Source organism: Siphateles boraxobius, unplaced genomic scaffold (genome assembly GCF_051911475.1).
Source record: "Siphateles boraxobius isolate OS27281-9 unplaced genomic scaffold, OSU_SipBor_1 19, whole genome shotgun sequence".
NCBI lineage: Eukaryota > Metazoa > Chordata > Actinopteri > Cypriniformes > Leuciscidae > Siphateles > Siphateles boraxobius.
Genome location: NW_027508799.1, coordinates 894129 through 1179715, shown reverse-complemented (window position 1 = coordinate 1179715; position 285587 = coordinate 894129). Strand labels below are relative to the sequence as shown.

Below are 285587 nucleotides of genomic sequence, written 5' to 3'. Positions count from 1 at the left end.
AACAGGGCGCAGAGGAGGAGACTGCAGAGGAGGCTGGGCAGGGCGCAGAGGAGGAGACTGCAGAGGAGGCTGGGCAGGGCGCAGAGGAGGAGACTGCAGAGGAGGCTGGGCAGGGCGCTGCAGTCCTGTGGGTGGCTGTAGTGAGGATGGTCCTGGTGCAGAGGGACAGGGGTTGAAAGCCTTGCTGGAAAGATGGGAGTTGCTCTTTCCAGTGGACAGGAAGCTCTGCAGGCGACTGGGACACCTGGCCAGGGGTCCACAATGCTGGAGGAGCAGGATAAGGGGCAGGAGCAGGGGCAGTAGCATGAGCCGGGGCAGGAGCAGGGCCTCTCGAGCCTGCAGTGGCTGGAACGTAAAAAAACACAACAAAATTATCTTATTGTTTTAGACTTTCACTGCATGACTTTCTCAGCTCTGCTGGACAGCTACTGCGATTACAAGGTTTACTGCAAAGCATGTATGATTAGTAGAGAGATGACATGATGATGAAAAGATGGAAGGAAGCAGTGAAAATCATCCTGTTTTTCATCCAAGCACCATTAGAAGAAATACAAGAAGAAAAAAAGATGGGATCAGCCAAGTGTGAAGCGAAGCAGACCAAACACTACAACAGCCACTTATTCCAAGGGGAGTGGGGGAAGTGTGAGATGACAAGAATGAGCTTTAGTCAGTGATTACGATAAAAAATTAAATAAAACATTTTACATACACCTTTAAATTATCTTTTTTCCTTTGAGGATGTTCACTCAAAGAGTGAATGTAGATTGACACCTGAGAAATGCCAATCCTCTGTGTTGTGAAATAAAATAATATGTCATTTAAAAAATACTGTTTTGTTTTATTTGTAATTGTTTGTAAAATATTGTTTAAGATTTACATACCTTGAGGAAGTTGTTCCTCAGCTTGCGAGGCTACAGTTGCCATCTCCAGGTCATCTTCCTCCTCAAAAAAATCCGTAGCAGCAGAGTCTGTAAAATAACATAAAACACTAAGCACATGTCACCAACACACTTGTATGCGTTAAGTGATACTCACCACATGTAAAGAGCTGTCTCCGGGCTGCGGACTCAGACGCAGGATGTACACGTGGTCCTGCAGCTGTTGAACACGTATTTTCGTTAGACATATATACTGCATAATATATACTGTAATGATTTTAAAGCTTGCAAATCACTTACAGGGTTTGGCTGGAGCCAAAATCTTTTGTGCCAGCTGTGAAGCAAATAAATGCTTCCCCTGCGCCAACAGGGCCTTCACATTGGTCGCCAGCAGTGGCCTGTTCTTAGTGGCAGTAGGTGGAGGAGGAACAGACACAGTGGCAGTGGGCACAGCAGCAGTGAGGACAGATGCAGTGGGCACAGTGGTGGTGGGCACGTGGGCTGGAGCCTGCCTCTTCAGCACGTATGCTTTGAAAAGGGCCATATTGGTGTTAGGCCTGGCCTTTGCCTTCTTCAGGTAGGTGATGAGAGCCTGGGCCTCCTTGCTTGGGTCCTCATACGCCTCCTTCATTGACCTACCCTTAAAATCCCCAAACTCCACCATCAGACATCCAGAGTCTCCTGTCCTCTGGGCCTCCTGCAGCATGGCCTGTTTTATATGATACACCTCCACAGCCTCGCCTACCTCCCTGATCTGCGAGGTGTATCTGAGGAACAGGTGTTTGTTGTCCGACAGCGGGTTGTCCCTCTCCTCCTCCCCCAAAATGCTGCTGACCAGATAGCAGGCATACCCCAGTGAGTTCTCCAGCAGCCACAGGAAAATCTGACCCTGGTGTTTCCCAAACTGGATCTTGCAGTGAGCCAGAACCAGGAACTGGTCTCCAGGATTCCCTCCATTCTGCCTCACAAAGGCAGTGGCCTCAGCCAGGACCTCCTCCTTATGTAGAAGATTTTATTATTTAGAAAACAAGTAATTTTGCTATATATTTGGACACAATTATTTCTTCTGTCTGTGACTTTGGATTTCCTCTGTGTATGTGAAAGACCTTGAATGGAATGTTGTTTGCTGCAGAAAATTCTATTCTGAGAAGTCACATGGTAAAAGACCTTTACCCAAAACTATCTATAGGGTGTGTTACCTTCTTTGGAAGAAGAAGTATGTATATAACTCTGAACCAAAATGTACTCGGGAGCGCACTGGAAGGCCAGAGGGCCAGAAAGCGTTAGAGCGCCGTTCTATGGAACGGGACGGCGTTCGAAAATAAAGTCTAATTATTTCTGGCATCAAAGATCTCTGTGAAGTTATTTTTCAGAAAGATTGAAAACCACAACATTTGGCGACCCCGGCAGGACTTGGGTTGAGGCTGAAGGAACCACGAAAGGCAACACTGGTGACCGACACAGACAACAGTGGCCACTGTAATTTGAGGTGAGCAATTTTTGCTTTTGAAAAAGTATGTGTTGTCACCAGTGAGCCAGAGTGGTAAAACCCTTTAAAATGCTTCTCCAAGTTTAAAGAACTAAAAAATTGAAAAGAGGATCTTTGATTATAGAAATAAGTGTCTATTGTTGTTGATGATATCAAGTACTGTGTTATAGCGCGGCGGAGCTCCCGTTAGTGTTTGCCAGTGTTTATATAATCTGATGCAAGTTGTATGAATATTGGTACTGCTGACGTGCCGCTAAAGGTTTTGTCGTACGTATGTAAGAATCTGTGTTTGCTAAATCAAGAGGGCCTGGATGGATGATTAGCAAGAGTTTGAGTTTATTGGTAAAGGTTACCAACTTATTGTAGATTTTAATGGTATTGGGTATCATTAAGCATACTGGTAAAGGTTACCAACTTATTGTAGATTTTAATGGTATTGGGTATCATTAAGTATACTGGTAAAGGTTACCAGAACTCTGTGTTACTTATTAAGAGGGCCTTGAGGATAATAAGTTAATTGCATGTGCACAGATTAAGTTTGGTTTATTGTTACCGCCTTGTTATAGGTTAACAAGGGACTGGGTAAGTTTTATGTGGATTTCGCCAAGAGGGCCTGGAAGGATGGCGAATATTGCACAGATAAGTTTAGCCTTTGGTTACCGCCTTGTTATAGGTTAACAAGGGACTGTACGAAAAAGCTATGTAGTATATGACTCTGTTGTGTCGGAGGAAGTGAATCGCAGAGGTCTTATAGTTTAAAGTTATTGTATTGTCAATGTGTTGTGTGAGTAGAGTGAATGTAGGATCCTGTCCTGTGTGTCTGCTTGACTGTGACTGTGGTTAAAAATAGGTGACAAGGAATGTGTGAATGTGCTTGAGAGACAAGTACTTTATAAATGAGTATTAAAAGTAAAGGAAATAGTAAAAGAAAACAATTGTTTCAAGATATTAGTCTTGCAGATTATTGTAGTATAAATAAGTTAAAGTATAAAATATATATTAATAAATGGACTGATATATATTAATGGATAAATAAATAAGAATGCACGTGCTTAATATATTATATCTTATATCTGAAGACGTCTAAAATTTGTATCTCATTATCCCTGAAGACAAAGTGAGAAAAATGATTCCATTGTAGATAATTAAGGTTGTGCTAAGAAAAAATAACTTGTGCAGTGTGCTAAAAGTGAACAAGATTGAGTGACAAAGTTTCAACAGTCATAAATAATTTACAGCAATCTTAGAATTGTAGTAAATGGGAATTGTTGGGAATGGGTGAGGAAAAATGTATTCACCATGTTAGATTATTTTGAGCACAGCATGCAAATACAGAAGAACGATTGAAGGCTGATTTTATGATAGGGAAAATTATTTAATTGTATTATACTCAGAAAATCAAAGTTAGATTATTGCTGATATTGCAATGAAGAAATAGCTTGCTTTTTCCTGCAACGAAGAACTTGCTTTACTAAAAATAGAATGGGAGAACTGCTGTTGTCAACCAGTGATTATTATATAGTAAAAAAGAACTAGGAAAAAGATGGTTAAAAGTGGAATTTAGATAAAGAGCTAATAGCTCAGGAACAAATATTTATAAAGACTAATTTGATCTATGCAGCTCTCTGAGTGTTCAAGTTTCAGATGGCTTCAGTGTCGAATGGAAGAGGTGAAAGGTCAAAGACGACTGCAGAGAGAAGAAGAAGAGAGGGTGAGGGGCTTTCAGCTCCCCTTCTGAAGATGACCACTTTCTGGCATGGAGAAAGACTGATTTAATGCTGGAAAAGGTGAAACGTTCACTATTTCACTGGAGACTTTTTCCTGAGGACAAGAGGAAAATCCTGAGATGCAAAGCTGTGGCAAAATCTATCAAAGCCCAAACTGAGAAGGGGCAGAGAAACAACAGAGCCTATATTCCTGTTTACACCAAGCCTTGAGTGACAGCTAGGCTGACGACACATGCAGAGCGACAGCCAAGAAGCTTTAACAGACTGATCATCTAAAAACAGAAGAACTGACCGAAACCCTTCCCTTACGGGCAACACAGGTGTGGCAACTTCAATGATCACTCTAGAGACTGCTTCAAATTTAGTTATTATATTAACTTTATTCATTCTGATTATTCACTGGTCTCATAAGCAATTCTTTATATTCTCTGCTAAACTAACCCTCTTTGCTTTTCCAGTAGGTTCAAGTCCAGCCATATAAAAAAGAAAGAGAATACACTGAAAGAGAGAAGTGGGTGCTCAACTCACTAGTTCAAACTGAGGCTGGATTTGTTATAGTGAGGGCTATTATATTAAACAATTATAGGGCTAAAAGCATGAAAAATTATTCTGTAGCAAAGAAAAAGATAGACGCAAAATGTCAAAGAATTATTATTATTGTTTGCTAAACAATGATACTGGTCACTCCATTTTGTTTTGCTAAGTTTTTAGAGATATAGATTGGAGAAAAAATTACTCCAAAAGTCCAAGCTTATGAAATCGCAAAAAATGCTGTCAGAACTGGGATAATGAGATGGAAATGTTGTTGGCCATGGATCCAAGATTACGCAGAGATCTCCAATTTCTTAAAGCAGCTCATGAGCAAAAAAACAAAAAAAAAAAAGATTAGGAAAAATCAGAAAAACAAATGACAAAATGTATTTGAAAAATTACAATTGGCAGGCTTATTATTCTAAAATACTTAGTCTATTAGAATTTGTAAAAAGAAAAAAAGGATTATAACAACGGTGTTAAACTAAACCTTATGATCATTGACACTTCACAGTAGTGTTTGAGATAGCTGTGTTGACCTGATCAACCCTTGGCTAAAATTATAGGATGCCACATTTAGAGCACAACCTGTAAGAGTGTATGCTGGCCAGCGTGTGTGAGAGAGACACTGAGTGTGAATGAGTGAGAGATGGTGTCTGAAGAGACACTAAGGCAAATCAATTATTTTGCCAATACAGCTGTATTTAAAATTTAACATGTGGGCCCACAGGGCAAATTCTGCCCAATAAAATAATGACCATGGATGCATATGGTTAAATTTCCTGGTCAGGAACTGAAGTAACAATATGAAAAAACAAAGAATAAAAAGAGAAAAATAAAAATAGAAAAAACAGTGCCACATTTGCGCAGCGCATAACATATCTGACTTCCTTTGCAGCATAACACGTCTGCCTTTCTTTTCAGCATATCATGATGGAGCGGATCTTTGTCAAAAGTATGAAATATTGTCTTGTAACTTTTGTCAAAGTGGGTTGAGTATTGTCCAAGATGCCTAATAAATAATGTGCTTATAGTGGAACTCAAGACAAAGAGATAACTGAGTTGAATTGAGTAATTATAAGAGTACATTGAAATTTATTGTGAGAAAAATGCAAAAAGTTGCAAATAATGATCAAAAGTCAAATTTATGAAAAACAAATGAGAATATATGGATTAAAGTCCTGCTGTTAATGAAGGCAGAAAGGACACCACTCAGCCCACATGACCTTTCTACAGGTAACATCGAGAAGGACAATGGGACAGATGAGCAGATGATTGAAATTATATGTTGTTGTCACTAACAAAAATAATTAAGCTTTAATTTACAGATAGCAGCAGCTCAATTCCAGGAAGGATTCTGGGACGAGTCTGACAAAAAGAACCAGTAACTATGCTTTGTAATTTCAGAAGAAGTGATCAACAGTGTGACATTTGAGTCCATGCCTCTCAACTTAAAATAAACCAACTGACTTCAGCAAGCCCCCACAACTGAAGTGAGGGATCAAGGACATGCTGACAATGAGAGAAAGAGTCCATTGCAACGAACGACTCACTGGAGACACCCTGGTGAAAGATCTAATGATTGATGACAAGGTTAACAGAATAATCAAATCATGAATGGAAGAAAAGACAAACTTAACCAGAAACACAGGAATGAGAAGAACTGTGCAAAAGAGAGACTCAACAGAGATGAGTACAAGCTCAAACAATAGTCAACATCAACCAACTTTCCTATGATTGAATGTTCAGCCCTTGAATAGATTCAGTAGCAACTTAATAATAACCCCACCATAACAAAAATGATTGAAAGTAAAAATATATTAAAGCAACATAGAAAACAATGATAATGAAAAAAAGAAAAGAAACTAAAATAATGTTAACAATTAATTTAAGAAATTGATATAGCATAATGGGAATTAAGACAATACATGAAGGAAAATTTTAGAACTAAAAATAACTTTAAAATAAATCTTAATGGGTACTCAGATGTAACTTGTCAATACAAGGATATACTTAATTAATTTAAGGCTACAGTTGAAATTAAAGCAAGTATTAACACTGGGTATTAACAAATATTCAATGTCAAAATTGAATTTATAAGATTTGATTCAATATGCAATTGACTAATATTAAGTAGTACTTATAGAAAGTTTATAGACTTACAAGAAGTTATTGAAATTCAGTAACAAACAAGCCCTTGTGAACAATCTAAATGGCACCAGAGGGGGGTCAAAAATAGATATTTGGCATTTCACATGAAGGACAGATTGTCGAACCAATGAATACTTTTGAATATTCTCAGTCCAGATGCGCAATGGTTTTAAACCAGTGCGCAAAGGGGGGAGTAAGATAAGGAAATTAAAAATTAAAATGAAGATAAAATTAAAGGCATTTTAAATTAAAAGGCATTTTTGCAAAGTTTTGTGAAATTTGTGGCAAAAACAAAGTTAAGAAAAGAACAGCGACAAAAATAGGCCATATATCAGTATACCATGTGGACATGATATAGATGGGTAAAAGCAATGAAATCAACAGAGGAGGGCAGGAACAGAAATTAAATCTCTGACAGAGAAGTAATCCTTAGATTGGAAGTCTAAGCAAAAATAACGTCAGATAATGGGTCAACTAAACAGAAGTATTGAAGATTGAAAATAAATTGCATACGAATACAAGGAAGTTTTAATAATAATTAAGTTATAATGCTAATGGTTTAAAAGGATGATAGACAAACTTTTAGATTGTTAGATATAAAGAAAAAGAAATGTACATATAAGGAATATGTAAGAGTGCAAAAAGTTGTTCTCTAGAGTTATTTTTCTAATTGTCTAATAAGTTTATTGAATGACTTTTATGAGATAAATGTAACATTGCTCTGAAGCTTTCTTAGTTAGAGTGATTACATGACACATAATTAGTTTATTCATGATAGTTTATTTAGAAATTAGTAGAAACGAAGAAAATGTATTCAGTTTAGTCTTGAACTGAGGAGCTACAATGAGAATGAGAAGCAACACGCAAGATTAAAAAGGTCAAAATGGAATTTATTGTTTAAATTTGGTAATAAAATAGAAAGTAAGTGAAATGTATTGCAATTTATTAGATGGGTGTAAAGTGTTCTGTTCACTAAAATTGACTGACTAAAAGATGGATTCTTCGAATCTAAGAAATGATATTCTCTCATAAGAAGTGATAAAAATGAGAGAGTTATGTTTACCCAGCCATATTTTGAATTAATAGTCATATGGATCAAGTAGAACAAAAATGCATAATAAATCAATTAGACTACTATAATAAGCAGATATTTATTATAATGCTTTGTCTGCATTAGGAGAAAAACAATTATATAAAAAAAGTAGAATGACTTATGTTTGGTGATCAGTGTTGCACTTTTACTAAATAATATTGCGCAGGGAGGAAAATTTAGCGATTATGATCATGTTAAAAAACCTTAAGAGCAAAAGTTAAGGAAAACTTAATGTAAAGTCTGGAAAATTATGATTTTCTCAATTAGAGATATTGAAAGTGGGTTATTATTCTGTTTTGTACTTTGTATAGTAAGATCACTAGTTGGAAAACCACGGTTAAACGAATGAAAATGCGGAAAAAAGATAATGAAAACTAATTTGAGAGGGCAACCAAATTGATATTTACAAACCCTGGATGTTGATTCCATTAAATGAGGAATTGAGGACGAAGAAGATAATTGATGAGCCAGACCCTAGAGGACATCTGCACCGCAAGAAAACTTTCAATAGTATAAGAGACTTTTATGTTTGATATAGTCTACATAACTGTGACAAATACATGCAATGCAAGAACAAAGGTATACACACACTTATAACAATGTTTCAGTTTGTCTGACTAGGAGACCTCGATTCTTTTACTTTTTCCAATAAACAAAAAAGAAAGAACAACTAAAAGAAATAAAATGTATGGAAGAAGATGTTTGGCTCGAGTGCTCCTCCGGAGTGTGGTGGCTTAATCCAGTAATTGGAAAGGAGAATGAGTGACTCAAATTGAGTCACCAGGTAGCATAACTGAGGGAGCTGGATTTTGAAATTACACTCTGGAAAAAGCTAGTGAAAGTGAGGCTTAGATAAGCCTCAGAGGAGGGAATGTAGAAGATTTTATTATTTAGAAAACAAGTAATTTTGCTATATATTTGGACACAATTATTTCTTCTGTCTGTGACTTTGGATTTCCTCTGTGTATGTGAAAGACCTTGAATGGAATGTTGTTTGCTGCAGAAAATTCTATTCTGAGAAGTCACATGGTAAAAGACCTTTACCCAAAACTATCTATAGGGTGTGTTACCTTCTTTGGAAGAAGAAGTATGTATATAACTCTGAACCAAAATGTACTCGGGAGCGCACTGGAAGGCCAGAGGGCCAGAGAGCGTTAGAGCGCCGTTCTATGGAACGGGACGGCGTTCGAAAATAAAGTCTAATTATTTCTGGCATCAAAGATCTCTGTGAAGTTATTTTTCAGAAAGATTGAAAACCACAACATTGGCCCTCCCTGCCAACACGATCTTCCTCCTATTGGCCTCCTCAGTTGGCCCCATAAGGAGTCGACCCTCAGAGGTTCTTCGTAAAACCGGGTATGCATACATAATCTGAAAGGACACAGGCATAAACAGAACGTTACATAGCTGTCATATTCCAACTGAAAGTATTTTGCTACAGCATTTGTTTTTTATGTAATTAATTATTATAATATTATAATAATTAATGAATATTATTATTATTATTATGAGCATAAGCATTATTGTTTTTTATACAACTGTGAATCACTTTGAATTGCCTTGTGTACAAATTGTAAATAGTGTGATGAACTTATTAATAAGAAAATAAATAACACTTCTTGGTACAATCTTGCTGGTATCATGCCATGCTTAAATCGTTTTGTTTTGTTTAGCTTTTGTGGCAGAGATTACTAAGAAACACCAAATATAACATAAAGGCGTTTATGACAATTCATAATAATATGATCATCAAACAGATCTAAAACTTAAAATGGTATATCAAATCGTTTTGGTATATCTTTTATAACATAGTTGAGAGTCATTTGTTGAAACAAAAAAACACTTGTTTTTGCCTATTCATGTATTTTTAAATATGTATAACATAGTATTTAAAAAGATAAAATAAATATGTATACTGGTGTATAACATAGTATAGTATAACATGAATTAAACTTTTTTTTTAAAAGGTTTTAGTAAAAATCTTCTTGTGCTCAAAATAATGTAATGAATGACAAAAATGAGGATGGAGGAATCGAATGAAAGCTTTTTTATACATTGGAATACTTGATCACTCGAGCGTCACTTCATAGCGTCATCAGCAGCGCTCAAAGGATCTGCCCTCATGTTGTTGCAGTTTGTTTATTTAAGAAATTCATAATAAATAATAATAAAGCAAGATACCCTGTTGAAATATGTGTAATGTGTGGTTTATATAAACTGCAAAGGTAAAGTACACTTTAAAACAGATTGTGACCGATGTGAAGGGGGAGGAGAATGTATACGTGCGTCACGTTTAGTCAATAAAACACTTCCGCATAGGATACACCTGTGTATCCTCGCTCATGACTCCTCTGAAAGCCTCCTCACTCCTCGATCCTCGCCTCCTCGCGGTGCAATTAGAGAATTGAGATGTCCTTCAAGATGGCTGAGCTCGATCGGTTTCCGGGTCATAGGATGGAGGACAGAGGAACGAGGAGACGAGGAGGGATATTGAGAAGCACCCTATGTTTCCCCAATTCCGACTCGGTTTGAGAGTGCCAATTTCACCGCCACGTCAGCAGTTGCGCATCACCTCTGTTTTTTCCCTCCCTTCCGCGAAGAACCTAAAAAATGTTCTACCGAGATTTGAACTCGGATCGCTGGATTCAAAGCCCAGAGTGCTAACCATTACACCATGGAACCAACACACCCTCCCAGCTGTCTGTCTGAGAGGCAGATAGCGATGAGGCTAGGTGGAATCAGGTAGCCTAAAGGAGGCGGGCGTGGTTCCTCTGCCGAAACCCGAGATTGAACCAGGGACCTTTAGATCTTCAGTCTAACACTCTCCCAACTGAGCTATTTCGGCCAGATACTCGTGCTGTTTAGCCTGGCAAATGAAGGTCCCACCGAGATTTGAATTCGGATCACTGGATTCAGAGCCCAGAGTGCTAACCCTTACACCATGGAACCTCGGCGTGTGTCAACTTTTCCCATGAGGTGCAGAGATTTAAGTCATTCAGTCCAGAAGCGCGATAGCAAGGAGCAAAAGAAGCCTTTGCCTTTTAAGCCCATGTTTCCCCAATTCCGACTCGGTTTGAGAGTGCCAATTTCACCGCTACGTCAGCAGTTGCGCATCACCTCTGTTTTTCCCCTCCCTTCCGCAAAGATCCTAAAAAGGTTCCACCGAGATTTGAACTCGGATCGCTGGATTCAAAGCCCAGAGTGCTAACCATTACACCATGAAACCAAAACACCCTGCTAACTGGCTGTCTGAGAGGTGGAATAAGGTAGAGTAAAAGAGGCAGAGGTTGTTCCTCTGCCTGCCCCCGGGATTGAACCAGGGACCTTTAGATCTTCAGTCTAACGCTCTCCCAACTGAGCTATTTCGGCCAGGTACTTGTGTGGTTTAGCCAGCATGGATGTATGGGAGACCGCCCGTCATTTTCGAGAAGAGCAGAACGAAGGTCACAGAGAGAAAATGAGTGGCCCGTACGGGGATCGAACCCGCGACCTTGGGGTTATTAGCACCACGCTCTAACCAACTGAGCTAACCGGCCTCTCTCTGGCACATTTTATCCCCAATTGCTCAGAAATATCCTGGTTGCCCTAATCAGGCTGAAGAGATTAAAAGCAAAGCCTAATAATGGGCTCGTCCGGGATTTGAACCCGGGACCTCTCGCACCCTAAGCGAGAATCATACCCCTAGACCAACGAGCCGAAACATACATCCTCCGTGCTGCTGTCGGGCCGCAAACATTTCAGCTTCCATGGCTTAAAGCGCAATTTTCTTATTAAATCAACAATTAAAAGGTAGCCGGTGCAAAGTTTCCAGCACAGAGGAAATGGGGCCTCTTTTTTTGTGGTCATTGGAAATCACGCTGCAGGACCTGCACACGAATAATGAGAAGCTTACTTACAGGAGCCTGGTCTGCAACACTGGACCCAGTTGATGTTGCAGGAGCAGAGGCAGCACTTGGCTGGACAGAAGGCTGTGGAGGAGACTGCAGAGGAGGCTGAGCAGGGCGCAGAGGAGGAGACTGCAGAGGAGGCTGGGCAGGGCGCAGAGGAGGAGACTGCAGAGGAGGCTGGGCAGGGTGCACAGGAGGAGACTGCAGAGGAGGCTGGGCAGGGTGCAGAGGAGGAGACTGCAGAGGAGGTTGGGCAGGGCGCTGCAGTCCTGTGGGTGGCTGTAGTGAGGATGGTCCTGGTGCAAAAGGACAGGGGTTGAAAGCCTTGCTGGAAAGATGGGAGATGCTCTTTCCAGTGGACAGGAAGCTCTGCAGGCGACTGGGACACCTGGCCAGGGGTCCACAATGCTGGAGGAGCAGGATAAGGGGCAGGAGCAGGGGCAGTAGCACGAGCCAGGGCAGGGGCAGGGCCTCTCGAGCCTGCAGTGGCTGGAGCGTAAAAAAACACAACAAAATTATCTTATTGTTTTAGACTTTCACTGCATGACTTTCTCAGCTCTGCTGGACAGCTACTGCGATTACAAGGTTTACTGCAAAGCATGTATGATTAGTAGAGAGATGACATGATGATGAAAAGATGGAAGGAAGCAGTGAAAATCATCCTGTTTTTCATCCAAGCACCATTAGAAGAAATACAAGAAGAAAAAAAGATGGGATCAGCCAAGTGTGAAGCGAAGCAGACCAAACACTACAACAGCCACTTATTCCAAGGGGAGTGTGAGATGACAATTATTGTTTAAGATTTACATACCTTGAGGAAGTTGTTCCTCAGCTTGCGAGGCTACAGTTGCCATCTCCAGGTCATCTTCCTCCTCAAAAAAATCCGTAGCAGCAGAGTCTGTAAAATAACATAAAACACTAAGCACATGTCACCAACACACTTGTATGCGTTAAGTGATACTCACCACATGTAAAGAGCTGTCTCCGGGCTGCGGACTCAGACGCAGGATGTACACGTGGTCCTGCAGCTGTTGAACACGTATTTTCGTTAGACATATATACTGCATAATATATAATGTAATGATTTTAAAGCTTGCAAATCACTTACAGGGTTTGGCTGGAGCCAAAATCTTCTGTGCCAGCTGTGAAGCAAATAAATGCATCCCCCGCGCCAACAGGGCCTTCACATTGGTCGCCAGCAGTGGCCTGTTCTTAGTGGCAGTAGGTGGAGGAGGAACAGACACAGTGGCAGTGGGCACAGCAGCAGTGAGGACAGATGCAGTGGGCACAGTGGTGGTGGGCACGTGGGCTGGAGCCTGCCTCTTCAGCACGTATGCTTTGAAAAGGGCCATATTGGTGTTAGGCCTGGTCTTTGCCTTCTTCAGGTAGGTGATGAGAGCCTGGGCCTCCTTGCTTGGGTCCTCATACACCTCCTTCATTGACCTACCCTTAAAATCCCCAAACTCCACCATCAGACATCCAGAGTCTCCTGTCCTCTGGGCCTCCTGCAGCTGGCCTGTTTTATATGAAACACCACCACAGCCTCGCCTACCTCCCTGATCTGCGAGGTGTATCTGAGGAACAGGTGTTTGTTGTCCGACAGCGGGTTGTCCCTCTCCTCCTCCCCCAAAATGCTGCTGACCAGATAGCAGGCATACCCCAGTGAGTTCTCCAGCAGCCACAGGAACCTCTGACCCTGGTGTTTCCCAAACTGGATCTTGCAGTGAGCCAGAACCAGGAACTGGTCTCCAGGATTCCCTCCATTCTGCCTCACAAAGGCAGTGGCCTCAGCCAGGACCTCCTCCTTACACCTGGCCTTCCCTGCCAACACGATCTTCCTCCTATTGGCCTCCTCAGTTGGCCCCATAAGGAGTCGACCCTCAGAGGTTCTTCGTAAAACCGGGTATGCATACATAATCTGAAAGGACACAGGCATAAACAGAACGTTACATAGCTGTCATATTCCAACTGAAAGTATTTTACTACAGAATTTCTTTTTAATGTAATTAATTATTATAATATTATAATAATTAATGATTATTATTATTATGAGCATAAGCATTATTGTTTTTATACAACTGTGAATCACTTTGAATTGCCTTGTGTACAAATTGTAAATAGTGTGATGAACTAATTAATAAGAAAATAAATAACACTTCTTGGTACAATCTTGCTGGTATCATGCCATGCTTAACTCTCTGGGGTCGAGAAACGCGCCGGCGCGTTTTGCTGTTTTTTTTCCACATAGCAGCAACATAGACTTAAAATACTCCGTCATTTTTGGTCATATAAATAAAATCAACACATGATTATAAACTATAGAGGGTCTTCTTTTTTTTGTGTACACTCACATTAACATCAAAACCGTGTGCTTTTGTAAAATGAAGAAAATAAACAGGGTGTGCTTTCTGCCTCTCTGTCTCCGTTAAAAAAAATTCTGGTGCACGTCTCTAAACTTAAACAAAGCTCAGCGAATACTATTCACACAAGCACGAGCAATATATCTTTATTATCATTTAAGTTTGTACTTTTAAAATATCTAATTCAAAACTAAAATAAATATTCTCTGTTTATGTAATCTATTAAAAAAGAGAGAGGTGTCAGCCGATCTCATTATCGTTCTCTTAGCTCATTATTCTGCTAATCTGACACGCCCACGGAGAGCGCGTGTGGTATTCAAACGCAAATGATCTGAAGCAACACATGCAAAGTGTCAACGCCCCTCATAAACGCGATGACACAACAAATGTAATCATCAGATTAATGTACCCTATTTCTTCTTGCGAGGCTGTGTGAGGAATAATCCTGGGACATTTACCTCAGAACATGTACTGTTTTTTTTTCATTTCGAGGAGCAACGGATCCATCTGATAAGTAAGTTTTTTTTTATTATTGTTCTAATCGCGATATCATAGTGTATGTAAACCGCAAAAAGACTGTTTAAATATGAATCGCGTCTGTGTGTGAATGAATGAACTGAACAGTTTTTACCAAACCCTATTGCTATACTGAGATGAGTGAAAATCGACTGAAATATGTTGAAATAACGTTAAAATGTCTTTGTATTAGCAACGTATTAAACTGCAAATTAATATGTATGCCCTAATATAGGCTCATAAAAACAAAAAACGACATGCCTATGTTACAGACGAAATATGAAAGACAACATTTCGTCGACTAGTTTTGGATAGATTATTAACTGTTTACTGTAAACTAGACTACTGCCACATTGAATAAGCTTTTGTTCACCAATTTCTGCTCAAATGTTATATATTAGGCTATGTTTGTTTTGTCAGAAATAAAGTCATCAACTAGGATGCTATTATAGTCTTTGTTCCAATGTAGGCTTTATTCAAACTAATGAATCCTTAACTTTGAAATATGTATGATAAAATGTATACTTTAGTTTTTACAAAGAAATATGAAATATCCATCTGAGAAGTAAGTTTTTTTATTAGTGTTCTAATTGCGATATCATAGTGTATGTAAACTGCAAAAAGACTGTTTAAATATGAATCGCGTCTGTGTGTGAATGAATGAACTGAACAGTTTTTACCAAACCCTATTGCTATACTGAGATGAGTGAAAATCGACTGAAATATGTTGAAATAACGTTAAAATGTCTTTGTATTAGCAACATATTAAACTGCAAATTAATATTTATATGCCCTAATATAGGCTATCATAAAAACAACAAACGATATGCCTATGTTACAGAAGAAATATGAAAGACAACATTTCGTTGACTAGTTTTTGGATAGATTATTAACTGTTTACTGTAGCCTAAACTATAGACTACTGCCACATTGAATAAGCTTTTGTTCACCAATTTCTGCTCAAATGTTAAATATATTAGGCTATGTTTGTTTTGTCAAAAATAAAGTCATCAACTAGGATGCTATTATAGTGTTTGTTCCAATGTAGGCTTTATTCAAACTAATGAATCCTTAACTTTGAAATATGTATGATAAAATGTATACTTTAGTTTTTACAAAGAAATATTACACTTGAAATATTGTTATTTTAATTGTTGCTGTAATTGTAACCTTTTTAATAAAATAGCAAATAATATATTTACAAGGTAGATGTAAACAAAATCTTAAAAGGTCAATATAAGCCTTCTCTTCAAATTATTTGTATTGTGTTTTATTAGTGACAAATTTGGGGAGAGGATACATATCCAAAACTTTCTGAAAATACAGTATGAGAATTAACTACACAATTACTAGAGATGTTCACATTGGATATTATACAATTTGCAAGCAAAAATACAAGTGGAAAAATACTATTTTTTTATAGATTTTTCCAACTGTGAACCAATTTTGTAGTATATATACACATTTCTTTTCTTGTGTCCTTGTATTCTTTCTTGTGGCTCAGTGACACACCTGTGAAAAGCTCATTATGCAGGCTCATTAAGCAGGTCTTTTGTCTTCACAGGTGTGAATCAGACCATTATACATGAGTCACGCCCATTTCGCATATTGCCTTTCCAAACAAAAAGTGTTTTACTAAATTTAAATCAATGTGTTGTTTTATGTGAATGATTTGGAAGGATGATTTTCAGATCATTTTGAAGCAAAAATCCTAGGCGAGAACATCCATTAGTCAAAAGTCTTGTGGACACATATTTAGTATGTGTTTTGTGGCCTTATTTCAGAGATTTTAAGTTTTAGTTTTTTCAATAACCATGCATAAACAATATTCTCTCAAAAATACAAACATGTACATACATCTTGCTAACATATTATGGTAGCCCTGTTTGTGCTATATAGAGTGAATTTACACCTTTGCCATTAACATGTTTATAAATAACTGAAAAAGCACAAATGTTAGAGCATGTCAGAACACCTCCAGGACCCCAAAAACACATAGGACCCCAGAGGGTTAAATCGTTTTGTTTTGTTTAGCTTTTGTGGCAGAGATTACTAAGAAACACCAAATATAACATAAAGGCGTTTATGACAATTCATAATAATATGATCATCAAACAGATCTAAAACTTAAAATGGTATATCAAATCGTTTTGGTATATCTTTTATATCATAGTTGAGAATCATTTGTTGAAACAAAAAAACACTTGTTTTTGCCTATTCATGTCTTTTTAAATATGTATAACATAGTATTTAAAAAGATAACATAAATATGTATACTGGTGTATAACATAGTATAGTATAACATATATGAATTAAACTTTTTTTTTAAAGGTTTTAGTAAAAATCTTCTTGTGCTCAAAATAATGTAATGAATGACAAAAATGAGGATGGAGGAATCGAATGAAAGCTTTTTTATACATTGGAATACTTGATCACTCGAGCGTCACTTCATAGCGTCATCAGCAGCGCTCAAAGGATCTGCCCTCATGTTGTTGCAGTTTGTTTATTTAAGAAATTCATAATAAATAATAATAAAGCAAGATACCCTGTTGAAATATGTGTAATGTGTGGTTTATATAAACTGCAATGGTAAAGTATACTTTAAAACAGATTGTGACCGATGTGAAGGGGGAGGAGAATGTATACGTGCGTCACGTTTAGTCAATAAAACACTTCCGCATAGGATACACCTGTGTATCCTCGCTCATGACTCCTCTGAAAGCCTCCTCACTCCTCGATCCTCGCCTCCTCGCGGTGCAATTAGAGAATTGAGATGTCCTTCAAGATGGCTGAGCTCGATCGGTTTCCGGGTCAAAGGATGGAGGACAGAGGAACGAGGAGACGAGGAGGGATATTGAGAAGCACCCTATGTTTCCCCAATTCCGACTCGGTTTGAGAGTGCCAATTTCACCGCCACGTCAGCAGTTGCGCATCACCTCTGTTTTTTCCCTCCCTTCCGCGAAGAACCTAAAAAATGTTCTACCGAGATTTGAACTCGGATCGCTGGATTCAAAGCCCAGAGTGCTAACCATTACACCATGGAACCAACACACCCTCCCAGCTGTCTGTCTGAGAGGCAGATAGCGATGTGGCTAGGTGGAATCAGGTAGCCTAAAGGAGGCGGGCGTGGTTCCTCTGCCGAAACCCGAGATTGAACCAGGGACCTTTAAATCTTCAGTCTAACACTCTCCCAACTGAGCTATTTCAGCCAGGTACTTGTGCTGTTTAGCCTGGCAAATGAAGGTCCCACCGAGATTTGAATTCGGATCACTGGATTCAGAGCCCAGAGTGCTAACTCTTACACCATGGAACCTCGGCGTGTGTCAACTTTTCCCATGAGGTGCAGAGATTTAAGTCATTCAGTCCAGAAGCGCGATAGCAAGGAGCAAAAGAAGGCTTTGTCTTTTAAGCCCATGTTTCCCCAATTCCGACTCGGTTTGAGAGTGCCAATTTCACCGCCACGTCAGCAGTTGCGCATCACCTCTGTTTTTCCCCTCCCTTCCACAATGATCCTAAAAAGGTTCCACCGAGATTTGAACTCGGATCACTGGATTCAAAGCCCAGAGTGCTAACCATTACACCATGGAACCAAAACACCCTGCTAACTGGCTGTCTGAGAGGTGGAATATGGTAGACTAAAAGAGGCGGAGGTTGTTCCTCTGCCAAAACCCGGGACCTTTAAATCTTCAGTCTAACGCTTTCCCAACTGAGCTATTTCGGCCAGGTACTTGTGTGGTTTAGCCAGCATGGATGTATGGGAGACCGCCCGTCATTTTCGAGAAGAGCAGAACGAAGGTCACAGAGAGAAAATGAGTGGCCCGTACGGGGATCGAACCCGCGACCTTGGCGTTATTAGCACCACGCTCTAACCAACTGAGCTAACCGGCCTCTCTCTGGCACATTTTATCCCCAATTGCTCAGAAATATCCTGGTTGCCCTAATCAGGCTGAAGAGATTAAAAGCAAAGCCTAATAATAGGCTCGTCCGGGATTTGAACCCGGGATCTCTCGCACCCTGAGCGAGAATCATACCCCTAGACCAACGAGCCGAAACATACATCCTCCGTGCTGCTGTCGGGCCGCAAACATTTCAGCTTCCATGGCTTAAAGCGCAATTTTCTTATTAAATCAACAATTAAAAGGTAGCCGGTGCAAAGTTTCCAGCACAGAGGAAATGGGGCCTCTTTTTTTGTGGTCATTGGAAATCACGCTGCAGGACCTGCACACGAATAATGAGAAGCTTACTTACAGGAGCCTGGTCCGCAACACTGGACCCAGTTGATGTTGCAGGAGCAGAGGCAGCACTTGGCTGGACAGAAGGCTGTGGAGGAGACTGCAGAGGAGGCTGAGCAGGGCGCAGAGGAGGAGACTGCAGAGGAGGCTGGGCAGGGCGCAGAGGAGGAGACTGCAGAGGAGGCTGGGCAGGGTGCACAGGAGGAGACTGCAGAGGAGGCTGGGCAGGGTGCAGATGAGGAGACTGCAGAGGAGGCTGGGCAGGGCGCTGCAGTCCTGTGGGTGGCTGTAGTGAGGATAGTCCTGGTGCAAAAGGACAGGGGTTGAAAGCCTTGCTGGAAAGATGGGAGATGCTCTTTCCAGTGGACAGGAAGCTCTGCAGGCGACTGGGACACCTGGCCAGGGGTCCACAATGCTGGAGGAGCAGGATAAGGGGCAGGAGCAGGGGCAGTAGCATGAGCCGGGGCAAGAGCAGGGCCTCTCGAGCCTGCAGTGGCTGGAGAAAAAAGAAAAAACTTACCCACTTACAGGGTTTGGCTGGAGACAAAATCTTTTGTGCCAGCTGTGAAGCAAATAAATGCTTCCCCCGCGCCAACAGGGCCTTCACATTGGTCGCCAGCAGTGGGCTGTTCTTAGTGGCAGTAGGTGGAGGAGGAACAGACACAGTGGCAGTGGGCACAGCAGCAGTGAGGACAGATGCAGTGGGCACAGTGGCGGTGGGCACGTGGGCTGGAGCCTGCCTCTTCAGCACGTATGCTTTGAAAAGGGCCATATTGGTGTTAGGCCCGGCCTTTACCTTCTTCAGGTAGGTGATGAGAGCCTGGGCCTCCTTGCTTGGGTCCTCATACACCTCCTTTATTGACCTACCCTTAAAATCCCCAAACTCCACCATCAGACACCAAGAGTCTCCTGTCCTCTGGGCCTCCTGCAGCATGGCCTGTTTTTTTCTGATACACCTCTACAGCCTCGCCTACCTCCCTGATCTGCGAGGTGTATCTGAGGAACAGGTGTTTGTTGTCCGACAGCGGGTTGTCCCTCTCCTCCTCCCCCAAAATGCTGCTGACCAGATAGCAGGCATACCACAGTGAGTTCTTCAGCAGCCACAGGAACCTCTGACCCTGGTGTTTCCCAAACTGGATCTTGCAGTGAGCCAGAACCAGGAACTGGTCTCCAGGATTCCCTCCATTCTGCCTCACAAAGGCAGTGGCCTCAGCCAGGACCTCCTCTTTACACCTGGCCCTCCCTGCCAACACGATCTTCCTCCTATTGGCCTCCTCAGTTGGCCCCATAAGGAGTCGACCCTCAGAGGTTCTTCGTAAAACCGGGTATGCATACATAATCTGAAAGGACACAGGCATAAACAGAACGTTACATAGCTGTCATATTCCAACTGAAAGTATTTTACTACAGCATTTCTTTTTTATGTAATTAATTATTATAATATTATAATAATTAATGATTATTATTATTATGAGCATAAGCATTATTGTTTTTTATACAACTGTGAATCACTTTGAATTGCCTTGTGTACAAATTGTAAATAGTGTGATGAACTAATTAATAAGAAAATAAATAACACTTCTTGGTACAATCTTGCTGGTATCATGCCATGCTTAAATCGTTTTGTTTTGTTTAGCTTTTGTGGCAGAGATTACTAAGAAACACCAAATATAACATAAAGGCGTTTATGACAATTCATAATAATATGATCATCAAACAGATCTAAAACTTAAAATGGTATATCAAATCGTTTTGGTATATCTTTTATAACATAGTTGAGAATCATTTGTTGAAACAAAAAAACACTTGTTTTTGCCTATTCATGTCTTTTTAAATATGTATAACATAGTATTTAAAAAGATGACATAAATATGTATACTGGTGTATAACATAGTATAGTATAACATATATGAATTAAACTTTTTTTTTAAAAGGTTTTAGTAAAAATCTTCTTGTGCTCAAAATAATGTAATGAATGACACAAAAAATACTAAATTAACAACAACAAAAAAATGGTTTAAGGAGGATATAGCTTAATTAGCGGTCGGCTAATTATCTTGACAGTAGTGACATGTTTTTTACTGTATATCATGGTAAAGTTGCAGGTTCACATGTACAGAAGAAAACGTGTGCTATTACACGCTAGCTGGCTTTATTGCCATGTTTAATTGTCTAAAAACAAACACTGTTTATGAATAAATAATGATCGATTATAGAGTCGTGAAGAATAGACTTACCTGTTGCAAAGATTGCAAAGATGACGATAATAACAGTGGTCGCCGATTGGTCAAAAGTAAGCCACAGGAGCAGAGCCAGGAGAGAAACGCGATTGGTCAAAAGTAAGCCACAGGAGAGAAAGGCGATTGGTCAAAAGTAAGCCACAGGAGAGAAACACGATTGGTCAAAAGTAAGCCACAGGAGAGAACGCGATTGGTCAAAAGTAAGCCACAGCAGAGAAACACAATTGGCTCACGTGGGCTTACTTTGGGCTTACTTTGGCTCAATCGGTAGGAAGCAGTAGGCGCAAGCGAGAGGTAGTGGGATCGATGCCTGCATTCTCCAGTGCTGTCCATCCTTTTTACGCCCCACTTCAAGGGGCACTACCTAGATGAGCTCTTGCGGCTCAGTGCTGCCGAAAAAGTTTTTTCGAACGAGGTACTGCACACATTCCTGGCAAAAGCAGGTCCCACCGAGATTTGAACTCGGATTGCTGGATTCAGAGCCCAGAGTGCTAACCATTACACCATGGAACCTTGGCGTGTGTCAACTTTTCCCATGAGCAGCAGAGATTTAAGTCATTGAGTCCAGAAGCACGATGGTGTCTGTTCCTGAGCGGGTGTCTGTTCCTGAGCTAATGCCTGTTCCTGAGCCAGTGCCAGTGCCAGTGTCTGTTCCAGAGCTGGAGCCAGTGGCTGTTTTAGAGCCAGAGCCGGTGCCGTCTGTTCCAGAGCCAGTGTCTGCTGTTCCAGAGCCGGTGTCTGTTCCTGAGCTAATGCCTGTTCCTGAGCCAGTGCCAGTGCCAGTGTCTGTTCCAGAGCTGGAGCCAGTGGCTGTTTTAGAGCCAGAGCCGGTGCCGTCTGTTCCAGAGCCAGTGTCTGCTGTTCCAGAGCCGGTGTCTGCTATTCCTGAGCCAGTGTCTGTTCCAGAGCCTCTGCCATGGCCGCCCGAAGGGTCTTCACCGCCCTGGCCGCCCGAGGGGTCTGCTACGCCCTGGCCGCCCGAGGGGTCTGCTCCGCCCTGGCCGCCCGAGGGGTCTGCACCGCCCTGGCCGCCCGAGGGGTCTTCACCGCCCTGGCCGCCCGAGGGGTCTGCACCGCCCTGGCCGCCCGAGGGGTCTTCACCGCCCTGGCCGCCCGAGGGGTCTTCAGCGCCCTGGCCGCCCGATGGGCCGTCTGCTTCGCCCTGGCCGCCCGATGGGTCGTCTGCTTCGCCCTGGCCGCCCGATGGGTCGTCTGCTTGTTTTTGTGTTTTCCCCGGGTGTCCACTAGAGGTCTCTTTCCCTTACTGTCACCATTCATTCTGGAACTGCATTTCCCACGATCCTTTGTCTGTTCTCATCACTCATCATTGCACGCAGCTGTTTTCCATTACATTGTTTAGTTCTGTGTATAAATACCCTGTCTGTTTCAGTCCATGTCACGGAGTCGTTGTTTTATGTCCCCACACTTCTGAGGTTTGTTTCTGCTCGTTTCTCGTTTTTGTTGTTTTGTTCTAGGATTGCTTATACGGTGTTTGACCCTTGCCTGGACTGGATTACGTGTACGGATTACCCAATAAATATACTGCTTCTGGATCTACTGTTTCCCTGTGTGTGCGTCGTGACAAAAAGAACTGTAAAAGTGTGACATTTATTAATGTGACATTAATTTAACGTAATGGAAGCAGTTACAGTGCTTATATTTTTTTACAGAAAAATTACTAATCCATATGTATGTAATACCTGGAATAAAACGGTTCAGGTGGAGGTGGAATGACTCCAAGGAGGTAGAGCCTCGAGCACACCTGTAGCAGCACAGCTCCACACCGCCTTTCTTCAGTGTCCCCTTCTTTATGTAGAGCGGAAAGTGCTCTGGGTCTTGGATACACTGTACATGCTTCCGCTGTTCTTTCCATATCTGCTGGATCCGTTCATGGTTCAGAAGTGGAACTCCCAGAGTATCCTTCCCGTCCGCACTGTCAAACTGATCAATCAGTGACCCAATCAATATGGTGGTCTCCTCCTCCCCCCTGGTCCTCCTCCGGCAGTGCAGTGCCAACTCCCTCCGGTTAATGCGAGCACTGACCGCCTTTTCTGAGATGTAGCCAGTCTTCTTTGCTGCCAGCTCACCCTCCTTTGCACGGCGAAGAGCAGCCACATCCTCTGAATCCCACTGGAATATGGACATGGATAGACGTGCCATGAAGATCCCATAGAGCGGATGAGCCTCTGTCGTGACACCTGCAGCAAATCGCCGCATGAAATGCCAGATGTCCAGGCGCACTTCAAGCTCATCCCACTCCGAAAACATGGCCTTCACCTGAGACTGGCCGTGTTGACTGCAGCAATCTCTGTCCACGTACATCACCTTTGGGGATGCCTCTCCTGCCTCTCGGTAGCGCTTCATTAGGCCAGCTGCCATGGGGTCCAGTGCATGTCCCTCGGCGGCTGTTAGGACAGAGACAAGGACTTGGCCGTGTTCGTTACCAACATTTGTGCACCAGGCAGCTGTTCCTGAAGCAGCACCGGCAAGTTTTTTTTGTGACCTATTGAAGAAAAAAAAGATTTTTAAAAACAAAACAAAATAAAAACTCATAACTGTGCATTATGTACACACACACACATATCCATATCTGGACAATTTCTGGATATAAACAGGGCTGTGATACCTTTTTTGTGGAGTCCATCTTGAGAACAGAGCCAAATACAGATGTTATTTTGGCCTTGACCTCGTCCAGTCGCCCCAGAACATCCCTGGCGTACACAGCTAACAGCCACTTATTATTATTATTATTATTATTAGACTTTATTGTCCACCTTGGTGGAAATTTGTCTTTGACTTCTCCAAACATATATGCATCAGTGACACAACAGTTAAAATGACAAAATACACACAGTTTAAAAGTATGACATTACCACCGTCAACATACAACAACAGAAAATGGAAAGCAGCGCAGCCGATTAGAAGTTATATAAAACACAAAGACGCTTTCAGTTTAAATTAAGTTCCTGTATGGCATGGGGAATAAAGGATCTCTTATAAATGTTCCGGCTCGCCCTTGGGACCCTGAATCTACGGCCAGATGGGAGCAACTCAAACTCTGAGTTGAGTGGGTGTAGGGTGTCTGCTGATATCTGTCTGGCCTTCCTGAGTACCGCCCTATCATACACATCCCCAAGCTGCCTTTGTGACTTGGCAATCACCTTCCCTGCAATATTAACAATTTTGGAAAGCTTGTTTTTGTCTTTCACATTCAGATTGCCATACCAAGCTGTTATATTGAACTGTAAAATGCTTTCTACCAGACCCCTATATGCCATCTCAAGAATGTGTTGACTGACCTTGAAGCTCCTCACCTTTCTAATTAAAAACAATCGCTGGTTAGCTCTCTTAAAAATACTCTCTGAGTTAACATTAAAACTTAAAGTGCAATCAATGATTGCACCCAAGTACTTAAAATTTTCCACTACTTCCACAGGCCGGCTGTTAAGTACAACAGGGGTGATGTTACTGGCCCCTCTTGGTTTCGTTCGTATTATAAGTTCTTTTGTTTTAGTCACATTAATTTCCAGTTTAACAGTCTGACACCAGTCCTGCAGTAAAGTGACTTGGCTAAAATAAGCTTCCTCATGTGCTGCATTATTTTCTGTGAGAAGTCCTACCAAGGCCATGTCATCAGCATACTTAAGTAAACTAATATTGGTGCTGTGCACATGTCATTTATATAGATTGAAAACAACAGAGGTGACAACACGCAGCCTTGTGGTGCTCCAGTATTTATGACAAGCTCATCTGAGTAGACCCCATTCATTAAGACTCTCTGAGGGCAGTCAGTTAATAAACTTCTAATCCAGTGAATGAGCCCACCATTCACATTCATCCTATGAAGTTGTTCTAAAAGAATATCAATTTGCATAGTATTAAAAGCAGATGTAAAATCAATAAAAAGAACCCGAGCAAGTGATTTTGGTTGTTGCAGACGTTTAGCTATTTGATTTACAAGAGTAAGAGTTGCGTCCTCTGTGCCCCTGTGTGACCTATAGGCAAATTGAAGGGGGTCAAGTTGATTCCCAACAGAAGCCATAAGATGGGTGCTGACCACTCTCTCCATACACTTGGCTAAGAGTGGAGTGAGTGCCACCGGTCTAAAGTCTCCAAGGTCTGTAGCCCTAGAGACCTTAGGCACAGGTATTATTGTGGACTTCTTCCATACGTTTGGAAAAACACCACAATTCAGCAAAATTTGGAACAGCTGAGTAAGAACCCCTTTAAGCTGTTGAGAGCATACCTTTAGCACCCTTCCTTGGAGGCCATCAGGCCCAGGGGCTTTGTTTGGTCTGATTTTAGAGAGACACATGGCTACTTCTTCTTCAGAAAGCTGTATATGTTCATAACTACCAATCTGATCACAGGTAATATTGCACCCTATTTTTGGGTCTCTCACATCGTATCTTCCATAGAAAATGTTTAATCAATAACAAATTTGCCACAATCTGCCACGTTTACACTTTGTTTTTTTCTTTCCCTACCCATTATTGTATTTAATCCCTCCCATGCTTGTTTTGCATTGCCTGTACAAAATCTTTGCTCAACCTTATTCTTAAAATCTATTTTTGCTGTAAAAGCTTTACGCTTGAAATCCTTCTCTTTCTCCTTTACTAAGTCAGCTTCTCCTCTCAAAAATGCAGCCCTTTTCTCATTCAGACACATTTTAAGATCCTTTGAGAGCCATGGCTTGTTATTACTAAACACTTGAACTATCTTGGAAGTGATAACAGTTTCTTCACAGAACTTGATATAGCATGTGATTGTGTCTGTCAATTAGTGATGATCAGAGCATGCGTCAAAAAACATGCGCCAATCTGTAGAGTCAAAACAATCTCTTAGCTCCTCCTCCCCATCCTCAGTCCATTGACGTACAGTTTTCAGGAGTGGTTTTTCACGCCTGACTTTCTGTCTGTATGTTGGAAGGAGATGAATGACATTGTGATCGGACTTACCAAGAGGAGGGCGACTCACTGCCTTATATGCGTCTGGGATGTTACCGAAGCACTGATCCAGTATGCGAGTGGAGCGAGTGGGCGTGGTGACATACTGCTGCAGAGTGGGTAGATGAGGTGACAGCTGACATGTGTTGAAATCCCCCAAAATAAACACCGGCTGATCTGCTGATCGGGAGAGAGCAGCATTGAAGCTGTCGGTTATTATTTCCGGAGCTTCTTTGTTATTAGGCCCTGGGACATAAACAAGAATAATGGTGATTTGCCCAAACTCCCGCGGAAGGTAAAACGGCCTGATAGATACAGACAGCAGCTCATAGTCTCTAGTGCACACTCTCTTGAGTACTTTGAATTGTGAAGCCCAAGCGCTGTCAATAAACATACAGAGTCCTCCCCCGATGGATTTTTGAGATGACACCTTATCACGATCTGCTCTTATAACTGTAAATCCCTCCATATCAATGCAAGTGCTGTCCTCGTGAAGCCATGTCTCTGTGAAGCAGAGCAAATTACTCCTCCGAAAATCCTCATCAAACCGGAGACGTGTTGTGATCTCATCCAGTTTATTATTTAATGATCTGACGTTTGACAGAGTTATGATGGGAAGCGGGTGTCTGTTTCCTCGCCTTCTCAACATGTTACGAACGCCCCCCCTCGAGCCTCTTTTTTTCGTTTTCCTACCTTGGGCTTTTCCATGAGGGGTTGATGATACGTGATTTAAGTCCACAGACACAGCTTTATTCCTTAGGGCAAGAAGAAATTCCCTCGAGTATGTAATCAGTGGCGACGTTCGTTCACTTCCTTCATTGTTCCCGGCTAGGGCAAAGTTCTCTCTAACGACAGCATATAGGATAAAAAAGATCACCACTGCGCGCAAGTAATCCATTTCCATGTTGCTTAACTCAAGGACGTGAACAAAACAAAAGTTTACAACACGATAAACGCCAAAAATTCACAAACAACAAACAAACGAACGGAGAAGCACAGGGTCAGCAGCCGTGCCGCGCCCCCTAGTTCAACTTAGGTTTAGGAAGGGCAGGTAAAAGGGGAGGCTCAGCAAACACAGGAGGCTGCACAAGGGAGGAGCTTGTGAATGGTTCACAGGCAGTCAGGTACTGCAGGACACGCTGTGTCCATGCCTCACTGTGTTGTTCCATCAGCTTCTTGTAGAGCTGAGTCACACTGTTGCCCAGTGTCCTCTCCCTCATCATCCTCACCACCCGGTTGTCACATGAGTATCTAAAGAAACAACAGTATAATCATGCAAATGCTTTGGTTGGAAAAAATAACACAAATAAAAGCGCCTGATAATGAATGATTGTCATTATGAATTACCTGTATGTCAGCAAAGCTGGAAACTGACTGCGGTGGCCCATATCCAGCTGTCCTAAGATGTCCTCATTCCAAGCTGGATACTTCTTTTTGCAGCGTTTGCACTCCAGATACTCAGTGGCAAGGTCATACCACCCATCAATGTCCAAGACCTTGCGCACGGTACGGTAAAGTCCTGCCGCTGTAAGTCTGTGCTTACCACAGTCTGGGCGAACGCAGACAAGAGGAAACAACCACATCTTTAGCGGCATCCATAAGAAAATGGGCCGACAGAAGAAGAGGTCAGGTGAGGCGGGTGGCTGGGTGTTTATTAAAGGGGGCTGAGGAGGATACCACCAAAGCTTCAGCTGGGACACTATTTCTGGCTTTTCGGTTCGCATGTTGGCCTTAAACAGTGTGTTCCGGATCCACTCATGCTGGAAAGGTGGAAGATGATCTCTCCAGTGACTAGGAAGCTCAGCTGGTGGCTGATGATGAGGAAGAGCTGGTGTCTGTGCTGTTTCCGCTGATGGAGACGGACCGGCACAGGCCTCTGAGTGAACAGTAACATAAACAATATAAGGATGACTGTTATTTGATAGTAATATGCCATAAATGCAGTCCACAAACAGCCGGCGAAGCAGTAATTTTAAACAAGTATTAATAATAATTATGATTATATTTAGGAATAACAGTGAAGAAAATGGTATTAGTGTCAAGAAGCAAAGAACACAGTGTACACTTTATTGATGTAAGGAATATGGGATCAATATAGCTCTTTGAGAATGAGGATTAGATGGAATGAAAGAAGGAAAATGAGTCGTGATGAATTCAGTAAAAAAAAGTATGATGCCCACAGACATGAAGCATGCACACAGACACAATAAGGAAAAACTGTTCCTCTAATTATTAGAACAATGAATCTCCACCATCCTGTCTGCTCAGGTTGAGTGAGTGAGAAGAGCAAGCGGTGTGAAAAAGTTATCCAGTGATTGTTTAGCAACAGGTAAGTTCGGAAACGCAAATAAATACACTGACACCTTTGGACATCCTTAAGGTTTGGAAGAAGTGCACTCAAAGAATGCCTCCCGCTTGAGGCATGATGTCACATAATTCTGTATTGTAAACAAAAAATATTTAAAAAATGTTTATTTATTTTCAAAAATAATGATTCTCAGTGGGTTTCCACAAAACATTCTTATAATATTTGCATTTGTGTCATATGCCACACCTGTATTTAGCTGTGCTTCACATTGTGATGCAGCAAATACCAGCTCCTCATCATCATCTTCAGCAGTGGGAATGGAAGTGCCTGGAGCACAAATGTTAAAACTATTACTGTGATCAATACATGGAGACAAACATATGTAAGATGTTGCTTACTTACCAGTAGCGAAAAGCTGCTTTGGGACCAAATGTTTGGCTGGGGGTTCTGCTGCCGGAGGAGGTAAAGTGGACTGCAGTAATGGATCTGGAAACAACAAGTGGACAAGTTTGCCATGACGATAAATCAATACATGTAGAACTGCTGTAGGGAAAATTCTATATTTACACTCCTACTCACAGGGTTTAACTGGTGACATTAGTTTTTTTGCCAGCTGTGAAGGTGACAAATGTTTGCCACGCGCCAACAGTGCTTTCACAGTGGCGGTCTGCTGTAAACCAGTTTGGATGGCTGTAGGTGGACGTGCAGAGGCACTAGAGGTTGCAGGTGGACGTGCAGAGGTACTGGAGGCTGCAGGTGGACGTGCAGGCTGATGTACACTGGTGCCCATATCAGAAGCCCGTCTTTTCAGGACATACGCCTTGAAAATGGCCATGTTAGTGTTGGGCCTGGCATCTGCCTTAACCAAGTACCTGATGAGGGATTCGGCCTCATTGCTCTGGTCTTCATAAACATCCTTCATGGACCGGCCCTGAAAGTCACCAAACTCCACCATCAAGCAGCCCTGGTCTCCAGTTGCCCGGGCTTCTGCTTGCATTTCCTGCTTCCTGTTATACTTCTCTACTTCTTCTGCCATCTCTCTAATATGAGAAGTGTACTGTAGGAACGGTTGTTTATTTTCTGACAGGGGGGTTGTCTGCGCGTTCTCACTGGAAATGCTGAGCACCAAATACACTGCGTACCCCAGAGAGTTTTCCAGGAGCCATCTAAATCTCTGACCCTGGTACATCCCAAACTGAAGTTTGCAGTGAGCCAGTACTAAAAACTGGTCACTGGGATCTCCACCGTTTGTGCAGACAAAAGTACTTGCCTCTGCCAGCACCTCCTCCTTCGATTTGGCCCTTCCAGACACCACATTTTGAAGTTGCTTCGCCTCCGCCGATGGCGCCATGAGGAGACGGTTTGATGTTGCTGACTGGCGACGAAAAACGGGGTATGCGTACATTTTCTGAAATGAAAATCAGAAAGAGACTATTACCTCTGTCAATCTAAAAGATACCTGTATGTTAAGTGTGTTACAATAATTTAGCAAACTACACAGCAGGACTTAAATCATGTTTTTCAGGCATTTTGGGTGACAATATGGAAAGAAATTATATGAAATATTAGATATTATTATGAAAATCTTGGCAATTACTACTAACTCCCATTATTACACTTCTTTTTTCATTACATGTTGCCCCAATAATACATTAATATGCAAATTAGATACATAGATACATTGTATAAAATGGGAAAACCCGCTTATGGCCATTTTACACACATATTGCATAAAGCAAAATGGAAGTCTATATCAAATCATTCTGTTATCTTTTATAACATAGTTGGGAATCATCTTCATACAAAGTTTGGTATATAAAATCCTGAAACCTAAACAATTTCAGGATATAAAACACTGATATAATTAAGCTATATCCTCCTGAGACCAAAAAAAGTTTAGTTAATTTAGTATTATGTGTGTAATTACATTGTTTAGAGCATAAGAAAGTTTTTTGCAAAAACGTTTTTTTTTTTAATAATGTTCATATAGGTTATACTATGTCTTCTGTAGAGGACACTAGGACTCATTTTTTATTATTATTTTATTTAAAGACATGAATAGGCAAAAACAATGGTTTTTTTTTAGATCACGTCTTTTTAAATAAAATAATAATAAAAAAATGAGTCCTAGTAGTGTCCTATACAGAAGACATAGTATAACCTATATGAACATTATAAAAATAAAAATAAACGTTTTTGCAAAAAACTTTCTTATGCTCTAAACAATGTAATGACACACAAAATACTAAATTATTAACTAAAATTTTTTTGGTCTCAGGAGGATATAGCTTAATTAGCGGCCGGCTAATTAACTTAACAGTAGCTACATGTTTTCTTTTCTGTATTTTATCATGGGAAAAGTTACAGGTTCACAGGTACTGAAGTAAACCTGTAATATACACGCTAGCTAGCTATATTGGCATGTCTAATTTTCCAAAAATACACAATGTATATGAATAAATATTAAACGATTATACAGTAATGAAGAATAGCCTTACCTGTTGCAAAGATGACAATAATAGGAGCCGCTGATTGGTCAAAAGTACGTCACAGAAGAGAAACACGATTGGTCAAAAGTAAGCCACAGGAGAGAAACGCGATTGGTCAAAAGTAAGCCACAGGAGAGAAACGCGATTGGTCAAAAGTAAGCCACAGCAGAGAAACGCGATTGGTCAAAAGTAAGCCACAGGAGAGAAACGCGATTGGTCAAAAGTAAGCCACAGGAGAGAAACGCGATTGGTCAAAAGTAAGCCACAGGAGAGAAACGCGATTGGTCAAAAGTAAGCCACAGCAGAGAAACGCGATTGGCTCACGTGGGCTTACTTTGGGCTTACTTTAGCTCAATCGGTAGGAAGCAGCAAGCGCAAGCGAGAGGTAGCGGGATCGATGCCTGCATTCTCCAGTGCTGTCCATCCTTTTTACGCCCCCCTTCAAGGGGCACTACCTAGATGAGCTCTTGCGGCTCAGTGCTGCCGAAAAATTTTTTTCGAACGAGGTACTGCACACATTCCTGGCAAAAGCAGGTCCCACCGAGATTTGAACTCGGATCGCTGGATTCAGAGCCCAGAGTGCAAACCATTACACGTGGAACCTTGGCGTGTGTCAACTTTTCCCATGAGCAGCAGAGATTTAAGTCATTGAGTCCAAAAGCACGATAGCAAGGAGCAAATGAAGCCTTTGCTTTTTAAGCCCATGTTTCCCCAATTCCGACTCTGTTTGAGAGTGCCAATTTCACTGCCACGTCAGCAGTTGCGCATCACCTCTGTTTTTTCCCACCCTTCCGCAAAGAACCTGAAAAGGTTCTACTGAGATTGGAACTTGGATCGCTGGATTCAAAGCCCAAAGTGCTAACCATTACACCATGGAACCAACACACTCTGCTAGCTGGCTGTCTGAGAGGGAGATAGCGATGAGGCTAGGTGGAATCAGGTAGACTAAAAGAGGCGGACGTGGTTCCTCTGCCGAAACCCGGTATTGAACCAGGGACCTTTAGATCTTCAGTCTAACGCTCTCCCAACTGAGCTATTTCGGCCAGATACTTGTATGGTTTAGCCAGCAGGGATGTCTGGGAGACCGCCCGTCATTTTCGAGAAGAGCAGAGCGAAGGTCCCAGAGAGAAAATGAGTGGCCCGTACGGGGATGAAAACCCGCCACCTTGGCGTTATTGGCACCACGCTCTAAGCAACTGAGCTAACCGGCCTCTCTCTGGCACATTTTATCCCCAATTTCTCACAAATATCCTGGTTGCCCTAATCAGGCTGAAGAGATTAAAAGCAAAGCCTAATAATGGGCTCGTCTGGGATTTGAACCCGGGACCTCTCGCACCCTAAGCGAGAATCATACCCCTAGACCAACGAGCCGAAACATACATCCTCCCTGCTGCTGCCGGGCCGCAAACATTTCAGCTTCCATGGCTTAAAGCGCAATTTTTTGATTAAATCTACTATTAAAAGGTAGCCAGTGCAAAGTTTCCAGCACAGAGGAAAAGCGGCCTCTTTTTTTGTGGTCATTGGAAATCACGCTGCAGGACCTGCACACGAATAATGAGAAGCTTACTTACAGGAGCCTGGTCTGCAACACTGGACCCAGTTGATGTTGCAGGAGCAGAGGCAGCACTTGGCTGGACAGAAGGCTGTGGAGGAGACTGCAGAGGAGGCTGAGCAGGGCGCAGAGGAGGAGACTGCAGAGGGGCTGGGCAGGGCGCAGAGGAGGAGACTGCAGAGGAGGCTGGGCAGGCCGCAGAGGAGGAGACTGCAGAGGAGGCTGGGCAGGGCGCTGCAGTCCTGTGGGTGGCTGTAGTGAGGATGGTCCTTGTGCAGAGGGACAGGGGTTGAAGGCCTTGCTGGAAAGATTGGAGTTGCTCTTTCCAGTGGACAGGAAGCTCTGCAGGCGACTGGGACACCTGGCCAGGGGTCCACAATGCTGGAGGAGCAGGATAAGGGGCAGGAGCAAGGGCAGTAGCACGAGCCGGGGCAGGAGCAGGGCCTCTGGAGCCTGCAGTGGCTGGAGAAAAAAGAAAAAACTTACCCACTTACAGGGTTTGGCTGGAGACAAAATCTTTTGTGCCATCTGTGAAGCAAATAAATGCTTCCCCCGCGCCAACAGGGCCTACACATTGGTCGCCAGCAGTGGCCTGTTCTTAGTGGCAGTAGGTGGAGGAGGAACAGACACAGTGGCAGTGGGCACAGCATCAGTGAGGACAGATGCAGTGGGCACAGTGGTGGTGGGCACGTGGGCTGGAGTAATGTATATAATAATGTAATGAATGACACAAAAAAATACTAAATTAACAACAACAAAAAAATGGTTTAAGGAGGATATAGCTTAATTAGCGGTCGGCTAATTATCTTGACAGTAGTGGCATGTTTTTTACTGTATATCATGGTAAAGTTGCAGGTTCACATGTACAGAATAAAACGTGTGCTATTACACGCTAGCTAGCTTTATTGGCATGTTTAATTGTCCAAAAACAAACACTGTTTATGAATGAATAATGATCGATTATACAGTCGTGAAGAATAGACTTACCTGTTGGAAAGATTGCAAAGATGACGATAATAATAGCGGTCGCCGATTGGTCAAAAGTAAGCCACAGGAGCAGAGCCAGGAGAGAAACGCGATTGGTCAAAAGTAAGCCACAGGAGAGAAAGGCGATTGGTCAAAAGTAAGCCACAGGAGAGAAAAACGATTGGTCAAAAGTAAGCCACAGGAGAGAACGCGATTGGTCAAAAGTAAGCCACAGCAGAGAAACACGATTGGCTCACGTGGGCTTACTTTGGGCTTACTTTGGCTCAATCGGTAGGAAGCAGTAGGCGCAAGCGAGAGGTAGTGGGATCGATGCCTGCATTCTCCAGTGCTGTCCATCCTTTTTACGCCCCCCTTCAAGGGGCACTACCTAGATGAGCTCTTGCGGCTCAGTGCTGCCGAAAATGTTTTTTCGAACGAGGTACTGCACACATTCCTGGCAAAAGCAGGTCCCACCGAGATTTGAACTCGGATCGCTGGATTCAGAGCCAAGAGTGCAAACCATTACACCATGGAACCTTGGCGTGTGTCAACTTTTCCCATGAGCAGGAGAGATTTAAGTCATTGAGTCCAAAAGCACGATAGCAAGGAGCAAATGAAGCCTTTGCTTTTTAAGCCCATGTTTCCCCAATTCCGACTCTGTTTGAGATTGCCAATTTCACTGCCACGTCAGCAGTTGCGCATCACCTCTGCTTTTTCCCACCCTTCCGCAAAGAACCTAAAATGGTTCTACCGAGATTGGAACTTGGATCGCTGGATTCAAAGCCCAAAGTGCTAACCATTACACCATGGAACCAACACTTCCTGATAGCTGGCTGTCTGAGAGGCAGATAGCGATGAGGCTAGGTGGAATCAGGTAGACTAAAAGAGGCGGACGTGGACGTCATTGGAAATCACGCTGCAGCACCTGCACACGAATAATGAGAAGCTTAGATACAGGAGCCTGGTCTGCAACACTGGACCCAGTTGATGTTGCAGGAGCAGAGGCAGCACTTGGCTGGACAGAAGGCTGTGGAGGAGACTGCAGAGGAGGCTGAACAGGGCGCAGAGGAGGAGACTGCAGAGGAGGCTGGGCAGGGCGCAGAGGAGAAGACTGCAGAGGAGGCTGGGCAGGGCGCAGAGGAGGAGACTGCAGAGGAGGCTGGGCAGGGCGCAGAGGAGGAGACTGCAGAGGAGGCTGGGCAGGGCGCTGCAGTCCTGTGGGTGGCTGTAGTGAGGATGGTCCTGGTGCAGAGGGACAGGGGTTGAAGGCCTTGCTGGAAAGATGGAAGTTGCTCTTTCCAGTGGACAGGAAGCTCTGCAGGCGACTGGGACACCTGGCCAGGGGTCCACAATGCTGGAGGAGCAGGATAAGGGGCAGGAGCAGGGGCAGTAGCACGAGCCGGGGCAGGAGCAGGGCCTCTCGAGCCTGCAGTGGCTGGAGCGTAAAAAAACACAACAAAATTATCTTATTGTTTTAGACTTTCACTGCATGACTTTCTCAGCTCTGCTGGACAGCTACTGCGATTACAAGGTTTACTGCAAAGCATGTATGATTAGTAGAGAGATGACAAGATGATGAAAAGATGGAAGGAAGCAGTGAAAATCATCCTGTTTTTCATCCAAGCACCATTAGAAGAAATACAAGAAGAAAAAAAGATGGGATCAGCCAAGTGTGAAGCGAAGCAGACCAAACACAACAACAGCCACTTATTCCAAGGGGAGTAAGGGAACCCAGGCTGTTCGTGGTATTTTGCCCATTCATTTAAGTTGCCATTGTCAGCACCGACACTTCGAGGTCCGCGTGCTCGAAATGGACGACACGAGCTGCTTATTCAGCGGTGCCGTGTCACTTTTCCAAAATCGCATATAAAGTGGCCGAGATTAGCATATATTACCATAGGCTCTCTGTGGACACCTCTGGGGGTGCCATTGCACCGCGTGGGAGTCCACCAAGTGCTTTTGGGGTCCGCCAACTACCTACTCTTCACCATAGTCCTCCTCAGTACCACGAAGTGCCTATTTTGACCCCTAACCACCTATTTTCTTCTTCATTGCCACGAAGTGCCTATGGGGTCCCCTAACCACCTAAACTTCACCATAGTCTTCCTCAGTGCCACGAAGTGCCTATTTTGACCCCTAACCACCTATTTTCTTCTTCATTGCCACGAAGTGCCTATGGGGTCCCCTAACCACCTAAACTTCACCGTAGTCTTCCTCAGTACCACGAAGTGCCTATTTTGACCCCTAACCACCTATTTTCTTCTCCATTGCCACGAAGTGCCTATGAGGTCCCCTAACCACCTAAACTTCACCGTAGTCTTCCTCAGTACCACAAAGTGCCTATTTTGACCCCTAACCACCTGTTTTTTGTCTCAAGTCACTGTGTCTCTAACTCTGAGCCGAAAAGTCACAGGGCCTCGAAATTCGGCGTGAGGGTAGCCCAGCGGGCCCCGGGGCGAGATCCTTAGTTTCAAGGTTCTACGTGGTTCCCAAGTGTGCGTTTCGGCGGTTCGGCCTGATCCACACATGGTTCAGCTTTCTCCATCCCCCAGGGTCTTTCTGGGCCCCAGTGACAGCAGGCAGATCAAGTTTGGGGCCGCCAGGGCCCCCGGGGGCCGAACGGCAAAGCGTCCCACGTACAACTTATCCCATTGATTTTCATAGGTGTTCTGTGGACATTGGGCCACAAGTGGTTTTTTTGTGTGACTAGACGCTCCCCTCTCTGTGTGCCTTCCGGGGCCGAGTGACGCAGCTTTCCAAGAAGTTTCGGGCCCCTAGCACCTCCAGGGGCCGAATGAGGTTCAGTGACACGTGCAACTTATTCAATGCGATTTCACAGGTACTTGGTGGACGGTGGTCCGATCGGCCCGAAATTGACACGTACGTCCCGTCACGGGCCCCTGGGACGGGTTCTAGAGTTCCGCGTCCCTCTGACCTTTTTTCGCGCTAATTGGCCACCAATAGCCCCATGGAACAAGTTGCACGTGAGACGTCAAAAAAACAGGGGCCAAAAGGGGTCGAAAGGCACGGCGGTGGTCCGGGGGCCCCGGGTTCTAGATCACGGGTTTGGTGGTTCTAAATCGGTTCCGAGTATGTGTTTCAGCAAAACGGTTCGAAGGAAACGCCCGATCGGCCCGAAACTGACGTATGCGTCCCGTCACGGGCCCCTGGGACGGGTTCTAGAGTTCCGCGTCCAGAGCTGCTCGTTTGGCCAAAAAACACCCCCTTGACCTGGAAGCGCCTGTGAAGTTTGAACTGAACAAGTTGCATGTGGGAGGCCGAAAACACAGAGGTCGAAAGGTCGAACCGCCTCCAAATTCGCCGCCCTGGTAGTCGAGGGGCCCCCGGTTCTAGATCCCAGATCGCAGGGTTCTAGATCGGTTCCAAGTGTATCGTTTTTTTGTGCAAAAATCTCCTCACTTTTGGTTCTACAGAGCATATGTCTTTCTGTGTGTGCAAGAGGGCTGCCATTCATTGGACCATGTGCTCGGTGAAGGGTGGACAGAAAGGTCCGATCGGCCCGAAACCGACGTATGCATCCCGTCACGGGGCCCTGGGACGGGTTCTAGAGTTCCGAGTCCCTCTGACCTTTTTTCGCACTAATTGGCCACCAACAGCCCCATGGAATAAGTTGCACGTGGGACGTCAAATAAACAGGGGCCAAAAGGGGTCGAAAGGTCGCAGCGGCCCCAAATTCGGCACGACGGTTGTCCGGGGGCCCCCGGTTCTAGATCACGGGTTTGGTGGTTCTAGATCGGTTCTAAGTATGTGTTTCAGCAAAACGGTTCGAAGGAAACTCCCGACCGGCCCGAAACAGACATATGCGTCCCTTCACGGGCCCCGGGGACGGGTTCTAGAGTTCCGTGCCCAAAACTGCTCGTTTGGCCGAAAAAAGCCCCCCTTGACCTGGAAGCGCCTGTGAAGTTTAAACTGAATAAGTTGCACGTGGGAGGGCGGAAATACAGGGGTCGAAAGGTCGCACCGCCTCCAAATTCGCCGCCCTGGTAGTCGAGGGGCCCCCGGTTCTAGATCCCGGATCGCAGGGTTCTAGATCGGTTCCAAGCGTATCATTTTTTAGTGCAAAAATCTCCTCACTTTGGTTCTACTGAGCATATGTCTTTCTGTGTGTGCAAGAGGGCTGCCATTAATTGGGCCATGTGCTCGGTGAAGGGTGGACAGAAAGGTCCGATCGCCCCGAAACTGACGTATGCGTCCCGTCACGGGCCCCTGGGGCGGGTTCTAGAGTTCCGTGTCCCTCTGACCTTTTTTCACGCTAATTGGCCAGCAACAGCCCCATGGAATAAGTTGCACGTGGGACGTCAAAAAAACAGGGGCCAAAAGGGGTCGAAAGGTCGCAGTGGCCCCAAATTCGGCGCGGCGGTGGTCCGGGGGCCCCCGGTTCTAGATCACGGATTTGGTGGTTCTAGATCGGTTCTAAGTATGTGTTTCAGCCAAACGGTTTGAAGGAAACGCCCGATCGGCCCGAAACCGACACACGCGTCTCGTCACGGGCCCCGGGGATGGGTTCTAGAGTTCCGCGTCCCTCTGACCTTTTTTGGCGCAAATTGGCCACCAACAGCCCAGTGGAATAAGTTGCACGTGGGACGTCAAAAAAACAGGGGCCAAAAGGGGTCGAAAGGTCGCTGCGACCCCAAACTCGACACGGCGGTGGTACGGGGGCCCACGGTTCTAGATCCCGGGTCGCAGGGTTCTAGATCGGTTCCGAGTGTGTTTTCAGTTTGACCCTTCAAGAGGGAATGCCAGTCTATGAGCTGACTATGAGTGCAAGTGGCCTTTGAAGAGAAACTTGAACAAATTTGGAAAAAAAATTAGCTCTGAGTTCCAGAGACTCGTCCTCCTGATATGTCGTTCGGGGGGCCGAGGGGGCCCGGCACGCAGTGTTTGGGGCCCGTGGAACCTCCGGGGGCCGAACAGGGGCCACTGACACGTGTGACTTATCCCATTCATTTTCACAAGTGTTTGGTGGACGTGTGACAGAAAGGTCCGATCGGCCCGAAACTGACGTATGCGTCCCGTCACGGGCCCCTGGGACGGGTTCTAGAGTTCCGCGTCCCTCTGACCTTTTTTGGCGCAAATTGGCCACCAACAGCCCAGTGGAATAAGTTGCACGTGGGACGTCAAAAAAACAGGGGCCAAAAGGGGTCGGAAGGTCGCTGCGACCCCAAACTCGACACGGCGGTGGTCCGGGGGCCCACGGTTCTAGATCCCGGGTCGCAGGGTTCTAGATCGGTTCCGAGTGTGTTTTCGGTTTGACCCTTCAAGAGGGAATGTCAGTCTATGAGCTCACTATGAGTGCAAGTGACCTTTGAAGAGAAACTTGAACAAGGGTTGAAAAAAAATTAGCCCTGAGTTCTAGAGACCCGTCCTCCTGATATGTCGTTCGGGGGCCCGAGGGGGCCCGGCACGCAGTGTTTGGGGCCCGTGGGACCTCCGGGGGCCGAACAGGGGCCACTGACACGTGCGACTTATCCCATTCATTTTCACAGGTGTTTGGTGGCCGTGTGACAGAAAGGTCCGATCGGCCCGAAACTGACGTATGCGTCCCGTCACGGGCCCCTGGGACGGGTTCTAGAGTTCCGCGTCCCTCTGACCATTTTTCACGCTAATTGGCCACCAACAGCCCCATGGAATAAGTTGCACGTGGGACGTCAAAAAAACAGGGGCCAAAAGGGGTCGAAAGGTCGCAGCGGCCCCAAATTCGGCACGGCGGGGGCCCCCTAGATCGCGGATTTGGTGGTTCTAGATCGGTTCTAAGTATGTGTTTCAGCCAAACGGTTCGAAGGAAACGCCCGATCGGCCCGAAACCGACATATGCGTCCCTTCACGAGCCCCGGGGACGGGTTCTAGAGTTCCGTGCCCAAAACTGCCCGTTTGGCCGAAAAAAGCCCCCCTTGACCTGGAAGAGCCTGTGAAGTTTGAACTGAATAAGTTGCACGTGGGAGGGCGGAAATACAGGGGTCGAAAGGTCGCACCGCCTCCAAATTCGCCGCCCTGGTAGTCGGGGGGCCCCCGGTTCTAGATCCCGGATCGCAGGGTTCTAGATCGGTTCCGAGCGTATCATTTTTTAGTGCAAAAATCTCCTCACTTTGGTTCTACTGAGCATATGTCTTTCTGTGTGTGCAAGAGGGCTGCCATTAATTGGACCATGTGCTCGGTGAAGGGTGGACAGAAAGGTCCGATCGGCCCGAAACTGACGTATGCGTCCCGTCACGGGGCCCTGGGACGGGTTCTAGAGTTCCGCGACCCTCTGACCTTTTTTCACGCTAATTGGCCACCAACAGCCCCATGGAATAAGTTGCACGTGGGACGTCAAAAAAACAGGGGCCAAAAGGGGTCGAAAGGTCGCAGCGGCCCCAAATTCGGCACGGCGGGGGTCCGGGGGCCCCCGGTTCTAGATCACGGATTTGGTGGTTCTAGGTCGGTTCTAAGTATGTGTTTCAGCCAAACGGTTTGAAGGAAACGCCCGATCGCCCCGAAACCGACACACGCGTCTCGTCACGGGCCCCGGGGACGGGTTCTAGAGTTCCGCGTCCCTCTGACTTTTTTTGGCGCTTATTGGCCACCAACAGCCCCATGGAATAAGTTGCACGTGGGACGTCAAATAAACAGTCGCCCTAAGGGGTCAAAAGGTCGTAGGACCTCGAGATTCGTCACGGACGACCGCCACGGGCCCCCGAATCGGGCCCCAGAGTATCGTGGCTCTAGATGCTCCCTGAGCCTAGTAGGCCCTCTAATCCTAACTGCTGAATTAACCCTAGCAGACACATGCTCCCATAGAGATCAATGGGAGACAGAGAGGTGCATAAAAAATAGCTAAAAATAAACTTGGCATGTCTCGACCTAGCCCGCTCGGTCTGTCGCAGAGGGCCACGCGACGCAACTTTATGCCGAGTTTGGGGCCCCTCGGACCCCCGGGGGCTGCGCGGGAGCCACTGACACGTGCAACTTATCCCATTCATTTTCATAGGCGTTTGGTGGACATCCGCACGTAACGGTCCCAATAGCTCCGAATGGCTCCAATTTGAAATCTGTGGCCCCTCAGGGTCCCCTCAGACGGTCCGCAAAGACTGGGGTCCGTAGTACCCCGTTAAGTGCGTTAGAGTCAAAAACAGCATCCCACCTGTAACCTATTTGACTGGTGCCCTAAATGCTGTCCGTGGACAGTCCATTTTTAGGCTAATTATGCATAATTAATAGCTTTAATGTACATCAGTGTGTTGTATTGTGGCCCCTGTGTGGTGTACAGTAGGTTTCACCTAATAAAACCACTGTAATTATGAAATATGACCTATTAATGCATTGACCACGGGCAGCCTATTTGGACCCCGTCAAATAAGTTGCAGGTGGGACTTCACCACATGTGATGAAATCGCCTAATCTTTACGGGGATTCACCCGCTGAAAATGTCTAAGTAAAAAACAGCATCCCACCTGTAGCTTATTCGACAGGGTCCAAATAGGCTGTTCATGGACAGTCCATTCGTGATCACATATGCGGTCAGCGGGACGAATAGGCTCTCAGTGGTCAGTGGGCAGGGCCACGGGCTGTCACTTAGATTGGCCGTGGACAAACAGGCCATTCAAATAAGTTGCAGGTGGGATGCTGTTTTATATTTTGATGTCATGACTGATAAAAATGAATAAAATTGATTAAATATCAATTTTACGTTCATCTCTGGGCCCCCCTGAGCGATTTGCAGCCTTCAGAACCCCGAAATTCCACTGTCCACGAACAGCCTAAATTTTTGAATGGGATAGATTGTACGTGGGACGTCCAGATCTCAGCCTCTGGACACAATTTGGAGCTGAAACCTGCGCTCCTGCACTCATCTGGACGTGCCCAGACAGTGCTGTGAATTTCAGGGAGTTTGGAGAAACTTGAAAATCCGACCCAAAAAATCTCAAAGATTTTGAGATTTTTTGGGTCGGATTTTCAAGTTTCTCCAATCTCTTTGAAATTCACACCATGGGCAGGGCATGTCCAGATGAGAACAGGAGTGCAGGTTTCATCTCCAAATTGTGTCCAGAGGCTGAGATCTGGACGTCCCACCTGCAACTTATCCCATTCAAAAATTTAGGCTGTTCGTGGACAGTGGAATTTCGGGGTTCTGAAGGCTGCAAATCGCTCAGTGGGGCCCATAGATTATCGTAAAATTGATATTTAATTATTTTTATGCATTTTTTAATCAATCATGACATTAAAATATAGAAAAGATCCCACCTGTAACTTATTCAACAGGGTCCAAATAGGCTGTTCGTGGATAGTCCATTTTTAGGCTAATTATGCATATTTAATAGTTTTAATGTACATCAGTGTGTTGTGTTGTGTCCCCAGTGTGGTTTACAGTAGGTTTGACCACATAAAACCACTGTAATTATGAATTATGACCTATTAATGCATTGACCACGGACAGCCTATTTGGACCCCGTCAAATAAGTTACAGGTGGGCCCTTACTTTGCCCACCTGTAACTTATTTGACAGGGTCCAAATAGGCTGTCTGTGGACAGTCCATTTTCAGTGGGCCCTTACTTTGCCCACCTGTAACTTATTTGACAGGGTCCAAATAGGCTGTTCGTGGACAGTCCATTCGTGGTCACATAGGCGGTCACATAGTGGGACGAATAGGCTGTCCGTGGTCAGTGGGCAGGGCCACGGGCTGTCACTTAGATTGGCCATGGACGAACAGGCCGTTCGTGGTCACTAGGCGGTCAGTGGGACGAATAGGCTGTCCATGGTCACTGGGCAGGGCCACGGGCTGTCACTTAGATTGGCCATGGACGAACAGGCCGTTCGTGGTCACTAGGCGGTCAGTGGGACGAATAGGCTGTCCATGGTCACTGGGCAGGGCCACGGGCTGTCACTTAGATTGGCCATGGACGAGCAGGCCGTTCGTGGTCACTAGGCGGTCAGTGGGACGAATAGGCTGTCCATGGTCACTGGGCAGGGCCACGGGCTGTCACTTAGATTGGCCATGGACGAGCAGGCCGTTCGTGGTCACTAGGCGGTCAGTGGGACGAATAGGCTGTCCATGGTCACTGGGCAGGGCCACGGGCTGTCACTTAGATTGGCCATGGACGAACAGGCCGTTCGTGGTCACATAGGCGGTCAGTGGGACGAATAGGCTGTCCATGGTCAGTGGGCAGGGCCACGGGCTGTCACTTAGATTTGCCGTGGACCTAACAGGCCGTTCGTGGTCACATAGGCAGTCAGTGGGATGAATAGGCTGTTCGTGGTCACATAGGCGGTCAGTGGGATGAATAGGCTGTCCGTGGTCAGTGGGCAGGGCCACGGGCTGTCACTTAGATTGGCCGTGGACGAACAGGCCGTTCGTGGTCACATAGGCGGTCAGTGGGACGAACAGGCTGTCCATGGTCACTGGGCAGGGCCACGGGCTGTCACTTAGATTGGCCGTGGACCTAACAGGCCGTTCGTCGTCACATAGGCAGTCAGTGGGACGAACAGGCCGTTCGTGGTCACATAGGCGGTCAGTGGGACGAATAGGCTGTCCATGGTCAGTGGGCAGGGCCACGGGCTGTCACTTAGATTGGCCGTGGACGAACAGGCCGTTCGTGGTCACACAGGCTGTCAGTGGGATGAATAGGCTGTTCTTGGTCACATATGCGGTCAGTGGGATGAATAGGCTGTTCGTGGTCACATAGGTGGTCAGTGGGATGAATAGGCTGTTCGTGGTCACATAGGCGGTCAGTGGGATGAATAGGCTGTACGTGGTCAGTGGGCAGGGCCACGGGCTGTCATTTAGATTGGCCGTGGACGAACAGGCCGTTCGTGGTCAAATAGGCGGTCAGTGGGACGAATAGGCTGTCCATGGTCAGTGGGCAGGGCCACATGCTGTCACTTAGATTGGCCGTGGACCTAACAGGCCCTTCGTGGTCACATAGGCAGTCAGTGGGATGAATAGGCTATTCGTGGTCACATAGGCGGTCAGTGGGATGAATAGGCTGTCCATGGTCACTGGGCAGGGCCACTGGCTGTCACTTAGATTGGCCGTGGACCTAACAGGCCGTTCGTTGTCACATAGGCAGTCAGTGGGACGAACAGGCTGTTCGTGGTCACATATGCGGTCAGTGGGATGAATAGGCTGTTCGTGGTCACTTAGGTGGTCAGTGGGATGAATAGGCTGTTCGTGGTCACATAGGCGGTCAGTGGGATGAATAGGCTGTACGTGGTCAGTGGGCAGGGCCACGGGCTGTCATTTAGATTGGCCGTGGACGAACAGGCCGTTCGTGGTCACATAGGCTGTCAGTGGGACGAATAGGCTGTCCTTGGTCACTGAGCAGGGCCACGGGCTGTCATTTAGATTGGCCGTGGACGAACAGGCCGTTCGTGGTCACACAGGCGGTCAGTGGGACGAATAGGCTGTCCGTGGTCACACAGGCGGTCAGGGGGACGAATAGGCCGTTCGTGGTCACATAGGTGGTCAGTGGGATGAATAGGCTGTTCGTGGTCACACAGGCGGTCAGGGGGACGAATAGGCCGTTCGTGGTCACATAGGTGGTCGGTGGGATGAATAGGCTGTTCGTGGTCACACAGGCGGTCAGGGGGACGAATAGGCCGTTCGTGGTCACATAGGTGGTCGGTGGGATGAATAGGCCGTTCGTGGTCACACAGGCGGTCAGGGGGACGAATAGGCCGTTCGTGGTCACATAGGTGGTCGGTGGGATGAATAGGCCGTTCGTGGTCACATAGGTGGTTAGGGGGACGAATAGGCTGTTCGTGTCAGTGGGCGGGGCCCCGGGCCGTCACTTTGGTTGGCCGTGGGCGAAAAGGCCGTTCGTGGTCACACAGGCGGTAAGGGGGACGAATAGGCTGTTCGTGTCAGTGGGCGTGGTCAGGGGGCGGTCCCAGGCTGTTCGCAGGTCACAGGTGGGACGAACGGGCGCTTCGTGGTCGGTGGGTGTGGTCAGGGAATTGCGCGAAAAGGCGGTCAGGGGGATGCGCGTGCGCTCCGTGGACGCCCGCCCGCAACCTGTTCGCCGCGCGTCGGATCGACTGCGGGTGGTCGGCGAGTCGCCCCCTTGTGGCCGATGCCCGGATTGCGAGCGAGGGGGCCGGATTTCGTCGTCCTCCCGCGGGGCCCCCGAGGCCCCCGGGCCCGAGGCGACGCCTCTGGCCCGCCCCGTCGGGCCCCCCCTGCGGCCTGGCGCCGTCGGCCGGGCCCCGAAAAATCATCTAGGGGCGTCGCGCGGGGGTCAACTAACCTCCTACCACGAACTACCTTTTAAGCTGTCCGCGGACCCCTTCCCTAACGTGGTGGCCTAAAGAGAGTGGGGGAAGTTTGAGATGACAAGAATGAGCTTTAGTCAATGATTACGATAAAAAATGAAATAAAACCTTTTACATACACCTTTAAATTATCTTTTTTCCTTTGAGGATGTTCACTCAAAGAGTGAATGTAGATTGACACCTGAGAAGTGCCATTCCTCTGTGTTGTGAAATAAAATAATATGTCATTTAAAAAATACTGTTTTGTTTTATTTGTAATTGTTTGTAAAATATTGTTTAAGATTTACATACCTTGAGGAAGTTGCTCCTCAGCTTGCGAGGCTACAGTTGCCATCTCCAGGTCATCTTCCTCCTCAAAAAAATCCGTAGCAGCAGAGTCTGTAAAATAACATAAAACACTAAGCACATGTCACCAACACACTTGTATGCGTTAAGTGATACTCACCACATGTAAAGAGCTGTCTCCGGGCTGCGGACTCAGACGCAGGTGGTACACGTGGTCCTGCAGCTGTTGAACACGTATTTTCGTTAGACATATATACTGCATAATATATACTGTAATGATTTTAAAGCTTGCAAATCACTTACAGGGTTTGGCTGGAGACAAAATCTTTTGTGCCAGCTGTGAAGCAGATGAATGCTTCCCCCACGCCAACAGGGCCTTCACATTGGTCGCCAGCAGTGGGCTGTTCTTAGTGGCAGTAGGTGGAGGAGGAACAGACACAGTGGCAGTGGGCACAGCAGCAGTGATGACAGATGCAATGGGCACAGTGGTGGTGGGCACGTGGGCTAGAGCCTGCCTCTTCAGCACGTATGCTTTGAAAAGGGCCATATTGGTGTTAGGCCTGGCCTTTGCCTTCTTCAGGTAGGTGATGAGAGCCTGGGCCTCCTTGCTTGGGTCCTCATACACCTCCTTCATTGACCTACCCTTAAAATCCCCAAACTCCACCATCAGACATCCAGAGTCTCCTGTCCTCTGGGCCTCCTGCAGCATGACCTGTTTTTTTCTGATACACCTCTACAGCCTCGCCTACCTCCCTGATCTGCGAGGTGTATCTGAGGAACAGGTGTTTGTTGTCCGACAGCGGGTTGTCCCTCTCCTCCTCCCCCAAAACGCTGCTGACCAGATAGCAGGCATACCACAGTGAGTTCTTCAGCAGCCACAGGAACCTCTGACCCTGGTGTTTCCCAATCTGGATCTTGCAGTGAGCCAGAACCAGGAACTGGTCTCCAGGATTCCCTCCATTCTGCCTCACAAAGGCAGTGGCCTCAGCCAGGACCTCCTCTTTACACCTGGCCCTCCCTGCCAACACGATCTTCCTCCTATTGGCCTCCTCAGTTGGCCCCATAAGGAGTCGACCCTCAGAGGTTCTTCGTAAAACCGGGTATGCATACATAATCTGAAAGGACACAGGCATAAACAGAACGTTACATAGCTGTCATATTCCAACTGAAAGTATTTTACTACAGCATTTTTTTATGTAATTAATTATTATAATATTATAATAATTAATGATTATTATTATTATGAGCATAAGCATTATTGTTTTTTATACAACTGTGAATCACTTTGAATTGCCTTGTGTACAAATTGTAAATAGTGTGATGAACTAATTAATAAGAAAATAAATAACACTTCTTGGTACAATCTTGCTGGTATCATGCCATGCTTAAATCGTTTTGTTTTGTTTAGCTTTTGTGGCAGAGATTACTAAGAAACACCAAATATAACATAAAGGCGTTTATGACAATTCATAATAATATGATCATCAAACAGATCTAAAACTTAAAATGGTATATCAAATCGTTTTGGTATATCTTTTATAACATAGTTGAGAATCATTTGTTGAAACAAAAAAACCCTTGTTTTTGCCTATTCATGTCTTTTTAAATATGTATAACATAGTATTTAAAAAGATAACATAAATATGTATACTGGTGTATAACATAGTATAGTATAACATATATGAATTAAACTTTTTTTTTTAAAGGTTTTAGTAAAAATCTTCTTGTGCTCAAAATAATGTAATGAATGACAAAAATGAGGATGGAGGAATCGAATGAAAGCTTTTTTATACATTGGAATACTTGATCACTCGAGCGTCACTTCATAGCGTCATCAGCAGCGCACAAAGGATCTGCCCTCATGTTGTTGCAGTTTGTTTATTTAAGAAATTCATAATAAATAATAATAAAGCAAGATACCCTGTTGAAATATGTGTAATGTGTGGTTTATATAAACTGCAAAGGTAAAGTATACTTTAAAACAGATTGTGACCGATGTGAAGGGGGAGGAGAATGTATACGTGCGTCACGTTTAGTCAATAAAACACTTCCGCATAGGATACACCTGTGTATCCTCGCTCATGACTCCTCTGAAAGCCTCCTCACTCCTCGATCCTCGCCTCCTCGCGGTGCAATTAGGTAATTGAGATGTCCTTCAAGATGGCTGAGCTCGATCGGTTTCCGGGTCATAGGATGGAGGACAGAGGAACGAGGAGACGAGGAGGGATATTGAGAAGCACCCTATGTTTCCCCAATTCCGACTCGGTTTGAGAGTGCCAATTTCACCGCCACGTCAGCAGTTGCGCATCACCTCTGTTTTTTCCCTCCCTTCCGCGAAGAACCTAAAAAGGTTCTACCGAGATTTGAACTCGGATCGCCACCTAGCCCAGAGTGCTAACCATTACACCATGGAACCAACACACCCTCCCAGCTGTCTGTCTGAGAGGCAGATAGCGATGAGGCTAGGTGGAATCAGGTAGCCTAAAGGAGGCGGGCGTGGTTCCTCTGCCGAAACCCCAGATTGAACCAGGGACCTTTAGATCTTCAGTCTAATACTCTCCCAACTGAGCTATTTCGGCCAGGTACTTGTGCTGTTTAGCCTGGCAAATGAAGGTCCCACCGAGATTTGAATTCGGATCACTGGATTCAGAGCCCAGAGTGCGAACCCTTACACCATGGAACCTCGGCGTGTGTCAACTTTTCCCATGGGGTGCAGAGATGTAAGTCATTCAGTCCAGAAGTGCGATAGCAAGGAGCAAAAGAAGCCTTTGCTTTTTAAGCCCATGTTTCCCCAATTCCGACTCGGTTTGAGAGTGCCAATTTCACCGCCACGTCAGCAGTTGCACATCACCTCTGTTTTTCCCCTCCCTTCCGCAAAGATCCTAAAAAGGTTCCACCAAGATTTTAACTCGAATCGCTGGATTCAAAGTCCCAGGAGTCCTGTGGGTGGCTGTAGTGAGGATGGTCTTGGTGCAGAGGGACAGGGGTTGAAAGCCTTGCTGGAAAGATGGGAGTTGCTCTTTCCAGTGGACAGGAAGCTCTGCAGGCGACTGGGACACCTGGCCAGGGGTCCACAATGCTGGAGGAGCAGGATAAGGGGCAGGAGCAGGGGCAGTAGCACGAGCCGGGGCAGGAGCAGGGCCTCTCGAGCCTGCAGTGGCTGGAGAAAAAAGAAAAAACTTACCCACTTACAGGGTTTGGCTGGAGACAAAATCTTTTGTGCCAGCTGTGAAGCAAATAAATGCTTCCCCCGCGCCAACAGGGCCTTCACATTGGTCGCCAGCAGTGGGCTGTTCTTAGTGGCAGTAGGTGGAGGAGGAACAGACACAGTGGCAGTGGGCACAGCAGCAGTGAGGACAGATGCAGTGGGCACAGTGGCGGTGGGCACGTGGGCTGGAGCCTGCCTCTTCAGCACGTATGCTTTGAAAAGGGCCATATTGGTGTTAGGCCCGGCCTTTGCCTTCTTCAGGTAGGTGATGAGAGCCTGGGCCTCCTTGCTTGGGTCCTCATACACCTCCTTTATTGACCTACCCTTAAAATCCCCAAACTCCACCATCAGACACCAAGAGTCTCCTGTCCTCTGGGCATCCTGCAGCATGGCCTGTTTTTTTCTGATACACCTCTACAGCCTCGCCTACCTCCCTGATCTGCGAGGTGTATCTGAGGAACCGGTGTTTGTTGTCCGACAGCAGGTTGTCCCTCTCCTCCTCCCCCAAAATGCTGCTGACCAGATAGCAGGCATACCACAGTGAGTTCTTCAGCAGCCTGGGGAACCTCTGACCCTGGTGTTTCCCAAACTGGATCTTGCAGTGAGCCAGAACCAGGAACTGGTCTCCAGGATTCCCTCCATTCTGCCTCACAAAGGCAGTGGCCTCAGCCAAGACCTCCTCTTTACACCTGGCCCTCCCTACCAACACGATCTTCCTCCTATTGGCCTCCTCAGTTGGCCCCATAAGGAGTCGACCCTCAGAGGTTCTTCGTAAAACCGGGTATGCATACATAATCTGAAAGGACACAGGCATAAACAGAACGTTACATAGCTGTCATATTCCAACTGAAAGTATTTTACTACAGCATTTTTTTAATGTAATTAATTATTATAATATTATAATAATTAATGATTATTATTATTATGAGCATAAGCATTATTGTTTTTTATACAACTGTGAATCACTTTGAATTGCCTTGTGTACAAATTGTAAATAGTGTGATGAACTAATTAATAAGAAAATAAATAACACTTCTTGGTACAATCTTGCTGGTATCATGCCATGCTTAAATTGTTTTGTTTTGTTTAGCTTTTGTGGCAGAGATTACTAAGAAACACCAAATATAACATAAAGGCGTTTATGACAATTCATAATAATATGATCATCAAACAGATCTAAAACTTAAAATGGTATATCAAATCGTTTTGGTATATCTTTTATAACATAGTTGAGAATCATTTGTTGAAACAAAAAAACACTTGTTTTTGCCTATTCATGTCTTTTTAAAAATGTATAACATAGTATTTAAAAAGATAACATAAATATGTATACTGGTGTATAACATAGTATAGTATAACATATATGAATTAAACTTTTTTTTTAAAAGGTTTTAGTAAAAATCTTCTTGTGCTCAAAATAATGTAATGAATGACAAACAATGAGGATGGAGGAATCGAATGAAAGCTTTTTTTATACATTGGAATACTTGATCACTCGAGCGTCACTTCATAGCGTCATCAGCAGCGCTCAAAGGATCTGCCCTCATGTTGTTGCAGTTTGTTTATTTAAGAAATTCATAATAAATAATAATAAAGCAAGATACCCTGTTGAAATATGTGTAATGTGTGGTTTATATAAACTGCAAAGGTAAAGTATACTTAAAACAGATTGTGACCGATGTGAAGGGGGAGGAGAATGTATACGTGCGTCACGTTTAGTCAATAAAACACTTCCGCATAGGATACACCTTTGTATCCTCGCTCATGACTCCTCTGAAAGCCTCCTCACTCCTCGATCCTCGCCTCCTCGCGGTGCAATTAGAGAATTGAGATGTCCTTCAAGATGGCTGAGCTCGATCGGTTTCCGGGTCAAAGGATGGAGGACAGAGGAACGAGGAGACGAGGAGGGATATTGAGAAGCACCCTATGTTTCCCCAATTCCGACTCGGTTTGAGAGTGCCAATTTCACCGCCACGTCAGCAGTTGCGCATCACCTCTGTTTTTTCCCTCCCTTCCGCGAAGAACCTAAAAAATGTTCTACCGAGATTAGAACTCGGATCGCTGGATTCAAAGCCCAGAGTGCTAACCATTACACCATGGAACCAACACACCCTCCCAGCTGTCTGTCTGAGAGCCAGATAGCGATGAGGCTAGGTGGAATCAGGTAGCCTAAAGGAGGCGGGCGTGGTTCCTCTGCCGAAACCCGAGATTGAACCAGTCTAACACTCTCCCAACTGAGCTATTTCAGCCAGGTACTTGTGCTGTTTAGCCTGGCAAATGAAGGTCCCACCGAGATTTGAATTCGGATCACTGGATTCAGAGCCCAGAGTGCTAACTCTTACACCATGGAACCTCGGCGTGTGTCAACTTTTCCCATGAGGTGCAGAGATTTAAGTCATTCAGTCCAGAAGCGCGATAGCAAGGAGCAAAAGAAGCCTTTGTCTTTTAAGCCCATGTTTCCCCAATTCCGACTCGGTTTGAGAGTGCCAATTTCACCGCCACGTCAGCAGTTGCGCATCACCTCTGTTTTTCCCCTCCCTTCCGCAAAGATCCTAAAAAGGTTCCACCGAGATTTGAACTCGGATCACTGGATTCAAAGCCCAGAGTGCTAACCATTACACCATGGAACCAAAACACCCTGCTAACTGGCTGTCTGAGAGGTGGAATAAGGTAGACTAAAAGAGGCGGAGGTTGTTCCTCTGCCAAAACCCGGGACCTTTAAATCTTCAGTCTAACGCTCTCCCAACTGAGCTATTTCGGCCAGGTACTTGTGTGGTTTAGCCAGCATGGATGTATGGGAGACCGCCCGTCATTTTCGAGAAGAGCAGAACGAAGGTCACAGAGAGAAAATGAGTGGCCCGTACGGGGATCGAACCCGCGACCTTGGGGTTATTAGCACCACGCTCTAACCAACTGAGCTAACCGGCCTCTCTCTGGCACATTTTATCCCCAATTGCTCAGAAATATCCTGGTTGCCCTTGTTGTGAACTTCTTCTTCTCAAGTGTAGAAAAGATAGAGTTGCAGACCAGGAGATTGTTGAGGTATAAGTTCTTTATTTCGTCGCTGTAGTCATCTCAATCAAGTCTAACTAAGGGAACTTTACATTGTAGTTTATATACATTTCAAGAGGAGGAGTTACATAAAGGTGGAAACAAAAGCATGCAAATGAGGCATCTGGGTTAAGGATGTGCCCTAGACTGAGAGTGTTACCAATCCTAATCCAATCAGCATAACAGTGTAATGTAAATATCCTAATCCAATCAGCCAGACTCTTCACCGATACCTTCACATTATCTTAATGGCCAGGCAGTGCATAAAGACAAAAGGTGATAGTCTCAGTGCTCTGACCAATTTAACTTACAATAGAGAGCTGGACAGACAGGAACAGGCAGGTTTGTGACATCATTTACCTTAGATACAAAATTCACACTAATAAACTTTCTCAGTTTCTATGCTATTGTATTGGAAGCTCAATTATACATTTAAAATAAAATTTGTAATCCTACAGTTCCCCCTTTGAGAGTTCTAAATAACTCTCACAAAATATAAATTTAGACACTTAAAAGTTAAATTCTTGTAACTTGTGATCATTACAGGCTCATGCTTCTGTGTTGCTGTTTCTGCAATTGCATGCTGACACAGAAACAAACATGCAAATTTAGGGTCCGTTAAGTTCTTAAGGGTAATAGTCTTTTCTGTTTGGGACTGTCATTTCTTTGTGAGGGGCGTGAGTCATTTGTTGAATGAAACACTTGATACTGTGGACGCATAGATAGTATGCTATTAGAAGAAATAACAGCAGAATTGCTATTTCCTTTATCCACAGCCAGGGTTTCCCAATCAAGTTTCCGAACCATGAAAAATTAACTTCAGTCATCTGGTGTAATTTTGCTGAAAGATCAAGAATGTCTTGTTGGATTTTGTTCAAGTTCTCTGTTGGATCCATTAACCCGGTGCAGCACTCAGGTCCGATGATGGTGCAGGCTCCTCCTTGCGTTGCTAGAATGTAATCCAAGGCCACTCTGTTCTGTAAGATCATTATCTTGTGCGAAGCGAGAGTGTCCGTGATGTTACCAAGGGCCCAAGCCGTATCATTGGCCAATTTCTGTACAGAATTCGATAAGCTTCTGACTTGATCAAGGGCTTGCATGACACCATAAGATGGTATTAATGCTCCAAGAGTTCTTGACCACCATGTTTGTGCACAAGTGAGTCCTGGAATGCAGCCATCTGCTTTGTTAGTGGTAGGAGCTGAATTTTGTAGCTGTGGGGAGCTTGGGGTGGAGTGTGTATTTTCTCTGATAGCTGGTAGAATATAAACCAGGGTGCACCTTCCGTTAAATTGGCTGGGGAGGATGCTGTAGACAGAAGTTCCACATAACCAAAAAGTGTCAGTTGGTGGAGAGAAAATACACAACTGATTTATTTCAAAAAAATTTGGTAGGGATGGGTTTCTGGAGAAACACTCTGTTAAGTCATTTTCCTCTTTCTTATCTGTTGTAGTAACGTACACGTGGGATTCTGCTCCTCTTTCAATCACAAAGCTGCAACGTTCACGAGGAATTTCCCCCAGTGGAGTCGATGCTGGAGCATAATTTTCCATGCACCAATAGAACATCATTGGCAGGAGTAGATCTGTCATGATGGGAGTAGCTGAAGTTAGGTTGCAGGATGGTAGTCCTGGAATGCAACACGGAGAAGCTGGAGGAATTGTTGTATTGTGACATGTATCCTTGTTGTATAATTCACTGGTATGATGATTGAATAAGGTACACGTGTCACATTTGGAGATAGGGTGTGCCACCCAGGGGATTCCTGCTCCTACTGAAGGTGCGTGTGGCATGCAAACGTCCTTTCCAGCAAACAAGGCATTTCTTGACATATTCATTAGCTCTAAGAATATGTTGTTTCTGGAGTCCACACTTTGTGCGATGTCCATGATGCTTAGTAGAACGACAATCTTGATCATGTTGATGGATGATTGAAGGTTTCGTATGTGAGTCTCTGCGTTGTGTATTTTTTTTTTTTCTTTCGTGATAGTTGGTTCGCCAGTGAGTCTAGTTGTTTTCTGGAGGTTGTGGCTTCATACGCAGGTGAGGAGGTTGGTGCGTATGGGTCCCGGACTGTCATCAAGTGGTGTCTGCACAGAATAAGAAAGAAAAAAAAAACAAAAGACAGTAGAGCAGTATTTGTTCAAACACTAGGATTGTGAACTTTTTCTGAGTCTGCTATTGTTGATTTCCTCTTTCCCTATTTCTTAAACCTTTGACACCTAAAGAACAGTGAGGTAAGGATGGACTAGGATAGGGCCTATGAGGGAAGTCTTCACCCCAGGGTTAACCCCCGAAGCCTACTGCATTCGGTTCTTCCCGGGGCTCCTCACTGGTTCTGTGTCCTAACCTATCCCTGTTGGTGGGGGAACAACCTTACAGTGTGTACAATGAGTCCAGGTTTTCCTTCCCTCACACAATACTGCAGCGGCTGTAATCAACATCACTTGATGTGGCCCATGCCACTTTGGTTCTAATGGCTTATTTCTGAATGACTTTATCATGACCCATTGACCTGGGATGATTGTGTGTCCCCCTTCTGGTGAAGTCTGCCAACATGACTCAACTCTCCCTCTGGCACTCTGTACCGCCTTTGTTAGGTTTTCACAGTAAGCAATCAGGGCATCTGAGGTAATGTGTACATCAGCATTTCTAAGATCAATCACACCTGGCATCTGCATGGGGCGTCCAGTAATAATCTCATGAGGGCTCAGTCCTACTGTTCTGTTAGGTGATGCTCTCATACTACACAGTACTGCTGGCAACGCTTCAACCCATGGTACTCCTTCCTGATGCATTTTGCTTAGCCTGATTTTGATTGTTCTGTTTGCACGTTCAACCTGTCCTGATGCTTGTGGCCTATAGGGGCAGTGGAGGTTCCACTTAATCTGCAACATTCTAGACACTTCCTTGACTATCTGTCCTGTGAAGTGTGTACCTTGATCTGAGTCAATCCAATCTGGTAATCCCCATCTGGGAATGAAATCAGTGACAAGACATTTAGCAGTATGTGCAGCTGTAGCACGCCCTGTTGGATAAGCTTCTACCCATCTTGAGAACTTGTCTATTACTACCAAAACATCAGTTTTTCCCTTACAACGAGGCAATGATATGTAATCAACTTGCAGGTGACGAAATGGTCCTGGTGGAGCTGGGGTATGTGCTGCTGGTGTAGTGGCTGCTGGTATATCATTATTTTTCTGACATGTAACACACCTCTTGGCTGTTTCTGTGGCTACATTTCTGAATTTTGGATTCCACCACTGATTTGAGAACCTGTGATTCATCGTTGCTGGACCACTGTGACCTAAACTGTGTATTTGTTGAGCCAAATATGGCAGCAGTGATTCGGGAGCGACATACTTTCCCCCTTTGGTCCAGCAACCAGATGAATCCACTGTGGCTCCTTTGTCTAACCATGTCCATGCTTCATACAGAGGAACGTCTTTGTACAGATCAATTATTGATTCAGGAGGCATAATTGTCTTCTGTGCTGCACTACCTGAACACACTTGTACAGTTGCATAGAAACAAGCCTGTTTAGCTGCCATATCAGCAAGAGCATTACCTTTAGCTTCCGTAGTATTAGTTGTGAGATGTGCTTTCACTTTGATCACTGCTAATTTCTTTGGAAGTTTCATGGAAAACATTAGATCTTTCACTAATTCAGCATGCTTAATGGGGGATCCAGCAGAAGTTAGAAACTGTCTGGTTTGCCAAATGACACCAAAATCATGAATTACCCCAAAAGCATATCTGGAATCTGTGTAGATATTAGCAACTGATCCTGAAGCTAGCGTGCATGCTCTTGTTAGGGCTACTAGTTCTGCAGCTTGAGCTGAAAAATGATCTGGAAGACGTCCTGAAGCTAACACTTCCGTGGTGGACGTTACTGCATAACCTGCTCGTCTGTTACCTTCAATTACTTGAGCTGAACCGTCAACAAACAACTCAAATTCTGAATTCTCTGTGGGAGTTTCTTTTATTTCACTCATAGGTGTATATGTAAGCGTAACACAATCGTGTGTCATTTCTCCTTCATCCTCTAACAAAACTTCAGTCATAGCAGACATCATACATGAGGACGGATTCGTGACAGGTGCACGCTGTAAGACAATATTCGGGGCTGTGAGAGTTGCTAACCAATTTCCCCAGCGAGAGGAAGTGACAGAAGTGACTTTTGCTTGATTCATTAATGCGGACACTGCATGCGGACATCTTACGTTTACAGACTGTCCTAACACCATTCCTGATGAAGCCTGAAGCGCTAGATGCACTGCCTGTACTGCTCTGAGGCATGGGCCCATACCTTGAGCTACTATGTCAAGTTTACCAGAATAGTAATGAATTGGGCGTAAACTGCCCCCATGATCTTGCATTAGACATGCAGTCCTGAAGCTTAAATGTTCATGGACATAAAGCACAAATGCTCTATCAGTTTGGGCAATTCCTAATGCTGGTGCTTGACATAGTGCTCTCTTCAAATCATTGAACGCTTTGAGGTGACATTCTTCCATACAAACAGTATCAGAATCTTTACCATGGCCTTTCAACAAGTCATAGAGCGGCTGTGCAATTGAGGCATAGTCTTCAATCCAAGGTCTACAGTAACCTGCTGTTCCTAAAAATGATCGGAGTGTTTTAATGGTAGTAGGCGGGGGTATGGCTTTGACTGAAGCCGCTCGATCCTGTGTAATGGATCTATTTCCTGCACCAATTGTTTGACCCAGAAATGTGACTTGCTTTTTAGCAATTTGAGCTTTGTGAAAGCTGCATTTGTGTCCTTTCTTATGCAAATAGTCCAACAATGATGCCAATTCAGTTTGATGTACCTCGTGATCTGTTGAGGAAATCAAAATATCATCGACATATTGGATCATAGTGGACTGTTTTACCGGACATTCTGGGTCACACAAATCACGTCTGACAGCCTGATGGTATATGGTTGGGGAGTTTTGAAATCCCTGTGGCAAACGTGTCCACTGGTATTGCTCATAGTCAACTGTGAAAGCTAACCATGGCTGGCTGTCAGAGTGCAACGGTACAGAAAAGAATCCATTAGACATATCAATTACTGAAAAAATCTTACTCTCTAATGGTATGCCATTACAAATTGTGGAAGGATCTGCCACTAGAGGGGTGATTTTATCAATATTTTTATTGGCTACTCTGTAGTCTATTGTAAGTCTCCATGTCCCATTGGATTTCTTGATGGGCCAAATGGGTGAGTTACAGGGACTGTTGGTTTTAACTAGCACTCCTTGCGTCAGCAACTTTTCTACAATAGGTTTGATCCCCTGTATAGCTTCCTTATTGATCGGATATTGTTTGGTGACCGGAGGTGGAGTCCCCGTCAATTTTATTGGTTCTACACCTGTCAACAAACCACAATCATCCTTGTCTTTAGCCCAAATTGGATGATTCTGTAACAAAGCATACTCTGGAGGGATTACATTATTGGTAGAAACTTGTGCTGAGGAAATTTGAATGCTAGCAGATTCTGAGGACACGTCTAAAGTTAGATGTATTTGTCTCAGGAGATCCATGCCTAAAATTGCACCTGTATTTAATGGAGCACATAACAATTTTGTAGTCAGAGTTTTTGGGCCAAATTGTACATCTATGGGCGGGGTTTCATACAAATCAGAATCTTCACCTATTACGCCAGTTAAAGAAAATTTGGTTTTCTTGTACGGAATGTCTAAACCTTTAGCCAATTTTGTAGGAATTATGGTAATTTCTGCACCTGTATCAAGCAAAAAATCAATTTCTTTCTCTTGTATGCTACCTTTCACAAAAATTCTTGTGTCATTATGATGTATTACAGGGGTAAGGTAGCTACTCACAGCCCCAACAATTAGTTTTTTTCCTGGTCTTTTTGTGCTCTTAAAAGAGCCTGAACAAGCTGTCCTAAAGTTTCAGTGGACACTTGCGGAACTGCTTCCGGGTTGTAAGCAGGCTGAGAAGGAGCAGAATTATGCATAGCATTTCTTTTTGTATCTTGCAATTTCTTCCTACACTCTTTCTCCCAATGTCCTAATCTTCCACAATAGTGGCAGCTCCCTTCTTTTTTAGACCACCTGTTTTCTTGTTTTGCTGTGCTAAATGTAGCTGCTGCTGCTACTCTCACTTTGGTTTTAACATCAGCATCTCTTTCCCATGCAGCTAACCTGTCAACGTTACTTCTGAGAGTTCTGTTAGACCAAGTTAGATCTAGGAATGGCAAAGCTCTTCTGTATTCGGCTACAAGGCCATCTGACCAGATACGAATTAGTGGTCCTTTGTCATCGAGCACACTTTCGGAATCATCCACTATTCCACTGTAAGTTATGGCTGACTGACAAAACCGTTCAGTATATTCATTTACCGTTTCTTCTTTCTTTTGTACACAGCTAGTAACTCTAGACCAGTCTATTTTGGGTCCTAAGATAGTCTTTAGGATTTTCAAAACACCTTCTCTCATATCGCCTCTACTGGCATGTTGTAGTTCAGAAGTCACTGCAGATTCAAAACTGTTGAATTCAGAATCAGTTAAAATTTGTGACATTAACTGTGTGACTTCTGTTAACGACATGTCATATAGACGAATTTTGCTGATCAATGCCCTTCTAAATTCAGAAAACTGTTTACGTGGTGAGGGTAAACTCTCAGAGAGTCGTTCTATATCCTTAGGTCCAAGGGCTTTTGCGACAGTTTGTATTCGGACTACAGAAGGGTGGGTAGAAACACTTTCATTTTCCTCAATTCCCTGTGATCTTTTTCTAGCTCCACACACATAAACTGAATTAACAGGCTTATCAGTGACTGATTGGACGGCTACATCTGTTTCAAAGAACGTTCGTAAATCAGGGTAAATGTTATCAGGCTGACTTACTTCTTCCCCATCAGTTTTTTCTGCATCTTTGTTGCGGTTCAATTTCTTGGTTAAAGAGGAAACTTTAGCCCGGAGCTCATTAATCTGTTTCTCTAGCTCTGAGTTGCGTTTAGACTGTTCTGTAGCTAGTGCTAAACCAAATTCTCTATGGCAACATATTATGCCTTTCACATTGTTCTTGCGAATACTTGCTCCTAGTACTTTTTTACACTCATCTACCGACCAAGTTTTGTCTGGATGAATCTCATATTTCTGCGTTAGTTCTTTTCTAACTTTCTCAGTGACTATTAGGTTCATTTGTTCTCCTAACAGTGTTTTAAATTCACTATCTGACCACAAAGGAGTCGCAAGACCAAATTTTTCAGTTGTTGGAACCAGCCTAGCATTCGTTCTAACCATTTTGTGGATTTCTTTATCACACAATCAAAAACACTAAAACTTCTCTGATCAAAAGAGTCTACACTTATGTCACAGATCAAACTGTTGATAAACCTTCCTTGTTACCAACACATCACATTTAACTTCCCTGCCAGAAACAGAGGATGAAACACAAAATATTAGCACGTTACGCTAATCTTCCCTGAAAGAAACGGAAAGGATCTTTCACCTTCCTAACTTTTTAGAGGATAAAACAAAATTACTAGCATGTATTGCTAACTCTTCCCTGCCTGAAACAGAGGATCAAACTTTCCTCTCTAAAAGAAAAACTTTTAAAAGGGTAACCAAAATAAATAGCCTGTAAGACTACCTCTTCTCTGCTTGCACAGAGGCTAACAATATTTTAACTTGAATGCTAAAATCTTCCCTGTCTGCACAGAGGATACCAACAACTTCCCTGACTATTCAGAGGATCAAACTCTCTTCTCTAAAAGAATTTTTTTAGAGGGTAACACCACAAGGTAACAAACAACAAAACAAATAATTAGCAAAATACTACTAATCTTCCCTGCCTGACACAGAGGATATTTTTTAACATGTGATGTTAAAAACGTCCCTGCCTGAACAGAGGATATATTTTAATCTTTAAAAGACAACTTCTAAAGGATAACTTTGGGTAATCAAACACTACAGCTGTCTGATAACTCTTTCTCTGACGGCACAGAGGATAATTTTTACTGGTTTTTCAACGGTTCTTTGAATGGAGTGAAACTCACCAAATTATTGTTGTATGGAAAAAATTCCGTCTGGAAACTCAGTCAGAGATCTTTGTTGAGCTTGGTTCTGGAACTCAGTTAGCTTTGTTGAGATCTTTGTTGAGATTCAGTTCTGGAACACAGTCAGCTTTGTTGAGATCTTTGTTGAGATTCAGTTCTGGAACACAGTCAGCTTTGTTGAGATCTTTGTTGAGATTCAGTTCGCGAACTCAGGCAGCTTTGTTGAGATCTTTCTGGATTCAAAAGATTCAGTCTGGAACTGGAAAGTAAGATCTTTGTTGAGATCTTTGAGCTTTGAAGTTTCAAAAGTTCATTCTTTGTTGAGTTTCAGTTTCTCCATCCGGGTCACGGCACCATCTGTTGTGAACTTCTTCTTCTCAAGTGTAGAAAAGATAGAGTTGCAGACCAGGAGATTGTTGAGGTATAAGTTCTTTATTTCGTTGCTGTAGTCATCTCAATCAAGTCTAACTAAGGGAACTTTACATTGTAGTTTATATACATTTCAAGAGGAGGAGTTACATAAAGGTGGAAACAAAAGCATGCAAATGAGGCATCTGGGTTAAGGATGTGCCCTAGACTGAGAGTGTTACCAATCCTAATCCAATCAGCATAACAGTGTAATGTAAATATCCTAATCCAATCAGCCAGACTCTTCACCGATACCTTCACATTATCTTAATGGCCAGGCAGTGCATAAAGACAAAAGGTGATAGTCTCAGTGCTCTGACCAATTTAACTTACAATAGAGAGCTGGACAGACAGGAACAGGCAGGTTTGTGACATCATTTACCTTAGATACAAAATTCACACTAATAAACTTTCTCAGTTTCTATGCTATTGTATTGGAAGCTCAATTATACATTTAAAATAAAATTTGTAATCCTACACCCTAATCAGGCTGAAGAGATTAAAAGCAAAGCCTAATAATGGGCTCGTCCGGGATTTGAACCCGGGACCTCTCGCACCCTAAGCGAGAATCATACCCCTAGACCAACGAGCCGAAACATACATCCTCCGTGCTGCTGTCGGGCCGCAAACATTTCAGCTTCCATGGCTTAAAGCGCAATTTTCTTATTAAATCAACAATTAAAAGGTAGCCGGTGCAAAGTTTCCAGCACAGAGGAAATGGGGCCTCTTTTTTTGTGGTCATTGGAAATCACGCTGCAGGACCTGCACACGAATAATGAGAAGCTTACTTACAGGAGCCTGGTCTGCAACACTGGACCCAGTTGATGTTGCAGGAGCAGAGGCAGCACTTGGCTGGACAGAAGGCTGTGGAGGAGACTGCAGAGGAGGCTGAGCAGGGCGCAGAGGAGGAGACTGCAGAGGAGGCTGGGCAGGGCGCAGAGGAGGAGACTGCAGAGGAGGCTGGACAGGGTGCACAGGAGGAGACTGCAGAGGAGGCTGGGCAGGGTGCAGAGGAGGAGACTGCAGAGGAGGCTGGGCAGGGCGCTGCAGTCCTGTGGGTGGTTGTAGTGAGGATAGTCCTGGTGCAAAAGGACAGGGGTTGAAAGCCTCCTCACTCCTCGATCCTCGCCTCCTCGCGGTGCAATTAGAGAATTGAGATGTCCTTCAAGATGGCTGAGCTCGATCGGTTTCCGGGTCATAGGATGGAGGACAGAGGAACGAGGAGACGAGGAGGGATATTGAGAAGCACCCTATGTTTCCCCAATTCCGACTCGGTTTGAGAGTGCCAATTTCACCGCCACGTCAGCAGTTGCGCATCACCTCTGTTTTTTCCCTCCCTTCCGCGAAGAACCAAAAAAGGTTCTACCGAGATTTGAACTCGGATCGCTGGATTCAAAGCCCAGAGTGCTAACCATTACACCATGGAACCAACACACCCTCCCAGTTGTCTGTCTGAGAGGCAGATAGCGATGAGGCTAGGTGGAATCAGGTAGCCTAAAGGAGGTGGGAGTGGTTCCTCTGCCGAAACCCGAGATTGAACCAGGGACCTTTAGATCTTCAGTCTAACACTCTCCCAACTGAGCTATTTCAGCCAGGTACTTGTGCTGTTTAGCCTGGCAAATGAAGGTCCCACCGAGATTTGAATTCGGATCACTGGATTCAGAGCCCAGAGTGCGAACCCTTACACCATGGAACCTCGGCGTGTGTCAACTTTTCCCATGTGGTGCAGAGATTTAAGTCATTCAGAAGCGCGATAGCAAGGAGCAAAAGAAGCCTTTGTCTTTTAAGCCCATGTTTCCCCAATTCCGACTCGGTTTGAGAGTGCCAATTTCACCGCCACGTCAGCAGTTGCGCATCACCTCTGTTTTTCCCCTCCCTTCCGCAAAGATCCTAAAAAGGTTCCACCGAGATTTGAACTCGAATCGCTGGATTCAAAGCCCAGAGTGCTAACTATTACACCATGGAACCAAAACACCCTGCTAACTGGCTGTCTGAGAGGTGGAATAAGGTAGACTAAAAGAGGCGGAGGTTGTTCCTCTGCCAAAAACCGGGACCTTTAAATCTTCAGTCTAACGCTCTCCCAACTGAGCTATTTCGGCCAGGTACTTGTGTGGTTTAGCCAGCATGGATGTATGGGAGACCGCCCGTCATTTTCGAGAAGAGCAGAACGAAGGTCACAGAGAGAAAATGAGTGGCCCGTACGGGATCGAACCCGCGACCGTGGCGTTATTAGCACCACGCTCTAACCAACTGAGCTAACCGGCCTCTCTCTGGCACATTTTATCCCCAATTGCTCAGAAATATCCTGGTTGCCCTAATCAGGCTGAAGAGATTAAAAGCAAAGCCTAATAATGGGCTCGTCCGGGATTTGAACCCGGGACCTCTCGCACCCTAAGCGAGAATCATACCCCTAGACCAACGAGCCAAAACATACATCCTCCGTGCTGCTGTCGGGCCGCAAACATTTCAGCTTCCATTGCTTAAAGCGCAATTTTCTTATTAAATCAACAATTAAAAGGTAGCCGGTGCAAAGTTTCCAGCACAGAGGAAATGGGGCCTCTTTTTTTGTGGTCATTGGAAATCACGCTGCAGGACCTGCACACGAATAATGAGAAGCTTACTTACAGGAGCCTGGTCTGCAACACTGGACCCAGTTGATGTTGCAGGAGCAGAGGCAGCACTTGGCTGGACAGAAGGCTGTGGAGGAGACTGCAGAGGAGGCTGAGCAGGGCGCAGAGGAGGAGACTGCAGAGGAGGCTGGGCAGGGCGCAGAGGAGGAGACTGAAGAGGAGGCTGGGCAGGGTGCACAGGAGGAGACTGCAGAGGAGGCTGGGCAGGGTGCAGAGGAGGAGACTGCAGAGGAGTCCGGTGGGACTGCAGAGGAGCCCGGTGGGCACGTGGGCTGGAGCCTGCCTCTTCAGCACGTATGCTTTGAAAAGGGCCATATTGGTGTTAGGCCCGGCCTTTGCCTTCTTCAGGTAGGTGATGAGAGCCTGGGCCTCCTTGCTTGGGTCCTCATACACCTCCTTTATTGACCTACCCTTAAAATCCTCAAACTCCACCATCAGACACCAAGAGTCTCCTGTCCTGTGGGCATCCTGCAGCATGGCCTGTTTTTTTCTGATACACTTCTACAGCCTCGCCTACCTCCCTGATCTGCGAGGTGTATCTGAGGAACAGGTGTTTGTTGTCCGACAGCGGGTTGTCCCTCTCCTCCTCCCCCAAAATGCTGCTGACCAGATAGCAGGCATACGACAGTGAGTTCTTCAGCAGCCACAGGAACCTCTGACCCTGGTGTTTCCCAAACTGGATCTTGCAGTGAGCCAGAACCAGGAACTGGTCTCCAGGATTCCCTCCATTCTGCCTCACAAAGGCAGTGGCCTCAGCCAAGACCTCCTCTTTACACCTGGCCCTCCCTGCCAACACGATCTTCCTCCTATTGCCCTCCTCAGTTGGCCCCATAAGGAGTCGACCCTCAGAGGTTCTTCGTAAAACCGGGTATGCATACATAATCTGAAAGGACACAGGCATAAACAGAACGTTACATAGCTGTCATATTCCAACTGAAAGTATTTTACTACAGCATTTTTTTATGTAATTAATTATTATAATATTATAATAATTAATGATTATTATTATTATGAGCATAAGCATTATTGTTTTTTATACAACTGTGAATCACTTTGAATTGCCTTGTGTACAAATTGTAAATAGTGTGATGAACTAATTAATAAGAAAATAAATAACACTTCTTGGTACAATCTTGCTGGTATCATGCCATGCTTAAATCGTTTTGTTTTGTTTAGCTTTTGTGGCAGAGATTACTAAGAAACACCAAATATAACATAAAGGCGTTTATGACAATTCATAATAATATGATCATCAAACAGATCTAAAACTTAAAATGGTATATCAAATCGTTTTGGTATATCTTTTATAACATAGTTGAGAATCATTTGTTGAAACAAAAAAACACTTGTTTTTGCCTATTCATGTCTTTTTAAATATGTATAACATAGTATTTAAAAAGATAACATAAATATGTATACTGGTGTATAACATAGTATAGTATAACATATATGAATTAAACTTTTTTTTTTAAAGGTTTTAGTAAAAATCTTCTTGTGCTCAAAATAATGTAATGAATGACACAAAAAATACTAAATTAACAACAACAAAAAAATGGTTTAAGGAGGATATAGCTTAATTAGCGGTCGGCTAATTATCTTGACAGTAGTGACAATTTTTTTTACTGTATATCATGGTAAAGTTGCAGGTTCACATGTACAGAAGAAAACGTGTGCTATTACACGCTAGCTGGCTTTATTGCCATGTTTAATTGTCTAAAAACAAACACTGTTTATGAATAAATAATGATCGATTATAGAGTCGTGAAGAATAGACTTACCTGTTGCAAAGATTGCAAAGATGACGATAATAACAGCGGTCGCCGATTGGTCAAAAGTAAGCCACAGGAGCAGAGCCAGGAGAGAAACGCGATTGGTCAAAAGTAAGCCACAGGAGAGAAAGGCGATTGGTCAAAAGTAAGCCACAGGAGAGAAACACGATTGGTCAAAAGTAAGCCACAGGAGAGAACAAGATTGGTCAAAAGTAAGCTACAGCAGAGAAACACAATTGGCTCACGTGGGCTTACTTTGGGCTTACTTTGGCTCAATCGGTAGGAAGCAGTAGGCGCAAGCGAGAGGTAGTGGGATCAATGCCTGCATTCTCCAGTGCTGTCCATCCTTTTTACGCCCCACTTCAAGGGGCACTACCTAGATGAGCTCTTGCGGCTCAGTGCTGCCGAAAAAGTTTTTTCGAACGAGGTACTGCACACATTCCTGGCAAAAGCAGGTCCCACCGAGATTTGAACTCGGATCACTGGATTCAGAGCCCAGAGTGCTAACCATTACACGATAGAACCTTGGCGTGTGTCAACTTTTCCCATGAGCAGCAGAGATTTAAGTCATTGAGTCCAGAAGCACGATAGCAAGGATTTAAGTCATTGAGTCCAGAAGCACGATAGCAAGGAGCAAATGAAGCCTTTGCTTTTTAAGCCCATGTTTCCCCAATTCCGACTCGGTTTGAGAGTGCCAATTTCACCGCCACGTCAGCAGTTGCGCATCACCTCTGTTTTTTCCCTCCCTTCCGCAAAGAACCTAAAAAGGTTCCACCGAGATTTGAACTCAGATTTCTGGATTCAAAGCCCAGAGTGCTAATCATTACACCATGGAACCAACACACTCTGCTAGCTGGCTGTCTGAGAGGCAGATAGCGATGAGGCTAGGTGGAATCAGGTAGACTAAAAGAGGCGGACGTGGTTCCTCTGCCGAAACCCGGTATTGAATCAGGGACCTTTAGATCTTCAGTCTAACGCTCTCCCAACTAAGCTATTTCGGCCAGATACTTGTATGGTTTAGCCAGCAGGGATGTCTGGGAGACCGCCCGTCATTTTCGAGAAGAGCAGAGCGAAGGTCCCAGAGAGAAAATGAGTGGCCCGTACGGGGATGAAAACCCGCCACCTTGGCGTTATTAGCACCACGCTCTAAGCAACTGAGCTAACCGGCCTCTCTCTGACACATTTTATCCCCAATTTCTCACAAATATCCTGGTTGCCCTAATCAGGCTGAAGAGATTAAAAGCAAAGCCTAATAATGGGCTCGTCTGGGATTTGAGCCCGGGACCTCTCGCACCCTAAGCGAGAATCATACCCCTAGACCAACGAGCCGAAACATACATCCTCCCTGCTGCTGCCGGGCCGCAAACATTTCAGCTTCCATGGCTTAAAGCGCAATTTTTTGATTAAATCTACTATTAAAAGGTAGCCAGTGCAAAGTTTCCAGCACAGAGGAAATGCGGCCTCTTTTTTTGTGGTCATTGGAAATCACGCTGCAGGACCTGCACACGAATAATGAGAAGCTTACTTACAGGAGCCTGGTCTGCAACACTGGACCCAGTTGATGTTGCAGGAGCAGAGGCAGCACTTGGCTGGACAGAAGGCTGTGGAGGAGACTGCAGAGGAGGCTGAGCAGGGCGCAGAGGAGGAGACTCAGAGGGGCTGGGCAGGGCGCAGAGGAGGAGACTGCAGAGGAGGCTGGGCAGGCCGCAGAGGAGGAGACTGCAGAGGAGGCTGGGCAGGGCGCTGCAGTCCTGTGGGTGGCTGTAGTGAGGATGGTCCTGGTGCAGAGGGACAGGGGTTGAAGGCCTTGCTGGAAAGATTGGAGTTGCTCTTTCCAGTGGACAGGAAGCTCTGCAGGCGACTGGGACACCTGGCCAGGGGTCCACAATGCTGGAGGAGCAGGATAAGGGGCAGGAGCAGGGGCAGTAGCACGAGCCGGGGCAGGAGCAGGGCCTCTCGAGCCTGCAGTGGCTGGAGAAAAAAGAAAAAACTTACCCACTTACAGGGTTTGGCTGGAGACAAAATCTTTTGTGCCAGCTGTGAAGCAAATAAATGCTTCCCCCGCGCCAACAGGGCCTACACATTGGTCGACAGCAGTGGCCTGTTCTTAGTGGCAGTAGGTGGAGGAGGAAAAGACACAGTGGCAGTGGGCACAGCATCAGTGAGGACAGATGCAGTGGGCACAGTGGTGGTGGGCACGTGGGCTGGAGTAATGTATATAATAATGTAATGAATGACACAAAAAAATACTAAATTAACAACAACAAAAAAATGGTTTAAGGAGGATATAGCTTAATTAGCGGTCGGCTAATTATCTTGACAGTAGTGGCATGTTTTTTACTGTATATCATGGTAAAGTTGCAGGTTCACATGTACAGAATAAAACGTGTGCTATTACACGCTAGCTAGCTTTATTGGCATGTTTAATTGTCCAAAAAAAAACACTGTTTATGAATGAATAATGATCGATTATACAGTCGTGAAGAATAGACTTACCTGTTGCAAAGATTGCAAAGATGACGATAATAATAGCGGTCGCCGATTGGTCAAAAGTAAGCCACAGGAGCAGAGCCAGGAGAGAAACGCGATTGGTCAAAAGTAAGCCACAGGAGAGAAAGGCGATTGGTCAAAAGTAAGCCACAGGAGAGAAAAACGATTGGTCAAAAGTAAGCCACAGGAGAGAACGCGATTGGTCAAAAGTAAGCCACAGCAGAGAAACACGATTGGCTCACGTGGGCTTACTTTGGGCTTACTTTGGCTCAATCGGTAGGAAGCAGTAGGCGCAAGCGAGAGGTAGTGGGATCGATGCCTGCATTCTCCAGTGCTGTCCATCCTTTTTACGCCCCCCTTCAAGGGGCACTACCTAGATGAGCTCTTACGGCTCAGTGCTGCCGAAAATGTTTTTTCGAACGAGGTACTGCACACATTCCTGGCAAATGCAGGTCCCACCGAGATTTGAACTCGGATCTACAATTAAAAGGTAGCCAGTGATCGCACCTCGTCTTTGTCTTTGAGAGCGATGGACACCTCCTCTCCATCATCGAGGGGAATTAGCTCAAATGGTAGAGCGCTCGCTTAGCATGCGAGAGGTAGCGGGATCGATGCCTGCATTCTCCAGTGCTGTCCTTCCTTTTTACGCCCCCTTTCAAGAGGCACTACCTAGATGAGCTCTTCCGGCTCAATGCTGCCGAAAATGTTTTTTCGAACGAGGTACTGCACACATTCCTGGCAAAAGCAAGTCCCACCGAGATTTGAACTCGGATCGCTGGATTCAGAGCCAAGAGTGCAAACCATTACACCATGGAACCTTGGCGTGTGTCAACTTTTCCCATGAGCAGCAGAGATTTAAGTCATTGAGTCCAAAAGCACGATAGCAAGGAGCAAATGAAGCCTTTGCTTTTTAAGCCCATGTTTCCCCAATTCCGACTCTGTTTGAGATTGCCAATTTCACTGCCACGTCAGCAGTTGCGCATCACCTCTGCTTTTTCCCACCCTTCCGCAAAGAACCTAAAAAGGTTCTACCGAGATTGGAACTTGGATCGCTGGATTCAAAGCCCAAAGTGCTAACCATTACACCATGGAACCAACACTTCCTGATAGCTGGCTGTCTGAGAGGCAGATAGCGATGAGGCTAGGTGGAATCAGGTAGACTAAAAGAGGCGGACGTGGTTCCTCTGCCGAAACCCGGGATATAAATATCCTGGTTGCCCTAATCAGGCTGAAGAGATTAAAAGCAAAGCCTAATAATGGGCTCATCCGGGATTTGAACCAGGGACCTCTCGCACCCTAAGCGAGAATCATACCCCTATACCAATGAGCCGAAACATACATCCTCCCTGCTGCTGCCGAGCCGCAAACATTTCAGCTTGCATGGCTTAAAGCGCAATTTTTTGATTAAATCTACAATTAAAAGGTAGCCAGTGCAAAGTTTCCAGCACAGAGGAAATGCGGCCTCTTTTTTTGTGGTCATTGGAAATCACGCTGCAGCACCTGCACACGAATAATGAGAAGCTTACTTACAGGAGCCTGGTCTGCAACACTGGACCCAGTTGATGTTGCAGGAGCAGAGGCAGCACTTGGCTGGACAGAAGGCTGTGGAGGAGACTGCAGAGGAGGCTGAACAGGGCGCAGAGGAGGAGACTGCAGAGGAGGCTGGGCAGGGCGCAGAGGAGGAGACTGCAGAGGAGGCTGGGCAGGGCGCAGAGGAGGAGACTGCAGAGGAGGCTGGGCAGGGCGCAGAGGAGGAGACTGCAGAGGAGGCTGGGCAGGGCGCTGCAGTCCTGTGGGTGGCTGTAGTGAGGATGGTCCTGGTGCAGAGGGACAGGGGTTGAAGGCCTTGCTGGAAAGATGGGAGTTGCTCTTTCCAGTGGACAGGAAGCTCTGCAGGCGACTGGGACATCTGGCCAGGGGTCCACAATGCTGGAGGAGCAGGATAAGGGGCAGGAGCAGGGGCAGTAGCACGAGCCGGGGCAGGAGGAGGGCCTCTCGAGCCTGCAGTGGCTGGAGAAAAAAGAAAAAACTTACCCACTTACAGGGTTTGGCTGGAGACAAAATCTTTTGTGCCAGCTGTGAAGCAAATAAATGCTTCCCCCGCGCCAACAGGGCCTTCACATTGGTCGCCAGCAGTGGGCTGTTCTTAGTGGCAGTAGGTGGAGGAGGAACAGACACAGTGGCAGTGGGCACAGCAGCAGTGAGGACAGATGCAGTGGGCAAAGTGGCGGTGGGCACGTGGGCTGGAGCCTGCCTCTTCAGCACGTATGCTTTGAAAAGGGCCATATTGGTGTTAGGCCCGGCCTTTGCCTTCTTCAGGTAGGTGATGAGAGCCTGGGCCTCCTTGCTTGGGTCCTCATACACCTCCTTTATTGACCTACCCTTAAAATCCCCAAACTCCACCATCAGACACCAAGAGTCTCCTGTCCTGTGGGCATCCTGCAGCATGGCCTGTTTTTTTCTGATACACCTCTACAGCCTCGCCTACCTCCCTGATCTGCGAGGTGTATCTGAGGAACAGGTGTTTGTTGTCCGACAGCGGGTTGTCCCTCTCCTCCTCCCCCAAAATGCTGCTGACCAGATAGCAGGCATACCACAGTGAGTTCTTCAGCAGCCTGAGGAACCTCTGACCCTGGTGTTTCCCAAACTGGATCTTGCAGTGAGACAGAACCAGGAACTGGTCTCCAGGATTCCCTCCATTCTGCCTCACAAAGGCAGTGGCCTCAGCCAAGACCTCCTCTTTACACCTGGCCCTCCCTGCCAACACGATCTTCCTCCTATTGGCCTCCTCAGTTGGCCCCATAAGGAGTCGACCCTCAGAGGTTCTTCGTAAAACCGGGTATGCATACATAATCTGAAAGGACACAGGCATAAACAGAACGTTACATAGCTGTCATATTCCAACTGAAAGTATTTTACTACAGCATTTTTTTTATGTAAGTAATTATTATAATATTATAATAATTAATGATTATTATTATTATGAGCATAAGCATTATTGTTTTTTATACAACTGTGAATCACTTTGAATTGCCTTGTGTACAAATTGTAAATAGTGTGATGAACTAATTAATAAGAAAATAAATTAAACTTCTTGGTACAATCTTGCTGGTATCATGCCATGCTTAAATCGTTTTGTTTTGTTTAGCTTTTGTGGCAGAGATTACTAAGAAACACCAAATATAACATAAAGGCGTTTATGACAATTCATAATAATATGATCATCAAACAGATCTAAAACTTAAAATGGTATATCAAATCGTTTTGGTATATCTTTTATAACATAGTTGAGAATCATTTGTTGAAACAAAAAAACACTTGTTTTTGCCTATTCATGTCTTTTTAAATATGTATAACATAGTATTTAAAAAGATAACATAAATATGTATACTGGTGTATAACATAGTATAGTATAACATATATGAATTAAACTTTTTTTTTTAAAGGTTTTAGTAAAAATCTTCTTGTGCTCAAAATAATGTAATGAATGACACAAAAAATACTAAATTAACTACAACAAAAAAATGGTTTAAGGAGGATATAGCTTAATTAGTGGTCGGCTAATTATCTTGACAGTAGTGACAATTTTTTTTACTGTATATCATGGTAAACTTGCAGGTTCACATGTACAGAAGAAAATGTGTGCTTTTACACGCTAGCTGGCTTTATTGCCATGTTTAATTGTCTAAAAACAAACACTGTTTATGAATAAATAATGATCGATTATAGAGTCGTGAAGAATAGACTTACCTGTTGCAAAGATTGCAAAGATGACGATAATAACAGCGGTCGCCGATTGGTCAAAAGTAAGCCACAGGAGCAGAGCCAGGAGAGAAACGCGATTGGTCAAAAGTAAGCCACAGGAGAGAAAGGCGATTGGTCAAAAGTAAGCCACAGGAGAGAAACACGATTGGTCAAAAGTAAGCCACAGGAGAGAACAAGATTGGTCAAAAGTAAGCCACAGCAGAGAAACACAATTGGCTCACGTGGGCTTACTTTGGGCTTACTTTGGCTCAATCGGTAGGAAGCAGTAGGCGCAAGCGAGAGGTAGTGGGATCGATGCCTGCATTCTCCAGTGCTGTCCATCCTTTTTACGCCCCACTTCAAGGGGCACTACCTAGATGAGCTCTTGCGGCTCAGTGCTGCCGAAAAAGTTTTTTCGAACGAGGTACTGCACACATTCCTGGCAAAAGCAGGTCCCACCGAGATTTGAACTCGGATCGCTGGATTCAGAGCCCAGAGTGCTAACCATTACACGATGGAACCTTGGCGTGTGTCAACTTTTCCCATGAGCAGCAGAGATTTAAGTCATTGAGTCCAGAAGCACGATAGCAAGGATTTAAGTCATTGAGTCCAGAAGCACGATAGCAAGGAGCAAATGAAGCCTTTGCTTTTTAAGCCCATGTTTCCCCAATTCCGACTCGGTTTGAGAGTGCCAATTTCACCGCCACGTCAGCAGTTGCGCATCACCTCTGTTTCTTCCCTCCCTTCCGCAAAGAACCTAAAAAGGTTCCACCGAGATTTGAACTCAGACTTCTGGATTCAAAGCCCAGAGTGCTAATCATTACACCATGGAACCAACACACTCTGCTAGCTGGCTGTCTGAGAGTCAGATAGCGATGAGGCTAGGTGGAATCAGGTAGACTAAAAGAGGCGGACATGGTTCCTCTGCCGAAACCCGGTATTGAACCAGGGACCTTTAGATCTTCAGTCTAACGCTCTCCCAACTGAGCTATTTCGGCCAGATACTTGTATGGTTTAGCCAGAAGGGATGTCTGGGAGACCGCCCGTCATTTTCGAGAAGAGCAGAGCGAAGGTCCCAGAGAGAAAATGAGTGGCCCGTACGGGGATGAAAACCCGCCACCTTGGCGTTATTAGCACCACGCTCTAAGCAACTGAGCTAACCGGCCTCTCTCTGGCACATTTTATCCCCAATTTCTCACAAATATCCTGGTTGCCCTAATCAGGCTGAAGAGATTAAAAGCAAAGCCTAATAATGGGCTCGTCTGGGATTTGAGCCCGGGACCTCTCGCACCCTAAGCGAGAATCATACCCCTAGACCAACGAGCCGAAACATACATCCTCCCTGCTGCTGCCGGGCCGCAAACATTTCAGCTTCCATGGCTTAAAGCGCAATTTTTTGATTAAATCTACTATTAAAAGGTAGCCAGTGCAAAGTTTCCAGCACAGAGGAAATGCGGCATCTTTTTTTGTGGTCATTGGAAATCACGCTGCAGGACCTGCACACGAATAATGAGAAGCTTACTTACAGGAGCCTGGTCTGCAACACTGGACCCAGTTCATGTTGCAGGAGCAGAGGCAGCACTTGGCTGGACAGAAGGCTGTGGAGGAGACTGCAGAGGAGGCTGAGCAGGGCGCAGAGGAGGAGACTGCAGAGGGGCTGGGCAGGGCGCAGAGGAGGAGACTGCAGAGGAGGCTGGGCAGGCCGCAGAGGAGGAGACTGCAGAGGAGGCTGGGCAGGGCGCTGCAGTCCTGTGGGTGGCTGTAGTGAGGATGGTCCTGGTGCAGAGGGACAGGGGTTGAAGGCCTTGCTGGAAAGATTGGAGTTGCTCTTTCCAGTGGACAGGAAGCTCTGCAGGAGACTGGGACACCTGGCCAGGGGTCCACAATGCTGGAGGAGCAGGATAAGGGGCAGGAGCAGGGGCAGTAGCACGAGCCGGGGCAGGAGCAGGGCCTCTCGAGCCTGCAGTGGCTGGAGCGTAAAAAAACACAACGAAATTATCTTATTGTTTTAGACTTTCACTGCATGACTTTCTCAGCTCTGCTGGACAGCTACTGCGATTACAAGGTTTACTGCAAAGCATGTACGATTAGTAGAGAGATGACATGATGATGAAAAGATGGAAGGAAGCAGTGAAAATCATCCTGTTTTTCATCCAAGCACCATTAGAAGAAATACAAGAAGAAAAAAAGATGGGATCAGCCAAGTGTGAAGCGAAGCAGACCAAACACTACAACAGCCACTTATTCCAAGGGGAGTGGGGGAAGTGTGAGATGACAAGAATGAGCTTTAGTCAGTGATTACGATAAAAAATGAAATAAAACCTTTTACATACACCTTTAAATTATCTTTTTTCCTTTGAGGATGTTCACTCAAAGAGTGAATGTAGATTGACACCTGAGAAGTGCCATTCCTCTGTGTTGTGAAATAAAATAATATGTCATTTAAAAAATACTGTTTTGTTTTATTTGTAATTGTTTGTAAAATATTGTTTAAGATTTACATACCTTGAGGAAGTTGTTCCTCAGCTTGCGAGGCTACAGTTGCCATCTCCAGGTCATCTTCCTCCTCAAAAAAATCCGTAGCAGCAGAGTCTGTAAAATAACATAAAACACTAAGCACATGTCACCAACACACTTGTATGCGTTAAGTGATACTCACCACATGTAAAGAGCTGTCTCCGGACTGCGGACTCAGACGCAGGTGGTACACGTGGTCCTGCAGCTGTTGAACACGTATTTTCGTTAGACATATATACTGCATAATATATACTGTAATTATTTTAAAGCTTGCAAATCACTTACAGGGTTTGGCTGGAGACAAAATCTTTTGTGCCAGCTGTGAAGCAGATAAATGCTTCCCCCACGCCAACAGGGCCTTCACATTGGTCGCCAGCAGTGGCCTGTTCTTAGTGGCAGTAGGTGGAGGAGGAACAGACACAGTGGCAGTGGGCACAGCAGCAGTGAGGACAGATGCAGTGGGCACAGTGGTGGTGGGCACGTGGGCTGGAGCCTGCCTCTTCAGCACGTATGCTTTGAAAAGGGCCATATTGGTGTTAGGCCCGGCCTTTGCCTTCTTCAGGTAGGTGATGATAATAGCCTGGGCCTCCTTGCTTGGGTCCTCATACACCTCCTTCATTGACCTACCCTTAAAATCCCCAAACTCCACCATCAGACATCCAGAGTCTCCTGTCCTCTGGGCCTCCTGCAGCATGGCCTGTTTTATATGACACACCTCCACAGCCTCGCCTACCTCCCTGATCTGCGAGGTGTATCTGAGGAACAGGTGTTTGTTGTCAGACAGCGGGTTGTCCCTCTCCTCCTCCCCCAAAATGCTGCTGACCAGATAGCAGGCATACCCCAGTGAGTTCTCCAGCAGCCACAGGAACCTCTGACCCTGGTGTTTCCCAAACTGGATCTTGCAGTGAGCCAGAACCAGGAACTGGTCTCCAGGATTCCCTCCATTCTGCCTCACAAAGGCAGTGGCCTCAGCCAGGACCTCCTCCTTACACCTGGCCCTCCCTGCCAACACGATCTTCCTCCTATTGGCCTCCTCAGTTGGCCCCATAAGGAGTCGACCCTCAGAGGTTCTTCGTAAAACCGGGTATGCATACATAATCTGAAAGGACACAGGCATAAACAGAACGTTACATAGCTGTCATATTCCAACTGAAAGTATTTTACTACAGCATTTATTTTTTATGTAATTAATTATTATAATATTATAATAATTAATGATTATTATTATTATGAGCATAAGCATTATTGTTTTTATACAACTGTGAATCACTTTGAATTGCCTTGTGTACAAATTGTAAATAGTGTGATGAACTTATTAATAAGAAAATCAATAACACTTCTTGGTACAATCTTGCTGGTATCATGCCATGTATCATGTATCATGGTAAAGTTGCAGGTTCACATGTACAGAAGAAAACGTGTGCTATTACACGCCAGCTAGCTTTATTGGCATGTTTAATTGTGTAAAAACAAACACTGTTTATGAATAAATAATGATCGATTATACAGTCGTGAAGAATAGACTTACCTGTTGCAAAGATGACGATAATTACTACTGATGACGACTACTTCCTGCTCAGCTACTGTTCGGACGCTCTCGCTTACTGCTCCACGCTTTGCTCTATCGCTTTTATATTTCTATAATTTATCTCCTTTTATCACCTAATTTTAACTTCAGCAAATCAGCACAGTGCTCAAACGCTTGGATTACTACAAAAAAAAGCAGAATTATTTTATTCGACCAGCCTCCCACTGAATCTAGTGCTTCTCGACAGGCCATACTGAGTGTAGAGAAACAAGCCGATCGTTTTACTAATCGATGGCACAAACAGGGTGCGAGACCCAAAGGCACTCGAGACATCAGATTGTCACGAGCATCACATATTACTGCAGTAGCATCCTCTACCCCAGATACGGCACTGACAAGGACTGCAAACACTGGTCTCCTACCACCGCCTATACATCTTGAGAACAGATTTGAAGTATTAATGAATGAGGAATCCCCAAATTTGATGAATGTGATCGCACACAGACAGAATCAGCCAGTAGCTAACACTGATGCTAACTGGGGCTCAAGGTCGAGCAGACAGCGGCACTCAGCTCACAGTGCAGCCGAGCCCAGGACTCTGATAGTGGGCGACTCCGTAATCAGAAACATTAATAGCAGGGATACAACAACGTGCTGCCTTCCACAAGCAACAACTTCTGATGTAAACAGGGAACTTCAGAACATTCTGATGAAACATAAGACTGCAAATCGACTCATCATTCATGTGGGGAAGAATGATATTCATAAAGAGCAGTCGGAACTTCTTAAAAAGGATTTCAATTAACTTTTTGAAACACTTAAAAGACTGAAAGTTCAAACATTCATCAGTGGACCACTCCCAGCAAGAGGAACAAACAGGTTTTCACGGTTGCTTGGGCTTAATACATGGCTGCAAAAAACCTGCAATATAAAAGGAGTGAACTTTATTGACAACTTCAATCTTTTCTGGAGTCAGAGGCAACTGTTTCAACAGGATGGCCACCACCCAACCAAACTTGGTTCAAGAGTGCTAAAGGACAATATCTACTTCTCCCTCCGTCATCCTTCTGCAATGTGTGCCAATCCACTCAACCTGAATGGCACACACACACCTGGATACAGTATGAATGACCACAGGATTTCACTTTAGCACCTGAATGGACATGCGGTTGACACATCACACAAGGACAGTGATAACACCACTCAGCCACAACAACCTCTGCTCACGGACACAATCTCAGCTGAGCCCTGCCCACAGAGCTCACCACAGACAGACTGTGACATACCAGCACTGCTCCAAGATACAGCACCCATAGACGACTTTCTGGAAAACAGCCAGGGAAACCAGGACAGCATATTACAGCCTCCAATAACACCAGAGCAAAAATCCCTCTCACCGGAAACATTATCACTCTCTCCAGAATCTCCACTTCTGTGCTTCTCAGAGAAAATGGAACAACTGGTGCATGCTGGAACTAGACTATCCCACTCTTTTGCTGCGAGCCCCCAGATACCAACCAAAAAACGCCAGGCCCCACAACCACCAAAGCCTGCGGGCCCAGCTCGCCCTCTCCCTCCTCCTGTGAGCTCTTCGGCCTCTGCCACAGCGCCAGGGCCCACACCCTCCCCCAGCGGCTCGAGGTGAACCAAAAACAACTGATACCAGCTCTCAGTGATATGTGTCGGGTCCCCGCTATGATAACAATAACTTTCTCAAATGTTTACAGAACCAGCGGGAACCCAGTGTGCCTGTATCTTTTTCTATTGCTGTTCGATTACATGATAGAAAGTCTAAGGCCTTCAAAAGCCGTACAGCAAACCCATCTAATCTGGTGCCTATTACACGACATACCAAGTTTGCTGTGGGGACAAAAAGTAAGACTGTTAAGTTAGCACTTTTAAACATCCTTTCACTTAAAAATAAATCACTTTTAGTCAACGACTTAATAACCACATACAACCTGGATTTTATGTTGCTAAATGAAACTTGGCTAGAAGAAAGTTGCAGTGCAACAGTCCTCAATGAAACAGCCCCTCCTAACTTTACTTTTATGAGTGTCTGCAGAGCTGTCAGAAGAGGCGGAGGTTTAGCTGCTCTTTATAAAGATGTCTCTCAATGTAAGCAAATATCATTTGGGAATTACCCGTCTTTCGAGTATCTCGGTATTGTGTTAAAAGGTGCTCCACGCATTTTACTTATCATTGTTTACAGGCCTCCAAAATACTCTCCAGCTTTTGCTGAGAACTTAACAGAACTGTTATCAACAATTTCCTCAGAGTTTGACTGCTTTGCCATTGCTGGAGATTTTAACATTCACATAGATAATGCAGAAAACAATATTGCAAAAGAAATCAAAACTGTTTTAAAAACTTTTGATCTGACTCAGCATGTACATGGACCCACACATAATCGTGGACACACTCTAGATTTACTTATCAGTAAGGGTCTAAACATTTCATCAATTGTTATTAAGGATGTAGCACTGTCTGATCATTTTTGTATTTTCTTTGATATATTGATCTCTCCTGCCATTGAAGCTAGATCTGTGTCTGTCAAGAAGAGATGCTTAAATGAGAACACTAGTGTACTATTTATGAAGGCTATATCTTTAACACCAAGCATATCTGCTGACTCTGTTGATTTTCTCCGGGATTCTTTTAACTCAAAAGTTAAGAGTGTAATTGATGATATTGCTCCTGTGAAAGTCAGGAAGAAGAGTGGCAGACAAAAAGCACCTTGGAGAAACTCAACAGCAGTGCAAAATATGAAAAGACAATGCAGAAAAGCAGAGCGCATGTGGCGGAAGACAAAACTTGTAGTCCATTATAACATCTACAAAGACAGCCTCCATGCTTTCAATAAGGAACTAAGCAAAGCTAGACAGACTTTTTTCTCGAATATTATAAACAGCAATATAAACAACACGCGCACTCTTTTTGCTACTGTAGAGAGACTGACAACCCCCCCAAGCCAGATTCCCAGTGAAATGCTCTCAGTGAGAAAGTGCAGTGAGTTTACTTCTTTCTTCTCTGAGAAAATCAATAATATCAGAAAGGTGATCAGCTCATCCTTGAGTTGCGCTGGGGTCAGGCAGATCAGACAACAGCACGAGAAAGTAGCCACTATGTCTGATTTCGAAGAAATTGATGGGAAAATTTTGGAAGCAACTAAAAACATCAACCTGCGCCCTTGACGCACTTCCCACATCTTTTTTCAAAAATGTGTTACACAGCTTAGAAGCAGATCTCCTGGAAGTGGTAAATGCCTCACTTCTCTCTGGGAGTTTTCCGACCTCCCTGAAAACTGCTGTCGTCAAGCCCCTCCTGAAAAAGAGCAATCTGGATAAGACCATATTAAACAACTATAGACCGATATCAAATCTTCCTTTCATAGGCAAGATCATTGAAAAAGTTGTCTTCAATCAGCTGAACAAATTCTTAAGCTCGAATGGATACTTTGACCATTTTCAATCTGGTTTCCGACCGCACCACAGTACAGAGGACGCGCTCATAAAGATAATAAATGATATTCGCTTAAATACTGATACAGGCAAATTATCAGTGCTGGTACTACTCGACCTCAGTGCTGCATTTGACACCGTCGATCACAAAATACTTCTTGACAGGCTGGAAAACTGGCTGGACATCCATGACATGCGGAGTCCCTCAAGGCTCAATTCTTGCGCCACTCCTATTCAACCTGTACATGCTCCCAATGAACCAAATAATGAGAAAGAACCAAATGGCTTACCATAGCTATGCAGACGACACACAGCTCTACTTATCCCTATCGCCTAACGATTACAGCCCCATTGACTCCCTTTGCCAATGCATTAAATCATTTATTAAATTTATTTATTAAATCAATAAATAAATCAGCATATTATCACCTGAAAAATATTGCAAGAATTAGATGCTTTGTTTCCAGTCAAGACTTAGAAAAACTTGTGCATGCTTTCGTCACCAGTAGGGTGGATTATTGTAATGGACTTCTCACTGGCCTTCCCAAAAAGACCATAAGACAGTTGCAGCTCATACAGAACGCTGCTGCTAGGATTCTGAGCAGAACCAGAAAATATGAACACATCACACCAGTCCTCAGGTCTTTACACTGGCTGCCAGTTACATTTAGGATTGATTTTAAAGTATTATTACTGGTATATAAATCATTCAATGGCCTAGGACCTCAATACATTGCAGATATGCTCAGTGAATATAAACCCAACAGATCACTCAGATCATTAGGATCACATCAGCTAGAAATACCAAGGGTTCACTCTAAGCATGGCGAGTCTGCTTTTAGCTACTATGCCAGCCGCAGCTGGAACCAGCTTCCAGAAGAGATCAGATGTGCTCCTACAGTAGTCACATTCAAATCCAGACTCAAAACACATCTGTTTAACTGTGCATTTACTGAATGAGCACTGTGCCACTGTTCGTCCGACTGTTTGCACTGTATTTTATTTTATGTTATAATTATTCTGATTTCATTTGATTATTTCTGTATATTATCTTTTATTCCAAACTGTTTTAATTATTCTGATTTATTTTGATTATTTTAATTTCTTCTATGTAAAGCACTTTGAATTACCATTGTGTATGAAATGTGCTATATAAATAAACTTGCCTTGCCTTGCATAATAATGGCGGTCGCCGATTGGTCAAAAGTAAGCCTCAGGAGAGAAACGCGATTGGTCAAAAGTAAGCCACAGGAGAGAAAGGCGATTGGTCAAAAGTAAGCCACAGGAGAGAAACACGATTGGTCAAAAGTAAGCCACAGGAGAGAACGCGATTGGTCAAAAGTAAGCCACAGCAGAGTAACACGATTGGCTCACGTGGGCTTACTTTGGGCTTACTTTGGCTCAATAGGTAGGAAGCAGTAGGCGCAAGCGAGAGGTAGTGGGATCGATGCCTGCATTCTCCAGTGCTGTCCATCCTTTTTACCCCCCCCTTCAAGGGGCACTACCTAGATGAGCTCTTGCGGCTCAGTGCTGCCGAAAAAGTTTTTTCGAACGAGGTACTGCACACATTCCTGGCAAAAGCAGGTCCCACCGAGATTTGAACTCGGATCGCTGGATTCAAAGCCCAGAGTGCTAACCATTACACCATGGAACCTTGGCGTGTGTCAACTTTTCCCATGAGCAGCAGAGATTTAAGTCATTGAGTCCAGAAGCACGATAGCAAGGATTTAAGTCATTGAGTCCAGAAGCACGATAGCAAGGAGGAAATGAAGCCTTTGCTTTTTAAGCCCATGTTTCCCCAATTCCGACTCGGTTTGAAAGTGCCAATTTCACCGCCACGTCAGCAGTTGGGCATCACCTCTGTTTTTTCCCTCCCTTCCGCAAAGAACCTAAAAAGGTTCCACCGAGATTTGAACTCGGATCGCTGGATTCAAAGCGCAATTTTTTGATTAAATCTACAATTAAAAGGTAGCCAGTGCAAAGTTGCCAGCACAGAGGAAATGCGGCCTGTTTTTTTGTGGTCATTGGAAATCGCGCTGCAGCACCTGCACACGTGCTAGGGATCGCGCCTCGTCTTTGTCTTTGAGAGCGATGGACACCTTCTCTCCATCATCGAGGGGAATTAGCTCAAATAGTAGAGCGCTCGCTTAGCATGCGAGGGGTAGCGGGATCGATACCTGCATTGTCCAGTGCTGTCCATCCTTTTTACCCCCCCCTTCAAGGGGCACTAACAAGATGAGCTCTTGCGGCTCAGTGCTGCCGAAAATGGTTTTTCGAACGAGGTACTGCACACATTCCTGCAAATGCAGGTCCCACCTAGATTTGAACTTGGATCGCTGGATTCAAAGCCCAGAGTGCTAACCATTACACCATGGAACGAACACACCCTGCTAGCTGGCTGTCTGAGAGGCAGATAGCGATGAGGCTAGGTGGAATCAGGTAGATAGGAGCTGGCGATTGGTCAATGGACCACCTCGACTGAGAGAGGCAGACGTGGTTCCTCTGCCGAAACCCGAGATTGAACCAGGGACCGTTAGATCTTCAGTCTAACGCTCTCCCAACTGAGCTATTTCGGCCAGGTACTTGTGCGGTTTAGCCAGCAGGCATGTCTGGGAGACCGCCAGTCATTTTCGAGAAGAGCAGAGTGAAGGTCCCAGAGAGAAAATGAGTTGCCCGCACGGGGATTGAACCCTTGACCTTGGCGCTATTAGCACCACGCTCTAACCAACTGAGCTAACCGGCCTCTCTCTGGCTCATTTTATCCCCAATTTCTCAGAAATATCCTGGTTGCCCTAATCAGGCTGAAGAGATTAAAAGCAAAGGCTGATAATGGGCTCGTCCTGGATTTGAACCCGGGACCTCTCGCACCCTAAGCGAGAATCATACCCCTAGACCAACGGGCCGAAAACATTTCAGCTTGCATGGCTTAAAGTGCAATACTTTAATTAAATCTACAATTAAAAGGTAGCCAGTGCAAAGTTACCAGCACAGAGGAAATGCGGCCTCTTTTTTTGTGGTCATTGGAAATCACGCTGCAGCACCTGCACACGTGCTAGGGATCGCGTCTCGTCTTTTTTATTTTTAGAGCGATGGACACCTCCTCTCCATCATCGAGCAGAATTAGCTCAAATGGGGCACTACCTAGATGAGCTCTTGCGGCTCAGTGCTGCCGAAAAAGTTTTTTCGAACGAGGTACTGCACGTATTCCTGGCAAAAGCAGGTCCCACCGAGATTTGAACTCGGATCGCTGGATTCAGAGCCCAGAGTGCTAACCATGACACCATGGAACCTTGGCGTGTGTCAACTTTTCCCATGAGCAGCAGAGATTTAAGTCATTGGCTGCGTTCCAAACCGCATACTCAATGAGTAGGTACTTAATTTCAATGAGTACTTACTTAACGAGCGCTAAAAGAGTAGGTACTTTATAGCCAAATCTCGTTGAGTATGGCTGCGTCCGAAACCGCATACTCAATGAGTAGGTACTTAATTTCAATAAGTACTTACTTAACGAGCGCTAAAAGAGTAGGTACTTTATAGCCAAATCTCGTTTAGTATGAATGCGAACCGGACATCTGCCATGTTGACGTTATCATGTGACCTACGACGCGTTATCACAAGTGCAACAACTTAAAAGATATGAACGACACGTTTAATTAATCTCTGTAATATCTTGATATTGATTAAACCTGCTTATTTTGTGATTGTAGTATAACCAATACATTTAGGGTCGATTTAAGTTCTTATTTGTAACGCTTCTAATGTGACCAAACAGTTTAAATATGCTATATATATATATATATATATATATATATATATATATATATATATATATATATATATATATATATATATACATATATATATATATATATATATATATATATATATATATATATATTAATACTTATATATAACACCTTAAATATATAATTTTTCATTACAAAAAACCTAAATCGTCATCTCTTGAATATGTTTTTAATTTCTTTATTTTAAATCCAAAATGTTCACCCACAAGCAAAAAGCCCTTTTGGGCCCCTAAGGGCTGTCCTTTATGTTTTCCTCTTTTTCTTGTTGAATGTTTCATCCCTCTGGATTATAAATAACAACAACAACATCAGTTTGTTTGTACCGCTATTATTCAAAGATATTTAAACTTGTCATTGTTCTTTTTTTCCTGTGTATATAATATCATATTATGATGGATGCAAACCCATTTTTATGTTTTCTGTCATTATGATTGTTCATCCTGATCTTGTATGTAACTATAAGTTCTGCAATAAAAAATGATATGAGCGACAGGTGCACTAACACCTCATAACATCAGTAACTCGACAGCCATACATAGAACAGTTTTCCTCAGCGTTTGTAATGTCTGCACATTGCTCACAGCACACGACTGCTCGAAGATCTCACCTTTGGAGAAGACTGTTGATTTTTATACTAGAAAAATGTAAGTATCACTCCTTAAAAAACAAGATTACCCCAGAATGAATTGCATCGCTAGCCCACCCCAAAACTTACACAATAATAATGATAAATGCTGACCAAAACTTGTTTTTACTGAAAATTGTATATTTTAGTAAAAACAAGCAAAATGTAATTTGTTTTGTCATATGACATATGCATGAATACACACTAGATAAATGCAGTAAATACAGTTATAGTCAAGCAATGAATTAAAGCATAAATATATTAAATAATTGTATTTTATTTACTGACAACAACAATAAGAAACATGGATAAGTAAAATAATGAATAAAAGTAACCATCAGAATAAACAAATGCATATACAAGTCAACAACACAAACAAAGCTTTATTCAAACTACAAGCATGTATTTACAGGCGCTGAACCCCACATCCTACTGCCATCTCCACACAGCGGTTCTCATTCTGTGGCTTTATTCTGATGAATCAGCTGACCACCAGGTGACCGTGCCTCCGTGCCGGAGGTTGTTCTGAGGCGATAAGGGCCGGTGGAGTGATGGAGGGTCTCATCCATGGCACCATTTCCAGGATTCAGCTCCGGGCTCTCCATCCTCAGTGCTCACACCAGTCTGCAGACATTTCAGATCCGAATGAGAAAAGTGCTGTAATAACTGTGTTTGAAATTACAATAATTAAAATAAACTACAACTTAAGATTTAAATAGATTTTGTTATTCATTTCTGTAGTATACTCATTCAAAGCCTTTGATGCAGCATTCAGCTTCATGAGCCACTCTCCTCTCCCCCAAATGTTCCTAAATTTATCAACAGTACTAATGGACAAATAAAATAGATAACATGTTTAGTTACTTTATAGATTTGTGTATTTACCTTACTTACAGCACATTTATCTAATGTAAACAGTGTTGCCACAACAGTAAATTCTAAAATAGCACACATACATCAGATGTCTATTTCATGTTGTGATGTGCTCATCTGCAATACTTATAGAAGATTTTCCTGTCAGATGTAAATAGACATTTAAAATAAGCATCTTTAAGAGGTATATGGTTTATGTACATCTACTTTGGAGATGTGTGCTTACTGGAGCTCTCCTGATAGCAATACACAATAACGTGTTTTTACAGCAAAATCACAACTATACTATACTGTCTAACGTCTTTAAACCTTCAACAATTCGACAGTTTACTCTAGTCTTCTGTATTTCAACACGTTTTAACACAAGGAACCGTGTTTACTCACATTTGAAAACACCCGCGTCGCTGATCGTAATGTTGGATAATGACGTATCCTCTCCCGTGGCCTCCTGGGATAGAAAAGTATCCGTCGATGGTTGCTTCAGAATCTGGGCTGAAGCAGTAAGCCATCCGGGAACTTCTCGCCTACTCTTTTATGAGTACTGAGGTTTCGGACATACTACTCCTTTCAAATACTGTTTTCGCCTACTATATAGTAGGAAAGTAGGAATATTCGGACGCACTATAAGTATACGTGAGCCCGAATCTCGCGATAATTAGTATGTCACTCTGGTAATTCTCGCCTACTCTTTTATGGATACTAAGGATTCGGACATACTTATTCGCTCGCCTACTGCTTTTTCCCTACTACATAGTAGGGAAGTATGCGGTTTCGGACGCAGCCTATGAATGCGATCCGGACATCATCCGCCATGTTGATGCTATCATGTGACCTACGACACGTTATCACAAGCGCAACAACTTAAAAGATGAACGACACGTTTAATTCATCTATCTGTAAACATCTCTTGAATATGTTGTTAATTTCTTTATTTTATACCCAAAAAGTTTCTCCTTCAAGTTTTCCTCTTTTCTTGATGAATTTACCTCTCGTTTCATCCCTCAGACAATAACAACAAAACTATTTTTTAATGTATTATGAAGAACTATTTATATTTAAAGATATTTAGCCTTGTTATTGTTCTTTTTTCCTGTGTATAAATATCATATTATGATGTACACAAACCAATGATCTTTATGTTTTCTGTTTTGTCATTATGATTGTTCATTGTTAGATACAACTAGTATCTTTCCATGATCTTTATGTAATAAGTTTATAAGTTTAAATTATATGAGCGACAGGTGCACTAACACTTCATAACATCAGTAACTCGACAGCACAACCTAGAACAGTTTTCCTCTGCGTTTACTGTCTGCAGTGCACAAGGAGACGGGCCGCTGCTCGAAGATCTCCTTTGGAGAAACTGTTGACTTTATGCTCGAAAAATGCAAGTATCGCTCATAAAAAATTAATATTACCTCAGAATGAATTGCATTGTTAGCCCACCCCAAAACTTAAACAAAATAATATTAAATGCTGACCAATACTTAAGTATATTACTTTTTTTATATACTAAAAATGATATAATTTAATAAAACAAGCAACATGTAATTTGTTTTGTCATATGAGTTATGGATGAATACACGTGAACATCTCAATTGTCAGTCAAGCAATGAATTAATGCATACATTAAATAATTATATTTTATATACTGACAACAATAAGAAACATGAGTAAATGAGTAAAAGAACAAATAAAAGTAACCATCACACAATAAACAAATGCATGCACATGAAACAAATCTTTATTCAAACTACAAGCATGTATTTGGGCGCTGAAGCCCACATCCTACTGCCATCTCAACACAGCGGTTCCCATTCTGCGGCTTTATTCTGATGAATTCACCAGAGGTGACCGTGCCTTCGTGCCGGAGCTTGTTGCTGCTCTGCGCATCACAATCTGAGGCGATAAGGGCAGATGGAGAGATCTTATGACAGTCTCATCCATGGCACCGTTTCCAGGATTCAGCTCTGGGCTCCTCATCCTCAGTGCTCACACCAGTCTGAATAAAAACATGTTTAGTTACTTTATAGATTTGTTTATTTAACTTATTTACAGCACATTAGTCTAATGTCAACAGTGTTGACAACAGTGAATTAACGTTATCCTATCCTATGATAATGCCACACATACATCACTCAGATGTCTTTTTCATGTTGTGATGTGCTCATCTGCAATATGTCAATACTTACAATATTTTCCTTTCAGATGTAAATAGACATTTTAAATAAGCGTGTTTAAGATGTATATGGTTATGTAAATCCACTTTAGAGACGTTACATGTGCTTAGAGCTCCCCTATTAGCTAGCTATACAAAACATGTTTTTACAGCAAAATCACAACTATACTATACTGTCTAACTACTTTACACCTTCAACAGTTAAAACGTCTACTCTATTGTAGTTTAACACATAAGGAACCGTGTTTACTCACATTTGAAAACCCCCGGCGTCGCTGATCTCCGTGATGTTTGATAATGACGTATGCTCTCGCGTGGCCTACTGGGATAGATGAGTACAAGCTGAAAAGCACTCAAATGTCTGGGCGAAAGCAGGAGATCATCCGGGAACTTCTCGCCTACTCTTTTAGGAATACTGATGTTTCGAACGTACTGCTTCTTTCACGTACTGTTTTCGCCTACTATATAGTAGGAAAGTAGGCATATTGGAACGCACTATCGTCCAAATCTCGCGATAATTAGTACGTCAACCAGGTAATTCTCGCCTACTCTTTTATGAATAGTGAGGATTCGAACTTACTTTTTTTGCTCGCCTACTCTTTTTCCCATACTATATAGTAGGGAAGTATGCGGTTTGGAACGCAGCAATTGAGTCCAGAAGCAAGATAGCAAGGAGCAAATGAAGCCTTTGCTTTTTAAGCCCATGTTTCCCCAATTCCGACTCGGTTTGAGAGTGTCAATTTCACTGCCATGTCAGCCGTTGCGCATCACCTCTGTTTTTTCCCTCCCTTCCGCAAAGAACCTAAAAAGATTCCACCAAGATTTGAACTCGGATCGCTGGATTCAAAGCCCAGAGTGCTAACCATTACACCATGGAACCAACACACTCTGTTAGCTGGCTGTCTGAGAGCCAGATAGCGATGAGGCTAGGTGGAATCAGGTAGACGTGGTTCCTCTGCCGAAACCCAGGATTGAACCAGGGACCTTCAGATCTTCAGTCAAACGGTCTCCCAACTGAGCTATTTCGGCCAGGTACTTGTATGGTTTAGCCAGCAGGGATGTCTGGGAGACCGCCCATCATTTTCGAGAAGAGCAGAGCGAAGGTCCCAGAGAGAAAATGAGTGGCCCGTACGGGGATGAAAACCCGCCACCTTGGCGTTATTAGCACCACGCTCTAACCAACTGAGCTAACCGGCCTCTCTCTTGCACATTTTATCCCCAATTTCTCAGAAATATCCTGGTTGCCCTAATCAGGCCGAAGAGATTAAAAGAAAAGCCTAATAATGGGCTCGTCCGGGATTTGAACCCGGGACCCCTCGCACCCTAAGCAAGAATCATACCCCTAGACCAACGAGCCGAAACATACATCGCCCCTGCTGCTGCCGGGCCGCAAACATTTCAGCTTGCATGGCTTAAAGCTCGATTTTTTGATTAAATCTACAATTAAAAGGTAGCCAGTGCAAAGTTTCCAGCACAGAGGAAATGCGGCCTCTTTTTTTGTGGTCATTGGAAATCACGCTGCAGCACCTGCACACGAATAATGAGAAGCTTACTTACAGGAGCCTGGTCTGCAACACTGGACCCAGTTGATGTTGCAGGAGCAGAGGCAACACTTGGCTGGACAGAAGGCTGTGGAGGAGACTGCAGAGGAGGCTGAGCAGGGCGCAGAGGAGGAGACTGCAGAGGAGGCTAGGCAGGGCGCAGAGGAGGAGACTGCAGAGGAGGCTGGGCAGGGCGCTGCAGTCCTGTGGGTGGCTGTAGTGAGGATGGTCCTGGTGCAGAGGGACAGGGGTTGAAGGCCTTGCTGGAAAGATGGGAGTTGCTCTTTCCAGTGGACAGGAAGCTCTGCAGGCGACTGGGACACCTGGCCAGGGGTCCACAATGCTGGAGGAGCAGGATAAGGGGCAGGAGCAGGGGCAGTAGCACGAGCTGGGGCAGGAGCAGGGCCTCTCGAGCCTGCAGTGGCTGGAGCGTAAAAAAACACAACAAAATTATCTTATTGTTTTAGACTTTCACTGCATGACTTTCTCAGCTCTGCTGGACAGCTACTGCGATTACAAGGTTTACTGCAAAGCATGTATGATTAGTAGAGAGATGACATGATGATGAAAAGATGGCAGGAAGCAGTGAAAATCATCCTGTTTTTCATCCAAGCACCATTAGAAGAAATACAAGAAGAAAAAAAGATGGGATCAGCCAAGTGTGAAGCGAAGCAGACCAAACACTACAACAGCCACTTATTCCAAGGGGAGTGTGAGATGACAAGAATGAGCTTTAGTCAGTGATTACGATAAAAAATGAAATAAAACCTTTTTACATACACCTTTAAATTATCTTTTTTCCTTTGAGGATGTTCACTCAAAGAGTGAATGTAGATTGACACCTGAGAAGTGCCATTCCTCTGTGTTGTGAAATAAAATAATATGTCATTTAAAAAATACTGTTTTGTTTTATTTGTAATTGTTTGTAAAATATTGTTTAAGATTTACATACCTTGAGGAAGTTGTTCCTCAGCTTGCGAGGCTACAGTTGCCATCTCCAGGTCATCTTCCTCCTCAAAAAAATCCGTAGCAGCAGAGTCTGTAAAATAACATAAAACACTAAGCACATGTCACCAACACACTTGTATGCGTTAAGTGATACTCACCACATGTAAAGAGCTGTCTCCGGGCTGCGGACTCAGACGCAGGATGTACACGTGGTCCTGCAGCTGTTGAACACGTATTTTCGTTAGACATATATACTGCATAATATATACTGTAATGATTTTAAAGCTTGCAAATCACTTACAGGGTTTGGCTGGAGCCAAAATCTTTTGTGCCAGCTGTGAAGCAAATAAATGCTTCCCCCGCGCCAACAGGGCCTTCACATTGGTCGCCAGCAGTGGCCGTTCTTAGTGGCAGTAGGTGGAGGAGGAACAGACACAGTGGCAGTGGGCACAGCAGCAGTGAGGACAGATGCAGTGGGCACAGTGGTGGTGGGCAAGGGGCTGGAGCCTGCCTCTTCAGCACGTATGCTTTGAAAAGGGCCATATTGGTGTTAGGCCTGGTCTTTGCCTTCTTCAGGTAGGTGATGAGAGCCTGGGCCTCCTTGCTTGGGTCCTCATACACCTCATTCATTGACCTACCCTTAAAATCCCCAAACTCCACCACCAGACATCCAGAGTCTCCTGTCCTCTGGGCCTCCTGCAGCATGGCCTGTTTTATATGATACACCTCCACAGCCTCGCCTACCTCCCTGATCTGCGAGGTGTATCTGAGGAACAGGTGTTTGTTGTCCGACAACGGGTTGTCCCTCTCCTCCTCCCCCAAAATGCTGCTGACCAGATAGCAGGCATACCCCAGTGAGTTCTCCAGCAGCCACAGGAAAATCTGACCCTGGTGTTTCCCAAACTGGATCTTGCAGTGAGCCAGAACCAGGAACTGGTCTCCAGGATTCCCTCCATTCTGCCTCACAAAGGCAGTGGCCTCAGCCAGGACCTCCTCCTTACACCTGGCCCTCCCTGCCAACACGATCTTCCTCCTATTGGCCTCCTCAGTTGGCCACATAAGGAGTCGACCCTCGGAGGTTCTTCGTAAAACCGGGTATGCATACATAATCTGAAAGGACACAGGCATATACAGAACGTTACATAGCTGTCATATTCCAACTGAAAGTATTTTACTACAGCATTTCTTTTTTATGTAATTAATTATTATAATATTATAATAATTAATGAATATTATTATTATTATTATGAGCATAAGCATTATTGTTTTTTATACAACTGTGAATCACTTTGAATTGCCTTGTGTACAAATTGTAAATAGTGTGATGAACTTATTAATAAGAAAATAAATAACACTTCTTGGTACAATCTTGCTGGTATCATGCCATGCTTAAATCTTTTAGTTTTGTTTAGCTTTTGTGGCAGAGATTACTAAGAAACACCAAATATAACATAAAGGCGTTTATGACAATTCATAATAATATGATCATCAAACAGATCTAAAACTTAAAATGGTATATCAAATCGTTTTGGTATATCTTTTATAACATAGTTGAGAATCATTTGTTGAAACAAAAAAACACTTGTTTTTGCCTATTCATGTCTTCTTAAATATGTATAACATAGTATTTAAAAAGATAACATAAATATGTATACTGGTGTATAACATAGTATAGTATAACATATATGAATTAAACTTTTTTTTTAAAAGGTTTTAGTAAAAATCTTCTTGTGCTCAAAATAATGTAATGAATGACACAAAAAAATACTAAATTAACAACAACAAAAAAAATGGTTTAAGGAGGATATAGCTTATTAGCGGTCGGCTAATTATCTTGACAGTAGTGGCATGTTTTTTACTGTATATCATGGTAAAGTTGCAGGTTCACATGTACAGAGGAAAACGTGTGCTATTACACGCTAGCTAGCTTTATTGGCATGTTTAATTGTCTAAAAACAAACACTGTTTATGAATAAATAATGATCGATTATACAGTCGTGAAGAATAGACTTACCTGTTGCAAAGATGACGATAATTACTACTGATGACGACTACTTCCTGCTCAGCTACTGTTCGGACGCTCTCGCTTACTGCTCCGCGCTTTGCTCTATCGCTTTTATATTTCTATAATTTATCTCCTTTTATCACCTAATTTTAACTTCAGCAAATCAGCACAGTGCTCAAACGCTTGGATTACTACAAAAAAAAGCAGAATTATTTTATTCGACCAGCCTCCCACTGAAAGCTTACATTCCGGGGAAGAGAAAACACAACTGCCTACATTCATAAGGATAAGAAAAAGCCTCCTCTGGAATCTACTTGCTGCTCCAACTGCCACAGACTTTTACAAAGGATTGCAATTCTTGAAACAAAGTTAATTGTGGGACCACCAAACCAGACGGAACACACGACAGAGCTTCGTCATGGACGTCCTCAGCATACAGCCGGTGAGTCCCATGAATCTAGTGCTTCTCGACAGGCCAAACTGAGTGTAGAGAAACAAGCCGATCGTTTTACTAATCGATGGCACAAACAGGGTGCGAGACCCAAAGGCACTCGAGACATCAGATTGTCACGAGCATCACATATTACTGCAGTAGCATCCTCTACCCCAGATACGGCTCTGACAAGGACTGCAAACACTGGTCTCCTACCACCGCCTATACATCTTGAGAACAGATTTGAAGTATTAATGAATGAGGAATCCCCAAATTTGATGAATGTGATCGCACACAGACAGAATCAGCCAGTAGCTAACACTGATGCTAACTGGGGCTCAAGGTCGAGCAGACAGCGGCACTCAGCTCACAGTGCAGCCGAGCCCAGGACTCTGATAGTGGGCGACTCCGTAATCAGAAACATTAATAGCAGGGATACAACAACGTGCTGCCTTCCACAAGCAACAACTTCTGATGTAAACAGGGAACTTCAGAACATTCTGATGAAACATAAGACTGCAAATCGACTCATCATTCATGTGGGGAAGAATGATATTCATAAAGAGCAGTCGGAACTTCTTAAAAAGGATTTCAATTAACTTTTTGAAACACTTAAAAGACTGAAAGTTCAAACATTCATCAGTGGACCACTCCCAGCAAGAGGAACAATCAGGTTTTCACGGTTGCTTGGGCTTAATACATGGCTGCAAAAAACCTGCAATATAAAAGGAGTGAACTTTATTGACAACTTCAATCTTTTCTGGAGTCAGAGGCAACTGTTTCAACAGGATGGCCACCACCCAAACAAACTTGGTTCAAGAGTGCTAAAGGACAATATCTACTTCTCCCTCCGTCATCCTTCTGCAATGTGTGCCAATCCACTCAACCTGAATGGCACACACACACCTGGATACAGTATGAATGACCACAGGATTTCACTTCAGCACCTGAATGGACATGCGGTTGACACATCACACAAGGACAGTGATAACACCACTCAGCCACAACAACCTCTGCTCACGGACACAATCTCAGCTGAGCCCTGCCCACAGAGCTCACCACAGACAGACTGTGACATACCAGCACTGCTCCAAGATACAGCACCCATAGACGACTTTCTGGAAAACAGCCAGGGAAACCAGGACAGCATATTAGAGCCTCCAATAACACCAGAGCAAAAATCCCTCTCACCGGAAACATTATCACTCTCTCCAGCATCTCCACTTCTGTGCTTCTCAGAGAAAATGGAACAACTGGTGCATGCTGGAACTAGACTATCCCACTCTTTTGCTGCGAGCCCCCAGATACCAACCAAAAAAACGCCAGGCCCCACAACCACCAAAGCCTGCGGGCCCAGCTCGCCCTCCCGCTCCTCCTGTGAGAGCTCTTCAGCCTCAAATGGTAAATTAGCTCAAATGGTAGAGCGCTTGCTTAGCATGCGAGAGGTAGCGGGATCGATGCCTGCATTCTCCAGGGCTGTTCATCCTTTTTACGCCCCCCCTTCAAGGGGCACTATCTAGATGAGCTCTTGCGGCTCAGTGCTGCCGAAAAAGTTTTTTTGAACGAGGTACTGCACACATTCCTGGAAAAGCAGGTCCCACCGAGATTTGAACTCGGATCGCTGGATTCAGAGCCCAGAGTGCTAACCATTACACCATGGAACCTTGGCGTGCGTCAACTTTTCCCATGAGCAGCAGAGATTTAAGTCATTGAGTCCAGAAGCACGATAGCAAGGAGCAAATGAAGCCTTTGCTTTTTAAGCCCATGTTTGCCCGATTCCGACTCGGTTTGAGAGTCCCAATTTCACCGCCACGTCAGCAGTTGCGCATCACCTCTGTTTTTTCCCTCCTTTCCACAAAGAACCTAAAAAGGTTCCACCGAGATTTGAACTCGGATCGCTGGAGTCAAAGCGCAATTTTTTGATTCAATCTACAATTAAAAGGTAGCCAGTGCAAAGTTGCGAGCACAGAGGATATGCGGCCTCTTTTTTGTGGTCATTGGAAATCACGCTGCAGCACCTGCACACGTGTTAGGGATCGCGCCTCGTCTTTGTCTTTGAGAGCGATGGACACCTCTCCTCCATCATCGAGGGGAATTAGCTCAAATGGTATAGCGCTCGCTTAGCATGCGAGAGGTAGCGGGATCGATGCCTGCATTCTCCAGTGCTGTCCATCTGTTTTACGCCCCCCTTCAAGGGGCACTACCTAGATGAGCTCTTGCGGCTCAGTGCTGCCGAAAAAGTTTTTTCGAACGAGGTACTGCACACATTCCTGGCAAAAGCAGGTCCCACCGAGATTTGAATTCGGATCGCTGGATTCAGAGCCCAGAGTGCGAACCCTTACACCATGGAACCTCGGCGTGTGTCAACTTTTCCCATGTGGTGCAGAGATTTAAGTCATTCAGTCCAGAAGCGCGATAGCAAGGAGCAAAAGAAGCCTTTGCTTTTTAAGCCCATGTTTCCCCAATTCCGACTCGGTTTGAGAGTGCCAATTTCACCGCCACGTCAGCAGTTGCGCATCACCTCTGTTTTTTCCCTCCCTTCCGCAAAGAACCTAAAAAGGTTCCACCGAGATTTGAACTCAGATTTCTGGATTCAAAGCCCAGAGTGCTAATCATTACACCATGAAACCAACACACTCTGCTAGCTGGCTGTCTGAGAGGCAGATAGCGATGAGGCTAGGTGGACTCAGGTAGACTAAAAGAGGCGGACGTGGTTCCTCTGCCGAAATCCGGTATTGAACCAGGGGCCTTTAGATCTTCAGTCTAACGCTCTCCCAACTGAGCCATTTCGGACAGATACTTGCATGGTTTAGCCAGCAGGGATGTCTGGGAGACCGCCCGTCATTTTCGAGAAGAGCAGAGCGAAGGTCCCAGAGAGAAAATGAGTGGCCCGTACGGGGATGAAACCCGCGACCTTGGCGTTACTAGCACCACGCTCTAAGCAACTTAGCTAACCGGCCTCTCTCTGGCACATTTTATCCCCAATTTCTCACAAATATCCTGGTTGCCCTAATCAGGCTGAAGAGATTAAAAGCAAAGCCTAATAATGGGCTCGTCTGGGATTTGAACCCGGGACCTCTCGCACCCTAAGCGAGAATCATACCCCTAGACCAACGAGCCAAAACATACATCCTCCCTGCTGCTGCCGGGCCGCAAACATTTCAGCTTCCATGGCTTAAAGCGCAATTTTTTGATTAAATCTACTATTAAAAGGTAGCCAGTGCAAAGTTTCCAGCACACAGGAAATGCGGCCTCTTTTTTTGTGGTCATTGGAAATCACGCTGCAGGACCTGCACACGAATAATGAGAAGCTTACTTACAGGAGCCTGGTCTGCAACACTGGACCCAGTTGATGTTGCAGGAGCAGAGGCAGCACTTGGCTGGACAGAAGGCTGTGGAGGAGACTGCAGAGGAGGCTGAGCAGGGCGCAGAGGAGGAGACTGCAGAGGGGCTGGGCAGGGCGCAGAGGAGGAGACTGCAGAGGAGGCTGGGCAGGCCGCAGAGGAGGAGACTGCAAAGGAGGCTGGGCAGGGCGCAGAGGAGGAGACTGCAGAGGAGGCTGGGCAGGGCGCTGCAGTCCTGTGGGTGGCTGTAGTGAGGATGGTCCTGGTGCAGAGGGACAGGGGTTGAAGGCCTTGCTGGAAAGATTGGAGTTGCTCTTTCCAGTGGACAGGAAGCTCTGCAGGCGACTGGGACACCTGGCCAGGGGTCCACAATGCTGGAGGAGCAGGATAAGGGGCAGGAGCAGGGGCAGTAGCACGAGCCGGGGCAGGAGCAGGGCCTCTCGAGCCTGCAGTGGCTGGAGAAAAAAGAAAAAACTTACCCACTTACAGGGTTTGGCTGGAGACAAAATCTTTTGTGCCAGCTGTGAAGCAAATAAATGCTTCCCCCGCGCCAACAGGGCCTACACATTGGTCGCCAGCAGTGGCCTGTTCTTAGTGGCAGTAGGTGGAGGAGGAACAGACACAGTGGCAGTGGGCACAGCATCAGTGAGGACAGATGCAGTGGGCACAGTGGTGGTGGGCACGTGGGCTGGAGTAATGTATATAATAATGTAATGAATGACACAAAAAATACTAAATTAACAACAACAAAAAAATGGTTTAAGGAGGATATAGCTTAATTAGCGGTCGGCTAATTATCTTGACAGTAGTGGCATGTTTTTTACTGTATATCATGGTAAAGTTGCAGGTTCACATGTACAGAAGAAAACGTGTGCTATTACACGCTAGCTAGCTTTATTGGCATGTTTAATTGTCCAAAATCAAACACTGTTTATGAATGAATAATGATCGATTATACAGTCGTGAAGAATAAACTTACCTGTTGCAAAGATTGCAAAGATGACGATAATAATCGCGGTCGCCGATTGGTCAAAAGTAAGCCACAGGAGCAGACCCAGGAGAGAAACGCGATTGGTCAAAAGTAAGCCACAGGAGAGAAAGGCGATTGGTCAAAAGTAAGCCACAGGAGAGAAACACGATTGGTCAAAAGTAAGCCACAGGAGAGAACGCGATTGGTCAAAAGTAAGCCACAGCAGAGAAACACGATTGGCTCACGTGGGCTTACTTTGGGCTTACTTTGGCTCAATCGGTAGGAAGCAGTAGGCGCAAGCGAGAGGTAGTGGGATCGATGCCTGCATTCTCCAGTGCTGTCCATCCTTTTTACGCCCCCCTTCAAGGGGCACTACCTAGATGAGCTCTTGCGGCTCAGTGCTGCCGAAAATGTTTTTTCGAACGAGGTACTGCACACATTCCTGGCAAATGCAGGTCCCACCGAGATTTGAACTCGGATCTACAATTAAAAGGTAGCCAGTGATCGCGCCCTCGTCTTTGTCTTTGAGAGCGATGGACACCTCCTCTCCATCATCGAGGGGAATTAGCTCAAATGGTAGAGCGCTCGCTTAGCATGCGAGAGGTAGCGGGATTGATGCCTGCATTCTCCAGTGCTGTCCATCCTTTTTACGCCCCCCTTCAAGAGGCACTACCTAGATGAGCTCTTGCGGCTCAGTGCTGCCGAAAAAGTTTTTTCGAACGAGGTACTGCACACATTCCTGGCAAAAGCAGGTCCCACCGAGATTTGAACTCGGATCGCTGGATTCAGAACCAAGAGTGCAAACCATTACACCATGGAACCTTGGCGTGTGTCAACTTTTCCCATGAGCAGCAGAGATTTAAGTCATTGAGTCCAAAAGCACGATAGCAAGGAGCAAATGAAGCCTTTGCTTTTTAAGCCCATGTTTCCCCAATTCCGACTCTGTTTGAGATTGCCAATTTCACTGCCACGTCAGCAGTTGCGCATCACCTCTGCTTTTTCGCACCCTTCCGCAAAGAACCTAAAAAGGTTCTACCTAGATTGGAACTTGGATCGCTGGATTCAAAGCCCAAAGTGCTAACCATTACACCATGGAACCAACACTTCCTGATAGCTGGCTGTCTGAGAGGCAGATAGCGATGAGGCTAGGTGGAATCAGGTAGACTAAAAGAGGCGGACGTGGTTCCTCTGCCGAAACCCGGGATATAAATATCCTGGTTGCCCTAATCAGGCTGAAGAGATTAAAAGCAAAGCCTAATAATGGGCTCGTCCAGGATTTGAACCCGGGACCTCTCGCACCCTAAGCGAGAATCATACCCCTATACCAATGAGCCGAAACATACATCCTCCCTGCTGCTGCCGAGCCGCAAACATTCCAGCTTGCATGGCTTAAAGCGCAATTTTTTTATTAAATCTACAATTAAAAGGTAGCCAGTGCAAAGTTTCCAGCACAGAGGAAATGCGGCCTCTTTTGTTGTGGTCATTGGAAATCACGCTGCAGCACTTGCATACGAATAATGAGAAGCTTACTTACAGGAGCCTGGTCTGCAACACTGGACCCAGTTGATGTTGCAGGAGCAGAGGCAGCACTTGGCTGGACAGAAGGCTGTGGAGGAGACTGCAGAGGAGGCTGAACAGGGCGCAGAGGAGGAGACTGCAGAGGAGGCTGGGCAGGGCGCAGAGGAGGAGACTGCAGAGGAGGCTGGGCAGGGCGCAGAGGAGGAGACTGCAGAGGAGGCTGGGCAGGGCGCAGAGGAGGAGACTGCAGAGGAGGCTGGGCAGGGCGCTGCAGTCCTGTGGGTGGCTGTAGTGAGGATGGTCCTGGTGCAGAGGGACAGGGGTTGAAGGCCTTGCTGGAAAGATGGGAGTTGCTCTTTCCAGTGGACAGGAAGCTCTGCAGGCGACTGGGACACCTGGCCAGGGGTCCACATTGCTGGAGGAGCAGGACAAGGGGCAGGAGCAGGGGCAGTAGCACAAGCCGGGGCAGGAGCAGGGCCTCTCGAGCCTGCAGTGGCTGGAGCGTAAAAAAACACAACAAAATTATCTTATTGTTTTAGACTTTCACTGCATGACTTTCTCAGCTCTGCTGGACAGCTACTGCGATTACAAGGTTTACTGCAAAGCATGTATGATTAGTAGAGAGATGACATGATGATTAAAAGATGGAAGGAAGCAGTGAAAATCATCCTGTTTTTCATCCAAGCACCATTAGAAGAAATACAAGAAGAAAAAAAGATGGGATCAGCCAAGTGTGAAGCGAAGCAGACCAAACAGTACAACAGCCACTTATTCCAAGGGGAGTGGGGGAAGTGTGAGATGACAAGAATGAGCTTTAGTCAGTGATTACGATAAAAAATTAAATAAAACCTTTTACATACACCTTTAAATTATCTTTTTTCCTTTGAGGATGTTCACTCAAAGAGTGAATGTAGATTGACACCTGAGAAGTGCCATTCCTCTGTGTTGTGAAATAAAATAATATGTCATTTAAAAAATACTGTTTTGTTTTATTTGTAATTGTTTGTAAAATATTGTTTAAGATTTACATACCTTGAGGAAGTTGTTCTTCAGCTTGCGAGGCTACAGTTGCCATCTCCAGGTCATCTTCCTCCTCAAAAAAATCCGTAGCAGCAGAGTCTGTAAAATAACATAAAACACTAAGCACATGTCACCAACACACTTGTATGCGTTAAGTGATACTCACCACATGTAAAGAGCTGTCTCCGGGCTGCGGACTCAGACGCAGGTGGTACACGTGGTCCTGCAGCTGTTGAACACGTATTTTCGTTAGACATATATACTGCATAATATATACTGTAATGATTTTAAAGCTTGCAAATCACTTACAGGGTTTGGCTGGAGACAAAATATTTTGTGCCAGCTGTGAAGCAGATAAATGCTTCCCCCACGCCAACAGGGCCTTCACATTGGTCGCCAGCAGTGGTCTGTTCTTAGTGGCAGTAGGTGGAGGAGGAACAGACACAGTGGCAGTGGGCACAGCAGCAGTGAGGACAGATGCAGTGGGCACAGTGGTGGTGGGCACGTGGGCTGGAGCCTGCCTCCTCAGCAAGTATGCTTTGAAAAGGGCCATATTGGTGTTAGGCCCGGCCTTTGCCTTCTTCAGGTAGGTGATGATAATAGCCTGGGCCTCCTTGCTTGGGTCCTCATACACCTCCTTCATTGACCTACCCTTAAAATCCCCAAACTCCACCATCAGACATCCAGAGTCTCCTGTCCTCTGGGCCTCCTGCAGCATGTTCTGTTTTATATGACACACCTCCACAGCCTCGCCTACCTCCCTGATCTTCGAGGTGTATCTGAGGAACAGGTGTTTGTTGTCAGACAGCGGGTTGTCCCTCTCCTCCTCCCCCAAAATGCTGCTGACCAGATAGCAGGCATACCCCAGTGAGTTCTCCAGCAGCCACAGGAACCTCTGACCCTGGTGTTTCCCAAACTGGATCTTGCAGTGAGCCAGAACCAGGAACTGGTCTCCAGGATTCCCTCCATTCTGCCTCACAAAGGCAGTGGCCTCAGCCAGGACCTCCTCCTTACACCTGGCCCTCCCTGCCAACACGATCTTCCTCCTATTGGCCTCCTCAGTTGGCCCCATAAGGAGTCGACCCTCAGAGGTTCTTCGTAAAACCGGGTATGCATACATAATCTGAAAGGACACAGGCATAAACAGCACGTTACATAGCTGTCATATTCCAACTGAAAGTATTTTACTACAGCATTTCTTTTTTATGTAATTAATTATTATAATATTATAATAATTAATGATTATTATTATTATGCGCATAAGCATTATTGTTTTTATACAACTGTGAATCACTTTGAATTGCCTTGTGTACAAATTGTAAATAGTGTGATGAACTTTTTAATAAGAAAATCAATAACACTTCTTGGTACAATCTTGCTGGTATCATGCCATGCTTAAATCGTTTTGTTTTGTTTAGCTTTTGTGGCAGAGATTACTAAGAAACACCAAATATAACATAAAGGCGTTTATGACAATTCATAATAATATGATCATCAAACAGATCTAAAACTTAAAATGGTATATCAAATCGTTTTGGTATATCTTTTATAACATAGTTGAGAATCATTTGTTGAAACAAAAAAACACTTGTTTTTGTCAGGAATCAATCAGATTCATTCCCATCCACCACTCAAAGGTCACTCTCCCCGGAATATTAACCAGTCACACCTGTTCACAATCAGTCACCTCGTTACCCAGCCCTATAAAACACTCACGCACACCCCAGTCATTGTCAAGCCTCCAACAGGAGAAGACCGTTACCCACGATTTCCCGAAGTTTCCAAGTCTGCCAACGAAGATCCATCACGTAACTATACTCACCCCTGAATATACTCACCTTTGTCTCCCTGTCTTGCTGTCTCCAGTATTCCAGTCTGGTTCCCTGTTTCCCGAGTCCTGCCATTTGAATCCAAGTGCTCCACGTGTCCACCGAGATCTCCCTGTTCCTCCCTGGATCTGAAACAGAAAAGTATTCGTATCACTGGACATTGTCTACCCACGTCCAACTCTCTGAAGAAGGGTCTGCTCACCTGGGATCCTCTGCACGACGTGATCGTCAACGCACCTGCACATGAACTTTGTCTCTGCACATATATCACTGTAAATAAACTCACGTTTGCTTTCACTTACCTCCGCCTCTGTGCCTGTATCCTGACAGAAGGCTTGACCAGAACAGAAAAGTTAAACAGCGCGATGGAAGCTACCCGCCATGGTGATAACCCTGTACAGTCTAAAGCCGCTGTTCAAAATTCCGGTCAGTCTACGCTCAGCACTTCCGCAGACTCCACTTCTTCGATGATATGCTTCGCTAACCAAGCATCACGTCCAGCGCCATTCTCCGGACGGGTGGAGGATTGCAACGGGTTCCTGCTTCAGTGTTCGCTCGCTCTGGAACAGCAAAATCAGTTATATCCCACAGAAAGATCGAAAATCGCTTTTATCATCCAACAGTTATCCGGGGCTGCTTTGAGATGGGCTGAAACCATGTGGTTACAGGAGTCCACTACAACCTCATCGGTACAAGGGTTTGTAGACCATTTTAAAGAAGTTTTCGGACGACCAGTTGATGATTCTTCCACCAGTGACAAACTACTGCAACTATACCAAGGTCGAAAATCGGTTTCTGAGTATTCGTTGGAATTTCACACTTTAGCCTCTGCAAGTGGGTGGAACGAGAAGGCGCTCATTTCTGTTTACTGACGTGGTCTGAATCCTGCTCTCCGTCTGCAAATGGCGATATATGATGACAGTCTGGGTGTTGAAAAATTTATCCAACAAGCTCTCCGTGTGCATCAACGATCTCAGGGCTGTTATCTAGAAAATCGCCGACCCACTAGTAATTCTCAGTATCCCACGGAAGCTCCGCCCGAAGCAGATGGAGAAAAGATGCAATTGGATACTTACCGACTGTCCCCAGCGGAACGTGCCCGGCGCCGTGAACTCAGGTTATGTCTGTATTGTGGAATGGGAGGACACTTTCGTCAGTCATGTCCGACTCGACCCCCCAGAATGCTTGTGAGTTCTGTCTTTACGGCCGATTCGGTATCAGCCCCACTAACTATTTCAGTCATCTTAAAATCCACGACTTTCCATGTTTCTGCCACAGCCATAGTGGACTCCGGGTCGGCAGGAAACTTCATTTCCGGAAGGCTCTGCCAAAAACTCCAGCTCGAGAAATCAGCCACCGCCAGACCATACTCCATCCATGCAGTGACGGGTGAAACCATAAATAAGGGGTATGTCACAGCTCAGATTAAACCCATCATCCTGGGTGTCGAAAATACACATCACGAACTTTTTGAACCTTTCATATTAGAGAACAGTCAGACTGATCTAATTCTGGGTCGCCCATGGCTTATTCGACATCAACCCAATATCAACTGGTCATCTGGTAAGATCCTGAACTGGGGGTGTAGGTGTGCATCCAGAACTGCCGAGTTGGTGACCACATCCATCGTTGATGCACCTAACATTGTCCCAGTAAACTCAACCTCCATCGAAAGCCCCACTGAGAGTCTGTCCGTTTCCATACCTACCTGTTATTCCTCGTTTGCAGATGTGTTCAATCCTGTCGAGGCTGCTAAATTACCCCCTCATCGAGCTTGGGATTGTGCGATCGACCTTGTTCCAGGAGAACCCATTCCTAAGGGACGAATCTACTCCCTGTCTATTCCCGAACAGAAAGCCATGCAACAGTACATTGAAGAGGCTCTGAAACAGGGGTATAGCCGTTCCTCCACGTCACCTGCTGCTGCCAGCTTTTTCTTTGTTCCTAAGAAGGATGGCGGACTACGTCCTTGTATCGACTATCGAACCCTGAACAGAATAACCTTGAAGTTCAGCTATCCACAACCGTTGGTTCCTTCCTCACTGGAGCAGCTGCGTGAGGCCAAGATGTTCACTAAACTGGACTTGAGGAGCGCATATAACCTCATCCGAATTCGAGAAGGCGACGAATGGAAAACCGCGTTCATCACCCCTGCTGGCCACTACGAATATTTGGTTATGCTGTATGGACTGGTCAACGCTCCTTCCATCTTTCAAAGCTTTATGGACGAGGTACTCCGAGATTATCTGAACCGATTCGTAATAATCTACATCGATGACATTTTAATCTATTCCAAGGATCCAGTGGAACACCAACGACACGTCTCCTTAGTCCTCCAACGGCTACGTGAGTTCTCTTTGTTCCTAAAAGCAGAAAAATGCTCATTTCACCAAACTTCAGTCGAATTCCTAGGCTATCAACTCAGTGAAAGAGGAGTACAGATGGACGATCGCAAGACCAAGGCGATCACTTCCTGGCCAACCCCACAGACGGTAAAAGAATTGCAAAGATTCCTTGGCTTTGCCAACTTTTATCGGGGGTTCGTTCACCAGTACAGCCTGCTAACAGCTCCTCTAACGTCACTCCTAAAGGGAAAGCCAAAAACGCTGCTCTGGACTGAGGAAGCCGACCACGCATTCCAGTCTTTGAAAACCGCCTTCACCACTGCCCCTCTACTCCGACATCCTAATCCCGAAGAGATGTTCATCGTAGAAGTCGATGCCTCCACCACTGGAGTAGGAGCAGTGTTGTCTCAGTATTCCAATTTGTCACCCAAACCTATGCCATGTGCGTTCTTCTCCCACAAGTTGTCACCCGCCGAAGTAAACTATGATATCGGCAATCGGGAACTCCTGGCGGTAAAACTTGCGCTTGAAGAATGGCGACACTGGTTGGAGGGCGCCAAACACCCGTTCCTGGTTCTCACCGACCATAAGAACCTCCAGTATCTGAAAGAAGCAAAACGACTCAATCCACGCCAGGCTAGATGGGCGCTTTTCTTCACTCGATTTCACTTCCAGATCTCCTATCGTCCAGGCTCCAAGAACGTCCGAGCGGATGCTCTGTCTCGTCTCCATGCTCCTGAAACTCACCATGAAGAACCCGAGAACATCTTTCCAGAGAAAATCTTTGTCAATCCCATTCAGTGGGACTTAAACGAACAACTGATGGAATTGTCTCGAAACCAACCCAGTCCTACGGAATGCCCAGCTGGGAAAATCTACGTACCCGATGAATTCCGTATATCACTTATCTCCTCAGCGCACTCCTCCGTTGGTACGGGTCACCCAGGAGTCACCAAAACCTGCTCCACTCTCCAAAACTGCTACTGGTGGCCCAACATGCTCCGAGACGTCAAATCATTCATCCAGGGGTGCATCCTATGTGCAATGAACAAAAACCCTCGTCATTTGCCCGCAGGGAAACTCATGCCTCTACCCGTTCCCCAAAGACCCTGGTCGCACATTGGGGTGGATTTTGTGACTGATCTTCCACCCTCCGAAGAGAACACCTGCATCCTGGTGGCCGTCGACCGCTTTTCGAAAGCGTGTAAGCTGATTCCCCTGAGAAACTTACCCACAGCATTTGCAACCGCAGAACTTTTAATGGAACATGTCTTCCAGAATTTCGGCCTCCCAGAGGACATTGTATCAGATAGGGGGCCTCAATTCATTTCAAAAGTTTGGCGAGCCTTCTTTGCACTGATGAATGTCACCGTAAGTCTCACTTCAGGGTATCACCCACAGGCTAATGGTCAGGCAGAACGAAAAATCCAGGATGTCAGCCGTTTCCTCCGAACTTTCTGCCATGCCAATCAGCACCTCTGGAGTCGTTACCTCGTGTGGGCAGAGTATGCCCAAAATTCCCTTAGACAAACCTGCACCAACCTGACTCCGTTCCAATGCATTCTGGGTTACCAACCTCCACTGTTCCCGTGGTCCGGGGAACCCTCAGAAGTCCCAGCAGTTAACGCCTGGTTCCGGGACAGTGAGAGAATATGGAACCAAGCTCACCATCACCTCCAACAAGCCATAAACCGTCACAGTCACTTTGCAGACACTCACCGAAGCAACACCCCCGAATACCAACCTGGACAATTGGTTTGGCTCTCAACAAAAGATATCCGGTTGAGACTACCCTGTCGCAAGTTAAGTCCAAGATACATCGGTCCGTTTCCCATAACAAGACAAATCAATCCAGTTACCTACCAGCTCCGTCTGCCAAGTCACTACCGCATCCACCCCTCATTCCATGTTTCCCTCCTGAAGCCCCATCACTCACCTGTTCCAGTCCCCTCTACAGATCTAGCACAAGATGAAAATCCTCCGGTACCCCCCATTGAAACAGAATCCATCTTCGCTGTAAGAGAGATCCTGGACTCCCGACGTCGGGGTGGTCTACTCGAGTATCTGGTTGACTGGGAAAATTATGGACCGGAAGAGAGGTGTTGGATACCTCGTAAGGACATCCTTGATCCCATGCTACTCACTGCCTTCCACGAACAACACCCTGACAAACCTGCTCCTCGACCTCGAGGTAGACCCCCACAACGTCGGGGTCCTAGGTCCGCTGGCGCGGACGCTGGAGGAGGGGGTAGTGTCAGGAATCAATCAGATTCATTCCCATCCACCACTCAAAGGTCACTCTCCCCGGAATATTAACCAGTCACACCTGTTCACAATCAGTCACCTCGTTACCCAGCCCTATAAAACACTCACGCACACCCCAGTCATTGTCAAGCCTCCAACAGGAGAAGACCGTTACCCACGATTTCCCGAAGTTTCCAAGTCTGCCAACGAAGATCCATCACGTAACTATACTCACCCCTGAATATACTCACCTTTGTCTCCCTGTCTTGCTGTCTCCAGTATTCCAGTCTGGTTCCCTGTTTCCCGAGTCCTGCCATTTGAATCCAAGTGCTCCACGTGTCCACCGAGATCTCCCTGTTCCTCCCTGGATCTGAAACAGAAAAGTATTCGTATCACTGGACATTGTCTACCCACATCCAACTCTCTGAAGAAGGGTCTGCTCACCTGGGATCCTCTGCACGACGTGATCGTCAACGCACCTGCACATGAACTTTGTCTCTGCACATATATCACTGTAAATAAACTCACGTTTGCTTTCACTTACCTCCGCCTCTGTGCCTGTATCCTGACAGTTTTTGCCTATTCATGTCTTTTTAAATATGTATAACATAGTATTTAAAAAGATAACATAAATATGTATACTGGTGTATAACATAGTATAGTATAACATATATGAATTAAACTTTTTTTTTAAAGGTTTTAGTAAAAATCTTCTTGTGCTCAAAATAATGTAATGAATGACACAAAAAAATACTAAATTAACAACAACAACAAAAAAAATGGTTTAAGGAGGATATAGCTTAATTAGCGGTCGGCTAATTATCTTGACAGTAGTGGCATGTTTTTTACTGTATATCATGGTAAAATTGCAGGTTCACATGTACAGAAGAAAACGTGTGCTATTACACGCTAGCTAGCTTTATTGGCATGTTTAATTGTCTAAAAACAAACACTGTTTATTAATAAATAATGATCGATTATACAGTCGTGAAGAATAGACTTACCTGTTGCAAAGATGACGATAATTACTACTGATGACGACTACTTCCTGCTCAGCTACTGTTCGGACGCTCTCGCTTACTGCTCCGCGCTTTGCTCAATCGCTTTTATATTTCTATATTTTATCTCCTTTTATCACCTAATTTTAACTTCAGCAAATCAGCACAGTGCTCAAACGCTTGGATTACTACAAAAAAAAAGCAGAATTATTTTATTCGACCAGCCTCCCACTGAAAGCTTACATTCCGGGGAAGAAAAAACACAACTGCCTACATTCATAAGGATAAGAAAATGCCTCCTCTGGAATCTACTTGCTGCTCCAACTGCCACAGACTTTTACAAAGGATTGCAATTCTTGAAACAAAGTTAATTGTGGGACCACCAAACCAGACGGAACACACGACAGAGCTTCGTCATGGACGTCCTCAGCATACAGCCGGTGAGTCCCATGAATCTAGTGCTTCTCGACAGGCCATACTGAGTGTAGAGAAACAAGCCGATCGTTTTACTAATCGATGGCACAAACAGGGTGCGAGACCCAAAGGCACTCGAGACATCAGATTGTCACGAGCATCACATATTACTGCAGTAGCATCCTCTACCCCAGATACGGCTCTGACAAGGACTGCAAACACTGGTCTCCTACCACCGCCTATACATCTTGAGAACAGATTTGAAGTATTAATGAATGAGGAATCCCCAAATTTGATGAATGTGATCGCACACAGACAGAATCAGCCAGTAGCTAACACTGATGCTAACTGGGGCTCAAGGTCGAGCAGACAGCGGCACTCAGCTCACAGTGCAGCCGAGCCCAGGACTCTGATAGTGGGCGACTCCGTAATCAGAAACATTAATAGCAGGGATACAACAACGTGCTGCCTTCCACAAGCAACAACTTCTGATGTAAACAGGGAACTTCAGAACATTCTGATGAAACATAAGACTGCAAATCGACTCATCATTCATGTGGGGAAGAATGATATTCATAAAGAGCAGTCGGAACTTCTTAAAAAGGATTTCAATTAACTTTTTGAAACACTTAAAAGACTGAAAGTTCAAACATTCATCAGTGGACCACTCCCAGCAAGAGGAACAAACAGGTTTTCACGGTTGCTTGGGCTTAATACATGGCTGCAAAAAACCTGCAATATAAAAGGAGTGAACTTTATTGACAACTTCAATCTTTTCTGGAGTCAGAGGCAACTGTTTCAACAGGATGGCCACCACCCAAACAAACTTGGTTCAAGAGTGCTAAAGGACAATATCTACTTCTCCCTCCGTCATCCTTCTGCAATGTGTGCCAATCCACTCAACCTGAATGGCACACACACACCTGGATACAGTATGAATGACCACAGGATTTCACTTCAGCACCTGCATGGACATGCGGTTGACACATCACACAAGGACAGTGATAACACCACTCAGCCACAACAACCTCTGCTCACGGACACAATCTCAGCTGAGCCCTGCCCACAGAGCTCACCACAGACAGACTGTGACATACCAGCACTGCTCCAAGATACAGCACCCATAGACGACTTTCTGGAAAACAGCCAGGGAAACCAGGACAGCATATTACAGCCTCCAATAACACCAGAGCAAAAATCCCACTCACCGGAAACATTATCACTCTCTCCAGCATCTCCACTTCTGTGCTTCTCAGAGAAAATGGAACAACTGGTGCATGCTGGAACTAGACTATCCCACTCTTTTGCTGCGAGCCCCCAGATACCAACCAAAAAACGCCAGGCCCCACAACCACCAAAGCCTGCGGGCCCAGCTCGCCCTCCCCCTCCCCCTCCCCCTCCTCCTCCTCCTCCCCCTCCTCCTGTGAGAGCTCTTCGGCCTCTGCCACAGTGCCAGGGCCCACACCCTCCTCCAGCGGCTCGAGGTGAACCAAAAACAACTGATACCAGCTCTCAGTGATATGTGTCGGGTCCCCGCTATGATAACAATAACTTTCTCAAATGTTTACAGAACAAGCGGGAACCCAGTGTGCCTGTATCTTTTTCTATTGCTGTTCGATTACATGATAGAAAGTCTAAGGCCTTCAAAAGCCGTACAGCAAACCCATCTAATCTGGTGCCTATTACACGACATACCAAGATTGCTGTGGGGACAAAAAGTAAGACTGTTAAGTTAGCACTTTTAAACATCCGCTCACTTAAAAATAAATCACTTTTAGTCAACGACTTAATAACCACATACAACCTGGAATTTATGTTGCTAAATGAAACTTGGCTAGAAGAAAGTTGCAGTGCAACAGTCCTCAATGAAACAGCCCCTCCTAACTTTACTTGTATGAGTATCTGCAGAGCTGTCAGAAGAGGCGGAGGTTTAGCTGCTCTTTATAAAGATGTCTATCAATGTAAGCAAATATCATTTGGGAATTACCCGTCTTTCGAGTATCTGGGTATTGTGTTAAAAGGTGCTCCACGCATTTTACTTATCATTGTTTACAGGCCTCCAAAATACTCTCCAGCTTTTGCTGAGAACTTAACAGAACTGTTATCAACAATTTCCTCAGAGTTTGACTGCTTTGCCATTGCTGGAGATTTTAACATTCACATAGATAATGCAGAAAACAATATGGCAAAATAAATCAAAACTGTTTTAAAAGCTTTTGATCTGACTCAGCATGTACATGGACCCACACATAATCGTGGACACACTCTAGATTTACTTATCAGTAAGGGTCTAAACATTTCATCAATTGTTATTAAGGATGTAGCACTGTCTGATCATTTTTGTATTTTCTTTGATATATTGATCTCTCCTGCCATTGAAGCTAGATCTGTGTTTGTCAAGAAGAGATGCTTAAATGAGAACACTAGTGTACTATTTATGAAGGCTATATCTTTAACACCAAGCATATCTGCTGACTCTGTTGATTTTCTCCTTGATTCTTTTAACTCAAAAGTTAAGAGTGTAATTGATGATATTGCTCCTGTGAAAGTCAGGAAGAAGAGTGGCAGACAAAAAGCACCTTGGAGAAACTCAACAGCAGTGCAAAATATGAAAAGACAATGCAGAAAAGCAGAGCGCATGTGGCGGAAGACAAAACTTGTAGTCCATTATAACATCTACAAATACAGCATCCATGCTTTCAATAAGGAACTAAGCAAAGCTAGACAGACTTTTTTCTCGAATATTATAAACAGCAATATAAACAACACGCGCACTCTTTTTGCTACTGTAGAGAGACTGACAACCCCCCCAAGCCAGATTCCCAGTGAAATGCTCTCAGTGAGAAAGTGCAGTGAGTTTACTTCTTTCTTCTCTGAGAAAATCAATAATATCAGAAAGGTGATCAGCTCATCCTTGAGTTGCGCTGGGGTCAGGCAGATCAGACAACAGCACGAGAAAGTAGCCACTATGTCTGATTTCGAAGAAATTGATGGCAAAATTTTGGAAGAAACCGTACAGCAACTAAAAACATCAACCTGCGCCCTTGACGCACTTCCCACATCTTTTTTCAAAAATGTGTTACACAGCTTAGAAGCAGATCTCCTGGAAGTGGTAAATGCCTCACTTCTCTCTGGGAGTTTTCCGACCTCCCTGAAAACTGCTGTCGTCAAGCCCCTCCTGAAAAAGAGCAATCTGGATAAGACCATATTAAACAACTATAGACCGATATCAAATCTTCCTTTCATAGGCAAGATCATTGAAAAAGTTGTCTTCAATCAGTTGAACAAATTCTTAAGCTCGAATGGATACTTTGACCATTTTCAATCTGGTTTCCGACCGCACCACAGTACAGAGGCCGCGCTCATAAAGATAATAAATGATATTTGCTTAAATACTGATACAGGCAAATTATCAGTGCTGGTACTACTCGACCTCAGTGCTGCATTTGACACTGTCGATCACAAAATACTTCTTGACAGGCTGGAAAACTGGGTCGGGCTTTCTGGGATAGTCCTAAAATGGTTCAGGTCATACTTAGGAGGCAGAGGTTATTATGTGAGTATAGGAGACCATAAGTCTGAGTGGACATCCATGACATGCGGAGTCCCTCAAGGCTCAATTCTTGCGCCACTCCTATTCAACCTGTACATGCTCCCAATGAGCCAAATAATGAGAAAGAACCAAATCGCTTACCATAGCTATGCAGACGACACACAGCTCTACTTATCCCTATCGCCTAATGATTACAGCCCCATTGACTCCCTTTGCCAATGCATTGATGAAGTAAACAATTGGATGTGCCAAAACGTTCTTCAGTTAAACAAAGACAAAACTGAAGTCATTGCGTTTGGAAACAAAGATGAAGTTCTCAAGGTGAACGCATACCTTCAGTCTAGGGGTCAAACAACTAAAAATCAAGTCAGGAATCTGGGTGTGTCTCTAGAGTCAGACCTTAGTTTCAGTAGTCATGTCAAAGCAATAACTAAATCAGCATATTATCACCTGAAAAATATTGCAAGAATTAGATGCTTTGTTTCCAGTCAAGACTTAGAAAAACTTGTGCATGCTTTCATCACCAGTAGGGTGGATTATTGTAATGGACTTCTCACTGGCCTTCCCAAAAAGACCATAAGACAGTTGCAGCTCATACATAACGCTGCTGCTAGGATTCTGAGCAGAACCAGAAAATATGAACACATCACACCAGTCCTCAGGTCTTTACACTGGCTGCCAGTTACATTTAGGATTGATTTTAAAGTATTATTACTGGTATATAAATCATTCAATGGCCTAGGACCTCAATACATTCCAGATATGCTCAGTGAATATAAACCCAACAGATCACTCAGATCATTAGGATCACATCGGCTAGAAATACCAAGGGTTCACTCTAAGCATGGCGAGTCTGCTTTTAGCTACTATGCCAGCCGCAGCTGGAACCAGCTTCCAGAAGAGATCAGATGTGCTCCTACAGTAGTCACATTCAAATCCAGACTCAAAACACATCTGTTTAACTGTGCATTTACTGAATGAGCACTGTGCCACTGTTCGTCCGACTGTTTGCACTGTATTTTATTTTATGTTTTAATTATTCTGATTTCATTTGATTATTTCTGTATTTTATCTTTTATTCCAAACTGTTTTAATTATTCTGATTTCTTTTGATTATTTTAATTTCTTCTATGTAAAGCGCTTTGAATTACCATTGTGTATGAAATGTGCTATTTAAATAAACTTGCCTTGCCTTGCCTTGCCTAATAATAGCGGTCGCCGATTGGTCAAAAGTAAGCCACAGCAGAGAAACACGATTGGCTCACGTGGGCTTACTTTGGGCTTACTTTGTGTCAATCGGTAGGAAGCAGTTGGCGCAAGCGAGAGGTAGTGGGATCGATGCCTGCATTCTCCAGTGCTGTCCATCCTTTTTACGCCCCCCTTCAAGGGGCACTACCTAGATGAGCTCTTGCGGCTCAGTGCTGCCGAAAAAGTTTTTTCAAACGAGGTACTGCACACATTCCTGGCAAAAGCAGGTCCCACCGAGATTTGAACTCGGATCGCTGGATTCAGAGCCCAGAGTGCTAACCATTACACCATGGAACCTTGGCGTGTGTCAACTTTTCCCATGAGCAGCAGGATTTAAGTCATTGAGTCCAGAAGCACGATAGCAAGGATTTAAGTCATTGAGTCCAGAAGCACGATAGCAAGAAGCAGATGAAGCCTTTGCTTTTTAAGCCCATGTTTCCCCAATTCCGACTCGGAATTGAGAGTGCCAATTTCACCGCCACGTCAGCAGTTGCGCATCACCTCTGTTTTTTCCCTCCCTTCCGCAAAGAACCTAAAAAGGTTCCACCGAGATTTGAACTCGGATCGCTGGATTCAAAGCGCAATTTTTTGATTAAATCTACAATTAAAAGGTAGCCAGTGCAAAGTTGCCAGCAGAGAGGAAATGCGTCCTGTTTTTTTGTGGTCATTGGAAATCACGCTGCAGCACCTGCACACGTGCTAGGGATCGCGCCTCGTCTTTGTCTTTGAGAGCGATGGACACCTTCTCTCCATCATCGAGGGGAATTAGCTCAAATGGTAGAGCGCTTGCTGCGCAAAAGAAGGGGCCCAATCTTTGCGACCCGCACACAAGCCAAAAAGACGCTAAAAACGAGAATTTGCCCACAAATTTCCCCTGCAACATTATTAGGGCTATATTCCTGTGCGTTATGAAGGAGTTTTAGTCACATTTGAAACAAGTCACCCTCCGCGGGCTGGATTCGAACCCGTGTTCTGCGTGTGATCAACTGCGCCTGCGTCTTCATTTATCTATGACATCATTATATTGATTTATATTTTTGTTGTGTGTATTATTATTATTTTTAAATATTGCACATTACATGTAGTTGATTATTTAATAAAATGAATAAAAATGGAGGGACATGATTTGATTGACATGATTTATCAGATTTGTTTTAAGACACTTCAAATGTTTTATTAAATGTTTTTTTTTGTGTATATTATTTTTTAAAAATTGCATATTACATGTTGTTTATGATTGAATAAAATGAATACAAATGTTTCTTCAAATATGTGTGTTTTTTGTGAGGGATATGATTTGATTGATATGATTTATTAGATTACTTTAAGACACTTTAAATGTTTTATTAAAATGAATACACACAAATATTTCAATGACACTTAAAATGTTTTATTAAAATGAATACACAAATATTTAAATGACACTTTAAATGTAAAAAAACAAATATTAAAATAAATACACACAAATAATGAAATGAGTACACAGACACAAACACACATATATACATATATATATATATATATATATATATATATATATATATATATATATATATATATATAGGACAATATGAAAGACTGGGTGGAACCATGTACAGTAATATATACAAAATATATACAGGAAAAAAGCAAATTGTTTATTGAGGAGGTGGAGTTTGGCTTGTATTTTGCTGGCGCTGTTCTGCCAACCAGTCATCTAAAGATTTTCCATTTGAGGCACGCAAGCAAAATGTGGCATTACCATATCGGCTATGGCCAAACTCTTTGGTTTTGGGCTGCCCACATTTGCTGCACATGTTAAAGGTTACCCCTCGCACATACTTCCTCTTATGGACTCCGCTTTCCGTCTCCTGGGCCCGCCGGCGCCTGTTCCTCTGGGTGTAACGGGAAACAGGAGCAGCAGACACAGGAGCAGGTGGAGCTGGGCCTGCACCGGATGTTGAAGCACCAGAAGGTGGAATCACCATTGACACGGTCATGTCTGGGTTAAGGACTAGTGACAATGACCCAGGTGCTGAAATGGGCTGCACAACTCCTGATGCTGTGGGGGCATTTGCAATGGGGCACACCATGGTGGTGGCAGCAGCAGGCCGTCGACCTGGTCGCAGAAGAGGAGCCTGTCCTTCTCGATTTGGCGGAAGGGTAAATGTATGTTTTGGGCGTGAGGTCGATGCCGCTTCATCCAATTTTTCCCTCGGTGGAGGAAGCTGCGTATCAGCCACAGCAATTGGGTCAGGTGGAGTCAGTCCCTGAGCGAGGACACTCATTTCCTGTTTTTTCTGCTGCCGTTGAAACCTGAAAATAAATTACATGTATTATATATATGTTTAAAAAAGTATTCAGTTAATTTGAAGAAAATAATGTGCCTTGCTTACCACTGAATGAGTGTCTTCTGGTTTAGCTCAAACAGCTGGATCATTGTTTCATCCATCAGCCTGTGATTGTTAAGCACCAGCTCTCGGATGTGGTGGTAATCCGAGAGGATTTTAGACCACCTGGGGCGGCAAACTCCAGCCTTCTTGGTCGGCGACTTGTGTAAAGCACACAGCTTTGTACAAATGGCCTCAACCAAGCGGCTGGTGCTGGGCCACTGTGCTGGTCCCCCGGGATGTCCAATCAGACACCGTTTTACACTCTCCACACCCGGTGTGACTCCGGACCGCTTTGGTGCCTTAAAGCGTCCATGTGTCAGCTGAGGCTGATGTCGAGGCTGATAGTTGACCCGCTGTTTGTCTATGTCATGGAGAGCTGTCCACAGCTGAATGGCCTCTGTCACCTGCAGGTCAGTGAGGTAAGGAGCCTCACGAAGAACAACCAGGTAACCTGCCATATCCTGGACCTTGTCCCACCCAGCAATGCCATCGGGCCCAATGACTGCTCCCTAGTAAATTCAGATTAATGTTAATATATGTGGAATAAAACGAGATTGAAATTAAATAAAGCCCTTAAAGTGTTTTACCTGAGCCTCGTCGGAGAAACTGCTTCCAGTGTCAGATGGCTGTGACAACACTGAAGGGGCAGGGGCAAGATGGTGTCCTTCTCTAGTTGATGTGGATGGCTCAGCCAGTGACACGTCAGCCATTGATACATCAGCCAGTGATGCTGGGGACTGAGGCTGAGGCAAAGATGAGGGGCTGTTTGCGAGATCATGGCAGGGGTCATTCTCGTACAGCACTGGAACTGTGATGTCCTCCGTGATCTCTTCCTCAAACCCCTCATCTTGCAGGTCTTGGTCATCAATTTCCTCCACCAGCCTGTCTTCATCCTCTGGGTTCTGGAGCACTGGAGTCAGTGTTTTGCCAGTCTGGCTGTAAAGGTACTCTATTCCTAGCAATTCACCTACGAGAATAAAAGGGGAAAAACTATGTCTTAATATTTTGTCTAGTACATTTAAGGCTAAATTGATACTTAGTAGAGTATTACAAAATAACAAATTAATGAATGTCTTGCCTGTATATGCTCCAGGAGGGCGATAGCGCTCATCCCAGGGCTTCCCAAAGACTGTCTTGCTAAGCTGGTCCACAACCTCTCTCATGGGACTGCCATATGACCGGATGGAGGACGCTCCTTTTATGGCATCTTCCATCCGGTCATCATTCCAACGCATCAAGCCCTCAAGGAGATAAGCTTGAAAATGCGCATCACTGGCACTGGTTCCTAAAAGTAAAAAAAAAAAAAAAAAAAGGGTTTTATATGTCACATATGTACAATATATTTACTACACATGAGGTGCTATGAAGTAGCTGGTTACATGTAATAGAGTTATGTAATTACATAAAAAAATTATTGTCATTATAACCAGAGTTATTAGTGATTTGTGAGGCAAGACAGCTTTGTCAATGCTTTTATGACATCAGAAAAGAACTGTAAAAGTGTGACATTTATTAATGTGACATTAATTTAACGTAATGGAAGCAGTTACAGTGCTTATATTTTTTTACAGAAAAATTACTAATCCATATGTATGTAATACCTGGAATAAAACGGTTCAGGTGGAGGCGGAATGACTCCAAGGAGGTAGAGCCTCGAGCACACCTGTAGCAGCACAGCTCCACACCGCCTTTCTTCAGTGTCCCCTTCTTTATGTAGAGCGGAAAGTGCTCTGGGTCTTGGATACACTGTACATGCTTCCGCTGTTCTTTCCATATCTGCTGGATCCGTTCATGGTTCAGAAGAGAACTCCAAGAGTATCCTTCCCGTCCGCACTGTCAAACTGATCAATCAGTGACCCAATCAATATGGTGGTCTCCTCCTCCCCCCTGGTCCTCCTCCGGCAGTGCAGTGCCAACTCCCTCCGGTTAATGCGAGCACTGACCGCCTTTTCTGAGATGTAGCCAGTCTTCTTTGCTGCCAGCTCACCCTCCTTTGCACGGCGAAGAGCAGCCACATCCTCTGAATCCCACTGGAATATGGACATGGATAGACGTGCCATGAAGATCCCATAGAGCGGATGAGCCTCTGTCGTGACACCTGCAGCAAATCGCCGCATGAAATGCCAGATGTCCAGGCGCACTTCAAGCTCATCCCACTCCGAAAACATGGCCTTCACCTGAGACTGGCCGTGTTGACTGCAGCAATCTCTGTCCACGTACATCACCTTTGGGGATGCCTCTCCTGCCTCTCGGTAGCGTTTCATTAGGCCAGCTGCCATGGGGTCCAGTGCATGTCCCTCGGCGGCTGTTAGGACAGAGACAAGGACTTGGCCGTGTTCGTTACCAACATTTGTGCACCAGGCAGCTGTTCCTGAAGCAGCACCGGCAAGTTTTTTTGTGACCTATTGAAGAAAAAAAAGATTTTTAAAAACAAAACAAAATAAAAACTCATAACTGTGCATTATGTACACACACACACACATATCCATATCTGGACAATTTCTGGATATAAACAGGGCTGTGATACCTTTTTTGTGGAGTCCATCTTGAGAACCGAGCCAAATATAGATGTTATTTTGGCCTTGACCTCGTCCAGTCGCCCCAGAACATCCCTGGCGTACACAGCTAACAGCCACTTATTATTATTATTATTATTATTAGACTTTATTGTCCACCTTGGTGGAAATTTGTCTTTGACTTCTCCAAACATATATGCATCAGTGACACAACAGTTAAAATGACAAAATACACACAGTTTAAAAGTATGACACTACCACCGTCAACATACAACAACAGAAAATGGAAAGCAGCGCAGCCGATTAGAAGTTATATAAAACACAAAGACGCTTTCAGTTTAAATTAAGTTCCTGTATGGCATGGGGAATAAAGGATCTCTTATAAATGTTCCGGCTCGCCCTTGGGACCCTGAATCTACGGCCAGATGGGAGCAACTCAAACTCTGAGTTGAGTGGGTGTAGGGTGTCTGCTGATATCTGTCTGGCCTTCCTGAGTACCGCCCTATCATACACATCCCCAAGCTGCCTTTGTGACTTGCCAATCACCTTCCCTGCAATATTAACAATTTTGGAAAGCTTGTTTTTGTCTTTCACATTCAGATTGCCATACCAAGCTGTTATATTGAACTGTAAAATGCTTTCTACCAGACCCCTATATGCCATCTCAAGAATGTGTTGACTGACCTTGAAGCTCCTCAGCTTTCTAATTAAAAACAATCGCTGGTTAGCTCTCTTAAAAATACTCTCTGAGTTAACATTAAAACTTAAAGTGCAATCAATGATTGTACCCAAGTACTTAAAATTTTCCACTACTTCCACAGGCCGGCTGTTAAGTACAACAGGGGTGATGTTACTGGCCCCTCTTGGTTTCGTTCGTATTATAAGTTCTTTTGTTTTAGTCACATTAATTTCCAGTTTAACAGTCTGACACCAGTCCTGCAGTAAAGTGACTTGGTTAAAATAAGCTTCCTCATGTGCTGCATTATTTTCTGTGAGAAGTCCTACCAAGGCCATGTCATCAGCATACTTAAGTAAACTAACATTGGTGCTGTGCACAGTCATGTCATTTATATAGATTGAAAACAACAGAGGTGACAACACGCAGCCTTGTGGTGCTCCAGTATTTATGACAAGCTCATCTGAGTAGACCCCATTCATTAAGACTCTCTGAGGGCATTCAGTTAATAAACTTCTAATCCAGTGAATGAGCCCACCATTCACATTCATCCTATGAAGTTGTTCTAAAAGAATATCAATTTGCATAGTATTAAAAGCAGATGTAAAATCAATAAAAAGAACCCGAGCAAGTGATTTTGGTTGTTGCAGATGTTTAGCTATTTGATTTACAAGAGTAAGAGTTGCGTCCTCTGTGCCCCTGTGTGACCTATAGGCAAATTGAAGGGGGTCAAGTTGATTCCCAACAGAAGCCATAAGATGGGTGCTGACCACTCTCTCCATACACTTGGCTAAGAGTGGAGTGAGTGCCACCGGTCTAAAGTCTCCAAGGTCTGTAGCCCTAGAGACCTTAGGCACAGGTATTATTGTGGACTTCTTCCATACGTTTGGAAAAACACCACAATTCAGCAAAATTTGGAACAGCTGAGTAAGAACCCCTTTAAGCTGTTGAGAGCATACCTTTAGCACCCTTCCTTGGAGGCCATCAGGCCCAGGGGCTTTGTTTGGTCTGATTTTAGAGAGACACATGGCTACTTCTTCTTCAGAAAGCTGTATATGTTCATAACTACCAATCTGATCACAGGTAATATTGCACCCTATTTTTGGGTCTCTCACATCGTATCTTCCATAGAAAATGTTTAATCATTAACAAATTTACCACAATCTGCCACGTTTACACTTTGTTTTTTTCTTTCCCTACCCATTATTGTATTTAATCCCTCCCATGCTTGTTTTGCATTGCCTGTACAAAATCTTTGCTCAACCTTATTCTTAAAATCTATTTTTGCTGTAAAAGCTTTACGCTTGAAATCCTTCTCTTTCTCCTTTACTAAGTCAGCTTCTCCTCTCAAAAATGCAGCCCTTTTCTCATTCAGACACATTTTAAGATCCTTTGAGAGCCATGGCTTGTTATTACTAAACACTTGAACTATCTTGGAAGTGATAACAGTTTCTTCACAGAACTTGATATAGCATGTGATTGTGTCTGTCAATTCGTGATGATCAGAGCATGCGTCAAAAAACATGCGCCAATCTGTAGAGTCAAAACAATCTCTTAGCTCCTCCTCCCCATCCTCAGTCCATTGACGTACAGTTTTCAGGAGTGGTTTTTCACGCCTGACTTTCTGTCTGTATGTTGGAAGGAGATGAATGACATTGTGATCGGACTTACCAAGAGGAGGGCGACTCACTGCCTTATATGCGTCTGGGATGTTACCGAAGCACTGATCCAGTATGCGAGTGGAGCGAGTGGGCGTGGTGACATACTGCTGCAGAGTGGGTAGATGAGGTGACAGCTGACATGTGTTGAAATCCCCCAAAATAAACACCGGCTGATCTGCTGATCGGGAGAGAGCAGCATTGAAGCTGTCGGTTATTATTTCCGCAGCTTCTTTGTTATTAGGCCCTGGGACATAAACAAGAATAATGGTGATTTGCCCAAACTCCCGCGGAAGGTAAAACGGCCTGATAGATACAGACAGCAGCTCATAGTCTCTAGTGCACACTCTCTTGAGTACTTTGAATTGTGAAGCCCAAGCGCTGTCAATAAACATACAGAGTCCTCCCCCGATGGATTTTTGAGATGACACCTGATCACGATCTGCTCTTATAACTGTAAATCCCTCCATATCAATGCAAGTGCTGTCCTCGTGAAGCCATGTCTCTGTGAAGCAGAGCAAATTACTCCTCCGAAAATCCTCATCAAACCGGAGAAGTGTTGTGATCTCATCCAGTTTATTATTTAATGATCTGACGTTTGACAGAGTTATGATGGGAAGCGGGTGTCTGTTTCCTCGCCTTCTCAACCTGTTACGAACGCCCCCCCTCGAGCCTCTTTTTTTCGTTTTCCTACCTTGGGCTTTTCCATGAGGGGTTGATGATACGTGATTTAAGTCCACAGACACAGCTTTATTCCTTAGGGCAAGAAGAAATTCCCTCGAGTATGTAATCAGTGGCGACGTTCGTTCACTTCCTTCATTGTTCCCGGCTAGGGCAAAGTTCTCTCTAACGACAGCATATAGGATAAAAAAGATCACCACTGCGCCCAAGTAATCCATTTCCATGTTGCTTAACTCAAGGACGTGAACAAAACAAAAGTTTACAACACGATTAACGCCAAAAATTCACAAACAACAAACAAACGAACGGAGAAGCACAGGGTCAGCAGCCGTGCCGCGCCCCCTAGTTCCACTTAGGTTTAGGAAGGGCAGGTAAAAGGGGAGGCTCAGCAAACACAGGAGGCTGCACAAGGGAGGACCTTGTGAATGGTTCACAGGCAGTCAGGTACTGCAGGACACGCTGTGTCCATGCCTCACTGTGTTGTTCCATCAGCTTCTTGTAGAGCTGAGTCACACTGTTGCCCAGTGTCCTCTCCCTCATCATCCTCACCACCCGGTTGTCACATGAGTATCTAAAGAAACAACAGTATAATCATGCAAATGCTTTGGTTGGAAAAAATAACACAAATAAAAGCGCCTGATAATGAATGATTGTCATTATGAATTACCTGTATGTCAGCAAAGCTGGAAACTGACTGCGGTGGCCCATATCCAGCTGTCCTAAGATGTCCTCATTCCAAGCTGGATACTTCTTTTTGCAGCGTTTGCACTCCAGATACTCAGTGGCAAGGTCATACCACCCATCAATGTCCAAGACCTTGCGCACGGTACGGTAAAGTCCTGCCGCTGTAAGTCTGTGCTTACCACAGTCTGGGCGAACGCAGACAAGAGGAAACAACCACATCTTTAGCGGCATCCATAAGAAAATGGGCCGACAGAAGAAGAGGTCAGGTGAGGCGGGTGGCTGGGTGTTTATTAAAGGGGGCTGAGGAGGATACCACCAAAGCTTCAGCTGGGACACTATTTCTGGCTTTTCGGTTCGCATGTTGGCCTTAAACAGTGTGTTCCGGATCCACTCATGCTGGAAAGGTGGAAGATGATCTCTCCAGTGACTAGGAAGCTCAGCTGGTGGCTGATGATGAGGAAGAGCTGGTGTCTGTGCTGTTTCCGCTGATGGAGACGGACCGGCACAGGCCTCTGAGTGAACAGTAACATAAACAATATAAGGATGACTGTTATTTGATAGTAATATGCCATAAATGCAGTCCACAAACAGCCGGCGAAGCAGTAATTTTAAACAAGTATTAATAATAATTATGATTATATTTAGGAATAACAGTGAAGAAAATGGTATTAGTGTCAAGAAGCAAAGAACACAGAGTACACTTTATTGATGTAAGGAATATGGGATCAATATAGCTCTTTGAGAATGAGGATTAGATGGAATGAAAGAAGGAAAATGAGTCGTGATGAATTCAGTAAAAAAAAGTATGAGTAAAAAGTATTCACAGACATGAAGCATGCACACAGACACAATAAGGAAAAACTGTTCCTCTAATTATTAGAACAATGAATCTCCACCATCCTGTCTGCTCAGGTTGAGTGAGTGAGAAGAGCAAGCGGTGTGAAAAAATTATCCAGTGATTGTTTAGCAAAAGGTAAGTTCGGAAACGCAAATAAATACACTGACACCTTTGGACATCCTTAAGGTTTGGAAGAAGTGCACTCAAAGAATGCCTCCCGCTTGAGGCATGATGTCACATAATTCTGTATTGTAAACAAAAAATATTTTAAAATGTTTATTTATTTTCAAAAATAATGATTCTCAGTGGGTTTCCACAAAACATTCTTATAATATTTGCATTTGTGTCATATGCCACACCTGTATTTAGCTGTGCTTCACATTGTGATGCAGCAAATACTAGCTCCTCATCATCATCTTCAGCAGTGGGAATGGAAGTGCCTGGAGCACAAATGTTAAAACTATTACTGTGATTAATACATGGAGACAAACATATGTAAGATGTTGCTTACTTACCAGTAGCGAAAAGCTGCTTTTGGACCAAATGTTTGGCTTGGGGTTCTGCTGCCGGAGGAGGTAAAGTGGACTGCAGTAATGGATCTGGAAACAACAAGTGGACAAGTTTGCCATGACGATAAATGAATACATGTAGAACTGCTGTAGGGAAAATTCTATATTTACACTCCTACTAACAGGGTTTAACTGGTGACATTAGTTTTTTTGCCAGCTGTGAAGGTGACAAATGTTTGCCACGCGCCAACAGTGCTTTCACAGTGGCGGTCTGCTGTAAACCAGTTTGGATGGCTGTAGGTGGACGTGCAGAGGCACTAGAGGTTGCAGGTGGACGTGCAGAGGTACTGGAGGCTGCAGGTGGACGTGCAGGCTGATGTACACTGGTGCCCATATCAGAAGCCCGTCTTTTCAGGACATACGCCTTGAAAATGGCCATGTTAGTGTTGGGCCTGGCATCTGCCTTAACCAAGTACCTGATGAGGGATTCGGCCTCATTGCTCTGGTCATCATAAACATCCTTCATGGACCGGCCCTGAAAGTCACCAAACTCCACCATCAAGCAGCCCTGGTCTCCAGTTGCCCGGGCTTCTGCTTGCATTTCCTGCTTCCTCTTATACTTCTCTACTTCTTCTGCCATCTCTCTAATATGAGAAGTGTACTGTAGGAACAGTTGTTTATTTTCTGACAGGGGGGTTGTCTGCGCTTTCTCACTGGAAATGCTGAGCACCAAATACACTGCGTACCCCAGAGAGTTTTCCAGGAGCCATCTAAATCTCTGACCCTGGTACATCCCAAACTGAAGTTTGCAGTGAGCCAGTACTAAAAACTGGTCACTGGGATCTCCACCGTTTGTGCAGACAAAAGTACTTGCCTCTGCCAGCACCTCCTCCTTCGATTTGGCCCTTCCAGACACCACATTTTGAAGTTGCTTCGCCTCCGCCGATGGCGCCATGAGGAGACGGTTTGATGTTGCTGACTGGCGACGAAAAACGGGGTATGCGTACATTTTCTGAAATGAAAATCAGAAAGAGACTATTACCTCTGTCAATCTAAAAGATACCTGTATGTTAAGTGTGTTACAATAATTTAGCAAACTACACAGCAGGACTTAAATCATGTTTTTCAGGCATTTTGGGTGACAATATGGAAAGAAATTATATGAAATATTAGATATTATTATGAAAATCTTGGCAATTACTACTAACTCCCATTATTACACTTCTTTTTTCATTACATGTTGCCCCAATAATACATTAATATGCAAATTAGATACATAGATACATTGTATAAAATGGGAAAACCCGCTTATGGCCATTTTACACACATATTGCATAAAGCAAAATGGAAGTCTATATCAAATCATTCTGTTATCTTTTATAACATAGTTGGGAATCATCTTCATACAAAGTTTGGTATATAAAATCCTGAAACCTAAACAATTTCAGGATATAAAACACTGATATAATTAAGCTATATCCTCCTGAGACCAAAAAAAGTTTAGTTAATTTAGTATTATGTGTGTCATTACATTGTTTAGAGCATAAGAAAGTTTTTTGCAAAAACGTTTTTTTTTTTTTATAATGTTCATATAGGTTATACTATGTCTTCTGTAGAGGACACTAGGACTCATTTTTTATCATTATTTTATTTAAAGACATGAATAGGCAAAAACAATGTTTTTTTTTAGATCACGTCTTTTTAAATAAAATAATAATAAAAAAATGAGTCCTAGTAGTGTCCTATACAGAAGACATAGTATAACCTATATGAACATTATAAAAATAAAAATAAACGTTTTTGCAAAAAACTTTCTTATGCTCTAAACAATGTAATGACACACAAAATACTAAATTATTAACTAAAATTTTTTTGGTCTCAGGAGGATATAGCTTAATTAGCGGCCGGCTAATTAACTTAACAGTAGCTACATGTTTTCTTTTCTGTATTTTATCATGGGAAAAGTTACAGGTTCACAGGTACTGAAGTAAACCTGTAATATACACGCTAGCTAGCTATATTGGCATGTCTAATTTTCCAAAAATACACAATGTATATGAATAAATATTAAACGATTATACGGTAATGAAGAATAGCCTTACCTGTTGCAAAGATGACAATAATAGGAGCCGCTGATTGGTCAAAAGTACGTCACAGAAGAGAAACACGATTGGTCAAAAGTAAGCCACAGGAGAGAAACGCGATTGGTCAAAAGTAAGCCACAGGAGAGAAACGCGATTGGTCAAAAGTAAGCCACAGCAGAGAAACGCGATTGGTCAAAAGTAAGCCACAGTCAAAAGTAAGCCACAGCAGAGAAACGCGATTGGCTCACGTGGGCTTACTTTGGGCTTACCTTAGCTCAATCGGTAGGAAGCAGCAAGCGCAAGCGAGAGGTAGCGGGATCGATGCCTGCATTCTCCAGTGCTGTCCATCCTTTTTACGCCCCCCTTCAAGGGGCACTACCTAGATGAGCTCTTGCGGCTCAGTGCTGCCGAAAAAGTTTTTTCGAACGAGGTACTGCACACATTCCTGGCAAAAGCAGGTCCCACCGAGATTTGAACTCGGATCGCTGGATTCAGAGCCCAGAGTGCAAACCATTACACCGTGGAACCTTGGCGTGTGTCAACTTTTCCCATGAGCAGCAGAGATTTAAGTCATTGAGTCCAAAAGCACGATAGCAAGGAGCAAATGAAGCCTTTGCTTTTTAAGCCCATGTTTCCCCAATTCCGACTCTGTTTGAGAGTGCCAATTTCACTTTCACGTCAGGAGTTGCGCATCACCTCTGTTTTTTCCCACCCTTCCGCAAATAACCTGAAATGGTTCTACCGAGATTGGAACTTGGATCGCTGGATTCAAAGCCCAGAGTGCAAACCATTACACCGTGGAACCTTGGCGTGTGTCAACTTTTCCCATGAGCAGCAGAGATTTAAGTCATTGAGTCCAAAAGCACGATAGCAAGGAGCAAATGAAGCCTTTGCTTTTTAAGCCCATGTTTCCCCAATTCCGACTCTGTTTGAGAGTGCCAATTTCACTTTCACGTCAGGAGTTGCGCATCACCTCTGTTTTTTCCCACCCTTCCGCAAATAACCTGAAATGGTTCTACCGAGATTGGAACTTGGATCGCTGGATTCAAAGCCCAAAGTGCTAACCATTACACCATGGAACCAACACTTCCTGATAGCTGGCTGTCTGAGAGGCAGATAGCGATGAGGCTAGGTGGAATCAGGTAGACTAAAAGAGGCGGACGTGGTTCCTCTGCCGAAACCCGGGATATAAATATCCTGGTTGCCCTAATCAGGCTGAAGAGATTAAAAGCAAAGCCTAATAATGGGCTCGTCCGGGATTTGAACCCGGGACCTCTCGCACCCTAAGCGAGAATCATACCCCTATACCAATGAGCCGAAACATACATCCTCCCTGCTGCTGCCGAGCCATTTCAGCTTGCATGGCTTAAAGCGCAATTTTTTGATTAAATCTACAATTAAAAGGTAGCCAGTGCAAAGTTTCCAACACAGAGGAAATGCGGCCTCTTTTTTTGTGGTCATTGGAAATCACGCTGCAGCACCTGCACACGAATAATGAGAAGCTTACTTACAGGAGCCTGGTCTGCAACACTGGACCCAGTTGATGTTGCAGGAGCAGAGGCAGCACTTGGCTGGACAGAAGGCTGTGGAGGATACTGCAGAGGAGGCTGAACAGGGCGCAGAGGAGGAGACTGCAGAGGAGACTGGGCAGGGCGCAGAGGAGGAGACTGCAGAGGAGGCTGGGCAGGGCGCAGAGGAGGAGACTGCAGAGGAGGCTGGGAAGGGCGCAGAGGAGGAGACTGCATAGGAGGCTGGGCAGGGCGCTGCAGGCCTGTGGGTGGCTGTAGTGAGGATGGTCCTGGTGCAGAGGGACAGGGGTTGAAGGCCTTGCTGGAAAGATGGGAGTTGCTCTTTCCAGTGGACAGGAAGCTCTGCAGGCGACTGGTACACCTGGCCAGGGGTCCACAATGCTGGAGGAGCAGGATAAGGGGCAGGAGAAGGGGCAGTAGCACGAGCCGGGGCAGGAGCAGGGCCTCTCGAGCCTGCAGTGGCTGGAGAAAAAAGAAAAAACTTACCCACTTACAGGGTTTGGCTGGAGACAAAATCTTTTGTGCCAGCTGTGAAGCAAATAAATGCTTCCCCCGCGCCAACAGGGCCTTCACATTGGTCGCCAGCAGTGGCCTGTTCTTAGTGGCAGTAGGTGGAGGAGGAACAGTCACAGTGGCAGTGGGCACAGCAGCAGTGAGGACAGATGCAGTGGGCACAGTGGTGGTGGGCACGTGGGCTAGAGCCTGCCTCTTCAGCACGTATGCTTTGAAAAGGGCCATATTGGTGTTAGGCCTGGCCTTTGCCTTCTTCAGGTAGGTGATGAGAGCCTGGGCCTCCTTGCTTGGGTCCTCATACACCTCCTTCATTGACCTACCCTTAAAATCCCCAAACTCCACCATCAGACATCCAGAGTCTCCTGTCCTCTGGGCCTCCTGCAGCATGACCTGTTTTTTTCTGATACACCTCTACAGCCTCGCCTACCTCCCTGATCTGCGAGGTGTATCTGAGGAACAGGTGTTTGTTGTCCGACAGCGGGTTGTCCCTCTCCTCCTCCCCCAAAACGCTGCTGACCAGATAGCAGGCATACCCCAGTGAGTTCTCCAGCAGCCACAGGAACCTCTGACCCTGGTGTTTCCCAAACTGGATCTTGCAGTGAGCCAGAACCAGGAACTGGTCTCCAGGATTCCCTCCATTCTGCCTCAAAAAGGCAGTGGCCTCAGCCAGGACCTCCTCCTTACACCTGGCCCTCCCTGCCAACACGATCTTCCTCCTATTGGCCTCCTCAGTTGGCCCCATAAGGAGTCGACCCTCAGAGGTTCTTCGTAAAACCGGGTATGCATACATAATCTGAAAGGACACAGGCATAAACAGAACGTTACATAGCTGTCATATTCCAACTGAAAGTATTTTGCTACAGCATTTGTTTTTTATGTAATTAATTATTATAATATTATAATAATTAATGAATATTATTATTATTATTATGAGCATAAGCATTATTGTTTTTTATACAACTGTGAATCACTTTGAATTGCCTTGTGTACAAATTGTAAATAGTGTGATGAACTTATTAATAAGAAAATAAATAACACTTCTTGGTACAATCTTGCTGGTATCATGCCATGCTTAAATCGTTTTGTTTTGTTTAGCTTTTGTGGCAGAGATTACTAAGAAACACCAAATATTACATAAAGGCGTTTATGACAATTCATAATAATATGATCATCAAACAGATCTAAAACTTAAAATGGTATATCAAATCGTTTTGGTATATCTTTTATAACATAGTTGAGAGTCATTTGTTGAAACAAAAAAACACTTGTTTTTGCCTATTCATGTATTTTTAAATATGTATAACATAGTATTTAAAAAGATAACATAAATATGTATACTGGTGTATAACATAGTATAGTATAACATATATGAATTAAACTTTTTTTTTTAAAGGTTTTAGTAAAAATCTACTTGTGCTCAAAATAATGTAATGAATGACAAAAATGAGGATGGAGGAATCGAATGAAAGCTTTTTTATACATTGGAATACTTGATCACTCGAGCGTCACTTCATAGCGTCATCAGCAGCGCTCAAAGGATCTGCCCTCATGTTGTTGCAGTTTGTTTATTTAAGAAATTCATAATAAATAATAATAAAGCAAGATACCCTGTTGAAATATGTGTAATGTGTGGTTTATATAAACTGCAAAGGTAAAGTACACTTTAAAACAGATTGTGACCGATGTGAAGGGGGAGGAGAATGTATACGTGCGTCACGTTTAGTCAATAAAACACTTCCGCATAGGATACACCTGTGTATCCTCGCTCATGACTCCTCTGAAAGCCTCCTCACTCCTCGATCCTCGCCTCCTCGCGGTGCAATTAGAGAATTGAGATGTCCTTCAAGATGGCTGAGCTCGATCGGTTTCCGGGTCATAGGATGGAGGACAGAGGAACGAGGAGACGAGGAGGGATATTGAGAAGCACCCTATGTTTCCCCAATTCCGACTCGGTTTGAGAGTGCCAATTTCACCGCCACGTCAGCAGTTGCGCATCACCTCTGTTTTTTCCCTCCCTTCCGCGAAGAACCTAAAAAATGTTCTACCGAGATTTGAACTCGGATCGCTGGATTCAAAGCCCAGAGTGCTAACCATTACACCATGGAACCAACACACCCTCCCAGCTGTCTGTCTGAGAGGCAGATAGCGATGAGGCTAGGTGGAATCAGGTGGCCTAAAGGAGGCGGGCGTGGTTCCTCTGCCGAAACCCGAGATTGAACCAGGGACCTTTAGATCTTCAGTCTAACACTCTCCCAACTGAGCTATTTCGGCCAGATACTCGTGCTGTTTAGCCTGGTAAATGAAGGTCCCACCGAGATTTGAATTCGGATCACTGGATTCAGAGCCCAGAGTGCTAACCCTTACACCATGGAACCTCGGCGTGTGTCAACTTTTCCCATGAGGTGCAGAGATTTCAGTCATTCAGTCCAGAAGCGCGATAGCAAGGAGCAAAAGAAGCCTTTGCCTTTTAAGCCCATGTTTCCCCAATTCCGACTCGGTTTGAGAGTGTCAATTTCACCGCCACGTCAGCAGTTGCGCATCACCTCTGTTTTTCCCCTCCCTTCCGCAAAGATCCTAAAAAGGTTCCACCGAGATTTGAACTCGGATCGCTGGATTCAAAGCCCAGAGTGCTAACCATTACACCATGAAACCAAAACACCCTGCTAACTGGCTGTCTGAGAGGTGGAATAAGGTAGAGTAAAAGAGGCGGAGGTTGTTCCTCTGCCGAAACCCGGGATTGAACCAGGGACCTTTAGATCTTCAGTCTAACGCTCTCCCAACTGAGCTATTTCGGCCAGGTACTTGTGTGGTTTAGCCAGCATGGATGTATGGGAGACTGCCTGTCATTTTCGAGAAAAGCAGAACGAAGGTCACAGAGAGAAAATGAGTGGCCCGTACGGGGATCGAACCCACGACCTTGGCGTTATTAGCACCACGCTCTAACCAACTGAGCTAACCGGCCTCTCTCTGGCACATTTTATCCCCAATTGCTCAGAAATATCCTGGTTGCCCTAATCAGGCTGAAGAGATTAAAAGCAAAGCCTAATAATGGGCTCGTCCGGGATTTGAACCCGGGACCTCTCGCACCCTAAGCGAGAATCATACCCCTAGACCAACGAGCCGAAACATACATCCTCCGTGCTGCTGTCGGGCCGCAAACATTTCAGCTTCCATGGCTTAAAGCGCAATTTTCTTATTAAATCAACAATTAAAAGGTAGCCGGTGCAAAGTTTCCAGCACAGAGGAAATGGGGCCTCTTTTTTTGTGGTCATTGGAAATCACGCTGCAGGACCTGCACACGAATAATGAGAAGCTTACTTACAGGAGCCTGGTCTGCAACACTGGACCCAGTTGATGTTGCAGGAGCAGAGGCAGCACTTGGCTGGACAGAAGGCTGTGGAGGAGACTGCAGAGGAGGCTGAGCAGGGCGCAGAGGAGGAGACTGCAGAGGAGGCTGGGCAGGGCGCAGAGAAGGAGACTGCAGAGGAGGCTGGGCAGGGTGCACAGGAGGAGACTGCAGAGGAGGCTGGGCAGGGTGCAGAGGAGGAGACTGCAGAGGAGGCTGGGCAGGGCGCTGCAGTCCTGTGGGTGGCTGTAGTGAGGATGGTCCTGGTGCAAAAGGACAGGGGTTGAAAGCCTTGCTGGAAAGATGGGAGATGCTCTTTCCAGTGGACAGGAAGCTCTGCAGGCGACTGGGACACCTGGCCAGGGGTCCACAATGCTGGAGGAGCAGGATAAGGGGCAGGAGCAGGGGCAGTAGCCATACCTGTCAAGTATCCCGTTTTGGCCGGGAAAGTCCCGTATTTAACCCTTCTTTCCCGCCGTCCTCCCGTATTAGTATTTTCCCGTAAATCTCCCGTATTTTAACCTGCGCTATTAAAAAATAATAATGGCCCGGGGCGGATTAAAAAAAACAAAAAACATTCGCAATCTGAGCTCTGTCACTAGCCACGCGATAACTGCCAACTGCAGTAGCCTACTACAGGTACAGTTGTCGCGAGGTTAGTGTGTTAGTGAGGTCAGAGTGACAACGCAGGAAAAAAAAAAATCGCAGACGGATGATGGACGCTACGACAGAGACGGAAGGCACTCCTGCCACAAAACCAAAACCCACATGTAAATACCGCGATCAATGGGACAGCGAATTTATTTTCTGAAGAGGAGCAGGGTAGGGGACAGTCACGCGTTTTGTAACTGCGACTTTAGCATCTTAAAACCTGTTAACCGTGGCCAGTGCGCCGACGCACTGAAGCGTTTTTTGTTTGTTTAAATAGTTCAAAGTTACTATCAGATTTAATGTTATTACCTTGACAAACTATACATCATTAAAAAGATATAACACTCAAGTTTCAGTATTTGACCACTATTGTATTCTCAGAAACTTTGAAGATGTTTCATACAAAATAAACTTCTAATAACTTTACAAAACTTTGTAGCTATTAATAACTATTTTTTCATTATGACAATAAATAATTCTACATTTACAATAAACTACCAGGTGTCAGCTTTCAAATGAGATCATACTTGTGATTTTAGTGCAAAGTGTTTATGAACTGTAGGCTATCTGTTTCAGTTTGGGTATGCCATTTCTGAGGATTTTTCAAAAGTGGTGTTGCAGCCTAAAAAGAATGCAAAGTCTGCAACAAATTTGAACAATAACTAACTAAAAGAGTAAAGAAAAGTTATGTGACATGTAAAGAAAAACTGTAAAAGAAAAGCAATATGAAATTAAAAGAATGTGTGGAATGAAAATAAAATGTAAATGTAGAGACAAGCAATGTTAAATGAACAGAAAATATGCAAATAAGCCTTTAAAATAAATGCTCTTCATATATACCCTTTTGTGTTTTCATTTAAGCTATAACACTTGTCTTAAAATGTAAGGGATAACGTGACTGGAGCTTGGTTGCGGTGGTGGGACTGTTCGCGGTGGGCGCCGGAAAATTTCCCTTATTTTCAAATCCAAAACTTGACAGGTATGGCAGTAGCACGAGCCGGGGCAGGAGCAGGGCCTCTCGAGCCTGCAGTGGCTGGAGAAAAAAGAAAAAACTTACCCACTTACAGGGTATGGCTGGAGACAAAATCTTTTGTGCCAGCTGTGAAGCAAATAATTGCTTCCCCCGCGCCAACAGGGCCTTCACATTGGTCGCCAGCAGTGGGCTGTTCTTAGTGGCAGTAGGTGGAGGAGGAACAGACACAGTGGCAGTGGGCACAGCAGCAGTGAGGACAGATGCAGTGGGCACAGTGGCGGTGGGCACGTGGGCTGGAGCCTGCCTCTTCAGCACGTATGCTTTGAAAAGGGCCATATTGGTGTTAGGCCCGGCCTTTGCCTTCTTCAGGTAGGTGATGAGAGCCTGGGCCTCCTTGCTTGGGTCCTCATACACCTCCATTATTGACCTACCCTTAAAATCCCCAAACTCCACCATCAGACACCAAGAGTCTCCTGTCCTCTGGGCCTCCTGCAGCATGGCCTGTTTTTTTCTGATACACCTCTACAGCCTCGCCTACCTCCCTGATCTGCGAGGTGTATCTGAGGAACAGGTGTTTGTTGTCCGACAGCGGGTTGTCCCTCTCCTCCTCCCCCAAAATGCTGCTGACCAGATAGCAGGCATACCACAGTGAGTTCTTCAGCAGCCACAGGAACCTCTGACCCTGGTGTTTCCCAAACTGGATCTTGCAGTGAGCCAGAACCAGGAACTGGTCTCCAGGATTCCCTCCATTCTGCCTCACAAAGGCAGTGGCCTCAGCCAGGACCTCCTCTTTACACCTGGCCCTCCCTGCCAACACGATCTTCCTCCTATTGGCCTCCTCAGTTGGCCCCATAAGGAGTCGACCCTCAGAGGTTCTTCGTAAAACCGGGTATGCATACATAATCTGAAAGGACACAGGCATAAACAGAACGTTACATAGCTGTCATATTCCAACTGAAAGTATTTTACTACAGCATTTTTTTTATGTAATTAATTATTATAATATTATAATAATGAATGATTATTATTATTATGAGCATAAGCATTATTGTTTTTTATACAACTGTGAATCACTTTGAATTGCCTTGTGTACAAATTGTAAATAGTGTGATGAACTAATTAATAAGAAAATAAATAACACTTCTTGGTACAATCTTGCTGGTATCATGCCATGCTTAAATCGTTTTGTTTTGTTTAGCTTTTGTGGCAGAGATTACTAAGAAACACCAAATATAACAAAGGCGTTTATGACAATTCATAATACTATGATCATCAAACAGATCTAAAACTTAAAATGGTATATCAAATCGTTTTGGTATATCTTTTATAACATAGTTGAGAATCATTTGTTGAAACATAAAAACACTTGTTTTTGTCTATTCATGTCTTTTTAAATATGTATAACATAGTATTTAAAAAGATAACATAAATATGTATACTGGTGTATAACATAGTATAGTATAACATATATGAATTAAACTTTTTTTTTAAAAGGTTTTAGTAAAAATCTTCTTGTGCTCAAAATAATGTAATGAATGACACAAAAAATACTAAATTAACAACAACAAAAAAATGGTTTAAGGAGGATATAGCTTAATTAGCGGTCGGCTAATTATCTTGACAGTAGTGACATGTTTTTTACTGTATATCATGGTAAAGTTGCAGGTTCACATGTACAGAAGAAAACGTGTGCTATTACACGCTAGCTGGCTTTATTGCCATGTTTAATTGTCTAAAAACAAACACTGTTTATGAATAAATAATGATCGATTATAGAGTCGTGAAGAATAGACTTACCTGTTGCAAAGATTGCAAAGATGACGATAATAACAGTGGTCGCCGATTGGTCAAAAGTAAGCCACAGGAGCAGAGCCAGGAGAGAAACGCGATTGGTCAAAAGTAAGCCACAGGAGAGAAAGGCGATTGGTCAAAAGTAAGCCACAGGAGAGAAACACGATTGGTCAAAAGTAAGCCACAGGAGAGAACGCGATTGGTCAAAAGTAAGCCACAGCATAGAAACACAATTGGCTCACGTGGGCTTACTTTGGGCTTACTTTGGCTCAATCGGTAGGAAGCAGTAGGCGCAAGCGAGAGGTAGTGGGATCGATGCCTGCATTCTCCAGTGATGTCCATCCTTTTTACGCCCCACTTCAAGGGGCACTACCTAGATGAGCTCTTGCGGCTCAGTGCTGCCGAAAAAGTTTTTTCGAACGAGGTACTGCACACATTCCTGGCAAAAGCAGGTCCCACCGAGATTTGAACTCGGATCGCTGGATTCAGAGCCCAGAGTGCTAACCATTACACCATGGAACCTTGGCGTGTGTCAACTTTTCCCATGAGCAGCAGAGATTTAAGTCATTGAGTCCAGAAGCACGATAGCAAGGATTTAAGTCATTGAGTCCAGAAGCACGATAGCAAGGAGCAAATGAAGCCTTTGCTTTTTAAGCCCATGTTTCCCCAATTCCGACTCAGTTTGAGAGTGCCAATTTCACCGCCACGTCAGCAGTTGCGCATCACCTCTGTTTCTTCCCTCCCTTCCGCAAAGAACCTAAAAAGGTTCCACCAAGATTGGAACTCGGATTTCTGGATTCAAAGACCAGAGTGCTAATCATTACACCATGGAACCAACACACTCTGCTAGCTGGCTGTCTGAGAGGGAGATAGCGATGAGGCTAGGTGGAATCAGGTAGACTAAAAGAGGCGGACGTGGTTCCTCTGCCGAAACCCGGTATTGAACCAGGGACCTTTAGATCTTCAGTCTAACGCTCTCCCAACTGAGCTATTTCAGCCAGATACTTGTATGGTTTAGCCAGCAGGTATGGGAGACCGCCTGTCATTTTCGAGAAGAGCAGAGCGAAGGTCCCAGAGAGAAAATGAGTGGCCCGTACGGGGATGAAAACCCGCCACCTTGGCGTTATTAGCACCACGCTCTAAGCAACTGAGCTAACTGGCCTCTCTCTGGCACATTTTATCCCCAATTTCTCACAAATATCCTGGTTGCCCTAATCAGGCTGAAGAGATTAAAAGCAAAGCCTAATAATGGGCTCGTCTGGGATTTGAACCCGGGACCTCTCGCACCCTAAGCGAGAATCATACCCCTAGACCAACGAGCCGAAACATACATCCTCCCTGCTGCTGCCGGGCCGCAAACATTTCAGCTTCCATGGCTTAAAGCGCAATTTTTTGATTAAATCTACTATTAAAAGGTAGCCAGTGCAAAGTTTCCAGCACAGAGGAAAAGCGGCCTCTTTTTTTGTGGTCATTGGAAATCACGCTGCAGGACCTGCACACGAATAATGAGAAGCTTACTTACAGGAGCCTGGTCTGCAACACTGGACCCAGTTGATGTTGCAGGAGCAGAGGCAGCACTTGGCTGGACAGAAGGCTGTGGAGGAGACTGCAGAGGAGGCTGAGCAGGGCGCAGAGGAGGAGACTGCAGAGGGGCTGGGCAGGGCGCAGAGGAGGAGACTGCAGAGGAGGCTGGGCAGGCCGCAGAGGAGGAGACTGCAGAGGAGGCTGGGCAGGGCGCTGCAGTCCTGTGGGTGGCTGTAGTGAGGATGGTCCTGGTGCAGAGGGACAGGGGTTGAAGGCCTTGCTGGAAAGATTGGAGTTGCTTTTTCCAGTGGACAGGAAGCTCTGCAGGCGACTGGGACACCTGGCCAGGGGTCCACAATGCTGGAGGAGCAGGATAAGGGGCAGGAGCAAGGGCAGTAGCACGAGCCGGGGCAGGAGCAGGGCCTCTGGAGCCTGCAGTGGCTGGAGAAAAAAGAAAAAAACTTACCCACTTACAGGGTTTGGCTGGAGACAAAATCTTTTGTGCCAGCTGTGAAGCAAATAAATGCTTCCCCCGCGCCAACAGGGCCTACACATTGGTCGCCAGCAGTGGCCTGTTCTTAGTGGCAGTAGGTGGAGGAGGAACAGACACAGTGGCAGTGGGCACAGCATCAGTGAGGACAGATGCAGTGGGCACAGTGGTAGTGGGCACGTGGGCTGGAGTAATGTATATAATAATGTAATGAATGACACAAAAAAATACTAAATTAACAACAACAAAAAATGGTTTAAGGAGGATATAGCTTAATTAGCGGTCGGCTAATTATCTTGACAGTAGTGGCATGTTTTTTACTGTATATCATGGTAAAGTTGCAGGTTCACATGTACAGAATAAAACGTGTGCTATTACACGCTAGCTAGCTTTATTGGCATGTTTAATTGTCCAAAAACAAACACTGTTTATGAATGAATAATGATCGATTATACAGTCGTGAAGAATAGACTTACCTGTTGGAAAGATTGCAAAGATGACGATAATAATAGCGGTCGCCGATTGGTCAAAAGTAAGCCACAGGAGCAGAGCCAGGAGAGAAACGCGATTGGTCAAAAGTAAGCCACAGGAGAGAAAGGCGATTGGTCAAAAGTAAGCCACAGGAGAGAAAAACGATTGGTCAAAAGTAAGCCACAGGAGAGAACGCGATTGGTCAAAAGTAAGCCACAGCAGAGAAACACGATTGGCTCACGTGGGCTTACTTTGGGCTTACTTTGGCTCAATCGGTAGGAAGCAGTAGGCGCAAGCGAGAGGTAGTGGGATCGATGCCTGCATTCTCCAGTGCTGTCCATCCTTTTTACGCCCCCCTTCAAGGGGCACTACCTAGATGAGCTCTTGCGGCTCAGTGCTGCCGAAAATGTTTTTTCGAACGAGGTACTGCACACATTCCTGGCAAAAGCAGGTCCCACCGAGATTTGAACTCGGATCGCTGGATTCAGAGCCAAGAGTGCAAACCATTACACCATGGAACCTTGGCGTGTGTCAACTTTTCCCATGAGCAGGAGAGATTTAAGTCATTGAGTCCAAAAGCACGATAGCAAGGAGCAAATGAAGCCTTTGCTTTTTAAGCCCATGTTTCCCCAATTCCGACTCTGTTTGAGATTGCCAATTTCACTGCCACGTCAGCAGTTGCGCATCACCTCTGCTTTTTCCCACCCTTCCGCAAAGAACCTAAAAAGGTTCTACCGAGATTGGAACTTGGATCGCTGGATTCAAAGCCCAAAGTGCTAACCATTACACCATGGAACCAACACTTCCTGATAGCTGGCTGTCTGAGAGGCAGATAGCGATGAGGCTAGGTGGAATCAGGTAGACTAAAAGAGGCGGACGTGGACGTCATTGGAAATCACGCTGCAGCACCTGCACACGAATAATGAGAAGCTTAGATACAGGAGCCTGGTCTGCAACACTGGACCCAGTTGATGTTGCAGGAGCAGGGGCAGCACTTGGCTGGACAGAAGGCTGTGGAGGAGACTGCAGAGGAGGCTGAACAGGGCGCAGAGGAGGAGACTGCAGAGGAGGCTGGGCAGGGCGCAGAGGAGGAGACTGCAGAGGAGGCTGGGCAGGGCGCAGAGGAGGAGACTGCAGAGGAGGCTGGGCAGGGTGCAGAGGAGGAGACTGCAGAGGAGGCTGGGCAGGGCGCTGCAGTCCTGTGGGTGGCTGTAGTGAGGATGGTCCTGGTGCAGAGGGACAGGGGTTGAAGGCCTTGCTGGAAAGATGGAAGTTGCTCTTTCCAGTGGACAGGAAGCTCTGCAGGCGACTGGGACACCTGGCCAGGGGTCCACAATGCTGGAGGAGCAGGATAAGGGGCAGGAGCAGGGGCAGTAGCACGAGCCGGGGCAGGAGCAGGGCCTCTCGAGCCTGCAGTGGCTGGAGCGTAAAAAAACACAACAAAATTATCTTATTGTTTTAGACTTTCACTGCATGACTTTCTCAGCTCTGCTGGACAGCTACTGCGATTACAAGGTTTACTGCAAAGCATGTATGATTAGTAGAGAGATGACAAGATGATGAAAAGATGGAAGGAAGCAGTGAAAATCATCCTGTTTTTCATCCAAGCACCATTAGAAGAAATACAAGAAGAAAAAAAGATGGGATCAGCCAAGTGTGAAGCGAAGCAGACCAAACACTACAACAGCCACTTATTCCAAGGGGAGTAAGGGAACCCAGGCTGTTCGTGGTATTTTGCCCATTCATTTAAGTTGCCATTGTCAGCACCGACACTTCGAGGTCCGCGTGCTCGAAATGGACGACACGAGCTGATATTCAGCGGTGCCGTGTCACTTTTCCAAAATCGCATATAAAGTGGCCGAGATTAGCATATATTACCATAGGCTCTCTGTGGACGCCTCTGGGGGTGCCATTGCACCGCGTGGGAGTCCACCAAGTGCTTTTGGGGTCCGCCAACTACCTACTCTTCACCATAGTCCTCTTCAGTACCATGAAGTGCCTATTTTGACCCCTAACCACCTATTTTCTTCTTCATTGCCACGAAGTGCCTATGGGGTCCCCTAACCACCTAAACTTCACCTTAGTCTTCCTCAGTGCCACGAAGTGCCTATTTTGACCCCTAACCACCTATTTTCTTCTTCATTGCCACAAAGTGCCTATGGGGTCCCCTAACCACCTAAACTTCACCGTAGTCTTCCTCAGTACCACGAAGTGCCTATTTTGACCCCTAACCACCTATTTTCTTCTCCATTGCCACGAAGTGCCTATGGGGTCCCCTAACCACCTAAACTTCACCGTAGTCTTCCTCAGTACCACGAAGTGCCTATTTTGACCCCTGACCACCTATTTTCTTCTCCATTGCCACGAAGTGCCTATGGGGTCCCTCGACCACCTAAACTTCACCGTAGTCTTCCTCAGTACCACAAAGTGCCTATTTTGACCCCTAACCACCTGTTTTTTGTCTCAAGTCACTGTGTCTCTAACTCTGAGCCGAAAAGTCACAGGGCCTCGAAATTCGGCGTGAGGGTAGCCCAGCGGGCCCCGGGGCGAGATCCTTAGTTTCAAGGTTCTACGTGGTTCCCAAGTGTGCGTTTCGGCGGTTCGGCCTGATCCACACATGGTTCAGCTTTCTCCATCCCCCAGGGTCTTTCTGGGCCCCAGTGACAGCAGGCAGATCAAGTTTGGGGCCGCCAGGGCCCCCGGGGGCCGAACGGCAAAGCGTCCCACGTACAACTTATCCCATTGATTTTCATAGGTGTTCTGTGGACATTGGGCCACAAGTGGTTTTTTTGTGTGACTAGACGCTCCCCTCTCTGTGTGCCTTCCGGGGCCGAGTGACGCAGCTTTCCAAGAAGTTTCGGGCCCCTAGCACCTCCAGGGGCCGAACGAGGTTCAGTGACACGTGCAACTTATTCAATGCGATTTCACAGGTACTTGGTGGACGGTGGTCCGATCGGCCCGAAATTGACACGTACGTCCCGTCACGGGCCCCTGGGACGGGTTCTAGAGTTCCGCGTCCCTCTGACCTTTTTTTGCGCTAATTGGCCACCAACAGCCCCATGGAACAAGTTGCACGTGAGACGTCAAAAAAACAGGGGCCAAAAGGGGTCGAAAGGCACGGCGGTGGTCCGGGGGCCCCGGGTTCTAGATCACGGGTTTGGTGGTTCTAAATCGGTTCCGAGTATGTGTTTCAGCAAAACGGTTCGAAGGAAACGCCCGATCGGCCCGAAACTGACGTATGCGTCCCGTCACGGGCCCCTGGGACGGGTTCTAGAGTTCCGCGTCCAGAGCTGCTCGTTTGGCCAAAAAACACCCCCTTGACCTGGAAGCGCCTGTGAAGTTTGAACTGAACAAGTTGCACGTGGGAGGCCGAAAACACAGGGGTCGAAAGGTCGCACCGCCTCCAAATTCGCCGCCCTGGTAGTCGAGGGGCCCCCGGTTCTAGATCCCGGATCGCAGGGTTCTAGATCGGTTCCAAGTGTATCGTTTTTTTGTGCAAAAATCTCCTCACTTTTGGTTCTACAGAGCATATGTCTTTCTGTGTGTGCAAGAGGGCTGCCATTCATTGGACCATGTGCTCGGTGAAGGGTGGACAGAAAGGTCCGATCGGCCCGAAACCGACGTATGCATCCCGTCACGGGGCCCTGGGACGGGTTCTAGAGTTCCGAGTCCCTCTGACCTTTTTTCGCACTAATTGGCCACCAACAGCCCCATGGAATAAGTTGCACGTGGGACGTCAAATAAACAGGGGCCAAAAGGGGTCGAAAGGTCGCAGCGGCCCCAAATTCCGCACGACGGTTGTCCGGGGGCCCCCGGTTCTAGATCACGGGTTTGGTGGTTCTAGATCGGTTCTAAGTATGTGTTTCAGCAAAACGGTTCGAAGGAAACACCCGACCGGCCCGAAACAGACATATGCGTCCCTTCACGGGCCCCGGGGACGGGTTCTAGAGTTCCGTGCCCAAAACTGCTCGTTTGGCCGAAAAAAGCCCCCCTTGACCTGGAAGCGCCTGTGAAGTTTAAACTGAATAAGTTGCACGTGGGAGGGCGGAAATACAGGGGTCGAAAGGTCGCACCGCCTCCAAATTCGCCGCCCTGGTAGTCGAGGGGCCCCCGGTTCTAGATCCCGGATCGCAGGGTTCTAGATCGGTTCCAAGCGTATCATTTTTTAGTGCAAAAATCTCCTCACTTTGGTTCTACTGAGCATATGTCTTTCTGTGTGTGCAAGAGGGCTGCCATTAATTGGGCCATGTGCTCGGTGAAGGGTGGACAGAAAGGTCCGATCGGCCCGAAACTGACGTATGCGTCCCGTCACGGGCCCCTGGGGCGGGTTCTAGAGTTCCGTGTCCCTCTGACCTTTTTTCACGCTAATTGGCCAGCAACAGCCCCATGGAATAAGTTGCACGTGGGACGTCAAAAAAACAGGGGCCAAAAGGGGTCGAAAGGTCGCAGCGGCCCCAAATTCAGCGCGGCGGTGGTCCGGGGGCCCCCGGTTCTAGATCACGGATTTGGTGGTTCTAGATCGGTTCTAAGTATGTGTTTCAGCCAAACGGTTTGAAGGAAACGGCCGATCGGCCCGAAACCGACACACGCGTCTCGTCACGGGCCCCGGGGACGGGTTCTAGAGTTCCGCGTCCCTCTGACCTTTTTTGGCGCAAATTGGCCACCAACAGCCCAGTGGAATAAGTTGCACGTGGGACGTCAAAAAAACAGGGGCCAAAAGGGGTCGAAAGGTCGCTGCGACCCCAAACTCGACACGGCGGTGGTCCGGGGGCCCACGGTTCTAGATCCCGGGTCGCAGGGTTCTAGATCGGTTCCGAGTGTGTTTTCAGTTTGACCCTTCAAGAGGGAATGCCAGTCTATGAGCTGACTATGAGTGCAAGTGGCCTTTGAAGAGAAACTTGAACAAATTTGGAAAAAAAATTAGCTCTGAGTTCTAGAGACTCGTCCTCCTGATATGTCGTTCGGGGGCCCGAGTGGGCCCGGCACGCAGTGTTTGGGGCCCGTGGAACCTCCGGGGGCCGAACAGGGGCCACTGACACGTGTGACTTATCCCATTCATTTTCACAAGTGTTTGGTGGACGTGTGACAGAAAGGTCCGATCGGCCCGAAACTGACGTATGCGTCCCGTCACGGGCCCCTGGGACGGGTTCTAGAGTTCCTCGTCCCTCTGACCTTTTTTGGCGCAAATTGGCCACCAACAGCCCAGTGGAATAAGTTGCACGTGGGACGTCAAAAAAACAGGGGCCAAAAGGGGTCGGAAGGTCGCTGCGACCCCAAACTCGACACGGCGGTGGTCCGGGGGCCCACGGTTCTATATCCCGGGTCGCAGGGTTCTAGATCGGTTCCGAGTGTGTTTTCGGTTTGACCCTTCAAGAGGGAATGTCAGTCTATGAGCTCACTATGAGTGCAAGTGACCTTTGAAGAGAAACTTGAACAAGGGTTGAAAAAAAATTAGCCCTGAGTTCTAGAGACCCGTCCTCCTGATATGTCGTTCGGGGGCCCGAGTGGGCCCGGCACGCAGTGTTTGGGGCCCGTGGGACCTCCGGGGGCCGAACAGGGGCCACTGACACGTGCGACTTATCCCATTCATTTTCACAGGTGTTTGGTGGCCGTGTGACAGAAAGGTCCGATCGGCCCGAAACTGACGTATGCGTCCCGTCACGGGCCCCTGGGACGGGTTCTAGAGTTCCGCGTCCCTCTGACCATTTTTCACGCTAATTGGCCACCAACAGCCCCATGGAATAAGTTGCACGTGGGACGTCAAAAAAACAGGGGCCAAAAGGGGTCGAAAGGTCGCAGCGGCCCCAAATTCGGCACGGCGGGGGCCCGGGGGCCCCCGGTTCTAGATCACGGATTTGGTGGTTCTAGATCGGTTCTAAGTATGTGTTTCAGCCAAACGGTTCGAAGGAAACGCCCGATCGGCCCGAAACCGACATATGCGTCCCTTCACGGGCCCCGGGGACGGGTTCTAGAGTTCCGTGCCCAAAACTGCCCGTTTGGCCGAAAAAAGCCCCCCTTGACCTGGAAGAGCCTGTGAAGTTTGAACTGAATAAGTTGCACGTGGGAGGGCGGAAATACAGGGGTCGAAAGGTCGCACCGCCTCCAAATTCGCCGCCCTGGTAGTCGGGGGGCCCCCGGTTCTAGATCCCGGATCGCAGGGTTCTAGATCGGTTCCGAGCGTATCATTTTTTAGTGCAAAAATCTCCTCACTTTGGTTCTACTGAGCATATGTCTTTCTGTGTGTGCAAGAGGGCTGCCATTAATTGGACCATGTGCTCGGTGAAGGGTGGACAGAAAGGTCCGATCGGCCCGAAACTGACGTATGCGTCCCGTCACGGGGCCCTGGGACGGGTTCTAGAGTTCCGCGACCCTCTGACCTTTTTTCACGCTAATTGGCCACCAACAGCCCCATGGAATAAGTTGCACGTGGGACGTCAAAAAAACAGGGGCCAAAAGGGGTCGAAAGGTCGCAGCGGCCCCAAATTCGGCACGGCGGGGGTCCGGGGGCCCCCGGTTCTAGATCACGGATTTGGTGGTTCTAGGTCGGTTCTAAGTATGTGTTTCAGCCAAACGGTTTGAAGGAAACGCCCGATCGGCCCGAAACCGACACACGCGTCTCGTCACGGGCCCCGGGGGCGGGTTCTAGAGTTCCGCGTCCCTCTGACCTTTTTTGGCGCTTATTGGCCACCAACAGCCCCATGGAATAAGTTGCACGTGGGACGTCAAATAAACAGTTGCCCTAAGGGGTCAAAAGGTCGTAGGACCTCGAGATTCGTCACGGACGACCGCCACGGGCCCCCGAATCGGGCCCCAGAGTATCGTGGCTCTAGATGCTTCCTGAGCCTAGTAGGCCCTCTAATCCTAACTGCTGAATTAACCCTAGCAGACACATGCTCCCATAGAGATCAATGGGAGACAGAGAGGTGCATAAAAAATAGCTAAAAATAAACTTGGCATGTCTCGACCTAGCCCGCTCGGTCTGTCGCAGAGGGCCACGCGACGCAACTTTATGCCGAGTTTGGGGCCCCTCGGACCCCCGGGGGCCGCGCGGGAGCCACTGACACGTGCAACTTATCCCATTCATTTTCATAGGCGTTTGGTGGACATCCGCACGTAACGGTCCCAATAGCTCCGAATGGCTCCAATTTGAAATCTGTGGCCCCTCAGGGTCCCCTCAGACGGTCCGCAAAGACTGGGGTCCGTAGTACCCCGTTAAGTGCGTTAGAGTCAAAAACAGCATCCCACCTGTAACCTATTTGATTGGTGCCCTAAATGCTGTCCGTGGACAGTCCATTTTTAGGCTAATTATGCATAATTAATAGCTTTAATGTACATCAGTGTGTTGTATTGTGGCCCCTGTGTGGTGTACAGTAGGTTTCACCTAATAAAACCACTGTAATTATGAAATATGACCTATTAATGCATTGACCACGGGCAGCCTATTTGGACCCCGTCAAATAAGTTGCAGGTGGGACTTCACCACATGTGATGAAATCGCCTAATCTTTACGGGGATTCACCCGCTGAAAATGTCTAAGTAAAAAACAGCATCCCACCTGTAGCTTATTCGACAGGGTCCAAATAGGCTGTTCATGGACAGTCCATTCGTGATCACATATGCGGTCAGCGGGACGAATAGGCTCTCTGTGGTCAGTGGGCAGGGCCACGGGCTGTCACTTAGATTGGCCGTGGACAAACAGGCCATTCAAATAAGTTGCAGGTGGGATGCTGTTTTATATTTTGATGTCATGACTGATAAAAATGAATAAAATTGATTAAATATCAATTTTACGTTCATCTCTGGGCCCCCCTGAGCGATTTGCAGCCTTCAGAACCCCGAAATTCCACTGTCCACGAACAGCCTAAATTTTTGAATGGGATAGATTGTACGTGGGACGTCCAGATCTCAGCCTCTGGACACAATTTGGAGCTGAAACCTGCGCTCCTGCACTCATCTGGACGTGCCCAGACAGTGCTGTGAATTTCAGGGAGTTTGGAGAAACTTGAAAATCCGACCCAAAAATTCTCAAAGATTTTGAGATTTTTTGGGTCGGATTTTCAAGTTTCTCCAATCTCTTTGAAATTCACACCATGGGCAGGGCATGTCCAGATGAGAACAGGAGCGCAGGTTTCATCTCCAAATTGTGTCCAGAGGCTGAGATCTGGACGTCCCACCTGCAACTTATCCCATTCAAAAATTTAGGCTGTTCGTGGACAGTGGAATTTCGGGGTTCTGAAGGCTGCAAATCGCTCAGTGGGGCCCATAGATTATCGTAAAATTGATATTTAATTATTTTTATGCATTTTTTAATCAATCATGACATTAAAATATAGAAAAGATCCCACCTGTAACTTATTCAACAGGGTCCAAATAGGCTGGTCGTGGATAGTCCATTTTTAGGCTAATTATGCATATTTAATAGTTTTAATGTACATCAGTGTGTTGTGTTGTGTCCCCAGTGTGGTTTACAGTAGGTTTGACCACATAAAACCACTGTAATTATGAATTATGACCTATTAATGCATTGACCACGGACAGCCTATTTGGACCCCGTCAAATAAGTTACAGGTGGGCCCTTACTTTGCCCACCTGTAACTTATTTGACAGGGTCCAAATAGGCTGTCTGTGGACAGTCCATTTTCAGTGGGCCCTTACTTTGCCCACCTGTAACTTATTTGACAGGGTCCAAATAGGCTGTTCGTGGACAGTCCATTCGTGGTCACATAGGCGGTCACATAGTGGGACGAATAGGCTGTCCGTGGTCAGTGGGCAGGGCCACGGGCTGTCACTTAGATTGGCCATGGACGAACAGGCCGTTCGTGGTCACTAGGCGGTCAGTGGGACGAATAGGCTGTCCATGGTCACTGGGCAGGGCCACGGGCTGTCACTTAGATTGGCCATGGACGAACAGGCCGTTCGTGGTCACTAGGCGGTCAGTGGGACGAATAGGCTGTCCATGGTCACTGGGCAGGGCCACGGGCTGTCACTTAGATTGGCCATGGACGAGCAGGCCGTTCGTGGTCACTAGGCGGTCAGTGGGACGAATAGGCTGTCCATGGTCACTGGGCAGGGCCACGGGCTGTCACTTAGATTGGCCATGGACGAACAGGCCGTTCGTGGTCACATAGGCGGTCAGTGGGACGAATAGGCTGTCCATGGTCAGTGGGCAGGGCCACGGGCTGTCACTTAGATTGGCCGTGGACCTAACAGGCCGTTCGTGGTCACATAGGCAGTCAGTGGGATGAATAGGCTGTTCGTGGTCACATAGGCGGTCAGTGGGATGAATAGGCTGTCCGTGGTCAGTGGGCAGGGCCACGGGCTGTCACTTAGATTGGCCGTGGACGAACAGGCCGTTCGTGGTCACATAGGCGGTCAGTGGGACGAACAGGCTGTCCATGGTCACTGGGCAGGGCCACGGGCTGTCACTTAGATTGGCCGTGGACCTAACAGGCCGTTCGTCGTCACATAGGCAGCCAGTGGGACGAACAGGCCGTTCGTGGTCACATAGGCGGTCAGTGGGACGAATAGGCTGTCCATGGTCAGTGGGCAGGGCCACGGGCTGTCACTTAGATTGGCCGTGGACGAACAGGCCGTTCGTGGTCACACAGGCTCTCAGTGGGATGAATAGGCTGTTCGTGGTCACATATGCGGTCAGTGGGATGAATAGGCTGTTCGTGGTCACATAGGTGGTCAGTGGGATGAATAGGCTGTTCATGGTCACATAGGCGGTCAGTGGGATGAATAGGCTGTACGTGGTCAGTGGGCAGGGCCACGGGCTGTCATTTAGATTGGCCGTGGACGAACAGGCCGTTCGTGGTCAAATAGGCGGTCAGTGGGACGAATAGGCTGTCCATGGTCAGTGGGCAGGGCCACATGCTGTCACTTAGATTGGCCGTGGACCTAACAGGCCATTCGTGGTCACATAGGCAGTCAGTGGGATGAATAGGCTGTTCGTGGTCACATAGGCGGTCAGTGGGATGAATAGGCTGTCCATGGTCACTGGGCAGGGCCACGGGCTGTCACTTAGATTGGCCGTGGACGAACAGGCCGTTCGTGGTCACACAGGCTGTCAGTGGGATGAATAGGCTGTTCGTGGTCACATATGCGGTCAGTGGGATGAATAGGCTGTTCGTGGTCACTTAGGTGGTCAGTGGGATGAATAGGCTGTTCGTGGTCACATAGGCGGTCAGTGGGATGAATAGGCTGTACGTGGTCAGTGGGCAGGGCCACGGGCTGTCATTTAGATTGGCCGTGGACGAACAGGCCGTTCGTGGTCACATAGGCTGTCAGTGGGACGAATAGGCTGTCCTTGGTCACTGAGCAGGGCCACGGGCTGTCATTTAGATTGGCCGTGGACGAACAGGCCGTTCGTGGTCACACAGGCGGTCAGTGGGACGAATAGGCTGTCCGTGGTCACACAGGCGGTCAGGGGGACGAATAGGCCGTTCGTGGTCACATAGGTGGTCAGTGGGATGAATAGGCTGTTCGTGGTCACACAGGCGGTCAGGAAGACGAATAGGCCGTTCGTGGTCACATAGGTGGTCGGTGGGATGAATAGGCTGTTCTTGGTCACACAGGCGGTCAGGGGGACGAATAGGCCGTTCGTGGTCACATAGGTGGTCGGTGGGATGAATAGGCCGTTCGTGGTCACACAGGCGGTCAGGGGGACGAATAGGCCGTTCGTGGTCACATAGGTGGTCGTTGGGATGAATAGGCCGTTCGTGGTCACATAGGTGGTTAGGGGGACGAATAGGCTGTTCGTGTCAGTGGGCGGGGCCCCGGGCCGTCACTTTGGTTGGCCGTGGGCGAAAAGGCCGTTCGTGGTCACACAGGCGGTAAGGGGGACGAATAGGCTGTTCGTGTCAGTGGGCGTGGTCAGGGGGCGGTCCCAGGCTGTTCGCAGGTCACAGGTGGGACGAACGGGCGCTTCGTGGTCGGTGGGTGTGGTCAGGGAATTGCGCGAAAAGGCGGTCAGGGGGATGCGCGTGCGCTCCGTGGACGCCCGCCCGCAACCTGTTCGCCGCGCGTCGGATCGACTGCGGGTGGTCGGCGAGTCGCCCCCTTGTGGCCGATGCCCGGATTGCGAGCGAGGGGGCCGGATTTCGTCGTCCTCCCGCGGGGCCCCCGAGGCCCCCGGGCCCGAGGCGAAGCCTCTGGCCCGCCCCGTCGGGCCCCCCCTGCGGCGTGGCGCCGTCGGCCGGGCCCCGAAAAATCATCTAGGGGGCGTCGCGCGGGGGTCCACTAACCTCCTACCACGAACTACCTTTTAAGCTGTCCGCCGACCCCTTCCCTAACGTGGTGGCCTAAAGAGAGTGGGGGAAGTTTGAGATGACAAGAATGAGCTTTAATCAATGATTACGATAAAAAATTAAATAAAACCTTTTACATACACCTTTAAATTATCTTTTTTCCTTTGAGGATGTTCACTCAAAGAGTGAATGTAGATTGACACCTGAGAAGTGCCATTCCTCTGTGTTGTGAAATAAAATAATATGTCATTTAAAAAATACTGTTTTGTTTTATTTGTAATTGTTTGTAAAATATTGTTTAAGATTTACATACCTTGAGGAAGTTGTTCCTCAGCTTGCGAGGCTACAGTTGCCATCTCCAGGTCATCTTCCTCCTCAAAAAAATCCGTAGCAGCAGAGTCTGTAAAATAACATAAAACACTAAGCACATGTCACCAACACACTTGTATGCGTTAAGTGATACTCACCACATGTAAAGAGCTGTCTCCGGGCTGCGGACTCAGACGCAGGTGGTACACGTGGTCCTGCAGCTGTTGAACACGTATTTTCGTTAGACATATATACTGCATAATATATACTGTAATGATTTTAAAGCTTGCAAATCACTTACAGGGTTTGGCTGGAGACAAAATCTTTTGTGCCAGCTGTGAAGCAGATGAATGCTTCCCCCACGCCAACAGGGCCTTCACATTGGTCGCCAGCAGTGGGCTGTTCTTAGTGGCAGTAGGTGGAGGAGGAACAGACACAGTGGCAGTGGGCACAGCAGCAGTGAGGACAGATGCAATGGGCACAGTGGTGGTGGGCACGTGGGCTAGAGCCTGCCTCTTCAGCACGTATGGTTTGAAAAGGGCCATATTGGTGTTAGGCCTGGCCTTTGCCTTCTTCAGGTAGGTGATGAGAGCCTGGGCCTCCTTGCTTGGGTCCTCATACACCTCCTTCATTGACCTACCCTTAAAATCCCCAAACTCCACCATCAGACATCCAGAGTCTCCTGTCCTCTGGGCCTCCTGCAGCATGACCTGTTTTTTTTCTGATACACCTCTACAGCCTCGCCTACCTCCCTGATCTGCGAGGTGTATCTGAGGAACAGGTGTTTGTTGTCCGACAGCGGGTTGTCCCTCTCCTCCTCCCCCAAAACGCTGCTGACCAGATAGCAGGCATACCACAGTGAGTTCTTCAGCAGCCACAGGAACCTCTGACCCTGGTGTTTCCCAAACTGGATCTTGCAGTGAGCCAGAACCAGGAACTGGTCTCCAGGATTCCCTCCATTCTGCCTCACAAAGGCAGTGGCCTCAGCCAGGACCTCCTCTTTACACCTGGCCCTCCCTGCCAACACGATCTTCCTCCTATTGGCCTCCTCAGTTGGCCCCATAAGGAGTCGACCCTCAGAGGTTCTTCGTAAAAGCGGGTATGCATACATAATCTGAAAGGACACAGGCATAAACAGAACGTTACATAGCTGTCATATTCCAACTGAAAGTATTTTACTACAGCATTTTTTTTTATGTAATTAATTATTATAATATTATAATAATTAATGATTATTATTATTATGAGCATAAGCATTATTGTTTTTTATACAACTGTGAATCACTTTGAATTGCCTTGTGTACAAATTGTAAATAGTGTGATGAACTAATTAATAAGAAAATAAATAACACTTCTTGGTACAATCTTGCTGGTATCATGCCATGCTTAAATCGTTTTGTTTTGTTTAGCTTTTGTGGCAGAGATTACTAAGAAACACCAAATATAACATAAAGGCGTTTATGACAATTCATAATAATATGATCATCAAACAGATCTAAAACTTAAAATGGTATATCAAATCGTTTTGGTATATCTTTTATAACATAGTTGAGAATCATTTGTTGAAACAAAAAAACACTTGTTTTTGCCTATTCATGTCTTTTTAAATATGTATAACATAGTATTTAAAAAGATAACATAAATATGTATACTGGTGTATAACATAGTATAGTATAACATATATGAATTAAACTTTTTTTTTTAAAGGTTTTAGTAAAAATCTTCTTGTGCTCAAAATAATGTAATGAATGACAAAAATGAGGATGGAGGAATCGAATGAAAGCTTTTTTATACATTGGAATACTTGATCACTCGAGCGTCACTTCATAGCGTCATCAGCAGCGCTCAAAGGATCTGCCCTCATGTTGTTGCAGTTTGTTTATTTAAGAAATTCATAATAAATAATAATAAAGCAAGATACCCTGTTGAAATATGTGTAATGTGTGGTTTATATAAACTGCAAAGGTAAAGTATACTTTAAAACAGATTGTGACCGATGTGAAGGGGGAGGAGAATGTATACGTGTGTCACGTTTAGTCAATAAAACACTTCCGCATAGGATACACCTGTGTATCCGGGTCATAGGATGGAGGACAGAGGAACGAGGAGACGAGGAGGGATATTGAGAAGCACCCTATGTTTCCCCAATTCCGACTCGGTTTGAGAGTGCCAATTTCACCGCCACGTCAGCAGTTGCGCATCACCTCTGTTTTTTCCCTCCCTTCCGCGAAGAACCTAAAAAGGTTCTACCGAGATTTGAACTCGGATCGCCACCTAGCCCAGAGTGCTAACCATTACACCATGGAACCAACACACCCTCCCAGCTGTCTGTCTGAGAGGCAGATAGCGATGAGGCTAGGTGGAATCAGGTAGCCTAAAGGAGGCGGGCGTGGTTCCTCTGCCGAAACCCGAGATTGAACCAGGGACCTTTAGATCTTCAGTCTAACACTCTCCCAACTGAGCTATTTCGGCCAGGTACTTGTGCTGTTTAGCCTGGCAAATGAAGGTCCCACCGAGATTTGAATTCGGATCACTGGATTCAGAGCCCAGAGTGCGAACCCTTACACCATGGAACCTCGGCGTGTGTCAACTTTTCCCTTGTGGTGCAGAGATGTAAGTCATTCAGTCCAGAAGCGCGATAGCAAGGAGCAAAAGAAGCCTTTGCTTTTTAAGCCCATGTTTCCCCAATTCCGACTCGGTTTGAGAGTGCCAATTTCACCGCCACGTCAGCAGTTGCACATCACCTCTGTTTTTCCCCTCCCTTCCGCAAAGATCCTAAAAAGGTTCCACCGAGATTTTAACTCGAATCGCTGGATTCAAAGTCCCAGGAGTCCTGTGGGTGGCTGTAGTGAGGATGGTCTTGGTGCAGAGGGACAGGGGTTGAAAGCCTTGCTGGAAAGATGGGAGTTGCTCTTTCCAGTGGACAGGAAGCTCTGCAGGCGACTGGGACACCTGGCCAGGGGTCCACAATGCTGGAGGAGCAGGATAAGGGGCAGGAGCAGGGGCAGTAGCACGAGCCGGGGCAGGAGCAGGGCCTCTCGAGCCTGCAGTGGCTGGAGAAAAAAGAAAAAACTTACCCACTTACAGGGTTTGGCTGGAGACAAAATCTTTTGTGCCAGCTGTGAAGCAAATAAATGCTTCCCCCGCGCCAACAGGGCCTTCACATTGGTCGCCAGCAGTGGGCTGTTCTTAGTGGCAGTAGGTGGAGGAGGAACAGACACAGTGGCAGTGGGCACAGCAGCAGTGAGGACAGATGCAGTGGGCACAGTGGCGGTGGGCACGTGGGCTGGAGCCTGCCTCTTCAGCACGTATGCTTTGAAAAGGGCCATATTGGTGTTAGGCCCGGCCTTTGCCTTCTTCAGGTAGGTGATGAGAGCCTGGGCCTCCTTGCTTGGGTCCTCATACACCTCCTTTATTGACCTACCCTTAAAATCCCCAAACTCCACCATCAGACACCAAGAGTCTCCTGTCCTGTGGGCATCCTGCAGCATGGCCTGTTTTTTTCTGATACACCTCTACAGCCTCGCCTACCTCCCTGATCTGCGAGGTGTATCTGAGGAACCGGTGTTTGTTGTCCGACAGCGGGTTGTCCCTCTCCTCCTCCCCCAAAATGCTGCTGACCAGATAGCAGGCATACCACAGTGAGTTCTTCAGCAGCCTGAGGAACCTCTGACCCTGGTGTTTCCCAAACTGGATCTTGCAGTGAGCCAGAACCAGGAACTGGTCTCCAGGATTCCCTCCATTCTGCCTCACAAAGGCAGTGGCCTCAGCCAAGACCTCCTCTTTACACCTGGCCCTCCCTGCCAACACGATCTTCCTCCTATTGGCCTCCTCAGTTGGCCCCATAAGGAGTCGACCCTCAGAGGTTCTTCGTAAAACCGGGTATGCATACATAATCTGAAAGGACACAGGCATAAACAGAACGTTACATAGCTGTCATATTCCAACTGAAAGTATTGTTGTGAACTTCTTCTTCTCAAGTGTAGAAAAGATAGAGTTGCAAACCAGGAGATTGTTGAGGTATAAGTTCTTTATTTCGTCGCTGTAGTCATCTCAATCAAGTCTAACTAAGGCAGTATACATTTAGTTCATATACCCTTTCAGGAGGAGGAGTTACATAAAGGTGGAAACAAAAGCATGCAAATGAGGCATCTGGGTTAAGGATGTGCCCTAGACTGAGAGTGTTACCAATCCTAATCCAATCAGCATAACAGTGTAATGTAAATATCCTAATCCAATCAGCCAGACTCTTCACCGATACCTTCACATTATCTTAATGGCCAGGCAGTGCATAAAGACAAAAGGTGATAGTCTCAGTGCTCTGACCAATTTAACTTACAATAGAGAGCTGGACAGACAGGAACAGGCAGGTTTGTGACATCATTTACCTTAGATACAAAATTCACACTAATAAACTTTCTCAGTTTCTATGCTATTGTATTGGAAGCTCAATTATACATTTAAAATAAAATTTGTAATCCTACAGTTCCCCCTTTGAGAGTTCTAAATAACTCTCACAAAATACAAATTTAAAGACTTAAAAGTTCATTCTTGTAACTTGTGATCGTTACAGGCACATAATGCGTGTTCTATGTTTGCTTTTCTGCAATTGCATGCTGACACAGAAACAAACATGCAAATTTAGGGTCCGTGAAGTTCTTAAGGGTAATAGTCTTTTCTGTTTGGAACTGTCATTTCTTTGTGAGGGGCGTGAGTCATTTGTTGAATGAAACACTTGATACTGTGGACGCATAGATAGTACGCTATTAGAAGAAATAACAGCAGAATTGCTATTTCCTTTATCCACAGCCAGGGTTTCCCAATCAAGTTTCCGAACCATGAAAAATTTACTTCAGTCATCTGGTGTAATTTTGCTGAAAGATCAAGAATGTCTTGTTGGATTTTGTTCAAGTTCTCTGTTGGATCCATTAAAACCCGGTGCAGCACTCAGGTCCGATGATGGTGCAGGCTCCTTCCGTTGCTAGAATGTAATCTAAGGCCACTCTGTTCTGTAAGATCATTATCTTGTGCGAAGCGAGAGTGTCTGTGATGTTACTGGTACGACAATCTTGATCATGTTGATGGATGACTGAAGGTTTCGTATGTGAGTCTCTGCGTTGTGTATTTTTTTTTTTCTTTTCTTTATCCTTTTGTGATAGTTGGCTCGGAAGAGGGTCAAGTTGTTTCTTGAGGTTTTCTTGTGGCTTCATACGCAGATGACGAGGTCAGTGCGTATGAGTCTCGGGAAGTCATCAGTGGTATCTGCACAGAGTAAGAAAGAAAACAAAAGACAGGAGAGCAGTATTTGTTCAAACACTAGGGTTGTAAACTTTTCCGAGTCTGCTAAGCAGTAGAGCAGTATTTGTTCAAACACTAGGGTTGTAAACTTTTTCTGGGTCTGCTATTGTCGTTCCATCTCTCCCTATTTCTTAATTCCTTTGACACCTAAAGAACAGTGAGGTAAGGATGGACTAGGATAGGGCCTATGAGGGAGTCTTCACCCCAGGGTTAACCCCCGAAGCCTATTGCATTCGGTTCTTCCCGGGGCTCCTCACTGGTTCTGTGTCCTAACCTATCCCTGTTGGTGGGGGAACAACCTTACAGTGTGTACAATGAGTCCAGGTTTTCCTTCCCTGACACAATACTGCAGCGGCTGTAATCAACATTACTTGATGTGGCCCATGCCACTTTGGTTCTAATGGCTTATTTCTGAATGACTTTATCATGACCCATTGACCTGGGATGATTGTGTGTCCCCCTTCTGGTGAAGTCTGCCAACATGACTCAACTCTCCCTCTGGCACTCTGTACCGCCTTTGTTAGGTTTTCACAGTAAGCAATCAGGGCATCTGAGGTAATGTGTACATCAGCATTTCTAAGATCAATCACACCTGGCATCTGCATGGGGCGTCCAGTAATAATCTCATGAGGGCTCAGTCCTACTGTTCTGTTAGGTGATGCTCTCATACTACACAGTACTGCTGGCAACGCTTCAACCCATGGTACTCCTTCCTGATGCATTTTGCTTAGCCTGATTTTGATTGTTCTGTTTGCACGTTCAACCTGTCCTGATGCTTGTGGCCTATAGGGGCAGTGGAGGTTCCACTTAATCTGCAACATTCTAGACACTTCCTTGACTATCTGTCCTGTGAAGTGTGTACCTTGATCTGAGTCAATCCAATCTGGTAATCCCCATCTGGGAATGAAATCAGTGACAAGACATTTAGCAGTATGTGCAGCTGTAGCACGCCCTGTTGGATAAGCTTCTACCCATCTTGAGAACTTGTCTATTACTACCAAAACATCAGTTTTTCCCTTACAACGAGGCAATGATATGTAATCAACTTGCAGGTGACGAAATGGTCCTGGTGGAGCTGGGGTATGTGCTGCTGGTGTAGTGGCTGCTGGTATATCATTATTTTTCTGACATGTAACACACCTCTTGGCTGTTTCTGTGGCTACATTTCTGAATTTTGGATTCCACCACTGATTTGAGAACCTGTGATTCATCGTTGCTGGACCACTGTGACCTAAACTGTGTATTTGTTGAGCCAAATATGGCAGCAGTGATTCGGGAGCGACATACTTTCCCCCTTTGGTCCAGCAACCAGATGAATCCACTGTGGCTCCTTTGTCTAACCATGTCCATGCTTCATACAGAGGAACGTCTTTGTACAGATCAATTATTGATTCAGGAGGCATAATTGTCTTCTGTGCTGCACTACCTGAACACACTTGTACAGTTGCATAGAAACAAGCCTGTTTAGCTGCCATATCAGCAAGAGCATTACCTTTAGCTTCTGTAGTATTAGTTGTGAGATGTGCTTTCACTTTGATCACTGCTAATTTCTTTGGAAGTTTCATGGAAAACATTAGATCTTTCACTAATTCAGCATGCTTAATGGGGGATCCAGCAGAAGTTATAAACTGTCTGGTTTGCCAAATGACACCAAAATCATGAATTACCCCAAAAGCATATCTGGAATCTGTGTAGATATTAGCAACTGATCCTGAAGCTAGCTTGCATGCTCTTGTTAGGGCTACTAGTTCTGCAGCTTGAGCTGAAAAATGATCTGGAAGACGTCCTGAAGCTAACACTTCCATGGTGGACGTTACTGCATAACCTGCTCGTCTGTTACCTTTTTCTTTTACTTCACTCATAGGTGTATATGTAAGCGTAACACAATCGTGAGTAATTTCTCCTTCATCCTCTAACAAAACTTCAGTCATAGCAGACATCATACATGAGGACGGATTCGTGACAGGTGCACGCTGTAAGACAATATTCGGGATTATTGTGGACACTGCATGAGGGCTTTTTTTACGTTTACAGTCTGACCTAACACTATTAATGATGAAAGGCCTGTGCTGTAAAATAACATTTAAGGCTGTGAGTCTACTTTAACCAGTGTCCCCCAAAGGAAAAAACTGAGATAGTCACTTTCCTTTTGTTCTATTAAACAAAAAAAGAAGTATTTTATCTCTGTTGCAAGTTAGTGGGGAAATAAAGCACTCACAGCCCAAATGTTTAACGCGTCAACCAGCTGCCCCAGTTTAATGACGAGGGGACGGGCTGCTTCAGAGTAGCAAGCAGACTGAGTAGGAGCTGAGTAACATTGTTAACTTGTTTAAAGTTCTTTTTGTTTTTCCTACACTCTTTTCCCCAATGTCCATGTTTACCACAATAATAACAACTACTGCCCTCTCTCTTAGGACATTTGCGTTTCTGTTGATTCTCTGTGTTGACCTTAAAGGATGCTGTAGCAATTTTTACTCTTTCCTTGACATCAGAGCTTCTTTCCCATGCAGCCAAACTGTCTAAGTTGTTTTGTATGGTTCTAGTGGACCATGTTAAGTCTAAGAAAGGCAATGCTTTTCTATGTTCTGACAACAGACCATCAAACCATGTGCGAACTAGGGGACCATTATCTTCTAGCACCTTCTCTGAAGTGTCAGCTATACCACTGTATGCTGCTGCTGACTGGCAAAATCTTTGAGTGTACTCACTAACAGTTTCACCCTTCTTCTGTAAAGAACTAGTGATCTTCGACCAGTCAATTTTAGGTCCAACAATGTTCTTCAACGCTTTCAGAACTCCCTCTCTCAATTCATCTTTTCTGGCATGTTGTAGTTCAGAAGTAACAGCAGACTCAAACTGTTGAATTCAGATTCAGTTAGAATTTGTGACATCAGCTGTGTGACTTCTGCCAACGACATGTCGTAAAGACGCATTTGACTGATCAATGCCCTTCTAAATTCAGAAACATCAGTGCGTACTGAAGGTAAGCTTTGGGATAGTCTTTCTATGTCTCTAGGTCCGAGTACTTTGGCAACAGTTTGGTTTTGGACAACAGAAGAGTTGGTAGGAACACTTTCAGTTCCCTCAATTCCCTGAGATCTTCTTGCAACACAAACCTTTACTGAATCTACAGGCTTATCAGTTACTGATGGGATGTCTACATCTGTTTCAAAGAATGCTTTTAAGTCAGGATAAGTTTCATCTGACTGTTGGTCTTCTGAGTCACATTTGGTTGAGGCCTTGTTATGGCCCACCTTAGTGTGCATTTGTTTGTTCTGTTCTTTTAATTTAGCTATACACCTAGATTGTTCTTGTGCAATGGATAAGCTAAATTCCCTATGGCAACAGATTATGCCTTTCATGTTTTTCTTTCTGATACATGCACCTAACACCTTCTTGCATTCTTCAATAGACCAAATCTTATCTGGATGAATCTCATATTTCTGTGTTAGTTCTTGTCTAACTTTTTCAGTGACTATTAGATCCATCTGTTCTCCTAACAGTGTTTTAAATTCGCTATCTGACCACAAAGGATTAGCAAGACCACCTTTTTTAGTTGTGGAGATTAGTCTAGCACTTTTCTTAATCATTTTGTGGATTTCTTTGTTACCACACAAACAAACACTAAACTTCTCTGATTACAGAGGGTACGCTTGTTAACACAAATCAACTATTGTTAAACTTCCTTGTTACCAACACATCACATTTAACTTCCCTGCCAGAAACAGAGGATGAAACACAAAATATTAGCACGTTACGCTAATCTTCCCTGAAGGAAACGGAAAGGATCTTTCACCTTCCTAACTTTTTAGAGGATAAAACAAAATTACTAGCATGTATTGCTAACTCTTCCCTGCCTGAAACAGAGGATCAAACTTTCCTCTCTAAAAGAAAAACTTTTAAAAGGGTAACCAAAATAAATAGCCTGTAAGACTACCTCTTCTCTGCTTGCACAGAGGCTAACAATATTTTAACTTGAATGCTAAAATCTTCCCTGTCTGCACAGAGGATACCAACAACTTCCCTGACTATTCAGAGGATCAAACTCTCTTCTCTAAAAGAATTTTTTTAGAGGGTAACACCACAAGGTAACAAACAACAAAACAAATAATTAGCAAAATAATACTAATCTTCCCTGCCTGACACAGAGGATATCTTTTTAACATGTGATGTTAAAAACGTCCCTGCCTGAACAGAGGATATATTTTAATCTTTAAAAGACAACTTCTAAAGGATAACTTTAGGTAATCAAACACTACAGCTGTCTGATAACTCTTTCTCTGACGGCACAGAGGATAATTTTCACTGGTTTTTCAACGGTTCTTTGAATGGAGTGAAACTCACCAAATTATTGTTGTATGGAAAAAATTCCGTCTGGAAACTCAGTCAGAGATCTTTGTTGAGCTTGGTTCTGGAACTCAGTTAGCTTTGTTGAGATCTTTGTTGAGATTCAGTTCTGGAACACAGTCAGCTTTGTTGAGATCTTTGTTGAGATTCAGTTCGCGAACTCAGGCAGCTTTGTTGAGATCTTTCTGGATTCAAAAGATTCAGTCTGGAACTGGAAAGTCAGATCTTTGTTGAGATCTTTGAGCTTTGAGGTTTCAAAAGTTCATTCTTTGTTGAGTTTCAGTTTCTCCATCCGGGTCACAGGGCACCATCTGTTGTGAACTTCTTCTTCTCAAGTGTAGAAAAGATAGAGTTGCAAACCAGGAGATTGTTGAGGTATAAGTTCTTTATTTCGTCGCTGTAGTCATCTCAATCAAGTCTAACTAAGGCAGTATACATTTATTTCATATACCCTTTCAGGAGGAGGAGTTACATAAAGGTGGAAACAAAAGCATGCAAATGAGGCATCTGGGTTAAGGATGTGCCCTAGACTGAGAGTGTTACCAATCCTAATCCAATCAGCATAACAGTGTAATGTAAATATCCTAATCCAATCAGCCAGACTCTTCACCGATACCTTCACATTATCTTAATGGCCAGGCAGTGCATAAAGACAAAAGGTGATAGTCTCAGTGCTCTGACCAATTTAACTTACAATAGAGAGCTGGACAGACAGGAACAGGCAGGTTTGTGACATCATTTACCTTAGATACAAAATTCACACTAATAAACTTTCTCAGTTTCTATGCTATTGTATTGGAAGCTCAATTATACATTTAAAATAAAATTTGTAATCCTACAGTATTTTACTACAGCATTTTTTTTATGTAATTAATTATTATAATATTATAATAATTAATGATTATTATTATTATGAGCATAAGCATTATTGTTTTTTATACAACTGTGAATCACTTTGAATTGCCTTGTGTACAAATTGTAAATAGTGTGATGAACTAATTAATAAGAAAATAAATAACACTTCTTGGTACAATCTTGCTGGTATCATGCCATGCTTAAATTGTTTTGTTTTGTTTAGCTTTTGTGGCAGAGATTACTAAGAAACACCAAATATAACATAAAGGCGTTTATGACAATTCATAATAATATGATCATCAAACAGATCTAAAACTTAAAATGGTATATCAAATCGTTTTGGTATATCTTTTATAACATAGTTGAGAATCATTTGTTGAAACAAAAAAACACTTGTTTTTGCCTATTCATGTCTTTTTAAATATGTATAACATAGTATTTAAAAAGATAACATAAATATGTATACTGGTGTATAACATAGTATAGTATAACATATATGAATTAAACTTTTTTTTTTAAAGGTTTTAGTAAAAATCTTCTTGTGCTCAAAATAATGTAATGAATGACACAAAAAATACTAAATTAACAACAACAAAAAAATGGTTTAAGGAGGATATAGCTTAATTAGCGGTCGGCTAATTATCTTGACAGTAGTGACAATTTTTTTTACTGTATATCATGGTAAAGTTGCAGGTTCACATGTACAGAAGAAAACGTGTGCTATTACACGCTAGCTGGCTTTATTGCCATGTTTAATTGTCTAAAAACAAACACTGTTTATGAATAAATAATGATCGATTATAGAGTCGTGAAGAATAGACTTAACTGTTGCAAAGATTGCAAAGATGACGATAATAACAGCGGTCGCCGATTGGTCAAAAGTAAGCCACAGGAGCAGAGCCAGGAGAGAAACGCGATTGGTCAAAAGTAAGCCACAGGAGAGAAAGGCGATTGGTCAAAAGTAAGCCACAGGAGAGAAACACGATTGGTCAAAAGTAAGCCACAGGAGAGAACACGATTGGTCAAAAGTAAGCCACAGCAGAGAAACACAATTGGCTCACGTGGGCTTACTTTGGGCTTACTTTGGCTCAATCGGTAGGAAGCAGTAGGCGCAAGCGAGAGGTAGTGGGATCGATGCCTGCATTCTCCAGTGCTGTCCATCCTTTTTACGCCCCACTTCAAGGGGCACTACCTAGATGAGCTCTTGCGGCTCAGTGCTGCCGAAAAAGTTTTTTCGAACGAGGTACTGCACACATTCCTGGCAAAAGCAGGTCCCACCGAGATTTGAACTCGGATCGCTCGATTCAGAGCCCAGAGTGCTAACCATTACACCATGGAACCTTGGCGTGTGTCAACTTTTCCCATGAGCAGCAGAGATTTAAGTCATTGAGTCCAGAAGCACGATAGCAAGGATTTAAGTCATTGAGTCCAGAAGCACGATAGCAAGGAGCAAATGAAGCCTTTGCTTTTTAAGCCCATGTTTCCCCAATTCCGACTCGGTTTGAGAGTGCCAATTTCACCGCCACGTCAGCAGTTGCGCATCACTTCTGTTTTTTCCCTCCCTTCCGCAAAGAACCTAAAAAGGTTCCACCGAGATTTGAACTCAGATTTCTGGATTCAAAGCCCAGAGTGCTAATCATTACACCATGTAACCAACACACTCTGCTAGCTGGCTGTCTGAGAGGCAGATAGCGATGAGGCTAGGTGGAATCAGGTAGACTAAAAGAGGCGGACGTGGTTCCTCTGCCGAAACCCGGTATTGAACCAGGGACCTTTAGATCTTCAGTCTAACGCTCTCCCAACTGAGCTATTTCGGCCAGATACTTGTATGGTTTAGCCAGCAGGGATGTCTGGGAGACCGCCCGTCATTTTCGAGAAGAGCAGAGCGAAGGTCCCAGAGAGAAAATGAGTGGCCCGTACGGGGATGAAAACCCGCCACCTTGGCGTTATTAGCACCACGCTCTAAGCAACTGAGCTAACCGGCCTCTCTCTGGCACATTTTATCCCCAATTTCTCACAAATATCCTGGTTGCCCTAATCAGGCTGAAGAGATTAAAAGCAAAGCCTAATAATGGGCTCGTCTGGGATTTGAACCCCGGACCTCTCGCACCCTAAGCGAGAATCATACCCCTAGACCAACGATCCGAAACATACATCCTCCCTGCTGCTGCCGGGCCGCAAACATTTCAGCTTCCATGGCTTAAAGCGCAATTTTTTGATTAAATCTACTATTAAAAGGTAGCCAGTGCAAAGTTTCCAGCACAGAGGAAATGCGGCCTCTTTTTTTGTGGTCATTGGAAATCACGCTGCAGGACCTGCACACGAATAATGAGAAGCTTACTTACAGGAGCCTGGTCTGCAACACTGGACCCAGTTGATGTTGCAGGAACAGAGGCAGCACTTGGCTGGACAGAAGGCTGTGGAGGAGACTGCAGAGGAGGCTGAGCAGGGCGCAGAGGAGGAGACTGCAGAGGGGCTGGGCAGGGCGCAGAGGAGGAGACTGCAGAGGAGGCTGGGCAGGCCGCAGAGGAGGAGACTGCAGAGGAGGCTGGGCAGGGCGCTGCAGTCCTGTGGGTGGCTGTAGTGAGGATGGTCCTGGTGCAGAGGGACAGGGGTTGAAGGCCTTGCTGGAAAGATTGGAGTTGCTCTTTCCAGTGGACAGGAAGCTCTGCAGGCGACTGGGACACCTGGCCAGGGGTCCACAATGCTGGAGGAGCAGGATAAGGGGCAGGAGCAGGGGCAGTAGCACGAGCCGGGGCAGGAGCAGGGCCTCTCGAGCCTGCAGTGGCTGGAGAAAAAAGAAAAAACTTACCCACTTACAGGGTTTGGCTGGAGACAAAATCTTTTGTGCCAGCTGTGAAGCAAATAAATGCTTCCCCCGCGCCAACAGGGCCTACACATTGGTCGCCAGCAGTGGCCTGTTCTTAGTGGCAGTAGGTGGAGGAGGAACAGACACAGTGGCAGTGGGCACAGCATCAGTGAGGACAGATGCAGTGGGCACAGTGGTGGTGGGCACGTGGGCTGGAGTAATGTATATAATAATGTAATGAATGACACAAAAAAATACTAAATTAACAACAACAAAAAAAATGGTTTAAGGAGGATATAGCTTAATTAGCGGTCGGCTAATTATCTTGACAGTAGTGGCATGTTTTTTACTGTATATCATGGTAAAGTTGCAGGTTCACATGTACAGAATAAAACGTGTGCTATTACACGCTAGCTAGCTTTATTGGCATGTTTAATTGTCCAAAAACAAACACTGTTTATGAATGAATAATGATCGATTATACAGTCGTGAAGAATAGACTTACCTGTTGCAAAGATTGCAAAGATGACGATAATAATAGCGGTCGCCGATTGGTCAAAAGTAAGCCACAGGAGCAGAGCCAGGAGTGAAACGCGATTGGTCAAAAGTAAGCCACAAGAGAGAAAGGCGATTGGTCAAAAGTAAGCCACAGGAGAGAAAAACGATTGGTCAAAAGTAAGCCACAGGAGAGAACGCGATTGGTCAAAAGTAAGTCACAGCAGAGAAACACGATTGGCTCACGTGGGCTTACTTTGGGCTTACTTTGGCTCAATCGGTAGGAAGCAGTAGGCGCAAGCGAGAGGTAGTGGGATCGATGCCTGCATTCTCCAGTGCTGTCCATCCTTTTTACGCCCCCCTTCAAGGGGCACTACCTAGATGAGCTCTTACGGCTCAGTGCTGCCGAAAATGTTTTTTCGAACGAGGTACTGCACACATTCCTGGCAAATGCAGGTCCCACCGAGATTGGAACTCGAATCTACAATTAAAAGGTAGCCAGTGATCGCACCTCGTCTTTGTCTTTGAGCGCGATGGACACCTCCTCTCCATCATCGAGGGGAATTAGCTCAAATGGTAGAGCGCTCGCTTAGCATGCGAGAGGTAGCGGGATCGATGCCTGCATTCTCCAGTGCTATCCATCCTTTTTACGCCCCACTTCAAGGGGCACTACCTAGATGAGCTCTTGCGGCTCAGTGCTGCCGAAAAAGTTTTTTCGAACGAGGTACTGCACACATTCCTGGCAAAAGCAGGTCCCACCGAGATTTGAACTCGGATCGCTGGATTCAGAGCCCAGAGTGCTAACCATTACACCATGGAACCTTGGCGTGTGTCAACTTTTCCCATGAGCAGCAGACATTTAAGTCATTGAGTCCAGAAGCACGATAGCAAGGATTTAAGTCATTGAGTCCAGAAGCACGATAGCAAATGAAGACTTTGCTTTTTAAGCCCATGTTTCCCCAATTCCGACTCGGTTTGAGAGTGCCAATTTCACCGCCACGTCAGCAGTTGCGCATCACTTCTGTTTCTTCCCTCCCTTCCGCAAAGAACCTAAAAAGGTTCCACTGAGATTTGAACTCAGATTTCTGGATTCAAAGCCCAGAGTGCTAATCATTACACCATGGAACCAACACACTCTGCTAGCTGGCTGTCTGAGAGGCAGATAGCGATGAGGCTAGGTGGAATCAGGTAGACTAAAAGAGGCAGACCTGGTTCCTCTGCCGAAACCCGGTATTGAACCAGGGACCTTTAGATCTTCAGTCTAACGCTCTCACAACTGAGCTATTTCGGCCAGATACTTGTATGGTTTAGCCAGCAGGGATGTCTGGGAGACCGCCCGTCATTTTCGAGAAGAGCAGAGCGAAGGTCCCAGAGAGAAAATGAGTGGCCCGTACGGGGATGAAAACCCGCCACCTTGGCGTTATTAGCACCACGCTCTAAGCAACTGAGCTAACCGGCCTCTCTCTGGCACATTTTATCCCCAATTTCTCACAAATATCCTGGTTGCCCTAATCAGGCTGAAGAGATTAAAAGCAAAGCCTAATAATGGGCTCGTCTGGGATTTGAACCCCGGACCTCTCGCACCCTAAGCGAGAATCATACCCCTAGACCAACGATCCGAAACATACATCCTCCCTGCTGCTGCCGGGCCGCAAACATTTCAGCTTCCATGGCTTAAAGCGCAATTTTTTGATTAAATCTACTATTAAAAGGTAGCCAGTGCAAAGTTTCCAGCACAGAGGAAATGCGGCCTCTTTTTTTGTGGTCATTGGAAATCACGCTGCAGGACCTGCACACGCATTAATGAGAAGCTTACTTACAGGAGCCTGGTCTGCAACACTGGACCCAGTTGATGTTGCAGGAGCAGAGGCAGCACTTGGCTGGACAGAAGGCTGTGGAGGAGACTGCAGAGGAGGCTGAGCAGGGCGCAGAGGAGGAGACTGCAGAGGGGCTGGGCAGGGCGCAGAGGAGGAGACTGCAGAGGAGGCTGGGCAGGCCGCAGAGGAGGAGACTGCAGAGGAGGCTGGGCAGGGCGCTGCAGTCCTGTGGGTGGCTGTAGTGAGGATGGTCCTGGTGCAGAGGGACAGGGGTTGAAGGCCTTGCTGGAAAGATTGGAGTTGCTCTTTCCAGTGGACAGGAAGCTCTGCAGGCGACTGGGACACCTGGCCAGGGGTCCACAATGCTGGAGGAGCAGGATAAGGGGCAGGAGCAGGGGCAGTAGCACGAGCCGGGGCAGGAGCAGGGCCTCTCGAGCCTGCAGTGGCTGGAGAAAAAAGAAAAAACTTACCCACTTACAGGGTTTGGCTGGAGACAAAATCTTTTGTGCCAGCTGTGAAGCAAATAAATGCTTCCCCCGCGCCAACAGGGCCTACACATTGGTCGCCAGCAGTGGCCTGTTCTTAGTGGCAGTAGGTGGAGGAGGAACAGACACAGTGGCAGTGGGCACAGCATCAGTGAGGACAGATGCAGTGGGCACAGTGGTGGTGGGCACGTGGGCTGGAGTAATGTATATAATAATGTAATGAATGACACAAAAAAATACTAAATTAACAACAACAAAAAAATGGTTTAAGGAGGATATAGCTTAATTAGCGGTCGGCTAATTATCTTGACAGTAGTGGCATGTTTTTTACTGTATATCATGGTAAAGTTGCAGGTTCACATGTACAGAATAAAACGTGTGCTATTACACGCTAGCTAGCTTTATTGGCATGTTTAATTGTCCAAAAACAAACACTGTTTATGAATGAATAATGATCGATTATACAGTCGTGAAGAATAGACTTACCTGTTGCAAAGATTGCAAAGATGACGATAATAATAGCGGTCGCCAATTGGTCAAAAGTAAGCCACAGGAGCAGAGCCAGGAGTGAAACGCGATTGGTCAAAAGTAAGCCACAAGAGAGAAAGGCGATTGGTCAAAAGTAAGCCAAAGGAGAGAAAAACGATTGGTCAAAAGTAAGCCACAGGAGAGAACGCGATTGGTCAAAAGTAAGTCACAGCAGAGAAACACGATTGGCTCACGTGGGCTTACTTTGGGCTTACTTTGGCTCAATCGGTAGGAAGCAGTAGGCGCAAGCGAGAGGTAGTGGGATCGATGCCTGCATTCTCCAGTGCTGTCCATCCTTTTTACGCCCCCCTTCAAGGGGCACTACCTAGATGAGCTCTTACGGCTCAGTGCTGCCGAAAATGTTTTTTCGAACGAGGTACTGCACACATTCCTGGCAAATGCAGGTCCCACCGAGATTTGAACTCGAATCTACAATTAAAAGGTAGCCAGTGATCGCACCTCGTCTTTGTCTTTGAGCGCGATGGACACCTCCTCTCCATCATCGAGGGGAATTCGCTCAAATGGTAGAGCGCTCGCTTAGCATGCGAGAGGTAGCGGGATCGATGCCTGCATTCTCCAGTGCTATCCATCCTTTTTACGCCCCACTTCAAGGGGCACTACCTAGATGAGCTCTTGCGGCTCAGTGCTGCCGAAAAAGTTTTTTCGAACGAGGTACTGCACACATTCCTGGCAAAAGCAGGTCCCACCGAGATTTGAACTCGGATCGCTGGATTCAGAGCCCAGAGTGCTAACCATTACACCATGGAACCTTGGCGTGTGTCAACTTTTCCCATGAGCAGCAGAGATTTAAGTCATTGAGTCCAGAAGCACGATAGCAAGGATTTAAGTCATTGAGTCCAGAAGCACGATAGCAAATGAAGACTTTGCTTTTTAAGCCCATGTTTCCCCAATTCCGACTCGGTTTGAGAGTGCCAATTTCACCGCCACGTCAGCAGTTGCGCATCACTTCTGTTTTTTCCCTCCCTTCCGCAAAGAACCTAAAAAGGTTCCACTGAGATTTGAACTCAGATTTCTGGATTCAAAGCCCAGAGTGCTAATCATTACACCATGGAACCAACACACTCTGCTAGCTGGCTGTCTGAGAGGCAGATAGCGATGAGGCTAGGTGGAATCAGGTAGACTAAAAGAGGCGGACCTGGTTCCTCTGCCGAAACCCGGTATTGAACCAGGGACCTTTAGATCTTCAGTCTAACGCTCTCACAACTGAGCTATTTCGGCCAGATACTTGTATGGTTTAGCCAGCAGGGATGTCTGGGAGACCGCCCGTCATTTTCGAGAAGAGCAGAGCGAAGGTCCCAGAGAGAAAATGAGTGGCCCGTACGGGGATGAAAACCCGCCACCTTGGCGTTATTAGCACCACGCTCTAAGCAACTGAGCTAACCGGCCTCTCTCTGGCACATTTTATCCCCAATTTCTCACAAATATCCTGGTTGCCCTAATCAGGCTGAAGAGATTAAAAGCAAAGCCTAATAATGGGCTCGTCTGGGATTTGAACCCCGGACCTCTCGCACCCTAAGCGAGAATCATACCCCTAGACCAACGATCCGAAACATACATCCTCCCTGCTGCTGCCGGGCCGCAAACATTTCAGCTTCCATGGCTTAAAGCGCAATTTTTTGATTAAATCTACTATTAAAAGGTAGCCAGTGCAAAGTTTCCAGCACAGAGGAAATGCGGCCTCTTTTTTTGTGGTCATTGGAAATCACGCTGCAGGACCTGCACACGCATTAATGAGAAGCTTACTTACAGGAGCCTGGTCTGCAACACTGGACCCAGTTGATGTTGCAGGAGCAGAGGCAGCACTTGGCTGGACAGAAGGCTGTGGAGGAGACTGCAGAGGAGGCTGAGCAGGGCGCAGAGGAGGAGACTGCAGAGGGGCTGGGCAGGGCGCAGAGGAGGAGACTGCAGAGGAGGCTGGGCAGGCCGCAGAGGAGGAGACTGCAGAGGAGGCTGGGCAGGGCGCTGCAGTCCTGTGGGTGGCTGTAGTGAGGATGGTCCTGGTGCAGAGGGACAGGGGTTGAAGGCCTTGCTGGAAAGATTGGAGTTGCTCTTTCCAGTGGACAGGAAGCTCTGCAGGCGACTGGGACACCTGGCCAGGGGTCCACAATGCTGGAGGAGCAGGATAAGGGGCAGGAGCAGGGGCAGTAGCACGAGCCGGGGCAGGAGCAGGGCCTCTCGAGCCTGCAGTGGCTGGAGAAAAAAGAAAAAACTTACCCACTTACAGGGTTTGGCTGGAGACAAAATCTTTTGTGCCAGCTGTGAAGCAAATTAATGCTTCCCCCGCGCCAACAGGGCCTACACATTGGTCGCCAGCAGTGGCCTGTTCTTAGTGGCAGTAGGTGGAGGAGGAACAGACACAGTGGCAGTGGGCACAGCATCAGTGAGGACAGATGCAGTGGGCACAGTGGTGGTGGGCACGTGGGCTGGAGTAATGTATATAATAATGTAATGAATGACACAAAAAAATACTAAATTAACAACAACAAAAAAATGGTTTAAGGAGGATATAGCTTAATTAGCGGTCGGCTAATTATCTTGACAGTAGTGGCATGTTTTTTACTGTATATCATGGTAAAGTTGCAGGTTCACATGTACAGAATAAAACGTGTGCTATTACACGCTAGCTAGCTTTATTGGCATGTTTAATTGTCCAAAAACAAACACTGTTTATGAATGAATAATGATCGATTATACAGTCGTGAAGAATAGACTTACCTGTTGCAAAGATTGCAAAGATGACGATAATAATAGCGGTCGCGGATTGGTCAAAAGTAAGCCACAGGAGCAGAGCCAGGAGTGAAACGCGATTGGTCAAAAGTAAGCCACAAGAGAGAAAGGCGATTGGTCAAAAGTAAGCCACAGGAGAGAAAAACGATTGGTCAAAAGTAAGCCACAGGAGAGAACGCGATTGGTCAAAAGTAAGTCACAGCAGAGAAACACGATTGGCTCACGTGGGCTTACTTTGGGCTTACTTTGGCTCAATCGGTAGGAAGCAATAGGCGCAAGCGAGAGGTAGTGGGATCGATGCCTGCATTCTCCAGTGCTGTCCATCCTTTTTACGCCCCCCTTCAAGGGGCACTACCTAGATGAGCTCTTACGGCTCAGTGCTGCCGAAAATGTTTTTTCGAACGAGGTACTGCACACATTCCTGGCAAATGCAGGTCCCACCGAGATTTGAACTCGGATCTACAATTAAAAGGTAGCCAGTGATCGCACCTCGTCTTTGTCTTTGAGCGCGATGGACACCTCCTCTCCATCATCGAGGGGAATTAGCTCAAATGGTAGAGCGCTCGCTTAGCATGCGAGAGGTAGCGGGATCGATGCCTGCATTCTCCAGTGCTATCCATCCTTTTTACGCCCCCCTTCAAGAGGCACTACCTAGATGAGCTCTTGCGGCTCAGTGCTGCCGAAAATGTTTTTTTGAACGAGGTACTGCACACATTCCTGGCAAAAGCAGGTGCCACCGAGATTTGAACTCGGATCGCTGGATTCAGAGCCAAGAGTGCAAACCATTACACCATGGAACCTTGGCGTGTGTCAACTTTTCCCATGAGCAGCAGAGATTTAAGTCATTGAGTCCAAAAGCACGATAGCAAGGAGCAAATGAAGCCTTTGCTTTTTAAGCCCATGTTTCCCCAATTCCGACTCTGTTTGAGATTGCCAATTTCACTGCCACGTCAGCAGTTGCGCATCACCTCTGCTTTTTCCCACCCTTCCGCAAAGAACCTAAAAAGGTTCTACCGAGATTGGAATTTGGATCGCTGGATTCAAAGCCCAAAGTGCTAACCATTACACCATGGAACCAACACTTCCTGATAGCTGGCTGTCTGAGAGGCAGATAGCGATGAGGCTAGGTGGAATCAGGTAGACTAAAAGAGGCGGACGTGGTTCCTCTGCCGAAACCCGGGATATAAATATCCTGGTTGCCCTAATCAGGCTGAAGAGATTAAAAGCAAAGCCTAATAATGGGCTCGTAATCGCAAAACCTAAAAATCCTTTTTTGTGGTCATTGGAAATCACGCTGCAGGACCTGCACACAAATAATGAGAAGCTTACTTACAGGAGCCTGGTCTGCAACACTGGACCCAGTTGATGTTGCAGGAGCAGAGGCAGCACTTGGCTGGACAGAAGGCTGTGGAGGAGACTGCAGAGGAGGCTGATAAGGGTGCAGAGGAGGAGACTGCAGAGGGGCTGGGCAGGGTGCAGAGGAGGAGACTGCAGAGGACAGTAGCACGAGCCGCGGCAGGAGCAGGGCCTCTCGAGCCTGCAGTGGCAGGAGCGTAAAAAAACAACAAAATTATCTTATTGTTTTAGACTTTCACTGCATGACTTTCTCAGCTCTGCTGGACAGCTACTGCGATTACAAGGTTTACTGCAAAGCATGTATGATTAGTAGAGAGATGACATGATGATGAAAAGATGGAAGGAAGCAGTGAAAATCATCCTGTTTTTCATCCAAGCACCATTAGAAGAAATACAAGAAGAAAAAAAGATGGGATCAGCCAAGTGTGAAGCGAAGCAGACCAAACACTACAACAGCCACTTATTCCAAGGGGAGTGGGGGAAGTGTGAGATCACAAGAATGAGCTTTAGTCAGTGATTACGATAAAAAATGAAATAAAACCTTTTACATACACCTTTAAATTATCTTTTTTCCTTTGAGGATGTTCACTCAAAGAGTGAATGTAGATTGACACCTGAGAAGTGCCATTCCTCTGTGTTGTGAAATAAAATAATATGTAATTTAAAAAATACTGTTTTGTTTTATTTGTAATTGTTCTTAAAATATTGTTCAAGATTTACATACCTTGAGGAAGTTGTTCCTCAGCTTGCGAGGCTACAGTTGCCATCTCCAGGTCATCTTCCTCCTCAAAAAAATCCGTAGCAGCAGAGTCTGTAAAATAACATTAAACACTAAGCACATGTCACCAACACACTTGTATGCGTTAAGTGATACTCACCACATGTAAAGAGCTGTCTCCGGGCTGCGGACTCAGACGCAGGATGTACACGTGGTCCTGCAGCTGTTGAACACGTATTTTCGTTAGACATATATACTGCATAATATATACTGTAATGATTTTAAAGCTTGCAAATCACTTACAGGGTTTGGCTGGAGACAAAATCTTTTGTGCCAGCTGTGAAGCAAATAAATGCTTCCCCCGCGCCAACATGGCCTTCACATTGGTCGCCAGCAGTGGCCTGTTCTTAGTGGCAGTAGGTGGAGGAGGAACAGACACAGTGGCAGTGGGCACAGCAGCAGTGAGGACAGATGCAGTGGGCACAGTGGTGGTGGGCACGTGGGCTGGAGCCTGCCTCTTCAGCACGTATGCTTTGAAAAGGGCCATATTGGTGTTAGGCCTGGCCTTTGCCTTCTTCAGGTAGGTGATGAGAGCCTGGGCCTCCTTGCTTGGGTCCTCATACGCCTCCTTCATTGACCTACCCTTAAAATCCCCAAACTCCACCATCAGACATCCAGAGTCTCCTGTCCTCTGGGCCTCCTGCAGCATGGCCTGTTTTATATGATACACCTCCACAGCCTCGCCTACCTCCCTGATCTGCGAGGTGTATCTGAGGAACAGGTGTTTGTTGTCCGACAGCGGGTTGTCCCTCTCCTCCTCCCCCAAAATGCTGCTGACCAGATAGCAGGCATACCCCAGTGAGTTCTCCAGCAGCCACAGGAAAATCTGACCCTGGTGTTTCCCAAACTGGATCTTGCAGTGAGCCAGAACCAGGAACTGGTCTCCAGGATTCCCTCCATTCTGCCTCACAAAGGCAGTGGCCTCAGCCAGGACCTCCTCCTTATGTAGAAGATTTTATTATTTAGAAAACAAGTAATTTTGCTATATATTTGGACACAATTATTTCTTCTGTCTGTGACTTTGGATTTCCTCTGTGTATGTGAAAGACCTTGAATGGAATGTTGTTTGCTGCAGAAAATTCTATGCTGAGAAGTCACATGGTAAAAGACCTTTACCCAAAACTATCTATAGGGTGTGTTACCTTCTTTGGAAGAAGAAGTATGTATATAACTCTGAACCAAAATGTACTTGGGAGCGCACTGGAAGGCCAGAGGGCCAGAGAGCGTTAGAGAGCCGTTCTATGGAACGGGACGGCGTTCGAAAATAAAGTCTAATTATTTCTGGCATCAAAGATCTCTGTGAAGTTATTTTTCAGAAAGATTGAAAACCACAACATTTGGCGACCCCGGCAGGACTTGGGTTGAGGCTGAAGGAACCACGAAAGGCAACACTGGTGACCGACACAGACAACAGTGGCCACTGTAATTTGAGGTGAGCAATTTTTGCTTTTGAAAAAGTATGTGTTGTCACCAGTGAGCCAGAGTGGTAAGACCCTTTAAAATGCTTCTCCAAGTTTAAAGAACTAAAAAATTGAAAAGAGGATCTTTGATTATAGAAATAAGTGTCTATTGTTGTTGATGATATCAAGTACTGTGTTATAGCGCGGCGGAGCTCCCGTTAGTGTTTGCCAGTGTTTATATAATCTGATGCAGGTTGTATGAATATTGGTACTGCTGACGTGCCGCTAAATGTTTTGTCGTACGTATGTAAGAATCTGTGTTTGCTAAATCAAGAGGGCCTGGATGGATGATTAGCAAGAGTTTGAGTTTATTGGTAAAGGTTACCAACTTATTGTAGATTTTAATGGTATTGGGTATCATTAAGTATACTGGTAAAGGTTACCAACTTATTGTAGATTTTAATGGTATTGGGTATCATTAAGTATACTGGTAAAGGTTACCAGAACTCTGTGTTACTTATTAAGAGGGCCTTGAGGATAATAAGTTAATTGCATGTGCACAGATTAAGTTTGGTTTATTGTTACCACCTTGTTATAGGTTAACAAGGGACTGGGTAAGTTTTATGTGGATTTCGCCAAGAGGGCCTGGAAGGATGGCGAATATTGCACAGATAAGTTTAGCTTTTGGTTACCGCCTTGTTATAGGTTAACAAGGGACTGTACGGAAAAGCTATGTAGTATATGACTCTGTTGTGTCGGAGGGAGTGAATCGCAGAGGTCTTATAGTTTAAAGTTATTGTATTGTCAATGTGTTGTGTGAGTAGAGTGAATGTAGGATCCTGTCCTGTGTGTCTGCTTGACTGTGACTGTGGTTAAAAATAGGTGACAAGGAATGTGTGAATGTGCTTGAGAGACAAGTACTTTATAAATGAGTATTAAAAGTAAAGGAAATAGTAAAAGAAAACAATTGTTTCAAGATATTAGTCTTGCAGATTATTGTAGTATAAATAAGTTAAAGTATAAAATATATATTAATAAATGGACTGATATATATTAATGGATAAATAAATAAGAATGCACGTGCTTAATATATTATATCTTATATCTGAAGACGTCTAAAATTTGTATCTCATTATCCCTGAAGACAAAGTGAGAAAAATGATTCCATTGTAGATAATTAAGGTTGTGCTAAGAAAAAATAACTTGTGCAGTGTGCTAAAAGTGAACAAGATTGAGTGACAAAGTTTCAACAGTCATAAATAATTTACAGCAATCTTAGAATTGTAGTAAATGGGAATTGTTGGGAATGGGTGAGGAAAAATGTATTCACCATGTTAGATTATTTTGAGCACAGCATGCAAATACAGAAGAACGATTGAAGGCTGATTTTATGATAGGGAAATTATTTAATTGTATTATACTCAGAAAATCAAAGTTAGATTATTGCTGATATTGCAATGAAGAAATAGCTTGCTTTTTCCTGCAACGAAGAACTTGCTTTACTAAAAATAGAATGGGAGAACTGCTGTTGTCAACCAGTGATTATTATATAGTAAAAAAGAACTAGGAAAAAGATGGTTAAAAGTGGAATTTAGATAAAGAGCTAATAGCTCAGGAACAAATATTTATAAAGACTAATTTGATCTATGCAGCTCTCTGAGTGTTCAAGTTTCAGATGGCTTCAGTGTCGAATGGAAGAGGTGAAAGGTCAAAGACGACTGCAGAGAGAAGAAGAAGAGAGGGTGAGGGGCTTTCAGCTCCCCTTCTGAAGATGACCACTTTCTGGCATGGAGAAAGACTGATTTAATGCTGGAAAAGGTGAAACGTTCACTATTTCACTGGAGACTTTTTCCTGAGGACAAGAGGAAAATCCTGAGATGCAAAGCTGTGGCAAAATCTATCAAAGCCCAAACTGAGAAGGGGCAGAGAAACAACAGAGCCTATATTCCTGTTTACACCAAGCCTTGAGTGACAGCTAGGCTGACGACACATGCAGAGCGACAGCCAAGAAGCTTCAACAGACTGATCATCTAAAAACAGAAGAACTGACCGAAACCCTTCCCTTACGGGCAACACAGGTGTGGCAACTTCAATGATCACTCTAGAGACTGCTTCAAATTTAGTTATTATATTAACTTTATTCATTCTGATTATTCACTGGTCTCATAAGCAATTCTTTATATTCTCTGCTAAACTAACCCTTTGCTTTTCCAGTAGGTTCAAGTCCAGCCATATAAAAAAGAAAGAGAATACACTGAAAGAGAGAAGTGGGTGCTCAACTCACTAGTTCAAACTGAGGCTGGATTTGTTATAGTGAGGGCTATTATATTAAACAATTATAGGGCTAAAAGCATGAAAAATTATTCTGTAGCAAAGAAAAAGATAGACGCAAAATGTCAAAGAATTATTATTATTGTTTGCAAAACAATGATACTGGTCACTACATTTTGTTTTGCTAAGTTTTTAGAGATATAGATTGGAGAAAAAATTACTCCAAAAGTCCAAGCTTATGAAATCGCAAAAAATGCTGTCAGAACTGGGATAATGAGATGGAAATGTTGTTGGCCATGGATCCAAGATTACGCAGAGATCTCCAATTTCTTAAAGCAGCTCATGAGCAAAAAAACAAAAAAAAAAAGATTAGGAAAAATAAGAAAAATAAATGACAAAATGTATTTGAAAAATTACAATTGGCAGGCTTATTATTCTAAAATACTTAGTCTATTAGAATTTGTAAAAAGAAAAAAAGGATTATAACAACGGTGTTAAACTAAAGCTTATGATCATTGACACTTCACAGTAGTGTTTGAGATAGCTGTGTTGACCTGATCAACCCTTGGCTAAAATTATAGGATGCCACATTTAGAGCACAACCTGTAAGAGTGTATGCTGGCCAGCGTGTGTGAGAGAGACACTGAGTGTGAATGAGTGAGAGATGGTGTCTGAAGAGACACTAAGGCAAATCAATTATTTTGCCAATACAGCTGTATTTAAAATTTAACATGTGGGCCCACAGGGCAAATTCTGCCCAATAAAATAATGACCATGGATGCATATGGTTAAATTTCCTGGTCAGGAACTGAAGTAACAATATGAAAAAACAAAGAATAAAAAGAGAAAAATAAAAATAGAAAAAACAGTGCCACATTTGCGCAGCGCATAACATATCTGACTTCCTTTGCAGCATAACACGTCTGCCTTTCTTTTCAGCATATCATGATGGAGCTGATCTTTGTCAAAAGTATGAAATATTGTCTTGTAACTTTTGTCAAAGTGGGTTGAGTATTGTCCAAGATGCCTAATAAATAATGTGCTTATAGTGGAACTCAAGACAAAGAGATAACTGAGTTGAATTGAGTAATTATAAGAGTACATTGAAATTTATTGTGAGAAAAATGCAAAAAGTTGCAAATAATGATCAAAAGTCAAATTTATGAAAAACAAATGAGAATATATGGATTAAAGTCCTGCTGTTAATGAAGGCAGAAAGGACACCACTCAGCCCACATGACCTTTCTACAGGTAAGTATCGAGAAGGACAATGGGACAGATGAGCAGATGATTGAAATTATATGTTGTTGTCACTAACAAAAATAATTAAGCTTTAATTTACAGATAGCAGCAGCTCAATTCCAGGAAGGATTCTGGGACGAGTCTGACAAAAAGAACCAGTAACTATGCTTTGTAATTTCAGAAGAAGTGATCAACAGTGTGACATTTGAGTCCATGCCTCTCAACTTAAAATAAACCAACTGACTTCAGCAAGCCCCCACAACTGAAGTGAGGGATCAAGGACATGCTGACAATGAGAGAAAGAGTCCATTGCAACGAACGACTCACTGGAGACACCCTGGTGAAAGATCTAATGATTGATGACAAGGTTAACAGAATAATCAAATCATGAATGGAAGAAAAGACAAACTTAACCAGAAACACAGGAATGAGAAGAACTGTGCAAAAGAGAGACTCAACAGAGATGAGTACAAGCTCAAACAATAGTCAACATCAACCAACTTTCCTATGATTGAATGTTCAGCCCTTGAATAGATTCAGTAGCAACTTAATAATAACCCCACCATAACAAAAATGATTGAAAGTAAAAATATATTAAAGCAACATAGAAAACAATGATAATGAAAAAAAGAAAAGAAACTAAAATAATGTTAACAATTAATTTAAGAAATTGATATAGCATAATGGGAATTAAGACAATACATGAAGGAAAATTTTAGAACTAAAAATAACTTTAAAATAAATCTTAATGGGTACTCAGATGTAACTTGTCAATACAAGGATATACTTAATTAATTTAAGGCTACAGTTGAAATTAAAGCAAGTATTAACACTGGGTATTAACAAATATTCAATGTCAAAATTGAATTTATAAGATTTGATTCAATATGCAATTGACTAATATTAAGTAGTACTTATAGAAAGTTTATAGACTTACAAGAAGTTATTGAAATTCAGTAACAAACAAGCCCTTGTGAACAATCTAAATGGCACCAGAGGGGGGTCAAAAATAGATATTTGGCATTTCACATGAAGGACAGATTGTCGAACCAATGAATACTTTTGAATATTCTCAGTCCAGATGCGCAATGGTTTTAAACCAGTGCGCAAAGGGGGGAGTAAGATAAGGAAATTAAAAATTAAAATGAAGATAAAATTAAAGGCATTTTAAATTAAAAGGCATTTTTGCAAAGTTTTGTGAAATTTGTGGCAAAAACAAAGTTAAGAAAAGAACAGCGACAAAAATAGGCCATATATCAGTATACCATGTGGACATGATATAGATGGGTAAAAGCAATGAAATCAACAGAGGAGGGCAGGAACAGAAATTAAATCTCTGACAGAGAAGTAATCCTTAGATTGGAAGTCTAAGCAAAAATAACGTCAGATAATGGGTCAACTAAACAGAAGTATTGAAGATTGAAAATAAATTGCATACGAATACAAGGAAGTTTTAATAATAATTAAGTTATAATGCTAATGGTTTAAAAGGATGATAGACAAACTTTTAGATTGTTAGATATAAAGAAAAAGAAATGTACATATAAGGAATATGTAAGAGTGCAAAAAGTTGTTCTCTAGAGTTATTTTTCTAATTGTCTAATAAGTTTATTGAATGACTTTTATGAGATAAATGTAACATTGCTCTGAAGCTTTCTTAGTTAGAGTGATTACATGACACATAATTAGTTTATTCATGATAGTTTATTTAGAAATTAGTAGAAACGAAGAAAATGTATTCAGTTTAGTCTTGAACTGAGGAGCTACAATGAGAATGAGAAGCAACACGCAAGATTAAAAAGGTCAAAATGGAATTTATTGTTTAAATTTGGTAATAAAATAGAAAGTAAGTGAAATGTATTGCAATTTATTAGATGGGTGTAAAGTGTTCTGTTCACTAAAATTGACTGACTAAAAGATGGATTCTTCGAATCTAAGAAATGATATTCTCTCATAAGAAGTGATAAAAATGAGAGAGTTATGTTTACCCAGCCATATTTTGAATTAATAGTCATATGGATCAAGTAGAACAAAAATGCATAATAAATCAATTAGACTACTATAATAAGCAGATATTTATTATAATGCTTTGTCTGCATTAGGAGAAAAACAATTATATAAAAAAAGTAGAATGACTTATGTTTGGTGATCAGTGTTGCACTTTTACTAAATAATATTGCGCAGGGAGGAAAATTTAGCGATTATGATCATGTTAAAAAACCTTAAGAGCAAAAGTTAAGGAAAACTTAATGTAAAGTCTGGAAAATTATGATTTTCTCAATTAGAGATATTGAAAGTGGGTTATTATTCTGTTTTGTACTTTGTATAGTAAGATCACTAGTTGGAAAACCACGGTTAAACGAATGAAAATGCGGAAAAAAGATAATGAAAACTAATTTGAGAGGGCAACCAAATTGATATTTACAAACCCTGGATGTTGATTCCATTAAATGAGGAATTGAGGACGAAGAAGATAATTGATGAGCCAGACCCTAGAGGACATCTGCACCGCAAGAAAACTTTCAATAGTATAAGAGACTTTTATGTTTGATATAGTCTACATAACTGTGACAAATACATGCAATGCAAGAACAAAGGTATACACACACTTATAACAATGTTTCAGTTTGTCTGACTAGGAGACCTCGATTCTTTTACTTTTTCCAATAAACAAAAAAGAAAGAACAACTAAAAGAAATAAAATGTATGGAAGAAGATGTTTGGCTCGAGTGCTCCTCCGGAGTGTGGTGGCTTAATCCAGTAATTGGAAAGGAGAATGAGTGACTCAAATTGAGTCACCAGGTAGCATAACTGAGGGAGCTGGATTTTGAAATTACACTCTGGAAAAAGCTAGTGAAAGTGAGGCTTAGATAAGCCTCAGAGGAGGGAATGTAGAAGATTTTATTATTTAGAAAACAAGTAATTTTGCTATATATTTGGACACAATTATTTCTTCTGTCTGTGACTTTGGATTTCCTCTGTGTATGTGAAAGACCTTGAATGGAATGTTGTTTGCTGCAGAAAATTCTATTCTGAGAAGTCACATGGTAAAAGACCTTTACCCAAAACTATCTATAGGGTGTGTTACCTTCTTTGGAAGAAGAAGTATGTATATAACTCTGAACCAAAATGTACTCGGGAGCGCACTGGAAGGCCAGAGGGCCAGAGAGCGTTAGAGCGCCGTTCTATGGACGGCGTTCGAAAATAAAGTCTAATTATTTCTGGCATCAAAGATCTCTGTGAAGTTATTTTTCAGAAAGATTGAAAACCACAACATTGGCCCTCCCTGCCAACACGATCTTCCTCCTATTGGCCTCCTCAGTTGGCCCCATAAGGAGTCGACCCTCAGAGGTTCTTCGTAAAACCGGGTATGCATACATAATCTGAAAGGACACAGGCATAAACAGAACGTTACATAGCTGTCATATTCCAACTGAAAGTATTTTGCTACAGCATTTGTTTTTTATGTAATTAATTATTATAATATTATAATAATTAATGAATATTATTATTATTATTATGAGCATAAGCATTATTGTTTTTTATACAACTGTGAATCACTTTGAATTGCCTTGTGTACAAATTGTAAATAGTGTGATGAACTTATTAATAAGAAAATAAATAACACTTCTTGGTACAATCTTGCTGGTATCATGCCATGCTTAAATCGTTTTGTTTTGTTTAGCTTTTGTGGCAGAGATTACTAAGAAACACCAAATATAACATAAAGGCGTTTATGACAATTCATAATAATATGATCATCAAACAGATCTAAAACTTAAAATGGTATATCAAATCGTTTTGGTATATCTTTTATAACATAGTTGAGAGTCATTTGTTGAAACAAAAAAACACTTGTTTTTGCCTATTCATGTATTTTTAAATATGTATAACATAGTATTTAAAAAGATAAAATAAATATGTATACTGGTGTATAACATAGTATAGTATAACATGAATTAAACTTTTTTTTTAAAAGGTTTTAGTAAAAATCTTCTTGTGCTCAAAATAATGTAATGAATGACAAAAATGAGGATGGAGGAATCGAATGAAAGCTTTTTTATACATTGGAATACTTGATCACTCGAGCGTCACTTCATAGCGTCATCAGCAGCGCTCAAAGGATCTGCCCTCATGTTGTTGCAGTTTGTTTATTTAAGAAATTCATAATAAATAATAATAAAGCAAGATACCCTGTTGAAATATGTGTAATGTGTGGTTTATATAAACTGCAAAGGTAAAGTACACTTTAAAACAGATTGTGACCGATGTGAAGGGGGAGGAGAATGTATACGTGCGTCACGTTTAGTCAATAAAACACTTCCGCATAGGATACACCTGTGTATCCTCGCTCATGACTCCTCTGAAAGCCTCCTCACTCCTCGATCCTCGCCTCCTCGCGGTGCAATTAGAGAATTGAGATGTCCTTCAAGATGGCTGAGCTCGATCGGTTTCCGGGTCATAGGATGGAGGACAGAGGAACGAGGAGACGAGGAGGGATATTGAGAAGCACCCTATGTTTCCCCAATTCCGACTCGGTTTGAGAGTGCCAATTTCACCGCCACGTCAGCAGTTGCGCATCACCTCTGTTTTTTCCCTCCCTTCCGCGAAGAACCTAAAAAATGTTCTACCGAGATTTGAACTCGGATCGCTGGATTCAAAGCCCAGAGTGCTAACCATTACACCATGGAACCAACACACCCTCCCAGCTGTCTGTCTGAGAGGCAGATAGCGATGAGGCTAGGTGGAATCAGGTAGCCTAAAGGAGGCGGGCGTGGTTCCTCTGCCGAAACCCGAGATTGAACCAGGGACCTTTAGATCTTCAGTCTAACACTCTCCCAACTGAGCTATTTCGGCCAGATACTCGTGCTGTTTAGCCTGGCAAATGAAGGTCCCACCGAGATTTGAATTCAGATCACTGGATTCAGAGCCCAGAGTGCTAACCCTTACACCATGGAACCTCGGCGTGTGTCAACTTTTCCCATGAGGTGCAGAGATTTAAGTCATTCAGTCCAGAAGCGCGATAGCAAGGAGCAAAAGAAGCCTTTGCCTTTTAAGCCCATGTTTCCCCAATTCCGACTCGGTTTGAGAGTGCCAATTTCACCGCTACGTCAGCAGTTGCGCATCACCTCTGTTTTTCCCCTCCCTTCCGCAAAGATCCTAAAAAGGTTCCACCGAGATTTGAACTCGGATCGCTGGATTCAAAGCCCAGAGTGCTAACCATTACACCATGAAACCAAAACACCCTGCTAACTGGCTGTCTGAGAGGTGGAATAAGGTAGAGTAAAAGAGGCAGAGGTTGTTCCTCTGCCGAAACCCGGGATTGAACCAGGGACCTTTAGATCTTCAGTCTAACGCTCTCCCAACTGAGCTATTTCGGCCAGGTACTTGTGTGGTTTAGCCAGCATGGATGTATGGGAGACCGCCCGTCATTTTCGAGAAGAGCAGAACGAAGGTCACAGAGAGAAAATGAGTGGCCCGTACGGGGATCGAACCCGCGACCTTGGGGTTATTAGCACCACGCTCTAACCAACTGAGCTAACCGGCCTCTCTCTGGCACATTTTATCCCCAATTGCTCAGAAATATCCTGGTTGCCCTAATCAGGCTGAAGAGATTAAAAGCAAAGCCTAATAATGGGCTCGTCCGGGATTTGAACCCGGGACCTCTCGCACCCTAAGCGAGAATCATACCCCTAGACCAACGAGCCGAAACATACATCCTCCGTGCTGCTGTCAGGCCGCAAACATTTCAGCTTCCATGGCTTAAAGCGCAATTTTCTTATTAAATCAACAATTAAAAGGTAGCCGGTGCAAAGTTTCCAGCACAGAGGAAATGGGGCCTCTTTTTTTGTGGTCATTGGAAATCACGCTGCAGGACCTGCACACGAATAATGAGAAGCTTACTTACAGGAGCCTGGTCTGCAACACTGGACCCAGTTGATGTTGCAGGAGCAGAGGCAGCACTTGGCTGGACAGAAGGCTGTGGAGGAGACTGCAGAGGAGGCTGAGCAGGGCGCAGAGGAGGAGACTGCAGAGGAGGCTGGGCAGGGCGCAGAGGAGGAGACTGCAGAGGAGGCTGGGCAGGGTGCACAGGAGGAGACTGCAGAGGAGGCTGGGCAGGGTGCAGAGGAGGAGACTGCAGAGGAGGCTGGGCAGGGCGCTGCAGTCCTGTGGGTGGCTGTAGTGAGGATGGTCCTGGTGCAAAAGGACAGGGGTTGAAAGCCTTGCTGGAAAGATGGGAGATGCTCTTTCCAGTGGACAGGAAGCTCTGCAGGCGACTGGGACACCTGGCCAGGGGTCCACAATGCTGGAGGAGCAGGATAAGGGGCAGGAGCAGGGGCAGTAGCACGAGCCGGGGCAGGGGCAGGGCCTCTCGAGCCTGCAGTGGCTGGAGCGTAAAAAAACACAACAAAATTATCTTATTGTTTTAGACTTTCACTGCATGACTTTCTCAGCTCTGCTGGACAGCTACTGCGATTACAAGGTTTACTGCAAAGCATGTATGATTAGTAGAGAGATGACATGATGATGAAAAGATGGAAGGAAGCAGTGAAAATCATCCTGTTTTTCATCCAAGCACCATTAGAAGAAATACAAGAAGAAAAAAAGATGGGATCAGCCAAGTGTGAAGCGAAGCAGACCAAACACTACAACAGCCACTTATTCCAAGGGGAGTGTGAGATGACAAGAATGAGCTTTAGTCAGTGATTACGATAAAAAATGAAATAAAACCTTTTACATACACCTTTAAATTATCTTTTTTCCTATCTTTTTTCCACCTGAGAAGTGCCATTCCTCTGTGTTGTGAAATAAAATAATATGTCATTTAAAAAATACTGTTTTGTTTTATTTGTAATTGTTTGTAAAATATTGTTTAAGATTTACATACCTTGAGGAAGTTGTTCCTCAGCTTGCGAGGCTACAGTTGCCATCTCCAGGTCATCTTCCTCCTCAAAAAAATCCGTAGCAGCAGAGTCTGTAAAATAACATAAAACACTAAGCACATGTCACCAACACACTTGTATGCGTTAAGTGATACTCACCACATGTAAAGAGCTGTCTCCGGGCTGCGGACTCAGACGCAGGATGTACACGTGGTCCTGCAGCTGTTGAACACGTATTTTCGTTAGACATATATACTGCATAATATATAATGTAATGATTTTAAAGCTTGCAAATCACTTACAGGGTTTGGCTGGAGCCAAAATCTTCTGTGCCAGCTGTGAAGCAAATAAATGCTTCCCCTGCGCCAACAGGGCCTTCACATTGGTCGCCAGCAGTTGCCTGTTCTTAGTGGCAGTAGGTGGAGGAGGAACAGACACAGTGGCAGTGGGCACAGCAGCAGTGAGGACAGATGCAGTGGGCACAGTGGTGGTGGGCACGTGGGCTGGAGCCTGCCTCTTCAGCACGTATGCTTTGAAAAGGGCCATATTGGTGTTAGGCCTGGTCTTTGCCTTCTTCAGGTAGGTGATGAGAGCCTGGGCCTCCTTGCTTGGGTCCTCATACACCTCCTTCATTGACCTACCCTTAAAATCCCCAAACTCCACCATCAGACATCCAGAGTCTCCTGTCCTCTGGGCCTCCTGCAGCATGGCCTGTTTTATATGATACACCTCCACAGCCTCGCCTACCTCCCTGATCTGCGAGGTGTATCTGAGGAACAGGTGTTTGTTGTCCGACAGCGGGTTGTCCCTCTCCTCCTCCCCCAAAATGCTGCTGACCAGATAGCAGGCATACCCCAGTGAGTTCTCCAGCAGCCACAGGAACCTCTGACCCTGGTGTTTCCCAAACTGGATCTTGCAGTGAGCCAGAACCAGGAACTGGTCTCCAGGATTCCCTCCATTCTGCCTCACAAAGGCAGTGGCCTCAGCCAGGACCTCCTCCTTACACCTGGCCTTCCCTGCCAACACGATCTTCCTCCTATTGGCCTCCTCAGTTGGCCCCATAAGGAGTCGACCCTCAGAGGTTCTTCGTAAAACCGGGTATGCATACATAATCTGAAAGGACACAGGCATAAACAGAACGTTACATAGCTGTCATATTCCAACTGAAAGTATTTTACTACAGAATTTCTTTTTAATGTAATTAATTATTATAATATTATAATAATTAATGATTATTATTATTATGAGCATAAGCATTATTGTTTTTATACAACTGTGAATCACTTTGAATTGCCTTGTGTACAAATTGTAAATAGTGTGATGAACTAATTAATAAGAAAATAAATAACACTTCTTGGTACAATCTTGCTGGTATCATGCCATGCTTAACTCTCTGGGGTCGAGAAACGCGCCGGCGCGTTTTGCTGTTTTTTTTCCACATAGCAGCAACATAGACTTAAAATACTCCGTCATTTTTGGTCATATAAATTAAATCAACACATGATTATAAACTATAGAGGGTCTTCTTTTTTTTGTGTACACTCACATTAACATCAAAACCGTGTGCTTTTGTAAAATGAAGAAAATAAACAGGGTGTGCTTTCTGCCTCTCTGTCTCCGTTAAAAAAAATTCTGGTGCACGTCTCTAAACTTAAACAAAGCTCAGCGAATACTATTCACACAAGCACGAGCAATATATCTTTATTATCATTTAAGTTTGTACTTTCAAAATATCTAATTCAAAACTAAAATAAATATTCTCTGTTTATGTAATCTATTAAAAAAGAGAGAGGTGTCAGCCGATCTCATTATCGTTCTCTTAGCTCATTATTCTGCTAATCTGACACGCCCACGGAGAGCGCGTGTGGTATTCAAACGCAAATGATCTGAAGCAACACATGCAAAGTGTCAACGCCCCTCATAAACGCGATGACACAACAAATGTAATCATCAGATTAATGTACCCTATTTCTTCTTGCGAGGCTGTGTGAGGAATAATCCTGGGACATTTACCTCGGAACATGTACTGTTTTTTTTTCATTTCGAGGAGCAACGGATCCATCTGATAAGTAAGTTTTTTTTTATTATTGTTCTAATCGCGATATCATAGTGTATGTAAACCGCAAAAAGACTGTTTAAATATGAATCGCGTCTGTGTGTGAATGAATGAACTGAACAGTTTTTACCAAACCCTATTGCTATACTGAGATGAGTGAAAATCGACTGAAATATGTTGAAATAACGTTAAAATGTCTTTGTATTAGCAACGTATTAAACTGCAAATTAATATGTATGCCCTAATATAGGCTCATAAAAACAAAAAACGACATGCCTATGTTACAGACGAAATATGAAAGACAACATTTCGTCGACTAGTTTTGGATAGATTATTAACTGTTTACTGTAAACTAGACTACTGCCACATTGAATAAGCTTTTGTTCACCAATTTCTGCTCAAATGTTATATATTAGGCTATGTTTGTTTTGTCAGAAATAAAGTCATCAACTAGGATGCTATTATAGTCTTTGTTCCAATGTAGGCTTTATTCAAACTAATGAATCCTTAACTTTGAAATATGTATGATAAAATGTATACTTTAGTTTTTACAAAGAAATATGAAATATCCATCTGAGAAGTAAGTTTTTTTATTAGTGTTCTAATTGCGATATCATAGTGTATGTAAACTGCAAAAAGACTGTTTAAATATGAATCGCGTCTGTGTGTGAATGAATGAACTGAACAGTTTTTACCAAACCCTATTGCTATACTGAGATGAGTGAAAATCGACTGAAATATGTTGAAATAACGTTAAAATGTCTTTGTATTAGCAACATATTAAACTGCAAATTAATATTTATATGCCCTAATATAGGCTATCATAAAAACAACAAACGATATGCCTATGTTACAGAAGAAATATGAAAGACAACATTTCGTTGACTAGTTTTTGGATAGATTATTAACTGTTTACTGTAGCCTAAACTATAGACTACTGCCACATTGAATAAGCTTTTGTTCACCAATTTCTGCTCAAATGTTAAATATATTAGGCTATGTTTGTTTTGTCAAAAATAAAGTCATCAACTAGGATGCTATTATAGTGTTTGTTCCAATGTAGGCTTTATTCAAACTAATGAATCCTTAACTTTGAAATATGTATGATAAAATGTATACTTTAGTTTTTACAAAGAAATATTACACTTGAAATATTGTTATTTTAATTGTTGCTGTAATTGTAACCTTTTTAATAAAATAGCAAATAATATATTTACAAGGTAGATGTAAACAAAATCTTAAAAGGTCAATATAAGCCTTCTCTTCAAATTATTTGTATTGTGTTTTATTAGTGACAAATTTGGGGAGAGGATACATATCCAAAACTTTCTGAAAATACAGTATGAGAATTAACTACACAATTACTAGAGATGTTCACCTTGGATATTATACAATTTGCAAGCAAAAATACAAGTGGAAAAATACTATTTTTTTATAGATTTTTCCAACTGTGAACCAATTTTGTAGTATATATACACATTTCTTTTCTTGTGTCCTTGTATTCTTTCTTGTGGCTCAGTGACACACCTGTGAAAAGCTCATTATGCAGGCTCATTAAGCAGGTCTTTTGTCTTCACAGGTGTGAATCAGACCATTATACATGAGTCACGCCCATTTCGCATATTGCCTTTCCAAACAAAAAGTGTTTTACTAAATTTAAATCAATGTGTTGTTTTATGTGAATGATTTGGAAGGATGATTTTCAGATCATTTTGAAGCAAAAATCCTAGGCGAGAACATCCATTAGTCAAAAGTCTTGTGGACACATATTTAGTATGTGTTTTGTGGCCTTATTTCAGAGATTTTAAGTTTTAGTTTTTTCAATAACCATGCATAAACAATATTCTCTCAAAAATACAAACATGTACATACATCTTGCTAACATATTATGGTAGCCCTGTTTGTGCTATATAGAGTGAATTTACACCTTTGCCATTAACATGTTTATAAATAACTGAAAAAGCACAAATGTTAGAGCATGTCAGAACACCTCCAGGACCCCAAAAACACATAGGACCCCAGAGGGTTAAATCGTTTTGTTTTGTTTAGCTTTTGTGGCAGAGATTACTAAGAAACACCAAATATAACATAAAGGCGTTTATGACAATTCATAATAATATGATCATCAAACAGATCTAAAACTTAAAATGGTATATCAAATCGTTTTGGTATATCTTTTATATCATAGTTGAGAATCATTTGTTGAAACAAAAAAACACTTGTTTTTGCCTATTCATGTCTTTTTAAATATGTATAACATAGTATTTAAAAAGATAACATAAATATGTATACTGGTGTATAACATAGTATAGTATAACATATATGAATTAAACTTTTTTTTTAAAGGTTTTAGTAAAAATCTTCTTGTGCTCAAAATAATGTAATGAATGACAAAAATGAGGATGGAGGAATCGAATGAAAGCTTTTTTATACATTGGAATACTTGATCACTCGAGCGTCACTTCATAGCGTCATCAGCAGCGCTCAAAGGATCTGCCCTCATGTTGTTGCAGTTTGTTTATTTAAGAAATTCATAATAAATAATAATAAAGCAAGATACCCTGTTGAAATATGTGTAATGTGTGGTTTATATAAACTGCAATGGTAAAGTATACTTTAAAACAGATTGTGACCGATGTGAAGGGGGAGGAGAATGTATACGTGCGTCACGTTTAGTCAATAAAACACTTCCGCATAGGATACACCTGTGTATCCTCGCTCATGACTCCTCTGAAAGCCTCCTCACTCCTCGATCCTCGCCTCCTCGCGGTGCAATTAGAGAATTGAGATGTCCTTCAAGATGGCTGAGCTCGATCGGTTTCCGGGTCAAAGGATGGAGGACAGAGGAACGAGGAGACGAGGAGGGATATTGAGAAGCACCCTATGTTTCCCCAATTCCGACTCGGTTTGAGAGTGCCAATTTCACCGCCACGTCAGCAGTTGCGCATCACCTCTGTTTTTTCCCTCCCTTCCGCGAAGAACCTAAAAAATGTTCTACCGAGATTTGAACTCGGATCGCTGGATTCAAAGCCCAGAGTGCTAACCATTACACCATGGAACCAACACACCCTCCCAGCTGTCTGTCTGAGAGGCAGATAGCGATGAGGCTAGGTGGAATCAGGTAGCCTAAAGGAGGCGGGCGTGGTTCCTCTGCCGAAACCCGAGATTGAACCAGGGACCTTTAGATCTTCAGTCTAACACTCTCCCAACTGAGCTATTTCAGCCAGGTACTTGTGCTGTTTAGCCTGGCAAATGAAGGTCCCACCGAGATTTGAATTCGGATCACTGGATTCAGAGCCCAGAGTGCTAACTCTTACACCATGGAACCTCGGCGTGTGTCAACTTTTCCCATGAGGTGCAGAGATTTAAGTCATTCAGTCCAGAAGCGCGATAGCAAGGAGCAAAAGAAGCCTTTGTCTTTTAAGCCCATGTTTCCCCAATTCCGACTCGGTTTGAGAGTGCCAATTTCACCGCCACGTCAGCAGTTGCGCATCACCTCTGTTTTTCCCCTCCCTTCCACAAAGATCCTAAAAAGGTTCCACCGAGATTTGAACTCGGATCACTGGATTCAAAGCCCAGAGTGCTAACCATTACACCATGGAACCAAAACACCCTGCTAACTGGCTGTCTGAGAGGTGGAATATGGTAGACTAATAGAGGCGGAGGTTGTTCCTCTGCCAAAACCCGGGACCTTTAAATCTTCAGTCTAACGCTTTCCCAACTGAGCTATTTCGGCCAGGTACTTGTGTGGTTTAGCCAGCATGGATGTATGGGAGACCGCCCGTCATTTTCGAGAAGAGCAGAACGAAGGTCACAGAGAGAAAATGAGTGGCCCGTACGGGGATCGAACCCGCGACCTTGGCGTTATTAGCACCACGCTATAACCAACTGAGCTAACCGGCCTCTCTCTGGCACATTTTATCCCCAATTGCTCAGAAATATCCTGGTTGCCCTAATCAGGCTGAAGAGATTAAAAGCAAAGCCTAATAATAGGCTCGTCCGGGATTTGAACCCGGGACCTCTCGCACCCGGAGCGAGAATCATACCCCTAGACCAACGAGCCGAAACATACTTCCTCCGTGCTGCTGTCGGGCCGCAAACATTTCAGCTTCCATGGCTTAAAGCGCAATTTTCTTATTAAATCAACAATTAAAAGGTAGCCGGTGCAAAGTTTCCAGCACAGAGGAAATGGGGCCTCTTTTTTTGTGGTCATTGGAAATCACGCTGCAGGACCTGCACACGAATAATGAGAAGCTTACTTACAGGAGCCTGGTCCGCAACACTGGACCCAGTTGATGTTGCAGGAGCAGAGGCAGCACTTGGCTGGACAGAAGGCTGTGGAGGAGACTGCAGAGGAGGCTGAGCAGGGCGCAGAGGAGGAGACTGCAGAGGAGGCTGGGCAGGGCGCAGAGGAGGAGACTGCAGAGGAGGCTGGGCAGGGTGCACAGGAGGAGACTGCAGAGGAGGCTGGGCAGGGTGCAGATGAGGAGACTGCAGAGGAGGCTGGGCAGGGCGCTGCAGTCCTGTGGGTGGCTGTAGTGAGGATAGTCCTGGTGCAAAAGGACAGGGGTTGAAAGCCTTGCTGGAAAGATGGGAGATGCTCTTTTCAGTGGACAGGAAGCTCTGCAGGCGACTGGGACACCTGGCCAGGGGTCCACAATGCTGGAGGAGCAGGATAAGGGGCAGGAGCAGGGGCAGTAGCACGAGCCGGGGCAAGAGCAGGGCCTCTCGAGCCTGCAGTGGCTGGAGAAAAAAGAAAAAACTTACCCACTTACAGGGTTTGGCTGGAGACAAAATCTTTTGTGCCAGCTGTGAAGCAAATAAATGCTTCCCCCGCGCCAACAGGGCCTTCACATTGGTCGCCAGCAGTGGGCTGTTCTTAGTGGCAGTAGGTGGAGGAGGAACAGACACAGTGGCAGTGGGCACAGCAGCAGTGAGGACAGATGCAGTGGGCACAGTGGCGGTGGGCACGTGGGCTGGAGCCTGCCTCTTCAGCACGTATGCTTTGAAAAGGGCCATATTGGTGTTAGGCCCGGCCTTTACCTTCTTCAGGTAGGTGATGAGAGCCTGGGCCTCCTTGCTTGGGTCCTCATACACCTCCTTTATTGACCTACCCTTAAAATCCCCAAACTCCACCATCAGACACCAAGAGTCTCCTGTCCTCTGGGCCTCCTGCAGCATGGCCTGTTTTTTTCTGATACACCTCTACAGCCTCGCCTACCTCCCTGATCTGCGAGGTGTATCTGAGGAACAGGTGTTTGTTGTCCGACAGCGGGTTGTCCCTCTCCTCCTCCCCCAAAATGCTGCTGACCAGATAGCAGGCATACCACAGTGAGTTCTTCAGCAGCCACAGGAACCTCTGACCCTGGTGTTTCCCAAACTGGATCTTGCAGTGAGCCAGAACCAGGAACTGGTCTCCAGGATTCCCTCCATTCTGCCTCACAAAGGCAGTGGCCTCAGCCAGGACCTCCTCTTTACACCTGGCCCTCCCTGCCAACACGATCTTCCTCCTATTGGCCTCCTCAGTTGGCCCCATAAGGAGTCGACCCTCAGAGGTTCTTCGTAAAACCGGGTATGCATACATAATCTGAAAGGACACAGGCATAAACAGAACGTTACATAGCTGTCATATTCCAACTGAAAGTATTTTACTACAGCATTTTTTTTATGTAATTAATTATTATAATATTATAATAATTAATGATTATTATTATTATGAGCATAAGCATTATTGTTTTTTATACAACTGTGAATCACTTTGAATTGCCTTGTGTACAAATTGTAAATAGTGTGATGAACTAATTAATAAGAAAATAAATAACACTTCTTGGTACAATCTTGCTGGTATCATGCCATGCTTAAATCGTTTTGTTTTGTTTAGCTTTTGTGGCAGAGATTACTAAGAAACACCAAATATAACATAAAGGCGTTTATGACAATTCATAATAATATGATCATCAAACAGATCTAAAACTTAAAATGGTATATCAAATCGTTTTGGTATATCTTTTATAACATAGTTGAGAATCATTTGTTGAAACAAAAAAACACTTGTTTTTGCCTATTCATGTCTTTTTAAATATGTATAACATAGTATTTAAAAAGATAACATAAATATGTATACTGGTGTATAACATAGTATAGTATAACATATATGAATTAAACTTTTTTTTTTAAAGGTTTTAGTAAAAATCTTCCTGTGCTCAAAATAATGTAATGAATGACACAAAAAATACTAAATTAACAACAACAAAAAAATGGTTTAAGGAGGATATAGCTTAATTAGCGGTCGGCTAATTATCTTGACAGTAGTGACATGTTTTTAACTGTATATCATGGTAAAGTTGCAGGTTCACATGTACAGAAGAAAACGTGTGCTATTACACGCTAGCTGGCTTTATTGCCATGTTTAATTGTCTAAAAACAAACACTGTTTATGAATAAATAATGATCGATTATAGAGTCGTGAAGAATAGACTTACCTGTTGCAAAGATTGCAAAGATGACGATAATAACAGCGGTCGCCGATTGGTCAAAAGTAAGCCACAGGAGCAGAGCCAGGAGAGAAACGCGATTGGTCAAAAGTAAGCCACAGGAGAGAAAGGCGATTGGTCAAAAGTAAGCCACAGGAGAGAAACACGATTGGTCAAAAGTAAGCCACAGGAGAGAACGCGATTGGTCAAAGGTAAGCCACAGCAGAGAAACACAATTGGCTCACGTGGGCTTACTTTGGGCTTACTTTGGCTCAATCGGTAGGAAGCAGTAGGCGCAAGCGAGAGGTAGTGGGATCGATGCCTGCATTCTCCAGTGCTGTCCATCCTTTTTACGCCCCACTTCAAGGGGCACTACCTAGATGAGCTCTTGCGGCTCAGTGCTGCCGAAAAAGTTTTTTCGAACGAGGTACTGCACACATTCCTGGCAAAAGCAGGTCCCACCGAAATTTGAACTCGGATCGCTGGATTCAGAGCCCAGAGTGCTAACCATTACACCATGGAACCTTGGCGTGTGTCAACTTTTCCCATGAGCAGCAGAGATTTAAGTCATTGAGTCCAGAAGCACGATAGCAAGGATTTAAGTCATTGAGTCCAGAAGCACGACAGCAAGGAGCAAATGAAGCCTTTGCTTTTTAAGCTATGTTTCCCCAATTCCGACTCGGTTTGAGAGTGCCAATTTCACCGCCACGTCAGCAGTTGCGCATCACCTCTGTTTTTTCCCTCCCTTCCGCAAAGAACCTAAAAAGGTTCCACCGAGATTTGAACTCGGATTTCTGGATTCAAAGCCCAGAGTGCTAATCATTACACCATGGAACCAACACACTCTGCTAGCTGGCTGTCTGAGAGGCAGATAGCGATGAGGCTAGGTGGAATCAGGTAGACTAAAAGAGGCGGACGTGGTTCCTCTGCCGAAACCCGGTATTGAACCAGGGACCTTTAGATCTTCAGTCTAACGCTCTCCCAACTGAGCCATTTCGGACAGATACTTGCATGGTTTAGCCAGCAGGGATGTCTGGGAGACCGCCCGTCATTTTCGAGAAGAGCAGAGCGAAGGTCCCAGAGAGAAAATGAGTGGCCCGTACGGGGATGAAACCCGCGACCTTGGCGTTACTAGCACCACGCTCTAAGCAACTTAGCTAACCGGCCTCTCTCTGGCACATTTTATCCCCAATTTCTCACAAATATCCTGGTTGCCCTAATCAGGCTGAAGAGATTAAAAGCAAAGCCTAATAATGGGCTCGTCTGGGATTTGAACCCGGGACCTCTCGCACCCTAAGCGAGAATCATACCCCTAGACCAACGAGCCAAAACATACATCCTCCCTGCTGCTGCCGGGCCGCAAACATTTCAGCTTCCATGGCTTAAAGCGCAATTTTTTGATTAAATCTACTATTAAAAGGTAGCCAGTGCAAAGTTTCCAGCACAGAGGAAATGCGGCCTCTTTTTTTGTGGTCATTGGAAATCACGCTGCAGGACCTGCACACGAATAATGAGAAGCTTACTTACAGGAGCCTGGTCTGCAACACTGGACCCAGTTGATGTTGCAGGAGCAGAGGCAGCACTTGGCTGGACAGAAGGCTGTGGAGGAGACTGCAGAGGAGGCTGAGCAGGGCGCAGAGGAGGAGACTGCAGAGGGGCTGGGCAGGGCGCAGAGGAGGAGACTGCAGAGGAGGCTGGGCAGGCCGCAGAGGAGGAGACTGCAGAGGAGGCTGGGCAGGGCGCAGAGGAGGAGACTGCAGAGGAGGCTGGGCAGGGCGCTGCAGTCCTGTGGGTGGCTGTAGTGAGGATGGTCCTGGTGCAGAGGGACAGGGGTTGAAGGCCTTGCTGGAAAGATTGGAGTTGCTCTTTCCAGTGGACAGGAAGCTCTGCAGGCGACTGGGACACCTGGCCAGGGGTCCACAATGCTGGAGGAGCAGGAAAAGGGGCAGGAGCAGGGGCAGTAGCACGAGCCGGGGCAGGAGCAGGGCCTCTCGAGCCTGCAGTGGCTGGAGAAAAAAGAAAAAACTTACCCCGGACCTCTCGCACCCTAAGCGAGAATCATACCCCTATACCAATGAGCCGAAACATACATCCTCCCTGCTGCTGCCGAGCCGCAAACATTCCAGCTTGCATGGCTTAAAGCGCAATTTTTTTATTAAATCTACAATTAAAAGGTAGCCAGTGCAAAGTTTCCAGCACAGAGGAAATGCGGCCTCTTTTGTTGTGGTCATTGGAAATCACGCTGCAGCACTTGCATACGAATAATGAGAAGCTTACTTACAGGAGCCTGGTCTGCAACACTGGACCCAGTTGATGTTGCAGGAGCAGAGGCAGCACTTGGCTGGACAGAAGGCTGTGGAGGAGACTGCAGAGGAGGCTGAACAGGGCGCAGAGGAGGAGACTGCAGAGGAGGCTGGGCAGGGCGCAGAGGAGGAGACTGCAGAGGAGGCTGGGCAGGGCGCAGAGGAGGAGACTGCAGAGGAGGCTGGGCAGGGCGCAGAGGAGGAGACTGCAGAGGAGGCTGGGCAGGGCGCTGCAGTCCTGTGGGTGGCTGTAGTGAGGATGGTCCTGGTGCAGAGGGACAGGGGTTGAAGGCCTTGCTGGAAAGATGGGAGTTGCTCTTTCCAGTGGACAGGAAGCTCTGCAGGCGACTGGGACACCTGGCCAGGGGTCCACATTGCTGGAGGAGCAGGACAAGGGGCAGGAGCAGGGGCAGTAGCACGAGCCGGGGCAGGAGCAGGGCCTCTCGAGCCTGCAGTGGCTGGAGCGTAAAAAAACACAACAAAATTATCTTATTGTTTTAGACTTTCACTGCATGACTTTCTCAGCTCTGCTGGACAGCTACTGCGATTACAAGGTTTACTGCAAAGCATGTATGATTAGTAGAGAGATGACATGATGATTAAAAGATGGAAGGAAGCAGTGAAAATCATCCTGTTTTTCATCCAAGCACCATTAGAAGAAATACAAGAAGAAAAAAAGATGGGATCAGCCAAGTGTGAAGCGAAGCAGACCAAACACTACAACAGCCACTTATTCCAAGGGGAGTGGGGGAAGTGTGAGATGACAAGAATGAGCTTTAGTCAGTGATTACGATAAAACATTAAATAAAACCTTTTACATACACCTTTAAATTATCTTTTTTCCTTTGAGGATGTTCACTCAAAGAGTGAATGTAGATTGACACCTGAGAAGTGCCATTCCTCTGTGTTGTGAAATAAAATAATATGTCATTTAAAAAATACTGTTTTGTTTTATTTGTAATTGTTTGTAAAATATTGTTTAAGATTTACATACCTTGAGGAAGTTGTTCCTCAGCTTGCGAGGCTACAGTTGCCATCTCCAGGTCATCTTCCTCCTCAAAAAAATCCGTAGCAGCAGAGTCTGTAAAATAACATAAAACACTAAGCACATGTCACCAACACACTTGTATGCGTTAAGTGATACTCACCACATGTAAAGAGCTGTCTCCGGGCTGCGGACTCAGACGCAGGTGGTACACGTGGTCCTGCAGCTGTTGAACACGTATTTTCGTTAGACATATATACTGCATAATATATACTGTAATGATTTTAAAGCTTGCAAATCACTTACAGGGTTTGGCTGGAGACAAAATCTTTTGTGCCAGCTGTGAAGCAGATAAATGCTTCCCCCACGCCAACAGGGCCTTCACATTGGTCGCCAGCAGTGGCCTGTTCTTAGTGGCAGTAGGTGGAGGAGGAACAGACACAGTGGCAGTGGGCACAGCAGCAGTGAGGACAGATGCAGTGGGCACAGTGGTGGTGGGCACGTGGGCTGGAGCCTGCCTCTAAAGGCACGTATGCTTTGAAAAGGGCCATATTGGTGTTAGGCCCGGCCTTTGCCTTCTTCAGGTAGGTGATGATAATAGCCTGGGCCTCCTTGCTTGGGTCCTCATACACCTCCTTCATTGACCTACCCCTAAAATCCCCAAACTCCACCATCAGACATCCAGAGTCTCCTGTCCTCTGGGCCTCCTGCAGCATGGCCTGTTTTATATGACACACCTCCACAGCCTCGCCTACCTCCCTGATCTTCGAGGTGTATCTGAGGAACAGGTGTTTGTTGTCAGACAGCGGGTTGTCCCTCTCCTCCTCCCCCAAAATGCTGCTGACCAGATAGCAGGCATACCCCAGTGAGTTCTCCAGCAGCCACAGGAACCTCTGACCCTGGTGTTTCCCAAACTGGATCTTGCAGTGAGCCAGAACCAGGAACTGGTCTCCAGGATTCCCTCCATTCTGCCTCACAAAGGCAGTGGCCTCAGCCAGGACCTCCTCCTTACACCTGGCCCTCCCTGCCAACACGATCTTCCTCCTATTGGCCTCCTCAGTTGGCCCCATAAGGAGTCGACCCTCAGAGGTTCTTCGTAAAACCGGGTATGCATACATAATCTGAAAGGACACAGGCATAAACAGAACGTTACATAGCTGTCATATTCCAACTGAAAGTATTTTACTACAGCATTTCTTTTTTATGTAATTAATTATTATAATATTATAATAATTAATGATTATTATTATTATGCGCATAAGCATTATTGTTTTTACACAACTGTGAATCACTTTGAATTGCCTTGTGTACAAATTGTAAATAGTGTGATGAACTTTTTATTAAGAAAATCAATAACACTTCTTGGTACAATCTTGCTGGTATCATGCCATGCTTAAATCGTTTTGTTTTGTTTAGCTTTTGTGGCAGAGATTACTAAGAAACACCAAATATAACATAAAGGCGTTTATGACAATTCATAATAATATGATCATCAAACAGATCTAAAACTTAAAATGGTATATCAAATCGTTTTGGTATATCTTTTATAACATAGTTGAGAATCATTTGTTGAAACAAAAAAACACTTGTTTTTGTCAGGAATCAATCAGATTCATTCCCATCCACCACTCAAAGGTCACTCTCCCCGGAATATTAACCAGTCACACCTGTTCACAATCAGTCACCTCGTTACCCAGCCCTATAAAACACTCACGCACACCCCAGTCATTGTCAAGCCTCCAACAGGAGAAGACCGTTACCCACGATTTCCCGAAGTTTCCAAGTCTGCCAACGAAGATCCATCACGTAACTATTCTCACCCCTGAATATACTCACCTTTGTCTCCCTGTCTTGCTGTCTCCAGTATTCCAGTCTGGTTCCCTGTTTCCCGAGTCCTGCCATTTGAATCCAAGTGCTCCACGTGTCCACCGAGATCTCCCTGTTCCTCCCTGGATCTGAAACAGAAAAGTATTCGTATCACTGGACATTGTCTACCCACGTCCAACTCTCTGAAGAAGGGTCTGCTCACCTGGGATCCTCTGCACGACGTGATCGTCAACGCACATGAACTTTGTCTCTGCACATATATCACTGTAAATAAACTCACGTTTGCTTTCACTTACCTCCGCCTCTGTGCCTGTATCCTGACAGAAGGCTTGACCAGAACAGAAAAGTTAAACAGCGCGATGGAAGCTACCCGCCATGGTGATAACCCTGTACAGTCTACAGCCACTGTTCAAAATTCCGGTCAGTCTACGCTCAGCACTTCCGCAGACTCCACTTCTTCGATGATATGCTTCGCTAACCAAGCATCACGTCCAGCGCCATTCTCCGGACGGGTGGAGGATTGCAACGGGTTCCTGCTTCAGTGTTCGCTTGCTCTGGAACAGCAAAATCAGTTATATCCCACAGAAAGATCGAAAATCGCTTTTATCATCCAACAGTTATCCGGGGCTGCTTTGAGATGGGCTGAAACCATGTGGTTACAGGAGTCCACTACAACCTCATCGGTACAAGGGTTTGTAAACCATTTTAAAGAAGTTTTCGGACGACCAGTTGATGATTCTTCCACCAGTGACAAACTACTGCAACTATACCAAGGTCGAAGATCGGTTTCTGAGTATTCGTTGGAATTTCGCACTTTAGCCTCTGCAAGTGGGTGGAACGAGAAGGCGCTCATTTCTGTTTACTGACGTGGTCTGAATCCTGCTCTCCGTCTGCAAATGGCGATATATGATGACAGTCTGGGTGTTGAAAAATTTATCCAACAAGCTCTCCGTGTGCATCAACGATCTCAGGGCTGTTATCTAGAAAATCGCCGACCCACTAGTAATTCTCAGTATCCCACGGAAGCTCCGCCCGAAGCAGATGGAGAAAAGATGCAATTGGATACTTACCGACTGTCCCCAGCGGAACGTGCCCGGCGCCGTGAACTCAGGTTATGTCTGTATTGTGGAATGGGAGGACACTTTCGTCAGTCATGTCCGACTCGACCCCCCAGAATGCTTGTGAGTTCTGTCTTTACGGCCGATTCGGTATCAGCCCCACTAACTATTTCAGTGATCTTAAAATCCACGACTTTCCATGTTTCTGCCACAGCCATAGTGGACTCCGGGTCGGCAGGAAACTTCATTTCCGGAAGGCTCTGCCAAAAACTCCAGCTCGAGAAATCAGCCACCGCCAGACCATACTCCATCCATGCAGTGACGGGTGAAACCATAAATAAGGGGTATGTCACAGCTCAGATTAAACCCATCATCCTGGGTGTCGAAAATACACATCACGAACTTTTTGAACCTTTCATATTAGAGAACAGTCAGACTGATCTAATTCTGGGTCGCCCATGGCTTATTCGACATCAACCCAATATCAACTGGTCATCTGGTAAGATCCTGAACTGGGGGTGTAGGTGTGCATCCAGAACTGCCGAGTTGGCGACCACATCCATCGTTGATGCACCTAACATTGTCCCAGTAAACTCAACCTCCATCGAAAGCCCCACTGAGAGTCTGTCCGTTTCCATACCTACCTGTTATTCCTCGTTTGCAGATGTGTTCAATCCTGTCGAGGCTGCTAAATTACCCCCTCATCGAGCTTGGGATTGTGCGATCGACCTTGTTCCAGGAGAACCCATTCCTAAGGGACGAATCTACTCCCTGTCTATTCCCGAACAGAAAGCCATGCAACAGTACATTGAAGAGGCTCTGAAACAGGGGTATATCCGTTCCTCCACGTCACCTGCTGCTGCCAGCTTTTTCTTTGTTCCTAAGAAGGATGGCGGACTACGTCCTTGTATCGACTATCGAACCCTGAACAGAATAACCTTGAAGTTCAGCTATCCACTACCGTTGGTTCCTTCCTCACTGGAGCAGCTGCGTGAGGCCAAGATGTTCACTAAACTGGACTTGAGGAGCGCATATAACCTCATCCGAATTCGAGAAGGCGACGAATGGAAAACCGCGTTCATCACCCCTGCTGGCCACTACGAATATTTGGTTATGCCGTATGGACTGGTCAACGCTCCTTCCATCTTTCAAAGCTTTATGGACGAGGTACTCCGAGATTATCTGAACCGATTCGTAATAATCTACATCGATGACATTTTAATCTATTCCAAGGATCCAGTGGAACACCAACGACACGTCTCCTTAGTCCTCCAACGGCTACGTGAGTTCTCTTTGTTCCTAAAAGCAGAAAAATGCTCATTTCACCAAACTTCAGTCGAATTCCTAGGCTATCAACTCAGTGAAAGAGGAGTACAGATGGACGATCGCAAGACCAAGGCGATCACTTCCTGGCCAACCCCACAGACGGTAAAAGAATTGCAAAGATTCCTTGGCTTTGCCAACTTTTATCGGAGGTTCGTTCACCAGTACAGCCTGCTAACAGCTCCTCTAACGTCACTCCTAAAGGGAAAGCCAAAATCGCTGCTCTGGACTGAGGAAGCCGACCACGCATTCCAGTCTTTGAAAACCGCCTTCACCACTGCCCCTCTACTCCGACATCCTAATCCCGAAGAGATGTTCATCGTAGAAGTCGATGCCTCCACCACTGGAGTAGGAGCAGTGTTGTCTCAGTATTCCAATTTGTCACCCAAACCTATGCCATGTGCGTTATTCTCCCACAAGTTGTCACCCGCCGAAGTAAACTATGATATCGGCAATCGGGAACTCCTGGCGGTAAAACTTGCGCTTGAAGAATGGCGACACTGGTTGGAGGGCGCCAAACACCCGTTCCTGGTTCTCACCGACCATAAGAACCTCCAGTATCTGAAAGAAGCAAAACGACTCAATCCACGCCAGGCTAGATGGGCGCTTTTCTTCACTCGATTTCACTTCCAGATCTCCTATCGTCCAGGCTCCAAGAACGTCCGAGCGGATGCTCTGTCTCGTCTCCATGCTCCTGAAACTCACCATGAAGAACCCGAGAACATCTTTCCAGAGAAAATCTTTGTCAATCCCATTCAGTGGGACTTAAACGAACAACTGATGGAATTGTCTCGAAACCAACCCAGTCCTACGGAATGCCCAGCTGGGAAAATCTACGTACCCGATGAATTCCGTATATCACTTATCTCCTCAGCGCACTCCTCCGTTGGTACGGGTCACCCAGGAGTCACCAAAACCTGCTCCATTCTCCAAAACTGCTACTGGTGGCCCAACATGCTCCGAGACGTCAAATCATTCATCAAGGGGTGCATCCTATGTGCAATGAACAAAAACCCTCGTCATTTGCCCGCAGGAAAACTCATGCCTCTGCCCGTTCCCCAAAGACCCTGGTCGCACATTGGGGTGGATTTTGTGACTGATCTTCCACCCTCCGAAGAGAACACCTGCATCCTGGTGGCCGTCGACCGCTTTTCGAAAGCGTGTAAGCTGATTCCCCTGAGAAACTTACCCACAGCATTTGCAACCGCAGAACTTTTAATGGAACATGTCTTCCAGAATTTCGGCCTCCCAGAGGACATTGTATCAGATAGGGGGCCTCAATTCATTTCAAAAGTTTGGCGAGCCTTCTTTGCACTGATGAATGTCACCGTAAGTCTCACTTCAGGGTATCACCCACAGGCTAATGGTCAGGCAGAACGAAAAATCCAGGATGTCAGCCGTTTCCTCCGAACTTTCTGCCATGCCAATCAGCACCTCTGGAGTCGTTACCTCGTGTGGGCAGAGTATGCCCAAAATTCCCTTAGACAAACCTCCACCAACCTGACTCCGTTCCAATGCATTCTGGGTTACCAACCTCCACTGTTCCCGTGGTCCGGGGAACCCTCAGAAGTCCCAGCAGTTAACGCCTGGTTCCGGGACAGTGAGAGAATATGGAACCAAGCTCACCATCACCTCCAACAAGCCATAAACCGTCACAGTCACTTTGCAGACACTCACCGAAGCAACACCCCCGAATACCAACCTGGACAATTGGTTTGGCTCTCAACAAAAGATATCCGTTTGAGACTACCCTGTCGCAAGTTAAGTCCAAGATACATCGGTCCGTTTCCCATAACAAGACAAATCAATCCAGTTACCTACCAGCTCCGTCTGCCAAGTCACTACCGCATCCACCCCTCATTCCATGTTTCCCTCCTGAAGCCCCATCACTCACCTGTTCCAGTCCCCTCTACAGATCTAGCACAAGATGAAAATCCTCCGGTACCCCCCATTGAAACAGAATCCATCTTCGCTGTAAGAGAGATCCTGGACTCCCGACGTCGGGGTGGTCTACTCGAGTATCTGGTTGACTGGGAAAATTATGGACCGGAAGAGAGGTGTTGGATACCTCGTAAGGACATCCTTGATCCCATGCTACTCACTGCCTTCCACGAACAACACCCTGACAAACCTGCTCCTCGACCTCGAGGTAGACCCCCACGACGTCGGGGTCCTAGGTCCGCTGGCGCGGACGCTGGAGGAGGGGGTAGTGTCAGGAGTCAATCAGATTCATTCCCATCCACCACTCAAAGGTCACTCTCCCCGGAATATTAACCAGTCACACCTGTTCACAATCAGTCACCTCGTTAGCCAGCCCTATAAAACACTCACGCACACCCCAGTCATTGTCAAGCCTCCAACAGGAGAAGACCGTTACCCACGATTTCCCGAAGTTTCCAAGTCTGCCAACGAAGATCCATCACGTAACTATACTCACCCCTGAATATACTCACCTTTGTCTCCCTGTCTTGCTGTCTCCAGTATTCCAGTCTGGTTCCCTGTTTCCCGAGTCCTGCCATTTGAATCCAAGTGCTCCACGTGTCCACCGAGATCTCCCTGTTCCTCCCTGGATCTGAAACAGAAAAGTATTCGTATCACTGGACATTGTCTACCCACATCCAACTCTCTGAAGAAGGGTCTGCTCACCTGGGATCCTCTGCACGACGTGATCGTCAACGCACATGAACTTTGTCTCTGCACATATATCACTGTAAATAAACTCACGTTTGCTTTCACTTACCTCCGCCTCTGTGCCTGTATCCTGACAGTTTTTGCCTATTCATGTCTTTTTAAATATGTATAACATAGTATTTAAAAAGATAACATAAATATGTATACTGGTGTATAACATAGTATAGTATAACATATATGAATTAAACTTTTTTTTTAAAGGTTTTAGTAAAAATCTTCTTGTGCTCAAAATAATGTAATGAATGACACAAAAAAATACTAAATTAACAACAACAAAAAAAATGGTTTAAGGAGGATATAGCTTAATTAGCGGTCGGCTAATTATCTTGACAGTAGTGGCATGTTTTTTACTGTATATCATGGTAAAGTTGCAGGTTCACATGTACAGAAGAAAACGTGTGCTATTACACGCTAGCTAGCTTTATTGGCATGTTTAATTGTCTAAAAACAAACACTGTTTATTAATAAATAATGATCGATTATACAGTCGTGAAGAATAGACTTACCTGTTGCAAAGATGACGATAATTACTACTGATGACGACTACTTCCTGCTCAGCTACTGTTCGGACGCTCTCGCTTACTGCTCCGCGCTTTGCTCTATCGCTTTTATATTTCTATATTTTATCTCCTTTTATCACCTAATTTTAACTTCAGCAAATCAGCACAGTGCTCAAACGCTTGGATTACTACAAAAAAAAAGCAGAATTATTTTATTCGACCAGCCTCCCACTGAAAGCTTACATTCCGGGGAAGAGAAAACACAACTGCCTACATTCATAAGGATAAGAAAATGCCTCCTCTGGAATCTACTTGCTGCTCCAACTGCCACAGACTTTTACAAAGGATTGCAATTCTTGAAACAAAGTTAATTGCGGGACCACCAAACCAGACGGAACACACAACAGAGTTTCGTCATGGACGTCCTCAGCATACAGCCGGTGAGTCCCATGAATCTAGTGCTTCTCGACCGGCCATACTGAGTGTAGAGAAACAAGCCGATCGTTTTACTAATCGATGGCACAAACAGGGTGCGAGACCCAAAGGCACTCGAGACATCAGATTGTCACGAGCATCACATATTACTGCAGTAGCATCCTCTACCCCAGATACGGCTCTGACAAGGACTGCAAAAACTGGTCTCCTACCACCGCCTATACATCTTGAGAACAGATTTGAAGTATTAATGAATGAGGAATCCCCAAATTTGATGAATGTGATCGCACACAGACAGAATCAGCCAGTAGCTAACACTGATGCTAACTGGGGCTCAAGGTCGAGCAGACAGCGGCACTCAGCTCACAGTGCAGCCGAGCCCAGGACTCTGATAGTGGGCGACTCCGTAATCAGAAACATTAATAGCAGGGATACAACAACGTGCTGCCTTCCACAAGCAACAACTTCTGATGTAAACAGGGAACTTCAGAACATTCTGATGAAACATAAGACTGCAAATCGACTCATCATTCATGTGGGGAAGAATGATATTCATAAAGAGCAGTCGGAACTTCTTAAAAAGGATTTCAATGAACTTTTTGAAACACTTAAAAGACTGAAAGTTCAAACATTCATCAGTGGACCACTCCCAGCAAGAGGAACAAACAGGTTTTCACGGTTGCTTGGGCTTAATACATGGCTGCAAAAAACCTGCAATATAAAAGGAGTGAACTTTATTGACAACTTCAATCTTTTCTGGAGTCAGAGGCAACTGTTTCAACAGGATGGCCACCACCCAAACAAACTTGGTTCAAGAGTGCTAAAGGACAATATCTACTTCTCCCTCCGTCATCCTTCTGCAATGTGTGCCAATCCACTCAACCTGAATGGCACACACACACCTGGATACAGTATGAATGACCACAGGATTTCACTTCAGCACCTGCATGGACATGCGGTTGACACATCACACAAGGACAGTGATAACACCACTCAGCCACAACAACCTCTGCTCACGGACACAATCTCAGCTGAGCCCTGCCCACAGAGCTCACCACAGACAGACTGTGACATACCAGCACTGCTCCAAGATACAGCACCCATAGACGACTTTCTGGAAAACAGCCAGGGAAACCAGGACAGCATATTACAGCCTCCAATAACACCAGAGCAAAAATCCCTCTCACCGGAAACATTATCACTCTCTCCAGCATCTCCACTTCTGTGCTTCTCAGAGAAAATGGAACAACTGGTGCATGCTGGAACTAGACTATCCCACTCTTTTGCTGCGAGCCCCCAGATACCAACCAAAAAACGCCAGGCCCCACAACCACCAAAGCCTGCGGGCCCAGCTCGCCCTCCCCCTCCCCCTCCTCCTCCTCCTCCCCCTCCTCCTGTGAGAGCTCTTCGGCCTCTGCCACAGTGCCAGGGCCCACACCCTCCTCCAGCGGCTCGAGGTGAACCAAAAACAACTGATACCAGCTCTCAGTGATATGTGTCGGGTCCCCGCTATGATAACAATAACTTTCTCAAATGTTTACAGAACAAGCGGGAACCCAGTGTGCCTGTATCTTTTTCTATTGCTGTTCGATTACATGATAGAAAGTCTAAGGCCTTCAAAAGCCATACAGCAAACCCATCTAATCTGGTGCCTATTACACGACATACCAAGATTGCTGTGGGGACAAAAAGTAAGACTGTTAAGTTAGCACTTTTAAACATCCGCTCACTTAAAAATAAATCACTTTTAGTCAACGACTTAATAACCACATACAACCTGGAATTTATGTTGCTAAATGAAAGTTGGCTAGAAGAAAGTTGCAGTGCAACAGTCCTCAATGAAACAGCCCCTCCTAACTTTACTTTTATGAGTGTCTGCAGAGCTGTCAGAAGAGGTGGGGGTTTAGCTGCTCTTTATAAAGATGTCTATCAATGTAAGCAAATATCATTTGGGAATTACCCGTCTTTCGAGTATCTCGGTATTGTGTTAAAAGGTGCTCCACGCATTTTACTTATCATTGTTTACAGGCCTCCAAAATACTCTCCAGCTTTTACTGAGAACTTAACAGAACTGTTATCAACAATTTCCTCAGAGTTTGACTGCTTTGCCATTGCTGGAGATTTTAACATTCACATAGATAATGCAGAAAACAATATGGCAAAAGAAATCAAAACTGTTTTAAAAACTTTTGATCTGACTCAGCATGTACATGGACCCACACATAATCGTGGACACACTCTAGATTTACTTATCAGTAAGGGTCTAAACATTTCATCAATTGTTATTAAGGATGTAGCACTGTCTGATCATTTTTGTATTTTCTTTGATATATTGATCTCTCCTGCCATTGAAGCTAGATCTGTGTCTGTCAAGAAGAGATATTTAAATGAGAACACTAGTGTACTATTTATGAAGGCTATATCTTTAACACCAAGCATATCTGCTGACTCTGTTGATTTTCTCCTTGATTCTTTTAACTCAAAAGTTAAGAGTGTAATTGATGATATTGCTCCTGTGAAAGTCAGGAAGAAGAGTGGCAGACAAAAAGCACCTTGGAGAAACTCAACAGCAGTGCAAAATATGAAAAGACAATGGAGAAAAGCAGAGCGCATGTGGCGGAAGACAAAACTTGTAGTCCATTATAACATCTACAAAGAGAGCATCCATGCTTTCAATAAGGAACTAAGCAAAGCTAGACAGACTTTTTTCTCGAATATTATAAACAGCAATATAAACAACACGCGCACTCTTTTTGCTACTGTAGAGAGACTGACAACCCCCCCAAGCCAGATTCCCAGTGAAATGCTCTCAGTGAGAAAGTGCAGTGAGTTTACTTCTTTCTTCTCTGAGAAAATCAATAATATCAGAAAGGTGATCAGCTCATCCTTGAGTTGCGCTGGGGTCAGGCAGATCAGACAACAGCACGAGAAAGTAGCCACTATGTCTGATTTCGAAGAAATTGATGGCAAAATTTTGGAAGCAACTAAAAACATCAACCTGCGCCCTTGACGCACTTCCCACATCTTTTTTCAAAAATGTGTTACACAGCTTAGAAGCAGATCTCCTGGAAGTGGTAAATGCCTCACTTCTCTCTGGGAGTTTTCCGACCTCCCTGAAAACTGCTGTCGTCAAGCCCCTCCTGAAAAAGAGCAATCTGGATAAGACCATATTAAACAACTATAGACCGATATCAAATCTTCCTTTCATAGGCAAGATCATTGAAAAAGTTGTCTTCAATCAGCTGAACAAATTCTTAAGCTCGAATGGATACTTTGACCATTTTCAATCTGGTTTCCGACCGCACCACAGTACAGAGGCCGCGCTCATAAAGATAATAAATGATATTCGCTTAAATACTGATACAGGCAAATTATCAGTGCTGGTACTACTCGACCTCAGTGCTGCATTTGACACTGTCGATCACAAAATACTTCTTGACAGGCTGGAAAACTGGATCGGGCTTTCTGGGATAGTCCTAAAATGGTTCAGGTCATACTTAGGAGGCAGAGGTTATTATGTGAGTATAGGAGACCATAAGTCTGAGTGGACATCCATGACATGCGGAGTCCCTCAAGGCTCAATTCTTGCGCCACTCCTATTCAACCTGTACATGCTCCCAATGAGCCAAATAATGAGAAAGAACCAAATGGCTTACCATAGCTATGCAGACGACACACAGCTCTACTTATCCCTATCGCCTAACGATTACAGCCCCATTGACTCCCTTTGCCAATGCATTGATGAAGTAAACAATTGGATGTGCCAAAACTTTCTTCAGTTAAACAAAGACAAAACTGAAGTCATTGCGTTTGGAAACAAAGATGAAGTTCTCAAGGTGAACGCATACCTTCAGTCTAGGGGTCAAACAACTAAAAATCAAGTCAGGAATCTGGGTGTGTCTCTAGAGTCAGACCTTAGTTTCAGTAGTCATGTCAAAGCAATAACTAAATCAGCATATTATCACCTGAAAAATATTGCAAGAATTAGATGCTTTGTTTCCAGTCAAGACTTAGAAAAACTTGTGCATGCTTTCATCACCAGTAGGGTGGATTATTGTAATGGACTTCTCACTGGCCTTCCCAAAAAGACCATAAGACAGTTGCAGCTCATACAGAACGCTGCTGCTAGGATTCTGAGCAGAATCAGAAAATATGAACACATCACACCAGTCCTCAGGTCTTTACACTGGCTGCCAGTTACATTTAGGATTGATTTTAAAGTATTATTACTGGTATATAAATCATTCAATGGCCTAGGATATGCTCAGTGAATATAAACCCAACAGATCACTCAGATCATTTGGATCACATCGGCTAGAAATACCAAGGGTTCACTCTAAGCATGGCGAGTCTGTTTTTAGCTACTATGCCAGCCGCAGCTGGAACCAGCTTCCAGAAGAGATCAGATGTGCTCCTACAGTAGTCACATTCAAATCCAGACTCAAAACACATCTGTTTAACTGTGCATTTACTGAATGAGCACTGTGCCACTGTTCGTCCGACTGTTTGCACTGTATTTTATTTTATGTTTTAATTATTCTGATTTCATTTGATTATTTCTGTATTTTATCTTTTATTCCAAACTGTTTTAATTATTCTGATTTCTTTTGATTATTTTAATTTCTTCTATGTAAAGCACTTTGAATTACCATTGTGTATGAAATGTGCTATATAAATAAACTTGCCTTGCCTTGCCTTGCCTTGCCTAATAATAGCGGTCGCCGATTGGTCAAAAGTAAGCCACAGGAGCAGAGCCAGGAGAGAAATGCGATTGGTCAAAAGTAAGCCACAGGAGAGAAAGGCGATTGGTCAAAAGTAAGCCACAGGAGAGAAACACGATTGGTCAAAAGTAAGCCACAGGAGAGAACGCGATTGGTCAAAAGTAAGCCACAGCAGAGAAACACGATTGGCTCACGTGGGCTTACTTTGGGCTTACTTTGGCTCAATCGGTAGGAAGCAGTAGGCGCAAGCGAGAGGTAGTGGGATCGATGCCTGCATTCTCCAGTGCTGTCCATCCTTTTTACGCCCCCCTACAAGGGGCACTACCTAGATGAGCTCTTGCGGCTCAGTGCTGCCGAAAAAGTTTTTTCGAACGAGGTACTGCACACATTCCTGGCAAAAGCAGGTCCCACCGAGATTTGAACTCGGATCGCTGGATTCAGAGCCCAGAGTGCTAACCATTACACCATGGAACCTTGGCGTGTGTCAACTTTTCCCATGAGCAGCAGGATTTAAGTCATTGAGTCCAGAAGCACGATAGCAAGGATTTAAGTCATTGAGTCCAGAAGTACGATAGCAAGGAGCAAATGAAGCCTTTGCTTTTTAAGCCCATGTTTCCCCAATTCCGACTCGGTTTGAGAGTGCCAATTTCACCGCCACGTCAGCAGTTGCGCATCACCTCTGTTTTTTCTCTCCCTTCCGCAAAGAACCTAAAAAGGTTCCACCGAGATTTGAACTCGGATCGCTGGATTCAAAGCGCAATTTTTTGATTTATTCTACAATTAAAAGGTAGCCAGTGCAAAGTTGCCAGCAGAGAGGAAATGCGTCCTGTTTTTTTGTGGTCATTGGAAATCACGCTGCAGCACCTGCACACGTGCTAGGGATCGCGCATCGTCTTTGTCTTTGAGAGCGATGGACACATTCTCTCCATCATCGAGGGGAATTAGCTCAAATGGTAGAGCGCTTGCTTAGCATGCGAGAGGTAGCAGGATCGATGCCTGCATTCTCCAGGGCTGTCCATCCTTTTTGCGCCCCCCCTTCAAGGGGCACTACCTAGATGAGCTCTTGCGGCTCAGTGCTGCCGAAAAAGTTTTTTTGAACGAGGTACTGCACACATTCCTGGAAAAGCAGGTCCCACCGAGATTTGAACTCGGATCGCTGGATTCAAAGCCCAGAGTGCTAACCATTACACCATGGAACAAACACACCCTGATAGCCGGCTGTCTGAGAGGCAGATAGCGATGAGGCTAGGTGGAATCAGGTAGATAAGAGCTGGCGTTTGGTCAATAGACCGCCTCGACTCAGACGTGGTTCCTCTGCCGAAACCCAGGATTGAACCAGGGACCTTTAGATCTTCAGTCTAACCCTCTCCCAACTGAGCTATTTCGGCCAGGTACTTGTGCGGTCTAGCCAGCAGCCATGTCTGGGAGACCGCCAGTCATTTTCGAGAAGAGCAGAGCGAAGGTCCCAGAGAGAAAATGAGTTGCCCGTACGGGGATCGAACCCTTGACCTTGGCACTATTAGCACCACGCTCTAACCAACTGAGCTAACCGGCCTCTCTCTGGCTCATTTTATCCCCAATTTCTCAGAAATATCCTGGTTGCCCTAATCAGACTGAAGAGATTAAAAGCAAAGCCTGATAATGGGCTCGTCCGGGATTTGAACCCGGGACCTCTCGGGATTCAAGAGATTTAAGTCATTGAGTCCAAAAGCACGATAGCAAGGAGCAAATGAAGCCTTTGCTTTTTAAGCCCATGTTTCCCCAATTCCGACTCTGTTTGAGATTGCCAATTTCACTGCCACGTCAGCAGTTGCGCATCACCTCTGCTTTTTCCCACCCTTCCGCAAAGAACCTAAAAAGGTTCTACCGAGATTGGAACTTGGATCGCTGGATTCAAAGCCCAAAGTGCTAACCATTACACCATGGAACCAACACTTCCTGATAGCTGGCTGTCTGAGAGGCAGATAGCGATGAGGCTAGGTGGAATCAGGTAGACTAAAAGAGGCGGACGTGGTTCCTCTGCCGAAACCCGGGATATAAATATCCTGGTTGCCCTAATCAGGCTGAAGAGATTAAAAGCAAAGCCTAATAATGGGCTCGTAATCGCAAAGCCTAATAATCCTTTTTTGTGGTCATTGGAAATCACGCTGCAGGACCTGCACACGAATAATGAGAAGCTTACTTACAGGAGCCTGGTCTGCAACACTGGACCCAGTTGATGTTGCAGGAGCAGAGGCAGCACTTGGCTGGACAGAAGGCTGTGGAGGAGACTGCAGAGGAGGCTGAGCAGGGCGCAGAGGAGGAGACTGCAGAGGGGCTGGGCAGGGCGCAGAGGAGGAGACTGCAGAGGACAGTAGCACGAGCCGGGGCAGGAGCAGGGCCTCTCGAGCCTGCAGTGGCTGGAGCGTAAAAAAACACAACAAAATTATCTTATTGTTTTAGACTTTCACTGCATGACTTTCTCAGCTCTGCTGGACAGCTACTGCGATTACAAGGTTTACTGCAAAGCATGTATGATTAGTAAAGAGATGACATGATGATGAAAACATGGAAGGAAGCAATGAAAATCATCCTGTTTTTCATCCAAGCACCATTAGAAGAAATACAAGAAGAAAAAAAGATGGGATCAGCCAAGTGTGAAGCGAAGCAGACCAAACACTACAACAGCCACTTATTCCAAGGGGAGGGGGGGAAGTGTGAGATGACAAGAATGAGCTTTAGTCAGTGATTACGATAAAAAATGAAATAAAACCTTTTACATACACCTTTAAATGATCTTTTTTCCTTTGAGGATGTTCACTCAAAGAGTGAATGTAGATTGACACCTGAGAAGTGCCATTCCTCTGTGTTGTGAAATAAAATAATATGTCATTTAAAAAATACTGTTTTGTTTTATTTGTAATTGTTTGTAAAATATTGTTCAAGATTTACATACCTTGAGGAAGTTGTTCCTCAGTTTGCGAGGCTACAGTTGCCATCTCCAGGTCATCTTCCTCCTCAAAAAAATCCGTAGCACAGAGTCTGTAAAATAACATGAAACACTAAGCACATGTCACCAACACACTTGTATGCGTTAAGTGATACTCACCACATGTAAAGAGCTGTCTCCGGGCTGCGGACTCAGACGCAGGATGTACACGTGGTCCTGCAGCTGTTGAACACGTATTTTCGTTAGACATATATACTGCATAATATATACTGTAATGATTTTAAAGATTGCAAATCACTTACAGGGTTTGGCTGGAGCCAAAATCTTTTGTGCCAGCTGTGAAGCAAATAAATGCTTCCCCTGCGCCAACAGGGCCTTCACATTGGTCGCCAGCAGTGGCCTGTTCTTAGTGGCAGTAGGTGGAGGAGGAAGAGACACAGTGGCAGTGGGCACAGCAGCAGTGAGGACAGATGCAGTGGGCACAGTGGTGGTGGGCACGTGGGCTGGAGCCTCCCTCTTCAGCACGTATGCTTTGAAAAGGGCCATATTGGTGTTAGGCCTGGCCTTTGCCTTCTTCAGGTAGGTGATGAGAGCCTGGGCCTCCTTGCTTGGGTCCTCATAAACCTCCTTCATTGACCTACCCTTAAAATCCCCAAACTCTACCATCAGACATCCAGAGTCTCCTGTCCTCTGGGCCTCCTGCAGCATGGCCTGTTTTATATGATACACCTCCACAGCCTCGCCTACCTCCCTGATCTGCGAGGTGTATCTGAGGAACAGGTGTTTGTTGTCAGACAGCGGGTTGTCCCTCTCCTCCTCCCCCAAAATGCTGCTGACCAGATAGCAGGCATACCCCAGTGAGTTCTCCAGCAGCCACAGGAACCTCTGACCCTGGTGTTTCCCAAACTGGATCTTGCAGTGAGCCAGAACCAGGAACTGGTCTCCAGGATTCCCTCCATTCTGCCTCACAAAGGCAGTGGCCTCAGCCAGGACCTCCTCCTTACACCTGGCCCTCCCTGCCAACACGATCTTCCTCCTATTGGCCTCCTCAGTTGGCCCCATAAGGAGTCGACCCTCAGAGGTTCTTCGTAAAACCGGGTATGCATACATAATCTGAAAGGACACAGGCATAAACAGAACGTTACATAGCTGTCATATTCCAACTGAAAGTATTTTACTACAGCATTTCTTTTTTATGTAATTAATTATTATATTATTATAATAATTAATGATTATTATTATTATGAGCATAAGCATTATTGTTTTTTATACAACTGTGAATCACTTTGAATTGCCTTGTGTACAAATTGTAAATAGTGTGATGAACTTATTAATAAGAAAATAAATAACACTTCTTGGTACAATCTTGCTGGTATCATGCCATGCTTAAATCGTTTTGTTTTGTTTAGCTTTTGTGGCAGAGATTACTAAGAAACACCAAATATAACATAAAGGCGTTTATGACAATTCATAATAATATGATCATCAAACAGATCTAAAACTTAAAATGGTATATCAAATCGTTTTGGTATATCTTTTATAACATAGTTGAGAATCATTTGTTGAAACAAAAAAACACTTGTTTTTGCCTATTCATGTCTTTTTAAATATGTATAACATAGTATTTAAAAAGATAACATAAATATGTATACTGGTGTATAACATAGTATAGTATAACATATATGAATTAAACTTTTTTTTTAAAGGTTTTAGTAAAAATCTTCTTGTGCTCAAAATAATGTAATGAATGACACAAAAAAATACTAAATTAACAACAACAAAAAAATGGTTTAACGAGGATATAGCTTAATTAGCGGTCGGCTAATTATCTTGACAGTAGTGGCATGTTTTTTACTGTATATCATGGTAAAGTTGCAGGTTCACATGTACAGAAGAAAACGTGTGCTATTACACGCTAGCTAGCTTTATTGGCATGTTTAATTGTCTAAAAACAAACACTGTTTTTTAATAAATAATGATCGATTATACAGTTGTGAAGAATAGACTTACCTGTTGCAAAGATGACGATAATTACTACTGATGACGACTACTTCCTGCTCAGCTACTGTTCGGACGCTCTCGCTTACTGCTCCGCGCTTTGCTCTATCGCTTTTATATTTCTATATTTTATCTCCTTTTATCACCTAATTTTAACTTCAGCAAATCAGCACGGTGCTCAAACGCTTGGATTACTACAAAAAAAAGCAGAATTATTTTATTCGACCAGCCTCCCACTGAAAGCTTACATTCCGGGGAAGAGAAAACACAACTGCCTACATTCATAAGGATAAGAAAATGCCTCCTCTGGAATCTACTTGCTGCTCCAACTGCCACAGACTTTTACAAAGGATTGCAATTCTTGAAAAAAAGTTAATTGCGGGACCACCAAACCAGACGGAACACACAACAGAGCTTCGTCATGGACGTCCTCAGCATACAGCCGGTGAGTCCCATGAATCTAGTGCTTCTCGACAGGCCATACTGAGTGTAGAGAAACAAGCCGATCGTTTTACTAATCGATGGCACAAACAGGGTGCGAGACCCAAAGGCACTCGAGACATCAGATTGTCACGAGCATCACATATTACTGCAGTAGCATCCTCTACCCCAGATACGGCTCTGACAAGGACTGCAAACACTGGTCTCCTACCACCGCCTATACATCTTGAGAACAGATTTGAAGTATTAATGAATGAGGAATCCCCAAATTTGATGAATGTGATCGCACACAGACAGAATCAGCCAGTAGCTAACACTGATGCTAACTGGGGCTCAAGGTCGAGCAGACAGCGGCACTCAGCTCACAGTGCAGCCGAGCCCAGAACTCTGATAGTGGGCGACTCCGTAATCAGAAACATTAATAGCAGGGATACAACAATGTGCTGCCTTCCACAAGCAACAACTTCTGATGTAAACAGGGAACTTCAGAACATTCTGATGAAACATAAGACTGCAAATCGACTCATCATTCATGTGGGGAAGAATGATATTCATAAAGAGCAGTCGGAACTTCTTAAAAAGGATTTCAATGAACTTTTTGAAACACTTAAAAGACTGAAAGTTCAAACATTCATCAGTGGACCACTCCCAGCAAGAGGAACAAACAGGTTTTCATGGTTGCTTGGGCTTAATACATGGCTGAAAAAACCTGCAATATAAAAGTAGTGAACTGTATTGACAACTTCAATCTTTTCTGGAGTCAGAGGCAACTGTTTCAACAGGATGGCCACCACCCAAACAAACTTGGTTCAAGAGTGCTAAAGGACAATATCTACTTCTCCCTCCGTCATCCTTCTGCAATGTGTGCCAATCCACTCAACCTGAATGGCACACACACACCTGGATACAGTATGAATGACCACAGGATTTCACTTCAGCACCTGAATGGACATGGGGTTGACACATCACACAAGGACAGTGATAACACCACTCAGCCACAACAACCTCTGCTCACGGACACAATCTCAGCTGAGCCCTGCCCACAGAGCTCACCACAGACAGACTGTGACATACCAGCACTGCTCCAAGATACAGCACCCATAGACGACTTTCTGGAAAACAGCCAGGGAAACCAGGACAGCATATTACAGCCTCCAATAACACCAGAGCAAAAATCCCTCTCACCGGAAACATTATCACTCTCTCCAGCATCTCCACTTCTGTGCTTCTCAGAGAAAATGGAACAACTGGTGCATGCTGGAACTAGACTATCCCACTCTTTTGCTGCGAGCCCCCAGATACCAACCAAAAAAACGCCAGGCCCCACAACCACCAAAGCCTGCGGGCCCAGCTCGCCCTCCCCCTCCTCCTGTGAGAGCTCTTCGGCCTCAAATGGTAAATTAGCTCAAATGGTAGAGCGCTTGCTTAGCATGCGAGAGGTAGCGGGATTGATGGCTGCATTCTCCAGGGCTGTCCATCCTTTTTACGCCCCCCCTTCATGGGGCACTACCTAGATGAGCTCTTGCGGCTCAGTGCTGCCGAAAAAGTTTTTTTGAACGAGGTACTGCACACATTCCTGGAAAAGCAGGTCCCACAGAGATTTGAACTCGGATCGCTGGATTCAGAGCCAAGAGTGCTAACCATTACACCATGGAACCTTGGCGTGTGTCAACTTTTCCCATGAGCAGCAGAGATTTAAGTCATTGAGTCCAGAAGCACGATAGCAAGGAGAAAATGAAGCCTTTGCTTTATAAGCCCATGTTTCCCCGATTCCGACTCGGTTTGAGAGTTCCAATTTCACCGCCACGTCAGCAGTTGCGCATCACCTCTGTTTTTTCCCTCCCTTCCACAAAGAACCTAAAAAGGTTCCACCGAGATTTGAACTCGGATCGCTGGAGTCAAAGCGCAATTTTTTGATTAAATCTACAATTAAAAGGTAGCCAGTGCAAAGTTGCCAGCACAGAGGAAATGCGGCCTGTTTTTTTGTGGTCATTGGAAATCACGCTGCAGCACCTGCACACGTGCTAGGGATCGCGCCTCGTCTTTGTCTTTGAGAGCGATGGACACCTTCTCTCCATCATTGAGGGGAATTAGCTCAAATGGTAGAGCGCTCGCTTAGCATGCGAGAGGTAGCGGGATTGATGCCTGCATTCTCCAGTGCTGTCCATCCTTTTTACGCCCCCCTTCAAGGGGCACTACCTAGATGAGCTCTTGCGGCTCAGTGCTGCCGAAAATGTTTTTTCGAACGAGGTACTGCACACATTCCTGGCAAATGCAGGTCCCACCGAGATTTGAACTCGGATCGCTGGATTCAAAGCCCAGAGTGCTAACCATTACACCATGGAACAAACACAACCTGATAGCTGGCTGTCTGAAAGGCAGATAGCGATGAGGCTAGGTGGAATCAGGTAGATAAGAGCTGGCGTTTGGTCAATAGACCGCCTCGACTCAGACGTGGTTCCTCTGCCGAAACCCAGGATTGAACCAGGGACCTTTAGATCTTCAGTCTAACCCTCTCCCAACTGAGCTATTTCGGCCAGGTACTTGTGCGGTCTAGCCAGCAGCCATGTCTGGGAGACCGCCAGTCATTTTCGAGAAGAGCAGAGCGAAGGTCCCAGAGAGAAAATGAGTTGCCCGTACGGGGATCGAACCCTTGACCTTGGCACTATTAGCACCACGCTCTAACCAACTGAGCTAACCGGCCTCTCTCTGGCTCATTTTATCCCCAATTTCTCAGAAATATCCTGGTTGCCCTAATCAGACTGAAGAGATTAAAAGCAAAGCCTGATAATGGGCTCGTCCGGGATTTGAACCCGGGACCTCTCGGGATTCAAGAGATTTAAGTCATTGAGTCCAAAAGCACGATAGCAAGGAGCAAATGAAGCCTTTGCTTTTTAAGCCCATGTTTCCCCAATTCCGACTCTGTTTGAGATTGCCAATTTCACTGCCACGTCAGCAGTTGCGCATCACCTCTGCTTTTTCCCACCCTTCCGCAAAGAACCTAAAAAGGTTCTACCGAGATTGGAACTTGGATCGCTGGATTCAAAGCCCAAAGTGCTAACCATTACACCATGGAACCAACACTTCCTGATAGCTGGCTGTCTGAGAGGCAGATAGCGATGAGGCTAGGTGGAATCAGGTAGACTAAAAGAGGCGGACGTGGTTCCTCTGCCGAAACCCGGGATATAAATATCCTGGTTGCCCTAATCAGGCTGAAGAGATTAAAAGCAAAGCCTAATAATGGGCTCGTAATCGCAAAGCCTAATAATCCTTTTTTGTGGTCATTGGAAATCACGCTGCAGGACCTGCACACGAATAATGAGAAGCTTACTTACAGGAGCCTGGTCTGCAACACTGGACCCAGTTGATGTTGCAGGAGCAGAGGCAGCACTTGGCTGGACAGAAGGCTGTGGAGGAGACTGCAGAGGAGGCTGAGCAGGGCGCAGAGGAGGAGACTGCAGAGGGGCTGGGCAGGGCGCAGAGGAGGAGACTGCAGAGGACAGTAGCACGAGCCGGGGCAGGAGCAGGGCCTCTCGAGCCTGCAGTGGCTGGAGCGTAAAAAAACACAACAAAATTATCTTATTGTTTTAGACTTTCACTGCATGACTTTCTCATTTCTGCTGGACAGCTACTGCGATTACAAGGTTTACTGCAAAGCATGTATGATTAGTAAAGAGATGACATGATGATGAAAACATGGAAGGAAGCAATGAAAATCATCCTGTTTTTCATCCAAGCACCATTAGAAGAAATACAAGAAGAAAAAAAGATGGGATCAGCCAAGTGTGAAGCGAAGCAGACCAAACACTACAACAGCCACTTATTCCAAGGGGAGGGGGGGAAGTGTGAGATGACAAGAATGAGCTTTAGTCAGTGATTACGATAAAAAATGAAATAAAACCTTTTACATACACCTTTAAATGATCTTTTTTCCTTTGAGGATGTTCACTCAAAGAGTGAATGTAGATTGACACCTGAGAAGTGCCATTCCTCTGTGTTGTGAAATAAAATAATATGTCATTTAAAAAATACTGTTTTGTTTTATTTGTAATTGTTTGTAAAATATTGTTCAAGATTTACATACCTTGAGGAAGTTGTTCCTCAGTTTGCGAGGCTACAGTTGCCATCTCCAGGTCATCTTCCTCCTCAAAAAAATCCGTAGCACAGAGTCTGTAAAATAACATGAAACACTAAGCACATGTCACCAACACACTTGTATGCGTTAAGTGATACTCACCACATGTAAAGAGCTGTCTCCGGGCTGCGGACTCAGACGCAGGATGTACACGTGGTCCTGCAGCTGTTGAACACGTATTTTCGTTAGACATATATACTGCATAATATATACTGTAATGATTTTAAAGATTGCAAATCACTTACAGGGTTTGGCTGGAGCCAAAATCTTTTGTGCCAGCTGTGAAGCAAATAAATGCTTCCCCTGCGCCAACAGGGCCTTCACATTGGTCGCCAGCAGTGGCCTGTTCTTAGTGGCAGTAGGTGGAGGAGGAAGAGACACAGTGGCAGTGGGCACAGCAGCAGTGAGGACAGATGCAGTGGGCACAGTGGTGGTGGGCACGTGGGCTGGAGCCTCCCTCTTCAGCACGTATGCTTTGAAAAGGGCCATATTGGTGTTAGGCCTGGCCTTTGCCTTCTTCAGGTAGGTGATGAGAGCCTGGGCCTCCTTGCTTGGGTCCTCAGTGAGTTCTCCAGCAGCCACAGGAACCTCTGACCCTGGTGTTTCCCAAACTGGATCTTGCAGTGAGCCAGAACCAGGAACTGGTCTCCAGGATTCCCTCCATTCTGCCTCACAAAGGCAGTGGCCTCAGCCAGGACCTCCTCCTTACACCTGGCCCTCCCTGCCAACACGATCTTCCTCCTATTGGCCTCCTCAGTTGGCCCCATAAGGAGTCGACCCTCAGAGGTTCTTCGTAAAACCGGGTATGCATACATAATCTGAAAGGACACAGGCATAAACAGAACGTTACATAGCTGTCATATTCCAACTGAAAGTATTTTACTACAGCATTTCTTTTTTATGTAATTAATTATTATATTATTATAATAATTAATGATTATTATTATTATGAGCATAAGCATTATTGTTTTTTATACAACTGTGAATCACTTTGAATTGCCTTGTGTACAAATTGTAAATAGTGTGATGAACTTATTAATAAGAAAATAAATAACACTTCTTGGTACAATCTTGCTGGTATCATGCCATGCTTAAATCGTTTTGTTTTGTTTAGCTTTTGTGGCAGAGATTACTAAGAAACACCAAATATAACATAAAGGCGTTTATGACAATTCATAATAATATGATCATCAAACAGATCTAAAACTTAAAATGGTATATCAAATCGTTTTGGTATATCTTTTATAACATAGTTGAGAATCATTTGTTGAAACAAAAAAACACTTGTTTTTGCCTATTCATGTCTTTTTAAATATGTATAACATAGTATTTAAAAAGATAACATAAATATGTATACTGGTGTATAACATAGTATAGTATAACATATATGAATTAAACTTTTTTTTTAAAGGTTTTAGTAAAAATCTTCTTGTGCTCAAAATAATGTAATGAATGACACAAAAAAATACTAAATTAACAACAACAAAAAAATGGTTTAACGAGGATATAGCTTAATTAGCGGTCGGCTAATTATCTTGACAGTAGTGGCATGTTTTTTACTGTATATCATGGTAAAGTTGCAGGTTCACATGTACAGAAGAAAACGTGTGCTATTACACGCTAGCTAGCTTTATTGGCATGTTTAATTGTCTAAAAACAAACACTGTTTTTTAATAAATAATGATCGATTATACAGTTGTGAAGAATAGACTTACCTGTTGCAAAGATGACGATAATTACTACTGATGACGACTACTTCCTGCTCAGCTACTGTTCGGACGCTCTCGCTTACTGCTCCGCGCTTTGCTCTATCGCTTTTATATTTCTATATTTTATCTCCTTTTATCACCTAATTTTAACTTCAGCAAATCAGCACGGTGCTCAAACGCTTGGATTACTACAAAAAAAAGCAGAATTATTTTATTCGACCAGCCTCCCACTGAAAGCTTACATTCCGGGGAAGAGAAAACACAACTGCCTACATTCATAAGGATAAGAAAATGCCTCCTCTGGAATCTACTTGCTGCTCCAACTGCCACAGACTTTTACAAAGGATTGCAATTCTTGAAAAAAAGTTAATTGCGGGACCACCAAACCAGACGGAACACACAACAGAGCTTCGTCATGGACGTCCTCAGCATACAGCCGGTGAGTCCCATGAATCTAGTGCTTCTCGACAGGCCATACTGAGTGTAGAGAAACAAGCCGATCGTTTTACTAATCGATGGCACAAACAGGGTGCGAGACCCAAAGGCACTCGAGACATCAGATTGTCACGAGCATCACATATTACTGCAGTAGCATCCTCTACCCCAGATACGGCTCTGACAAGGACTGCAAACACTGGTCTCCTACCACCGCCTATACATCTTGAGAACAGATTTGAAGTATTAATGAATGAGGAATCCCCAAATTTGATGAATGTGATCGCACACAGACAGAATCAGCCAGTAGCTAACACTGATGCTAACTGGGGCTCAAGGTCGAGCAGACAGCGGCACTCAGCTCACAGTGCAGCCGAGCCCAGAACTCTGATAGTGGGCGACTCCGTAATCAGAAACATTAATAGCAGGGATACAACAATGTGCTGCCTTCCACAAGCAACAACTTCTGATGTAAACAGGGAACTTCAGAACATTCTGATGAAACATAAGACTGCAAATCGACTCATCATTCATGTGGGGAAGAATGATATTCATAAAGAGCAGTCGGAACTTCTTAAAAAGGATTTCAATGAACTTTTTGAAACACTTAAAAGACTGAAAGTTCAAACATTCATCAGTGGACCACTCCCAGCAAGAGGAACAAACAGGTTTTCATGGTTGCTTGGGCTTAATACATGGCTGAAAAAACCTGCAATATAAAAGTAGTGAACTGTATTGACAACTTCAATCTTTTCTGGAGTCAGAGGCAACTGTTTCAACAGGATGGCCACCACCCAAACAAACTTGGTTCAAGAGTGCTAAAGGACAATATCTACTTCTCCCTCCGTCATCCTTCTGCAATGTGTGCCAATCCACTCAACCTGAATGGCACACACACACCTGGATACAGTATGAATGACCACAGGATTTCACTTCAGCACCTGAATGGACATGGGGTTGACACATCACACAAGGACAGTGATAACACCACTCAGCCACAACAACCTCTGCTCACGGACACAATCTCAGCTGAGCCCTGCCCACAGAGCTCACCACAGACAGACTGTGACATACCAGCACTGCTCCAAGATACAGCACCCATAGACGACTTTCTGGAAAACAGCCAGGGAAACCAGGACAGCATATTACAGCCTCCAATAACACCAGAGCAAAAATCCCTCTCACCGGAAACATTATCACTCTCTCCAGCATCTCCACTTCTGTGCTTCTCAGAGAAAATGGAACAACTGGTGCATGCTGGAACTAGACTATCCCACTCTTTTGCTGCGAGCCCCCAGATACCAACCAAAAAAACGCCAGGCCCCACAACCACCAAAGCCTGCGGGCCCAGCTCGCCCTCCCCCTCCTCCTGTGAGAGCTCTTCGGCCTCAAATGGTAAATTAGCTCAAATGGTAGAGCGCTTGCTTAGCATGCGAGAGGTAGCGGGATTGATGGCTGCATTCTCCAGGGCTGTCCATCCTTTTTACGCCCCCCCTTCATGGGGCACTACCTAGATGAGCTCTTGCGGCTCAGTGCTGCCGAAAAAGTTTTTTTGAACGAGGTACTGCACACATTCCTGGAAAAGCAGGTCCCACAGAGATTTGAACTCGGATCGCTGGATTCAGAGCCAAGAGTGCTAACCATTACACCATGGAACCTTGGCGTGTGTCAACTTTTCCCATGAGCAGCAGAGATTTAAGTCATTGAGTCCAGAAGCACGATAGCAAGGAGAAAATGAAGCCTTTGCTTTATAAGCCCATGTTTCCCCGATTCCGACTCGGTTTGAGAGTTCCAATTTCACCGCCACGTCAGCAGTTGCGCATCACCTCTGTTTTTTCCCTCCCTTCCACAAAGAACCTAAAAAGGTTCCACCGAGATTTGAACTCGGATCGCTGGAGTCAAAGCGCAATTTTTTGATTAAATCTACAATTAAAAGGTAGCCAGTGCAAAGTTGCCAGCACAGAGGAAATGCGGCCTGTTTTTTTGTGGTCATTGGAAATCACGCTGCAGCACCTGCACACGTGCTAGGGATCGCGCCTCGTCTTTGTCTTTGAGAGCGATGGACACCTTCTCTCCATCATTGAGGGGAATTAGCTCAAATGGTAGAGCGCTCGCTTAGCATGCGAGAGGTAGCGGGATTGATGCCTGCATTCTCCAGTGCTGTCCATCCTTTTTACGCCCCCCTTCAAGGGGCACTACCTAGATGAGCTCTTGCGGCTCAGTGCTGCCGAAAATGTTTTTTCGAACGAGGTACTGCACACATTCCTGGCAAATGCAGGTCCCACCGAGATTTGAACTCGGATCGCTGGATTCAAAGCCCAGAGTGCTAACCATTACACCATGGAACAAACACAACCTGATAGCTGGCTGTCTGAAAGGCAGATAGCGATGAGGCTAGGTGGAATCAGGTAGATAAGAGCTGGCGTTTGGTCAATAGACCGCCTCGACTAAGAGAGGCGGACGTGGTTCTTCTGCCGAAACCCGTGATTGAACCAGGGACCTTTAGATCTTCAGTCTAACGCTCTCCCAACTGAGCTATTTCGGCCAAGTACTTGTGCGTCTTTGTCTTTGAGAGCGATGGACACCTCTTCTCCATCATCGAGGGGAATTAGCTCAAATGGTAGAGCGCTCGCTTAGCATGCGATAGGTAGCGGGATCGATGCCTGCATTCTCCAGTGCTGTCCATCCTTTTTACGCCCCCCTACAAGGGGCACTACCTATATGAGCTCTTGCGGCTCAGTGCTGCCGAAAAAGTTTTTTCGAACGAGGTACTGCACACATTCCTGGCAAAAGCAGGTCCCACCGAGATTTGAACTCGGATCGCTGGATTCAGAGCCCAGAGTGCAAACCATTACACCGTGGAACCTTGGCGTGTGTCAACTTTTCCCATGAGCAGCAGAGATTTAAGTCATTGAGTCCAAAAGCACAATAGCAAGGAGCAAATGAAGCCTTTGCTCTTTAAGCCCATGTTTCCCCCAGTTCCGACTCTGTTTGAGAGTGCCAATTTCACTGCCACGTCAGCAGTTGCGCATCACCTCTGTTTTTTCCCACCCTTCCGCAAAGAACCTGAAAAGGTTCTACCGAGATTGGAACTTGGATCGCTGGATTCAAAGCCCAAAGTGCTAACCATTACACCGTGGAACCAACACTTCCTGATAGCTGGCTGTCTGAGAGGCAGATAGCGATGAGGCTAGGTGGAATCAGGTAGACTAAAAGAGGCGGACGTGGTTCCTCTGCCGAAACCCGGGATATAAATATCCTGGTTGCCCTAATCAGGCTGAAGAGATTAAAAGCAAAGCCTAATAATGGGCTCGTCCGGGATTTGAACCCGGGACCTCTCGCACCCTAAGCGAGAATCATACCCCTAGACCAACGAGCCGAAACATTCATCCTCCTTGCTGCTGCCGGGCCGGAAACATTTCAGCTTCCATGGCTTAAAGCGCAATTTTTTGATTAAATCTACAATTAAAAGGTAGCCGGTGCAAAGTTTCCAGCACAGAGGAAATGCGGCCTCTTTTTTTGTGGTCATTGGAAATCACGCTGCAGGACCTGCACACGAATAATGAGAAGCTTACTTACAGGAGCCTGGTCTGCCACACTGGACCCAGTTGATGTTGCAGGAGCAGAGGCAGCACTTGGCTGGACAGAAGGCTGTGGAGGAGACTGCAGAGGAGGCTGAGCAGGGCGCAGAGGAGGAGACTGCAGAGGAGGCTGGGCAGGGCGCAGAGGAGGAGACTGCAGAGGAGGCTGGGCAGGGCGCAGAGGAGGAGACTGCAGAGGAGGCTGGGCAGGGCGCAGAGGAGGAGACTGCAGAGGAGGCTGGGCAGGGCGCTGCAGTCCTGTGGGTGGCTGTAGTGAGGATGGTCCTGGTGCAGAGGGACAGGGGTTGAAGACCTTGCTGGAAAGATGGGAGTTGCTCTTTCCAGTGGACAGGAAGCTCTGCAGGCGACTGGTACACCTGGCCAGGGGTCCACAATGCTGGAGGAGCAGGATAAGGGGCAGGAGCAGGGGCAGTAGCACGAGCCGGGGCAGGAGCAGGGCCTCTCGAGCCTGCAGTGGCTGGAGAAAAAAGAAAAAACTTACCCAATTACAGGGTTTGGCTGGAGACAAAATCTTTTGTGCCAGCTGTGAAGCAAATAAATGCTTCCCCCGCGCCAACAGGGCCTTCACATTGGTCGCCAGCAGTGGCCTGTTCTTAGTGGCAGTAGGTGGAGGAGGAACAGACACAGTGGCAGTGGGCACAGCAGCAGTGAGGACAGATGCAACGGGCACAGTGGTGGTGGGCACGTGGGCTAGAGCCTGCCTCTTCAGCACGTATGCTTTGAAAAGGGCCATATTGGTGTTAGGCCTGGCCTTTGCCTTCTTCAGGTAGGTGATGAGAGCCTGGGCCTCCTTGCTTGGGTCCTCATACACCTCCTTCATTGACCTACCCTTAAAATCCCCAAACTCCACCATCAGACATCCAGAGTCTCCTGTCCTCTGGGCCTCCTGCAGCATGACCTGTTTTTTTCTGATACACCTCTACAGCCTCGCCTACCTCCCTGATCTGCGAGGTGTATCTGAGGAACAGGTTTTTGTTGTCCGACAGCGGGTTGTCCCTCTCCTCCTCCCCCAAAACGCTGCTGACCAGATAGCAGGCATACCCCAATGAGTTCTCCAGCAGCCACAGGAACCTCTGAGCCTGGTGTTTCCCAAACTGGATCTTGCAGTGAGCCAGAACCAGGAACTGGTCTCCAGGATTCCCTCCATTCTGCCTCAAAAAGGCAGTGGCCTCAGCCAGGACCTCCTCCTTACACCTGGCCCTCCCTGCCAACACGATCTTCCTCCTATTGGCCTCCTCAGTTGGCCCCATAAGGAGTCGACCCTCAGAGGTTCTTCGTAAAACCGGGTATGCATACATAATCTGAAAGGACACAGGCATAAACAGAATGTTATATAGCTGTCATATTCCAACTGAAAGTATTTTGCTACAGCATTTGTTTTTTATGTAATTAATTATTATAATATTATAATAATTAATGATTATTATTATTATTATTATGAGCATAAGCATTATTGTTTTTTATACAACTGTGAATCACTTTGAATTGCCTTGTGTACAAATTGTAAATAGTGTGATGAACTTATTAATAAGAAAATAAATAACACTTCTTGGTACAATCTTGCTGGTATCATGCCATGCTTAAATCGTTTTGTTTTGTTTAGCTTTTGTGGCAGAGATTACTAAGAAACACCAAATATTACATAAAGGCGTTTATGACAATTCATAATAATATGATCATCAAACAGATCTAAAACTTAAAATGGTATATCAAATCGTTTTGGTATATCTTTTATAACATAGTTGAGAATCATTTGTTGAAACAAAAAAACACTTGTTTTTGCCTATTCATGTCTTTTTAACCCTTCGGAGTCTTGGGCTATTTTGGACGTTTTTGAGTACTTTTATTTTTTTTAAATTTTGCAACATAAACAAATGTTTACCATACCAATGTTTGGTATAATTTTTTTCAGCACAACATCACCTATATGACCAGAGAATTAGTTGTTCACTTTGATGTACTGTATCAACATACTGGACCCAAAATCGCACAAAAAACACAAAATCCGAATAGAAAAATTATAGCTTTTCTACTACAAAAAACACAAACATGCTCAATGAAGCATTTTAAAAGGTTTAAAATGTAAACACAAGTTGTAAATGTCAACATATATAAGTACAATTCAGATATAATCAACCTATATACAAAAAAAATATGATTTACAAAAAAAAGCGGGTGTAGCCATAGGCTTTTTTTCTTTCTTATTAGCTCAGCCACTTTTTAAAAAAATGTTGTGCACACAATTATTCAGAGAGCTATATTTAAGGCCTTGCATTCCCAGAGTATGAGGGTTCGCAAATAGTGCAAAAACAACATAAAAAAAATGTAAAATTGAGATAAAATTAAACTAAATGCAGCAAAAAGCAGGTGTGGCAATAGGCGTTTTTTCTTTTCTTTTTTGCTTAGAAACTCTACAAAACACTTCATGTACAATTACACAGATATCTACATTACAGGGCTTTCATTCCTTGAGTAAGAGGGGTTCCTCAATAGTGCAAATATACCATACAAAAGGTAAAATGAACACAAAATCAAATTATACATACAACTATTTACAACAAATATCAGGTGTTTTTTTATTTTTTATCTGTGCCTCTCCTCAAAACAGTTTATCTAAATCTACTCCTACACTACTCCTAAACTACTCCTAAACTACTCCTAAACTACTCCTAAACTACCTAAACTATCTACACTACTCCTAAACTATCTACACTACTCCTAAACTATCTACACTACTACTAAACTATCTACACTACTCCTAAACTACTCTCAAAATCTACTCAAACTCTTCCAAAAACTAGCAATAATCTCTCTCTATATATATAACGTATATATGTCTCTCTTTGTCAACTCCGTAAATCCTCTGCCTTTCAATTTTGCTTCTTAGCTCAGTTGGCTCCTCCTCCATTCCCTAAAATGTGCAGCCTGAATAGCAGAGTCAGCAGATTCACACATTTTTCTCCGTTTTGTTTTATGACAAAAACCGACAAAGTTATTAGAATAAATGCAACGCCTGTCGCATCACATCTGGCGTTCTTTTACGAACGCGTCAGTATTTTTTTATATAAAGTTTAAATATTTCCGTTTTTACTTGGTCTATCAACACAAAACAAAAAGTAAAATAGAATTTAAAGCCAGCACTTTCGACAGAAGTGGACGGCAGCGCTCAACGTGACTTTGTTTTTATGCTTCGACGTCTTAAACTGGTCATGTAACTTGATCACGCCGGCGTGATCGGCGACCCCGAAGAGTTAAATATGTATAACATAGTATTTAAAAAGATAACATAAATATGTATACTGGTGTATAACATAGTATAGTATAACATATATGAATTAAACTTTTTTTTTTAAAGGTTTTAGTAAAAATCTTCTTGTGCTCAAAATAATGTAATGAATGACAAAAATGAGGATGGAGGAATCGAATGAAAGCTTTTTTATACATTGGAATACTTGATCACTCGAGCGTCACTTCATAGCGTCATCAGCAGCGCTCAAAGTATCTGCCCTCATGTTGTTGCAGTTTGTTTATTTAAGAAATTCATAATAAATAATAATAAAGCAAGATACCCTGTTGAAATATGTGTAATGTGTGGTTTATATAAACTGCAAAGGTAAAGTATACTTTAAAACAGATTGTGACCGATGTGAAGGGGGAGGAGAATGTATACGTGCGTCACGTTTAGTCAATAAAACACTTCCGCATAGGATACACCTGTGTATCCTCGCTCATGACTCCTCTGAAAGCCTCCTCACTCCTCGATCCTCGCCTCCTCGCGGTGCAATTAGAGAATTGAGATGTCCTTCAAGATGGCTGAGCTCGATCGGTTTCCGGGTCATAGGATGGAGGACAGAGGAACGAGGAGACGAGGAGGGATATTGAGAAGCACCCTATGTTTCCCCAATTCCGACTCGGTTTGAGAGTGCCAATTTCACCGCCACGTCAGCAGTTGCGCATCACCTCTGTTCTTTCCCTCCCTTCCGCGAAGAACCTAAAAAGGTTCTACCGAGATTTGAACTCGGATCGCTGGATTCAAAGCCCAGAGTGCTAACCATTACACCATGGAACCAACACACCCTCCCAGCTGTCTGTCTGAGAGGCAGATAGCGATGAGGCTAGGTGGAATCAGGTAGCCTAAAGGAGGCGGTCGTGGTTCCTCTGCCGAAACCCAAGATTGAACCAGTGTAGGGTCTGGACCAATCAGACACACACTAATTATTCATATTCACTATATTTAATGAATATAAAGGTCTATGAAACTCTCCCCCAAAACTAACCTCACAAATGAAGTTACTTTGTCAGCCGGGTGTCCGGTTACAGAACACTTTAAGACTGATAACAGACTTTACGACCTCAAAGGAATGTGGCCACATGCGCCACATGCTTAAGAGAGAGAGACCATCTTTAATTAAATAAACTTTGCGGTGTTACTCTGATCTATGAAGGAACATGCCTCACAGAAACTGTGATGATTTACTGTCTCGTGTACTATTAGGTATACCAACATGGTATGTTTGATTGGGGTGTATGTGGTTGAACAACCACCCAACGGTCAATATAACCTCACCTGTATCATGCTTCCTAGCAAATTAATCCTCATTTAATGACACACACTTTGATGTACATCACCTTCTCTTAGAATGCAATGTGAATTTGTTATGTCTATTTGAGCTTGAATGAACAGTCTAAGCATGCTGGGGACAAAGACCATAAATCAACTAAGAGCCGCTTCCCCTCTCGGACATGTCACCTTACTCATAGGTCCATTCAAACCTTAGGGGTTGGTTCTTTCTCAAGGTATATCAGAGGCAGGCAACAGTGACCGCCCTCTCTTAGTTTTTTCATCCAGCCGCAACACTGTTCTGGTGAGACTGGGGAGCCCCCTCCCCCTCCACGGGGGCCCCAAGGGCCCAGCAGGCCTCGATTCCAACCAGAGGTGGGCTCGGGCAGGAGAGAGAAGACTCTCTCACAAAGAACCAAGGACAATCTTAGGAGTTTTGGAACAAAGACTCCAACCAACAACGACTCCAATCACCCATCCTTTTGACTTCCTCACTTCCAATCATGCGTTCCTGGAGAAAGAGAACGCTCAACCAACTTCCACTTGACGCTGCCGGAACCATCAACGACTTCAATTTTCAACAACTTCAAGAATTGTTCCCATTACAAATGCAAGTATTCAATTCAATGAAATGTGAAAATGAAATTCTGATGGTTCTTCTCATAGACCCTCTTCCGGTTTCCAATTTCATCCTATCACTAACCTATTTATGTATTCATGTGTGTATGTTGTTTAGTTTATTTATATTCATATAAATATCTATATTTTGTTAATAAAACTTGTACATAATATGAATTTGGTTCTGTTTTGTTTGCAATACAAGTCACTTTACGATCACGGTTTTTGCTACTGGCTCAAAGTACTGTACAGACGAAGAAATAATTATTCTTCGGTGGCCATGGAAGATACCCTTTATTAGAATAAATTAATAATCAAAATAGTTCGTTGGAAGAACTGATTAATTGATTGTAATATTAATTCAGCCACATCAAGTTAATCCAATTAACTGACCCAAATATTTATAATTAATAATAACAAGATATTATTGATTATTAATATTTCCAAAAAGCTGAGTTCCTTACACCAGGGACCTTTAGATATTCAGTCTAACACTCTCCCAACTGAGCTATTTCGGCCAGGTACCTGTGCTGTTTAGCCTGGCAAATGAAGGTCCCAACGAGATTTGAATTCGGATCACTGGATTCAGAGCCCAGAGTGCTAACCCTTACACCATGGAACCTCGGCGTGTGTCAACTTTTCCCATGTGGTGCAGAGATTTAAGTCATTCAGTCCAGAAGCGCGATAGTAAAGAGCAAAAGAAGCCTTTGCTTTTTAAGCCCATGTTTCCCCAATTCCGACTCGGTTTGAGAGTGCCAATTTCACCGCCACGTCAGCAGTTGCGCATCCCCTCTGTTTTTCCCCTCCCTTCCGCAAAGATCCTAATAAGGTTCCACCGAGATTTTAACTCGGATCGCTGGATTCAAAGCCCAGAGTGCTAACCATTACACCATGGAACCAAAACACCCTGCTAACTGGCTGTCTGAGAGGTGGAATCAGGTAGACTAAAAGAGGCGGAGGTTGTTCCTCTGTCGAAACCCGGGATTGAACTAGGGACCTTTAAATCTTCAGTCTAACGCTCCCCCAACTGAGCTATTTCGGCCAGGTACTTGTGTGGTTTAGCCAGCATGGATGTATGGGAGACCGCCCGTCATTTTCGAGAAGAGCAGAGCGAAGGTCACAGAGAGAAAATGAGTGGCCCGTACGGGGATCGAACTCGCGACCTTGGCGTTATTAGCACCACGCTCTAACCAACTGAGCTAACCGGCCTCTCTCTGGCACATTTTATCCCCAATTGCTCAGAGATATCCTGGTTGCCCTAATCAGGCTGAAGAGATTAACAGCAAAGCCTAATAATGGGCTCGTCCGGGATTTGAACCCGGGACCTCTCGCACCCTAAGCGAGAATCATACCCCTAGACCAACGAGCCGAAATATACATCCTCCCTGCTGCTGTCGGGCCGCAAACATTTCAGCTTCCATGGCTTAAAGCGCAATTTTTTGATTAAATCAACAATTAAAAGGTAGCCAGTGCAAAGTTTCCAGCACAGAGGAAATGGGGCCTCTTTTTTTGTGGTCATTGGAAATCACGCTGCAGGACCTGCACACGAATAATGAGAAGCTTACTTACAGGAGCCTGGTCTGCAACACTGGACCCAGTTGATGTTGCAGGAGCAGAGGCAGCACTTGGCTGGACAGAAGGCTGTGGAGGAGACTGCAGAGGAGGCTGAGCAGGGCGCAGAGGAGGAGACTGCAGAGGAGGCTGGGCAGGGCGCAGAGGAGGAGACTGCAGAGGAGGCTGGGCAGGGCGCAGAGGAGGAGACTGCAGAGGAGGCTGGGCAGGGTGCAGAGGAGGAGACTGCAGAGGAGGCTGGGCAGGGCGCTGCAGTCCTGTGGGTGGCTGTAGTGAGGATGGTCTTGGTGCAGAGGGACAGGGGTTGAAAGCCTTGCTGGAAAGATGGGAGTTGCTCTTTCCAGTGGACAGGAAGCTCTGCAGGCGACTGGGACACCTGGCCAGGGGTCCACAATGCTGGAGGAGCAGGATAAGGGGCAGGAGCAGGGGCAGTAGCACGAGCCGGGGTAGGAGCAGGGCCTCTCGAGCCTGCAGTGGCTGGAGAAAAAAGAAAAAACTTACCCACTTACAGAGTTTGGCTGGAGACAAAATCTTTTGTGCCAGCTGTGAAGCAAATAAATGCTTCCCCCGCGCCAACAGGGCCTTCACATTGGTTGCCAGCAGTGGGCTGTTCTTAGTGGCAGTAGGTGGAGGAGGAACAGACACAGTGGCAGTGGGCACAGCAGCAGTGAGGACAGATGCAGTGGGCACAGTGGCGGTGGGCACGTGGGCTGGAGCTTGCCTCTTCAGCACGTATGCTTTGAAAAGGGCCATATTGGTGTTAGGCCCGGCCTTTGCCTTCTTCAGGTAGGTGATGAGAGCCTGGGCCTCCTTGCTTGGGTCCTCATACACCTCCTTTATTGACCTACCCTTAAAATCCCCAAACTCCACCATCAGACACCAAGAGTCTCCTGTCCTGTGGGCATCCTGCAGCATGGCCTGTTTTTTTCTGATACACCTCTACAGCCTCGCCTACCTCCCTGATCTGCGAGGTGTATCTGAGGAACAGGTGTTTGTTGTCCGACAGCGGGTTGTCCCTCTCCTCCTCCCCCAAAATGCTGCTGACCAGATAGCAGGCATACCACAGTGAGTTCTTCAGCAGCCACAGGAACCTCTGACCCTGGTGTTTCCCAAACTGGATCTTGCAGTGAGCCAGAACCAGGAACTGGTCTCCAGGATTCCCTCCATTCTGCCTCACAAAGGCAGTGGCCTCAGCCAGGACCTCCTCTTTACACCTGGCCCTCCCTGCCAACACGATCTTCCTCCTATTGGCCTCCTCAGTTGGCCCCATAAGGAGTCGACCCTCAGAGGTTCTTTGTAAAACCGGGTATGCATACATAATCTGAAAGGACACAGGCATAAACAGAACGTTACATAGCTGTCATATTCCAACTGAAAGTATTTTACTACAGCATTTTTTTATGTAATTAATTATTATAATATTATAATAATTAATGATTATTATTATTATGAGCATAAGCATTATTGATTTTTATACAACTGTGAATCACTTTGAATTGCCTTGTGTACAAATTGTAAATAGTGTGATGAACTAATTAATAAGAAAATAAATAACACTTCTTGGTACAATCTTGCTGGTATCATGCCATGCTTAAATCGTTTTGTTTTGTTTAGCTTTTGTGGCAGAGATTACTAAGAAACACCAAATATAACATAAAGGCGTTTATGACAATTCATAATAATATGATCATCAAACAGATCTAAAACTTAAAATGGTATATTAAATCGTTTTGGTATATCTTTTATAACATAGTTGAGAATCATTTGTTGAAACAAAAAAACACTTGTTTTTGCCTATTCATGTCTTTTTAAATATGTATAACATAGTATTTAAAAAGATAACATAAATATGTATACTGGTGTATAACATAGTATAGTATAACATATATGAATTAAACTTTTTTTTTAAAGGTTTTAGTAAAAATCTTCTTGTGCTCAAAATAATGTAATGAATGACACAAAAAAATACTAAATTAACAACAACAAAAAAATGGTTTAAGGAGGATATAGCTTAATTAGCGGTCGGCTAATTATCTTGACAGTAGTGGCATGTTTTTTTATTATATCATGGTAAAGTTGCAGGTTCACATGTACAGAAGAAAACGTGTGCTATTACACGCTAGCTAGCTTTATTGGCATGTTTAATTGTCTAAAAACAAACACTGTTTATTAATAAATAATGATCGATTATACAGTCGTGAAGAATAGACTTACCTGTTGCAAAGATGACGATAATTACTACTGATGACGACTACTTCCTGCTCAGCTACTGTTCGGACGCTCTCGCTTACTGCTCCGCGCTTTGCTCTATCGCTTTTATATTTCTATAATTTATCTCCTTTTATCATCTAATTTTAACTTCAGCAAATCAGCACAGTGCTCAAACGCTTGGATTACTACAAAAAAAAGCAGAATTATTTTATTCGACCAGCCTCCCACTGAAAGCTTACATTCCGGGGAAGAGAAAACACAACTGCCTACATTCATAAGGATAAGAAAATGCCTCCTCTGGAATCTACTTGCTGCTCCAACTGCCACAGACTTTTACAAAGGATTGCAATTCTTGAAACAAAGTTAATTGCGGGACCACCAAACCAGACGGAACACACAACAGAGCTTCGTCATGGACGTCCTCAGCATACAGCCGGTGAGTCCCATGAATCTAGTGCTTCTCGACAGGCCATACTGAGTGTAGAGAAACAAGCCGATCGTTTTACTAATCGATGGCACAAACAGGGTGCGAGACCCAAAGGCACTCGAGACATCAGATTGTCACGAGCATCACATATTACTGCAGTAGCATCCTCTACCCCAGATACGGCTCTGACAAGGACTGCAAACACTGGTCTCCTACCACCGCCTATACATCTTGAGAACAGATTTGAAGTATTAATGAATGAGGAATCCCCAAATTTGATGAATGTGATCGCACACAGACAGAATCAGCCAGTAGCTAACACTGATGCTAACTGGGGCTCAAGGTCGAGCAGACAGCGGCACTCAGCTCACAGTGCAGCCGAGCCCAGGACTCTGATAGTGGGCGACTCCGTAATCAGAAACATTAATAGCAGGGATACAACAACGTGCTGCCTTCCACAAGCAACAACTTCTGATGTAAACAGGGAACTTCAGAACATTCTGATGAAACATAAGACTGCAAATCGACTCATCATTCATGTGGGGAAGAATGATATTCATAAAGAGCAGTCGGAACTTCTTAAAAAGGATTTCAATGAACTTTTTGAAACACTTAAAAGACTGAAAGTTCAAACATTCATCAGTGGACCACTCCCAGCAAGAGGAACAAACAGGTTTTCACGGTTGCTTGGGCTTAATACATGGCTGCAAAAAACCTGCAATATAAAAGGAGTGAACTTTATTGACAACTTCAATCTTTTCTGGAGTCAGAGGCAACTGTTTCAACAGGATGGCCACCACCCAAACAAACTTGGTTCAAGAGTGCTAAAGGACAATATCTACTTCTCCCTCCGTCATCCTTCTGCAATGTGTGCCAATCCACTCAACCTGAATGGCACACACACACCTGGATACAGTATGAATGACCACAGGATTTCATTTCAGCACCTGAATGGACATGCGGTTGACACATCACACAAGGACAGTGATAACACCACTCAGCCACAACAACCTCTGCTCACGGACACAATCTCAGCTGAGCCCTGCCCACAGAGCTCACCACAGACAGACTGTGACATACCAGCACTGCTCCAAGATACAGCACCCATAGACGACTTTCTGGAAAACAGCCAGGGAAACCAGGACAGCATATTACAGCCTCCAATAACACCAGAGCAAAAATCCCTCTCACCGGAAACATTACCACTCTCTCCAGCATCTCCACTTCTGTGCTTCTCAGAGAAAATGGAACAACTGGTGCATGCTGGAACTAGACTATCCCACTCTTTTGCTGCGAGCCCCCAGATACCAACCAAAAAACGCCAGGCCCCACAACCACCAAAGCCTGCGGGCCCAGCTCGCCCTCCCCCTCCTCCTGTGAGAGCTCTTCGGCCTCTGCCACAGCGCCAGGGCCCACACCCTCCTCCAGCGGCTCGAGGTGAACCAAAAACAACTGATACCAGCTCTCAGTGATATGTGTCGGGTCCCCGCTATGATAACAATAACTTTCTCAAATGTTTACAGAACAAGCGGGAACCCAGTGTGCCTGTATCTTTTTCTATTGCTGTTCGATTACATGATAGAAAGTCTAAGGCCTTCAAAAGCCGTACAGCAAACCAATCTAATCTGGTGCCTATTACACGACATACCAAGATTGCTGTGGGGACAAAAAGTAAGACTGTTAAGTTAGCACTTTTAAACATCCGCTCACTTAAAAATAAATCACTTTTAGTCAACGACTTAATAACCACATACAACCTGGATTTTATGTTGCTAAATGAAACTTGGCTAGAAGAAAGTTGCAGTGCAACAGTCCTCAATGAAACAGCCCCTCCTAACTTTACTTTTATGAGTGTCTGCAGAGCTGTCAGAAGAGGCGGAGGTTTAGCTGCTCTTTATAAAGATGTCTATCAATGTAAGCAAATATCATTTGGGAATTACCCGTCTTTCGAGTATCTGGGTATTGTGTTAAAAGGTGCTCCACGCAATTTACTTATCATTGTTTACAGGCCTCCAAAATACTCTCCAGCTTTTGCTGAGAACTGAACAGAACTGTTATCAACAATTTCCTCAGAGTTTGACTGCTTTGCCATTGCTGGAGATTTTAACATTCACATAGATAATGCAGAAAACAATATGGCAAAAGAAATCAAAACTGTTTTAAAAACTTTTGATCTGACTCAGCATGTACATGGACCCACACATAATCGTGGACACACTCTAGATTTACTTATCAATAAGGGTCTAAACATTTCATCAATTGTTATTAAGGATGTAGCACTGTCTGATCATTTTTGTATTTTCTTTGATATATTGATCTCTCCTGCCATTGAAGCTAGATCTGTGTCTGTCAAGAAGAGATGCTTAAATGAGAACACTAGTGTACTATTTATGAAGGCTATATCTTTAACACCAAGCATATCTGCTGACTCTGTTGATTTTCTCCTTGATTCTTTTAACTCAAAAGTTAAGAGTGTAATTGATGATATTGCTCCTGTGAAAGTCAGGAAGAAGAGTGGCAGACAAAAAGCACCTTGGAGAAACTCAACAGCAGTGCAAAATATGAAAAGACAATGCAGAAAAGCAGAGCGCATGTGGCGGAAGACAAAACTTGTAGTCCATTATAACATCTACAAAGACAGCATCCATGCTTTCAATAAGGAACTAAGCAAAGCTAGACAGACTTTTTTCTCGAATATTATAAACAGCAATATAAACAACACACGCACTCTTTTTGCTACTGTAGAGAGACTGACAACCCCCCCAAGCCAGATTCCCAGTGAAATGCTCTCAGTGAGAAAGTGCAGTGAGTTTACTTCTTTCTTCTCTGAGAAAATCAATAATATCAGAAAGGTGATCAGCTCATCCTTGAGTTGCGCTGGGGTCAGGCAGATCAGACAACAGCACGAGAAAGTAGCCACTATGTCTGATTTCGAAGAAATTGATGGCAAAATTTTGGAAGCAACTAAAAACATCAACCTGCGCCCTTGACGCACTTCCCACATCTTTTTTCAAAAATGTGTTACACAGCTTAGAAGCAGATCTCCTGGAAGTGGTAAATGCCTCACTTCTCTCTGGGAGTTTTCCGACCTCCCTGAAAACTGCTGTCGTCAAGCCCCTCCTGAAAAAGAGCAATCTGGATAAGACCATATTAAACAACTATAGACCGATATCAAATCTTCCTTTCATAGGCAAGATCATTGAAAAAGTTGTCTTCAATCAGCTGAAAAAATTCTTAAGCTCGAATGGATACTTTGACCATTTTCAATCTGGTTTCCGACCGCACCACAGTACAGATGCCGCGCTCATAAAGATAATAAATGATATTCGCTTAAATACTGATACAGGCAAATTATCAGTGCTGGTACTACTCGACCTCAGTGCTGCATTTGACACTGTCGATCACAAAATACTTCTTGACAGGCTGGAAAACTGGGTCGGGCTTTCTGGGATAGTCCTAAAATGGTTCAGGTCATACTTAGGAGGCAGAGGTTATTATGTGAGTATAGGAGACCATAAGTCTGAGTGGACATCCATGACATGCGGAGTCCCTCAAGGCTCAATTCTTGTGCCACTCCTATTGAACCTGTACATGCTCCCAATGAGCCAAATAATGAGAAAGAACCAAATGGCTTACCATAGCTATGCAGACGACACACAGCTCTACTTATCCCTATCGCCTAACGATTACAGCCCCATTGACTCCCTTTGCCAATGCATTGATGAAGTAAACAATTGGATGTGCCAAAACTTTCTTCAGTTAAACAAAGACAAAACTGAAGTCATTGCGTTTGGAAACAAAGATGAAGTTCTCAAGGTGAACGCATACCTTCAGTCTAGGGGTCAAACAACTAAAAATCAAGTCAGGAATCTGGGTGTGTCTCTAGAGTCAGACCTTAGTTTCAGTAGTCATGTCAAAGCAATAACTAAATCAGCATATTATCACCTGAAAAATATTGCAAGAATTAGATGCTTTGTTTCCAGTCAAGACTTAGAAAAACTTGTGCATGCTTTCATCACCAGTAGGGTGGATTATTGTAATGGACTTCTCACTGGCCTTCCCAAAAAGACCATAAGACAGTTGCAGCTCATACAGAACGCTGCTGCTAGGATTCTGAGCAGAACCAGAAAATATGAACACATCACACCAGTCCTCAGGTCTTTACACTGGCTGCCAGTTACATTTAGGATTGATTTTAAAGTATTATTACTGGTATATAAATCATTCAATGGCCTAAGACCTCAATACATTGCAGATATGCTCAGTGAATATAAACCCAACAGATCACTCAGATCATTAGGATCACATCGGCTAGAAATACCAAGGGTTCACTCTAAGCATGGCGAGTCTGCTTTTAGCTACTATGCCAGCCGCAGCTGGAACCAGCTTCCAGAAGAGATCAGATGTGCTCCTACAGTAGTCACATTCAAATCCAGACTCAAAACACATCTGTTTAACTGTGCATTTACTGAATGAGCACTGTGCCACTGTTCGTCCGACTGTTTGCACTGTATTTTATTTTATGTTTTAATTATTCTGATTTCATTTGATTATTTCTGTATTTTATCTTTTATTCCAAACTGTTTTAATTATTCTGATTTCTTTTGATTATTTTAATTTCTTCTATGTAAAGCACTTTGAATTACCATTGTGTATGAAATGTGCTATATAAATAAACTTGCCTTGCCTTGCCTTGCCTAATAATAGCGGTCGCCGATTGGTCAAAAGTAAGCCACAGGAGCAGAGCCAGGAGAGAAACGCGATTGGTCAAAAGTAAGCCACAGGAGAGAAAGGCGATTGGTCAAAAGTAAGCCACAGGAGAGAAACACGATTGGTCAAAAGTAAGCCACAGGAGAGAACGCGATTGGTCAAAAGTAAGCCACAGCAGAGAAACACGATTGGCTCACGTGGGCTTACTTTGGGCTTACTTTGGCTCAATCGGTAGGAAGCAGTAGGCGCAAGCGAGAGGTAGTGGGATCGATGCCTACATTCTCCAGTGCTGTCCATCCTTTTTACGCCCCCCTTCAAGGGGCACTACCTAGATGAGCTCTTGCGGCTCAGTGCTGCCGAAAATGTTTTTTCGAACGAGGTACTGCACACATTCCTGGCAAATGCAGGTCCCACCGAGATTTGAACTCGGATCTACAATTAAAAGGTAGCCAGTGATCGCGCCTCGTCTTTGTCTTTGAGAGCGATGGACACCTCCACTCCATCATCGAGGGGAATTAGCTCAAATGGTAGAGCGCTCGCTTAGCATGCGAGAGGTAGCGGGATCGATGCCTGCATTCTCCAGTGCTGTCCATCCTTTTTACGCCCCCCTTCAAGAGGCACTACCTAGATGAGCTCTTGCGGCTCAGTGCTGCCGAAAAAGTTTTTTCGAACGAGGTACTGCACACATTCCTGGCAAAAGCAGGTCCCACCGAGATTTGAACTCGGATCGCTGGATTCAGAGCCCAGAGTGCTAACCATTACACCATGGAACCTTGGCGTGTGTCAACTTTTCCCATGAGCAGCAGAGATTTAAGTCATTGAGTCCAGAAGCACGATAGCAAGGAGCAATTGAAGCCTTTGATTTTTAAGCCCATGTTTCCCCAATTCCGACTCTGTTTGAGATTGCCAATTTCACTGCCACGTCAGCAGTTGCGCATCACCTCTGCTTTTTCGCACCCTTCCGCAAAGAACCTAAAAAGGTTCTACCGAGATTGGAACTTGGATCGCTGGATTCAAAGCCCAAAGTGCTAACCATTACACCATGGAACCAACACTTCCTGATAGCTGGCTGTCTGAGAGGCAGATAGCGATGAGGCTAGGTGGAATCAGGTAGACTAAAAGAGGCGGACGTGGTTCCTCTGCCGAAACCCGGGATATAAATATCCTGGTTGCCCTAATCAGGCTGAAGAGATTAAAAGCAAAGCCTAATAATGGGCTCGTCCAGGATTTGAACCCGGGACCTCTCGCACCCTAAGCGAGAATCATACCCCTATACCAATGAGCCGAAACATACATCCTCCCTGCTGCTGCCGAGCCGCAAACATTCCAGCTTGCATGGCTTAAAGCGCATTTTTTTTATTAAATCTACAATTAAAAGGTAGCCAGTGCAAAGTTTCCAGCACAGAGGAAATGCGGCCTCTTTTGTTGTGGTCATTGGAAATCACGCTGCAGCACCTGCATACGAATAATGAGAAGCTTACTTACAGGAGCCTGGTCTGCAACACTGGACCCAGTTGATGTTGCAGGAGCAGAGGCAGCACTTGGCTGGACAGAAGGCTGTGGAGGAGACTGCAGAGGAGGCTGAACAGGGCACAGAGGAGGAGACTGCAGAGGAGGCTGGGCAGGGCGCAGAGGAGGAGACTGCAGAGGAGGCTGGGCAGGGCGCAGAGGAGGAGACTGCAGAGGAGGCTGGGCAGGGCGCAGAGGAGGAGACTGCAGAGGAGGCTGGGCAGGGCGCTGCAGTCCTGTGGGTGGCTGTAGTGAGGATGGTCCTGGTGCAGAGGGACAGGGGTTGAAGGCCTTGCTGGAAAGATGGGAGTTGCTCTTTCCAGTGGACAGGAAGCTCTGCAGGCGACTGGGACACCTGGCCAGGGGTCCACATTGCTGGAGGAGCAGGACAAGGGGCAGGAGCAGGGGCAGTAGCACGAGCCGGGGCAGGAGCAGGGCCTCTCGAGCCTGCAGTGGCTGGAGCGTAAAAAAACACAACAAAATTATCTTATTGTTTTAGACTTTCACTGCATGACTTTCTCAGCTCTGCTGGACAGCTACTGCGATTACAAGGTTTACTGCAAAGCATGTATGATTAGTTGAGAGATGACATGATGATTAAAAGATGGAAGGAAGCAGTGAAAATCATCCTTTTTTTCATCCAAGCACCATTAGAAGAAATACAAGAAGAAAAAAAGATGGGATCAGCCAAGTGTGAAGCGAAGCAGACCAAACACTACAACAGCCACTTATTCCAAGGGGAGTGGGGGAAGTGTGAGATGACAAGAATGAGCTTTAGTCAGTGATTACGATAAAAAAAAAAAAAAAACCTTTTACATACACCTTTAAATTATCTTTTTTCCTTTGAGGATGTTCACTTAAAGAGTGAATGTAGATTGACACCTGAGAAGTGCCATTCCTCTGTGTTGTGAAATAAAATAATATGTCATTTAAAAAATACTGTTTTGTTTTATTTGTAATTGTTTGTAAAATATTGTTTAAGATTTACATACCTTGAGGAAGTTGTTCCTCAGCTTGTGAGGCTACAGTTGCCATCTCCAGGTCATCTTCCTCCTCAAAAAAATCCGTAGCAGCAGAGTCTGTAAAATAATATAAAACACTAAGCACATGTCACCAACACACTTGTATGCGTTAAGTGATACTCACCCCATGTAAAGAGCTGTCTCCGGGCTGCGGACTCAGACGCAGGTGGTACACGTGGTCCTGCAGCTGTTGAACACGTATTTTCGTTAGACATATATACTGCATAATATATACTGTAATGATTTTAAAGCTTGCAAATCACTTACAGGGTTTGGCTGGAGACAAAATCTTTTGTGCCAGCTGTGAAGCAGATAAATGCTTCCCCCACGCCAACAGGGCCTTCACATTGGTCGCCAGCAGTGGCCTGTTCTTAGTGGCAGTAGGTGGAGGAGGAACAGACACAGTGGCAGTGGGCACAGCAGCAGTGAGGACAGATGCAGTGGGCACAGTGGTGGTGGGCACGTGGGCTGGAGCCTGCCTCTTCAGCACGTATGCTTTGAAAAGGGCCATATTGGTGTTAGGCCCGGCCTTTGCCTTCTTCAGGTAGGTGATGATAATAGCCTGGGCCTCCTTGCTTGGGTCCTCATACACCTCCTTCATTGACCTACCCTTAAAATCCCCAAACTCCACCATCAGACATCCAGAGTCTCCTGTCCTCTGGGCCTCCTGCAGCATGGCCTGTTTTATATGACACACCTCCACAGCCTCGCCTACCTCCCTGATCTTCGAGGTGTATCTGAGGAACAGGTGTTTGTTGTCAGACAGCGGGTTGTCCCTCTCCTCCTCCCCCAAAATGCTGCTGACCAGATAGCAGGCATACCCCAGTGAGTTCTCCAGCAGCCACAGGAACCTCTGACCCTGGTGTTTCCCAAACTGGATCTTGCAGTGAGCCAGAACCAGGAACTGGTCTCCAGGATTCCCTCCATTCTGCCTCACAAAGGCAGTGGCCTCAGCCAGGACCTCCTCCTTACACATGGTAAAGTTGCAGGTTCACATGTACAGAAGAAAACGTGTGCTATTACACGCTAGCTACCTTTATTGACATGTTTAATTGTCCAAAAACAAACACTGTTTATGAATGAATAATGATCGATTATACAGTCGTGAAGAATAGACTTACCTGTTGCAAAGATTGCAAAGATGACGATAATAATAGCGGTCGCCGATTGGTCAAAAGTAAGCCACAGGAGCAGAGCCAGGAGAGAAACGCGATTGGTCAAAAGTAAGCCACAGGAGAGAAAGGCGATTGGTCAAAAGTAAGCCACAGGAGAGAAACACGATTGGTCAAAAGTAAGCCACAGGAGAGAACGCGATTGGTCAAAAGTAACCCACAGCAGAGAAACGCGATTGGCTCACGTGGGCTTACTTTGGGCTTACTTTGGCTCAATCGGTAGGAAGCAGTAGGCGCAAGCGAGAGGTAGTGGGATCGATGCCTGCATTCTCCAGTGCTGTCCATCCTTTTTAAGCCCCCCTTCAAGGGGCACTACCTAGATGAGCTCTTGCGGCTCAGTGCTGCCGAAAATGTTTTTTCGAACGAGGTACTGCACACATTCCTGGCAAATGCAGGTCCCACCGAGATTTGAACTCGGATCTACAATTAAAAGGTAGCCAGTGATCGCGCCTCGTCTTTGTCTTTGAGAGCGATGGACACCTCCTCTCCATCATCGAGGGGAATTAGCTCAAATGGTAGAGCGCTCGCTTAGCATGCGAGAGGTAGCGGGATCGATGCCTGCATTCTCCAGTGCTGTCCATCCTTTTTACGCCCCCCTTCAAGAGGCACTACCTAGATGAGCTCTTGCGGCTCAGTGCTGCCGAAAAAAATTTTTCGAACGAGGTACTGCACACATTCCTGGCAAAAGCAGGTCCCACCGAGATTTGAACTCGGATCGCTGGATTCAGAGCCAAGAGTGCAAACCATTACACCATGGAACCTTGGCGTGTGTCAACTTTTCCCATGAGCAGCAGAGATTTAAGTCATTGAGTCCAAAAGCACGATAGCAAGGAGCAAATGAAGCCTTTGCTTTTTAAGCCCATGTTTCCCCATGGACCTAAAAAGGTTCTACCGAGATTGGAACTTGGATCGCTGGATTCAAAGCCCAAAGTGCTAACCATTACACCATGGAACCAACACTTCCTGATAGCTGGCTGTCTGAGAGGCAGATAGCGATGAGGCTAGGTGGAATCAGGTAGACTAAAAGAGGCGGACATGGTTCCTCTGCCGAAACCCGGGATATAAATATCCTGGTTGCCCTAATCAGGCTGAAGAGATTAAAAGCAAAGCCTAATAATGGGCTCGTCCGGGATTTGAACCCGGGACCTCTCGCAACCTAAGCGAGAATCATACCCCTATACCAATGAGCCGAAACATACATCCTCCCTGCTGCTGCCGAGCCGCAAACATTTCAGCTTGCATGGCTTAAAGCGCAATTTTTTTATTAAATCTACAATTAAAAGGTAGCCAGTGCAAAGTTTCCAGCACAGAGGAAATGCGGCCTCTTTTTTTGTGGTCATTGGAAATCACGCTGCAGCACCTGCATACGAATAATGAGAAGCTTACTTACAGGAGCCTGGTCTGCAACACTGGACCCAGTTGATGTTGCAGGAGCAGAGGCAGCACTTGGCTGGACAGAAGGCTGTGGAGGAGACTGCAGAGGAGGCTGAACAGGGCGCAGAGGAGGAGACTGCAGAGGAGGCTTGGCAGGGCGCAGAGGAGGAGACTGCAGAGGAGGCTGGGCAGGGCGCAGAGGAGGAGACTGCAGAGGAGGCTGGGCAGGGCGCAGAGGAGGAGACTGCAGAGGAGGCTGGGCAGGGCGCTGCAGTCCTGTGGGTGGCTGTAGTGAGGATGGTCCTGGTGCAGAGGGACAGGGGTTGAAGGCCTTGCTGGAAAGATGGGAGTTACTCTTTCCAGTGGACAGGAAGCTCTGCAGGCGACTGGGACACCTGGCCAGGGGTCCACATTGCTGGAGGAGCAGGACAAGGGGCAGGAGCAGGGACAGTAGCACGAGCCGGGGCAGGAGCAGGGCCTCTCGAGCCTGCAGTGGCTGGAGCGTAAAAAAACACAACAAAATTATCTTATTGTTTTAGACTTTCACTGCATGACTTTCTCAGCTCTGCTGGACAGCTTGTACAAGGTTTACTGCAAAGCATGTATGATTAGTTGAGAGATGACATGATGATTAAAAGATGGAAGGAAGCAGTGAAAATCATCCTTTTTTTCATCCAAGCACCATTAGAAGAAATACAAGAAGAAAAAAAGATGGGATCAGCCAAGTGTGAAGCGAAGCAGACCAAACACTACAACAGCCACTTATTCCAAGGGGAGTGGGGGAAGTGTGAGATGACAAGAATGAGCTTTAGTCAGTGATTACGATAAAAAAAAAAAAAAACCTTTTACATACACCTTTAAATTATCTTTTTTCCTTTGAGGATGTTCACTTAAAGAGTGAATGTAGATTGACACCTGAGAAGTGCCATTCCTCTGTGTTGTGAAATAAAATAATATGTCATTTAAAAAATACTGTTTTGTTTTATTTGTAATTGTTTGTAAAATATTGTTTAAGATTTACATACCTTGAGGAAGTTGTTCCTCAGCTTGTGAGGCTACAGTTGCCATCTCCAGGTCATCTTCCTCCTCAAAAAAATCCGTAGCAGCAGAGTCTGTAAAATAATATAAAACACTAAGCACATGTCACCAACACACTTGTATGCGTTAAGTGATACTCACCCCATGTAAAGAGCTGTCTCCGGGCTGCGGACTCAGACGCAGGTGGTACACGTGGTCCTGCAGCTGTTGAACACGTATTTTCGTTAGACATATATACTGCATAATATATACTGTAATGATTTTAAAGCTTGCAAATCACTTACAGGGTTTGGCTGGAGACAAAATCTTTTGTGCCAGCTGTGAAGCAGATAAATGCTTCCCCCACGCCAACAGGGCCTTCACATTGGTCGCCAGCAGTGGCCTGTTCTTAGTGGCAGTAGGTGGAGGAGGAACAGACACAGTGGCAGTGGGCACAGCAGCAGTGAGGACAGATGCAGTGGGCACAATGGTGGTGGGCACGTGGGCTGGAGCCTGCCTCTTCAGCACGTATGCTTTGAAAAGGGCCATATTGGTGTTAGGCCCGGCCTTTGCCTTCTTCAGGTAGGTGATGATAATAGCCTGGGCCTCCTTGCTTGGGTCCTCATACACCTCCTTCATTGACCTACCCTTAAAATCCCCAAACTCCACCATCAGACATCCAGAGTCTCCTGTCCTCTGGGCCTCCTGCAGCATGGCCTGTTTTATATGACACACCTCCACAGCCTCGCCTACCTCCCTGATCTTCGAGGTGTATCTGAGGAACAGGTGTTTGTTGTCAGACAGCGGGTTGTCCCTCTCCTCCTCCCCCAAAATGCTGCTGACCAGATAGCAGGCATACCCCAGTGAGTTCTCCAGCAGCCACAGGAACCTCTGACCCTGGTGTTTCCCAAACTGGATCTTGCAGTGAGCCAGAACCAGGAACTGGTCTCCAGGATTCCCTCCATTCTGCCTCACAAAGGCAGTGGCCTCAGCCAGGACCTCCTCCTTACACCTGGCCCTCCCTGCCAACACGATCTTCCTCCTATTGGCCTCCTCAGTTGGCCCCATAAGGAGTCGACCCTCAGAGGTTCTTCGTAAAACCGGGTATGCATACATAATCTGAAAGGACACAGGCATAAACAGAACGTTACATAGCTGTCATATTCCAACTGAAAGTATTTTACTACAGCATTTCTTTTTTATGTAATTAATTATTATAATATTATAATAATTAATGATTATTATTATTATGCGCATAAGCATTATTGTTTTTATACAACTGTGAATCACTTTGAATTGCCTTGTGTACAAATTGTAAATAGTGTGATGAACTTTTTAATAAGAAAATCAATTACACTTCTTGGTACAATCTTGCTGGTATCATGCCATGCTTAAATCGTTTTGTTTTGTTTAGCTTTTGTGGCAGAGATTACTAAGAAACACCAAATATAACATAAAGGCGTTTATGACAATTCATAATAATATGATCATCAAACAGATCTAAAACTTAAAATGGTATATCAAATCGTTTTGGTATATCTTTTATAACATAGTTGAGAATCATTTGTTGAAACAAAAAAACACTTGTTTTTGTCAGGAATCAATCAGATTCATTCCCATCCACCACTCAAAGGTCACTCTCCCCGGAATATTAACCAGTCACACCTGTTCACAATCAGTCACCTCTTTACCCAGCCCTATAAAACACTCACGCACACCCCAGTCATTGTCAAGCCTCCAACAGGAGAAGACCGTTACCCACGATTTCCCGAAGTTTCCAAGTCTGCCAACGAAGATCCATCACGTAACTATACTCACCCCTGAATATACTCACCTTTGTCTCCCTGTCTTGCTGTCTCCAGTATTCCAGTCTGGTTCCCTGTTTCCCGAGTCCTGCCATTTGAATCCAAGTGCTCCACGTGTCCACCGAGATCTCCCTGTTCCTCCCTGGATCTGAAACAGAAAAGTATTCGTATCACTGGACATTGTCTACCCACGTCCAACTCTCTGAAGAAGGGTCTGCTCACCTGGGATCCTCTGCACGACGTGATCGTCAACGCACCTGCACATGAACTTTGTCTCTGCACATATATCACTGTAAATAAACTCACGTTTGCTTTCACTTACCTCCGCCTCTGTGCCTGTATCCTGACAGAAGGCTTGACCAGAACAGAAAAGTGAAACAGCGCGATGGAAGCTACCCGCCATGGTGATAACCCTGTACAGTCTACAGCCGCTGTTCAAAATTCCGGTCAGTCTACGCTCAGCACTTCCGCAGACTCCACTTCTTCGATGATATGCTTCGCTAACCAAGCATCACGTCCAGCGCTATTCTCCGGACGGGCGGAGGATTGCAACGGGTTCCTGCTTCAGTGTTCGCTCGCTCTGGAACAGCAAAATCAGTTATATCCCACAGAAAGATCGAAAATCGCTTTTATCATCCAACAGTTATCCGGGGCTGCTTTGAGATGGGCTGAAACCATGTGGTTACAGGAGTCCACTACAACCTCATCGGTACAAGGGTTTGTAGACCATTTTAAAGAAGTTTTCGGACGACCAGTTGATGATTCTTCCACCAGTGACAAACTACTGCAACTATACCAAGGTCGAAGATCGGTTTCTGAGTATTCGTTGGAATTTCGCACTTTAGCCTCTGCAAGTGGGTGGAACGAGAAGGCGCTCATTTCTGTTTACCGACGTGGTCTGAATCCTGCTCTCCGTCTGCAAATGGCGATATATGATGACAGTCTGGGTGTTGAAAAATTCATCCAACAAGCTCTCCGTGTGCATCAACGATCTCAGGGCTGTTATCTAGAAAATCGCCGACCCACTAGTAATTCTCAGTATCCCACGGAAGCTCCGCCCGAAGCAGATGGAGAAAAGATGCAATTGGATACTTACCGACTGTCCCCAGCGGAACGTGCCCGGCGCCGTGAACTCAGGTTATGTCTGTATTGTGGAATGGGAGGACACTTTCGTCAGTCATGTCCGACTCGACCCCCCAGAATGCTTGTGAGTTCTGTCTTTACGGCCGATTCGGTATCAGCCCCACTAACTATTTCAGTGGGGGTGTAGGTGTGCATCCAGAACTGCCGAGTTGGCGACCACATCCATCGTTGATGCACTTAACATTGTCCCAGTAAACTCAACCTCCATCGAAAGCCCCACTGAGAGTCTGTCCGTTTCCATACCTACCTGTTATTCCTCGTTTGCAGATGTGTTCAATCCTGTCGAGGCTGCTAAATTACCCCCTCATCGAGCTTGGGATTGTGCGATCGACCTTGTTCCAGGAGAACCCATTCCTAAGGGACGAATCTACTCCCTGTCTATTCCCGAACAGAAAGCCATGCAACAGTACATTGAAGAGGCTCTGAAACAGGGGTATATCCGTTCCTCCACGTCACCTGCTGCTGCCAGCTTTTTCTTTGTTCCTAAGAAGGATGGCGGACTACGTCCTTGTATCGACTATCGAACCCTGAACAGAATAACCTTGAAGTTCAGCTATCCACTACCGTTGGTTCCTTCCTCACTGGAGCAGCTGCGTGAGGCCAAGATGTTCACTAAACTGGACTTGAGGAGTGCATATAACCTCATCCGAATTCGAGAAGGCGACGAATGGAAAACCGCGTTCATCACCCCTGCTGGCCACTACGAATATTTGGTTATGCCGTATGGACTGGTCAACGCTCCTTCCATCTTTCAAAGCTTTATGGACGAGGTACTCTGAGATTATCTGAACCGATTCGTAATAATCTACATCGATGACATTTTAATCTATTCCAAGGATCCAGTGGAACACCAACGACACGTCTCCTTAGTCCTCCAACGGCTACGTGAGTTCTCTTTGTTCCTAAAAGCAGAAAAATGCTCATTTCACCAAACTTCAGTCGAATTCCTAGGCTATCAACTCAGTGAAAGAGGAGTACAGATGGATGATCGCAAGACCAAGGCGATCACTTCCTGGCCAACCCCACAGACGGTAAAAGAATTGCAAAGATTCCTTGGCTTTGCCAACTTTTATCGGAGGTTCGTTTACCAGTACAGCCTGCTAACAGCTCCTCTAACGTCACTCCTAAAGGGAAAGCCAAAAACGCTGCTCTGGACTGAGGAAGCCGACCACGCATTCCAGTCTTTGAAAACCGCCTTCACCACTGCCCCTCTACTCCGACATCCTAATCCCGAAGAGATGTTCATCGTAGAAGTCGATGCCTCCACCACTGGAGTAGGAGCAGTGTTGTCTCAGTATTCCAATTTGTCACCCAAACCTATGCCATGTGCGTTCTTCTCCCACAAGTTGTCACCCGCCGAAGTAAACTATGATATCGGCAATCGGGAACTCCTGGCGGTAAAACTTGCGCTTGAAGAATGGCGACACTGGTTGGAGGGCGCCAAACACCCGTTCCTGGTTCTCACCCACCATAAGAACCTCCAGTATCTGAAAGAAGCAAAACGACTCAATCCACGCCAGGCTAGATGGGCGCTTTTCTTCACTCGATTTCACTTCCAGATCTCCTATCGTCCAGGCTCCAAGAACGTCCGAGCGGATGCTCTGTCTCGTCTCCATGCTCCTGAAACTCACCATGAAGAACCCGAGAACATCTTGCCAGAGAAAATCTTTGTCAATCCCATTCAGTGGGACTTAAACGAACAACTGATGCAATTGTCTCGAAACCAACCCAGTCCTACGGAATGCCCAGCTGGGAAAATCTACGTACCCGATGAATTCCGTATATCACTTATCTCCTCAGCGCACTCCTCCGTTGGTACGGGTCACCCAGGAGTCACCAAAACCTGCTCCACTCTCCAAAACTGCTACTGGTGGCCCAACATGCTCCGAGACCTCAAATCATTCATCCAGGGGTGCATCCTATGTGCAATGAACAAAAACCCTCGTCATTTGCCCGCAGGAAAACTCATGCCTCTACCCGTTCCCCAAAGACCCTGGTCGCACATTGGGGTGGATTTTGTGACTGATCTTCCACCCTCCGAAGAGAACACCTGCATCCTGGTGGCCGTCGACCGCTTTTCGAAAGCGTGTAAGCTGATTCCCCTGAGAAACTTACCCACAGCATTTGCAACCGCAGAACTTTTAATGGAACATGTCTTCCAGAATTTCGGCCTCCCAGAGGACATTGTATCAGATAGGGGGCCTCAATTCATTTCAAAAGTTTGGCGAGCCTTCTTTGCACTGATGAATGTCACCGTAAGTCTCACTTCAGGGTATCACCCACAGGCTAATGGTCAGGCAGAACGAAAAATCCAGGATGTCAGCTGTTTCCTCCGAACTTTCTGCCATGCCAATCAGCACCTCTGGAGTCGTTACCTCGTGTGGGCAGAGTATGCCCAAAATTCCCTTAGACAAACCTCCACCAACCTGACTCCGTTCCAATGCATTCTGGGTTACCAACCTCCACTGTTCCCGTGGTCCGGGGAACCCTCAGAAGTCCCAGCAGTTAACGCCTGGTTCCGGGACAGTGAGAGAATATGGAACCAAGCTCACCATCACCTCCAACAAGCCATAAACCGTCACAGTCACTTTGCAGACACTCACCGAAGCAACACCCCCGAATACCAACCTGGACAATTGGTTTGGCTCTCAACAAAAGATATCCGGTTGAGACTACCCTGTCGCAAGTTAAGTCCAAGATACATCGGTCCGTTTCCCAAAACAAGACAAATCAATCCAGTTACCTACCAGCTCCGTCTGCCAAGTCACTTCCGCATCCACCCCTCATTCCATGTTTCCCTCCTGAAGCCCCATCACTCACCTGTTCCAGTCCCCTCTACAGATCTAGCACAAGATGAAAATCCTCCGGTACCCCCCATTGAAACAGAATCCATCTTCGCTGTAAGAGAGATCCTGGACTCCCGACGTCGGGGTGGTCTACTCGAGTATCTGGTTGACTGGGAAAATTATGGACCGGAAGAGATGTGTTGGATACCTCGTAAGGACATCCTTGATCCCATGCTACTCACTGCCTTCCACGAACAACACCCTGACAAACCTGCTCCTCGACCTCGAGGTAGACCCCCACGACGTCGGGGTCCTAGGTCCGCTGGCGCGGACGCTGGAGGAGAGGGTAGTGTCAGGAATCAATCAGATTCATTCCCATCCACCACTCAAAGGTCACTCTCCCCGGAATATTAACCAGTCACACCTGTTCACAATCAGTCACCTCGTTACCCAGCCCTATAAAACACTCACGCACACCCCAGTCATTGTCAAGCCTCCAACAGGAGAAGACCGTTACCCACGATTTCCCGAAGTTTCCAAGTCTGCCAACGAAGATCCATCACGTAACTATACTCACCCCTGAATATACTCACCTTTGTCTCCCTGTCTTGCTGTCTCCAGTATTCCAGTCTGGTTCCCTGTTTCCCGAGTCCTGCCATTTGAATCCAAGTGCTCCACATGTCCACCGAGATCTCCCTGTTCCTCCCTGGATCTGAAACAGAAAAGTATTCGTATCACTGGACATTGTCTACCCACGTTCAACTCTCTGAAGAAGGGTCTGCTCACCTGGGATCCTCTGCACGACGTGATCGTCAACGCACCTGCACATGAACTTTGTCTCTGCACATATATCACTGTAAATAAACTCACGTTTGCTTTCACTTACCTCCGCCTCTGTGCCTGTATCCTGACAGTTTTTGCCTATTCATGTCTTTTTAAATATGTATAACATAGTATTTAAAAAGATAACATAAATATGTATACTGGTGTATAACATAGTATAGTATAACATATATGAATTAAACTTTTTTTTTAAAGGTTTTAGTAAAAATCTTCTTGTGCTCAAAATAATGTAATGAATGACACAAAAAAATACTAAATTAACAACAACAAAAAAAATGGTTTAAGGAGGATATAGCTTAATTAGCGGTCGGCTAATTATCTTGACAGTAGTGGCATGTTTTTTACTGTATATCATGGTAAAGTTGCAGGTTCACATGTACAGAAGAAAACGTGTGCTATTACACGCTAGCTAGCTTTATTGGCATGTTTAATTGTCTAAAAACAAACACTGTTTATGAATAAATAATGATCGATTATACAGTCGTGAAGAATAGACTTACCTGTTGCAAAGATGACGATAATTACTACGGATGACGACTACTTCCTGCTCAGCTACTGTTCGGACGCTCTCGCTTACTGCTCCGCGCTTTGCTCTATCGCTTTTATATTTCTATAATTTATCTCCTTTTATCACCTAATTTTAACTTCAGCAAATCAGCACAGTGCTCAAACGCTTGGATTACTACAAAAAAAAAGCAGAATTATTTTATTCGACCAGCCTCCCACTGAAAGCTTACATTCCGGGGAAGAGAAAACACAACTGCCTACATTCATAAGGATAAGAAAATGCCTCCTCTGGAATCTACCTGCTGCTCCAAATGCCACAGACTTTTACAAAGGATTGCAATTCTTGAAACAAAGTTAATTGCGGGACCACCAAACCAGACGGAACACACAACAGAGCTTCGTCATGGACGTCCTCAGCATTCAGCCGGTGAGTCCCATGAATCTAGTGCTTCTCGACAGGCCATACTGAGTGTAGAGAAACAAGCCGATCGTTTTACTAATCGATGGCACAAACAGGGTGCGAGACCCAAAGGCACTCGAGACATCAGATTGTCATGAGCATCACATATTACTGCAGTAGCATCCTCTACCCCAGATACGGCTCTGACAAGGACTGCAAACACTGGTCTCCTACCACCGCCTATACATCTTGAGAACAGATTTGAAGTATTAATGAATGAGGAATCCCCAAATTTGATGAATGTGATCGCACACAGACAGAATCAGCCAGTAGCTAACACTGATGCTAACTGGGGCTCAAGGTCGAGCAGACAGCGGCACTCAGCTCACAGTGCAGCCGAGCCCAGGACTCTGATAGTGGGCGACTCCGTAATCAGAAACATTAATAGCAGGGATACAACAAGGTGCTGCCTTCCACAAGCAACAACTTCTGATGTAAACAGGGAACTTCAGAACATTCTGATGAAACATAAGACTGCAAATCGACTCATCATTCATGTGGGGAAGAATGATATTCATAAAGAGCAGTCGGAACTTCTTAAAAAGGATTTCAATGAACTTTTTGAAACACTTAAAAGACTGAAAGTTCAAACATTCATCAGTGGACCACTCCCAGCAAGAGGAACAAACAGGTTTTCACGGTTGCTTGGGCTTAATACATGGCTGCAAAAAACCTGCAATATAAAAGGAGTGAACTTTATTGATAACTTCAATCTTTTCTGGAGTCAGAGGCAACTGTTTCAACAGGATGGCCACCACCCAAACAAACTTGGTTCAAGAGTGCTAAAGGACAATATCTACTTCTCCCTCCGTCATCCTTCTGCAATGTGTGCCAATCCACTCAACCTGAATGGCACACACACACCTGGATACAGTATGAATGACCACAGGATTTCACTTCAGCACCTGAATGGACATGCGGTTGACACATCACACAAGGACAGTGATAACACCACTCAGCCACAACAACCTCTGCTCACGGACACAATCTCAGCTGAGCCCTGCCCACAGAGCTCACCACGGACAGACTGTGACATACCAGCACTGCTCCAAGATACAGCACCCATAGACGACTTTCTGGAAAACAGCCAGGGAAACCAGGACAGCATATTACAGCCTCCAATAACACCAGAGCAAAAATCCCTCTCACCGGAAACATTATCACTCTCTCCAGCATCTCCACTTCTGTGCTTCTCAGAGAAAATGGAACAACTGGTGCATGCTGGAACTAGACTATCCCACTCTTTTGCTGCGAGCCCCCAGATACCAACCAAAAAACGCCAGGCCCCACAACCACCAAAGCCTGCGGGCCCAGCTCGCCCTCCCCCTCCCCCTCCTCCTCCTCCTCCCCCTCCTCCTGTGAGAGCTCTTCGGCCTCTGCCACAGTGCCAGGGCCCACACCCTCCTCCAGCGGCTCGAGGTGAACCAAAAACAACTGATACCAGCTCTCAGTGATATGTGTCGGGTCCCCGCTATGATAACAATAACTTTCTCAAATGTTTACAGAACAAGCGGGAACCCAGTGTGCCTGTATCTTTTTCTATTGCTGTTCGATTACATGATAGAAAGTCTAAGGCCTTCAAAAGCCGTACAGCAAACCCATCTAATCTGGTGCCTATTACACGACATACCAAGATTGCTGTGGGGACAAAAAGTAAGACTGTTAAGTTAGCACTTTTAAACATCCGCTCACTTAAAAATAAATCACTTTTAGTCAACGACTTAATAACCACATACAACCTGGATTTTATGTTGCTAAATGAAACTTGGCTAGAAGAAAGTTGCAGTGCAACAGTCCTCAATGAAACAGCCCCTCCTAACTTTACTTGTATGAGTATCTGCAGAGCTGTCAGAAGAGGCGGAGGTTTAGCTGCTCTTTATAAAGATGTCTATCAATGTAAGCAAATATCATTTGGGAATTACCCGTCTTTCGAGTATCTGGGTATTGTGTTAAAAGGTGCTCCACGCATTTTACTTATCATTGTTTACAGGCCTCCAAAATACTCTCCAGCTTTTGCTTAGAACTTAACAGAACTGTTATCAACAATTTCCTCAGAGTTTGACTGCTTTGCCATTGCTGGAGATTTTAACATTCACATAGATAATGCAGAAAACAATATGGCAAAAGAAATCAAAACTGTTTTAAAAACTTTTGATCTGACTCAGCATGTACATGGACCCACACATAATCGTGGACACACTCTAGATTTACTTATCAGTAAGGATCTAAACATTTCATCAATTGTTATTAAGGATGTAGCACTGTCTGATCATTTTTGTATTTTCTTTGATATATTGATCTCTCCTGCCATTGAAGCTAGATCTGTGTCTGTCAAGAAGAGATGCTTAAATGAGAACACTAGTGTACTATTTATGAAGGCTATATCTTTAACACCAAGCATATCTGCTGACTCTGTTGATTTTCTCCTTGATTCTTTTAACTCAAAAGTTAAGAGTGTAATTGATGATATTGCTCCTGTGAAAGTCAGGAAGAAGAGTGGCAGACAAAAAGCACCTTGGAGAAACTCAACAGCAGTGCAAAATATGAAAAGACAATGCAGAAAAGCAGAGCGCATGTGGCGGAAGACAAAACTTGTAGTCCATTATAACATCTACAAAGACAGCATCCATGCTTTCAATAAGGAACTAAGCAAAGCTAGACAGACTTTTTCTCGAATATTATAAACAGCAATATAAACAACACGCGCACTCTTTTTGCTACTGTAGAGAGACTGACAACCCCCCCAAGCCAGATTCCCAGTGAAATGCTCTCAGTGAGAAAGTGCAGTGAGTTTACTTCTTTCTTCTCTGAGAAAATCAATAATATCAGAAAGGTGATCAGCTCATCCTTGAGTTGCGCTGGGGTCAGGCAGATCAGACAACAGCACGAGAAAGTAGCCACTATGTCTGATTTCGAAGAAATTGATGGCAAAATTTTGGAAGAAACCGTACAGCAACTAAAAACATCAACCTGCGCCCTTGACGCACTTCCCACATCTTTTTTCAAAAATGTGTTACACAGCTTAGAAGCAGATCTCCTGGAAGTGGTAAATGCCTCACTTCTCTCTGGGAGTTTTCCGACCTCCCTGAAAACTGCTGTCGTCAAGCCCCTCCTGAAAAAGAGCAATCTGGATAAGACCATATTAAACAACTATAGACCGATATCAAATCTTCCTTTCATAGGCAAGATCATTGAAAAAGTTGTCTTCAATCAGCTGAACAAATTCTTAAGCTCGAATGGATACTTTGACCATTTTCAATCTGGTTTCCGACCGCACCACAGTACAGAGGCCGCACTCATAAAGATAATAAATGATATTCGCTTAAATACTGATACAGGCAAATTATCAGTGCTGGTACTACTCGACCTCAGTGCTGCATTTGACACTGTCGATCACAAAATACTTCTTGACAGGCTGGAAAACTGGGTCGGGCTTTCTGGGATAGTCCTAAAATGGTTCAGGTCATACTTAGGAGGCAGAGGTTATTATGTGAGTATAGGAGACCATAAGTCTGAGTGGACATCCATGACATGCGGAGTCCCTCAAGGCTCAATTCTTGCGCCACTCCTATTCAACCTGTACATGCTCCCAATGAACCAAATAATGAGAAAGAACCAAATGGCTTACCATAGCTATGCAGACGACACACAGCTCTACTTATCCCTATCGCCTAACGATTACAGCCCCATTGACTCCCTTTGCCAATGCATTGATGAAGTAAACAATTGGATGTGCCAAAACTTTCTTCAGTTAAACAAAGACAAAACTGAAGTCATTGCGTTTGGAAACAAAGATGAAGTTCTCAAGGTGAACGCATACCTTCAGTCTAGGGGTCAAACAACTAAAAATCAAGTCAGGAATCTGGGTGTGTCTCTAGAGTCAGACCTTAGTTTCAGTAGTCATGTCAAAGCAATAACTAAATCAGCATATTATCACCTGAAAAATATTGCAAGAATTTGATGCTTTGTTTCCAGTCAAGACTTAGAAAAACTTGTGCATGCTTTCATCACCAGTAGGGTGGATTATTGTAATGGGCTTCTCACTGGCCTTCCCAAAAAGACCATAAGACAGTTGCAGCTCATACAGAACACTGCTGCTAGGATTCTGAGCAGAACCAGAAAATATGAACACATCACACCAGTCCTCAGGTCTTTACACTGGCTGCCAGTTACATTTAGGATTGATTTTAAAGTATTATTACTGGTATATAAATCATTCAATGGCCTAGGATATGCTCAGTGAATATAAACCCAACAGATCACTCAGATCATTAGGATCACATCGGCTAGAAATACCAAGGGTTCACTCTAAGCATGGCGAGTCTGCTTTTAGCTACTATGCCAGCCGCAGCTGGAACCAGCTTCCAGAAGAGATCAGATGTGCTCCTACAGTAGTCACATTCAAATCCAGACTCAAAACACATCTGTTTAACTGTGCATTTACTGAATGAGCACTGTGCCACTGTTCGTCCGACTGTTTGCACTGTATTTTATTTTATGTTTTAATTATTCTGATTTCATTTGATTATTTCTGTATTTTATCTTTTGTTCCAATCTGTTTTAATTATTCTGATTTCTTTTGATTATTTTAATTTCTTCTATGTAAAGCACTTTGAATTACCATTGTGTATGAAATGTGCTATATAAATAAACTTGCCTTGCCTTGCCTAATAATAGCGGTCGCCGATTGGTCAAAAGTAAGCCACAGGAGAGAAACGCGATTGGTCAAAAGTAAGCCACAGGAGAGAAAGGCGATTGGTCAAAAGTAAGCCACAGGAGAGAAACACGATTGGTCAAAAGTAAGCCACAGGAGAGAACGCGATTGGTCAAAAGTAAGCCACAGCAGAGAAACACGATTGGCTCACGTGGGCTTACTTTGGGCTTACTTTGGCTCAATCGGTAGGAAGCAGTAGGCGCAAGCGAGAGGTAGTGGGATCGATGCCTGCATTCTCCAGTGCTGTCCATCCTTTTTACGCCCCCCTTCAAGGGGCACTACCTAGATGAGCTCTTGCGGCTCAGTGCTGCCGAAAAAGTTTTTTCAAACGAGGTACTGCACACATTCCTGGCAAAAGCAGGTCCCACCGACATTTGAACTCGGATCGCTGGATTCAGAGCCCAGAGTGCTAACCATTACACCATGGAACCTTGGCGTGTGTCAACTTTTCCCATGAGCAGCAGGATTTAAGTCATTGAGTCCAGAAGCACGATAGCAAGGATTTAAGTCATTGAGTACAGAAGCACGATAGGAAGAAGCAGATGAAGCCTTTGCTTTTTAAGCCCATGTTTCCCCAATTCCGACTCGGTTTGAGAGTGCCAATTTCACTGCCACGTCAGCAGTTGCGCATCACCTCTGTTTTTTCCCTCCCTTCCGCAAAGAACCTAAAAAGGTTCCACCGAGATTTGAACTCGGATCGCTGGATTCAAAGCGCAATTTTTTGATTAAATCTACAATTAAAAGGTAGCCAGTGCAAAGTTGCCAGCAGAGAGGAAATGCGTCCTGTTTTTTTGTGGTCATTGGAAATCACGCTGCAGCACCTGCACACGTGCTAGGGATCGCGCCTCGTCTTTGTCTTTGAGAGCGATGGACACCTTCTCTCCATCATGGAGGGGAATTAGCTCAAATGGTAGAGCGCTTGCTTAGCATGCGAGAGGTAGTGGGATCGATGCCTGCTTTCTCCAGGGCTGTCCATCCTTTTTACGCCCCCCCTTCAAGGGGCACTACCTAGATGAGCTCTTGCGGCTCAGTGCTGCCGAAAAAGTTTTTTTGAACGAGGTACTGCACACATTCCTGGAAAAGCAGGTCCCACAGAGATTTGAACTCGGATCGATGGATTCAGAGCCCAGACTGCTAACCATTACACCATGGAACCTTGGCGTGTGTCAACTTTTCCCATGAGCAGCAGAGATTTAAGTCATTGAGTCCAGAAGCACGATAGCAAGGAGCAAATGAAGCCTTTGCTTTTTAAGCCCATGTTTCCCCGATTCCGACTCGGTTTGAGAGTGCCAATTTCACCGCCACGTCAGCAGTTGCGCATCACCTCTGTTTTTTCCCTCCCTTCCACAAAGAACCTAAAAAGGTTCCACCGAGATTTGAACTCGGATCGCTGGAGTCAAAGCGCAATTTTTTGATTAAATCTACAATTAAAAGGTAGCCAGTGCAAAGTTGCCAGCACAGAGGAAATGCGGCCTGTTTTTTTGTGGTCATTGGAAATCACGCTGCAGCACCTGCACACGTGCTAGGGATCGCGCCTCGTCTTTGTCTTTGAGAGCGATAGACACCTTCTCTCCATCATCGAGGGGAATTAGCTCAAATGTTAGAGCGCTCGCTTAGCATGCGAGAGGTAGCGGGATAGATGCCTGCATTCTCCAGTGCTGTCCATCCTTTTTACGCCCCCTTCAAGGGGCACTACCTAGATGAGCTCTTGCGGCTCAGTGCTGCCGAAAATGTTTTTTCGAACGAGGTACTGCACACATTCCTGGCAAATGCAGGTCCCACCGAGATTTGAACTCGGATCGCTGGATTCAAAGCCAGAGTGCTAACCATTACACCATGGAACAAACACACCCTGATAGCTGGTTGTCTGAGAGGCAGATAGCGATGAGGCTAGGTGGAATCAGGTAGATAAGAGCTGGCGTTTGGTCAATAGACCACCTCGACTAAGAGAGGCGGACGTGGTTCCTCTGCCGAAACCCGGGATTGAACCAGGGACCTTTAGATGTTCAGTCTAACGCTCTCCCAACTGAGCTATTTCGGCCAGGTACTTGTGCAGTTTAGCCAGCAGGCATGTCTGGGAGACCGCCAGTCATTTTCGAGAAGAGCAGAGCGAAGGTCCCAGAGAGAAAATGAGTTGCCCGTACGGGGATCGAACCCTTGACCTTGGCACTATTAGCACCACGCTCTAACCAACTGAGCTAACCGGCCTCTCTCTGGCTCATTTTATCCCCCATTTCTCAGAAATATCCTGGTTGCCCTAATCAGGCTGAAGAGATTAAAAGCAAAGCCTGATAATGGGCTCGTCCGGGATTTGAACCCCGGACCTCTCGCACTCTAAGCGAGAATCATACCCCTAGACCAACGAGACTAAACATACGTCCTCCCTGCTGCTGCCGGGCCGAAAACATTTCAGCTTGCATGGCTTGAAGCGCAATATTTTAATTAAATCTACAATTAAAAGGTAGCCAGTGCAAAGTTGCCAGCACAGAGGAAATGCGGCCTCTTTTTTGTGGTCATTGGAAATCACGCTGCAGCACCTGCACACGTGCTAGGGCTCGCGCCTCGTCTTTGTCTTTGAGAGCGATGGACACCTCTTCTCCATCATCGAGGGAAAGTAACTCAAATGGTAGAGCGCTCGCTTAGCATGCGAGAGGTAGAGGGATCGATGCCTGCATTGTCCAGTGCTGTCCATCCTTTTTACGCCCCCCTTCAAGGGGCACTACCTAGATGAGCTCTTTCGGCTCAGTGCTGCCGAAAAAGTTTTTTCGAACGAGGTACTGCACACATTCCTGGCAAAAGCAGGTCCCACCGAGATTTGAACTCGGATCGCTGGATTCAGAGCCCAGAGTGCAAACCATTACACCGTGGAACCTTGGCGTGTGTCAACTTTTCCCATGAGCAGCAGACATTTAAGTCATTGAGTCCAAAAGCACGATAGCAAGGAGCAGATGAAGCCTTTGCTTTTTAAGCCCATGTTTCCCCAATTCCGACTCTGTTTGAGAGTGCCAATTTCACTGCCACGTCAGCAGTTGCGCATCACCTCTGTTTTTTCCCACCCTTCCGCAAAGAACCTGAAAAGGTTCTACCGAGATTGGAACTTGGATCGCTGGATTCAAAGCCCAAAGTGCTAACCATTACACCATGGAACCAACACTTCCTGATAGCTGGCTGTCTGAGAGGCAGATAGCGATGAGGCTAGGTGGAATCAGGTAGACTAAAAGAGGCGGACGTGGTTCCTCTGCCGAAACCCGGGATATAAATATCCTGGTTGCCCTAATCAGGCTGAAGAGATTAAAAGCAAAGCCTAATAATGGGCTCGTCCGGGATTTGAACCCGGGACCTCTCGCACCCTAAGCAAGAATCATACCCCTATACCAATGAGCCGAAACATACATCCTCCCTTCTGCTGCCGGGCCGCAAACATTTCAGCTTGCATGGCTTAATGCGCAATTTTTTGATTAAATCTACAATTAAAAGGTAGCCAGTGCAAAGTTTCCAGCACAGAGGAAATGCGGCCTCTTTTTTTGTGGTCATTGGATATCACGCTGCAGCACCTGCACACAATAAATGAGAAGCTTACTTACAGGAGCCTGGTCTGCAACACTGGACCCAGTTGATGTTGCAGGAGCAGAGGCAGCACTTGGCTGGACAGAAGGCTGTGGAGGAGACTGCAGAGGAGGCTGAACAGGGCGCAGAGGAGGAGACTGCAGAGGAGGCTGGGCAGGGCGCAGAGGAGGAGACTGCAGAGGAGGCTGGGCAGGGCGCAGAGGAGGAGACTGCAGAGGAGGCTGGGCAGGGCGCAGAGGAGGAACCTGCAGAGGAGGCTGGGCAGGGCGCTGCAGTCCTGTGGGTGGCTGTAGTGAGGTGGTCCTGGTGCAGAGGGACAGGGGTTGAAGGCCTTGCTGGAAAGATGGGAGTTGCTCTTTCCAGTGGACAGGAAGCTCTGCAGGCGACTGGGACACCTGGCCAGGGGTCCACAATGCTGGAGGAGCAGGATAAGGGGCAGGAGCAGGGGCAGTAGCACGAGCCGGGGCAGGAGCAGGGCCTCTCGAGCCTGCAGTGGCTGGAGCGTAAAAAAAACACAACAAAATTATCTTATTGTTTTAGACTTTCACTGCATGACTTTCTCAGCTCTGCTGGACAGCTACTGCGATTACAAGGTTTACTGCAAAGCATGTATGATTAGTAGAGAGATGACATGATGATGAAAAGATGGAAGGAAGCAGTGAAAATCATCCTGTTTTTCATCCAAGCACCATTAGAAGAAATACAAGAAGAAAAAAAGATGGGATCAGCCAAGTGTGAAGCGAAGCAGACCAAACACTACAACAGCCACTTATTCCAAGGGGAGTGGGGGAAGTGTGAGATGACAAGAATGAGCTTTAGTCTGTGATTACGATAAAAAATGAAATAAAACCTTTTACATACACCTTTAAATTATCTTTTTTCCTTTGAGGATGTTCACTCAAAGAGTGAATGTAGATTGACACCTGAGAAGTGCCATTCCTCTGTGTTGTGAAATAAAATAATATGTCATTTAAAAAATATTGTTTTGTTTTATTTGTAATTGTTTGTAAAATATTGTTCAAGATTTACATACCTTGAGGAAGTTGTTCCTCAGCTTGCGAGGCTACAGTTGCCATCTCCAGGTCATCTTCCTCCTCAAAAAAATCCGTAGCAGCAGAGTCTGTAAAATAACATAAAACACTAAGCACATGTCACCAACACACTTGTATGCGTTAAGTGATACTCACCACATGTAAAGAGCTGTCTCCGGGCTGCGGACTCAGACGCAGGATGTACACGTGGTCCTGCAGCTGTTGAACACGTATTTTCGTTAGACATATATACTGCATAATATATACTGTAATGATTTTAAAGCTTGCAAATCACTTACAGGGTTTGGCTGGAGCCAAAATCTTTTGTGCCAGCTGTGAAGCAAATAAATGCATCCCCCGCGCCAACAGGGCCTTCACATTGGTCGCCAGCAGTGGCTTGTTCTTAGTGGCAGTAGGTGGAGGAGGAACAGACACAGTGGCAGTGGGCACAGCAGCAGTGAGGACAGATGCAGTGGGCACAGTGGTGGTGGGCACGTGGGCTGGAGCCTGCCTCTAAAGGCACGTATGCTTTGAAAAGGGCCATATTGATGTTAGGCCTGGCCTTTGCCTTCTTCAGGTAGGTGATGAGAGCCTGGGCCTCCTTGCTTGGGTCCTCATACACCTCATTCATTGACCTACCCTTAAAATCCCCAAACTCCACCATCAGACATCCAGAGTCTCCTGTCCTCTGGGCCTCCTGCAGCATGGCCTGTTTTATATGATACACCTCCACAGCCTCGCCTACCTCCCTGATCTGCGAGGTGTATCTGAGGAACAGGTGTTTGTTGTCCGACAGCGGGTTGTCCCTCTCCTCCTCCCCCAAAATGCTGCTGACCAGATAGCAGGCATACCCCAGTGAGTTCTCCAGCAGCCACAGGAACCTCTGACCCGGGTGTTTCCCAAACTGGATCTTGCAGTGAGCCAGAACCAGGAACTGGTCTCCAGGATTCCCTCCATTCTGCCTCACAAAGGCAGTGGCCTCAGCCAGGACCTCCTCCTTACACCTGGCCCTCCCTGCCAACACGATCTTCCTCCTATTGGCCTCCTCAGTTGGCCCCATAAGGAGTCGACCCTCAGAGGTTCTTCGTAAAACCGGGTATGCATACATAATCTGAAAGGACACAGGCATAAACAGAACGTTACATAGCTGTCATATTCCAACTGAAAGTATTTTACTACAGCATTTCTTTTTTATGTAATTAATTATTATAATATTATAATAATTAATGATTATTATTATTATGAGCATAAGCATTATTGTTTTTATACAACTGTGAATCACTTTGAATTGCCTTGTGTACAAATTGTAAATAGTGTGATGAACTTATTAATAAGAAAATAAATAACACTTCTTGATACAATCTTGCTGGTATCATGCCATACTTAAATCGTTTTGTTTTGTTTAGCTTTTGTGGCAGAGATTACTAAGAAACACCAAATATAACATAAAGGCGTTTATGACAATTCATAATAATATGATCATCAAACAGATCTAAAACTTAAAATGGTATATCAAATCGTTTTGGTATATCTTTTATAACATAGTTGAGAATCATTTGTTGAAACAAAAAAACACTTGTTTTTGCCTATTCATGTCTTTTTAAATATGTATAACATAGTATTTAAAAAGATAACATAAATATGTATACTGGTGTATAACATACTATAGTATAACATATATGAATTAAACTTTTTTTTTTAAAGGTTTTAGTAAAAATCTTCTTGTGCTCAAAATAATGTAATGAATGACACAAAAAAATACTAAATTAACAACAACAAAAAAATGGTTTAAGGAGGATATAGCTTAATTAGCGGTCGGCTAATTATCTTGACAGTAGTGGCATGTTTTTTACTGTATATCATGGTAAAGTTGCAGGTTCACATGTACAGAAGAAAACGTGTGCTATTACACGCTAGCTAGCTTTATTGGCATGTTTAATTGTCTAAAAACAAACACTGTTTATTAATAAATAATGATCGATTATACAGTCGTGAAGAATAGACTTACCTGTTGCAAAGATGACGATAATTACTACTGATGACGACTACTTCCTGCTCAGCTACTGTTCGGACGCTCTCGCTTACTGCTCCGTGCTTTGCTCTATCGCTTTTATATTTCTATAATTTATCTCCTTTTATCATCTAATTTTAACTTCAGCAAATCAGCACAGTGCTCAAACGCTTGGATTACTACAAAAAAAAGCAGAATTATTTTATTCGACCAGCCTCCCACTGAAAGCTTACATTCCGGGGAAGAGAAAACACAACTGCCTACATTCATAAGGATAAGAAAATGCCTCCTCTGGAATCTACTTGCTGCTCCAACTGCCACAGACTTTTACAAAGGATTGCAATTCTTGAAACAAAGTTAATTGCGGGACCACCAAACCAGACGGAACACACAACAGAGCTTCGTCATGGACGTCCTCAGCATTCAGCCGGTGAGTCCCATGAATCTAGTGCTTCTCGACAGGCCATACTGAGTGTAGAGAAACAAGCCGATCGTTTTACTAATCGATGGCACAAACAGGGTGCGAGACCCAAAGGCACTCGAGACATCAGATTGTCACGAGCATCACATATTACTGCAGTAGCATCCTCTACCCCAGATACGGCTCTGACAAGGACTGCAAACACTGGTCTCCTACCACCGCCTATACATCTTGAGAACAGATTTGAAGTATTAATGAATGAGGAATCCCCAAATTTGATGAATGTGATCGCACACAGACAGAATCAGCCAGTAGCTAACACTGATGCTAACTGGGGCTCAAGGTCGAGCAGACAGCGGCACTCAGCTCACAGTGCAGCTGAGCCCAGGACTCTGATAGTGGGCGACTCCGTAATCAGAAACATTAATAGCAGGGATACAACAACGTGCTGCCTTCCACAAGCAACAACTTCTGATGTAAACAGGGAACTTCAGAACATTCTGATGAAACATAAGACTGCAAATCGACTCATCATTCATGTGGGGAAGAATGATATTCATAAAGAGCAGTCGGAACTTCTTAAAAAGGATTTCAATGAACTTTTTGAAACACTTAAAAGACTGAAAGTTCAAACATTCATCAGTGGACCACTCCCAGCAAGAGGAACAAACAGGTTTTCACGGTTGCTTGGGCTTAATACATGGCTGCAAAAAACCTGCAATATAAAAGGAGTGAACTTTATTGACAACTTCAATCTTTTCTGGAGTCAGAGGCAACTGTTTCAACAGGATGGCCACCACCCAAACAAACTTGGTTCAAGAGTGCTAAAGGACAATATCTACTTCTCCCTCCGTCATCCTTCTGCAATGTGTGCCAATCCACTCAACCTGAATGGCACACACACACCTGGATACAGTATGAATGACCACAGGATTTCATTTCAGCACCTGAATGGACATGCGGTTGACACATCACACAAGGACAGTGATAACACCACTCAGCCACAACAACCTCTGCTCACGGACACAATCTCAGCTGAGCCCTGCCCACAGAGCTCACCACAGACAGACTGTGACATACCAGCACTGCTCCAAGATACAGCACCCATAGACGACTTTCTGGAAAACAGCCAGGGAAACCAGGACAGCATATTACAGCCTCCAATAACACCAGAGCAAAAATCCCTCTCACCGGAAACATTACCACTCTCTCCAGCATCTCCACTTCTGTGCTTCTCAGAGAAAATGGAACAACTGGTGCATGCTGGAACTAGACTATCCCACTCTTTTGCTGCGAGCCCCCAGATACCAACCAAAAAACGCCAGGCCCCACAACCACCAAAGCCTGCGGGCCCAGCTCGCCCTCCCCCTCCTCCTGTGAGAGCTCTTCGGCCTCTGCCACAGCGCCAGGGCCCACACCCTCCTCCAGCGGCTCGAGGTGAACCAAAAACAACTGATACCAGCTCTCAGTGATATGTGTCGGGTCCCCGCTATGATAACAATAACTTTCTCAAATGTTTACAGAACAAGCGGGAACCCAGTGTGCCTGTATCTTTTTCTATTGCTGTTCGATTACATGATAGAAAGTCTAAGGCCTTCAAAAGCCGTACAGCAAACCAATCTAATCTGGTGCCTATTACACGACATACCAAGATTGCTGTGGGGACAAAAAGTAAGACTGTTAAGTTAGCACTTTTAAACATCCGCTCACTTAAAAATAAATCACTTTTAGTCAACGACTTAATAACCACATACAACCTGGATTTTATGTTGCTAAATGAAACTTGGCTAGAAGAAAGTTGCAGTGCAACAGTCCTCAATGAAACAGCCCCTCCTAACTTTACTTTTATGAGTGTCTGCAGAGCTGTCAGAAGAGGCGGAGGTTTAGCTGCTCTTTATAAAGATGTCTATCAATGTAAGCAAATATCATTTGGGAATTACCCGTCTTTCGAGTATCTGGGTATTGTGTTAAAAGGTGCTCCACGCAATTTACTTATCATTGTTTACAGGCCTCCAAAATACTCTCCAGCTTTTGCTGAGAACTGAACAGAACTGTTATCAACAATTTCCTCAGAGTTTGACTGCTTTGCCATTGCTGGAGATTTTAACATTCACATAGATAATGCAGAAAACAATATGGCAAAAGAAATCAAAACTGTTTTAAAAACTTTTGATCTGACTCAGCATGTACATGGACCCACACATAATCGTGGACACACTCTAGATTTACTTATCAATAAGGGTCTAAACATTTCATCAATTGTTATTAAGGATGTAGCACTGTCTGATCATTTTTGTATTTTCTTTGATATATTGATCTCTCCTGCCATTGAAGCTAGATCTGTGTCTGTCAAGAAGAGATGCTTAAATGAGAACACTAGTGTACTATTTATGAAGGCTATATCTTTAACACCAAGCATATCTGCTGACTCTGTTGATTTTCTCCTTGATTCTTTTAACTCAAAAGTTAAGAGTGTAATTGATGATATTGCTCCTGTGAAAGTCAGGAAGAAGAGTGGCAGACAAAAAGCACCTTGGAGAAACTCAACAGCAGTGCAAAATATGAAAAGACAATGCAGAAAAGCAGAGCGCATGTGGCGGAAGACAAAACTTGTAGTCCATTATAACATCTACAAAGACAGCATCCATGCTTTCAATAAGGAACTAAGCAAAGCTAGACAGACTTTTTTCTCGAATATTATAAACAGCAATATAAACAACACACGCACTCTTTTTGCTACTGTAGAGAGACTGACAACCCCCCCAAGCCAGATTCCCAGTGAAATGCTCTCAGTGAGAAAGTGCAGTGAGTTTACTTCTTTCTTCTCTGAGAAAATCAATAATATCAGAAAGGTGATCAGCTCATCCTTGAGTTGCGCTGGGGTCAGGCAGATCAGACAACAGCACGAGAAAGTAGCCACTATGTCTGATTTCGAAGAAATTGATGGCAAAATTTTGGAAGCAACTAAAAACATCAACCTGCGCCCTTGACGCACTTCCCACATCTTTTTTCAAAAATGTGTTACACAGCTTAGAAGCAGATCTCCTGGAAGTGGTAAATGCCTCACTTCTCTCTGGGAGTTTTCCGACCTCCCTGAAAACTGCTGTCGTCAAGCCCCTCCTGAAAAAGAGCAATCTGGATAAGACCATATTAAACAACTATAGACCGATATCAAATCTTCCTTTCATAGGCAAGATCATTGAAAAAGTTGTCTTCAATCAGCTGAACAAATTCTTAAGCTCGAATGGATACTTTGACCATTTTCAATCTGGTTTCCGACCGCACCACAGTACAGATGCCGCGCTCATAAAGATAATAAATGATATTCGCTTAAATACTGATACAGGCAAATTATCAGTGCTGGTACTACTCGACCTCAGTGCTGCATTTGACACTGTCGATCACAAAATACTTCTTGACAGGCTGGAAAACTGGGTCGGGCTTTCTGGGATAGTCCTAAAATGGTTCAGGTCATACTTAGGAGGCAGAGGTTATTATGTGAGTATAGGAGACCATAAGTCTGAGTGGACATCCATGACATGCGGAGTCCCTCAAGGCTCAATTCTTGTGCCACTCCTATTCAACCTGTACATGCTCCCAATGAGCCAAATAATGAGAAAGAACCAAATGGCTTACCATAGCTATGCAGACGACACACAGCTCTACTTATCCCTATCGCCTAACGATTACAGCCCCATTGACTCCCTTTGCCAATGCATTGATGAAGTAAACAATTGGATGTGCCAAAACTTTCTTCAGTTAAACAAAGACAAAACTGAAATCATTGCGTTTGGAAACAAAGATGAAGTTCTCAAGGTGAACGCATACCTTCAGTCTAGGGGTCAAACAACTAAAAATCAAGTCAGGAATCTGGGTGTGTCTCTAGAGTCAGACCTTAGTTTCAGTAGTCATGTCAAAGCAATAACTAAATCAGCATATTATCACCTGAAAAATATTGCAAGAATTAGATGCTTTGTTTCCAGTCAAGACTTAGAAAAACTTGTGCATGCTTTCATCACCAGTAGGGTGGATTATTGTAATGGACTTCTCACTGGCCTTCCCAAAAAGACCATAAGACAGTTGCAGCTCATACAGAACGCTGCTGCTAGGATTCTGAGCAGAACCAGAAAATATGAACACATCACACCAGTCCTCAGGTCTTTACACTGGCTGCCAGTTACATTTAGGATTGATTTTAAAGTATTATTACTGGTATATAAATCATTCAATGGCCTAAGACCTCAATACATTGCAGATATGCTCAGTGAATATAAACCCAACAGATCACTCAGATCATTAGGATCACATCGGCTAGAAATACCAAGGGTTCACTCTAAGCATGGCGAGTCTGCTTTTAGCTACCATGCCAGCCGCAGCTGGAACCAGCTTCCAGAAGAGATCAGATGTGCTCCTACAGTAGTCACATTCAAATCCAGACTCAAAACACATCTGTTTAACTGTGCATTTACTGAATGAGCACTGTGCCACTGTTCGTCCGACTGTTTGCACTGTATTTTATTTTATGTTTTAATTATTCTGATTTCATTTGATTATTTCTGTATTTTATCTTTTATTCCAAACTGTTTTAATTATTCTGATTTCTTTTGATTATTTTAATTTCTTCTATGTAAAGCACTTTGAATTACCATTGTGTATGAAATGTGCTATATAAATAAACTTGCCTTGCCTTGCCTTGCCTAATAATAGCGGTCGCCGATTGGTCAAAAGTAAGCCACAGGAGCAGAGCCAGGAGAGAAACGCGATTGGTCAAAAGTAAGCCACAGGAGAGAAAGGCGATTGGTCAAAAGTAAGCCACAGGAGAGAAACACGATTGGTCAAAAGTAAGCCACAGGAGAGAACGCGATTGGTCAAAAGTAAGCCACAGCAGAGAAACACGATTGGCTCACGTGGGCTTACTTTGGGCTTACTTTGGCTCAATCGGTAGGAAGCAGTAGGCGCAAGCGAGAGGTAGTGGGATCGATGCCTACATTCTCCAGTGCTGTCCATCCTTTTTACGCCCCCCTTCAAGGGGCACTACCTAGATGAGCTCTTGCGGCTCAGTGCTGCCGAAAATGTTTTTTCGAACGAGGTACTGCACACATTCCTGGCAAATGCAGGTCCCACCGAGATTTGAACTCGGATCTACAATTAAAAGGTAGCCAGTGATCGCGCCTCGTCTTTGTCTTTGAGAGCGATGGACACCTCCTCTCCATCATCGAGGGGAATTAGCTCAAATGGTAGAGCGCTCGCTTAGCATGCGAGAGGTAGCGGGATCGATGCCTGCATTCTCCAGTGCTGTCCATCCTTTTTACGCCCCCCTTCAAGAGGCACTACCTAGATGAGCTCTTGCGGCTCAGTGCTGCCGAAAAAGTTTTTTCGAACGAGGTACTGCACACATTCCTGGCAAAAGCAGGTCCCACCGAGATTTGAACTCGGATCGCTGGATTCAGAGCCCAGAGTGCTAACCATTACACCATGGAACCTTGGCGTGTGTCAACTTTTCCCATGAGCAGCAGAGATTTAAGTCATTGAGTCCAGAAGCACGATAGCAAGGAGCAATTGAAGCCTTTGATTTTTAAGCCCATGTTTCCCCAATTCCGACTCTGTTTGAGATTGCCAATTTCACTGCCACGTCAGCAGTTGCGCATCACCTCTGCTTTTTCGCACCCTTCCGCAAAGAACCTAAAAAGGTTCTACCGAGATTGGAACTTGGATCGCTGGATTCAAAGCCCAAAGTGCTAACCATTACACCATGGAACCAACACTTCCTGATAGCTGGCTGTCTGAGAGGCAGATAGCGATGAGGCTAGGTGGAATCAGGTAGACTAAAAGAGGCGGACGTGGTTCCTCTGCCGAAACCCGGGATATAAATATCCTGGTTGCCCTAATCAGGCTGAAGAGATTAAAAGCAAAGCCTAATAATGGGCTCGTCCAGGATTTGAACCCGGGACCTCTCGCACCCTAAGCGAGAATCATACCCCTATACCAATGAGCCGAAACATACATCCTCCCTGCTGCTGCCGAGCCGCAAACATTCCAGCTTGCATGGCTTAAAGCGCATTTTTTTTATTAAATCTACAATTAAAAGGTAGCCAGTGCAAAGTTTCCAGCACAGAGGAAATGCGGCCTCTTTTGTTGTGGTCATTGGAAATCACGCTGCAGCACCTGCATACGAATAATGAGAAGCTTACTTACAGGAGCCTGGTCTGCAACACTGGACCCAGTTGATGTTGCAGGAGCAGAGGCAGCACTTGGCTGGACAGAAGGCTGTGGAGGAGACTGCAGAGGAGGCTGAACAGGGCACAGAGGAGGAGACTGCAGAGGAGGCTGGGCAGGGCGCAGAGGAGGAGACTGCAGAGGAGGCTGGGCAGGGCGCAGAGGAGGAGACTGCAGAGGAGGCTGGGCAGGGCGCAGAGGAGGAGACTGCAGAGGAGGCTGGGCAGGGCGCTGCAGTCCTGTGGGTGGCTGTAGTGAGGATGGTCCTGGTGCAGAGGGACAGGGGTTGAAGGCCTTGCTGGAAAGATGGGAGTTGCTCTTTCCAGTGGACAGGAAGCTCTGCAGGCGACTGGGACACCTGGCCAGGGGTCCACATTGCTGGAGGAGCAGGACAAGGGGCAGGAGCAGGGGCAGTAGCACGAGCCGGGGCAGGAGCAGGGCCTCTCGAGCCTGCAGTGGCTGGAGCGTAAAAAAACACAACAAAATTATCTTATTGTTTTAGACTTTCACTGCATGACTTTCTCAGCTCTGCTGGACAGCTACTGCGATTACAAGGTTTACTGCAAAGCATGTATGATTAGTTGAGAGATGACATGATGATTAAAAGATGGAAGGAAGCAGTGAAAATCATCCTTTTTTTCATCCAAGCACCATTAGAAGAAATACAAGAAGAAAAAAAGATGGGATCAGCCAAGTGTGAAGCGAAGCAGACCAAACACTACAACAGCCACTTATTCCAAGGGGAGTGGGGGAAGTGTGAGATGACAAGAATGAGCTTTAGTCAGTGATTACGATAAAAAAAAAAAAAAAACCTTTTACATACACCTTTAAATTATCTTTTTTCCTTTGAGGATGTTCACTTAAAGAGTGAATGTAGATTGACACCTGAGAAGTGCCATTCCTCTGTGTTGTGAAATAAAATAATATGTCATTTAAAAAATACTGTTTTGTTTTATTTGTAATTGTTTGTAAAATATTGTTTAAGATTTACATACCTTGAGGAAGTTGTTCCTCAGCTTGTGAGGCTACAGTTGCCATCTCCAGGTCATCTTCCTCCTCAAAAAAATCCGTAGCAGCAGAGTCTGTAAAATAATATAAAACACTAAGCACATGTCACCAACACACTTGTATGCGTTAAGTGATACTCACCCCATGTAAAGAGCTGTCTCCGGGCTGCGGACTCAGACGCAGGTGGTACACGTGGTCCTGCAGCTGTTGAACACGTATTTTCGTTAGACATATATACTGCATAATATATACTGTAATGATTTTAAAGCTTGCAAATCACTTACAGGGTTTGGCTGGAGACAAAATCTTTTGTGCCAGCTGTGAAGCAGATAAATGCTTCCCCCACGCCAACAGGGCCTTCACATTGGTCGCCAGTAGTGGCCTGTTCTTAGTGGCAGTAGGTGGAGGAGGAACAGACACAGTGGCAGTGGGCACAGCAGCAGTGAGGACAGATGCAGTGGGCACAGTGGTGGTGGGCACGTGGGCTGGAGCCTGCCTCTTCAGCACGTATGCTTTGAAAAGGGCCATATTGGTGTTAGGCCCGGCCTTTGCCTTCTTCAGGTAGGTGATGATAATAGCCTGGGCCTCCTTGCTTGGGTCCTCATACACCTCCTTCATTGACCTACCCTTAAAATCCCCAAACTCCACCATCAGACATCCAGAGTCTCCTGTCCTCTGGGCCTCCTGCAGCATGGCCTGTTTTATATGACACACCTCCACAGCCTCGCCTACCTCCCTGATCTTCGAGGTGTATCTGAGGAACAGGTGTTTGTTGTCAGACAGCGGGTTGTCCCTCTCCTCCTCCCCCAAAATGCTGCTGACCAGATAGCAGGCATACCCCAGTGAGTTCTCCAGCAGCCACAGGAACCTCTGACCCTGGTGTTTCCCAAACTGGATCTTGCAGTGAGCCAGAACCAGGAACTGGTCTCCAGGATTCCCTCCATTCTGCCTCACAAAGGCAGTGGCCTCAGCCAGGACCTCCTCCTTACACATGGTAAAGTTGCAGGTTCACATGTACAGAAGAAAACGTGTGCTATTACACGCTAGCTACCTTTATTGACATGTTTAATTGTCCAAAAACAAACACTGTTTATGAATGAATAATGATCGATTATACAGTCGTGAAGAATAGACTTACCTGTTGCAAAGATTGCAAAGATGACGATAATAATAGCGGTCGCCGATTGGTCAAAAGTAAGCCACAGGAGCAGAGCCAGGAGAGAAACGCGATTGGTCAAAAGTAAGCCACAGGAGAGAAAGGCGATTGGTCAAAAGTAAGCCACAGGAGAGAAACACGATTGGTCAAAAGTAAGCCACAGGAGAGAACGCGATTGGTCAAAAGTAACCCACAGCAGAGAAACACGATTGGCTCACGTGGGCTTACTTTGGGCTTACTTTGGCTCAATCGGTAGGAAGCAGTAGGCGCAAGCGAGAGGTAGTGGGATCGATGCCTGCATTCTCCAGTGCTGTCCATCCTTTTTACGCCCCCCTTCAAGGGGCACTACCTAGATGAGCTCTTGCGGCTCAGTGCTGCCGAAAATGTTTTTTCGAACGAGGTACTGCACACATTCCTGGCAAATGCAGGTCCCACCGAGATTTGAACTCGGATCTACAATTAAAAGGTAGCCAGTGATCGCGCCTCGTCTTTGTCTTTGAGAGCGATGGACACCTCCTCTCCATCATCGAGGGGAATTAGCTCAAATGGTAGAGCGCTCGCTTAGCATGCGAGAGGTAGCGGGATCGATGCCTGCATTCTCCAGTGCTGTCCATCCTTTTTACGCCCCCCTTCAAGAGGCACTACCTAGATGAGCTCTTGCGGCTCAGTGCTGCCAAAAAAAATTTTTCGAACGAGGTACTGCACACATTCCTGGCAAAAGCAGGTCCCACCGAGATTTGAACTCGGATCGCTGGATTCAGAGCCAAGAGTGCAAACCATTACACCATGGAACCTTGGCGTGTGTCAACTTTTCCCATGAGCAGCAGAGATTTAAGTCATTGAGTCCAAAAGCACGATAGCAAGGAGCAAATGAAGCCTTTGCTTTTTAAGCCCATGTTTCCCCAATTCCGACTCTGTTTGAGATTGCCAATTTCACTGCCACGTCAGCAGTTGCGCATCACCTCTGCTTTTTCCCACCCTTCCGCAAAGAACCTAAAAAGGTTCTACCGAGATTGGAACTTGGATCGCTGGATTCAAAGCCCAAAGTGCTAACCATTACACCATGGAACCAACACTTCCTGATAGCTGGCTGTCTGAGAGGCAGATAGCGATGAGGCTAGGTGGAATCAGGTAGACTAAAAGAGGCGGACATGGTTCCTCTGCCGAAACCCGGGATATAAATATCCTGGTTGCCCTAATCAGGCTGAAGAGATTAAAAGCAAAGCCTAATAATGGGCTCGTCCGGGATTTGAACCCGGGACCTCTCGCAACCTAAGCGAGAATCATACCCCTATACCAATGAGCCGAAACATACATCCTCCCTGCTGCTGCCGAGCCGCAAACATTTCAGCTTGCATGGCTTAAAGCGCAATTTTTTTATTAAATCTACAATTAAAAGGTAGCCAGTGCAAAGTTTCCAGCACAGAGGAAATGCGGCCTCTTTTTTTGTGGTCATTGGAAATCACGCTGCAGCACCTGCATACGAATAATGAGAAGCTTACTTACAGGAGCCTGGTCTGCAACACTGGACCCAGTTGATGTTGCAGGAGCAGAGGCAGCACTTGGCTGGACAGAAGGCTGTGGAGGAGACTGCAGAGGAGGCTGAACAGGGCGCAGAGGAGGAGACTGCAGAGGAGGCTTGGCAGGGCGCAGAGGAGGAGACTGCAGAGGAGGCTGGGCAGGGCGCAGAGGAGGAGACTGCAGAGGAGGCTGGGCAGGGCGCAGAGGAGGAGACTGCAGAGGAGGCTGGGCAGGGCGCTGCAGTCCTGTGGGTGGCTGTAGTGAGGATGGTCCTGGTGCAGAGGGACAGGGGTTGAAGGCCTTGCTGGAAAGATGGGAGTTACTCTTTCCAGTGGACAGGAAGCTCTGCAGGCGACTGGGACACCTGGCCAGGGGTCCACATTGCTGGAGGAGCAGGACAAGGGGCAGGAGCAGGGACAGTAGCACGAGCCGGGGCAGGAGCAGGGCCTCTCGAGCCTGCAGTGGCTGGAGCGTAAAAAAACACAACAAAATTATCTTATTGTTTTAGACTTTCACTGCATGACTTTCTCAGCTCTGCTGGACAGCTACTGCGATTACAAGGTTTACTGCAAAGCATGTATGATTAGTTGAGAGATGACATGATGATTAAAAGATGGAAGGAAGCAGTGAAAATCATCCTTTTTTTCATCCAAGCACCATTAGAAGAAATACAAGAAGAAAAAAAGATGGGATCAGCCAAGTGTGAAGCGAAGCAGACCAAACACTACAACAGCCACTTATTCCAAGGGGAGTGGGGGAAGTGTGAGATGACAAGAATGAGCTTTAGTCAGTGATTACGATAAAAAAAAAAAAAAACCTTTTACATACACCTTTAAATTATCTTTTTTCCTTTGAGGATGTTCACTTAAAGAGTGAATGTAGATTGACACCTGAGAAGTGCCATTCCTCTGTGTTGTGAAATAAAATAATATGTCATTTAAAAAATACTGTTTTGTTTTATTTGTAATTGTTTGTAAAATATTGTTTAAGATTTACATACCTTGAGGAAGTTGTTCCTCAGCTTGTGAGGCTACAGTTGCCATCTCCAGGTCATCTTCCTCCTCAAAAAAATCCGTAGCAGCAGAGTCTGTAAAATAATATAAAACACTAAGCACATGTCACCAACACACTTGTATGCGTTAAGTGATACTCACCCCATGTAAAGAGCTGTCTCCGGGCTGCGGACTCAGACGCAGGTGGTACACGTGGTCCTGCAGCTGTTGAACACGTATTTTCGTTAGACATATATACTGCATAATATATACTGTAATGATTTTAAAGCTTGCAAATCACTTACAGGGTTTGGCTGGAGACAAAATCTTTTGTGCCAGCTGTGAAGCAGATAAATGCTTCCCCCACGCCAACAGGGCCTTCACATTGGTCGCCAGCAGTGGCCTGTTCTTAGTGGCAGTAGGTGGAGGAGGAACAGACACAGTGGCAGTGGGCACAGCAGCAGTGAGGACAGATGCAGTGGGCACAATGGTGGTGGGCACGTGGGCTGGAGCCTGCCTCTTCAGCACGTATGCTTTGAAAAGGGCCATATTGGTGTTAGGCCCGGCCTTTGCCTTCTTCAGGTAGGTGATGATAATAGCCTGGGCCTCCTTGCTTGGGTCCTCATACACCTCACATACACAAGGCGTTTATGACAATTCATAATAATATGATCATCAAACAGATCTAAAACTTAAAATGGTATATCAAATCGTTTTGGTATATCTTTTATAACATAGTTGAGAATCATTTGTTGAAACAAAAAAACACTTGTTTTTGTCAGGAATCAATCAGATTCATTCCCATCCACCACTCAAAGGTCACTCTCCCCGGAATATTAACCAGTCACACCTGTTCACAATCAGTCACCTCTTTACCCAGCCCTATAAAACACTCACGCACACCCCAGTCATTGTCAAGCCTCCAACAGGAGAAGACCGTTACCCACGATTTCCCGAAGTTTCCAAGTCTGCCAACGAAGATCCATCACGTAACTATACTCACCCCTGAATATACTCACCTTTGTCTCCCTGTCTTGCTGTCTCCAGTATTCCAGTCTGGTTCCCTGTTTCCCGAGTCCTGCCATTTGAATCCAAGTGCTCCATGTGTCCACCGAGATCTCCCTGTTCCTCCCTGGATCTGAAACAGAAAAGTATTCGTATCACTGGACATTGTCTACCCACGTCCAACTCTCTGAAGAAGGGTCTGCTCACCTGGGATCCTCTGCACGACGTGATCGTCAACGCACCTGCACATGAACTTTGTCTCTGCACATATATCACTGTAAATAAACTCACGTTTGCTTTCACTTACCTCCGCCTCTGTGCCTGTATCCTGACAGAAGGCTTGACCAGAACAGAAAAGTGAAACAGCGCGATGGAAGCTACCCGCCATGGTGATAACCCTGTACAGTCTACAGCCGCTGTTCAAAATTCCGGTCAGTCCACGCTCAGCACTTCCGCAGACTCCACTTCTTCGATGATATGCTTCGCTAACCAAGCATCACGTCCAGCGCTATTCTCCGGACGGGCGGAGGATTGCAACGGGTTCCTGCTTCAGTGTTCGCTCGCTCTGGAACAGCAAAATCAGTTATATCCCACAGAAAGATCGAAAATCGCTTTTATCATCCAACAGTTATCCGGGGCTGCTTTGAGATGGGCTGAAACCATGTGGTTACAGGAGTCCACTACAACCTCATCGGTACAAGGGTTTGTAGACCATTTTAAAGAAGTTTTCGGACGACCAGTTGATGATTCTTCCACCAGTGACAAACTACTGCAACTATACCAAGGTCGAAGATCGGTTTCTGAGTATTCGTTGGAATTTCGCACTTTAGCCTCTGCAAGTGGGTGGAACGAGAAGGCGCTCATTTCTGTTTACCGACGTGGTCTGAATCCTGCTCTCCGTCTGCAAATGGCGATATATGATGACAGTCTGGGTGTTGAAAAATTCATCCAACAAGCTCTCCGTGTGCATCAACGATCTCAGGGCTGTTATCTAGAAAATCGCCGACCCACTAGTAATTCTCAGTATCCCACGGAAGCTCCGCCCGAAGCAGATGGAGAAAAGATGCAATTGGATACTTACCGACTGTCCCCAGCGGAACGTGCCCGGCGCCGTGAACTCAGGTTATGTCTGTATTGTGGAATGGGAGGACACTTTCGTCAGTCATGTCCGACTCGACCCCCCAGAATGCTTGTGAGTTCTGTCTTTACGGCCGATTCGGTATCAGCCCCACTAACTATTTCAGTGGGGGTGTAGGTGTGCATCCAGAACTGCCGAGTTGGCGACCACATCCATCGTTGATGCACTTAACATTGTCCCAGTAAACTCAACCTCCATCGAAAGCCCCACTGAGAGTCTGTCCGTTTCCATACCTACCTGTTATTCCTCGTTTGCAGATGTGTTCAATCCTGTCGAGGCTGCTAAATTACCCCCTCATCGAGCTTGGGATTGTGCGATCGACCTTGTTCCAGGAGAACCCATTCCTAAGGGACGAATCTACTCCCTGTCTATTCCCGAACAGAAAGCCATGCAACAGTACATTGAAGAGGCTCTGAAACAGGGGTATATCCGTTCCTCCACGTCACCTGCTGCTGCCAGCTTTTTCTTTGTTCCTAAGAAGGATGGCGGACTACGTCCTTGTATCGACTATCGAACCCTGAACAGAATAACCTTGAAGTTCAGCTATCCACTACCGTTGGTTCCTTCCTCACTGGAGCAGCTGCGTGAGGCCAAGATGTTCACTAAACTGGACTTGAGGAGTGCATATAACCTCATCCGAATTCGAGAAGGCGACGAATGGAAAACCGCGTTCATCACCCCTGCTGGCCACTACGAATATTTGGTTATGCCGTATGGACTGGTCAACGCTCCTTCCATCTTTCAAAGCTTTATGGACGAGGTACTCTGAGATTATCTGAACCGATTCGTAATAATCTACATCGATGACATTTTAATCTATTCCAAGGATCCAGTGGAACACCAACGACACGTCTCCTTAGTCCTCCAACGGCTACGTGAGTTCTCTTTGTTCCTAAAAGCAGAAAAATGCTCATTTCACCAAACTTCAGTCGAATTCCTAGGCTATCAACTCAGTGAAAGAGGAGTACAGATGGATGATCGCAAGACCAAGGCGATCACTTCCTGGCCAACCCCACAGACAGTAAAAGAATTGCAAAGATTCCTTGGCTTTGCCAACTTTTATCGGAGGTTCGTTTACCAGTACAGCCTGCTAACAGCTCCTCTAACGTCACTCCTAAAGGGAAAGCCAAAAACGCTGCTCTGGACTGAGGAAGCCGACCACGCATTCCAGTCTTTGAAAACCGCCTTCACCACTGCCCCTCTACTCCGACATCCTAATCCCGAAGAGATGTTCATCGTAGAAGTCGATGCCTCCACCACTGGAGTAGGAGCAGTGTTGTCTCAGTATTCCAATTTGTCACCCAAACCTATGCCATGTGCGTTCTTCTCCCACAAGTTGTCACCCGCCGAAGTAAACTATGATATCGGCAATCGGGAACTCCTGGCGGTAAAACTTGCGCTTGAAGAATGGCGACACTGGTTGGAGGGCGCCAAACACCCGTTCCTGGTTCTCACCCACCATAAGAACCTCCAGTATCTGAAAGAAGCAAAACGACTCAATCCACGCCAGGCTAGATGGGCGCTTTTCTTCACTCGATTTCACTTCCAGATCTCCTATCGTCCAGGCTCCAAGAACCTCCGAGCGGATGCTCTGTCTCGTCTCCATGCTCCTGAAACTCACCATGAAGAACCCGAGAACATCTTGCCAGAGAAAATCTTTGTCAATCCCATTCAGTGGGACTTAAACGAACAACTGATGCAATTGTCTCGAAACCAACCCAGTCCTACGGAATGCCCAGCTGGGAAAATCTACGTACCCGATGAATTCCGTATATCACTTATCTCCTCAGCGCACTCCTCCGTTGGTACGGGTCACCCAGGAGTCACCAAAACCTGCTCCACTCTCCAAAACTGCTACTGGTGGCCCAACATGCTCCGAGACCTCAAATCATTCATCCAGGGGTGCATCCTATGTGCAATGAACAAAAACCCTCGTCATTTGCCCGCAGGAAAACTCATGCCTCTACCCGTTCCCCAAAGACCCTGGTCGCACATTGGGGTGGATTTTGTGACTGATCTTCCACCCTCCGAAGAGAACACCTGCATCCTGGTGGCCGTCGACCGCTTTTCGAAAGCGTGTAAGCTGATTCCCCTGAGAAACTTACCCACAGCATTTGCAACCGCAGAACTTTTAATGGAACATGTCTTCCAGAATTTCGGCCTCCCAGAGGACATTGTATCAGATAGGGGGCCTCAATTCATTTCAAAAGTTTGGCGAGCCTTCTTTGCACTGATGAATGTCACCGTAAGTCTCACTTCAGGGTATCACCCACAGGCTAATGGTCAGGCAGAACGAAAAATCCAGGATGTCAGCTGTTTCCTCCGAACTTTCTGCCATGCCAATCAGCACCTCTGGAGTCGTTACCTCGTGTGGGCAGAGTATGCCCAAAATTCCCTTAGACAAACCTCCACCAACCTGACTCCGTTCCAATGCATTCTGGGTTACCAACCTCCACTGTTTCCGTGGTCCGGGGAACCCTCAGAAGTCCCAGCAGTTAACGCCTGGTTCCGGGACAGTGAGAGAATATGGAACCAAGCTCACCATCACCTCCAACAAGCCATAAACCGTCACAGTCACTTTGCAGACACTCACCGAAGCAACACCCCCGAATACCAACCTGGACAATTGGTTTGGCTCTCAACAAAAGATATCCGGTTGAGACTACCCTGTCGCAAGTTAAGTCCAAGATACATCGGTCCGTTTCCCATAACAAGACAAATCAATCCAGTTACCTACCAGCTCCGTCTGCCAAGTCACTTCCGCATCCACCCCTCATTCCATGTTTCCCTCCTGAAGCCCCATCACTCACCTGTTCCAGTCCCCTCTACAGATCTAGCACAAGATGAAAATCCTCCGGTACCCCCCATTGAAACAGAATCCATCTTCGCTGTAAGAGAGATCCTGGACTCCCGACGTCGGGGTGGTCTACTCGAGTATCTGGTTGACTGGGAAAATTATGGACCGGAAGAGATGTGTTGGATACCTCGTAAGGACATCCTTGATCCCATGCTACTCACTGCCTTCCACGAACAACACCCTGACAAACCTGCTCCTCGACCTCGAGGTAGACCCCCACGACGTCGGGGTCCTAGGTCCGCTGGCGCGGACGCTGGAGGAGGGGGTAGTGTCAGGAATCAATCAGATTCATTCCCATCCACCACTCAAAGGTCACTCTCCCCGGAATATTAACCAGTCACACCTGTTCACAATCAGTCACCTCGTTACCCAGCCCTATAAAACACTCACGCACACCCCAGTCATTGTCAAGCCTCCAACAGGAGAAGACCGTTACCCACGATTTCCCGAAGTTTCCAAGTCTGCCAACGAAGATCCATCACGTAACTATACTCACCCCTGAATATACTCACCTTTGTCTCCCTGTCTTGCTGTCTCCAGTATTCCAGTCTGGTTCCCTGTTTCCCGAGTCCTGCCATTTGAATCCAAGTGCTCCACGTGTCCACCGAGATCTCCCTGTTCCTCCCTGGATCTGAAACAGAAAAGTATTCGTATCACTGGACATTGTCTACCCACGTTCAACTCTCTGAAGAAGGGTCTGCTCACCTGGGATCCTCTGCACGACGTGATCGTCAACGCACCTGCACATGAACTTTGTCTCTGCACATATATCACTGTAAATAAACTCACGTTTGCTTTCACTTACCTCCGCCTCTGTGCCTGTATCCTGACAGTTTTTGCCTATTCATGTCTTTTTAAATATGTATAACATAGTATTTAAAAAGATAACATAAATATGTATACTGGTGTATAACATAGTATAGTATAACATATATGAATTAAACTTTTTTTTTAAAGGTTTTAGTAAAAATCTTCTTGTGCTCAAAATAATGTAATGAATGACACAAAAAAATACTAAATTAACAACAACAAAAAAAATGGTTTAAGGAGGATATAGCTTAATTAGCGGTCGGCTAATTATCTTGACAGTAGTGGCATGTTTTTTACTGTATATCATGGTAAAGTTGCAGGTTCACATGTACAGAAGAAAACGTGTGCTATTACACGCTAGCTAGCTTTATTGGCATGTTTAATTGTCTAAAAACAAACACTGTTTATGAATAAATAATGATCGATTATACAGTCGTGAAGAATAGACTTACCTGTTGCAAAGATGACGATAATTACTACGGATGACGACTACTTCCTGCTCAGCTACTGTTCGGACGCTCTCGCTTACTGCTCCGCGCTTTGCTCTATCGCTTTTATATTTCTATAATTTATCTCCTTTTATCACCTAATTTTAACTTCAGCAAATCAGCACAGTGCTCAAACGCTTGGATTACTACAAAAAAAAGCAGAATTATTTTATTCGACCAGCCTCCCACTGAAAGCTTACATTCCGGGGAAGAGAAAACACAACTGCCTACATTCATAAGGATAAGAAAATGCCTCCTCTGGAATCTACCTGCTGCTCCAAATGCCACAGACTTTTACAAAGGATTGCAATTCTTGAAACAAAGTTAATTGCGGGACCACCAAACCAGACGGAACACACAACAGAGCTTCGTCATGGACGTCCTCAGCATTCAGCCGGTGAGTCCCATGAATCTAGTGCTTCTCGACAGGCCATACTGAGTGTAGAGAAACAAGCCGATCGTTTTACTAATCGATGGCACAAACAGGGTGCGAGACCCAAAGGCACTCGAGACATCAGATTGTCATGAGCATCACATATTACTGCAGTAGCATCCTCTACCCCAGATACGGCTCTGACAAGGACTGCAAACACTGGTCTCCTACCACCGCCTATACATCTTGAGAACAGATTTGAAGTATTAATGAATGAGGAATCCCCAAATTTGATGAATGTGATCGCACACAGACAGAATCAGCCAGTAGCTAACACTGATGCTAACTGGGGCTCAAGGTCGAGCAGACAGCGGCACTCAGCTCACAGTGCAGCCGAGCCCAGGACTCTGATAGTGGGCGACTCCGTAATCAGAAACATTAATAGCAGGGATACAACAACGTGCTGCCTTCCACAAGCAACAACTTCTGATGTAAACAGGGAACTTCAGAACATTCTGATGAAACATAAGACTGCAAATCGACTCATCATTCATGTGGGGAAGAATGATATTCATAAAGAGCAGTCGGAACTTCTTAAAAAGGATTTCAATGAACTTTTTGAAACACTTAAAAGACTGAAAGTTCAAACATTCATCAGTGGACCACTCCCAGCAAGAGGAACAAACAGGTTTTCACGGTTGCTTGGGCTTAATACATGGCTGCAAAAAACCTGCAATATAAAAGGAGTGAACTTTATTGATAACTTCAATCTTTTCTGGAGTCAGAGGCAACTGTTTCAACAGGATGGCCACCACCCAAACAAACTTGGTTCAAGAGTGCTAAAGGACAATATCTACTTCTCCCTCCGTCATCCTTCTGCAATGTGTGCCAATCCACTCAACCTGAATGGCACACACACACCTGGATACAGTATGAATGACCACAGGATTTCACTTCAGCACCTGAATGGACATGCGGTTGACACATCACACAAGGACAGTGATAACACCACTCAGCCACAACAACCTCTGCTCACGGACACAATCTCAGCTGAGCCCTGCCCACAGAGCTCACCACGGACAGACTGTGACATACCAGCACTGCTCCAAGATACAGCACCCATAGACGACTTTCTGGAAAACAGCCAGGGAAACCAGGACAGCATATTACAGCCTCCAATAACACCAGAGCAAAAATCCCTCTCACCGGAAACATTATCACTCTCTCCAGCATCTCCACTTCTGTGCTTCTCAGAGAAAATGGAACAACTGGTGCATGCTGGAACTAGACTATCCCACTCTTTTGCTGCGAGCCCCCAGATACCAACCAAAAAACGCCAGGCCCCACAACCACCAAAGCCTGCGGGCCCAGCTCGCCCTCCCCCTCCTCCTGTGAGAGCTCTTCGGCCTCTGCCACAGCGCCATGGCCCACACCCTCCTCCAGCGGCTCGAGGTGAACCAAAAACAACTGATACCAGCTCTCAGTGATATGTGTCGGGTCCCCGCTATGATAACAATAACTTTCTCAAATGTTTACAGAACAAGCGGGAACCCAGTGTGCCTGTATCTTTTTCTATTGCTGTTCGATTACATGATAGAAAGTCTAAGGCCTTCAAAAGCCGTACAGCAAACCCATCTAATCTGGTGCCTATTACACGACATACCAAGATTGCTGTGGGGACAAAAAGTAAGACTGTTAAGTTAGCACTTTTAAACATCCGCTCACTTAAAAATAAATCACTTTTAGTCAACGACTTCATAACCACATACAACCTGGATTTTATGTTGCTAAATGAAACTTGGCTAGAAGAAAGTTGCAGTGCAACAGTCCTCAATGAAACAGCCCCTCCTAACTTTACTTTTATGAGTGTCTGCAGAGCTGTCAGAAGAGGTGGAGGTTTAGCTGCTCTTTATAAAGATGTCTATCAATGTAAGCAAATATCATTTGGGAATTACCCGTTGTAACAAAGTTCGTCTTTATGGAGGAAGAAGGAGACAGGGTCGGCGAGATTGGGACTCGTACGTTGTTTATTTCAACCAAAAATAATAAATGTTGTGCACACAGCACGTTCACCGTAGTTTTACTACAGCAACACAATAATTCAAATAACAACTCATTCCACACTGGTTCAGCTTCAAGGTCTTCCACAGCTTTGCATAAACTCTTTCCGTGCTCCTTTCAGCTGTCCCAGTTTTCCTCTTTGCTCACGCACGAGTCACCAGTCCTCCTCTCTTTCCTCATTCTCTCAGTCTGTGGGTTTTTATGCGTCTCCCCACGCCAATCACTGCAATTAGACACAGGTGTTTATCATTTGCACTTGACCCACTTACTCACCGCCGCTCCCTCTGACTCGTCTCTCACTACAGACGGCGCTAAAACCACGCCCCCCTCATCACACCCGTCTTTCGAGTATCTGGGTATTGTGTTAAAAGGTGCTCCACGCAATTTACTTATCATTGTTTACAGGCCTCCAAAATACTCTCCAGCTTTTGCTGAGAACTTAACAGAACTGTTATCAACAATTTCCTCAGAGTTTGACTGCTTTGCCATTGCTGGAGATTTTAACATTCACATAGATAATGCAGAAAACAATATGGCAAAAGAAATCAAAACTGTTTTAAAAACTTTTGATCTGACTCAGCATGTACATGGACCCACACATAATCGTGGACACACTCTAGATTTACTTATCAGTAAGGGTCTAAACATTTCATCAATTGTTATTAAGGATGTAGCACTGTCTGATCATTTTTGTATTTTCTTTGATATATTGATCTCTCCTGCCATTGAAGCTAGATCTGTGTCTGTCAAGAAGAGATGCTTAAATGAGAACACTAGTGTACTATTTATGAAGGCTATATCTTTAACACCAAGCATATCTGCTGACTCTGTTGATTTTCTCCTTGATTCTTTTAACTCAAAAGTTAAGAGTGTAATTGATGATATTGCTCCTGTGAAAGTCAGGAAGAAGAGTGGCAGGCAAAAAGCACCTTGGAGAAACTCAACAGCAGTGCAAAATATGAAAAGACAATGCAGAAAAGCAGAGCGCATGTGGCGGAAGACAAAACGTGTAGTCCATTATAACATCTACAAAGACAGCATCCATGCTTTCAATAAGGAACTAAGCAAAGCTAGACAGACTTTTTTCTCGAATATTATAAACAGCAATATAAACAACACGCGCACTCTTTTTGCTACTGTAGAGAGACTGACAACCCCCCCAAGCCAGATTCCCAGTGAAATGCTCTCAGTGAGAAAGTGCAGTGAGTTTACTTCTTTCTTCTCTGAGAAAATCAATAATATCAGAAAGGTGATCAGCTCATCCTTGAGTTGCGCTGGGGTCAGGCAGATCAGACAACAGCACGAGAAAGTAGCCACTATGTCTGATTTCGAAGAAATTGATGGCAAAATTTTGGAAGAAACCGTACAGCAACTAAAAACATCAACCTGCGCCCTTGACGCACTTCCCACATCTTTTTTCAAAAATGTGTTACACAGCTTAGAAGCAGATCTCCTGGAAGTGGTAAATGCCTCACTTCTCTCTGGGAGTTTTCCGACCTCCCTGAAAACTGCTGTCGTCAAGCCCCTGTTGTGAACTTCTTCTTCTCAAGTGTAGAAAAGATAGAGTTGCAGACCAGGAGATTGTTGAGGTATAAGTTCTTTATTTCGTCGCTGTAGTCATCTCAATCAAGTCTAACTAAGGCAGTATACATTTAGTTCATATACCCTTTCAGGAGGAGGAGTTACATAAAGGTGGAAACAAAAGCATGCAAATGAGGCATCTGGGTTAAGGATGTGCCCTAGACTGAGAGTGTTACCAATCCTAATCCAATCAGCATAACAGTGTAATGTAAATATCCTAATCCAATCAGCCAGACTCTTCACCGATACCTTCACATTATCTTAATGGCCAGGCAGTGCATAAAGACAAAAGGTGATAGTCTCAGTGCTCTGACCAATTTAACTTACAATAGAGAGCTGGACAGACAGGAACAGGCAGGTTTGTGACATCATTTACCTTAGATACAAAATTCAAACTAATAAACTTTCTCAGTTTCTATGCTATTGTATTGGAAGCTCAATTATACATTTAAAATAAAATTTGTAATCCTACACCCCTCATGAAAAAGAGCAATCTGGATAAGACCATATTAAACAACTATTGACCGATATCAAATCTTCCTTTCATAGGCAAGATCATTGAAAAAGTTGTCTTCAATCAGCTGATCAAATTCTTACGCTCGAATGGATACTTTGACCATTTTCACTCTGGTTTCCGACCGCACCACAGTACAGAGACCGCGCTCATAAAGATAATAAATGATATTCGCTTAAATACTGATACAGGCTAATTATCAGTGCTGGTACTACTCGACCTCAGTACTGCATTTGACACTGTCGATCACAAAATACTTCTTGACAGGCTGGAAAACTGGGTCGGGCTTTCTGGGATAGTCCTAAAATGGTTCAGGTCATACTTACGAGGCAGAGGTTATTATGTGAGTATAGGAGACCATAAGTCTGAGTGGACATCCATGACATGCGGAGTCCCTCAAGGCTCAATTCTTGCGCCACTCCTATTCAACCTGTACATGCTCCCAATGAGCCAAATAATGAGAAAGAACCAAATGGCTTACCATAGCTATGCAGACGACACACAGCTCTACTTATCCCTATCGCCTAACGATTACAGCCCCATTGACTCCCTTTGCCAATGCATTGATGAAGTAAACAATTGGATGTGCCAAAACTTTCTTCAGTTAAACAAATACAAAACTGAAGTCATTGCGTTTGGAAACAAAGATGAAGTTCTCAAGGTGAACGCATACCTTCAGTCTAGGGGTCAAACAACTAAAAATCAAGTCAGGAATCTGGGTGTGTCTCTAGAGTCAGACCTTAGTTTCAGTAGTCATGTCAAAGCAATAACTAAATCAGCATATTATCACCTGAAAAATATTGCAAGAATTAGATGCTTTGTTTCCAGTCAAGACTTAGAAAAACTTGTGCATGCTTTCATCACCAGTAGGGTGGATTATTGTAATGGACTTCTCACTGGCCTTCCCAAAAAGACCATAAGACAGTTGCAGCTCATACAGAACGCTGCTGCTAGGATTCTGAGCAGAACCAGAAAATATGAACACATCACACCAGTCCTCAGGTCTTTACACTGGCTGCCAGTTACATTTAGGATTGATTTTAAAGTATTATTACTGGTATATAAATCATTCAATGGCCTAGGACCTCAATACATTCCAGATATGCTCAGTGAATATAGACCCAACAGATCACTCAGATCGTTAGGATCACATCGGCTAGAAATACCAAGGGTTCACTCTAAGCATGGCGAGTCAGCTTTTAGCTACTATGCCAGCCGCAGCTGGAACCAGCTTCCAGAAGAGATCAGATGTGCTCCTACAGTAGTCACATTCAAATCCAGACTCAAAACACATCTGTTTAACTGTGCATTTACTGAATGAGCACTGTGCCACTGTTCGTCCTACTGTTTGCACTGTATTTTATTTTATGGTTTAATTATTCTGATTTCATTTGATTATTTCTGTATTTTATATTTTATTCCAAACTGTTTTAATTATTCTGATTTCTTTTGATTATTTTAATTTCTTCTATGTAAAGCACTTTGAATTACCATTGTGTATGAAATGTGCTATATAAATAAACTTGCCTTGCCTTGCCTTGCCTAATAATAGCGGTCGCCGATTGGTCAAAAGTAAGCCACAGGAGCAGAGCCAGGAGAGAAACGCGATTGGTCAAAAGTAAGCCAAAGGAGAGAAAGGCGATTGGTCAAAAGTAAGCCACAGGAGAGAAACACGATTGGTCAAAAGTAAGCCACAGGAGAGAACGCGATTGGTCAAAAGTAAGCCACAGCAGAGAAACACGATTGGCTCACGTGGGCTTACTTTGGGCTTACTTTGGCTCAATCGGTAGGAAGCAGTAGGCGCAAGCGAGAGGTAGTGGGATCGATGCCTGCATTCTCCAGTGCCGTCCATCCTTTTTACGCCCCCCTTCAAGGGGCACTACCTAGATGAGCTCTTGCGGCTCAGTGCTGCCGAAAAAGTTTTTTCAAACGAGGTACTGCACACATTCCTGGCAAAAGCAGGTCCCACCGAGATTTGAACTCAGATCGCTGGATTCAGAGCCCAGAGTGCTAAGCATTACACCATGGAACCTTGGCGTGTGTCAACTTTTCCCATGAGCAGCAGGATTTAAGTCATTGAGTCCAGAAGCACGATAGCAAGGATTTAAGTCATTGAGTCCAGAAGCACGATAGCAAGAAGCAGATGAAGCCTTTGCTTTTTAAGCCCATGTTTCCCCAATTCCGACTCGGAATTGAGAGTGCCAATTTCACCGCCACGTCAGCAGTTGCGCATCACCTCTGTTTTTTCCCTCCCTTCCGCAAAGAACCTAAAAAGGTTCCACCGAGATTTGAACTCGGATCGCTGGATTCAAAGCGCAATTTTTTGATTAAATCTACAATTAAAAGGTAGCCAGTGCAAAGTTGCCAGCAGAGAGGAAATGCGTCCTGTTTTTTTGTGGTCATTGGAAATCACGCTGCAGCACCTGCACACGTGCTAGGGATCGCGCCTCGTCTTTGTCTTTGAGAGCGATGGACACCTTCTCTCCATCATCGAGGGGAATTAGCTCAAATGGTAGAGCGCTTGCTGCACAAAAGAATGGGCCCAATCTTTGCGCCCCCGCACACAAGCCAAAAAGACGCGAAAAACGAGAATTTGCCCACAAATTTCCCCTGCAACATTATTAGGGCTATATTCCTGTGCATTATGCAGGAGTTTAGTCACATTTGAAACAAGTCACCCTCCGCGGGCTGGATTCGAACCCGTGTTCTGCGTGTGATCAACTGCGCCTGCGTCTTCATTTATCTATGACATCATTATATTGATTTATATTTTTGTTGTGTGTATTATTATTATTTTTAAATATTGCACATTACATGTAGTTGATTATTTAATAAAATGAATAAAAATGGAGGGATATGATTTGATTGACATGATTTATCAGATTTGTTGTAAGACACTTCAAATGTTTTATTAAATGTTTTTTTTTGTGTATATTATTTTTTAAAAATTGCATATTACATGTTGTTTATGATTGAATAAAATTAATACAAATGTTTCTTCAAATATGTGTGTTTTTTGTGAGGGATATGATTTGATTGATATGATTTATTAGATTACTTTAAGACACTTTAAATGTTTTATTAAAATGAATACATACAAATATTTCAATGACACTTAAAATGTTTTATTAAAATGAATACACAAATATTTAAATGACACTTTAAATGTAAAAAAACAAATATTAAAATGAATACACACAAATAATGAAATGAGTACACAGACACAAACACAAATATATATATATATATATATATATATATATATATATATATATATATATATATATATAAATATATATATAGGACAATATGAAAGACTGGGTGGAACCATGTACAGTAATATATACAAAATATATACAGGAAAAAAGCAAATTGTTTATTGAGGAGGTGGAGTTTGGCTTGTATTTTGCTGGCGCTGTTCTGCCAACCAGTCATCTAAAGATTTTCCATTTGAGGCACCCAAGCAAAATGTGGCATTACCATATCGGCTATGGCCAAACTCTTTGGTTTTGGGCTGCCCACATTTGCTGCACATGTTAAAGGTTACCCCTCGCACATACTTCCTCTTATGGACTCCGCTTTCCGTCTCCTGGGCCCGCCAGCGCCTGTTCCTCTGGGTGTAACGGGAAACAGGAGCAGCAGGCACAGGAGCAGGTGGAGCTGGGCCTGCACCGGATGTTGAAGCACCAGAAGGTGGAATCACCATTGACACGGTCATGTCTGGGTTAAGGACTAGTGACAATGACCCAGGTGCTGAAATGGGCTGCACAACTCCTGATGCTGTGGGGGCAGGTGCAATGGGGCACACCATGGTGGTGGCAGCAGCAGGCCGTCGACCTGGTCGCAGAAGAGGAGCCTGTCCTTCTCAATTTGGCGGAAGGGTAAATGTATGTTTTGGGCGTGAGGTCGATGCCGCTTCATCCAATTTTTCCCTCGGTGGAGGAAGCTGCGTATCAGCCACAGCAATTGGGTCAGGTGGAGTCAGTCCCTGAGCGAGGACACTCATTTCCTGTTTTTTCTGCTGCCGTTGAAACCTGAAAATAAATTACATGTATTATATATATGTTTAAAAAAGTATTCAGTTAATTTGAAGAAAATAATGTGCCTTGCTTACCACTGAATGAGTGTCTTCTGGTTTAGCTCAAACAGCTGGATCATTGTTTCATCCATCAGCCTGCGATTGTTAAGCAACAGCTCTCGGATGTGGTGGTAATCCGAGAGGATTTTAGACCACCTGGGGCGGCAAACTCCAGCCTTCTTGGTCGGCGACTTGTGTAAAGCACACAGCTTTGTACAAATGGCCTCAACCAAGCGGCTGGTGCTGGGCCACTGTGCTGGTCCCCCGGGATGTCCAATCAGACACCGTTTTACAATCTCCACACCCGTTGTGACTCCGGACCGCTTTGGTGCCTTAAAGCGTCCATGTGTCAGCTGAGGCTGATGTCGAGGCTGATAGTTGACCCGCTGTTTGTCTATGTCATGGAGAGCTGTCCACAGCTGAATGGCCTCTGTCACCTGCAGGTCAGTGAGGTAAGGAGCCTCACGAAGACCAACCAGGTAACCTGCCATATCCTGGACCTTGTCCCACCCAGCAATGCCATCGGGCCCAATGACTGCTCCCTAGTAAATTCAGATTAATGTTAATATATGTGGAATAAAACGAGATTGAAATTAAATAAAGCCCTTAAAGTGTTTTACCTGAGCCTCGTCGGAGAAACTGCTTCCAGTGTCAGATGGCTGTGACAACACTGAAGGGGCAGGGGCAAGTTGGTGTCCTTCTCTAGTTGATGTGGATGGCTCAGCCAGTGGCACGTCAGCCATTGATACATCAGCCAGTGATGCTGGGGACTGAGGCTGAGGCAAAGATGAGGGGCTGTTTGCGAGATCATGGCAGGGGTCATTCTCGTACAGCACTGGAACTGTGATGTCCTCCGTGATCTCTTCCTCAAACCCCTCATCTTGCAGGTCTTGGTCATCAATTTCCTCCACCAGCCTGTCCTCATCCTCTGGGTTCTGGAGCACTGGAGTCAGTGTTTTGCCAGTCTGGCTGTAAAGGTACTCTATTCCTAGCAATTCACCTACGAGAATAAAAGGGGAAAAAAATGTCTTAATATATTGTCTAGTACATTTAAGGCTAAATTGATACTTAGTAGAGTATTACAAAATAACAAATTAATGAATGTCTTGCCTGTATATGCTCCAGGAGGGCGATAGCGCTCATCCCAGGGCTTCCCAAAGACTGTCTTGCTAAGCTGGTCCACAACCTCTCTCATGGCACTGCCATATGACCGGATGGAGGACGCTACTTTTATGGCATCTTCCATCCGGTGATCATTCCAACGCATCAAGCCCTCAAGGAGATAGGCTTGAAAATGCGCATCACTGGCACTGGTTCCTAAAAGTAAAAAAAAAAAAAAAAAAAGGGTTTTATATGTCACATATGTACAATATATTTACTACACATGAGGTGCTATGAAGTAGCTGGTTACATGTAATAGAGTTATGTAATTACATAAAAACAATTATTGTCATTATAACCAGAGTTATTAGTGATTTGTGAGGCAAGACAGCTTTGTCAATGCTTTTATGACATCAGAAAAGAACTGTAAAAGTGTGACATTTATTAATGTGACATTAATTTAACGTAATGGAAGCAGTTACAGTGCTTATATTTTTTTACAGAAAAATTACTAATCCATATGTATGTAATACCTGGAATAAAACGGTTCAGGTGGAGGTGGAATGACTCCAAGGAGGTAGAGCCTCGAGCACACCTGTAGCAGCACAGCTCCACACCGCCTTTCTTCAGTGTCCCCTTCTTTATGTAGAGCGGAAAGTGCTCTGGGTCTTGGATACACTGTACATGCTTCCGCTGTTCTTTCCATATCTGCTGGATCCGTTCATGGTTCAGAAGTGGAACTCCCAGAGTATCCTTCCCGTCCGCACTGTCAAACTGATCAATCAGTGACCCAATCAATATGGTGGTCTCCTCCTCCCCCCTGGTCCTCCTCCGGCAGTGCAGTGCCAACTCCCTCCGGTTAATGCTAGCACTGACCGCCTTTTCTGAGATGTAGCCAGTCTTCTTTGCTGCCAGCTCACCCTCCTTTGCACGGCGAAGAGCAGCCACATCCTCTGAATCCCACTGGAATATGGACATGGATAGACGTGCCATGAAGATCCCATAGAGCTGATGAGCCTCTGTCGTGACACCTGCAGCAAATCGCCGCATGAAATGCCAGATGTCCAGGCGCACTTCAAGCTCATCCCACTCCGAAAACATGGCCTTCACCTGAGACTGGCCGTGCTGACTGCAGCAATCTCTGTCCACGTACATCACCTTTGGGGATGCCTCTCCTGCCTCTCGGTAGCGTTTCATTAGGCCAGCTGCCATGGGGTCCAGTGCATGTCCCTCGGCGGCTGTTAGGACAGAGACAAGGACTTGGCCGTGTTCGTTACCAACATTTGTGCACCAGGCAGCTGTTCCTGAAGCAGCACCGGCAAGCTTTTTTGTGACCTATTGAAGAAAAAAAAAGATTTTTAAAAACAAAACAAAATAAAAACTCATAACTGTGCATTATGTACACACACACACATATCCATATCTGGACAATTTCTGGATATAAACAGGGCTGTGATACCTTTTTTGTGGAGTCCATCTTGAGAAAACAGCCAAATACAGATGTTATTTTGGCCTTGACCTCGTCCAGTCGCCCCAGAACATCCCTGGCGTACACAGCTAACAGCCACTTAGGTTTAGGAAGGGCAGGTAAGAGGGGAGGCTCAGCAAACACAGGAGGCTGCACAAGGGAGGACCTTGTGAATGGTTCACAGGCAGTCAGGTACTGCAGGACACGCTGTGTCCATGCCTCACTGTGTTATTCCATCAGCTTCTTGTAGAGCTGAGTCACACTGTTGCCCAGTGTCCTCTCCCTCATCATCCTCACC

The 285587-nt window shown here is 44.9% G+C and overlaps 2 long non-coding RNA genes and 73 other non-coding genes across 75 annotated transcripts; 1 reads left to right on the top strand and 74 right to left on the bottom strand.

The window, feature by feature from the left end:
- Nucleotides 1–10641: 10641 nt before the first annotated feature.
- trnaf-gaa (transfer RNA phenylalanine (anticodon GAA)) lies at nt 10642–10714 on the bottom strand. The gene has a single exon. It is a non-coding gene; the product is annotated as a tRNA-Phe (tRNA).
- A 309-nt stretch (nt 10715–11023) lies between these two features.
- trnaq-uug (transfer RNA glutamine (anticodon UUG)) lies at nt 11024–11095 on the bottom strand. The gene has a single exon. It is a non-coding gene; the product is annotated as a tRNA-Gln (tRNA).
- Nucleotides 11096–11331: 236 nt separating this feature from the next.
- On the bottom strand, nt 11332–11405 carry trnai-aau (transfer RNA isoleucine (anticodon AAU)). The gene has a single exon. It is a non-coding gene; the product is annotated as a tRNA-Ile (tRNA).
- An 88-nt stretch (nt 11406–11493) lies between these two features.
- On the bottom strand, nt 11494–11565 carry trnap-agg (transfer RNA proline (anticodon AGG)). Its single transcript has one exon. It is a non-coding gene; the product is annotated as a tRNA-Pro (tRNA).
- A 6585-nt stretch (nt 11566–18150) lies between these two features.
- trnaq-uug (transfer RNA glutamine (anticodon UUG)) lies at nt 18151–18222 on the bottom strand. The gene has a single exon. It is a non-coding gene; the product is annotated as a tRNA-Gln (tRNA).
- A 224-nt stretch (nt 18223–18446) lies between these two features.
- trnai-aau (transfer RNA isoleucine (anticodon AAU)) lies at nt 18447–18520 on the bottom strand. Its single transcript has one exon. It is a non-coding gene; the product is annotated as a tRNA-Ile (tRNA).
- An 88-nt stretch (nt 18521–18608) lies between these two features.
- Nucleotides 18609–18680, bottom strand: trnap-agg (transfer RNA proline (anticodon AGG)). The gene has a single exon. It is a non-coding gene; the product is annotated as a tRNA-Pro (tRNA).
- A 2865-nt stretch (nt 18681–21545) lies between these two features.
- trnaq-cug (transfer RNA glutamine (anticodon CUG)) lies at nt 21546–21617 on the bottom strand. The gene has a single exon. It is a non-coding gene; the product is annotated as a tRNA-Gln (tRNA).
- A 10200-nt stretch (nt 21618–31817) lies between these two features.
- Nucleotides 31818–31890, bottom strand: trnaf-gaa (transfer RNA phenylalanine (anticodon GAA)). Its single transcript has one exon. It is a non-coding gene; the product is annotated as a tRNA-Phe (tRNA).
- Nucleotides 31891–32146: 256 nt separating this feature from the next.
- trnap-agg (transfer RNA proline (anticodon AGG)) lies at nt 32147–32218 on the bottom strand. Its single transcript has one exon. It is a non-coding gene; the product is annotated as a tRNA-Pro (tRNA).
- Nucleotides 32219–50682: 18464 nt separating this feature from the next.
- On the bottom strand, nt 50683–50754 carry trnaq-uug (transfer RNA glutamine (anticodon UUG)). Its single transcript has one exon. It is a non-coding gene; the product is annotated as a tRNA-Gln (tRNA).
- Nucleotides 50755–50978: 224 nt separating this feature from the next.
- On the bottom strand, nt 50979–51052 carry trnai-aau (transfer RNA isoleucine (anticodon AAU)). The gene has a single exon. It is a non-coding gene; the product is annotated as a tRNA-Ile (tRNA).
- Nucleotides 51053–60131: 9079 nt separating this feature from the next.
- trnap-agg (transfer RNA proline (anticodon AGG)) lies at nt 60132–60203 on the bottom strand. Its single transcript has one exon. It is a non-coding gene; the product is annotated as a tRNA-Pro (tRNA).
- Nucleotides 60204–60968: 765 nt separating this feature from the next.
- Nucleotides 60969–61040, bottom strand: trnaq-uug (transfer RNA glutamine (anticodon UUG)). The gene has a single exon. It is a non-coding gene; the product is annotated as a tRNA-Gln (tRNA).
- A 763-nt stretch (nt 61041–61803) lies between these two features.
- Nucleotides 61804–61876, bottom strand: trnai-aau (transfer RNA isoleucine (anticodon AAU)). The gene has a single exon. It is a non-coding gene; the product is annotated as a tRNA-Ile (tRNA).
- Nucleotides 61877–61964: 88 nt separating this feature from the next.
- Nucleotides 61965–62036, bottom strand: trnap-agg (transfer RNA proline (anticodon AGG)). The gene has a single exon. It is a non-coding gene; the product is annotated as a tRNA-Pro (tRNA).
- A 2427-nt stretch (nt 62037–64463) lies between these two features.
- Nucleotides 64464–64535, bottom strand: trnaq-cug (transfer RNA glutamine (anticodon CUG)). Its single transcript has one exon. It is a non-coding gene; the product is annotated as a tRNA-Gln (tRNA).
- A 6159-nt stretch (nt 64536–70694) lies between these two features.
- On the bottom strand, nt 70695–70766 carry trnaq-cug (transfer RNA glutamine (anticodon CUG)). Its single transcript has one exon. It is a non-coding gene; the product is annotated as a tRNA-Gln (tRNA).
- A 241-nt stretch (nt 70767–71007) lies between these two features.
- trnaq-uug (transfer RNA glutamine (anticodon UUG)) lies at nt 71008–71079 on the bottom strand. The gene has a single exon. It is a non-coding gene; the product is annotated as a tRNA-Gln (tRNA).
- A 90-nt stretch (nt 71080–71169) lies between these two features.
- On the bottom strand, nt 71170–71242 carry trnaf-gaa (transfer RNA phenylalanine (anticodon GAA)). The gene has a single exon. It is a non-coding gene; the product is annotated as a tRNA-Phe (tRNA).
- Nucleotides 71243–79332: 8090 nt separating this feature from the next.
- trnaq-uug (transfer RNA glutamine (anticodon UUG)) lies at nt 79333–79404 on the bottom strand. The gene has a single exon. It is a non-coding gene; the product is annotated as a tRNA-Gln (tRNA).
- An 849-nt stretch (nt 79405–80253) lies between these two features.
- On the bottom strand, nt 80254–80326 carry trnaf-gaa (transfer RNA phenylalanine (anticodon GAA)). Its single transcript has one exon. It is a non-coding gene; the product is annotated as a tRNA-Phe (tRNA).
- A 255-nt stretch (nt 80327–80581) lies between these two features.
- On the bottom strand, nt 80582–80653 carry trnap-agg (transfer RNA proline (anticodon AGG)). The gene has a single exon. It is a non-coding gene; the product is annotated as a tRNA-Pro (tRNA).
- Nucleotides 80654–80968: 315 nt separating this feature from the next.
- trnaq-cug (transfer RNA glutamine (anticodon CUG)) lies at nt 80969–81040 on the bottom strand. The gene has a single exon. It is a non-coding gene; the product is annotated as a tRNA-Gln (tRNA).
- Nucleotides 81041–82101: 1061 nt separating this feature from the next.
- LOC143741458 (uncharacterized) lies at nt 82102–82897 on the top strand. Its single transcript, XR_013205050.1, has 2 exons — nt 82102–82200; nt 82594–82897. It is a non-coding gene; the product is annotated as an uncharacterized LOC143741458 (long non-coding RNA).
- Nucleotides 82439–82973, bottom strand: LOC143741459 (uncharacterized). The gene is made up of 2 exons (XR_013205051.1): nt 82928–82973; nt 82439–82805 (listed from the first exon to the last, which is right to left on the bottom strand). It is a non-coding gene; the product is annotated as an uncharacterized LOC143741459 (long non-coding RNA).
- Nucleotides 82974–86041: 3068 nt separating this feature from the next.
- trnaq-uug (transfer RNA glutamine (anticodon UUG)) lies at nt 86042–86113 on the bottom strand. Its single transcript has one exon. It is a non-coding gene; the product is annotated as a tRNA-Gln (tRNA).
- A 242-nt stretch (nt 86114–86355) lies between these two features.
- Nucleotides 86356–86430, bottom strand: trnai-aau (transfer RNA isoleucine (anticodon AAU)). The gene has a single exon. It is a non-coding gene; the product is annotated as a tRNA-Ile (tRNA).
- An 88-nt stretch (nt 86431–86518) lies between these two features.
- Nucleotides 86519–86590, bottom strand: trnap-agg (transfer RNA proline (anticodon AGG)). Its single transcript has one exon. It is a non-coding gene; the product is annotated as a tRNA-Pro (tRNA).
- A 5162-nt stretch (nt 86591–91752) lies between these two features.
- trnaq-cug (transfer RNA glutamine (anticodon CUG)) lies at nt 91753–91824 on the bottom strand. Its single transcript has one exon. It is a non-coding gene; the product is annotated as a tRNA-Gln (tRNA).
- A 1384-nt stretch (nt 91825–93208) lies between these two features.
- Nucleotides 93209–93280, bottom strand: trnap-agg (transfer RNA proline (anticodon AGG)). Its single transcript has one exon. It is a non-coding gene; the product is annotated as a tRNA-Pro (tRNA).
- A 16588-nt stretch (nt 93281–109868) lies between these two features.
- On the bottom strand, nt 109869–109940 carry trnaq-cug (transfer RNA glutamine (anticodon CUG)). Its single transcript has one exon. It is a non-coding gene; the product is annotated as a tRNA-Gln (tRNA).
- Nucleotides 109941–125901: 15961 nt separating this feature from the next.
- Nucleotides 125902–125974, bottom strand: trnaf-gaa (transfer RNA phenylalanine (anticodon GAA)). The gene has a single exon. It is a non-coding gene; the product is annotated as a tRNA-Phe (tRNA).
- A 309-nt stretch (nt 125975–126283) lies between these two features.
- trnaq-uug (transfer RNA glutamine (anticodon UUG)) lies at nt 126284–126355 on the bottom strand. The gene has a single exon. It is a non-coding gene; the product is annotated as a tRNA-Gln (tRNA).
- Nucleotides 126356–126425: 70 nt separating this feature from the next.
- Nucleotides 126426–126498, bottom strand: trnaf-gaa (transfer RNA phenylalanine (anticodon GAA)). The gene has a single exon. It is a non-coding gene; the product is annotated as a tRNA-Phe (tRNA).
- Nucleotides 126499–126591: 93 nt separating this feature from the next.
- Nucleotides 126592–126665, bottom strand: trnai-aau (transfer RNA isoleucine (anticodon AAU)). Its single transcript has one exon. It is a non-coding gene; the product is annotated as a tRNA-Ile (tRNA).
- An 88-nt stretch (nt 126666–126753) lies between these two features.
- trnap-agg (transfer RNA proline (anticodon AGG)) lies at nt 126754–126825 on the bottom strand. The gene has a single exon. It is a non-coding gene; the product is annotated as a tRNA-Pro (tRNA).
- A 4089-nt stretch (nt 126826–130914) lies between these two features.
- On the bottom strand, nt 130915–130986 carry trnaq-cug (transfer RNA glutamine (anticodon CUG)). Its single transcript has one exon. It is a non-coding gene; the product is annotated as a tRNA-Gln (tRNA).
- Nucleotides 130987–131389: 403 nt separating this feature from the next.
- trnaf-gaa (transfer RNA phenylalanine (anticodon GAA)) lies at nt 131390–131462 on the bottom strand. Its single transcript has one exon. It is a non-coding gene; the product is annotated as a tRNA-Phe (tRNA).
- A 252-nt stretch (nt 131463–131714) lies between these two features.
- On the bottom strand, nt 131715–131786 carry trnap-agg (transfer RNA proline (anticodon AGG)). The gene has a single exon. It is a non-coding gene; the product is annotated as a tRNA-Pro (tRNA).
- A 15120-nt stretch (nt 131787–146906) lies between these two features.
- trnaf-gaa (transfer RNA phenylalanine (anticodon GAA)) lies at nt 146907–146979 on the bottom strand. Its single transcript has one exon. It is a non-coding gene; the product is annotated as a tRNA-Phe (tRNA).
- Nucleotides 146980–156276: 9297 nt separating this feature from the next.
- On the bottom strand, nt 156277–156348 carry trnaq-cug (transfer RNA glutamine (anticodon CUG)). The gene has a single exon. It is a non-coding gene; the product is annotated as a tRNA-Gln (tRNA).
- A 403-nt stretch (nt 156349–156751) lies between these two features.
- On the bottom strand, nt 156752–156824 carry trnaf-gaa (transfer RNA phenylalanine (anticodon GAA)). The gene has a single exon. It is a non-coding gene; the product is annotated as a tRNA-Phe (tRNA).
- Nucleotides 156825–159061: 2237 nt separating this feature from the next.
- trnaq-cug (transfer RNA glutamine (anticodon CUG)) lies at nt 159062–159133 on the bottom strand. The gene has a single exon. It is a non-coding gene; the product is annotated as a tRNA-Gln (tRNA).
- A 234-nt stretch (nt 159134–159367) lies between these two features.
- trnaq-uug (transfer RNA glutamine (anticodon UUG)) lies at nt 159368–159439 on the bottom strand. The gene has a single exon. It is a non-coding gene; the product is annotated as a tRNA-Gln (tRNA).
- Nucleotides 159440–159529: 90 nt separating this feature from the next.
- trnaf-gaa (transfer RNA phenylalanine (anticodon GAA)) lies at nt 159530–159602 on the bottom strand. The gene has a single exon. It is a non-coding gene; the product is annotated as a tRNA-Phe (tRNA).
- Nucleotides 159603–161839: 2237 nt separating this feature from the next.
- On the bottom strand, nt 161840–161911 carry trnaq-cug (transfer RNA glutamine (anticodon CUG)). Its single transcript has one exon. It is a non-coding gene; the product is annotated as a tRNA-Gln (tRNA).
- Nucleotides 161912–162145: 234 nt separating this feature from the next.
- On the bottom strand, nt 162146–162217 carry trnaq-uug (transfer RNA glutamine (anticodon UUG)). The gene has a single exon. It is a non-coding gene; the product is annotated as a tRNA-Gln (tRNA).
- A 90-nt stretch (nt 162218–162307) lies between these two features.
- On the bottom strand, nt 162308–162380 carry trnaf-gaa (transfer RNA phenylalanine (anticodon GAA)). The gene has a single exon. It is a non-coding gene; the product is annotated as a tRNA-Phe (tRNA).
- A 13340-nt stretch (nt 162381–175720) lies between these two features.
- Nucleotides 175721–175793, bottom strand: trnaf-gaa (transfer RNA phenylalanine (anticodon GAA)). Its single transcript has one exon. It is a non-coding gene; the product is annotated as a tRNA-Phe (tRNA).
- Nucleotides 175794–176102: 309 nt separating this feature from the next.
- On the bottom strand, nt 176103–176174 carry trnaq-uug (transfer RNA glutamine (anticodon UUG)). The gene has a single exon. It is a non-coding gene; the product is annotated as a tRNA-Gln (tRNA).
- Nucleotides 176175–176244: 70 nt separating this feature from the next.
- Nucleotides 176245–176317, bottom strand: trnaf-gaa (transfer RNA phenylalanine (anticodon GAA)). Its single transcript has one exon. It is a non-coding gene; the product is annotated as a tRNA-Phe (tRNA).
- Nucleotides 176318–176410: 93 nt separating this feature from the next.
- On the bottom strand, nt 176411–176484 carry trnai-aau (transfer RNA isoleucine (anticodon AAU)). The gene has a single exon. It is a non-coding gene; the product is annotated as a tRNA-Ile (tRNA).
- Nucleotides 176485–176572: 88 nt separating this feature from the next.
- Nucleotides 176573–176644, bottom strand: trnap-agg (transfer RNA proline (anticodon AGG)). Its single transcript has one exon. It is a non-coding gene; the product is annotated as a tRNA-Pro (tRNA).
- A 6765-nt stretch (nt 176645–183409) lies between these two features.
- trnaq-uug (transfer RNA glutamine (anticodon UUG)) lies at nt 183410–183481 on the bottom strand. The gene has a single exon. It is a non-coding gene; the product is annotated as a tRNA-Gln (tRNA).
- A 224-nt stretch (nt 183482–183705) lies between these two features.
- trnai-aau (transfer RNA isoleucine (anticodon AAU)) lies at nt 183706–183779 on the bottom strand. Its single transcript has one exon. It is a non-coding gene; the product is annotated as a tRNA-Ile (tRNA).
- An 88-nt stretch (nt 183780–183867) lies between these two features.
- On the bottom strand, nt 183868–183939 carry trnap-cgg (transfer RNA proline (anticodon CGG)). The gene has a single exon. It is a non-coding gene; the product is annotated as a tRNA-Pro (tRNA).
- Nucleotides 183940–186802: 2863 nt separating this feature from the next.
- trnaq-cug (transfer RNA glutamine (anticodon CUG)) lies at nt 186803–186874 on the bottom strand. The gene has a single exon. It is a non-coding gene; the product is annotated as a tRNA-Gln (tRNA).
- Nucleotides 186875–187114: 240 nt separating this feature from the next.
- trnaq-uug (transfer RNA glutamine (anticodon UUG)) lies at nt 187115–187186 on the bottom strand. Its single transcript has one exon. It is a non-coding gene; the product is annotated as a tRNA-Gln (tRNA).
- Nucleotides 187187–187276: 90 nt separating this feature from the next.
- trnaf-gaa (transfer RNA phenylalanine (anticodon GAA)) lies at nt 187277–187349 on the bottom strand. The gene has a single exon. It is a non-coding gene; the product is annotated as a tRNA-Phe (tRNA).
- A 255-nt stretch (nt 187350–187604) lies between these two features.
- Nucleotides 187605–187676, bottom strand: trnap-agg (transfer RNA proline (anticodon AGG)). The gene has a single exon. It is a non-coding gene; the product is annotated as a tRNA-Pro (tRNA).
- Nucleotides 187677–202594: 14918 nt separating this feature from the next.
- On the bottom strand, nt 202595–202666 carry trnaq-cug (transfer RNA glutamine (anticodon CUG)). Its single transcript has one exon. It is a non-coding gene; the product is annotated as a tRNA-Gln (tRNA).
- A 653-nt stretch (nt 202667–203319) lies between these two features.
- Nucleotides 203320–203391, bottom strand: trnaq-uug (transfer RNA glutamine (anticodon UUG)). Its single transcript has one exon. It is a non-coding gene; the product is annotated as a tRNA-Gln (tRNA).
- A 6445-nt stretch (nt 203392–209836) lies between these two features.
- Nucleotides 209837–209908, bottom strand: trnaq-uug (transfer RNA glutamine (anticodon UUG)). The gene has a single exon. It is a non-coding gene; the product is annotated as a tRNA-Gln (tRNA).
- Nucleotides 209909–216115: 6207 nt separating this feature from the next.
- Nucleotides 216116–216187, bottom strand: trnaq-uug (transfer RNA glutamine (anticodon UUG)). Its single transcript has one exon. It is a non-coding gene; the product is annotated as a tRNA-Gln (tRNA).
- A 124-nt stretch (nt 216188–216311) lies between these two features.
- On the bottom strand, nt 216312–216384 carry trnaf-gaa (transfer RNA phenylalanine (anticodon GAA)). Its single transcript has one exon. It is a non-coding gene; the product is annotated as a tRNA-Phe (tRNA).
- A 762-nt stretch (nt 216385–217146) lies between these two features.
- Nucleotides 217147–217218, bottom strand: trnap-agg (transfer RNA proline (anticodon AGG)). Its single transcript has one exon. It is a non-coding gene; the product is annotated as a tRNA-Pro (tRNA).
- Nucleotides 217219–221438: 4220 nt separating this feature from the next.
- Nucleotides 221439–221510, bottom strand: trnaq-uug (transfer RNA glutamine (anticodon UUG)). Its single transcript has one exon. It is a non-coding gene; the product is annotated as a tRNA-Gln (tRNA).
- Nucleotides 221511–223447: 1937 nt separating this feature from the next.
- On the bottom strand, nt 223448–223519 carry trnaq-uug (transfer RNA glutamine (anticodon UUG)). The gene has a single exon. It is a non-coding gene; the product is annotated as a tRNA-Gln (tRNA).
- A 236-nt stretch (nt 223520–223755) lies between these two features.
- trnai-aau (transfer RNA isoleucine (anticodon AAU)) lies at nt 223756–223829 on the bottom strand. Its single transcript has one exon. It is a non-coding gene; the product is annotated as a tRNA-Ile (tRNA).
- Nucleotides 223830–223917: 88 nt separating this feature from the next.
- Nucleotides 223918–223989, bottom strand: trnap-agg (transfer RNA proline (anticodon AGG)). Its single transcript has one exon. It is a non-coding gene; the product is annotated as a tRNA-Pro (tRNA).
- Nucleotides 223990–232241: 8252 nt separating this feature from the next.
- On the bottom strand, nt 232242–232313 carry trnaq-cug (transfer RNA glutamine (anticodon CUG)). Its single transcript has one exon. It is a non-coding gene; the product is annotated as a tRNA-Gln (tRNA).
- A 17938-nt stretch (nt 232314–250251) lies between these two features.
- trnaq-cug (transfer RNA glutamine (anticodon CUG)) lies at nt 250252–250323 on the bottom strand. The gene has a single exon. It is a non-coding gene; the product is annotated as a tRNA-Gln (tRNA).
- Nucleotides 250324–251860: 1537 nt separating this feature from the next.
- trnaf-gaa (transfer RNA phenylalanine (anticodon GAA)) lies at nt 251861–251933 on the bottom strand. Its single transcript has one exon. It is a non-coding gene; the product is annotated as a tRNA-Phe (tRNA).
- Nucleotides 251934–262333: 10400 nt separating this feature from the next.
- trnaq-cug (transfer RNA glutamine (anticodon CUG)) lies at nt 262334–262405 on the bottom strand. Its single transcript has one exon. It is a non-coding gene; the product is annotated as a tRNA-Gln (tRNA).
- Between the last annotated feature and the right edge of the window lie 23182 nt (nt 262406–285587).